At 43.0% G+C, this 288358-nt stretch overlaps 2 protein-coding genes, 1 long non-coding RNA gene and 1 pseudogene across 5 annotated transcripts; all 4 read right to left on the minus strand.

Moving 5' to 3' along the window:
• Nucleotides 1-65422: 65422 nt before the first annotated feature.
• On the minus strand, nt 65423-192965 carry ANKRD52 (ankyrin repeat domain 52). Of its 3 annotated transcripts, none has more exons than XM_073613999.1 (29): nt 192772-192965; nt 165436-165519; nt 142715-142793; nt 142530-142600; nt 130130-130330; nt 129935-130022; nt 121042-121184; nt 118908-119120; nt 115615-115693; nt 115412-115526; nt 112704-112786; nt 110250-110367; nt 108300-108368; nt 105228-105368; nt 103733-103780; nt 99008-99088; nt 94924-95035; nt 94743-94814; nt 91060-91261; nt 90839-90926; nt 89276-89393; nt 88959-89178; nt 82345-82432; nt 82168-82251; nt 77705-77850; nt 76655-76737; nt 76014-76096; nt 75047-75138; nt 65423-73074 (listed from the first exon to the last, which is right to left on the minus strand). In XM_073613999.1, the coding sequence occupies exons 1-29, from the start codon at nt 192796-192798 to the stop codon at nt 72842-72844; spliced, it is 3261 nt and encodes a 1086-aa protein (XP_073470100.1). In that variant the 5' UTR covers nt 192799-192965; the 3' UTR covers nt 65423-72841. The 3 variants fall into 3 exon arrangements, with proteins under 3 accessions (XP_073470100.1, XP_073470099.1, XP_073470098.1); XM_073613998.1 differs by having other exon boundaries at nt 65423-73077; XM_073613997.1 differs by having other exon boundaries at nt 65423-73077; nt 75005-75138.
• Nucleotides 156398-160997, minus strand: LOC141127487 (pleckstrin homology domain-containing family B member 2 pseudogene; annotated as a pseudogene).
• On the minus strand, nt 183974-192765 carry LOC141127488 (uncharacterized). The gene is made up of 2 exons (XR_012241561.1): nt 185286-192765; nt 183974-185200 (listed from the first exon to the last, which is right to left on the minus strand). It is a non-coding gene; the product is annotated as an uncharacterized lncRNA (long non-coding RNA).
• A 37014-nt stretch (nt 192966-229979) lies between the features above and the next one.
• Nucleotides 229980-233749, minus strand: UQCC3 (ubiquinol-cytochrome c reductase complex assembly factor 3). The gene is made up of 2 exons (XM_073614000.1): nt 233479-233749; nt 229980-231469 (listed from the first exon to the last, which is right to left on the minus strand). The coding sequence occupies exons 1-2, from the start codon at nt 233596-233598 to the stop codon at nt 231335-231337; spliced, it is 255 nt and encodes an 84-aa protein (XP_073470101.1). The 5' UTR covers nt 233599-233749; the 3' UTR covers nt 229980-231334.
• Between the last annotated feature and the right edge of the window lie 54609 nt (nt 233750-288358).

The raw sequence follows: 288358 nt of genomic DNA on the forward strand, positions 1-288358 counted from the left end.
AGTAATGAGGGTGTGCGGTACCATCTTGTCATTATTTTAAAATTAGTTTCTTGGATTCTTGTGGATATTGAAGATTTCAACGCAAGATTTACTATAAGCCTATGTTGTGCCTGGGTGAACGTCCTGTCTAATGTCTTTTCCCACTTCCTTATATGGAGGGACATAATCCTCTTGGGGGGCAACCAGTAATGCATACATTTGCGAGATTAAATGAGAGCAAGGCCCTGTCCCCTCACATAGTTGTTCTAAGGGTGTCAATGTTCGCTGAAATCTGTCTGGAGGTGGGAGAGTGTTAAGGAAATGTCGCAACTGGGCTGCACTCCAGAAATCAAGACAGAAACGGTCATTGGAAGAGGTTAGTTCAGGTAATGAGGGCCATGTCCAAGTCGCTATTTGTATAAAATGCGAGGCCTGAAAACACTGTGAGTCTGAAAGTTTCCTGAAGGGTCCCTCCTGTAGTCCCGGAGGGAAACGAGGATTCCCTACAATAGGGTACAGGGGGGAGTTGACAGATGATAGTAAAGTGGTGGAACATATTCGGGAGCAAATACGCAGGGTAGGGCCCAAAGTTGGGTGCTTTTTGAGAGTTGAACTCAGGTCTCCAAAGCACCAAACCGCACGACGCAATGGGACCTCACACACTCGATTTTTGGCCATATTTTAAAGCTTGCATGCCTACACCAGTCTACTAGTCGTGCCATATGAGCCGCCTGATAATATTTCTGCATATCGGGTACCGATATCCCCCATATTGTTTAGGAATTGTCATTAAACGGCGTTGAATTCTGGGCCTTTTATGGGCCCAAATGAATTCAGTTATCATCTTATTAGTTTGTTTAAAGAATTCTGGGGGTATATGAATGGGTAGAGTTTGAAAAAGATAAGAAAATTTAGGCAATACTGACATTTTTATTATGTTACATCTACCGAACCAAGAGAAAAGGCCCTGATGCCATTTAGGGAGTAAGACTTTCACTCTACTCAGTAGAGGTGGGAAATTCAACTCAAAGGTTTGGTCCAATTTAGGTGGAATCAACGTGCCCAGGTATTTGATGCTCGTATAGGTCCATCTAAACTTAAAATTCATTTTTAAAGCGTTAATTTGAGTCGTAGTCATAGATACACCCATTGCCTCTGACTTGGACATATTAATTTTTAAATTGGACAGTGCACCATATTGGTCCAATTCTCTTAGTAGGTTCGGCATAGATATAACAGTATTAGTAAGGCAGAATAAAAGATCATCTGCATATGTGGATACTTTATGATGTAAATCTCCAGTTATTAACCCCCTAATATCCGGGTTTTGCCTGACCTTACAAAGAAATGGCTCTAAGGTGATAGCAAAAAGGAGTGGTGATAAAGGGCACCCTTGGCAGGTGCCATTAGAGATAGAAAAAGGTTCAGATAGAACTCCATTTGCTTTTATTTGTGCCTCCGGCCTTGTGTATTTGCTCGAGATCCACCCTACCATCCTCTCCCCTACACCCACATATCGTAGGACTGAGAACATAAAAGACCAATTGACCCAGTCGAATGCCTTTTCGGCATCCGTTCCCAGGAACACAGTGGATGTTTTAGAATGACCGGCTACGTGGACTAGATTCAGAGTTTTAATGGTATTATCACGGGCCTCCCGCATTGGAATGAAGCCTCCCTGGTCTGGGTGTACTAATGCAGACAAATATGGTTGTATACGTGTGGCTAATATTTTTGTAAATAACTTAAAGTGGAGTTCCACCCACTTTTACAACTCTTCAGCATCCCTCACTAAACTGTGCACTGTAATCAATTTGGATTTTTTTATTATTTTTCTCAGCACCTACTGTATATCTGCTGTATTCATTTTTCACTTCCTCCTCCCTGGCCGCGGCCCATCGCATCATTTCCTGTTTGCAATGCCTTCTGGGAAGGAGCAGCAACTTCCTCTGAAACTGCCGTTGCTATGGAAACCTGACCTGAAACCCATTAGACTGCTTGTGCTGCACTGAGCATGTGCGAGATCTGCAAAGATGAGATCCAGGAAGAAATACAGTCTGGCTTCAGATGCCCACACTTAAGATGGCCACGGCCTGCTGTAAGTTTATAAAATAACAAACTACTGCTATAAACTAACAAAACAGACCTTAGTTTACAGACTAACTTTACTAGAATACAATAAGCTTGTGTATTATAGGGGTATTTTTATTTAAAAAGTATAATTTCGGCCGGAACACCACTTTAAGATCTACATTCAATAATGAAATGGGGCGATAGCTGCCACATATTGATGGGTCCTTATCCTCCTTCGGAATAACGGTGATATGTGCTTTCAGGGTTTCTGGAGTAAATCCTGTCCCGTGTCCCATTGCATTAAATGTTTGTACCATCTGCTTACCCAACTGAGGGAAAAATGTCTGGTAGTATTTATGTGTAAAGCCATCCGGACCCGGGGCTTTCCTTGGTTTGGATGTCTTGATGGCCTCTTGCAATTCCTCTAAGGTAATAGCAAAGTCCAACTCTTCTCGAATTTGCTCTGTCAATTGAGAAATACCTGAAGAGGAAATAAATTCCTCCATGATATTTTGAGGTTGTGATCTGGTAGGCAAATTATATAAAGATTGGTAAAATCTACGAAAGGTAGAGACAATCTGGGAGGGAAGGTGTACTTTTCTACCTTCGGGGTCCACTAAGTGGGGGACATAGGATTGAGTCCTCTGTTCCTGTAAAGCTCTAGCCAGTGAACGGCCGCATTTGTCTCCTTTTTCATAATAATATTTCCGGCATCTCTGAAGTGCTGCTTTAGCTTTATGTTGGAGTAACTCTGTCACTTGTCTATGCAATTTAAGGAGTTCTGTCTCCCCCGTGCACTTCGTGTTCTGTTTATGTTGGGACTCTAACATCTGTATACTGTATCTGTCAGTAATTGGGCCTCCCTTTCCTTTTTTATTCTGGACCCATGCTTAATGAGTACCCCTCTTATTACCGTTACCGTGTGCGCTTCCCAGATTATCCCTGCATCTGTCTCCTCTACAGTATTATATTGAAAATAATACTGCAATTCCTTAATAACGTCCTCAACCACCATCTTATCTTCCAACAAACTCATTTAATCGCCACTGTCTTCTCTTGTCAGAGGAATACTCATTCATAGTTAATGTCAGTGAGACCGGGGCACGGTCTGACCATGTGATACTCCCTATAGCCACCTCTTTAACCGCCGTTAACATACTCTGTGGAGTGAAAAATAAGTCAATTCTAGAATATGCTTTATGTGGCACTGAATAGAAGGTGTAATCTCTTTCGTCAGGGTGATACGCTCTCCAAGCGTCAGTAAGTTGGTGATTATGCAATATTTGTAAGACTCGTTTACGTAGACCTGTAGCTACCGAGGAGCTTCCCCCTGATGTATCCATCTTCGGGTCTAGGGAAAGATTAAAATCACCCCCTAAGATAAGTTTACCGTCAGTAAATTTCATCAGCTTATTAATAGTAGCGCAGATAAATTGATCTTGATTATTTTTGGGGGCATATATCGTGGCAAAAGTCACTTTTATGCCACCCATCATCCCTTTGAGGAACAGGAATCTGCCCTCTATATCTGTTTTTTTGTCTATTAATGTCCAGGAAATTCGTCTTGAAACCAATATAGAGACCCCTCTTGATTTAGCTGTCCTATTAAATGCATGATATGCATAGGGGTAGAAGTTGTTCTTAAGAATTGGTACCTTACCCTCTCCTGAATGTACGCCACATCCGAGTGTGAGCGTTTCAAATCTTGCATTAAAATCTTCCTTTTCTCCGGTACATTAAGCCCTTTCGCATTTAGAGAAGTGACCTTTAAAGCCTCCATCCCCCCCACCAAAAAGCAACAGAAAAGAAAAAAAAAAAAGAAGGAGAAAGAAAAAGGAACAATAAGAAAAAAAGAACAAAAAGGGTTCTAATAACCCTAATGTGTTACGTGGAGTTTACTCTCCCCCCCCTGTATCTCCCTCCGACAGATGAAGGGATAAAAGAGTATCTTTCTTAACGCACTCAACTCCCCCTACCCTAAGTGAGTACTAACCTACTATGGGGGATTGATTGCGCATGAACCCGGGAGGGGAGCTCCCGGACCTCCCTCCCACTCCTGCTCCTTATATTATTGCCTCAATATGTGTTTATATCTCTAAATCAATACCTGTACATTTATATTCTGAACTGTTCTATATTATCAATTTCTTGCCCATTGCTCTATTTCATATGATCTTTATGAAAGTAAAACTTATATCAACATACCGCCCTCAAAGGAAGAGGGTCCGGGGAGAAGCTTTCCCCTTCATCGCTGCAATATGTCATGGGGTATAGTGCCCTATAGTACCCTCGTCTCCCCTTTCCCTATCTCCCTACCCCATCCTGTCTACTTCCACAGAGAAATATGTCAACTACATAATAACCCTCCCCCCTAAACCAAAAAAAAAGGCACACCCCCCACCTTCCTATACCCCTGAAGCCTGTCCCTCTCCCTAACACATTCCTGCTACTCTCTAATGTCACTTCTCAGGCCCTTCTGTTATCCTACTCCATTATTTGCTAGCTTCTGCTCTTTTAGCCTTCCCTCTGCCAATTCCATGCAACCTCCCCTTTGTGTCTATTTATAAATCTATAAATGAAGTAGGTGACTGAAATAAAAACCTCTCCTTTAGTGATTATCTTTATTATTGTCCTCTTGTACATATGTGTTGTGTTCCTTTGTGTCTTAGTGTTAAACAGTGTCGGCTCTACCAAGTCTGTGTTACTAATTCCCTTTTTTCTAATCTTCAAACACCAAAATTGAAAAATAAAACAACCCCACAGGGGATCTAGTGCAAGAAAAAAAAAAAAGAGAAAAAAAAAAAACACGCAGGGGGTCAAGTACAAAAAAAACCCCACAGGGGGTCTAGTAAAAAGACCCACAAGAGGTCTAGTGCAAAAAAAAAGAAAAAAGAAAAAGAAAAAAAAAAGAGAAAAAACCCACAGGGGGTCTAGTGCAAAAAAAAAGGCCTACAAGGGATCTAGTGAAAAAACCCACAGGGGGTCAAGTGAACAAAAAAAAAAAAAAGTGAGAAAAAAACACGGGATCACGCACAAAAAAAAAGACCCACAGGGGGTCTCGTTGAAAAAACCCACAGGGGGTCTAGTGCAAAAAAAAGAAAAGAGAAAAAAAAAGTGAGAAAAAACACACGGGGGGTCACGTACAAAAAAAAGAAAAAGGAGAAAAAAAAAAAAAGTGAAAAAAACCCTCACAGGGGGTTTAGTGCAAAAACAAAAACAAACATAAATAAATAAAACCCCACAGGGAGTCTAGTGGGAAAAAAAAAAAAGGGTGCAATACTCCATGCATATGTGTGTAGCTAAAACCCGCATGGATAAAGATACGGGGAGGGCTGTGTTGTATGGCCTTCCTTTTTCATATATTAGGTGTAGTTTTCCTTGTGCTGTCTCGTGCAGTCCCCTCTACTCCCTACCCCTCTACCCCCCTCTACTCCCCCCCTTCCCTCCAGTGCACCCCAGATCCTCTATTCAACCATCATAACACCTTTCTTATCGTCAACAAAAGAAAAGTTGGAGAAGAATTCAAACAAAAAACATTTCCATCTAGGCTTTTAACATGAATCCAAATATTCAGTTCAGTACCCCTGTTAGAGGAAAGAAAGAAGGGAGTGGCATATACTTATGTATTAATAAAACGAGGATCTATATATCCCCTTCCTCTTCCCTCCCAGGGAAGGTGTGGTGGTCCTTATGCTATCTCGTGCAATCCCTCTCACCCCCTACCCCTTTACCCCCCCCCCCTCCAGCACATCCCAGATCCTCTATATATCCACCATATCACCTGTCTTGTCATCAATACATTAGAATAATAAAGTAATAAAAATTCAAAACATAAACATTTCCAGCCCGACTTATAAGTCCCAAAGTTCAGTCCAATACATCTGCTGGAGAAAAGAAGGAATTGGCATATACTTATGTGTATACTTATATATAAAATAGAAAAAAAAAACAAAACCCAAGGATCTGTATGACTCCCTCCCCCTCAGTCGTCAAGAAGGGGGAGGGGGAGGGAGGTCCCCCACTGGGCAGAAAAGGGAATGGTGAGAGAGATGGGACCACCCAGTACCCCCCCAAAACAGGCAAAAAACCCCCCCACAGGGGGTCTAGTGAAAAAAACCCCCACAGGGGGTCTAGTGCAAAAAAAAAAAAAAAAAAACCAAAACAGCCCCCTGGTTTCATTCTTCCAGCTTCTCCTCCGAATCTCCCCTCCGTTATATTCACAGTTTCACTTTCCTGTTTATGATACTATGTTCTCCCTATTTTCTGGGCACTCTTGGGACCAACTGCAACCAGTCTGGAACCTCAAATGGATCAACACCCAGAAACGAAAAAAGGACTGATAAGTCTGCTCTGGAACGCAACCAGAAAGATAGAGTGCCCTTTTTTATCAGCACTGAGATCGGGAACCTCCACCGATATGTCCCACCCCAGTCTCGTACCCGCTCTAATAATGGGCGTAGTAGGGCTCTGCGTTGCAATGTAGCTCTTGATAGGTCTGGTAGAATTTTCACCTTGCCCCCCCTTAAAGTCTGTTGTTCCTGTCTCCCAGGCTTTCTGCAATATGGCCTCCCTATGTGCGAAATAATGCAAATGACACACCACGATTAATGTCCTTGGACATTGGGCCTAATGCTCTATGAACTCTATCAAGTTCAAAATTTAAAGGCATAGCGTCTTTTAGTATATTTTCAAAAATAGATTTTGCCATGTCCTGTAGGTTTTCCTGGTCTAATGCCCCTGGGATTCCTCGCAGGCGCACATTGTTGCGTCTACTCCGATCTTCGAGGTCCTCCGACTGTAGCTGTAGCGCCACTGAGGTCTCTTTTTGGGTGTAACTATCTCTCTCCAGTATGCTCACTCGCTGTTCCAGGCTTTGATATGCACTCTCCCCATCCGTCACGCGCTCCGCTAGTATTTGTAGTTCACCCCGGACCAGCTCCAGCTCCTTACGGTGTGCATCCTCCACTTTTCCAATAAGGGTTTCTATGTCTGCCCGTGTGGGGAGAGCCTGTATAAGTGTCTTTAAGTCCTCCATTTTCAATCCCGCTGCTTCCTTCTCCCCAGGTAGGGGGATCATAGGTGTAGCCCCCGCTACCGCAGCCAACGTTCTGGGGCTCTGTGGGATAGTCTGTACGGCTTCCACGCTAGTTCTCACCGCCATCTGTCCTTGGGCTGGCTGCATAGGTGTAGTCTCCCTAGGCTGCAGCAGCACGTTTGCCTTCCCTCTCTCACTTCCGGGTTCAAGTCCCGCACCCTGTACTGTGGGGAAGTAGCGGTGGATCTCTGGCTGCAACTCCCCCTCTCTGGGAAGCCGGACCAGCTGGGCTGCTTTGCGTGCAGTTCTCGTCTCCCTCTGTCTCCCCGAGTTCATACCGCTGTAGTCTCACCAAGAGATAGCCTTGAGGTCCCACCAGACTAATCCTGAAACACTGCTAGCATGTCGGTCAGTTAATCAGCCTCATACGGAGCAGGCTGGGGCCGGGAGCTTGTGTCTCTCACTCCCTCACCTGGCCATGTGCAGACCACCTGAGGTTTACCTCTTGAACCTGACGGTGGAGGCCATCGCAACTGCCTGGAGGCTGATGTCCCTGGCACTGGAGCCCTTTTAAATGAGGGATGTTTACTTCTTTTCTTAACTGGCAAAAGGGTACTTTTCCCACTTGATACCTTTTGGATACATTTGTCCAAATCATACCCAAACAGCCTTTCACCATGGAAAGGAGACCCAGCCAGGAGCTTTTTGCATGGCGCTTTGCCTGATCAACTTTTCAACCATAAGATTCTATGCATATGCACCAACAGAAGCGTAAGGCGAGAGGTCTGAAGAAAAGAATCTCTGATTGCGTCAACTGCAAAACACAACCCTGGCAGCTCGGCTAAATCCTGGGCCTGCTGTTCAGGGAAAACCTTGAGCACCTGGAGCAAGTGGTCTCTCAAGGATTGACATACCCCAATTGCCGCCACTGCAGGTTGAGCTACTGAACCTGCCAAAGAAAAAATGTTTTTATAACAGGAATTCCATTTTTTATCGGTTGGATCCTTAAGCATTTGAGCATTGTCAACCGGACAAGTCAAACTTATTCACAGAGGATATAGCAGCATCAATTGCTGGTATACCCCACATCTTTGTAAATTTTTCCTCCATAGGATAAAGTGTTTTAAACTTTTTAGAAGGGAAAAAATGCTTATCTGGGTGATCCCACCTAGAATACATAAGGTTTTCCAGCAATGAATGGACAAGAAAGGCACACAAAGCTTGAGGAGGGTTTAGTGAACCCAAACAAGAAGTGGGCTTTTCAACTGACTCAATTAAGGTTAGCTTAAATGTGGAGCGGACCATTTCAGTAAGAGATTGCACCAGCAATTTCTCAGCCTGTGAAGCTGAAGAAGGTCCTTCCCCACTTGATTCCTCGGAAGAGGAGTCATCAGTCTCTTCACGGTCCCCTGAGGGGATTCGTCTTCCCCCTCCCACTGTTCCTTTGTTTGGGGGTCCTGGGTTGTAGAAGGGGACCGTTTTCTTCCACTCTGTGAAGATGCAATTAAAGCCGCTAATCTTTCTTCCAATCCAATCATGGCTGAGGAGAAAACCTCCTCATTAATATATACAGGGGCTGAAATGCCGGAAGCAGTTGCAACCCCTGAAAACCCATGACTCTGAGTAGCCTCCCTAGGCCTTTCGGGGGGGAAGGTCCTCAGCGTCTGAGGGCAATCCCTTTATGCCCTTGTTTCTTGGGGTATTTGTACCTCCCCTTCTGCCCATAGTGCTAATCACAAATGCAGAGGTACTACCAAAAATACACCCACTGCTGAGCAAATAGTTCAGCAACTGCCGCTGCTATTAAAGCTCAGCCTGATGCTAAGTAAATGTGCCCTGGGAATGCCTGTGTCACCAACACTCACATGCCCCTGTCTGCTCTGTGTCTCTCCATCAGCTGAATGCACCTGCAAAAGGTGCACTTATAGCTTACACAGGCCCTGCGTTGTGAACGATGAGGCACGTCAATGCTGCGCTAAGCCCCGCCCCTTCAACTTCCCACCGCGCCCCCCCTCTTTTAAAAAAAATTGCTTTCCCGCACGAGCGGGGCTCTGATAAACAGATCGGCATGTGGTGGGAGGGGGCTGGGGTGGAGGAGAGCTATTGGAAGAGAACCGCCGTGCTATGGTGGTGGCAGCGGGAGTGGCGCGGCATACCTCTGACTGGTCCATGCTCCCTTGGCCTCCTGGAGAGAGAAAATACTTCTGTCCAGGTGGGGGATGTCTAAAAGAAAAGCCCCTCTTCCAACATCTTACCTGAGGCTTGGGACTGGAGGAAGCGTGCAGCTGGTACTAACACAGAGCGAGATCTGACAAGCATGGAACAGGTACGTGCTCTTGACAGCCCCCTGTGGCGACTGTAGGCATGACAACATTTAGGAAAAAACCCATAAGAATTAGAAAATTCCTTAGGAATCTCCACTTACCTTATCCAACTGCAGGGTTCTGTAGTAAACCAGACAGACCCAATCTTCACCACGGTGGGCTCCGTTAAAAAACCTTCAAGGACCAGGGCCCCTTTTTATCGGGGGTTCCACACCCTTGGACCCGTAAAGCACCCGGCCAGGAAATATGGCTGAAAAAAACAAAGCACTGGATCTCGGGGTCCAGCTCTCTAAAAAGAGAAGCATTACAGGCAAAACCTTGTTTCTTCCAACACGAGGCCTAGGTACCATTCAATTCGGCCTGAAAAGACACTTTGAATGGATCCGGTTGCATAGCTTGCCCCAGCAATGGAATATTGCAGTGGAGCTCAGCCTAGCACATCTTTACTCGTGACCAACACCTAAGACACTGGCAAAAAAACCGAGGTACTCCCGGTAAGGAGTGGGGTTATATAGTGAGTTAAACTTCCTGTCTAGGGTGTGCCAGTGTCCATCACCTAAAGGTGCCTATACAACCCATATAGTAACTACTGTGGCTTTGTGTCCCGTGATGTACGATGAAGAAATACTACACACATAAAGTAACAAAGTTGTCCTGTGCATAATAATATATCTGCTAGATTGATGCCTCCCCAGCACTATGACCCCTCTACACCCCAGATATCCTCCCAGAACTCTGACCCCTCTACATCCTAGATATCACCCCAGCACTCTGGCCCCTCTACATTCCAGATATCCCCCCAGCACTCTGACCCCTCTACATCCCAGATATCCCCCCAGCACTCTGACCCCTCTACATCCCGGATATCCCCCCAGCACTCTGACCTCTCTCCACTCCTTATACCCCCTACACTGTGGCCTTTCTACATACCCGATACCTCTAGCACTATAGCCACCCAAGCTACCCCAAACATTGCTACCCCTATACACCCCAGATCCCCCCCTCAGAATTGTTTTCCCCCATACACAATTGATATCCCCCAGCACCATTATTGCTACTTCCGCAGGTGGGCTCTCAGTGCTGCCGACTCAGCAGCTCCCACTCCAGCTCCTACCACAAAGCCTTCGAGTCCCCAGCATTCAAGCTGCATGGGGCGGGGCCAGAGCATCACAGGCGCTCTGGCCCTGCCCCTCCCTGCTGTCTGTGAAATAATAGGTATCATTTTGCACAGCACGGTACAACGTTGCCAGCCTGTCTCCTTGTGTATCCATCACTCTCAGTGCCATCATGGGGCTCCCAATTTTGGGGCAGCATGGGCTCAATGACCAGCTGGTTTGGGGGAAGTGCAGGGGCCCCCCCATGCAGCTGGGGCCCCTGGGCAGTGCCCACTCATTAAGACAGCCCTGGCCGGGACTAGGGAGCTCCTGTCGGGTGGAGATCACTCCGCCTGACAGGGAAGTAAGTGCTTAGAAAGGCAGGAGTACGCTGGGCACACTCACATCGCTGTGCTGTGGCTCTGCCAGTAATACTCCACAGTGTGTAGTGGTGGCCCCTGTATCACCGCGGTCTGTACCCCCAAAGCGACGCCGCTGCCTGGGCCCCTCTAAATTCACTGATGGGGCCCACTGAATATATCTTAGGCCACCTGGGAGTCGCGAGGAGTGGGGGAAGCAGAAATAAAGTCCCTGCCTCTCCAAACTTAAATATAGCAAGGTGGCAGAGGGAGAAAGCCTAGGAGTCGGTAATATTTGGTGGGGCGCAATTACCCCGTTGCCCCCCCTGGATCCATCCCTGAGGAGGGGCCGGGCTCCATGTCTGAATGGACAGGGAGCTGTGACTCAGTGCCACTATAGCAAGCTGCTTGCTCTGTGAGCACTGAACAGGAGGGAGGGGCCAGGAGCAGCGAAGAGGCACCCGAGAAGAGGAGGATCAAGGCTGCTCTGAGCAAATCCACTGCAACAGAGGAGGTAATTATAACATATTTTTTTTTTTTCCTATAAAAATAACAAAGGAGACTTTACAATCACTTTATTCTATTGAGCACGGAATACATATGCCATTTGGCCTCATATAGGTCTCGCTGGCATTTAATTGGCTTATGCCACCTTTCAAAAGGTGATTTTGGTCCCAAATTTTATCTGGGGTTATTTCTTTTTTACGTAATCTTTATTTTACATTTTCAAATACAAATTAGAATAATAAAACAAGTCTGTATCCACTTGTGAGCAAGGTATGCAATATAACAGGTTAAATCACCTGACAAACTCTACTCCCTTAAAGGGGTTGTAAACCCTCAAGGTTTTTGACCTTAATGCATGTTATGCATTAAAGAGGAAAAACCTTCTGTAGTGCAGTAGCCCCCCAGACCTCCCCCCCTTTTACCTACCTAAACTTGATCGTTCCATCGATGGGGACGAGCACAGCAGCTTCAGCCGCTGTCTCGGGTCCTCATTGGATAGCTTGATAGCAGCACAGCCATTGGCTTCTGCTGCTGTCAATCAAATCCAGTGACATGGGAGTCGGGCCGAGTCCTGCTGTCTGTGTCAATGGACGCAGCAGCAGGACTCGGGAGAGCGCGCCCGCACGGGTGTCCCCTTGGAATGCTGGTCTCCGAGGCGGCACTCAATGCGGGGATGAGCCAGGAGCACTGCTGGGGGACCCCAAAAGAGAAAAACACGAACCTTTACAACCCCTTTAAGAGACGTAATGCCTCAAGCTCCAGAGAAAAATGGAAAATAGAAATGCACCCAAGGGAGGGATCAGATTATGCAAATCATCATACATGAATAACAGACCAATCTAAAATAAGACAATTCGTGAGCTGTAGCTACATATATAAAAAGGAAACAATGAAGGAATAGAGCCAACAAAATGTGAAAGAGTACAATAACAGCTCACAATGAAAATAAAAAAGGGGGACTGGATGGCACTTGGCAAAGCAGGAGTTCAAAACTCAGCAACCCCGTCTAAGTCGGGCCGAAAAAGAGATTACAAACAAGAACCTGCAACAGCCAGGTCAAAGTGTCAGGTAAGGGGGTCAACCTCAGTGGTGTGCCTGCAAAAGTAGTTGAAAATCAGGATCTACCAAGGCCATATGTAGGCTAGAGGAGACCAGAAGTGACCCAGATACACAGCGTCTCCATGAGGCCTATATGAAGTTGAATCTTTCCGGGGTGCCCTTGCATGTAGCAATCCACTCCTCAGCTTCCATGATCTCAGTCACCTTCTTGGTCCAGTCCCACAACTTAGGACCCTCTGGCTCTACCAATGGATAGGTATGAGACACTTGACAGCGTTAAGATGATGAGGGAGAACACTGCGTTTGTAGTGGGTGAGTGGAAGAGGGGGACACGGAGCAAGAAGTGCAAGTGGGAGATCTACACCCAGAATCTCTACTATAGGGTCTCGAACTTCAGTCCAGAAAGGCTTTATGACAGGGCATTCTCACCACATATGGAGGAATGTACCTCCTTGACCACAGCCTCTCCAGCAAAGGTCAGAAACAGATGGGTAAATCCAGGCTAGTGTTGTGGGCACTTGATACCACCGTGTCAGTATCTTATAATTGTTCTCTTGCATCCTGGAGTCTACTGAGCTAGCGTGTGTCAATTGATACAGATGTTGCAACTATGCCACCACCATGTTTCACTGTGGGGATGTTGTTCTTTGGGTGACGTGATGTGTTGGGTTTGCGCCAGACATAGCGTTTTCTTTGATGGCCAAAAAGTTCAATTTTAGTCTCATTAGACCAGAGCACCTTCCTTCATACATTTTGGGAGTCTCCCACATGCCTTTTCGCAAACTCAAAATGTGCCATTTTGTTTTTTGCTGAAAGTAATGGCTTTCTTCTGGCCACTCTGCCATAAAGCCCAACTCTATGGAGCGTACGGCTTATTGTTGTCCTATGTACAGATACTCCAGTCTCTGTGTGGAACTCTGCAGCTCCTCCAGGGTTACCTTAGGTCTCTGTGCTGCCTCTCTGATTAATGCCCTCCTTGATTTAATGGTGCTCCTAGGGATCAAAGATTTGGATATTTTTTATACCCTAACCCTGTACTTCTCAACAACATTGTCCCTTACTTGTTTGGAGAGTTCCTTGGTCTTCATGGCAGTGTTTGGTTAGTGGTGCCTCTTGCTTAGGTGTTGCAGCCTCTGGGGCCTTTCAAAAAGGTGTGTATATGTAATGACAGATCATGTGACATTTAGATTGCACACAGATGGACATCATTTCACCAATTATGTGACGTCTGAAGGTAACTGGTTGCACCAGAACTTTTTATGGGCTTTATAACAAAGGGGGTGAATACATACACACATGCCTTTTTTTTTTTTATTTCTGAAAAATAGTTTTTTGTATATATTTCTCTAATTTTACTTCACCAACTTAGACTATTATGTTCTGATCCATCACATATAATTCAGATTAAAAAAAAAACATTGAACTAAAGGCTTTAATGTGTATGTATATACAGGACCCCAGCCAAACCGGGTCCTGAGAGAATCCAACAAGGCCAAAGCATCGCCCTCATTAAAACTGATTAGGGCTAAAATCACAGTCTTTCACCCATGGCCCTAGGGAGGTCAAGGTTTCACCAGGGAGAAACCATGGGTATCCTCCTATGGGCACCAGTGGTGACACTGGGGGGAAGGGGCAGCATTAAGGACTTGCTTAATCTGTCCTAGATGTTGAGGGAGTGGGTGGTCAGTGGGGATACCAAATATGAGGAGACCTCTGTTACCCGACACTACCCAAGGCGCATAAAAAAGGTTGCATTCTGCTATAGTTTTTTCAAGGAGGACCCAAAATTTAGAGGTGTGAAATCTATAGATGCTATATAATACTACTGTATATCAGGAATACCCAGGCCTTCCCTCTCTTTTCAGTATGGCCATTGCATTTCATGGTCTCTTACCTCCCAATACAAATGTGGTAAAGAGGCTGCGGTACTCAAGAAAGAAGCGTTTAGGTAGAGACAGGCACCATCAGCAGGATAAAAAGTATTCTGGGCAGAACATTCATCGTGATTTCATTAATGCGACCCAGCAAGGTAAAAGTCGCTCTGTTCCAGGATTGTAAATCATGCAAGGTTCTACCGAGCAGGGGAGCACAATTGTGAGTGTAGGGGGTCTCGAGGCAGTTAGCTTGATTCCCAGATATTGCAGGGAAGTAGATGTCCAAGTGAAAGCAAAGGCACCTCGAAGAGCAGTAGCCAGGTTCAGAGGGATTGTGATTCGTAGGATTTCAAACTTCGTATAGCTAATCTTAAAAGTTGGACGCCTGACCGTAATAGTTCAGTTCCTCTAGCAAGTTGGGCAGTGAGACAAGGGGGCCAGTCACATGAAATAAAATGGCATCAGCATAAGCTGAGAGCTTTTGCTCCAAGGAGCCTACCAGAAAACCCCTAATGCTTGGACTGCCGCGTATCGTAGCAAAGGTTCCAGAGACAGGGCAAACAGGCGTAGGGAAAGTGGACACCCCTGTCTCATGCCATTCCAGATGGGGAACACAAGAGAAAGAGATCCATTGTCCCTAATCTGGGCAGTAGGGGAAGAATAGAGTGCCATAATTTAGCTGAGCATTTGAGGAGTTGAGGCCAACCTCTCCAAAACAGCTCTGAGAAAGCCCCAATGAACCGATCAAACGCTTTCTCGGCATCGGCAGATAGTATCAGATGGGGGGAGAGAGTTGTGCACGAGTTGAGTCACCCTGATAGAATTATCTTGGGCATCACGATCCACTAAAAAACCTGTTTGATCAAGATGAATGATTGAGGGGAAGAGCTTTTTTTTTTTAAATGTTTATTAGTTTTTGTACATTACATTGGCAAGTAGCAAATTAATTCTGAGGCATATACAGTCATGTAAAAAAACAAAAGTAAACAATTGGGAAAGGGGTATGAGAGGGGGGATGTACGGGGAAGGGGGAAGGATGGTAGGGAAATAATAATTACCTGTATAACATTAATACAACATGGTGTTTCAGGATGAAATGACAGTGTAAACCTTAGTACCTTCAGGACTAGCTACAACAGTGGCGGTGGGCGAGATTGACAGATGTGGATAAGAAAGAGTCATGACTGTCAAAGAGCTTCAAGGGTTGGAGAAGCAGTTTTTAACCAATTTGCGAGGATCATAGCGAAAATCTTTAAACCTGTATTAAGTAGAGAAATTTGGCGATAGTTCTGAGGCCAAGTGTGGTCCTTCCTTTCCTTGGGGAGAACCATGACATGGGCTAAAAAGGCCCCTTCAGGGACACGGCCCACAGAAGCAAGGGAATTAAAATAGATACACATAAATGGCTGATGCTGCATGAGGAACAAATCGTAAGCTTTTGTGAAGCCATCCATGCCAGGGCTTTTCCCACTAGGGAGGGATTTCACTGTAGACAGGATTTCTACAGGGGAAATGGGCTGCTCCAGTTCGGCCTGATGCTCGGGAGAAAAGGTTAAGAGTCCTAAAGAAACGAGAGAGGCCTCGATGCAAGACAGTTTCAGCATGGCATCAACAGAGGGAGAGGCAGCATCTAAGTTGTACAGAGCAGTATAATAGTCTTGGAACATAGAAGCAATTTTTCAAGTGTGTTGAACCACTGCTCATGTAGGAGAATGAAGTTTATGAACATGAGTGGATGCACGGTGCTTACAAAGTGCTCTCTTGAGCATCCTGCCACACTTGTTACCATATTCATAGCATTTATGTGCAACAAAGCGTAGCCTGCATTGGAGGCTTGGATCGAGGAGTTTAGAAAAGAGTTCTCGCAGTTCCGAGATGGCGCAAGGCCTCTGGGTTGGCCCGTTTGTGTTCCGCCTGCTGCAGGGCATTAAGGACGTGCTGAAAATCTGCCTGCCGTTCCCTACCTAGGGGTTTTTCTGTCATAAAAACCCAGCCATTTTCTGGTTTGCGATGTACCTAATGACATCACCCAAGCTCCACCCAATGAATTAAATTACTCATTCATATAATTGACAAACAGTGGGAGACATCATTATGTACACTGCAAACCAGAAAGAATACTGGCTGTTGGTGTTAGTTGTTTATTGCTGCGCTTTGGTTCTATGTGCAATTCTATGTGTGATCTTTATTTTTTTTTTTAAATCAAAACTTTATTTGTTAAATGCACAAAGTGACCGTACAAACGTATGCCATAGATAGACAAATCCAATAATGGGTACAATCTGTCCAAATACGGATTAAATATCAGCAGATTAAAACATATAGATTACAATCCACATAGGCATAAAAAATAGAAGGAATCTTTAGTAGGAAACTTTTTTTAAGCTATCAAATTTAGATAAACCAAGTATGCAACAGAACAAAACTAGAACACGTAATTGCTTTTCTTTTTCCGCCTATCCCTTTCTACGACTCTTAACAGTTTAGAGCCGCAGTAACCTATCCATTACTAACTGTGGTGGGGCAAGATTATGACCATCCAACCAGGGTTGCCAGATTGAATCAAATTTTGACACAACATTCCTACGGCGATAAGCCAATTGTTCCCTAAGAAGTGAGTTTACATAGGAAATCCATTGTTTCCCAGTAGGTACTGTAGGTGCCATCCAGTGTCTAGCTATGAGTTTTCTAGCCAGGTCCAGTAGTCTAGTAATCATAACATACATTCCTTTCTGGTACATTTGCACATCTATTGCACCCAATAGGCACACTAGAGGGGTGGATGGCACAGGTACCTGGGCTAGACGGGAGGCACTCTGTATGACCTCAGCCCAATAACGACTGAGTTTTGGGTATCTCCATAGCATGTGAATGAAATATCCTTGCTGCGTTTTACACTTCGGACATAGGGGAGAATCCCTCAGGCCCCATTCGTGTAGTTTCTCAGGCGTTCGATAGGTTGTTGCAGTTATTTATTCTGCATAGAACCTATGGGAAGCTGAGATAGAGACCACAGGAATCAACTCCAGAGCCAATCAACTCCAAGACCCCCATATCCTTACCATATTGTAAAGTATTCAAACTAGCCCTTTTCCGTTTCCAGAAGAGATCATGCATCTGAGTATCCACTCGTTTAAACCATTTATTAGAGATCCACATAGGGGAATTTTGAAATATATACAAGAGCTGCGGGGCCCAGATCATTTTCATCAAATTTACCCTCCCCACTACTGATAGGGGAAGTTTACACCAGCTAAGGCATTTTTCCCTTTGTTTATCCAGTAATGGACTTAAATTCGATCCAAGATAGCTAGAGATGTCCGGAGATACCACTACACCCGGATACCTAAAAGAGCCGGTAATGGTAATTTGCCCAGCTTCTGGGGGCAGGGGATCAGCTAGAGGATCAAGGGGCATGAGAATAGATTTAGACCAATTGAGAAGCCCGGGAAATTCCCGAATTTAGTTATAAGCTCAATCAATGTTTGCAAAGAGGTTGTCGTGTCTCCTAGATAGAGCAGGGCGTCGTCGGCATAAAGGGAAACCTTTTCCTCCAAGTGGCCTCTACGAAATCCAACAATATTAGGCATATTACGAATTAGTATGGCGAGTGGCTCCACCGCTAGGGCCAACAACAGGGGTGATAGCGGACACCCTTGACGAGTGCCCCTATGCAATGACAAGGAAAGGGTATTATTAATGCAAAGTCTAGCTGAGTATAAACTGGTCACCCAAACCGAAGCGGGCCAGAATTTCCCAGAGGTAGGGCCACTCCACACTATCAGAAGCCTTGGCGGCATCCAAGGAGAGTATGGCCCTACCCCCATTATCCACGGGCGTTTGCAAATTCAGGAAAAGTCGTCTAATATTATTGGCCGTGGACCTGGTGGGAATAAACCCAGACTGATTGCTATGCACCAGCCCCCCAATTACTTTAGAAAGTCTACTATCCAGTACTCAGGCAAGGAGTTTAAAATCAGAGTTCAAAAGGGAGATGGGGCAGTAAGATACTGGGAGAAGCCTGTCGTTCTGCGGCTTGGGAATCACCACAATGATGGTCTCCTGCAAGCTATCAGGTAGATGTCCTGTCTCCAGGGCCTCAAATAAGGCCTGCAAAATCGGCGGAAGAAGGACGTCACCATAGCAAGAATATACCTCCATTGGGATACCATCCGATCCTGGGGATTTATGGTTTTTAGTCCCCACTAGCGCCTCCGTTAAGTCCTCGATAGTGATTGGAGAACTCAACATGGCCCAGTCTGTCTCCGAGACTTGAGGAAAAGGGCAGTCCTGCAAGAATGATTCCAGCTCCAAGGGACTAGCATTAGTCTTAGAGGAATAGAAGTGAATGTAAAATTGATAAAAGACACTCAGTGTATCAGAGTTAAGATTATGCATTTCCGCCGACCCTGGCCGAATAGCTAAAATGGAGGAAGTATCCCTCTGCTCCTTGGCCACTAAAGCTAGGAGATGAACAGTGTTCTCACCCTCCTCAAAGTACTCCTGTTGTAGGAAGTATCTCCGCTTCTCAGCTGCAGACAGCACTATGGAATTTAATAGGAGCATCGATCACCGTTACTATAAGCAGAAAATGCAATATACAAAATCTATGTTAATACGTTAAGTGCTAGCTGCACAGGACTGTTAGAGAAATTATACTTTAAATGTCAGTTATGAAAGACGCCATTTTGTTTATCATGGCCTAGAAATAAACTATAGATAATATGGAGTCAGCAATATATATATATATTCATCAATATAAAATGCTTAGAGCTGCAGTTTTGCATATATCCTGTATTTTTGTGTTGACTTGGGGAGTTTTCAAGTCAGTATCCTGTAACCATTGTTAGATGAAGATGACAGTCTGTAACAGACACTTCCACCTTTCCTGTTACGACCAGAATAAAGTTGAAAATACATGAGACTGGGCATGTTTTAAGACAGGAAAGGGGGGTGTCCAGGGCTTATAAAAAAGACATGTACCACAGTATTTTCCTTAGAAATGACGATGACAGCATGAAGATGTAATGCTATTCATTTCTCTTGCATATGCAATAAATATTACCTTGATGCCCGAGGACAGTCTGAGATGGTGAATTATTTCCCTAACAATTTGGTCCTTCGAGGAGCCGGAAGTCCCCCGAGAAGCACTGGCCAACAGTGACCGATGACCGTACAGCAAAACTGTAAGTCCTCCGTCTTAAATTAGATGTTAAAAAGAGGCCGGTCCGCTGAACTAGTGCCTCCCGGGCAGCGACTTACCGGATCAGCACAAGAGACCGCTCTCGGGACAAGGTAAGATTTTTATTTTTATTTTATTATTAACCTTTTGTGTTAGACTTGATTAGGAATTTGATGAATAAGGGATTTGAATATATACATACAATATAGAGATTGATTGAATGTTTATCTGTTTCTGTCCTATCTGCTTTACTCTTGTTGAGGGGAAATAAGTGGTCACGTATTCCCCGTATAGATCCGTCTGTGGCCATCCTGGATGGGCAGACCTAGTGACTAGCCCGCGTTTTGGGAAGACGCGCTCAGGGCGACCTGGCGGCAGTCGAGCACTGCGGGTGTTCTCTCATGTGTGTTCTTGTTTGTTTCTTCTGGTTAATTGTCATTTGATATAGGGGTATGGTCCCATACTAATATCCGGGTGCAGATAAAGGAAATTTGTCGATTGGATCTTAGATCCAGACAGCCTTGTAAACTACAGAAAATCCCTTGGGGACACATAAATACTCCTAGATCAAAACCTAAAGAACCCCCCGTTGATACAAGGGTGTGGCCTGATAGATTTCTAGGCATATAAATACCCTTGGATCAAAAATACTTCCAGATAAAGAACCCCCCCCCCTCGATACAAGGGTGTGGCCTGATAGATTTCCAGGTAACAAACAGAGGACATTTGGCGGACCGCAGTGTTCATGCCAGCCTCATATGTTGTATTAATCCTGAGCAGGCACATAAATACCCTTGGATCAATGACTGAAATATTAAATGTTTTGACAGGATGAAAGAACAGTCGGGAGAATTCAGTCTCCTCGTAATTTTGTAAATGCTCTCTACAAGTTAGTGAAGTTTTAAGTAACAATGAAAGAACAGTCGGGAGAATTCAGTCTCCTCGTAATTCTGTAATTCTCTAAGACACCAGTGTTTTAGCAATACACAAGATCAGTAATCTAGAAGTGATATATCATGACTAGAAAGTCTGTGAGTGATTGCAAGTGATAAGATACTGTGTGTGTGTATTGTGTCATTGTGAGAAGACATTAACAAAAAAAGAGCTCCGTGTGCACGATAAACAAAGTAGGTATGATCCATGGAAAATCTGTTGGTATGAATGAAGATGTTAAGTATATGTGTAGTCTAGACAAAGAGAATGTGACATTTCCTAAAATGTTTGAAAACAAAGTATGATTTTGATGCATTTTTAAATAAGGATTATTGTGTAATACTGTGTAGAAAGCTTAAAAATTATGCCGGCACAAAAATAAGAAAACAGAAGAAATTAGGCCTTCCCCAGGCAAAGAAATGGCTTGAGGAGGCTAACCATAGGTTAAATTCAGAAAACCATAAAAAGACTATGTTTTTGAACAAAGAGGAGGACAATAATATGACCATCCTCTGAAGTTTAGTTCAGCAAGTATTGACTGAACAAAACGTAACAAACCAAATGCAACCTGACTCTCCACTGTTTGTTGTTCCCCCGTGGTCACCTGGGTCACCCGCAGATGCAACCGATTCTCCTATGGCTGCAGCTAAACCCCCTCTCAAGATGACTCTTGCTGTCCAGAGGAGTCCACAAGGGACCCCCTTTACAGCAACTGTTACAAAATTTTTCGGGGACCTGGTGAACCAATTGATATCCCCCTCAGCAGGGGAACAAACAGAATGTGGAGAGGAAGAATTTCCACTAATTGAAGTTCCCAACCCTAGGGCAGGACAAAATGTAGGAGGTAATGATGTGTATGTCATTGAGAAGGAGAACAGAAGGATGGGAAACACCTGAACAAGGCCCTGCATTCAGGACTATGAAAAAAAAAAGAGAGAGGGGAGTGTTTCCTGTGAGGTAAAAGAGGTCACTTGGCAAAAGAATGTAGGTCAAACAGAGAGGAAGAAGCATGACTAGATGTTGGTATGTCTGCAGAGAGAGATACAGAAGAAAATGATGAAAGAATCTGAAATTTTGGATGTGTGCGCTGTTGAAACTTGTTTGCATGCTAAAGTCAAGTCAGAAATAACCTTGGTTGTGAAGGGTAGATGGCTAACATTTCTCTGTGATACTGGGGCTTGTAGGACCCTAATACACCCTCTGGATATGAAAAAGGTAAAGAAAAAGGTGTAGTATATGTAAAATCTGCAAAATGGGTTGATGCACCAGGAGGTCATGTCTGAAGGCCTTACTGTGGAAGATCCACAGACAGGTAAAAAGGATCAGTGTAAAATTGTCATTTCAGGGAGAGACTTCGACACTCAAAATGATTACCAGGGTCTGGCAGTCAGCTAAGCGAATAATGGGATATAAGGGATTTTCAGAATATTCACCAATCTGGAATAACAAGAACCTGCAGGAACTATTACCCGTCGACAGGAACAAACTGTGGGAGAGGAACGGGATTCGTCGACTGACTCAGATATATGAGGGGAATTCCCTGAAATCCTTTGAGGAACTGGGGCACGAATACGGGCTACCAAGCCGTGTATTCTATAGTTACTTACAGATCAGACACGCCTTAAGCAAGCAGTTTGGAAGCCTACCCCCCACATGGTGCAAGATCCCTCTATTACAAACAATAATCAAATCAGAGACCTCTAAGGGGTTAATCACAGAGATATATACTCAATTAACAAAGAAAATGAATACGCATGTAGGCTCTTTTGGGGGTAGGGACAGATGGGCGGCCGATGTGGGGGAGATAACTGACATACAGTGGAAAAGGATTCTGGAACTAGGATCGGAGGTGTCGGTCTCTCCCTCACAAAAGGCCTCCCATCTGATGCTATTGCATAGATCCTACTATACACCAAAAAAGCTCTTTATGTTTGGTCGTCGAACCAATGACGAGTGCCCCAGATGCAGGGGAACAGGAGATCTGATCCATATGTTTTGGAGATGCCCAAAACTAGTGAGATACTGGTCCGAGATTGTAAAGAAGATAAACACTACGTTTAAAACCAACCTAGAGATAGATCCTCGGACTTGCGTGTTGGGGCACGTTACTAATGAACCAAGAGACAGGAACATGGCGGTTGCGGTAGCAAGATGCCTGTTCCAAGCCAGAAAACTAATCGCACAGTCCTGGCAATCAAAAACTCCTCCCACCCTGGAAGACTGGCTGGGAACTGTCAACTCCACAGTGTGGAGTGAGAGAACATTCCACACTAGGTCAGGTAGCTACAATAAATTTATAAGAATGTGGAACCTGTGGATTCAACAATGCCGTGCCCGTCACCCATTTTATCCTAGAGCCGAGATTATCCGCCTTCTACCAATGGGGCGGGTCGAGCTAAGAGCAGCCCAGATGTTAGAGCCGAGTAAAGAATAATGTATGGAACCTAGGTCGGTTGTCAGATGTGCCTTGGGCATATAGGGGGTCAATAGAGGGGGGGACATAGGAGGGTGGGTGGGGGGGTTCACTAGACAGAAAAGTATTGCACATATAGATACATATAATAGCTGTATGGGAACAGGCGGTTAATCGGCTTTGCAAGCTATGTATCTTGCAAGGCGGTGTTATTGTAATTTTGTATATTGAAATTTATATTGTAACTCAATATCTACACAGCTTAATGATTCAAAAAAAAAAAAAAAAAAAAAATTGTCATTTTGACTAAATGTCCTGTTAATTTGTTGGGTAGAGACAAGTTGCACGCTCTTGATATTTCTGTCGTACCAGTGGAGGGAGGTCTCAGAGCCCATCGGCTGTGTGAAAAACAAATCACAGCCGTGGATAATGAGCCCTGATACTGGTACAGCCTGGAATTTGCAAACTGAGGGATTAAATATACCCAAAACCCTGGCAGAAATAATTGACAAAGAGTCTGTGAAGAAAAGGAATAAGGTCCAGACAAACCTCTATTGCACCATGTACTACAGAAAGACCTCTGGGTCTGATAAGTCCTATGAGAAACAGTTAATGAGTCTCACTAACACTGAAGTTCTCTTAAAATGTCTGTACTGTGATAAGGAAGGAAATAGCGTGGCTACTTGTCTCCTACCACAGCCTATTCTGCAAATATACAGGCAGGATACTGTACCTTGTGTTTCGGTCACCCAGAATTCCAAGGTATCATGGCATGAGCTAGAAGAATTTATCACAAACTGGGTCCAACTGACAGATGAGAAACTAAAATCCAAAGGGATTCAGAGGTATAGGAGGCATAAGGGAGAGAAAGATGGATGGAGACTCGTGCAGGATTTACAGGCAGTCAATAGGGCCGTATTACCGAGGGCCCCGGTGGTCCCAGACATGCATGTCCTCCTGAACGAGCTCTACCCAAAGAACGAGGTATTTTACGTTATTGATAACAGTAATCCTTCTTTTCCATTCCCTTACACAAAGACAGTCAGTTCTGGGTTGCATTTATGTACACGGAAAAAAAAAGAGGTACACTTACACTAGGTTATCCCAGGGATATTCTGAAAGTCCAACTACCTTCTCACAAAGAATGTCCAATAATTTGTCTCGGTTTGTACCTCCCAGTGTGAGTTAAACTCTCTTGTATGTGGATGACATTCTGGTAGTAATGTATGTAAAATTACCATGGTTCTGATGCATTTCCTCGCAGACCAAGGTCAAAAGGTCAGCAAAGACAAATTACAACTGTGGAAAGAAAAGGTGAAATACCTGGGTTACATTTTATCTCAAGAAGGTAGACTTTTGCATAAGATCCGAAAAGAGGCCATCCTTCAAGTCCCCAAATCACATACCAAAAAATAAATGATGTCATTTCTTGGCATGGCAAATGTCTGTAGAGCATGGATAGCAAATTATGCTACGGAGGTGCTGCCTCTTTCTGATCTCATCTATGGTTCACTAATGGCTGCAAAAGATTCCATTCAGTGGAATGTGCAAGTAGAGGATGTATTTACAAAGGTAAAGCACCTCATTGTGGGTTCTCACTGATGTTCCCTTTCTAGATGCTGACATTACCTTTTGTGTTGATGGGTCTTGTAAAAAGGACGATAAAGGGGTAAATCAAAGGCATACGCTATAGTAACACAAGACCAGGTCATGGAAGGCAGACCCCTTCCCAGTTCCTTCTCTATACAACAAGCTGAAATTATTGCCCTATTCAGGGCCTGTAGTCTAGGGGAAGGGAAGAAAATAAATATTTATACAGACAGCCAATACGCTTTTTCTACTATACACATATTTGCCCAGCAATGGAAAAATAGGGGTATGATTACGTCCACAGGTAAACCAATCTCACATAGAGATCTTATCCTGGCCCTTCTAGAAAATGTACAGAAACCAACACAAGTGGCTATTTGTAAATGTACAGCACACAGAAAGGGAACAGATCCAATTACTCTAGGGAATGCACTAACAGACAAAGACCGCAAGGGAAGCTTCTACAGGACAGCAAAAAAACACACACATATACTATACAGGTCCCCAAGAAAATGGTGAGGTACGGAAAGCTATTGATAAAACATGGTTATCAGAAATGCAGAAAACATCACCGGCAGGTGAAAAACAAAAGTGGTTATCTAAAGGGACAATGCTGGTCAATGGTAAATACACAAGTACAGAAGGTAAACCCATCTTACCTACATCACTATTTAGATATGCTGCGTTATTGAGCCATGGGCAAGCCCATATCTCAAAAGGAGGGATGGTGCAGGTGATCAACAAGGTGTTCACAACATATGGGTTTACGAACGACTCTAGAAATTTTTGCCTCACATGTCCGCTTTGTACCAGATACCATGCTCAAGGTGCCCTAAGACCCTTGAGAGGTCATTTCCCACAACCCTCTTATCCCTTTCACACAATATGCATGGATTTTATGATTATTGTTGTTTATAAAGTGGGTGGAAGCTTTTCCTGACACACCCAAATGGACAGTCAGTAGCCAAAGTACTAATCAAAGAGGTGATTCCATTTCATGGGATCCCCTCTGTGATTTACAGTGACAATGGCTCACATTTTGTAAACCGAACAATACAACAAATTGGTAAATGGTACAATATTGACCTAAAAAAACCACTGTGTCTACCACCCACAATCTGTGGGCACAGTGGAGAGACACAATGGTACCTTAAAGAGTAAACTAAGAAAATTGTTGAAAGAAACAGGGAAAAATAAATGGGTTTAGTGTTTGCCAATGGCATTGTTGAGTATAAGAATTACCCCTACTGCTAAAGGACTAACACCGTATGAAATGCTGTATGGTAAACCTTATTATATTCCACAACTAGCCACCGTTCCTCTCCCTAAAGAGGAAATAGACTTGACTTGTATAATAAGAATGTTTTCATAAAATAGAACTGGGTCAGAATGTGTAAATGAGAAAAAGAGTTACCCTAAGACTAAAATGCAAAGTATACCCCCATCAGTACAAGCATTATCAGGAAATTTTACTTGTTTTTCTAACAATGACAGTAATGGTACAAATGTTGGCACCCTGTCCCCTGAATACTGTGCAACTACAACCCTTACTACAGACATTAAGTATGAACTAAAATGGTTTCAGGAACAAAAACAGCAATTGGCTGATGTTTGGTGTCTGTGTGGAGATAAGAGACTAAGGCCCAGACTGCCACCTAGATGGGAGGGTAGTTGTGCCCTTACCCGATTGCTGCTTCCCTTTTATATAGTTCCTATGAGTGATAAATCAATGAAACTACCAGGTAAATACTTTTTTAAAGGAATTAAGCGAGAAACACCACAAGGATCATTTGACAACCGAGTTTATATAGACAAAATAGGTGTTCCACGAGGAGTTCCAGATGGAATTAAAGCGCAGAATCAAATAACAGCAGGACTCACCTCACTCTTCATATGGGTCCAGCCCAACAAGAACATCGACTGGATAAACTACATCTACTACAACCAGCAGAGGTTTGTGAATTACACCAGAGATGCTATCAAAGGCATAGCAGCACAATTGGACGCCACCTCTTTGACAGCGTGGCAGAACCGTATAGCGTTGGATATGTTGCTGGCAGAAAGGGGCGGGGTATGCAAAATGTTCGGCACCTTCTGCTGCACTTTTATTCCAAAAAATATGGCACCTGATCGAAGTATCACCAAGGCCTTACAAGGCCTACAAATGCTATCCGAAGAATTAGCTGAGAACTGTGGTGTAGAGAACCCCCTGATGAGACTCTTTGAAAAATGGTTTGGTAAATGGGGTGATCTTGCAAAAAGTTTGCTTATCTCTATTGTCATGGCAGCCGCAGTTCTTACATTGTGTGGATGTTGCTGCATTCCCTGTATTAGGGGAATTCTTCAAAGACTGATTGACACATCTTTAACAAAAACTATGCTCCTCCAGAGCGACACGGAACTATACTCGGAACCTGATGATGAATTTACAACTCTCGCTAAGGACTCATCTGTCTAAATGATAATACCTGGTAAAATAAAATAACCTGGATATTTGAAGTATTGACATTATTAGTATAAAAGGGGGGAGATGTTAGAGAAATTATACTTTAAATGTCAGTTATGAAAGACGCCATTTTGTTTATCATGGCCTAGAAATAAACTATAGATAATATGGAGTCAGCAATATATATATATTCATCAATATAAAATGCTTAGAGCTGCAGTTTTGCATATATCCTGTATTTTTGTGTTGACTTGGGGAGTTTTCAAGTCAGTATCCTGTAACCATTGTTAGATGAAGATAACAGTCTGTAACAGACACTTCCACCTTTCCTGTTACGTCCAGAATAAAGTTGAAAATACATGAGACTGGGCATGTTTTAAGACAGGAAAGGGGGGTGTCCAGGGCTTATAAAAAAGACATGTACCACAGTATTTTCCTTAGAAATGACGATGACAGCATGAAGATGTAATGCTATTCATTCCTCTTGCATATGCAATAAATATTACCTTGATGCCCGAGGACGGTCTGAGATGGTGAATTATTTCCCTAACAAGGACTTCTGATCTGCAATTACATGTTTACTGCTGCTCAGAATGAAGAAGTCGTTTTCAAGTCTCAGGTGATTACAGGCTCTAGTGCCCTTTGCAATTGCATAGTTCTTGTAGGAACCTAAGGTTTGGAGAACATCTTACAGTGTATCTGGTCCACAGATAAATCCTTTGAATTCACCGATGTCATCCAAAGTTATTACTGGTGCTAATACAACTGCCATCATTGATGCTGATATTGATACTGACTATCCTACTATTCCAGGTTCAGTTCATGTTCCTGGCTATCCCTCGCCCACTAAACAGAATTCTACTAAGGATGAGCAAAGTCTAACACAAATGGCTGCCTCTGATACTCTGGATGCTTTGGCTGCTGGCGTTAATATTCCTGGACCTCTACCTAGCTCTCAAGATCAGCAGAATACTCTACTAAACACGAAAAGCCATGTGGGAAGAAGCACTGCTAAGGTCGCAGATATCACTAAGCGTTTGTCAGGTAACATCCCTGCTGAATCAGCAATCCCAGCTTTTCTTGTTTTTGATGAACTCAATACTCTCTCTGCTTCTTGTGAGACAATACCTGATACACTGTCTGATACATTGCCGATAAAGTGATATAATGTCAGGTTCAGAGATGCTGTATACTAACACTAATACTAACTTAAAGCTGCAGAGTGAGAGCTTAAGCTTGAGGAAATCTTTGCCAGATCCCCTGTCTGAATTATCAAAGGAGGATATAGATCTTTCATCTTATATTTGTTCACTACCGACGAGATCGGATATGGAAAATTATGTCTCTCGATTAGAGACAATGTGTAAAACTGAGATCTCTGTTCTCAAAACTGAAGTCTCTAATATTGGATCTCGAGTGAATGATATAGAAATCGCTGCTAACGCTTCTAATGATCATTTAGATAAGCATCATGAAGTTTTGAATGAACATACATTAGAACCTTAGCTTAGAACCAGGGAAAACAAGATATTATCTGCCACATCCATTTTTTTGCTGTAAAAGAAGCCATTATGTCAACTGCTAGGAAATCTAAGGGTGTCAAGTTTGAAGGCTTCCCCATAATGCTTTTGTCTGATCTTTCTAAGCGCACATTAGAACTGAGGAGATCACTAAAACCTCTTCTGGAAATATTAAATACTAATGCAGTCCATTACAGATGGGGATTTCCGTTTAGATTGATCATTTCAAAAGACGGGAAAACAATGGTGTTTAAACACCCAGGTGACTTACCGAAAATTTTCCTAACATTTAACTACTTCAATACAGGGCACTTATACACCTTCCTGCCCAGACCAATTTTCAGCTTTCAGCGCTGTCGCAGTTTGAATGACAATAGCGCGGTCATACAACACTGTACCCAAACTAAATTTTTATCATTTTGTTCCCACAAATAGAGCTTTCTTTTGGTGGTATTTGATCACCTCTGCGGTTTTTATTATTTGTGAAACAAATAAAAAAAGACCGAAAATTTTGAAAAAAATAAAGGTTTTGCTTTTGTTTAAAAATTTTGTAAATAAGTAAGTTTTCTCTTTCACTGATGGACACTGATAAGGCGGCACTGACAGGCACTGATACGGCGGCACTGATGAGGTGGCACCAATGAGCAGGCACTGATACGCGGCACTGATGGGCACTGGTATGCAGCAGTGATGGCATTGATAGGCGGCACTGATGGGCACTCATGGGCACTGATAGGCTGCAAAGATGGGTTCTTATGGGTGGCACTGATGGGCACTGATAGGCGGCACTGATACGTGGCACTGATACACAGCACTGATAGGCATCCCTGATGGCACTGGCAGTGGTAGGCATTGGAGTGGGCACTGATTGGCAGCTGCCTTTGCACTGATTAGTTTTTCCCTGGGGGTCTAGGGGGCATACCTGGTGGTCCAGTGTGGCTGGTTTCCCTGGTGGTCCTGGGCGGCTTCCCTGGTGGTCCTGGGCGGCATCCGAGGGGGGCTGTGCTGATAAACAATCAGCACAGACCCCCCCTGTCAGGAGAGCAGCCGATCGGCTCTCCTCTACTCGCGTCTGTCAGACGCGAGTGAGGGAAAGCCGATCACCGGCTCTTCCTATTTACATCGTGATCAGCAGTGATTGGACACAGCTGATCACGTGGTAAAGTCTCCATCAGAGACTCTTTACCTAGATCGGTGTTGCGGGGTGTCAGACTGACACCCCGCAACGATCGCCGTGATGCGCGCCCCCGGGGGTGCACAGCGGCTCAATATCCCGAGGACGTCATATGACGCCTAGTCAGGATATTGAAACCACTTTGCCACCGTCATTCTGCTATATGGCGGGCGGCAAGTGGTTAAGCTACCTAAGGTACAGCTACCAGATTGGCCTTTTAAATCTTTACTCCTCAATTCTGTTTCAAGAGAAAACTGGGAGAAAGTTTCTCCCATTTGAGTTGAATTAACACATACCCTAACCATAGAAGCAGTATTGACACATTTTAAATTGTAAGATTTAAACGGCTTTATCAACGGAAATGATCATGTTTTAGGAGCTGATTTGGTTATATATCATAGAAAGGAAATAAACATAACATGCATGAGGTAGGTGAGGTAAAAGTTATTAAATAGGATTGGAGGGGGAGAGGGGAGAGGGAGGGGGAAGGGGAGAGAAATAAGGGAGAAAGAGGAGGGAAAGGAAATTAAAAGGGGAAAAGAAAGAATTTTTTTTTTTTTTACTATAAAAGCAGCAAACAACTTCTGGTGGACCATTGGTTTGAAATTTTGTTTTGACTTACAAGCCCTATCACATATCTTCTCTTCAGATAATTATTACCTGATGGGAGTTCTAATGGTGCCTAGAATTTTAGGTATAGAAGGAGCAAGGGAAGGAGAACCCCCCCCCCCCCTTTTTTTTATATATATATCGATACATACCCTTCGATTAAGGAAATCTGCAGCAATAACAGATTTTAAGTTTGAAATTATGCTTAAACTCATATGTCCTCCTACATAGTTTTCCTTTGGATAAACTATTGTTTGAAGGGAACTGTAATGGTACCTAGAGTGTAAGATAAAGGTTTTTTTTTTTTTTTTTTCCTTCATGTATCAGGATGGCATACACTGTGACTGCAATATAAGTGCCGCTGCTTGTCATAGATAATGTATTCTCCTTTTCATATGTATATTTATACATTATCAGTTTCTCTGAGATAACTAATTGTTTAAGGGATTATATTATTGGCACCATGAATTTAGGTATTATGATTACATGTTTTGACATACAGTGGGGACGGAAAGTATTCAGAACCCATTCAATTTTTCACTCTTTGTTATATTGCAGCCATTTGCTAAAATAATTTAAGTTCATTTTTGTTCCTCATTAATGTACACACAGCACCCCATATTGACAGAAAAACACAGAATTGTTGACATTTTTGCGGATTTATTAAAAAAGAAAAACTGAAATATCACAAGGTCCTAAGTATTCAGACCCTTTACTCAGTATTTAGTAGAAGCACCCTTTTGATCTAATACGGCCATGAGTCTTTTTGGCAAAGATGTAACAAGCTTTTCACACCTGGATTTGGGGATCCTCTGCCAGTCCTCCTTGCAGATCATCTCCAGTTCTGTCAGGTTGGATGGTAAACGTTGGTGGACAGCCATTTTTAGGTCTCTCAAGAGGTGCTCAATTGGGTTTAAGTCAGGGCTCTGGCTGGGCCATTCAAGAACAGTCACGGAGTTGTGAAGCCACTACTTCATTATTTTAGCTGTGTGCTTAGGGTTATTGTCTTGTTGGAAGGTAAACCTTCGGCCCAGTCTGAGGTCCTGAGCACTCTGGAGAAGGTTTTCGCCCAGGATATCCCTGTACTTGGCCGCATTCATCTTTCCCTCAATTGCAACCAGTCGTCCTGTCCCTGCAGTTGAAAAACACCCCCACAGCATGATGCTGCCACCACCATGTTTCACTGTTGAGACTGTATTGGACAGGTGATGAGCAGTGCCTGGTTTTCTCCACACATACCGCTTGAAATGAAGGCCAAAAAGTTCTATCTTGGTCTCATCAGCCCAGAGAATCTTATTTCTCACCATGTTGGAGTCCTTCAGGTGTTTTTTTAGCAAACTCCATGCAGGCTTTCATGTGTCTTGCACTGAAGAGAGGCTTCCGTCGGGCCACTCTGCCATAAAGCCCCGAATGGTGGAGGGCTGCAGTGATAGTTGACTTTCTACAACTTTCTCCCATCTCCCGACTGCATCTCTGGAGCTCAGCCACAGTGATCTTTGGGTTCTTCTTTACCTCTCTCAACAAGGCTCTTCTCCCCCGATAGCTCAGTTTGGCCGGAAGGCCAGCTCTAGGAAGGATTCTGGTCTTCCCAAACATCTTCCATTTAAGGATTATGGAGTCCACTGTGCTCTTAGGAACCTTAAGTGCAGCAGAATTTTTTTTGTAACCTTGGCCAGATCTGTGCCTTGCCACAATTCTGTCTGAGCTCTTCAGGCAGTTCCTTTGACCTCATGATTCTCATTTGCTCTGACATGCACTATGAGCTGTAAGGTCTTATGAAGACAGGTGTGTGGCTTTCCTAATCAAGTCCAATCAGTATAATCAAACACAGCTGAACTCAAATAAAGGTGTAGAGCCATCTCAAGGATGATCAGAAGAAATGGACAGCACCTGAGTTAAATACATGAGTGTCACAGCAAAGGGTCTGAATAAGGACCATGTGATATTTAAGTTTTTCTTTTTTAATAAATCTGCAAAAATGTCAACAATTCTGTGTTTTTCTGTCAATATGGGGAGCCGTGTGTACAATAATGAAGAAAAAAAAATGAACATAAATGATTTTAGCAAATGGCTGCAATATAACAGAGTGAAAAATTTAAGGGGGTCTGAATACTTTCCGTCCCCACTGTATATTTTAGTATAAAAAGAAATTCCAAAATGTAGGGCTGATGGCCCCTCCCCTTGTCCCCCCCTTTTTTCCCTCTCACTTATATATATATATATATATACACATACCCACCCTTTGTTTAAGGAAAGTTACAGCAGCAATGGACTCTAGGTTTGAAATTTGCTTCAACTCACATGCCCTCCTATATATTTTTTCCTTAGATAAACTACTGTCTGAAGGGAACTTTAATGACACCTAGAATTTAAGATAAAGTGGTGATAGTAATAAGGAGGAAAAGTAAAGGGGATTTTTATTTTTTTTATTTTTCTCTGTCGTTGCTTCCTATGTAACAGGATGGTGTACATTGTGACAGCAATAGAAGTGCTGCGGTTTGCTATGGATAACGTATGCTCCTTTCCATATGTACATTGATATATTATTTCCCTTGAGGGGGACTAGAGGAAGATATAAATGGCACTTCAAATTTAGGTATTAAGAATACAAGTTTCGACATATATGTTGGTATAAACAGAAGTGCCATATTATAAGGTTGAAATCTCCCTCCCCCCATTTTTTGTTTCTCTCTTCTCTAACCCCCTCCTGTTTATGCCGATCTGTATGTCCATTGGTACAGTAGCTCTCCCCCTGCCTGGTTTGCCTATGCCCTACAGTAGGCTTCCCAATTTTTGTTTTGGGAATTGGCTATATTGCCTGTTAGATTTTTTGTCCTCTGAGAATATTCTGAAACATTTAAGACACAGTGTAGGTCTTGAGACTACGATGTGTCTAATTTAATATTGTTTCTCTTTTTTTTTGTTGTTTTTTCTTTTTCTTTAATCATTCTTTGAGTTGTCCTCAGGTAATGAATTCATAGAAATGATTAAAAAAATATTATTTCTTTATGTCCTTTTCATTATGCTCCTTTAATGTGAAAGGTCTTAATCACCCAAATAAACGCTCACAAACTTTTCAATATCTAAAGAAAAGATTGATATAGTGCTTTTTCAAGAAACCCAATTTTCATAGAGATGGAATCCCAACATGTAAGAATAAATATTAGAGGTCGACCGATATATCGGCCGATATTTGGCGTTTTTTACTTAATCGGCATCGGCCGATTGTGCTGATAAAAAAGGCCGATTGTAACTTCAGCCATGACTTGCAAATGACTTCTGTAATAGAGTCAATGCAAGTTGCCTGAAAGTTATCTTCTCTCCCCCTCTGGGCAGCCTGCCAAGTCTGATAAGAAGATACATTGTATCTCTTCAAGTTCTTTTTCATCAATAGACTGAACTCCATGTAGGAATTCTCAGTTTAACCATTTAAAGACTAAATCTTTTCTGACACTTGTTGCTTACAGGTAAAAATCCAGTATTTTCTGCTAGAAAATCACTTAGAACCCCCAAACATTATATATATTTTTTTTAGCAGAGACCCTAGGGAATAAAATAGCGGTTGTTGCAATATTTTATGTCACGCGGTATTTGCGCAGCGGTCTTTCAAACGCAATTTAAAAAAAAAAAAATACAGTAATGAATTAAAAAAAAAAACTAAGCAGTAAAGTTAGCCCATTTTTTTTCGTCCAAAAGTTTTGATTACCTGTTTTTGTGTATTTAATATTTAAGATAGTTTTTTTTTTTCTAAATTATACATACAAGTGAACTGATTGGAGGTTTGTTTTGTTTAATGTTAAATGTAAAAAATTTTCTGTATCACTTATCACTTAAGGTTGCTTTCACACTGGAGCGGGCATGCGTTGATGGTAAAACGCTGCTAGTTTTAGCGGCGCTTTACCGTCATTTTAGAGGCACTATTCGGCTGCTAGCGGGGCGCTTATAACCCAGCTAGCGGCCGAGGAAGGGGTTAAATGCGCCCCTGAAGCGCCGCTGCCAAAACGCTTTGCAGGCGCTTCGGCAGCGGTGCGCATTCATTTCAATGGGCAGGAGTGGTGGTATACACCACTCCAAAGATGCCGTTTGCAGGACTTTTTTTTACATCCTGCCAGCGCATCGCCTCAGTGTGAAAGCACTCAGGATATCACACTGAGACTGCAGGGGAGCCGTTTTACAGGCACTTTACAGGCGCTCTTTTTAGCCCAAAAGCGCCTGAAAAACGCCCCAGTGTGAAAGGGGTCTAACTGTTAGATTTTATGAGATGAAGGGAAAAAAAAAAAATCGGCCAAATATATCGGCCCAAAAAAAATCGGCATCGCATATCAGAATCGGCCACCGCGATTTCTAAATATCGGCATCGGCCAGAGAAAAAACCCATATCGGTCGACCTCTAATAAATATTATACTACTTGGTTTCATAGTACAAATCCATATGCAAATTCTAAAGGAGTATCAATCGCTATACATAAAAATGTGAAATGCCAAATCTTAGATTCTAAATCGGATACTCAAGGTAGATACTTAAAAATTAAAAATGAGAATAAAGTATATACTATAGCTAATGTATACTTCCCAAACACTTCTTAAATTTCTGAAGGCCTTAAATATATATGCATTGTTGAAAGTTTTGCAGAGGAAGATATCATTCTTGGAGGTGATTTTAATTTCGTTTTTGATCCTCAAGTGGATTCAACCTCGGGGAAAACTCATATTTCGTATTCAGCTCTTCGTAGATTAAAGCAGAAATTATCGACAATGAAATTGTTTGATCTATGGCGTACTTTATATCCCTCTGAGAGAGATTATACTTTTTCTTTCTCCAGTTCATAAAACACATAGTAGGTTGGATTATATTTTTGTATCTCAAGCATTATTAGATGCTACTCCGACAATTAGTATTAAATCCAAAATATGGTCAGACCACTCCCCTATTTTTTGTCATCTTAACAAAATTATGTACCAGAAATGGATCTTGGCAATTAAACGATAATTTATTAGAAGACCCACTGTGTGTAACTGATATTAAGAAAACAATAGCACATTTTGTAGATCACAAATTGGATGTTACTGCACCTCCAATAAAATGGGAGGCTTTGAAGTGTGTGCTGAGAGGAATATTTATAGCACATGGATCTAGACTGAAAAAATAACTAGAGAATACTCTGCTTTACTTAAGAAAATTTCCGATTTAGAATCAAGTCATAAAAATAGTAATAGCGATAAAATTAGAAAAGAACTTTCTAATACTAGAAGTCAACTCTTGCATTCACTCGACCAGCAGTCTTTAAGAGCTCGGGATAAAACATTGAGAATGTCTTACGAATATAGTAATAAGAGTGGCTCCTTTTTGGCGCACTCTCTTCACTCTAAATCCTTACCATCATCTGTTTTAAAACTATCTACACCTGGTAAAGGATTGGTGTATACTAACTCATCTATTGTAGAAACTTTTCGTAATTATTACTCCTCACTATATAACATTTCACAAACTAATCCTAAAACTGAACATTCTCTCACAGAGATGGAAAAAAAATTATGTCATATATTGAACAAACAGCTTTGCCCAGTCTTGACTTGGCCACTAGCTCTTCTTTAGAGGGTCCTTTTACCATAGAGGAACTGCTAAATGTTATTAAGACTACTAAGATTGGTAAAACACCAGGACCTGATGGATTTTCCAGTCGGTTCTATAAAACCTTTGCGATAGATCTGACTTCAATTCTTCTGTTTTCATTTAATTCAGTCTCAAGCTCTCAGACTTTCCTGCCGGAAGCACTGAAAGCTTACATCTCTGTTATTTTGAAACCGGGTAAGGATGAAACAAATCAAAATAGCTATCGTCCTATTTCATTGCTGAATAAAGATATAAAGTTATATTCTAAACTTATTGCTAACAGGCTTCAACCTTTGTTGCCTCAAATGATTCATACAGACCAAACTGGCTTTGTGAAGGCTAGAGAGACTCGAGATAATACTCTTACTGATCTCCTTGGCACAGAAACGACAAATCCCGGCGTGCCTGTTATCAATAGATGCCGAAAAGGCTTTCGACCGATTAAACTTGAGATTTCTGTTTCACTCACTTCACCAGATTGGTCTAGGAGAAAATTTGATGAATAAAATTATGGCTTTATATACAAATCCTTCTGCTCAAGTTCGAACAAACAGTATCTTCTCTAATATATTTGAGATTAATAACGGTATTCGTCAAGGGTGCCCTTTATCTCCCTTACTTTATGTGATTACAGTAGAACACTCAATACATGGTATAACTATCAATGAAACAGATTATAAAACTTCACTTTATGCAGATGATGTTCTACTTTATATAACATCACCTAAGATTAGCATTCCTTTTTTAAAAGAAATCAATTTATTCGGATACTTAAGTAATTTTAAGGTAAATTTAACCAAATCTGATTTATTGAATATCTCATTACCTAGAGATGAGGTCTCTTCACTGGCAGCGCTATTTCCTTTTCACTTGCAAGAAGTAGCAGTGGAATATCTAGGAGTTAAGATCCCAACAGATCTGACTCTTGTTTATCATTTAAATTTTCGTGGTCGAAGCTCTGTCTATCATGGTTTGGTCGTATTAACTCCATTAAGATGGATATTCTTTCCAAATATTTATATCTATTCCAAACCTTACCTATTAAACTACCTAAAATATTTTTTAAAAATCGAATAAATCATTATCGCAATTTATCTGGAAAAATATTAAACCTCAAATTAACTGGAAGACACTCTGTCAATCCAAAGATCGTGGAGGAGCAAGCTTGCCAGATTTTGAGTGCTATTATAAAGCAGTGATATTTTCTCGTGTTCCGGACTGGTTCCATCATCCCGATGATAATTGGAAATAGGTTCATCTCCATTGAATCCTAAAGCTGCTCTATGGCTTTGTTTTAAGAATATGGGACCATGTTCCTCTTGGCCTTTGCTTACCTATACGGTTTTGGAGTGTTGGCATCACTATCTAAAACTATTTCCCCTCTCTTCCATCCCAGCTCCACTTACTCCTTTAATAGATAATCCTTCTCTCTCTATTGGTATACATTCAAATGCTATCTTAAGCTGGGACAAATCTTATTGGCCCCAAATTAGACATTAGAAAAGGTTTATGGTTTGTTTACTTGCAATTGCGAAGCTTTTATTCCACCCTGACCCCAAAATATTCTATTCATCGACCTTTACAGATTTTGAGCAGTTATGCATATCTTTAGACCCACCAAAACATACTATATCTAAGATATATACGCTATTATCTACTCTTAACTCACCGGGTTTACCACCATATACGATCAAACGGGAGCTAGAATTGAACAGGTCAACACAAGAGAAAGACTGGGATCAAATTTGTATTAATACTCATAAATTCTCAATAGCTTGTGATACCCAAGAGCGCAATTTTAAATTGCTATCTAGATGGTATCGCACTCCAAGTTAATGTAAATCGAATGTTCCCATCGCAATCAGAACGATGTTGGCATTGTAATGTTGCTATGGGTAACTTATCACATTTATGGTGGGCCTGACCTCCTATATATAAACTATTGGATCAAGTAATAAGTTTATATAATACTGCTATGGGCGAATCGATGAGTAATTCTGTTGAATGGGCTCTTTTTTCGTTCATACTTCAACTATTACCTAAAGCCAAAAAATCTCCTCTTTGTTTTTGCTTATCAGCAGTTAGACAATTAATACCAAGATATTGGAAATCCTCTACGGTTCCTACAATCCCAGAGTGGATTGAGACTCTTAATAGTATTATGCATATGGAGAAATTGGTAGCTGAAAATAAGGATACTATACAGAAGTTTAATGGGGTGTGGCAGACCTGGATAACATTTAAAAATTCATTAACTTTTCCGGAAATTTGTTAATTTTTAAATTTATCATTGTCGGAGCATACATACTATACTTGTTTAAAACAACTTTAAAGTTTGAAAAGAGAATCTATGATTTCACTAACGTGAGACACTACTATTTACGTTTTTTGTGCATTCCCCCCCCCCCCCCCCCCCGTCTTCTATCCCCCCCTCCCTTTTTTTTTTTTTCTCGTCACTCTGAATATATAGAGGGGGGAACTTTTTTTTTTTTTTTTTTTAAAGAAATGTATAATTAAGAAAGCCAATTGATTTAATAATTATAACTTTAATGAATATCAAAGGTTAAATATGTATTCTGAGTGACTTTTTCAATAAAAAAATTAATAAAAATATGTTGGACCAGAATCTTATGTGGACTTTCTTTTTTTTCACCTCACACTGACTGACTTTGAGTGGCTTCTGATTGCCACAGCTTGCACTGAATATTTATATTATTCTATTAGCGCTGTTAATGCTGGGATGACCGTTTCGATTTTTATCTTTGGTGCATTTTATTAATAGCTCTATGGAATTATATAGCGATTGAGCCTCAGTCCATGCCTCTCTAGTTGCCCCTGCCACAAAAATGCTGATAACAGCCTGTGTGCGCATGGACACATAGGATAACATGCTGGGGAGTTTACTGGCTGTAGAAAAAAACACCAGAAGCCAGAAACAGCAGCTGTAAAAACGCCCAGTGTATGAGGCCTAAAAGGTCAGCAGCTACAGTAGTTGTAGAAAAACAAAATTTGGGAGCGCAGATCCAGGAGGTGACAAAAAGTCAAAATGAAGATAAAAATCCATGCAAAGTTAAAACCAGTTTATTGCTGACAAATCATGTAACCAATACACAGTAAAATTGGGGATAATAATCAGAGGGGCCAAACTTACTATAATGGTGCAGGTATTGGAGCCAAAAGGTGAAGAGATGGCTGTCCCACTTATGCAGGGGTTAGGGAAGGAAGGGGCTGATTGACAAAACCTTCCAGAAGCTGGGAGCAGTATCCATAGCCAAAAACGCTGGTCAACATCAGGGAGGAGAAAGTCTCAGCATAGATCCAGGGTGCACGATCACTGTGTGACCAGAGTGGAGGACAGCAGAGCCGCTGCAAAGACCGGAACCAGAGATGGATACTGGAGGGGAAGCTGAGCTTCAGGGTGTCCGGACACCACAGGACTCCTCTCCGGCCACGTCACACACTCAGACCATGAACAGACGTGGGCACAGCCTGATAAATCATGTGGATCAGAGCAGGGGGTAAAAATAATGTCAGAGCAGGTGCCAGAGCTTAAGCAGTATTTAATTGCATGTTAACCCCGTCCTCAGATTACACGCTCAAGAGTCCAGCATAGGGAAGGGGATTTTATAGTCACAAGGCAGGACAATCACTCCATTCACCACCAATCATTCAATGCCTGGACATCGTGACAGATATAATCAATAAAAAACATTTTTAAACCAAATAAAAACATTTGAAAATAAATATTTATCTCAATGTCAATTCATTACCCTGCAATAAATTAACAATACATCAAACGAGTTGATTGAACATAAAAAAAAATAAAAAAAACTATATGTACATACAAGTGTATATACACATATGCATATAAAAAAACAGATATAGACACATATCTCTCCAAATAGAGGGAAGGCAAAGTGCCACATATACACAAACACAGACCATTAACTACCAGCAATGTATAAAAATTTTATTCAATACTCCGGGACAGAAACCAACACAAAAACAAGGGACCCATAGGTTGATGGTAAAAAAAAAAAGGGAATTATGAGTCAATGAGGGTATGGGAATCCAACTCATCATTTAACCCATTAGGCAAAACAGAATTTAATTTGTAAATCCACATAGTTTCTCTTTGGCATAATAATGAGAATCTCTCGTTATCTGCAAGGGAACCCTTGGCGATATGTTTGTATGTGCTAAAACTGTCATGGCTTTGAAATCCCTCCCACGATATTGGGAGAAATGTCTTGGCACACTGTTGGACCATGCCTTTCTGTATAAATCTGCGGTGTTCGCCTACCCTAGTGCGCAATGTGTGTATGGTCAGGCCCACATATAACAGATTACATGGACATTTGAGCACATAGACTACAAACTGAGTTGAATATGTGATGAACTGTCTTATGGCATAATCTTTACCCACTCTATCTGTAACAGTGTCAGGGCTGGGCTCAGCCCTTCCTTCTCTGAGCTGGCCGCTCAGCTGTTGGCTAATTGCCCACTCCTATCTCTCCACAGTGACTCAACTGTTGATGATATCCAGCTCATCAGTCCTGCCTACTTAAATCGTCCAGTCCAGATGATTTCTGCCTTCGCCTTGGTCACATCTCTAGAGATGCTCTCCTGTGTTCCTGTTAGACTTACTTGGCTGACATTCCTTCTGGCTCCAGATCCTGCTTGCTGTTCTACGGCTCCCTGACGTTTTGACTTGTCTGACTATCCGTTCCGGTTCCTGAACTCTGGCTAGGTTTTGACTACGTTTACTCTGTTTACCTTTTTTTATTATTAAACAAGTGTGATTTAACTGTACTTCTGTCTCAGTCTGATTCATGGTTTCTGACAGTAGGCGAAGGCCATGAATTCAGAAGATGCAGTCAATCCACTTGTTGGTAATATATTTTCCTGACTGGATGAGCAGGATCACTGCATGGCTCAGTTTGCCATGGCAATACAAACACTCCTGAGGAGTTGCGTGGCTCACCAGGAATCTCCCACTGTGGCTGCTCTGGTACAACCCGTGTTGCAGGCCGTCCCTGCTGCAACTCCAGTCTCTGTGCAGGCACCCGCCTTGGGTATTACCTCTATAAGAGGTATGTCTGGTTCCGCTCTGCTTCCCCAGCGATTTGGGGGCGATCCAGTTCAATGCAGAGGGTTTCTCAACCAGGTTAAAATTTACTTTGAGATGCTACCCCAGGTGTTTCCCATGGATAGAAGCAAAGTAAATTTCGTGATATCTTTGCTTTCTGAGGGAGCCTTGGCAAACCCTCTATGGGAGATGCAAAAACCTGTTATCTTGAGTTACCCTGCCTTTGTGGCTTCTTTTAAAAGGGTATTTGACGTTCCCGCACGCTCCTGCTGCCAAATGCCCCATGTCCAGAGTACGAGAACTGTTGCTGATTAGGCCATTAAATTCCATACTCTGGCAGCAGAGGCTTTGTGGAACAACGAGGTCCTTGTGGCTGCTTTTTCTCATGGTCTCTCGGATACCATCAAGGATGAGATAGCAGCCCGAGATATACCCACTGAGCTGGAGAAGTTGATCACGTTTGCCATCCTCATTGACTCCAGACTCTTTTAAGAGGGCTTGCGGAAGCCTCCTGTACATTTGTCTCCGAGCTTTGCAGTCCCACCCTTGCCTCCCTCACCTCCCATGCCTCCTGGTACCGAGTCGGTCAGTGAAGATGAACCCATGGCACTTGGGCTTCACGTCTCCCTGCAGATGAGTGAACCCTTAGGAGGAGGGAGAGATTGTCCCTTTATTGTGGCCAGGTCACTTTTTGAAGTCTTGTCCTACCCGTCGAGGGAACGCCCGAACCTTGAGGTACTGTCATGGACAGACCTTAGGTGGCGTTGTTTCGTCCCCAGTTACCCTGAAGGATAATCCCCTGGTTTCGGTTACCCTTTCTTGGGCTGAGTCGTCCGTCAAGATACAGGCTTTAATCGACTCTGGGGCTGCAGGCCTGTTCATTGATGCTGCCTTTGTATCGAAGCACTCAATTCCACTGCAGCTGTGCGACACTCTACTTGCCATTGACGCTCTTGACGGGAGACCTCTACAGCCTGCCCATGTGACTCATGAGGCTGTTCCGTATGTGCTCAGAGTAAGACTTCACGACACGTACCAGTGGGCCTCCTACAACCCATACCCAATGGAGAGAGGCCCTGGACCCACCTGTCTATGGATTTCATTGCGGAGTTACCCAACTCCCAGGGCAACACAGTTATCCTTATGGTGGTTGAACGGTTCAAGAAAATGTCTCATTGTATTCCACTTAAGAAGTCGCCCACTTCTAATGGACTGGCTTCAATTTTTGCTCAGGAGATCTTTCGCTTACATGGGGTACCCAAAGTGATGGTCTCGGACAGGGGTAGCCAATTTGTGTCCCAGTTCTGGCGAGCCTTTTGTGCACAATTGGGAATTCAGCTTGCTTTCTCTTCTGCGTATCACTCGCAGTCTAATGGGGCCACAGAATGGGCCAATCAGTCCTTGGAGCAGTTTCTACATTGCTATATGTCTGACCGTCATAACAACTGGTCAGACCTTTTACCATGGGCGGAGCTCACAATAGTGCCTTGCTTCCCGATTGTCCCTGTTTATGGCAAACTATGGTTTCCAACCTTCCATGTTGCCTGACTCATTTGTTCTGCAGAGTATTCCTGCGTTAGAGGAGCATCTCCGCGGCCTTCGTTCCACTTAGGCACAAGTCCAGGAGGCTTTGCGACATGCTGATAGGTACAGACTCCATGCTGACCATGCTGAACGCAGATGCTTGCCTGCGCCTTCCTACCAGGTTGGGGACAGGGTCTGACCTCAGACTTCGTATTCCCTCTTTGAAGTTCACACCTCGGTTTATTGGGCCTTTCCGTATTCTTCGCAGGGTTAACTCAGTGGTTTATGCATTAGACCTTCCTTCTAATATGTGTATCTCAAATGTATTTCATGTCTCCTTATTAAAACCTTTGGTTTGCAACCGCTTTACCACCTCGGTGCCTCGTCCTCACCCTGTACAGGTTGAGAACCATGAGGAATATGAAGTATAGCCCATTGTTGACTCTCGTAGGTGCATACAGTACCTGGTGCATTGGAAAGGGTACGGTCCGGAGGAACGCTCTTGGGTCTCATCCTCGGACGTACATGCAGCGGTCCTCCTCCGTGATTTTTATAGACATTTTCCCCTTAAGCCTGGTGGTCCTCTGAGAGGGAGGGGTCATTGAGGGGGTACTGTCAGGGCTGGGCTCAGCCCTCCCTTCTCTGAGTCGGCTGCTCAGCTGTCGGCTAATTGCGAGCTCCTGTTTCTCCACAGTGACTCACCTGTTGATATCCTGCTTGTCAGTCCTGCTTACTTAAGCCGTCTAGTCCAGCTGATCTCTGCCTTCGCCTTGGTCACATCTCTAGAGACGCTCTCCTGTGTTCCTGTTAAAGACTTGCTTGGCTGACATTCCTTCTGGCTCCAGATCCTGCTTGCTGTTTTCTGGCTCCTTGTCATTTTGGTTTGTCTGACTATGCGTTCTGGTTCCTGAACTCTGACTGTTTACTCTGTTTTCCTTTAATTATTAAACAAGTGTGATTTAACTGTACTTCTGTCTCAGTCTGATTCATAGTTTCTGACAAACGGAAGGGTGACCGTGGGGAATAAACTGGCAAGTTAGATACCCCCTCTTTTTACATTTGAAGATACCAATACGATTGTCAAAATATCCTCTAATATCGGTCTGTCACACCAGGACTTAGAAATGCTCGACGTAAGGGCCCTTCTAAAATCAATTTGGGGTGCCTCTAGGAGACGAGGACCCAAATTGGAGTCAGATTGTAAGATGTGCCAATGTTTATTCATGACCTTAGTGATGTTTCTATAGTTGCTGTTGAAACCTGTGATGAATCTAGCATTCTGTTTAGATGGAGTGTTGTTATGTCTAGGATTGGGGCAACTGTCTGCACAGGATGTTGAGACCACTGAAAGGAGATCATGTGGATACCCCTTTTCCAAAAATGTTTTGGTCATGATTTGGCTCTGGGAATTGGCCCTTGTGTATGTTACTTTTCCAAGCCAAATGGTGGCAACTCTTGAAATGAAGATAAGAGTTGCCTGCCACCGGCTTATAGTGGTTCTTTGTGTGCATGGAACCAGCTTCATGGAACAATTCTAGGTCCATAAAAAAAATAAATCAAACAGTCTGGGTCAACAACATATGTGAAGCTGAGACCCAGATCGTTAGCATTGCAATGATCCACAAAAGACAGAAAAAGGTCTTTAATACCATCCCAAATCAGAAGCACATTGTCAATATAACGACCATAAAAGACGATGTGCTCTGAGAAGAGATTGTTAAGCCAAACAAAAAGTTGTTCCCATAACCCTATAGCTATGTTGGCATAACACTGAGCAAAACTAGCTCCCATTGCCATGCCCCTGGTTTGAAGGCCCTTATTCCAAGTTCATGTGGAATTGAAGTGTACAAGGAGCACACGTCAAGGGATGCTCACAGATATTGATTCTCGCACCTATACTCATGTAGAACTCCAATGATGTGTCGAGAGTCCCTAATATATGAAGGTAATTGTTGCATGACAAGCTGCAAAAAACAATCAATATATTGGGACAATCTGGAGGTTAAACTGTTGGTGCCAGCCATGATAGGTCTTCCTGGGGGATTTGATAAAGATTTGTGCACTTTCGGCAAGTGGAAGTAGGGAGTGCTACACAGTGTTGGTAAAAAAGTCGTTCCCTCTTAGCACACCATCGTTTGTAGCATCAACCAGTTCCCTCAGACCAATTTGAAATTCACAATATACAGTTTTGTATAACCAAGCTGCCTCCCTTGTCGGCTTGTTTGATAGTAATGCTCGATTAGTGAGACTACTTGATAGAAAGTATCAATAAAAGGTCCCTTGGACTGTGAGGGGTAAAATGTGGAGGGGAGCGAAAATTTGTATGTTCAACAAAAGGGTCAAAACAAGCCTCCGCATTTTACCCCTCACAGTCCAAGGGACCTTATATTGATACTTTTTATCAAGTAGTCTATAGGGATTTGATACAGATGTGCAATGAGCATTCACGTCCTATACCAAACCTCACTCAGGCTGAACGCCAGGTGTTACATTGTCTTGAGAACAAATCGAGCGTTACTATCAAACAAGCCAACAAGGGGGGCAGCTTGGTTATACAAAACCATATAGATTACCTATATCAATGAATCCCTTAGGCTACTTGCTGACACTAATACTTATAAGATACTACAAAGAGATCCCCTTCCTGAATTTTAACTTGGTCTGGGGGACCTGGTTGATGAGGCTACAAAGGATGGTGTGCTATCGAAGAGGGAACAATATTCTTTTACCAACACTGTGTAGCACTCCCTAGTTCTACCACTTGCCGAAAGTGCACAAACCTTTATCAAATCCCCCCCCAGGAAGACCTATCTTGGCTGGCACCAACAGTTTTACCTCCAGATTGTTCCAATAAAATAATCATTTTTTGCAGCCTATCGTACAATAATTACCTTAATTAGGGACTCTGGACACATCATTGAAGTTCTACATGAGTACAGGTGGAAGAATCAATATCCGTGGACATCCCTTGACGTGTGCTCCTTGTACACTTCCTTTCCACATGAAGTTGGAATAAGGGCACTCAGTCACTTTTTATGTACTGAGCCACAAATGAACTCACAACAGGCTGAATTCTTGCTGAACAGTACCAAATTTTGCTTAGAGCACAATTATTTCATTTTTCAGGATAAATTCTACCCTCAAACCAGGGGCACGGCAATGGGAGCTAGTTTTGCTCTGTTATGCCAAAATAACTATGGGGTTATGGGAACAACCTTTTGTTTGGCTTAACAATCCCTTCTCAGAGCACATCGTCTTTTATGGTCGTTATATTGACGATGTGCTTCTGATTTGGAATGGTACCAAAGACCTTTTTCTGTCTTTTGTGGATCATTGCAATGCTAACGATCTAGGTCTTGGCTGCATACCAAGATTTTTTTTTAGACCTAGAATTGTTCCATTGCTTGTTTAATACATACAAAGAACCACTATAAGCTGGTGGCAGGCAACTCTTATCTTCATTTTGAGAGTTGCCACCATCCAGCTTGGAAAAGGAACATACCCAAGGGCCAATTCCTTAGATTAACCCTTTCATGCCTAAGCCTATTTCTGACATTTGTTGCTTATAAGTTAAAATTCATATTTTTTGCTAGAAAATTACTTAGAGCCCCCGAACATTATATATATATATATATATATATATATATATATATATATATATATTTAGCAGAGAATCTAGAGAATGGCGATTGTTGCAATATTTTATGTCACACTGCATTTGCGCAGCAGTCTTTCAAACGCAATTTTTGGGGAAAAAAGACACTTTCATGAAATAAAAAAAAACCTTGGTTAGACTTACCGGTGACGGTATTTCTACAAGCCTTTTACGACAGCACCTTGGAGAGAGAGAGCAGCTCCACCTCTTGTCAGGAAACACTGCGTGACAACGCCCCTTTAAAAAGCAGCTGCTTCCACCATGCTGTCAGTTGTTACCGAGAAATCCTCCGACATGCTGGAAAATATAATCAGACAATTACCAGGTCCTATAATTATACTTTACATATGATAACCAAGGGAGGGAAGTAGGCTGCTGTCCTGAAAGGCTCATAGAAATACCATCACCGGTAAGTCTAACTAAGGTTTTCTCCCTTCGCCTTTCAGGACAGCACCTTGGAGAGGATAACCGAGAAACTTACTTCAGGGTGGGATTACTGCCTGTAAAACCTTCCTACCAAATGATTGGTCCGAGGCTGATAGTAGATCCAAGTGGTAGTGCCTTATGAAGGTCGAAAAACTGGACCATGTGGCAGCCTTGCAGATTTGCTCAGGAGATGCCCTGGCCCTTTCTGCCCATGATGCCGCTACAGCTCGAGTAGAATGAGGTAATACCCCTTCCGGAGGTTCCAGACCCAAAGATTTTATGCCTCTTTAATGGCTTGCTTAAACCATCTTCCAAGGGTGCTCTTGGAAGCTTTACCTCCTTTGTGAGTACCTTCCATTAAAACAAAGAGTGAAGATGACTTTCTGATTTCTTTTGTTCTTTCCAGATATTTAAGCAGACATCAAGAGTATGGAAAGCCTCTTCTCCTTCCCCCGAAGGTAAAGGACAAAAAGTAGGGAGAATGATTTCCTGTGTACGGTGAAAAACTGAAGCCACCTTTGGTAGAAAATGCTGGATCCGTCCTTAAAACTACCCTATCCTGTAGACATCACATAAAGGGCTCTTTAATTGAAAGGGCTTGTAATTCACTAATTCTACGTGCGGAAGTTACTGCTACCAGTAAAATAGTCTTTAACGTCAAAAAACTAAATGATGCTTCTTCTATGGGTTCAAACGGTGCCTTAGTCAGTCCCTGAAGAACTAAAGATAAATCCCATTTGGTAAAACTAACAACAGGTCTAGGCTTTACCTTTGCCATTGCCCTAAAAAATCTGATTACTAAAGGTTCCCCTGACAGGGTTCTTTCCAAAAAAACTGATAAAGCAGCTACCTGCGTCTTAAGCGTACTTGCTGCTAACCCCTTCTCCAATCCCTCTTGAAGAAATTCCAAAACTGAAAATGTGGTACGAAAATCAAAGTTTTTACTGGAACACCAAGAATTATAGATCTTCCAGACTTTAAAGTAAATGTCTCTCGTCACTTTTTTTCTACTTGCAAGAAGGGTAGAAATAAGCTTCTCTGATAAACCCTTCTGTCTTAAGATTTGTTCTTCAGAAACCAAGCTGTTAGTTTGAGATAAGCTGGATCTGGATGGAGAATCTGGCCCTGACTCAACAGATCTGCCCTGATTGGTAATCTCCAAGCAGGTTTCACTGAGAGGTTCATCAAGGTTGAAAACCAGGGTCTTTTCGGCCAATAAGGAGCTATTGATATTAGCTCCGTGGACTCCAATCTGAACTTGGCTAACACCTTTGGTATCAGTTGAAACGGGGGAAAAGTGTAGGACAGATGGAAGTCCCACTTGTGAGCTAACGCATCTACTCCGAGAGCTTGACCCTGTCTCTGAAGAGAGAAGAAGACTGGTATTTTTGCATTTTCCTGCTTTGCAAAGAGGTCCACCTGGGGATAACCCCAACTCATTGTTTCGAATAATTCCTGATTGAGAGACCACTCTGCTTCCCTTATTTCTTTCCTGCTGAGGAGATCTGCTAAGGTGTTTTCCGTCCCCTTCAGATGGACTGCTGATAGAGAGGCCACATTGTTCTCTGCCCATCTTAGGATCTGATGAGCAAGACCGATTAGAGTTCTGCTTTTTGTGCCCCCTTGCTTTGTTAAATATAATACTGCCGTCATATTGTCTGACAATATTTGGACATGTTGTTTCATTAAAAATTCCTGGAAGGAGAGGAGGCTTAGGTGAACAGTAATACCATAAAAAATACTGCGCTATCCCATAAGTGAAAATGATCCACACATGTGTTTAGTGAAAAAACCAAGCAAACAAAAACAGGCAAAAAATAAAAAATGCTGCTGCAACCTTAAATGCGAGACAACCCCCACCTTACTAACTGAACAAATAGTAGGCTGCGCTGCTAATAAATGAACGTGATCATAATGAATACGGCCACCTTGGTGACAATTGAACATAAGCAAAGTATTTCATAACAATTGAATGTGGCCGAAATAATAAACAATGCAATATTGAAAAGGCATAAATCGCATGCAGAAATGGTGAGTAAGAAATTCAGTGATCAAAACAATTGAATCAAGTCCATGTAATCATAAGATAAAATAAACTAAAATTCTTGTGGGTGCAGAAAATAGTTGGATAGAGGGAGAAATACACCCTTCCTTCAAGTGATGTGAAAAAGTTATCTCCGTAGGGAGCGTGGTGTTATAGGGAGTTCCTCCACCTCAAGTAGGTAAGCCCCTTACCAAATCCAAAGATCTCCTGTCAGAGAGATCATACACGCAAGTGGCTGTATCCCCCAGCCACTGGGTCTCTGTCAGTGCGTATGTCACAGGCCACCTCTCCAGGGAATCAGCCTAAAGATGATGTATCCGCTCCCAATCCATGGATAAATGCAAAGAAAAATGCTCCATAGCGTGATACAGTTAAAAGTAACTTTATTAAATAAAAGAAAAGCACTTACACATTGTGCAGTAAAAGATCGCCTCTAAAATCAATAATGCGCCGGCCGGCTTCAGCTGCTGCCCGTTCCTTCCGGGTTCAGCGTGGTGTGGTGGTGACGTCAGCACGCCGCTCCTCCCTACGCCGTTTCGACAAATCTGTGAACAGCCTTTAACTCTCTCCAATTTGAAGATCTTCTCGCCTCTGGTTTGGTCCAAACTCCCTGAATTGTTTTTTCTTCCAGATGAGCTCCCCATCCCCATGCGCTGGCACCTGTAGTCAGCCTTCTGGTTACCAGAAAGGCCCAAGGAAGGCCTTCTGAGATGTTTCCTTGATTCCTCCACCACCAGAGCAATCTTTTTGCTCTTGCCCCTATGTTGAATTTCTTCTCCAGAGGTTCCTGGTATGACCAATTCCCCAAAATATCTGATTGCAGAGGACGGGCATGCAGCCTGGCCCACTGTACCGAAGGAATTGCCGCTGTCAACAGTCCCAGAGCGGACATGGCTTGACTTACAGAGACCTCTGTGTTGGACTGAAGTGTTTTCAGGGTCAACCGCATCTTCTCTATTTTCTCCTGGGGCAGAAAAATTCTCTGTTCTATCGAGTCTATTTCGTACCCCAGAAACCTTACCCTTTGAGATAGTATTAGGTTTGACTTTCGAAGATTGAGAAGCCATTAGACATGTGCATTCGTTTTCGTCCGAATGCATTTTCGTCCGAATTTCAGGTATTTTCGTTATCGTTTTAACAAACGATAACGAAAGTGCAGAATCCGAAAAACGAAAGATCCGACATAAACAAATGCTTTATTTTAGTTTTCGTTGCTACAACAGTTCGATATAGATAGGAGATTCGACATGATGATAATAACAATCTGTGTCCATCAAACCTGTGGTCGAATGTGCCTAACCTTAACTCTATTAGTCCAAGATTATTCTACATACGATTTGACGTAGGGGAGAAAAGATAAATAAAAATAATGATGATGAATGTTAGTGGCTGATTGTAACCAAAGAGGAGGAGCAGTAAAATAGCTAGAACTAAGTACACACGTACTTTGGCTTATGGTGTCTGTTGAAAGTTCTGAGAAGATTCGACGGAGCAGGTAAACTATATGGCATCGTACAGTTTAGCTGCTCCGTCGAATCTTCTTTGAACATTCGACAGACACCATAAGCCTTCAATGACAGATTCGACCTTAATTTAGATTTTCGGACGAATGCAATTTTTAACGAAAAACGAAATAAATAAAAACGAATTTCGGGAGTAACTAAATACATTTATTTTTCAGACGAAAACGAAATTCCGAAACGAAATATTTCAGTGTGCACATGTCTAGAAGCCATCCCAAACTTTAGATGTGTTTGAACTGTCTGTGGGTTGACCTCTACTTGACCCTTCGAGTCGGCAAACAGTAGCAGGTCGTCCAAATAGGGTACTATAGAAATCCCCTTCAGCCTCAGGGGCTCCAAAGATTCTGCCATCACCTTTGTGAATACCCTGGGGGAGGAGGAAAGTCCGAATGGCAGAGCCCGAAACTGCAGGTGCCAAATCTCCCCCCCAAATTGACTGCGAGACGCAGGAATCTTTGTGATGGGGGCGCTATTGGTATATGGAGATAGGCATCTCTCAAATCGATGGAAGCCATATGACATCTGGGGGTTAGCAAGTTCCTCACTAAGAAAATCGTATCCATCCTACATTTTTTGTATTTTATAGATCGATTTAGAACCTTCAAATTGAGAATCAGGCGGAACTTTCCTGATGGCTTTTTGACCAGAAAATGTGGGAGTAAAACCCCTTCCCCTCTTGATCTTTTGGAACCTGGGAAATGACCTTCTGTTGCATCAGTTCCTGTAACAGAGACTTCATGGCCAGAGCCTTTTCCCGATCCTTTGGTAGGTTTGTGATGTAAAACTAATTTGGGGGGCTTTGTGAGAATTCCAATTGATAACCTTTTTTGATTAACCCCAGAACAAAAGGACTCTTTGTTGTTTTTTCCCCAATTTGGTAAGAAGTCCTGTAGTCTCCCCCCTACTAGATGGTCATTGTTTTTTTAGGGGTTTGTTCTGGGGTTCTAAAGAGTACCCCACCTCTACCTCTTCCTCTCTGAGAAGACCAGGGTCTCTTCTGTGTCTGGTCCTTTTCCTTATCGGCTTGTCAAAAAGGACGAAAATTTTTCCTCTGCTGTACCATTTTCTTCTTCTGTGGGAAAGCTTTCTTCTTATCTGCTGTCCTGTCAAGGACAGTCTCCAGTTCTGGTCCGAACATCAGGTCTCCTGAAAAGGGAATTCCGCACAGTTTTACTTTGACCAGGTCTTTAGCCAGAGTGCTCTTCTTGCTGAGTTAACAAGCGCAGAGGACCTGGTTGACATCCTGATAGATTCTGCAGAGGCATCTGCCATATATTTTACTGCCTTAAGCAGGGTAGGGAAGGACTCCAATAAGTCTTTTCTGGAGGTACCTGCAACCACATGATTTTTAAGTTGATCTAACCAACACTCCAAATTCCTAGCCACAACTGCAGCCGCCATTGCTGGCTTAAGCTTAGCTAGAGATGAGTCCCAGGCTTTCTTCAGTAGCCCATCTGCCCTCTTATCCATAGCATCTTTGAGAATACCCATGTCCTCAAAAGCTAAATCAGTTTTCCTAGATACTTGAGAAAAAGCAGTATCTATCTTTGGTTTTTTATTCCACAACAGTTCCTCATTCTCCTCAAAAGGAAACCTCCTTTAGAAAAGAACTGTCCTTTCTCTGGATCCTTCCATTCCTTTTTTAATAGTGTCTACTAACACTTTATGCACAGGGAACACCCTGTGTCTAATTTCCTCCAGCCCCAGGTACATCTTGTCATGCACGGACAGCTGGGCTTTTTCTTCCTGTATCTCCAGGGTAGTATAAATTGCCTTGAGTAATTCATCCACCTCCTCAAGTGAAAGCGTATATCTAGATGATCTTGTCTCTTCTTCCACCTCCTCCTCCTCAGAATCAATGGTTGAGGGTGGAATGCTTTCCCTTTCCTCCTCCGACTCACTTTCCACCTGTCTGGAAGTGGACTGAGGGAAACTGGAGTGAGAACTCTGTTCTTGGCTGGAACTCTGGCCGCGTTTCACAAGGGAACGCACTGTCCCTAGGGCCTCTGCTAATTCTTTCCTCACAGAAGATAAGAGTTTTTTGCACTCTTGTGAGGACTCTTCTTTTACTAAATCCGCAATGCAGGATTTGCAGAGTGGTTTGGGCCAAGAGTCCCTTAAAGGATTTTTGCATGAGGGGCACTTTCTCCCTGTTCTCTCTGATTTGGCAGTAGCTTTCTGAAACAGAGAAACAAGAGAAAGCCAGGTCCTTAGAACTAAGGCCTCAGAGAAAAGTAGTACCCCCAGCCAACACCCTAAGTGCCCAGAGTCTCACTCCTTTGCTGAACTGCTAATGGAAAAATTTTACCCCATAGCAGACAGCAGCAGGCTTTGGACCATATAAAGATAAAAACACCCAGTGACATAAAAAGGAAAGAGGTGCTACCGCACCTCTCCTACCTGGGCCTGTCCGGGAACCTGGGCGCCTGCATCTGCCATTGCTGCTGACGATTCCGCTGTCTCCATAGTGAAATCCGCAGCCGCTGCACTGTGTACAGGGCTCCATGTGCCAAACAAAAGGAAGTCCCAGCCAGAGGACCCGCCCCTTCCTCCTGCGTTCCAACAGCAGGAACCAATCGCTGCTACGCCCCGCCAGAAGTCTCCTCCCACCGGAACTGGTGTCATCCGCTGTCCGGGATTCGGTGCCGCCATGCAGAGGCCTGGCATGGATGCTCTTACTGAGCACAACCGCGGCCCCCCGAACACCCCGGGTGGAAAACTTCCGGCAGACCATTACTCCTGTGAGCCGGAGAAGGAAGGGACACCGGAGCACCCTCCTCACATGCGGGAAGGAGCTGGGCTGGTCTGAGTACCCAAACGTGGAGGTCCTGCCAAAACCCTCTCCTTGGAGAGAGCGCAGCCCCTCTGGTTCCCCAAGCAGTGCTTCCACCATGGCGGAGGAAACACTAAAACTGGCGGCATGGTGGAAGCAGCTGCTTTTTAAAGGGGCGTTGTCACGCAGTGTTTCCTGACAAGACGTGGAGCTGTGCTCTCTCCAAGGTGCTGTCTTGAAAGGCGAAGGGAGAAAACTAAACAGTAAAGTTAGACAAACCGACCGATAGAGGATATTTTGACAATCATGTTGGTATCTTCCGATGTAAAAAGAGGGTGTCTAACTTGCCAGTCTATTCCCCACAGTCACCCTGCCATTACAGATAGGGTGGGTAAAGATTATGTTTGTAGTCTATGTGCTCAAATGTCCATGTAATCTGCTATATGGACCATGCGCACATTGCGCACTAGGGTAGGCGAACACCGCAGATTTATACAGAATGGTCTAACACAGTGTGCCAAGACATTTCTCCCAATATCATAGGAGGGATTTCAAAGCCATGACACTTTTAGCAATTGAACATATCGCCAAGGGGTCCCTTACAGAAGAGATTCTCTTTATTATGCCAGAGAAACTATGTGGATTCACAAATTAAATTATCTTTCGCCCCATGGGTTAAACGAGGAGTTGGATACCCATACCCTCATTGACCCATAATTCCCTTTTTTTTTTACCATCACTCAATGGGTACCTTGTTTTTGTGTTGGTTTCTGTCCCTGAGTATTGATTCAAACTTTTATACATTGCTGGTGGTTAATGGTCTGTGTTTGTGTATATGTGGCACTTTGCCTTTCCTCTATTTGGAGAGATATGGTCTATGCATGCTTTTTATATGCATATGTATATACACTTATTTGTACATATAGGTTTTTTTTTTATTTATGTATTTTTTTATGTTCAATCAACTCTTTTGATGTATTGTTAATTTATTGCAGGGTAATGAATGGATTTAGATATGAATATTTATTTTGAAATGTTTTTATTGAGTATATCCGTCACGATATCCAGGCATTGGATGAGTGGTGGTGAATGGAGCTATTGTCCCACCTTGTGACTATAAAAATCCCTTCCCTATGCTGGATCTTAAGTGTTTTATCCAAGGAAGGGGTTAAACCCCAAAACATGTAATTGAATAGGTGTTCAAGCTACGGCACCTGCTCTAACATTCTTCCTACCCCCTGCTCTGATCTGCATGATTTTTCAGGCTGTGCCGATGTCAGTTTGTGGTCTGAGTGTGTGACATGGTCGGAGAGGAGTCCTGTGGTGTCCAGACGCACTGAATCTCAGCTTTGTTCCCTCTGCTCCTCCAGTATCCATCTCTGTTTCCATCGGTCTTTGCAGCGGCTCTGCTGTCCTCCACTCTGGTCACACAGTGATTGTGCACCCCGGATCTATGCTGAGGCTTTCTCCTCCCTGATATTGACGGGCGTTTTTGGCTGTGGATACCGCTCACAGCTTCTGGGACGTTTTTGGCAATCAGCCCCTTCCTTCCCTTGCCCCTGCATAAGCAGGACAGCCATCTCTTCACCACCTTTTGTTTGGCTCCAATACCAACACCATCATAGTGTGTTTGGCCCTCTGATTATTATCCCCAATTTTATTGTGCATTGGGTTACATGATTTATCAGCAATAAACTAGTTTTAACTTTGCATGGATTTTTATCTTCATTTTGCATTTTGGCACCTCCTGGATCTGCGCTCTCAAATTCGTTTTTCTTGTTTTATTCTCATTTGAGTGTGGTAGCTGTGGTCCACTGTGACTCTCTTACTAACTTTGGCTTTTAGTTCACTGTTAACTACAGTAATTGTAGCTGCTGGCAGGGACTGAATACCCTCTTTGAGTAGCGCTGCACTGGTTTATAATATAATCACTGTAAATCTTGAATGTGATGTTAGCAGCACAGAGGTTCATTTAAGGTTCGTTCTATCCTACATCTACCTCTCCAAAAGGGGGGGGGGGTTAGCTTTACCAAACTTATCATTGGGCTGCTTTCCAGCTTACAGTTAGGTGGTGGTTTGTACAATCCTCCACTACGGCATGTTTGGAAGCTGCCTATCTAGGATCTTTTTCAGATCTGAGCAATTTCATTTTCCACAGTCTTGAGGCATATTCTGGGCTTTTGGGTTCAAATAAGACGACTCTTCGAGTGTGGGCCACAGGCAGGCAGAGGTTTCTTAAGCCTAATCATTGATCTTCTAACCCCTGGGGGAGGGACCCCTCCTTGTCTTCTTTTAGGTCCATTTCGGACAAAATGCCCACCGGAACAAACTCCCTGTTCCAGAATTTAGCCTCCCAAGTTTCACTTACCAAACCAGATGTTATTCTGATATTTACAAAATATGCCATGCTGCTTGGTCCCAGTTTTCACATGCGCCTGTACTCCAAGCTGATCCAATAGTCACTCAGTACTCTCCAAAAGCCTCTTTCTATAATTTCCTACGCTATGTAGATTCACCTAAGATTGATAGGTTATGGGAACAGTGAAAATTTGATATTTTGACTCTGGACACAGAGGTATGAGCAGATGGTTTTGAGAACTGCTCTAAAGGAGGTTATCTCCACCAGGCATAACATGTATCCAGATTAAAGTTTCTACATAGAATAAATTACACCCCACAACATGTTTTGGACTTATCAGGTAGCAACCTGCCTCACTTTTGTTGATCTTATTAAGATTTGGCTGAGAAGTGAAGAGGGCTTCACCATACAAAAATTACCCATTTCATACTTACTTCACCTTTACCACCCAGTGGTCTCATGTGAAATGTCTGTTAATGCTGCTTTACCTATGTACAAGTTAAAGTGTTACTAAACCCAGGACCCTGAACATGCAATTATTTCAGTAAATATAAACTGCTAAATACCTTTTCTCATCAGCAGCATATAAGTCTTATGACTTCTATCAGTGTCTGCTTAAAGCTTGTAGGAGTTTTCATTCTACTCCGACTGTCATATGGGGGTGCAAGACCCCCAAAACTCTGCCGATCACATGCACCCTCCCAAGAAAAAAAAAAAACACTAGCAATACACACTAAACTGAGCATGCGCAGAGAGCCTCCAAAGGCTCTTTTTTTTTATCAGAAGATGGATTGGAAACAGTGGAAGGGGAGGATCAGGGAATACCGGATCAAACCACTTTTTTACACAAATCGGAGGATAAACCCCTTAGGTTCCACAGTGAGTATAACAAGCATACTTTACTGCATATACAGACTGATTTTACTGCTGTGTGCTTAGTAACACACTAACTCAAATAGAAATTGTCCAAAAAAAAATCTGTTAAGGTTTGGCTGCCTTGGAGTGATAAGTAACATACCTGCTTATGCTCCCCCTGGCTGTGGCGTCTCATTGTCTCCCTTGCTTCTCTTCCTACCCTGTACTTGGTCATGCCTGCTGATTTGTCCAGAATGAAGGGGGGGGGGGTGAGGTGCAATTGTCACCAGGAAAGGAAGGCATTAACCTCAATCACAACATTGTTCTAACCCCTTTCCCAGTCTACTACAAATTGTGTGTGCTCTTATTAGGGTGATTTCCCTTTACTTTCAGGCTGGGAAGTAAGAAATCTTTCCATCAGAGACACCAATGGCAAAAGCCTGTTCCAGTGTGGGCTGAAATTGCACTTTACAATTTAATTTCCTTCCCCTACCCTACTCTCAGCATTATGGCAAGACTAAGAGGTAGAGCAATTACTTTGAACTTCCTATATAACCCCATACACTGGCTGCATTAGGTGAAACAAATTTTACATACATTAAACAGTCTAAGCTGACATATGCTATAATACATAATGACATCTGGAGTGACCCATCATCTCATCCTTGACTTTTCTGTTCTTCCATGGAGCTGGCCATTTGAGGTATGCGAACAATAAAAACAAAACACATGACACTTATTAGAAGCTAAAGCTTTTTAATAAACAGAATTGATTCAAAGCCACAATATGAGCAGCAGGACTTGGTTGCAGGGAACTCTTATAGAAAAGAGATCAAGTTTTATTGAACTCTCCTATTAAATGATCCCCAAGTTTGAACTCCCACAACTTAAAAACACAAAAATAATTTGCACACATTCTCCCTTGTTCCCCCCACCCTGGCCCTGTCAGAGTAACATTGTTAGAAGACTGAACATTTGCAAGTGGGGTAGAAAAGGCACAGCCACAGCAAGGGAGGCCACATAGGCACTCAGTAGTTGCGTTACTATGATATACCATAACTATGAGGCAGTGAACAGCCATCACAGCAACATTACCCAGCTGTAACAAAACACAAATAACCTGTAGGGTTAGAAAGGACTCTTATTTGCAATACAGGGGGGATAAGATAAGACAAAACCAAAGAGGTATTAGAAAATCCCTCTTAAAATGCAACTAGTAGCAAGGAAATCACCAAGAACCAACCTAAAAAAAAAAAAAAAAAAAAAAAGGGGGGGGGGGGGTGGGAGGATAGGAAATGTAATCAAATAATAAAAACAAAAACATGTTTTGCAATCCCAGGTCCAGGGTTATCCTGTTTGTGGGAGTCAAAAGGCAAAAAGGTGTCTGGCAATGTCTTGTATTGTAGCTAGAGAGTATTTTGGGGTGGCTTCAACAGTACTAACCACTACTACTAATACTGTACAATTTTACTAAGACAAATATTACAACGTTCTGCTTGAGGCAAAATAGAAGGCTCATTCTCTACAACCCAAAATAAGGAAATCTACCGTTACATGAAAGGGACTTCTAAAATGTTATTATGAAATCCCATTTGAAGTGTCAAACAAGATTCCTAATTTAGCCCATAATAAAGATAAAATATTGTTGCCTTATAATACAGGTTTATCTGGACAATGTCTACAAGGGATGAGAATTGTTACATAATGGTTAAGTCATCTGGACATCAACCTTCAATATCATGACATGTTTTATTTACATCAGATTGCTTTGATTGATTTGTGAAGTGAAATTATCACTTCAGAAATTAGTGCATTCATAATCTATTTTAAAGTCTTTGTAGGTGAACATATCAGAAACTCCTTCATAAACAAACACTGCTTGATAAGGGAAGAAAATAATTCTTGAAAATTTTTCCTACTGACAAAGACAGCTGTCAAAACCCATGAAGAGGTTTAATGAGAGGAACGCTGTGGTGAGATAAAAATGTAGTCTGCCACAGCTGAGCTGACCCTCTGAAAAGGTTAGTTGAGAGGGCATCTCAGGCTTCATAATTTTTAGCCACGTACCTAGAAAAGTGTGCTGCATGGGTTAATCATGTAGAAATTAATTATCAGGCTAGACATAATCAGGCACCTAGCATTTTCAAAAGGTCAGCATGGCAGTGTGCACATTTTTTCCACAACTGGTTTCTTTTCAAGACTAAAAAATTAACATCTGCTGTTTCACTGTCATGATGAAAGTCGGTTTTGCAAAGTTTAAGTGGAGCTGTGGCCCACATATACAAAGGAAGCAGCTATTTTTTGGGCTGGAACAATAATTTAGAGAATGTCTAATCAAAGCAATAGGCATTTGTAAGCTTGTGCTACCAATAACTTACACATATAGCATTCAGGCTGAGTTCACACTATTGCTTATCGGATGCGGGGTTTTCTTTGCATTAGCAGGAGATTGTGACTGGCTCTCTATGGAGCTGATTCACACATCTCCAAAGCAAATTGCACAGGAGTCCTGTGCATCTTTTGGTCCGTTTCAGGTGTGAATACAGCCAAAAATTCAGGCTGAAATTGGACCTGAACCGGTGAATGGAGACGCACTGGACCCCCTGCTGTGAGCAGCACCATGCTCTAGTGTGAACCCAGCCTTAAGGTGATATAAAAAGAAAAAAAAAAAGCATTAGCAAAATAAAAAGTTAATTATATAAACTTGTGGGAATAGGCAAACTTGCTTATGCACCTATGACTGTACCCAACGGCTATTTCAGGATGAATCTAATATTAGGAAATGTAGACCACAAAAATATCTAACAAAGTTCTATTTGGGAATCAGCCACAGACTGAATGTTTTTGATAATCATTCCATGGAAGAAAGAGCAACCTTTTCAACAGTGTATGGACCGTATATGCTGGCACCAAAACCTTAAATCTGCTTTTTTAATGCACAGTTTAATTTAATGTACCAATAATTCACAGATATCCTAAATGTTATCCGATTTGGTTGTAATCACCCTATTGATAAGCTGTATTGGTATTGCCCCCAAATGGCTGTTTCCATTGTGTATAGGGACAAGTCAGGTCCACTTTAAAAACTTTGACAGCTGCACAACAGACTCCCCTCCTAGGCACTTAACACGATACTGTGATTTTGACTTGTCAGAAAATGACCCCACAAGAAACTGATATATGCACTTCTGAACAATAAAGACTATTCACAATATGATGACTGAGGCAAGCTAGGCAGAAAATTGCCAGAATACCATACATGCCGTACACTAGAGAAAGGTCTACAAACACTATAAATCACACAAGTGGAATAAGATCTCACCATCATGATTAACCAAAAAAAAAAAAAAAAAAAAAAAAAAAAAAAAAAAAGAAAAAAAAGGAAAAAACAAAAACACACATTAGAAAGAAAGCTTTACATCCAGCAGAATCCTGTTTTCTGCCATGAAAGTGCAATAAAACCCATCCTGCCACTTTAGTGAGGAATACAATTATTCCCACTCAGCAGACATCAACACATACATGTTGAATACTTACAGCCAATAATGCCCCCCAAAAAAACCTAATACGCACACACATAAAATGTAAAGGTCTCAAGAGGTCTAAGTGTTGTGCAAAGAATCTCCGTTCTTGGTCTGCATGGTCCAGTATAATCTGTTTCTAACCTTGAAATAATGGATTTTACAAAAAAAATCCAAAATGTTAACTGTTCCCAGGCTCCCATGCTATGGTTCCCTCTTTTTATGGACTTTGTCAAGATGTGACAGTAATAGCTGCCTGCTTCTCAAGCTTATGAGGAAATCGGAGCCAATGTGGTGATTTGATTATATTCTTTGAAAAATGTTAGTGCTATTGTCAATCTTGAAAAACCAAGTTATTCCCAACCATATTTATTAATAAATGATAATCAGTACAAAGTTAAACAGCGATTGTGCTGGGTAAACATTTCTGCTACAAAACTATGGAAAACACAATCGGTGCCACCACAATGCATGAGTAAAGACAGCAACATTCATAACATCAGCTCAAGGGGTGTAATTATACAACTCCAATAACTGTCCCACAGACATGCACTGGGGTCTACTAAACGAGGCTGGCATATTTAAAGTAATGCTATGCTGGTGACGAGTTAGAAAATGCCACAGTTCAGGGTGAAACGAGTTACTAAGGGATGCTACTTAGTCAACAATGGCTGCAATATCTTGAAAGATAAAAACAGCATTGGGCATTCAAGACTACATTCTCTTAAAAATCAAGTAGAATGCAATAAGGAAATTAAATGAAACCCTTTAACCACTGTGCTGGAATAATGCACAATTATCCTTCACATGGAAAAATGAAGCGGTGCAAACTCAGGGCTCTATCAAAATGTCTGAAGTATTCCGCTTCCTGACTGGGACCAATCATATACATTTTTTTTTATTTCTTCACAGCAGTAAACAGAAACTGAAGGAGGAGTTGGGAGAACTAAGGGAAAGAGCTGGGCATGATGCTGTGGTTGGCAGGCAAAAGGCTTGTCTTTACCAATAACAGCTCACGCTGTAATGTAAACCAGTGCTTTGCTCAAGTAGGACAAAGCAACAGATTCACTTAAATTCTACCCACTCTTGCTGTACAAACTTCTTAATTTCACTTCCCCCCCTGTTCTATTTGACCACTGGAAGCAGAAAAGATATGTTTAAAGCTGCACTCCAGGCAAAAAACTAAACTATTCATTTTAGTGTATAATAAAGGAAAAAAAGAAAAAAAATCTAAAGCAACTGGTGTAAGTACCTGCATTGAACCTAGTATTTAGCTATTCTCTGTGCAGAGGCGCTCCGACTGGTAAAAGGACAAAGCAGCACAAGAAACTATTTAGTTGTGTTGTGGTGCCCAGGTGCTAACCAGGAATAAGCTTACTGGAGTGGGAAGCAGAATAGCAGATAAGCTCATCAGTTTACTGCTTCTCCTTCACTGTCCAATAACCGGTTGCGGGCAGGGACAAGTCCATTGTAGTCCCCAAAGTCAGGTCTCCAGGTTGGCTGAATTGTGTGACAGGAACATGCAACTCTTAACAATGAACAAATAGTAATCCTAAAGAGCTCCTGTATTTAATCTATTTAACAATTTGCTTGAGGTTCAGATTTAAGTGCCAAGTCAGAAGGGGGCAATCAATAATGCGGTCTTGTTGAAGAAGGGGGAACAAGTCCCAATTCTCCACATACCTAGAAGTACTGGGCTTTCTCCTTGCCATTCCGCTGCTCGGTTAAGCAGCTGGGTGCAAAGCAAAGGTGAATACATTCAGCTGGGGGGTAGGATGTTCGGTAAAAGAACAGAATCCAGACAAAATGAATGGCAATTGGTATTTGTTAAATACAATAAATTCAACACTATTTTTGCCTAATCACGTTAGCGAATAACATGGATGTTACGGAAATGTTTTGCCGGGTCAGATTTCGCACTTTCAATGTGATTTTTATCCACACACAAATATGAGCAGTGAGACGACAGTCAACAGAATTCCTCCAGTATTCTGGGCAACTTATGACCCACTCTAAACCTTTGTTGCATCTGAATATTTTTCTCAATAGTGTTGACCCACAACAAGCTATTGTATTATCAAAAAGACACTGTTACTGAAAATCAAAATGCTAAACTATGGTGTATGCCAAGCATATTATACTGTGTCACCTTCCTGTTCAGGAGGAATAGGATTCAGAGGTATCTACTTATATGGCTTCATACATTTCAGGGCCCTCTGTAACAGAAGAGCAGTGACGCAAAGTAACCGGATAGAAAGTGGTTTTCTTTAGTATGAATATATTAAACTGGTTCTCATTCATCACTTAAATTGCCACTGAATATTTTTATAATAGAATCAATCCAAACTATACTCTAAAATATGCTTTTCAAAAGGCTGTGCTCACAGGCTTCTTAGCAAGTCAGGTATATGAAAAAAAGTGAAAGGTAACAAACCCCCATAGAAACTTAACATCGCCACTGGATGAAGGGAAAGGCAGGGGAACTATGTTTTATTGTGTCTAGACTCGTTTTGGTTTTTACCTTGTTCTGCCTATTTGACCATGGTCTATGAAGGCAACAGAGATCAACAACATCGGATTTCAAAGATGGCAGAGTTTAGCTGTGCTACACAAAAGCCACAGAATTAACTAAATTTCAACCACAGAAGTGTTTTTCAGATTCAGGTGTGTCTAGACAGACCCATGCTTCCCCAAAACGAAGAATATGTGCCACTGACCATACTCTGTTGATGAAATGCCCAAAAGGCTCTGGATTTTTGTGTAGAACAGCCTTGTAGAGAAACACACAACCTTAACGCTGAAGTTTAGCTAAACAATTCATTTTAGCCCTACAGCTGCGTTGACCCAACTTATCTGTAACAAAGTATGTCCCACATCATGCAGGCAGCTGGATCTTGGAGAAATTCACTATCGCTTGAATTAGGGCCGGAGACTTAACGCCGTGTGGCAGAAATTCAGGAGCATTCTTGCAGTGAAGATTTCTCTAGGATTCAGTTGCCGGCACAAGGTAGGACAAACTTCATAACAGGCAAGCTAGGTCGTTAAAGTTTAAGGGCTTAAAATAATCTTCAGCCAAACATCAGCTTTAAGCAGTGTCTGCAAGTGAAAATCTGTAATGCCCTGTACACACGACCAGTTTTGCCGTCAGAATAAACTCTGAAGGTTTTTACGACGGAGTTTAGACAGAATTCCGCTCAAGCTGTCTTGCATACACACGGTCACACCAAATTCAGACCGTCCATAACGCGGTGATGTACAACACGTCTGACAGGACTGTAAAACGGAAATCCAATAGCCAGTAGCTTCCATCTCGTACTTGCCTCAGAGCATGGGTCGTTTTTGGTGTGTCAGAACAGTATGCAGACAAGAGTTTTTTCCGATAGTAATTTGTTCAGTCGGAAAAATATAGAACATGTTCTCTATCTAGACTGTCTGAATTTTCTACAGAAAAAGTCCGATGGGGCATAAACGCGGTGGGAATATATGATGAAAAGCTCCCATCGGACTCTTTCTGTCGGAAATTCCGCTCGTGTGTACGCGGCATCAGAGCTTCTATGTGTTCTGATAGAAACTTTGGTGAAGACAAATGTAATGACTGAACTTAGTGATTGCATGAAATTGTATAGGTGGCAGGTAGACACCACAAACACCATGTTAGTTCACAGTTGAGCAAGGTTTGGCAACCACCAGTCTACACAACTTAACATTTCATCAAGAATGAGCTACTGTAAAGCAAGATTCAGTTAACACCTCTGGAGTTTTAGCTTTAAAATATGATGCATAGCTCAAGGGCAAACTTGAGCTATGCATCATAAAGCAAAGATTCAGTTAACACCTCTGGAGTTTTAGCTTTAAAATATGATGCATAGCTCAAGGGCACTCCCATTTAGTAGCAAAATATAAAAAATAAAATTAAAAAAAAAAGGTAGGACATTTTCTTTCCAGATTGGGCACTAGACTTGTGGACTTTCTAGGATCACAGGACATCTGATCACAGTTCTGAATAATAGATTAGGAAATTACAAATATATGCTTTGCCATTTACATGTCCCTGAGTTGTTCGTCTATGGCACTATTCAGACACAGGGATAATACACAAGAAATTTTACACTAAAGCTGTCTTCCCCACCCTCCAAAACTGGAAACTAATGGAAAAAGCAGAAAACTGATCAAAGAGGAAGCACTCTCTTGATTAAGATCTCTGAAACTAGATTTCTAATTCTTTTTGTGTAAGGGCATTTTTTTTTCAGTCCTAAAGCTGATGTGGGACACAAAATGTAATGGACATAAAGCACATAAACTGTCTTTGCAATAAAGAATATATACATAAAGCAGCAATACATTGTTAAGTGGCCCTCTATTTTTCCTCATCAACACTGGTTCACTTTTAACAGTTGAAGTAGAACTGGTATAAAATAAGGCTTTGTTTCCTTGTGTATTGGAAGAGGTTAATGAGAAAACACAAGTGTACATGTTCAAGACCAGTAGCACGCTGAGGCAGTAAAGAAAAAAAAATGTTAAACTGCAAAGACAACTTGGTAAACTGGGGTGCATGGCAGAGTCACCACCACCATACACTATGGGAAATGTTGGAAGCACTAGACTCCAGTTAGTGTTCATATGTTGTGCACATATCCTGTCAGATGTAAAAAGGAATAGTCTCTATCAAGAATCATAGGACGAGTTCAGTGTTTACCTGACTTGTGAGAACGAGGTCTGTTACATTCTCAGGCCCGGCTAGGGGGGGCTCAAGGTGGAGTTTAAACTCTTATAAGGGGTGCAGCATTTACAAACAGGGTAATGATATATATATATATATACACACACACACACACACACACACACACTTAAGAAAGGCAGGATTCCTTATATAATCTCAGCTGAAAAGAGAAATATATCATGATTGCAATGCAGCTTTATTCATGACTTTATTGCCGCATAGAGTTCCAGACTCTGGACGTGTCACCAGAGGGCATGTGCAAAGTAAGAAAAGTGGCAATGGGAACATGGAGGTAGTGCGGAGGCTAGGAACGTCTTACTGCTGGAGACAAGAGACGATTAGGTCTTGTTTTTAAAGAGTTTTCTGATTAAAACATCCAAACAGGCCAAGTTTTTGTGCTTCCAAACATAGTACTCATTAAATAAAAACTATTCTTTGAGGCTTCTAGTTTTACTTTTTAAAACAATTAAAAGCACTTGACCACCACCAAATTGATCATTCACGCCAAAGCCACAGTGGGGTACTAGTCATAAAGTAGTTAAAAACACAATGACACAAATCAAAAAAACTCTAATATCACTGGCCCTTCCAGCAGCTCATGGATAAATATGTAGGTGACATTCACTCTATGTGTTATAGAACAGCTCAGTGTTTTGCTTTGGTATCTACAAAAAAAGGCATCCCTGTTTAATTTCCGGGTGAGCCATGCGTTTACTCAGTAATATAGAGGAAACATGCCACGTTTGGGAAGTTAAGCAAAGTATCTGGAGATAGAATTAGCTGCACTGCAACTCTACAAGTTAATTTTGTGTGGCATCAACAAGTTGCTGCAAGACAAAAATGTTACAAAAGAAATGAAAAGGCTTAAACAGCAGTTGAATTTATCATACTGGTGCATAATACACTCAATACTGTCAACTTTGGACTTTAGGATAACTGCTGAGGTCTGGTGCCCATTTGTGCTTTGGGATGTATATGTGTAAATTGTGGCAATTCTAAAGCACAAATGTAGTGGTTGACACCAGATCTCTCCACACTGTGATAAGTACGGCTAGTAAAAGGAATAAGCCTTATCTGGTCTAAGTTTAGTTCCTGCTTTTGGCTTACAGTTTGGGAATAAAGTATGTCAAACAAATGGCAAAAGGGGATGAGAACACCACTAATCCAGTCTTTAATTTTGGTTAGTTTTAAAAAAAATATATGCAAAGTCTTATTGTAATTACATGCAAAACAGAAAGAACAAGCTTTGCCTTAATCCTTTAATTTCTTGGCCAATTAGAAATATTGCTAGGGCAGGTTAGATTTACATCGCTCACTGGGCTACAAGACATTTGAATTAAATTTTAGACAATATTTACCCAGCAGTGCAATTATGTATGTGACCCCACTATTCAAATGCATGTAGCCTATTTCACAATAACTACTATCAATCTTTGCCGACTTCTAAACCAAATTCAGACTTCAATTTAGTCCTGGCTTAGATTCCAGCAAAGTAACTTTTTTGAATTTGAGAAAACCCCAGTAGTTTTGCTTTGGTCCAGTATAATGCAATGTGGGGAAAACATCTGCAGCCTCATCCCTGTACAAAATGCAAGGGCATCAAGGTTTGGCTTCTCGAGAGGTGTACAGTACATTGTAAAGCTTAAAAGGCTGCTGTACAAGAGAAGAAGTCAGGAAAAGGAACACAGTACCTTTACAAATAACTATTTGCTTCCAAAGTTGCGAACGCAGGTGTCTGTGCATCAAGATATTTCTAGACTACCGTGGAGAACAAGGTAAAATAAAAATTTATTTAAATTAAAAAAAAAAAGAAAGAAAACTATCTGGCCTCTTTCAATCAACAGCAGCCAACCATTGTTTTAAACAAAGTGGCAACCATATTTCAGTTTAAATTTTATCTCTTTGTAGAGCACATCAGAGGATACATTCAGCAATATGGCTCACAACAGCTATCCAAATGGATGTAGCTCCTTCGTTTATACAGTGGCAGTGCAAGTAAACCTGTTTGTGAAATGCATTTGTGCTGTTTTTTTTCCTTTTCATTTTCCTTCTCAATAACTTTAATAAATTTCAAACTTTCCTTTCAAACAACATTGCCTTCTCCACTTATGATGGAGCACAGCAGTAGAGGATTGATCTCATTTACCCCTTCATTCCTTCCTGTCAGCCTTTACTTGTGTTCCCAAGGGAAATCAGACCCTTACCATTACCTTAACTCTACACTGCTGCATGGACCTTAGCCGCAAAGCAGCAGCAATGCACTAAAAAGGTACCAGCAACAGCAAAAGAGTCATGAGAAAGTGCTTATTAATGAAGCAAGTGCTTTGCATTAGGAGCTGAAAGAAACTTCCATTGTGAGAGTGGCACAACTGGGAAGACCCAACACTGGGTCCTAATGTCACCAACCTCCAGTTAAGCAAAGATGAAACACACCAGGCCAGAAAGAACAGGGAAATTAAAGTACTTTGGCATAGTAAATTGTTGTGTGAAATGCAATATTCCAAAAGCATAAACATACTTTAGTAACCATTTCCACATAAAGAGTATCCAAGGAAAATGGCTGCAGCTTGGGAGGTAGGATGGGACCAGGGAAATTTGGAATGGAAGTTTCACGACAGCCCTGTAAACAATGCACTCAGGAAACCAGACATGACATCTCTGATAGCAAAATAATGCATCTTCCTTTGCTTAACCCATGCCCGGCACCCCATAAAAAAAAAAAAAAAAAAAAAAAATTATTACTTAGAATTGTCAAGCTGTGCTGCCAATGCACATTTTATATATGTTATTAAAGGAGAACAAGACCAGGTAGAACTGTTTCCAAGGTGGAAGGGAATAATGAGGAAGGGCGAGACTGCTGCAACATGCCCCCACCAGAAAAGGGGCAAGGGGAGAAATAAGCACAACCAGGCCAGAGAAAAGTATCTGCTAAAAGCCCTTTTACAGAACTTTGATTGTCATTTCTCAACATGCAGAATGAAGGCAAGAAAAGGAAAAAAAATGTTCAGGGAAGGAAAAAACAAAACAAAATTTAACACGCCATTCATCAAAGCAGCCACAAAAGGGAATGGCAAGGAGAACAGAGGTGAAATGGTTGAATACAGCAATTAGAAAGGCTGGCTCCTCTCAAACAGCTGACTAGCGGGTTTTATAAAAAGGCAGGATCAGAGTGCAAGAGAACAAAGAGAGACAATATAGGTCTTATCTCCCATCACCTTGTGCAAAACTATAAAATGAATATCACTCCCACAATATGGGGCAGTGGTCAAATACCTAGAGAGCTAGTCCACCATTTTAAGTACGGCAAAAAACCTTGTGAGGGGCAAGAAATCAAACTAGTATCCTCAAAAAACAAAAACTGCACAAAACCAACAATGTAGCCCTTAACATGATCACTTAGCATCTTTGGACCCATTTTACCAGAGACAAAAGCTTGAAATGTATGATATGATATTGCCAGAGGCAGTCCTATAATACTGTCTCCTGCTCTCCACAGTGAGAGAAGAAAAAAAAAAACAAAAAAAAAAACACTTTTAATTCCCTTTACAGACATACATTCCTAGTCCTTTCACTCTGCACAAAAAAAAAATCTACTGATTTATGCTACATTTTAAGAAGGCACACAATAGAAATTATATGCAAGAAAAAATAGTGCAGATTACTAAATGCAAACACATAATGAAACTGGCCTGCGTGACTCTACCCCGCAGTCAGTACTGAGTAGGGTAAGCCATTCAAGTTTTACCACCAACAGTATACTGAGGTAATTTGTGTTGACTAAAAAAAAAAGTAACACTTTAACAATGAATAAATAAGGGGGTGTGTGAAAACATTACTACGATGTTTTTTTTTTGTTTTTTTGTTTTTTTTTTTTACAATTAAATTGTTTGTGAAAGACAGAACTCCTTTTCAGTGATAGATATTCCATACACAAGTTTCGGGTCTGCTGCAAAGATTACAAGGCTGTTTTTTTTTTTTTTTTTTTGTTTTTTATTCAAACTTGTTATTTCTAACAGTGAAGAGGGAAGATACTTCTTACAGGGGGATGCATATTTTTAAAGGACTATTATAGTCCTAAACAGTGCAAATTCCTCTGCCCAATATTTACTTTTTTACCTGAATTCAGTTTTTTTGAAGTGGTGATGACTGGAAAATCAACAGAAAATACTGTTCTCCATCATATACACTTAATGCTGCAATGTCAAACATAACTACATATGTTGAAACACCAGCCAACTATGCCCCCAAACCATTTGTGAACCCCTTTGCTTGCCATATTTGCAATTTTGACCACGTATCTGAACCACATTTCTGTCCAAGTGTGGACATTCAGGTACCTCCAACCTGCTCTTCTCACTGCACTGAAGCACTAGCTCACCGGAGAGATCTTCTTACAGGATCTTTAGATTTGAGTTTTAGATTTGTTTGGAGTTCTGCCTCAATGTAAGCTGCCATTTTGCAAAATCCAATTCATTTTATCTCATATTTAAAAGTTTAGTATTATATTAAATTTAAATATTGTAATCCAGTTTTTCACTTCATTCATAAAAACTGTAGCATATGGTCAAGTTTTCTCAATCCATAGAAGTGACTGTAAAAACACCAAGATAAAAATATTCAGGGGCTAACTGATCATTTAGTTATGGAATAGGGATAACTATCCCTATGTAACAAGGGGTCCAATGTAAGGGTCTATAATGAACACATCAATCTGAAGAAAAAAAAAAAGGGAAATACAGTTAAAGTGCATTTTTTATGATTAATGCCACTGAAAGACCACATCATTAAAAACAAAAAAAGTAATGGTTAGACAAAATCTGCCTATGCTGGCCAGTTCTGGACATAAAGGTGTTCATTCAATCTATGTTAAAGACTGAGAACTGTTCACCTGTAATTCTCACATTTAGCTTTTGGGAGAAAAAAGGTTGAGGCAAAGCCTGCTGGGAACAATCTTGCAAGTCACTGACGCACTCAGGTAAAAGGACAGGGTTTCTACATGAGAGTCAGACAAACACAGGTTTTACACAGTGGAATATATGAAATATACCCTGGCAAAGATAGTAGGTGGATTGTGTACCTTTAAATTCTAAAAGTGCACATTTAATATCCAAAAAAAGAGCATCTAAGTTTATTCAGTAAAATTTTTGGAAAACCAAAGTTTCATAAAAAGCAAGTGTAACAGTTTTTGTCCTGTTCCACAAAGCTTTATGTCTGACCTACAGACAAAAGCTAGTTAAGTCTAGAGGGGCTTCATTTGGACTTAAATTTGCTGGACAAATGTAGCCTCCCTTTTGGTGTCAGAACAAAGGTTTGCATCACTTACTAAAACGTGCTTTCGTTTACATGAAAAACGCACTTAAACCCTCTTTCCCCCAAAATACAGGTTTCTAAAAAGCAGAGGGTCCGTAGAATAAAATGACAGTAGCTGCTTTTTTGTTGCATGATACTAGCAGTACTGTTTATTAAATCGATATTTTCGGTGAAAAATATTAAAATTCATTTTAGTGCGCACAAAACACTATATACTATATACTGAACATTGTTGAGTAAATAGACACCAAATATGTCAAGCATCAGAATTGCGTGCACTTGAGAAATAACGCAAACTATAATGCACAAAATTAGTTATACTTTTTTAAAGCCATTCAAATCAACTGTAAATGATAGTCCTTGAACTATCCCTCTTGTGTGCACGGTGAAACCAAATGTGTGCTGCACAAGCGTTTATATACATGTGCATGCCTGCATTTACATTTGCATATCATGTATGAGGGAAGGGGGATTATTGAATTTTTTTGGTTGGCTTTTATTGTATTTAAATTTTTTAAAACCCTTTTAACTGAATTTTATTGCTAAAACAAGGGGTCTGAGAATCCTCTCTATTTTATAACATAATGCCAGTGATCGGTTCTCTTTAAAGAGGAAGTAAACCCTGATGGGTTTTACTTCCTCTTTTTCTTGCTGCTGCAGCCTGCAAATGAAAAGCATAATGGGCTAGAATGCATCGCATACTAGCCCATTATGTGCCACTTACCTGCAAAAGAATCCAGCGATGTCCCCTGTGTGGGCAGCGTCCATCTTCTGGCCCTCTTCCTTCCGGGACACGGGCTATGTGATTCGCCGGAGCCGCGTGACATCACTCCCGCGCATGCGCACGGGAGCCGCGACTAACGGCATAGGCTAGGGAAGAAACCGAACAGTTTCGTTTCTTCCCCGCGCATGCGCCGTTGGAATTTCCGGCGGCCTACAAGTGAAATATCTCCTAAACGGCGCACGTTTAGGAGATATTTCCACTACCTATAGGTAAGCCTTATTCTAGGCTTACCTATAGGTAAAAGTACAAAAAGTGGGTTTATAACCACTTTAAGGAGATTATCAGGGAGCTAATGTCTCCCCGCACTCTGCTGAAGTAGATCAAGGACAATTTGCCCTAGGTCTGATGTTTACCTGGCCACAGCAGCCAAGGCACTTCCCCCTGTCTTGGGTTTATGGTAACAGCAAGGTTGGTTGTCCACGCATTTGATGGTAAATTTCTTCTTTTATGTGTTTACAATGAATCAATATGGAATTCTAGCGAAAGGAATGTGAGCTTCAGGTAAAAACTTCTGAAGCATGTTGCTTAATTTATTAAAAACAGCCTTTTAGCTTTTCCTGAAGCAGTTACAAAGCACCACCTCAAGTGTCAAATATTTTCTGTGATAAAAGAAGAATCAAGAGACACAGATTTTTAGAGATTACACAAAGCCTTTTCACATTTTTTTCTAATAAAAAGGCAAAATATTTTTTTGGCCGATTACTGGCACACCAAAAACAATGTACTCAAGAAAGGACAGAAACATGATCTGTCACCTTCTCAACAGCCTTTTATTTTGAACACTACCCAGTAAACAATTAAGTGTGGTTTTAATGAAGACTACTTAGAACTGTTTTTGAATCTGGAGTATTTAAAGCTCATCCGGGACTTTGAACTTACATATCAGCTAAAGAATAGGATGTATAAAGTGAAAAGTGGAATAGTTTGCCTTGATCATTTTCCTGGTGAAATGCAGTAGGACACATAGAAGATTGAACCTATTAAAACATTACAGTAAGTTAAAAGTGGCAAGGGTTTGAAATGGGCAGGGGAATAAAGGACTTTAAAACTAAATAAAGTTTATAGCACCATCTTTCTTATTTAAAACAACTGATCCCTTTAGCCATCTATATCTTTTAGCAACTGACTAAATATTTTTGGTAGTTAAAGGAACAAAAATCCATCAAAATACGTACCAAGTCATAAATGAATAGATTTGGAGGACACTTCAATAAACCACTGTGGATGAACTAATGCCAAAGTTTCCATAAAACTTTGTAACAGTCACGGAAACGTTAATAACTAAAATTGCTCAATCTGCCGCGCCTTATTGCATTGTACAGAACAATGGTTTGGATTCATGAATTTTACTACTTGCTTAATCAACAATAAAATTTCATTCGAGGGGGAAAAAAAAATAAAAAAAGGAGCACCATTCTTACATTCTGAGAACACCCATATGCAAAACATGTCACATCACAAACTAAAGTAAACATCTAGTACTAAAACATTACACACATACTCGCACACCTATTAGGACTTTAGGCTGAAAGCAATTCAAGTGCAAATTATGCTCTGAAAAGGAGACTGCAGCAATCAGCATCCTAGTGAGGATAGGTGAAAGACAGATTTGTACCTGTCTAAGCCATGGAAGTTATGGTTCCCTAGAGGATTGACGTAGTACTAGAAATATTTCAAATACTGATGGCATGGCAGACATCACAACGAATAGTGACAGATGATGGGAAGACCAGAGAAAGAATAAAGCACTAGAATCACTAAAGTGCCTAGCTGGCAGGGGGATTTTGCAGCAGTGCATAGTGGGAATGTCAATCAGGGATCCATCAATTGGCTAAAATGCAGCACCACATTTGCATAAAGAGAAAAGCATGAGATTTTGCAGTGCCTAGTATTTATATTAGGCATGAGACAGAAGGACCGTTAAGGAACAGTTTCTAAAGGATTGTAAAAAAAGTGGAAAGAAAGAACAATAGATTTAGAATGAAGTTAAGGTGCCGCTTGCCCATGTAGTCCCGCAACCCTAAACAGAATTATTGAGCTGCCCCTGAAATAAATATTAAGGCCTGATGACCCTTTAACAGTATAATGGCTTTCATGATCTTACAGCAGCAAAGACATGAATTGCACAGGGGAAACCTCCAAAATACAGCAATGGAGGTCTCTTTATCACCTTCAACAACACAAGATTGTGAAAGCTTCGGCAACTGATTCAAGAACCACAGAATAAAAAGTACCCAGCAGTAAAACTCCGTTCCACCCAACCTGGGCCTCCCTCCTAAATACAGGAAGGTACAATACTACGTAAGCTTCAGTGCAGGCCAGGACAGCTCAAAAGAGCAACTAAAAATAAAAAAAGACCCAGGCACAGCTCATACTTCATACATGCTGTGTCTTGTTCTCCTTTAAAAGTGCCCTATACTTTATTCTAAATAAATAAAAGTAAGGTTTTCGGTAACCCGCAGGGCGGGGAGAGCTACTCAGTGTAGCAGCCATCCATGGCAATGGAACTGTGCCGATCCTTTGTGTAGGGGCAACTGCCACCATTGGGGATGGCAGTCTTGGCAGCGATGCCGCAGTTCTTCAGGAGGTTGAAGCTGAAGGGGAGGATGGCATCTTTTGGTGGGAAAGGCTTCATGGTGGATAGGATAAGTGCCAAGCAATCCGCTACGTCTTTGTTGGGAGCACAGGCCAAGGCCGGGGTGTGACCTGCTGTCAAAAATGAAAGAAAGAAACGTCATGCAAAAATTACAGGCTCTTAATAATAAAAACCACTCCAAGGTGAATGTTTTCTTCTATCACAAGTATTTTTTATAATAAAGTTGACTCCCAGCTTACAAAGTTTCAAATAAGGGAGCTTCTGTCTGCTATCACTAACGTATTTGAATGCACATGCTCCTGGGTTAGTCTCATCTTTTCTTCACTACATGGACAAGTTAATTGCCTGTACCACTAAATGGCATACCAATGAAAAACATGGAAATAAAATATGTACCTTCAAACCAAAGCAAAAATGATAGCTTCGTTATTTCCAGTCTAAAAGGTTTCATTTAAAGTGATCCTGACTTAAACACTGGGTTCCTCGAATATGCTTGTTGCCTGGCATCAATACCGCAAGTCATGGTGCTGAAATATGAATGCTAAAAACGAGTGCCAAAAAAAAAAAAAAAAAAGTGACAGAATCCCTAATTTCTATACATTTTACAGGCGAGTGTCTCAGAAAGCCAATAACAGGCAGGTAACTAGCATTTTCAGAAGGAATGGTCAGCAATGGTAGACATCATGATTTCCTAGGAGCTGTTTTTTCCTTTAACCTCTTGACGCTGGTTGCACGCACATATGCGGGTGGGCCTTCACGCAGAGCGGGCGCATATTTACGGCCCCGCTGAAAGTGCTCCCTACACTGTAGCCGGAGGGATCAGTAAGCTCCTGATGCATTCTTGCAATCGCAAGCTTTCCAATCATGTGACTGGCGGTCACATGACCGAATGCCCCCTCCCGGCTTTTAGAACTCTTAAAAGGGCTGTGAGGCGGTCTGTGCGAAAGGATCAACTTACCCCACTTTGTACACATCTGACAAAAGGAAAAGGGTACAGACACAAAGAAATTTTATTTTCCTAGCGCTAATGCCGATTCAATACTTTCCAAGGGACAAAGCTGAAAGGAGTATGTAGAGCAAGAGCACAAACTTAAATCTGCAAGCTTGTTCTGGAACAGTTACCCAAAGCCAGAAACAGCCCAACAGCTAGCACTCTTATGTCCCGTACACACGATCGGACTTGCCGACAACAAAACCGTGGAATTTTGTTTGAAGTTTGTTGGCTCAAACTTGTCTTGCATACACACGGTCACACAAATGTCGGCCAACAATTACGAACGTGGTGACGTACGAGCCAAGAAAAAGGAAGTTCAATAGTCAGTGCGGTTCTTCTGCTTGATTCTGAGCATGCGTGAACTTTTGTGTGTCAGACTTGTGTACACACGATCGGAAATTCTGACAACAAATTTTATTGCCGGAAAATTTGAGAACTTGCTAGCCAACATTTGTTGGCAGAAAGTCCGAAAACAAATGTTCGATGGAGCATGCACACGGTCGGACTTTCAGCCAACAAGCTCACATCCAACATTTGTTGTCGGAAAAAACTATCGTGTGTACGGGGCATAATACTTGAACAGCAGCAACACCTATATTTCTCTTAGTACAGGAATGCCTTAAAAATACGGCTGACAGCTTCATCAGAACTTGTGTGATATTAAATCAGAAGTTCTGCTTTTCTGCCGCTGTCTTAATATTTTAAATGCGTTCTCTCACCATGAAGCAAGAAAATATCCCATTTATAAACTCCATAGCAAAGAGTGGAAACACTGCTGTGCCAGGATGTTAGAATGCATCACCCCCCCCATGGACAGACAACCTGTCAGTCTCCTTTTACATGGTGACTTTTATAATTGGGATAAAAATTGCCCAGAAATCTCAAATTTGTTTGACAGCATGCCAGCTGTACATGTTTAAGATAACAAAGTCGTTAATGTGGCCATTCACATGAAATTGGGAGCATCAATAAAATAAAAATCTACACTTGTATGAAAAAAAAAAAAAAAAAAAACCACGAACACTGCACAAACATGTTGTAAATACCTAATAGTATTTGTTCAAGAGCTACATTGGTGCAATCCTCACCTTCCTCATCCACAGCCAAAACAGTAGCTCCTCTTGTAAGCAAAGCTTGGACAACAGATGCAAGCCCATTTCGAGCAGCAATGTGGAGCGGCCTAACAAGAAATTACAGATACAGTTTAGCGAAACATCTGATATAACTATGTTTAAAGTACATGCTTGATGTTTTGTGTAAAATTAATCAGCAAACAACTTTCTAAATATTTAAGATTTAAAAGATTTCTACAAATGAGGGACACAGGAATGTTTGGTTATACTGCCATCTAAAGAAGGTTCGGGACAACAATATTAAGCCAGCCACTCGTAACCCTGCCTCCCACTGTAATGCTTCAGTTTTGTGAGCAAACAGTACAAGAGCCAATAACACTGTGGTGGATCTGTGTCCTTTAATAGACTTGAATATTTTTGCACTTACTTAACATTTCCAAGGATGGGTTCCTGGCAGAATAGTGTTCAGAGACCCTAGGGTACGGGGAACCCAAAACTAACATAGAAGATTCACAATAGGGTGCAGTAATACCAACAGGGGGAGAAAAGGCAGCTGAAAAGGAGGACTCTGCTTTGAGGCAGGTGCACATTGTGACCACCAATAGCAGCAGGAAGGAAATGGTTAAGGGCAAGTCCGAAGAGGACGCGTGAATCAGACGTTCAGCATCCTAGGCATGAAGTCAAAGTGCCCTATGCATATGAACTTACAACCTGCCTCCCCAATTTAACTCTGTCTTTTCACTCTTTGCATCAGTACTGCTCTTTCAGCTTTTCAAGCAGACAGGTTTACTGCCCCCATGTCCCTTAATGCAGTGTTTAAAGCTAAGCTCTCCTTTATGTAAACATACACATCGGCACCATTAATGAACTAAAAATTATGCTGGTTAGGCAACTGTGAAATTATGGTAAATGTGTTGGATTTATTGACCATGTAAACTACAGAAAAGAGGAGTTGTATAACTGCACAGCTAACATCACTTACATTTGCAGCATGCTGTTTGTTGCATTGATAAGGCCAAGGTCCCGAGTCTCCCCTAGAAGCAGCAAGGCACACTTCTCATGACCCTGGAAAAAAACACCAAAAGATTTGACAGATCACATGCCCAAAGCAAAGCCACACTATAAAATATGTATAGTTGTAAAGGTGTAATATCTTAAACTCCTATCAAGAACTGCTCCATACACTCAGACTAAAATCTTAGGCTACATTCACATCAGTGCGAATTGAAGCATCAGGAATCTTCTGATTGTTGTTGTGGCTCTAAATGGCTAGGTGCGGCCGCTGGCCTAGTTCCTATATTGACAGGTCCCCAACGGCCGCAGCTATATGCAGCTCTCTGCACAACTGCGAATACATGCACCTGCCAGCGACCTGTCATTATAGTGAACGGGGTCGGCAGCCGAACCTAGCCTCTACAATTTGCAGCAGCCAAAATCACTGGTGTGAATGTAGCCTTAAAGTTAGTAATAACTACTCATATTTACCATGTTACATAATAAGCTAAACTAGATGATGACTTTTTAAATTCTAGAAGTTGTTTATTTATCTAGTCAAACGCATTCACTGTATGTAGATTCAGAGCTTGAAATGCAGAATGCTGAATACAATGTTGTAGAAAATACCTTGCTGCAGGCTAGGTGAAGAGCAGTGTTCTTGTTTATATCCATCACAGTTAAATCAGCCTTCATGTGAAACAGCAGGAATTCTGCAAAATAGAAGATAATGAACAATACGCTAGCAATCAACAATAATAAATACTTAGCGCTGCCTAGAGTGCTATAGCATGGCCAACAGCTACTGATCCAATTAATTTACACTGGCCTGTGTTTCCTGGCGCACTCCCCCTCCTCCTTCTCTTCAATCCCCATCCCCTCCCTATCTCCCATCACCCCTTTCCTTTTTAACAGTAAGTTCCCCTCCCCTTTTTTAAAATTTCTCCCTCTTTACTTTTTTGTTCATCCTCTGTTTATCATATAAAAAAACTTTGCCAAAAGGCAAAGGATACAGGTCTCTGGCAGGCAGCAAGTGTGGGAATCACACCCTTGGCTGTAAGGATTGTCTTTAACGTTATTCGGAAAAAGGAGAAACCCCCTAGGGGTGGGACTTTAAAGGCACTACAACATCAAGTTATAGACAAAATATATTAAGTTTATTGAAAAAGACACATATAACACATGGTCAAGGATGCAATACAATGTACAAAGAAATGTCAAAGAGGAATGATACAACTGATTGATTTGTATCATTCCTCTTTGCCATTTCCTTGTACATTGTATTGCATTCTTGACCATGTGTTATATATGTAATTTTCAATAAATTTAATATATTTTTTCTATAACTTGATGTGTTAGTGCCTTTAAAGTACCACCCTAGGGGGCTTCTCCTTTTTCATATTTCATTGGGATGTGGCACACCTCCTTGAACAGTTCTGATCAGAAACCCTGTTTCATTATTCGGAAGTCTCTATGAATTTCAAATATGTAGCTATTACTGTGGGCCCTTGGCATACGGAGGCTTTTTGCTGAAATTTTGTCTGCGAATACTCAGCTGCGTCTGAGCTGCCTTATTCTTGCTACGACGTCTGTGAATGCAGTTTGTAAACCCTTGTCTTTCGCTAAAAATAAATAAATAAAATAAAAAACTTTGTTGCATGTCTAATGAAAGCACCTTACCCACTGCTGCAGTTCTTCCATTTTCTGCTGCTATCATAAGAGGTGTCTGACCTGACTGGTCAGCGGCATTAGCTTCAGCCTGGTGTCGCAGCAGCAGCTGTAAACCATTCACGTTGTCAGCAAAAGCTGCAGCATGAAGAGGAGTCCTAGAAATGAAATGCACTGGTAAATTATCAACTGCTATTATATGCAAATTCAAAAACCCAGGAGCAAAAAACTAGACATTTTTTTTACTTTGAGTCCATTGAGGAACACAAAAGTCTCTCACATTCAGGTTATACTGCCGCCTACAGGAGAACTGATACAAACGGTATGCTAGCCCAAACTGTATGCTAGTCCAGAAGAATACCTCCTATACTTAGATTTTGCAGCAAAGCAGTACAGAGGGCATGATTAAAACACAAAAAACGGGTGGAATAGCATATGTCTGTCAAAGGACTCAAAGAAAATATTTTTATGGCAAGTACAATAACTAAGAATTTTGACATACCTGCAAATTCCAACTTAGAATACAGTACAGGACACAGGAACGGATTCTTAAGCCGGGTACACACAAGTTTTTCTCCATATAGCCCAGCAAGTTGAATGAAAAAAACCTGTCAGCTCCGATCAGAGACGCTATATAACCATGCAACATTAGTATAGCGATCTCCCTCGCTGTAATGTTCTGACAGGGGGGTGGCCCCCTCGCTAGAACACTCCAATCAGCGCGGTCTACCATTGGGTAAGAGTGCTGATCAGGAGGCGGTCAGCTGCTGGTTTTCCAGCATGCACGTCCAACCGACATACACACGGGTCAAATGTCGGTGGTTGTTTTTTTTTTTTTGAACTGTGATGTCTCCCGACATTTGGCCTGTGTATACCCATCTTTGGACTATAGGTTTCATATTTTGCTACCATCAGGTGATTGGATACTGGCAAAAGCTTTGCTGGACTGCTCCCCAGTGTATCCATATAGCCCCACCTACTCCATGAAGCTCCTGTTTTTAGCAAGCAATAAGGAGATCAAAGAAAAAGGAGGGGGAAGGACCTGTGTCCTGTACTGTACTCAAAGATATGGAATTTACAGGTATGTCAAAATTACCATTATCTTAATTGTACAGTATAGAACACGGGATGCACAAATAAAAAGGAAGCAGGATTTTAAAGGTACCAACATAACATTGTAAAAACCTTTTAAACAATGTTTGAATTATTATGAGGTTCATTTTGGATCTCTTTACTGACCACCTGCAATGAAAACTTCGTCTTTCGCCAATACCAGCTTCTTCAGGAGGGAAATTGCTATCGATTTAATACAAATCTATACATACAATAATCGTGTATAAATATTTGCTGTGCAGAATGCATCCTCACTACTCTAGCCTTTACACATGCATTCCAAATTCAGTGCTCTTTACCCCCTCTGATAGGGGAAGAGAGCACCATGCAGAAAAGACATTTTTTTTTTTATGTCCCTGCATGTGCACCCCAAAATGGACCAAGAGCGGGTATCAATTGAGCAACTGTCCTACACATTGTCCATGCCACTTGCCCTGTTCAGAGTCCAGGCTTTGCCCCCTCAAGGTGGGCATACCACTGAAGGGTTCTTCAGGGTCTAGGTGCCATAGGAATGAACCACAGCCTTGGACCTGTGTAGCACCCTGCAGCTAACTTGTTGCACCACGTGCCAATGTGAGCACCAAATTCAGGATAGAGTGAGCAAAGCAACAATTACAGGCCAGCCTGTGGCTGGATACTGTTTCCAAAGTATACACGGAGGGTAACCGATCTGGAAATTGCTAGTGAGCCATAGAGCATTAAGCAGATAGATCTTGATAGAAGGGTCAACCAAGAAAAGGATAACTGTTGAAAAATAGAGAAAAACAAAATTTTCTCCAACAGCAGAAGGGGCCCATCACCTAAAGACACTAGCAAAAACTGGAGCCTCATTGTACATGTTATAAACACACAGGCGGGGGTCCAGCAAAGTGTTTCCCAGTCTCCAGTCACCCAAAAGGTTGTAGCATATAAACCACAGTCTAAGAGTCAATTCCTGTGTACTCTACTATATGATTAGGATAGCCTCTTCTGTTTGAGGGACACAAAGTTTTTACCTTTAAAACAAAGAACTGGCTACTGCCTGCAGCTCAAAGAGCCTCCTGAAGGAAAACTCCTGGGCTTCAAAACCACCTTGCCCTTATGCAAAACTAGAAGGGGTTCCTTGAAGGATAAAGCCAACAGTTTAGATACTTCCTTTGCAGAGGTGATGGGTGAGTGTAGAGAGAGGAATCCCTCTAATAGGTTAAAATAGAGATTTGTTAGGCACAGAGAGAACCAGATTCAGATCCCATAGAGTCACTGGGGAACAAAATAGGGGAAGCTACATAGGAGACCCCCTGTACAAAGGCCTTTTTCAAGGAGTAAAAATCCAACAGTCTCTGAAATCAAATAGAAGGGGCAGAAACCAGGTCCTCGATAGTGCTATTCACTAAACAGGAAGTAATTCAAGTATCCCACAAAGTTCCTGGTGAAGGACGGCAATTACCAATTTGGTAGTTTCAAGTTTCTGCAGTCAAAGATTTTAAACGGTTTTAGATCCAAGATGGGATGGATGCCATCTTTGGGTTTATGCACTATCCCAAAGGTTACTTGCAAGCAAAAACTAAAAGAAAAGTGCTTCCCAAATTTTCGCACTCTCTCCTCCCAATATAATAAACAGCATAGGATTGAGAGGACTGTTGTATGTGAGCTACTTCGGGGTGTTTTTTCGACTGGATGTCTTTGGTGTCAGCACATATATATTAAGAGGACAGGCGTTTTGGGACTACACCTTGAAGTTGTGTATTTGAATACAAATAGAAATAACATTTGTGCTCTGGTACTGTAGTGGAGAGTGAAAGACTACTGCAATCTTTAGAGCAGGAATATGCAACTGGCGGAGACCTCCAGCTGTTGCAAAACTACAAGTCTCATCATGCCGCTGCCTCTGGGTGTCATGCTTGTGGCTGTCAGAGTCTTGCTATGCCTCATGGGACTTGTAGTTCTGCAACAGCCGGAGGTCCGCTAATTGCATATCCCTGCTTTAGAGAATGTTCCAATGAGAAGAAAGGTTTTACTGAGGCCATATTTGAATGTGAATAGTGTTATAGAGTAGTTGCTATTCAGGCAGTTTGGGAAGTGCTTACTTTTCTTTTGATTGGAGTGAAACACCTGAAAACATTTTGCCACAGAAACTGGAGCAAGGGCACCTTGGATGCTCTTAGCACAAGTAGCATTCTTGATATCAAGAGTCTGTCTGAAGAGCTTTTGACCCTCAAAGGCCATGCTAATCAAATGCTTCTTGTACAAAAGGTTCCACAAGTCGAGCACTTTAACCAAAGCGCCCTATACATATGTACTGACAGACATGCCAGAGATGAGACAGAAGGCATCTAGAAGACTGTCACAAAAAAAAAAAAAAAAAAAAAAAAAAGTGAGTGAAGCTACAGAAATCTGCTCTGTGTTCAATAGGTAAGGTATCAACCACATTAGTAGTTGGATATCTTTTGAGGCATGTTGGCCAATCAGACATAGTTTGAAAAAGTAAAGTCACATCCAAGGTCTGGTGGAGACCAGGACTCAACACAGAGAACAAAGTACTAGAAAGGGATTCAAACCACTCATCAGTTGGAACCTTAAATCACAGGCATGCACATAAAAGCTGCGTCATCCAGCACAGAACTGTGCAAAGACACATTGAGCTGTGCTTACGAGGCTCAGTGAAAAAAAAAAGCGCTCACAGGCAAGGATAAACATCTACGACAGAAGAGATATACACAGCCTCACGGTCATAGAAAAAGCTTCCTGACAGCACATTTAACAAAGGCACTTTGATTTTAAATGTAACCCTTTCTGCAGTGGAAAGCTTTTCTTTAAGCCATGATGAAGAGCTTAGCCTCCAAAACCCATAGGCTACTGTATTCAATTTTGGTTTGCATTAAACCTATTTTATTAGACTAGATCCATCCAATTTCCATCATAAACCGAGGTTATTGTAAAAATTCTATGCTCGTACCAAAGCAATGATGAAGAGCTTAGCCTCCAAAACCCATAGGCTACTGTATTCAATTTCGGTTTGCATTAAACCTATTTTATTAGACTAGATCCATCCAATTTCCATCATAAACCGAGGTTATTGTAAAAATTCTATGCTCGTACCAAAGCAAAGCAACAGGTATGGGAATAGTCCTTAGTTGGCTATGACGTGAGCAATCATTGCTTATTTTGGGTGGTTGGCCGTTCCCAACAAATGGACAAATAAACAAAAATAAACAAAAAGGTAAGAGAATATGTGGTGTTGGGGGGAACAAGAATTAAAGTGAACCAGTTAATCTGCCCCTATGTGGGTGAAAAAGGTTCAAATAAGAATAACAAATTTGCATCTACTACATATTGCATCTACTGTCTATGTAACTGAGTTTCATCACAAGATTTATACAAACCTCCCTTTGGCATCTCTGCTATTAACAATCTTGGCACCCATAGCTTCTATAAGTATCTCAGCCGTACCGTCTTGGCTGTTTATTCTGTAAGAAAAATACAAATTAGAAGTATAAACCAATCCTTCAAGTATGGTTCAAAAAGTCTAGAAAACAGAATTTCAATTGCTGAGTACTTACACTGCACAGTGCAAAGGGGTGAAAGGGTTTCCTTCGAGGTAAGCAAATGGGTTGTGTTCAAGTAACAATTCCAAACAATCTTCGTGCCCTGTTGAACACAAGACTGATATTAGTTTCTTAACCCTCAAGAAAAAGAATTCTTGCAGTAAAGCAGAGTTAATTCACACAACACTGACCGGCCATGAATTAAGTCCATATGCTGGATGTTTTTACATTCAAAGTAACGTGGGAGATATTCATTAATTAAATGGTGTGACAATGAAATTGTTAAAGTGAGTATTTAAACAGTGTACATAAACGAATCCATTCTTCTACATACATAAACCAATCCATTCTACTTTATGTAAGAAGTGATGGCATCTTCTTTTCGCTCATACTTTCTGGGCTGGTTCCTGTTGTCTAAGTTAAGTAAGCACTGAATGGCCAAATTTCGATCCATCTATGGCAGTTCCTGTCCTTGTGAAGTCAATCTAACAATAGACTTCTCATGAAGGGGCTTGTTGGGGGGAGAGTGGGGGCCTATCACAAAGCCACCTGCAAGACCTTTCACCCAAAACTGGTGTCCACAGAGGTATTAACCTATAGTGAAAAGAAGACCAAGCAGCAGCCATACAAACTGGAACAGCAGGAGATGACAATACTAATTCAATAGGTCTTAACTGGGAAAGCAGGAACCTTGCCTTGAGATCACAGATCTGAGAAATGAGCTGACAAATCCATCTAGAAACAGTGGATCGAGAAGAAGCCGGACAATTATGAGGCGGTATGGCAGAACAAACAGGGAATTAGACTGTTCAAACAAAGTTGAAAAAACTTTAAACAGTTTGAATAACATCCAAAATATAGAAGGATCTTTTTGTTAGGATGGTTAGTATAAGGACAAAAAGAGGGCAATGCAATGGAACAAAGAAACCACCTTGGGAAGGAAAGGACGACAGAGGCCTCAAAACCATCTTACTTTGGTGAACAGCCAGGAAGGGTTCCTTGCAGGAAAGTGCAGCCAACTTAAAGGTTCTACAAGCCAAGGTAATGGCCACTAATAAGACAAACTTGAGTATTAAGAGGCGAGAAGGGAATCTTTTGCAGAAGTTCAAAAGGAGAAAACTGTACCAACCCGTGCGACACCCTGCATAAATGCTGTAACCAAGGAATGAGATGAAATAGGCCTATGAAAAACCACGACAAAGGCTCAGATATGCCCATTAATATTACTCCAAAGCCAGAGGCATCTCCACATCAGGCTGGCGACAAGTCAAAATGCACCCCACAACATTGGGGTTTAAATACAGTGCATCCTAAAAGTATTCACAATGCTTTACTTTTTCCACATTTTGTTATGTTACAACCTTATTCAAAAATTGATTAAATTCATTATTTTCCTCAAAATTCTACAAAACAATACCCCATAAAGACAACAACAGGAAAGAAGTTTGTTTGAAATCTTTGCAAATGTATTAAAAATAAAAAATAAAAACTAAGAAAATCCCATGTACATAGGTATTCACAGCCTTTGCCATGACACTCAAAATTCAGCTCAGGTGCATCCTGTTTCTACAACTGGATTGGAGTTCACCTGCGGTAAATTCAGTTGATTGGACATGATTTGGAAAGGCACACACCTGTCTATATAAGATCCCACAGTTAACAGTGCATGTCAGAGCACAAATTAAGCCATGAAGTTTAAGGAATAGTCTGTAGTATGGATGAGCTCCGGCGTGTTCGCACAGCCCACGTGCAGAGCCTGCCAGGAAGTCGGCACTGAGCTGCGCTAATCACAGGCAGTGAGACATTTCCCGATCTCTGCAGCCGCGCATCGGGACAATGTCTCACTGCTTGTGATTAGCACAGTGCAGACTTCCTGGTGGGCTCTGCACGTGGGCTGTGTGAACACGCTGGAGCTCATCCTTAGTCTGTAGACTTCCGAGACAGGATTGTATCAAGGCACAGATCTAGGGAAGAGTACAGAAAAATTCTGCAGCATTGAAGGTCCCAAAGAGCATAGTGGCCTCCATCAGTAAATGGAAGAAGTTTGGAACCACCAAGACTTCTTAGAGCGGGCCGCCCGGACAAACTAAGCTATCGGTGGAGAAGGGCCTTAGTCAGGGAGGTGACTAAGAACCCGATGGTCACTCTGACAGAGCTCCAGCTTTTCTTTATGGAGAGAGGAGAACCTTCCAGAAGAACCACCATCTCTGCAGCACTTCACCAATCAGGCCAGTATGGTAGAGTGGCCAGACGGAAGCCACGCCCCAGTAAAAAAGGCACATGACAGCCCACCTGGAGTTTGCCAAAAAGGCACCTGAAGGACTCACACCATGGGAAACAATTCTCTGATGAGGTCTGATGAAACAAGGATTGAACTCTTTGGCCTGAATAGGAAGCATCATGTCTGGAGGAAACCAGGCACCGCTCATCACCTGGCCAATACCATCCCCGACAGTGAAGTATGGTGGTGGCAGCATCCTGCTGTGGAGAATAATTTTTCAGCGTCAGGAAGTGGGAAACTATTCAGGATTGAGGGAAAGATGAATGCAGCAATGTACAGAGACATGCCCGCAGCCACCACCCACTCGCTCGACCGCCACTCCCCAATCAGCCCCGCACTTACCCCATTCAGGTTGGGGCTTCCCCCCCGCGTCTCCTCCCAGCCAATCAGATCTTAGGACTCCATTAGGACGGGAGGAGAAACAGGAAGACATTAGCGAATATAGAGCCTACGGCTCTAATCATGTGCTATGAAAAAACCCCCCCCATTGGAATACATGCATCCAGCGCCCTGCATGTAGTCTAGGGGCTGGGCGCATGGATTAGGGGGGCAGAGCCCCTGCGCCCTGCATGAGCGGCCGCCACTGGACGAAGGCTCATCTTCCAACAGGACAACGACCCTAAGCACACAGCCAAGATAACAGAGTGGCTACGGGACAACGGTGAATGTCCTTGAATGGCCCAGCCAGAGCCCAGACGTGAACCCAATTGAACATCTCTGGAGAGATCTAAAAAATGGCTGTGCACCAACACTCCCCATCCAACCTGATGGAGCTTGAGCGTTCCTGCAATGAATAGGAGAAACTGCCCAAAAATAGGCATGCCAAACTTGCAGCTTCATACTCCAAAAGATTTGAGGCTGTAATTGGTGCCAAAGGTGCCTCAACAAATGTATTGAGCAAAGTCTGTGAATACTTATGTACATGGGAATTTTTTCGTTTAATAAATTTGCAAAGATTTCATCGACATACCACACTTTTCTAGGACAAACCAGTGTGTTCAGAATCACTGGAATGCATTCCACCTTTAGCCTGCACAATAGGCTAGGAAGACATTGAAGAAGTGGAGGGAGGCATAGATCAGGGAAACTTGATCCCAAAGCATCACCAGGACAACTACAGCAAACATCTGAGGATCTCTGGTTCTGGACACAAAGCTGTCCAGTTAAATCTGGCACAGAAAAATCTTTGAACTCTTCCAGATGAAAAGCCCAATTCTCCCAGATTCAGCTGCCTTCAGGTGAGAAAGCCTGCTTGCCATTTTTCTATGCCAGGGATGTGCACAACAGAGAGGGCTAGAGCGGTAAGTTCTGCCTACAGTATGTCAGGCGTAGAGATGGAACCAAGACTAAATTCTGAAGGCTCAGTACTCACAGCTGAACCTCTCCAGGACTTGTATTGTCTGAACACTGGACGACCATTTATAAGTGGATTGGTCCCTTAGAAGCAGGTCAACATGGTATCCCACAATGGGGAAACCCAGGGTCCTCAGCAACCCCAGAATTGGAGCCAACACTTTCATAAACACTCTGGGGGTCATAGACACGCCGAAGGGCAACGCCACAAATTGAATGTGGCAGTCTTCAATACAAATCACTAGTGAGGCTTAAAAAAAACTGGGATGTGCAGGTAGGCTTCTTTGATATCCACCGTGATGAAGTCAAGCAATCAAAGATGACCAGGTGAACTCCATCCTAAATTTTTGTATTTTCTGGTTTGGGAACCGTGAACAGGTTGGAAAAGAAGCCGTGAGACCTCCCCTCAGCAGTAATTTTGCTTTCCAGTGCTACAAAGAAAAAGTTTTTTTTCTGTGTATGAAAAAACAAGAAAAAAAAAACCCACATTAAAACTCTAGTTTGTAGCTTCTGTATATCACACTGCAGAACCAGTCATTTGAGACTTCCTGAGTAAAGGTGTTCACAAAGGTCAACAGATACCACCACCACCCCACGCACCTTTACTCTGAAAAGGAATAGTCCCCAGATTGGTTGGTTACAAAAGGAACCCTTCTTGGATTTCGTAGACATCACTGGTTAGCTTGTCACCCTAAGGGGCAAGAATGTACTCCCCCCCCCCCAGTTAATGGTCCAAACAAACATCCACGCTCGAAAGGCTAGCCTTTTGATTTGCTTCGTACAGAGAAATTCTACTGATCAACACTCAAGCCATAGGATCCTTCTTAGTATTCCCAAGGCAGCTACCGCAGCGAGAAGAGTGCCTTAAAGAGGGCCTTTATCCTCTAATCTGTGGCATCTTTAAAGAACATGGATCTCATCAACTAGGACTACCGGGGTCTTATATAAAGTGGTTGTAAAGGCAGAACATTTTTTTTTTACCTTAATGCTTTCCCCCCCAGTGGAAGTATCGCCCCCTCATTTAAAACCTGTGTCCTATCTCGAGCCAGCGCTGTCCCCTTCTGAAGTGGCGAGAACTCCAGAAGAGGAGGTTCATGGTCACTCTGTGAAATACTACTGCACAGAGCAGGCAAGTATAACATGTTTATTATTTTTAAAAAACCCAAGCTTTTACAAATGCTTTAAGAAAAAGCTGGATCGACAGTCAGAGACCCATTTCTTACATGATTCCTCTTGTATAGGGTACTGGTGAGAAAAATGTTTAGGCAGCGAAAAGCCATCTTCATCGAATGAGCCCAATTAGGTATACTTAACATCTTGTAAGTTTGTGAATGCGGGTGCACTGAAAAAAGTCTTGTGAATTTTTGGCAGCCACTAAAACCCACAACCAGCGACTTTTGGGGAAGAGATTTCTGACAGAGGTAACTTAAAAGTGGTTGTAAACCTCAGTCATGACGTCTGAACAGAGCACATATCTGTAGTGTTTACTTATCTCTCTCCAAAGCTCCAAGTGTCGATTCTCTCTGGTGCTCTGTTATCAGCATGAGTCCCTTCTGAGAAGTTTTCCCAACACTTGAGATAAATTTGTGGTGGAGGAGGGAGCTCAGCACAGTTTGTCTTATCAGGACACAGCTCTGTATCCTTCCTTCACTCCTGTATGCTGTGGGAGGGAGGGGGGGGAGGGGGGCGCACGCCTTTCCTCCAGTCAGCTCTCACACACTAACTGCAGCTCTCCGCCTCTGTGATACTAATGCCCCGTACACACGGTCGGATTTTCCGATGGAAAATGTCCGATCGGAGCGTGTTATCGGAAATTCCGACTGTGTGTGGGCTCCATCGGACATTTTCCATCGGATTTTCCGACACACAAAGTTGGAGAGCAGGAGATAAAATTTTCCGACAACAAAATCCGTTGTCGGAAATTCCGATCGTGTGTACACAAATCCGACGGACAAAGTGCCACGCATGCTCAGAATAAATAAAGAGATGAAAGCTATTGGCCACTGCCCCGTTTATAGTCCCGACGTACGTGTTTTACGTCACCGCGTTTAGAACAATCGGATTTTCCGACAACTTTGTGTGACCGTGTGTATGCAAGACAAGTTTGAGCCAACATCCGTCGGAAAAAATCCTAGGATTTTGTTGTCGGAATGTCCGAACAAAGTCCGACCGTGTGTACGGGGCATAACAGATGGAGAAGGATTTTAAAATGCTTCTGCCCTTTTGAAGGGGTGTAGGGAAGAGAAGACTGCAAATAAACAAGTAAATCTTGATTAATCTATATCATCTGAGGCCAGTTACTTCACTGGGCATACAAGAGGGTTTACAACCACTTTAAGGTTAGTAAGTACCACAACTGCCAGGAAGCTGTAGTCTTCTGGGTCTGAGACAGCCCTGGACTCCAAGATTCCTCCTTGGAGGACTTCAACACACAGGATTCTTGATCCTCAGCAGCTTCCACCTCTTCCTCATCCTGAAGAATTTACTCCAATGCCGAATCATCCCTAAAATGGGAGGAGGGGAAGGCATTGTGTCCCGGGTGTTTGAAACTAGTGAGAACCCCTTGATAGCTTATCACCTAGTTCAGATATGGCTGCAGAAAATTTCTCCCTGGACACAAAGGAAGTGGGGGGTTTTTCCCTTAAAACAGTGGAAATACTGGCAAAGGCAGGCATTCAGAACTAATCCAACCCTTAAGGGAGCAATTTCAATGTGATCTTTGAAGGGGGTTATGTCCTCACTCTAATGTCTACCTTCTTTGTACTGTGTCTCAGGTACAAAAAGGTAAAATTGTCCAAATAGGGATTGGTAGGAACAAAACAGATTTTCTCTTTCCGACTATATCTAAAACTAGAAAGTTTCTGCTGAAGCTGCACCTGATGAGAATGCCACCTTCTACACACAATACCTGAAATGGTTAAACTACACCAAAAGGCTATCCTTAAAATGATTAAGATTACCATTTTGTGCAAGTCTGAATAAGGGTATACTATACCATTGTAAGCAGCCCAGTGCATGGGAGTGTATCCGTTGTAATCCACCACTGCATCCAGTGGGTCTGTAGAGAGTGCAGCCTGCAAGTACACATGCACCAGTGTTGCATGGCCACAAGCTGCAGCAAAGTGAATAGGAGTGCGTCCCTTGTAGTCCCGACACAGCACAAAGGCATCATGGTCCAGCAGAGCACCCACACAGTCTTCACAACCGGTTACAGACTACAAAAGGGGCAAAAGACACCATGTTAGTACCCAAAATCAAATGCTGCCATAAAAATAAAGAAGTTTCATCTTTGAGTGTATAAATGCTGCTTACTGCTCTGTGAAGTGTGGTTCTTCCTCTTTTATCTCCAGCATCTACAGTGGCTCCTTTCTCCAGCAGCAAGTGAACACAGTCAACATGTCCATTCATCACAGCAAGCATTAAGGGAGTTCTTTTAGGAACAAGAATAGTAGAATTAGAAATATACTCATCTTTTAAAACTTGAAAAAAAAAAACATGAGAATGAAAGTTAAGTAAATCTGGTCACTGTAGGCAGCAAACCAACTAAAAAAAACAAGCGGTTATCCTTTGGTCTGTTAAATATACAATTAAAGGCACTTTGGTATTTCTGTTCAAAAATACTTGTTGATTCCATCAGAACCTAGTGAGCTCCTACCTTCCTCTCTGTTATCAGTTACAATGTTCACAGTTAAATGAATTATAGAACTCCAGGCTATAGGAACAGGAGGTATTTTGTAGGCGACAACCCTGCTCCTTAATAGTGTACAGCAAGTGAGTATCGTCACCCTAGAAAAGGAAGTGTCCCTCAGATGAAAAAAAGAAAAAAGAAGCGTAAACACTATAGTATTCACCAAACATCTATGGATTGGTAAGCTGCAATACATTACATTTTTGTTGTTGGACACACCAACACTGAAAAATCACTGTGGGTGGCAACTATATTCTGTTCCTATTGTCTGCAGTCATAAGTAGGCCCCATACTAGCCAAAAGCTTGCAATCAAAAACAAATTACACAAACTCCTTTCCCATCTTCCCAAACACCAAATTATCCCACCTTCAGGCAAATCTAAACTTGATTCAACAAAAACCTTGTGGCCTGAAGACCGAAAATTAGGACAGTTGGGAGACGAAGAAACATCAGCTCTATTTTACAAAAATAAAATCCATTGTATAATTAAATTAAGCAATATATACTATTCGAATCCAAAGAAAACAAAGCAAAGATCTAATAAAAAGTAAAGATCAGTCAAATTGGAATGTTACCACTAACACATAACTACATACAAGGTGAAGTGTATTTACCACCTTCCAAAAGGAGAGGAGTTATTTATTTTTTGGACAAAATGTATATTTCTGTGCCTCCAAAGCCATATACCTTAGAGGTTTCCTGTAAACCGTGCCCCAGACGGAAAAAAAACCCCCACACACACACCACCACACACACACACAAAATTGACAATTTTAAATCCATCTGGACCCCATGGGTGCGATGCCACTTACCTGTCATTTTTTCTGGTACAATAATTGTTATTGTAATAAGCATAAAAATTTGAAAAAACATTCACCCACGCAGGGGGTACAGCACTATGGACTTAACAGGAAGGTGTGGGCTTGGGAAGTATGATCAAATAATTTTTTAGAAATGACCAACTGTCCACAGGGCGACCTAGTGGGATAAACCAAAAAGGTCCATGAAGGTCACTAAGGGCCATCTAACAGAGGCCCAGGTTGCAGATGTACTGGTTTACAGCAAATTGTAATGCGTGTCTTACCTGACATTTTTTAACCAGAATCATTAGCCAAGAGCTTCCCCACCCCACCCCCCTCTCAGTGGCCAGACCAGGCAGTCTACTAGAAAAGTAGAAAGAACTTACTGGCCATGTGCATCTGTTACATCAGTAATGTCCAGTCTCTCACTGCTATCAATCAGCAGGTGCAGAACATCAGTGTTTCCAGAGGCAGCTAATCGTTGGGGGGAAAAAGAAAATATAAAATTTACCAATAAACTTGAACATGTTCTGACTCCCAGACTAAGGAAGATAATTGCTACTTTAAATATTACTTTACAGGATATAAAACAGTTTGAGGTCCTAACCTGCTACATGCAATGGTGTCCATTTTTTTTTTCGGTCCTTGATGAGTGGAGAGGCCCCATGGCTCATCAGAACCTCCACACACTCTGTGAATCCCCTTTCTGTGGCGAGGTAAAGAGCAGTGCGGCCTTTGTGGTCACGTACATCCAGGTTCACCAGCGTTTCTGCTAGAGTTTTCAGGGCATCATAGTGACCATAGTAGGCCTGTAAATATGAAATCAATGAAGTTAAAAAGATCTCAAGTGCTACAACTGCACAAGTCAAAGTTAACATGAATGCATGGAAGCAATAAAGTGGTTGTAAAAACTAAAAAAAAACAAAAAACAAAAAAAAACCCTGTAAGACAAAGGCATCATGAGCTAGTATGCATCGCATACAGCTCATTATGAAATACCTTAGATCAAAGCTGTTGCAGAGTGGTTCCCACACACTGCTGTGACCGGCGACATGTTTTCCGGAGTTATTTCGGGGTTACCGGGATTTGCCGGAGCCGCGATGACGGCACCGGCCCTGAAGAAACGGCACTAGCGTGCCGTTTCTTCAGTGCGCATGCACTCATGATGTCGGTGCAAGAGTATACAAACAAATATTTTCAGTGCAAATTTTCGCCTTCCTCTGGATCAACTGTGGGTGAAGGATTGTGTACATGGTATTATATTTTCTTTTTTTTTTTTGGTTTAACTAGATAGACTTGTGTCTTTTTTCAACCTGACTAGGTAATATATCCTAAATTGTGCAAGTTTAGGAGATATTCCAGGTACCTACAGGTAAGCCTTTTTATAGGCTTACCTGTAGGTAAAAGTGGTGTAAACTAGGTTTACAACCACTTTAAAGTTATACTACAAAACAAAAAATTTAAATATGGTTATGAAAAAATAAACAGTCTTAAGACTTTCAAATGCAAAAAGTCTTGCCTAAAAAGCAAAGAGCTCAAGGTATTATTACATATGTTAGCCAGAGAACACAGCTCCATGTCCCTCTCTGAAACTAATTTCACAAAGATTAGTTGTAGGGCCAACTGAGTTCCTGTTGATGTGGAAGGCTTAAACCACTTTAGGAAGAAAGGAGGGTCTAGGATGCAACGACATTGTCCTTGTGAAAAATGAGGCACGGCTCCTTATAAAAATCATTATCTCAAGAGACATGTCTAACACGCTAGCCTTCAAAAAGGCTACATTGAAGGAGAAATACAAGGGAAATGCCATGGTCCATGAAAAAAAAAAAGGTTTTTGTCAATGGCTCCCATTGCTGTGTCAGAGCCAATGAGGAGGGAGAGAGTCAGGAGAGCAGCTGCTGCACATCGCTGGATCGAGATCAGGCTCAGGGAAGCATTAGTGGGGCTGGAGGAAGGGGAGCTGCACACAGGTTTGTTTTTTTTTTTACCTTAAAAGCATAGAATGCATGAAGGTTAAAAAAAACTTCAGCCTTTAGAATCACAAAGGCTTGAGTGTGAAATCAGAGAGACTTTTTTTTCTGGAAGGAAATTTGGTTGGGCTGTGTTTAGAATGAGGCCAAGTATTCCAGGCGAAAATAAGTGGATTTTTGAAAATGGATTACCCAACTGAACACCTGAAACATCTGAATAGTCCTGTGGACATTTGTAAAGTTGAAAGGGAGAGTATCCTTCAGAAGATGTTCTAGATACCCTGTCACTGAATGCCATGAGTTTTGTAAGAAGGCAAGTAGGGGTAGTTACAGTTCTTTTTGAATACTCTGGAAGGGGATAATTAGGCCAAATGGCAGTGTGTCAAACAAAGTTTCTGTCTCCTACTGTGAATAACAGAAAGCACTGATGTGGGGAGTAAGTGGGAATTTGCAGAAAGGCACCTTGGATGTCTACAGATGCTAGGTATTCCCCTGGTCTCAGGTAATAAAAAAAACACTGTTCTTGCCATTTCAATAGGAAACTTTGGAATTTGAAGGTAATTGGTTTAGGGACTTTAGGTCCAGGATAGGATAATTACCCCCATTGGGTTTTGCAATCGTAAATAGGTTTGAATAGAATCCTCTGAATCTGCCTTCCAGGAGGTACAGGAATGACAACTCCCTGAAACAAGAGATGGTTCAGGGCAGTCTGCATATTTGATTTTCCTTGAGCAGATTTTGGTTGGTTTGAGAGAAGAAAGCAGTGAGAGAATTTGAAACGATTTTGTACTCATTTGAAATCGCTGATTGAAACCACAGGTCTGGGACCCAGAGAAAGGCAAAAAAAGACCACCCTTCCCTCCCCCTCCCCACTCTTAGGAATGAGCGTGCCCCTTTATTGGGAAAAGGGCTTTGGGATAGACTTGGTAGATTTTGTGTTCCAAATCTTGCACTGAAAGTAAGCATTGAGGTTCTTTTTGAGAAGGTAGAAGCCCCTGAAGGGAATTCGTACAAATTTCGGCTGTGGAAGAACCACTGTTCCACTTGTGACATCTTTGATAAATTTGTCAGGTACCTCATCAAAGAGATATCCTCCTATATTGGGCATGTGTTTGAGAGGTCTTTTACAGGCAGCTTTAGCTGTCCAGGCTACATGATTCTGACCATATGGACTGAAGTTAGAGCCATTCTAAAGATTTGTATCATGACTTGTTCTAGGCCATCACCACTAAAGAACAAAACAGAGGGTAATGTTTGCAAGTGCTCTGCCAAAGCACAGTCCCGGAAGACTGGATCCTGTGGTTTGCTCACTGCCCTAGTCCAATTATATAGGGTTTGACAAATAGGAATTGCAGCAATTGTTGCAGATAGTTGTAGAGCTTAGCCTGTGATAGTAAACAGAGCCTTTAAGAGAATCCCAAACTCTCTGTCAGCAGAGTCGTTAAATGAATGGTTGAATGTATTAACATCTTCAATGGGTACACTAAAAGGTTTAAGATTGAGATTGCAGAATCTACTACCGAACAGACCACTTTTTTAAAAACCTTTTCCCCATTGAATAGAGCTTGGCAAAAATCTTTTTTAGGGTTGACCCAACTGATTTGTGAATGGGAAATGTCTTTTAGCAGGTCTCTTGGTACCCAAAAAATTAATAGTGAGGAGAGAATCAAGTGTGACAAAGGCAAGGCTTTTGTGCACAGAAAAAGCGAGCGTACCTACGCCGGCATGTAGAGTTGTGCTCAAAAGCTTGCATAGCCTGGCATTGATATTGAAAATATGACTGAGCATGCCAATTTTTTTTTTTTTTTTAAAGGAGAAGTTCACCTTTGGGAACATGTTACAATGCTTCAGCTGCTGCCCAATTCCACCCCCCCCCCCTCCCCATGACAGCAACTCTATTCCACTATGTATTTTCATTGCTATTGGCACATGGACTTATTTCCATATTGAACCTTATGGACTATTCAATTCACTGTGTGATTGTATATTGATACGTTTTCAGCATTTCATATATTTATCTATATATATATATCTATATATATATATATATAGATATATATATATATAGATATAGGTGCAGCTCATTGATAACTCATTACACTTCAGCACATAAACACGCCTGTTTATTAAAAAAAAATATTATAAATACCATTCCTTACTAGCAAGAACAAGAACACATGAGCCATTCTTTAGCAATGAACTATTTTACACGAGCTACTGTGCAAAATACACGGCAGGCCCTAAAATGTAACTCAGCTGATAAGTATTATTAGGAACAGTCAACAGGTAATAATAGTCAAAAGAGAAATATCATACTTACAGCTAAGTGCAAAGGGCTAACTGGTACAGTGCTTTCCACATCATCCAGGCAGTTAAATGACATCTCTAGGAGCTAAAGTACACAGACAGACATTTTCCATCAGGAATAAAGAGCGGAGTTGTATACCATAAATACAAGGATGATTAGCATTAGGTGATCAACAGAAGTAGTAGAGACTCACTAGTTCCAAGTTCTGTCTGTTGCCAAAAGCAGCTGCATAATGAACAGCAGCATATCCCTGTTTATCACGAAGTGAAGGGTCGGCATTGTTGTCCAGCAGGTATTCTAAGGCACTGGAAGAAAGTGAATTCATTACAGAAATACTATCAAAAAGGAATTACTATAGTGAATTGTGTACAAACAGGACACAGCTAGCTAGAGAGCTCATCAAGGAATAGGTTATGGCCAATACCATTACAACCAATCATGTGGCTTCAGAACACCTACCAACCATAAACAGGTACACATACATGTTAAAATATTTCCGAACCACATTCGCACTTATTATGCCTCGATCTTGGACCAGATTTATTACTGGTGGCACCCAACCCCTAATAAAATTTGGTCATCTATGGAGTTCCTATCCTAGCTACATAACAACCTCCTAGATATACCCTCTTACTCACCTCTGCAGGCTCCCCCCTTCCCACGATGACTACCTCACCATCTATTAAGGCTTCCCTACTAGCCTGGAAAAGGGTTACTTATGATACATCATCATCAGAACACCTTTCCCATACTCTCCTGATCCCTCTTAAAGTGCTATCTGGTCTATTGACAAACCTTAGAATCCAACACTGGAAGACACACGGGATCCATACCCTACTAGTCCTCACTTCCAACCACGCTTTGAAAACCTTCAAAGATCTCAGACGAATTTCACCTTCCAGAATCAGATACCTACAAATATTTGAGCACCACCCACTTCCTTAAGGCCTCTAAACTCCCCTCAGTGGTTACAATCCCTGAACCGCTACATCAGTTCTACACTCATCCCAAACACCCCAAGCATGGTATTTACACAATATATACAGCTCTAAGTGATAAATTGTCCTTACTCTAAAGTTACTTCCCTCTCAAAATGGGTAGAAGAACTAAATATCAATGTCACTCTTGAAATGTGGAAAAGCGCCTTTAGACTTAGTAATGTAGCTTCACACTGCTCCAACCATTGGGAATCCCATCTAAAGACCCTACACAGGTGGTACCCAACACCCTACCGCCTCTCAAAAATCAATCCGGGGAACTCCACTACTTGGACAAATTGTGGAAGTGTAGGTACCATTGTGCATCTTCTATGGTTTTGAAAATCCCCAAGCTCCTTCTGGAGACAAATATTCTCCTTGATCTCTGCAATTTCACAAGTCCCGACAACCCCAAGTCCATCACTGGCTCTACTCCACCTTGGAATAGAGAAACTTCCTACAAGTTCGAGTGTTGTTGTAATACACCTACTGCATGCAGCAAAATTGAATATCACCAGACTATGGAAAACATCAGAACACCCCCTCCATCTCCAGCATAATAGCAGACCTTAATCTTCAGTGCGAGATTGGTAGCTAGAAAAAATGTCTATGTGATCAACTTGGTTAACGCATCCAAAATGTACAGTACTAATTTGATGTGCTTCTCTTTTTTACCTCTTCTCTTTGTACTGCTGACCCAACTTATGTATAGGATTGATTGTTAGGCTGGTACTCCCCCAATCCTTGAATTTTCCCTGACCCTACCCACCTCCCCTCCCTCCACTACCCTTCCCCTCCGTCTACAGTCAATAACTAATCACACTTCTAGATCGTGTACAGTTTGCCTGATCTATATATCCTTTCTTCTGTTATTTACGCTCCTGGCGGAACTACTAATTTACTGCTACTAAAAATTGTACCAATTTGTCTCTTTTTAACCAATTCAGCTCACACCTGCTTACCCCCTATGGACCAGGCCATATTTTCACATTTCAGCTATGTGTCTATTCATGAGGCTATAACTTTGTAATTACTTATGATACAGAATTGATCCATATATCATTTTTTGGGAGACAAACAGGGCTTTCTTGAGCTCTTAAAGTCTTCCGGGAATTTTATGAATTTATTTGCATTTTAACGGGGAAAATCAAGTAAAAATTTGAAAAAAATGACAATTTCTTCAAGTTTGATCAGCAATATTTTTAACACAAGTACGGGGAAAACGTACATAATTCATTCTGCTGCTTTTTCTATTTACTGCCAACACTAAAATAAAAAAATTTGGTACAAAGCATTTTAAATTTTTTTCCAAAACAAGGTTTCTTTTGAAACTGTTAAACATGGCTTATACAGGGTGATTTACTGAAATTAATGGGTTAAATGGTAAAATTAAGGTTAAATAAGGGCATGTATAGGTTAAGGGTTAAAATTCCCTGTACACACAATAAACCCTCATCTGAGTTAGCTGCAGCCCTCTCATCTAACAAATCACTGTCTGTCAGGAAACTGAGGAGATAAGACAGCTACTGTTACTTTTGCTAAAATACACACACTGAATGGTCACTGCGATTGGCTGTCACAGAAATCATTCAACGAGAAATGCTTCTGACTGGCTCCTGATCATAGCATCAGCAGCTCCTCTTTCTACACACATTGGGTCTCACAGAGCTTATGCAAGTGAACAGCAGGGGAGATAAGAAACTGCAGGCAGTCTCCAATACCTACAAGACAAGCCTGAAGTACAGAGGAAAGGTAGGCAAATGGCTATATGAAAACCTCAAAGAAATATTGAATTAAAATATTTCTGAACACTTTTGAAATGCACCAAAAAACCCACAGCAGTAATACAGTAGTATTATAAACTTTATTATAGTAGTATTGTATGTATTTTGCAATCTCTGCATTACAACAAATAAATTTAAGGCTGGGTTCACATCGGTGTAATGTGCTTTAGATGCCTTTCCACTGCACCCTATATAATGTGCATTTTGAAAGCCCATGTAAAATACAAACCAGCAGGATTTTTTTTTTAAATGCACCCCACCTAAAGCTCCTGTAAATCGCACAGGTATTAACAGGGCCTTACTGAAAAAAAATATACTGGCTCGCCTGTTAACCACTTGCTTACTTGGCACTTAAACCCCCATCCTGCTCAGACCAATTTTCAGTTTTTAGCGCTGTCACTCTTTGAATGACAACTGCGCAGTCATGCAACACTGTACCCAAATGGAATTATTTTTTTCCCACAAATAGAGCTTTCTTTTGGTGGTATTTGATCATTGCTGTTTTTTTTTGTTTTTTTTTAAACAAAAAAATAAAGACCAAGAATTTTGGAAAAAAAAACAAACACTTTTAGATTTTTGTTATAAATTTTGCAAATGGGTAATTTTTCTCCTTCATTGATGTACGCTGATGATGCTGCACTGATAAGGCGGCACTGTTGGGCACTGATAGGTGGCACTGAAGGGCACCCCTGACACTGATGAGGCACTGATTGGCACCACTGGTGGGGATTGATAGGTGGCACTGATATGCACTGGCAGGTGGCACTGGCAGGCGGCACCACCTCTTCCTCTTCGGGACCGATGTCCCTTTCACAGAAGATAGTTTTTTTTCTCCTCATGTGGTCAGAGTGAGAAAAAAAAAAAAAAAATACCGATCTTCTGTTTACATCACGTGATCAGCTGTCATTGGTTAACAGCTGATCACCGACTCGGTGATCACAGAGCGCGCTTCGCGCACCCCACAGGAGGCACACGGGGAGCGTGCAAAGGGCAGAACGTCATATGACGGCCTAGTGGCAATGTAGGTCTGCTCTGTAGTCGTCATTCAGCTATAGAGTGGACGGGAAGGAGTTAAAGGGATTGCAAACTCTATATTTTAATAAACAAGAGTATCAGGGCTGCCCTGTAAAATTCCACAGCACAGAGCAGGCAAGTATAAAATAGAGTCCACCGCTGCCGCTCCAGGCTCCTTCTCTTCTTGGTGTGCCACCATAGAGAGTCGCTTCCTATAGTGGCACACCTGCAAGCTTGATCCCAAACCATGCTGGCTCCTGCACCTATAAACACAGACAGTGCAGCTCGGCCCCTCTGCTAATGGCTCCCGCTGCTCTCAGCCAAGCCTGTGAGAACAAGGAGAAGAAAGAGCCGCTACAGACGGGCGCACAATGCTGGATCAAGAGAGGGCTAAATATAAGAATGGGGGGGGGGGGATGTGAGGGGCCATATTGGTACCTAAACATTTTTTACCTTCATGCAAAATGTTTAGAATTTAGAAGCACTTTAAGCAAACACCTACATGAAAGCCTCCTTTTCCAGTGAAGCTTTCTCATCTTCTTCCTCTGACTCCTTTCTTGTGACAGAGTTAGATTCCATTGATCTGAAGGAGAAAAAGAAAAAAAAAAAACACAAGTCGTTCAGAACCTAAAACATGGGTTATACTGTTGTTCATTTGAGATACATAATCAATTCCTAATTTGAGTTTATATGATATTTCCCACCTCATCCAGTAATATAGAAATCCAAGCTTACGCAAAATATTTAAAAATCACACATAAGGACGTTTTGTCACTCCAGTAAGAAAGAAAATTATAATGTAATCATGAGTAACCAGGTGACTGGACACTGGCAAAAGCTTTGTTGGTAACCGGGACCCATATAACCCTACCCACTCTGAGGCTTTAGTTTTTTGTTTTTTTTAGCAAGCAGTAAGGAGCTCACAGAGGAAAAGCGGAGGGACTTGTATACCAAAATATTAAATTTACAGGTACATTAAAATTCCTGTCATCTTAATCATACAGTACAAGATGCAAGAACTAATTGCTTAGACTGTGGGATGCCTTCAAACAATAAATCGAGGGGTGAGAAACAAAAACAGCCAAAAAACTGCAGCACCAGGCCTGCAGGAAGAACAAGAAACATCAACAGACCCAATTAAACAGTTGACAACAGCAGCACGGATCAGCAGAGCCAACTATTAAAAAAACAATTTTGAAAACATGAACAGAAAAATAGGCAGTGCAACTCTTGAGAAGAACCGATGCAAGATGCTGTAAGGAAACCAAGAACCCCATTTTCAGAAGGTGATAAATAGCCCCAGGGAAGCAATGTTTGGCTTACAGGATGCTTTATCACCATAAAGCATAAGAAAAGGAGGAGTAAACCAGAAAGAATACAGGGGAAGCCAAGGCAGAACTATGGGTGTTAGGGTTAACAGACAAGGTGGTTCCTTTCAGGGCAATAACCTCTTTGAACACAAGGGAGGGCTCTGTGTGGCAATGGCACCTGAGAAGGCACAGAAAATTGCAAATCGCAACATCCTGCAAAATGGATTGCCCAAGTAGTGCAAAGCCAAGGTTTTAGGAAGATACACAAGACTTAACCAAGAGCTGCCAGGTACTAGGGTTGCGCGTTTTGCGATCCCAAACAGAATAAGTTACAGCATGAGAAATGAGAACAAGTTCTAGGATGGAGTTCCTCATCACCACACTAGGCAAGAACTACCTTCTGTAAAGGATAACCAAGTGTGGGGGGAGTGATCTTTGTGTTCCCCGAGAAAAGAGGCATCCAACCCAGAGGCTGGAAAATGCCCTACTGGTAAATATCAGGGAATTAAGAGATGGTGAATTTTTCTGGGCGAGAGTCAGAGTTGTCATATAATGAAAATAAAAATGTATTGCAAGATCGGCAGGCAAGTAACTACAGACAGCATGTGGAAGGGAAACACATTAAGAGGAGCTACAACTAAAAACAAAAGGCAATTCACCTTCTATGGTCATGCCCAGTAATACAGGAGTATTGGTCTCAAGTAGTAAAATTCATCCATGATGAAATGGGATCCCCTCTGACACTGTGCCCCAAGCAATGCATACTGGGGATCTTCCCAGACCCTGATTTAGATAAATTTCATAAAATATTCCTCCAGGAGTCACTTTTCATGGCCAGATTGCTGATAGCCAGGACATGGCTGCAGCCCATACCCCCGACACTCCAGGAGTGGATATATGTCATTAATAAAGTATTGCCATATAAGAAGGAAATATATGCTCACAGGGGCTGCCCCGCCAAGTATGGCAAAATATGGGACAATTGGTTAGGTAACGCCTCTACATGCAATGCAATACCTGATCGACATGTCTGATGCTATGTGAATCTTGAATGACATTAAATATTATAGACTAAGAATGTGAGACAATGCTGTATATATACTGTAACTGTCGCATGTCTGGTACAATATAACACTTATGCACTCTCTACCTGATACCTTCTCTGTATGGACCCTTTCAATGTATGCTAAACGCAGTGCAAATGTATTGGTTGTATATGTACACTGTATATAATCTACTCTTCTAATAAAAACACCATGTTTATTGTAAAAAAAAAACAAAAGGCAAAACAATCTTTACAGTACTAGGTGAGTAAAAGATGTCGCCCAATTCCAAGGTCAGTTTGTTTAAAGTGTAAGTTCACCTTTACAGAAAAATCTGTAAGGTGAACTTGCACAGGACCCTCTCCTCACCCCCCCCCCCCCTCCCAGTCCTGCTGACCTGGATCGCAGCGATCTCCCGTTCTGAGCCCTGCTATAGCCACGTCATGGGTCCGGGGCTTTGAAATTCCCCTCGGCTTTCACTCCTCTTAGCCGCTGACAGGACGGGCTACGTGGGTTCTGATTAGACTACGCTGACCAATTAGAATGCTCCTAAATGTACCTGATGGGGTGGGGTACGTTTTGGAGATTAAGCTGCAGGGATTTCTAAGCCCCGGACTCACGAACCCGGTGAACTTATCCTTTAAGGAATAAAGGGCCTACCAAATCTCTGAAAGAATGTGATGGTTGTAGGCCTGGGTAGAAAAACTGGATGTTTGCACTCATCATGAAATTATTTTCTCTGAGTTTAAGGCCTCATGCACACTGGACATTTTTACAGCTGCTGTTTTTGTTTTAGACACTTTTTTCTGCAGCCAATAAACTCTTCAGCATGTTACCCTATGTGTCCATGCACATATAGGCTGTTAACAGCAGTTTTTGGCAGCAGTGTTTTCTGGCTGGAAACGCCCCAGCCCCCCCCACCGCAGCTAGTCTGTGTTTATCAGCGTTTGAGCCATAAGCTTTTGTGGGAGTATAATTTTGTTAAAAACAAAGCTAAAAAATGCTAGTGTTAAAAAAAACACTACTGCAAAAGTACTTAACATCCAGTGAGCATGAGGCCTAATGAGTGGGTAGATGGGTTTGATACTGCCACCTTCTAAATCAGGATGCTAGGTGAAACTTAAAACTAAAAGCACGCCTAAGGGGCGATGCTCTGGTGACGACCAAACCCACCTTCTGCAGTACAAGACAAGAACACCAAAAACATTGAAAAAAAGGACTGGTCGGGTGCGGTGTCCTCCAATGAACTCAGAGAAAAGGATTTCACAGGGAAGTACAGAAATCAAAATGTTCTCTATTGTTATTTGAAGGTTATAACTTTACTTCTTCACGAATTGGACATACCCCAGGCAGAACACAAACTGCTGCCTTCAAAACCTTTTCGTCAAAGCTGCCATCTGCTGAGGCAGCTACGTTTACTTTAAAAACAAGCTGAGAGAGGTGTGGACTGGTGATCAAGCAGCTGCCTTGCAAACCTGAACAAAAGCAGAATTATGAAGAGCCCAGGACGTGCTAGGCGCTCTGGTGGAATGTAGTAATTGGGAACCAAGCCAGTGGCTCGAAAGAGCGTAGGTCTGGATCACCATTCCACAAATCCAACAGGAAATAGTAGAAGACAAGGCAGCAGGACCCCGTCCAGGACTCTCCGAAATGATGAACTGAGATTCAGACTTCTGAATAAAGCCGTGGCCGACAGAGGAGCTAATGGCTCTGACCACATCAGGGAAAAGGAGAGTCGCTGCACTTGGCTGAGAGGGATGTGGACAAAAAGAAGGTAAGACAATATATCATTGTTGAGATGAAAGGCCAACACTATGTTGGCAAACAGACAGCCCGGAATGAAGAACCACATTGTCCCAATACTATACCAGAAGGGTTGGCTACAGGAAAGAGCCATAAGCCCAGACACTCAACAGACTGAAGAGATAGCTACCAAAAAAAGGGCCACCTTGCACTAAAGCCGAAAGAGGTATAGCGGAGCCAAAAGGATGCTGAAAAAGAGCGGCCATGCCAGAGACCCAGCCTTTAACCGTACTAAGGGCTCCCTTGATCCATGCTCCCTTGAAGGAAGGCCAGATTGTGGGCAAGTACCCCAAGAGACTTGCAATAAGCAAAGCAGGCCCTCCAGTTAATAGAATAGATAAATGGAGAAGGTGGTGTCCAAGCCCTAAGCATTAAAATAACAGCTGGGAACAAGGCCCTAGCCCTTCAGCACTCTGGCTCTCAGTCAAGTCATTAAAGCCAATGACTAAGGAGGGTGGAAGATCTGAGCTAGCGATAGAAGATCCAGGCAGATTTGAAGATGCCAAGTTGCGTCTGCGACCAGCTGAACCTGACCATTGAACCAAGCCCTACATAGCAAATCTAGATGGAAAGGAATGCTTTCCCACTCTATATGTGGAAGCAGCCGAAGATGGCACTTAGAGAATACTGATGGCAACTCAGATTTCTGTTTTTTGATGTTTTTTTGACTGATCAATACGCAGCACATGTTTACACGTTCCACAGGCACACTGAAAAAAAACAATGGGCTGCATTTAGGTCAGTACGAAAAAAAAAGCAAAAAAAAGCCTGTGTGCCTGAAAACTGAGTATTTTCAGGCAGCAGTGTGCAAAAGGCCCAATAAGTTGAAAAAAAGAAGGGAAAAGATGGAGTTGAGCAGAGATTGAATGGGCAAGGGTATAGACAACCCTAATTTTGGCAAGGGATGTTGCTGATTCAAGAATGACCTGTGATGCCTAGGCATTAAAGTTTACTAGAGAACACAAGTGCTTCAGTCCATAAATGATACGACACACAAATTCGCCACTCTCCTGGACTGCCCCCTCTAAACAATGTAATGCTAAATATAGCGTAAAAGAGATAAAATGTTACCTGGACTGTTCTGTCTGGGTTGAAGCCTTAGAAACCGTATTGGAAACCCTACAAAAACAAAAAAAAAGTGACATGCTACACACAGTCTCTGTAAACACCAAAAATAAAATACAACCTCCAGAGTGAGCAGGAAAAAGCTTTTCAGCAATGTGGAAAAGATCCACACATTGCTGAGCCATCACAGAGAAATTATACACTCAAAATTCGCTTTTACACCATATTCAGATTCAAAGAGTAACCAAGCACAAATAAAAACATATACGGTATCCAATCACTGGATGTGGTGGTTGCATTAGTTCTTTTTTTTTAAGCCTTTATTACTTTATTTTCATTTGGTGACTGGCCAATAACACACATCCTGTATTAGGGTGGCTAAATTCACTCCACTGCATCTGTGGCCAATAACACACATCCTGTATTAGGGTGGCTAAATTCACTCCACTGCATCAGTGGACAGAGTAGTGTTAGATTTAGATGGACTTTACCTAAGTGACTAACAGTCAATATAACCTGAAGCCAAACTGTAACTAACCTCTATTAACAAATTGAAGACCAGGCCTTTTCTGGAACTTTTTGTTTAAAAGTTTAAATCAGTATTTGATAGAAAATTACTTGGGACCCCAAACATTATATATTGTTTTTTAGCAGAAACCCTAGAGAATAAAATGGCAATTGTCGCAATATTTTATGTTAGACGGTATTTGTGCAACGGTCTTTCAAATGCAACTTTTCTGAAAAAAACACACTTTAATTTAAACAACAAAAACAAAAACACACAATATTTACCCCATTTTTTGTACAATGTGAAAGATGATGCAACGCCAAGTAAATAGATACCCAACATTACATGCTTTAAAATTGCACATGCTCGTGGAATGGCGACAAACTACAGTACTTAAAAATCTCCATAGGCTTAACTTTTTTTTTTTTTAACAGGTTATCTGCTTAGAGTTACAGAGGTCTTAACCACTTCAGCACCGGAAGGATTTACCCCCTTCCTGACCAGAGCACTTTTTGCGATTCGGCACTGCGTCACTTTAACTGACAATTGCACGGTCCTACGACGTGGCTCCGAAACAAAATTGAAGTCCTTTTTTCCCACAAATAGAGCTTTCTTTTGGTGGTATTTGATCACCTCTGTGATTTTTATTTTTTGCGCTATAAACAAAATAAGAGCGACAGAAGCTGTACAAATATGTGATCAATCAAATTTTATTAACAGCTTTGTAGTGCAAGGATCTATCTGAATCAATACAAACATAAATGGGCTGTTTAGACATGCCCTCCTACTACATTGTTGATAAGCATTCTTAAGCAGCAGATGAATAGTGGCAGAGACTGAGACACTTTTCTTCAAAAAGACCGGCTGTGCAGCAATCATGCAAAAGTGTGGTGCCAAGCAAGATACAAAGCAAAGGTCCCGGCAGTCTGAGACACACACTTTCACCATTCAGGTAAACAAGCTAATAAACACGTATTAAAAACAGGTACTCACCTCCTGTAGGTATCTGAAGCAGCAGCATAGTGTAGGGGAGTGCAGCCTTTATAGTCTGCCACATTAATACTAGCGCCAGCATTCACCAGAGTCATTGTGCACTGGTAGCTGCCATTAGCAGCGGCATAGTGCAGCGGAGTCCTAGAATATAAAGGTATATCGTGTTGAAAAAAGGTCTTCCTTGCATGAGTACACTTTAAGCAGAAATAAAGTCCCATTGTAGAAAAAAAAAAAAAACGCAAGCAGGTAGGCTGTTTTTGCAGGTCTCTTCTACAATAAAATGCCTCCAATTGCCTGCTCGCTGTCTCCTCCTGCACTGTAAACTAAGCTACACATGCACATCTCAGCTTATAGTGCCGGGCTCCAAATGGAAGGATGACAGCCTCCTTCACATGTGCAGGAGTGAGGTCATCCCCTGCCGGCCAATGAAGAGGCCTGAAGACCAGCACTCAGAAGATGCTGGTGCCAGACCATTGGACAGGCAAGTAAGAAGACTTTAGTCCAGCTTTGACGGTGCTTAAACACAAATTGAACAGGTATATAAAAGGTGACCCTAAAAAATAGCAACATACTGTAATTCCAACCTATTCTGGTTCTGAAGTTGGAGAATAATTGGTGCAGGCAATGTTGGCACTAGATAGTCAGAAAAGTGTATTGAGAGGATTGGAAAATATTTCTCAATGCTCTATTCATCTCTGCCAACAAAGATGAGTATCTGACACTCCAGTACTGCTGCCTTATAGGGTGCAGTGTGAAAAAACAAACAAACAATATAACAAAAGCAGTCAAAATTCCTTCACCTTAAATTAACCACTTCAATAATGAGCACTTTCCCGCCTTCCTGCCCAGACCAATTTTCAGCTTTTAGCGCTGTTGCATTTTGAATGATAATTGCACGGTCATGCAACACTGAACCCAAACCACATTTTTTATCACTTTTTCCCACAAATAGAGTGTTCTTTTGGTGGTATTTGATCACCACTGGGGTTTTTGTTTTTGGTGCTACAAATAAAAATACTTTTCTTTGTTTCTGTTCCAAAACGTAAATAAGGAAGTTTTCTCCTGCACTGACTGGCACTGATGAAGCAGTACCGATTGCCACTTTTGAGGTGGCACTGATGATGAGGCACTTATATGCGGCACTGATAGATGGCACTGTTAGGCAGCACTGAGTGCCATCCCTATTGGGCATTGATTGGCATACCTGGTGGTCCGGGGGGCTGCACTGATAATAAGCACAGCAGAGCAGCCAATTGGCTCTCTTCTACTTGCGTCTGTCCGTGCGAGTGTAGGAAAAGCCGATAAACGGCTCTTCCTATTTACACTGATCAGCTGTGATGATTGGACACAGCTGATCACGTGGTAAAGAGCCTACACCAGAGGCTCTTTACAAGATCAGAGACACACCACCGATCACATCACTGCGCCCCCCCCCCCCCCCCCCCACTGGCTTGTTATCCTACTGGACACAGACAGCACAGGACAGCACCCCAACTTCAGAGTGCCACTGCAAGAACCTTGTGGCCGAAAGTCACACCAGCAGAAGATTTGATGTTCACTTGGTGGAACTTTGAAAAGATATGCAAAGAAGATCAGGTGGTGCACCTTACAAAGCTGGGCAACAGATGCTAGATGCCCAAGGAACTCCCACCAATCTGGTGAAGTGAACACATAGGAGTGCTGGAGGTGTTTTTACTTTTAAGGCGATTTGCAGTGTGGTACCAAGATACAATGAGGTCAATTAACTAAAGGATTCCGCATGCGATATGAGGGTGCGCCACGAGATAAGGGAGTCAATTCATCAAAGTAAATGATCAAATGTGACCTAAATACTGCTAAAGTAATTTCAATAAAGAACACACACATCTGTTATAGATCACCTGGTAGTAGGCAGTCGATTTTAGCAATGTACAAAAAAAAAAAATAATGAGGGGAATTCTGCAATGGCCAGTAAGATAAAAAGTATACATAGTATCAGTGTGGAAATGTTCTGCCCTGAGGAATGAAAATAACATTGTAACATTTACCCAGAAGGAGATTGTTCTATGAATTAAACCACACTAGAATGTTTTCACAGTTTCATAATATTTCTGTGTGCATTTATTTACAGAACTATCTTCCTCTGGTGCAGTTTTAGCATGTAAAAAAAAAAAGTGAAAAAATATATGCTACATTTAAATGAGAAATCACAAAACAAGCCTTTAACACATATGGTAAAGAACACATGTTTTTTAGTGAATTGACTACTTTTGGGACAAATACTGCATGAGTTATTTTAACTCAAAAATTCAGACAGTATTTACCGCTTAGTGAATTGACCCCATAGTCTTCATTGAGATGGCAGACTAATACCATGTTGGGAAGGAAGGATGGCCTTGGGTGCAAGACTACCTTGTCCTTGTGAAGAATGAGGAATGGCTCCTTACAAGAGAGGGCTGCTAGCTCAGGCATGCAGAAGGGCTTCTCTTTGATTTTAAGACCCAAGCATGAATTCTGAGAGAAAGTAGTTTGTTCACTGGAAGGAAGAATTTTTGCTTGCACTGTTATTAAGAATCAGGCCCAGGTAAAGAGAAGGTTGTCAAACACATTTTTTAGAAGTTGATCGCCCAACCAATAGCCTGGAGACTATATTATCCTGGAGACGTTTGCTGAGAGCTGGAAGGGAGAGGAGTCCTTCAGAAGCAGGTCTTTTATAGATAACTTGTGCCCCGGATGACTGAAAAGTTCTGAGAAGGGCCAGAAGAGGTGCAATTGTGGAATTTCCAATCCTCACTCAGAGAATGAAGGTTGGAAGAAATCTTACCATAAACAGCTGTTACTAGATGAGGTGCCTTCAATGGAAGATCTTCCCTCAACTCAGTGTTTATGCAGGACTAACATATTGACTTTCCCATCACAAATATTAAAAAGGCGACATATTTTAACTATCCCCTATTTCAGAAGAGGCCAGCAACAGCAGTAGCATCCTTAAAACTGCAATTACAAACAGGATGGTTGGACAATAAAATGTTTACCTAATCATGAAGAAAATCTACATTAACTTATTAAAACCATGTGTTAGATTAAGCTCACCTTCCAAATTTATCTTGTCTCGTTAGATCTGCGCCACTGCTAGTCAACAAATTAAGACATTCAACGTTTCTGAAAACAGAGATGGTGATTAAAAATATTAGTATAGCTGTGATGTCATGCACATAAACTCCTCAATACAAGAAGGGTATTGTGCAGATACAGTGGGTATAGAAAAGAATCACCCCCTTTAAAACAAAACAAAAAAAAAAATCACCTTTTGTTACTTTGCAGCCTGAAATGAAAACAGACACAGCTTTTGTTTTATCCAGCTGTATTTACTAAGTGCAAACTATAACATCCAAGTGAAAGATATAACACCAACATGTCAGAAAAAAAAACAAAAAAAAACACACAATTCAAAAACAGAATTACTGAGTTGGAAAAAGGATCACCCTCCTTCTGTCAGTATTTTGCTGAACCACCTTTTGCTTTAATTACATCCTTTAGTTTGTTGGGATGTGTCTCTACTAACTTTGCACATCTAAACTTTGCAATATTTGCCCACTCTTTGCAGAACTGCTCAAGTTCAGTTAAATTTGATGGCGATTGTTTGTGGACTGCAGTCTTCAAGTCATTCCACAGATTTTCAATGGGGTTTAAATCTGAGCTCTGACTAGACCATGCAAGGACATTCACCTTTTTCTCCTACAAACACTGTATGGTAATTTTTGCTGTGTGCTTTGGGTCATTGTCATGTTGGAAGGTAAACCAACTTTCTGGCAGAGGGCAACAGATTTTCCTCAAGAATTTGACAGTATTTTGCCACATCTATTTTTCTTCTATCCTGACAACTGCTCCAGTCCCTACTGCAGAGACACACCCCCATACCAAGATATTACGACGTCCATGCATTTATGTAGGAATGGTGTTATTTGGATGATAAGCTTTTCTTTTTTTTTTTCTGATATGTTGGTGTTATATCTTTCACTTGGATGTTATAGGTTGCACTAGTAAATACAGCTGGATAAAACAAACTGTCTTCATTTTAGGCTGCAAAGCAACAAAATGTGATTTGTTTAAAAGGGGGGTGATTTTTCTATAGCCACTGAATGCTTGCACATATGATTAAATAGGCATGTTGCACATATTTATTAAAGTAGACCTAAAGCCAAACCCCCCCCCCCCCCCATTTTAAATAAAGCGAGGGAGGGTTATGACTGTTTTTTTTTTTTTGCCATCTGTGTCCATTAGGGAGATTTCTACTTCCTGTCCCACAGCCAAAACAGAAAATGAGAGGAATTACTGCCCTGGGGACAACCCCAAATTTTTGATCGTCATTCACTTTCACTGATAAGGGTAAACAGGACAGAGAGGACAGAGGATGAATCTCCATAACAGGGATACAGACAGCAATAAAAACCTAGAAGGTGTTCTAATCCCTCTCCACTCAAAGCAAAACTGAAGGCAAAACTAATTTAAGTTTTGAGTAAACAAGACCAGCATAGATCAGCATTCACATCGATGTAGTACAGCATTGCACAAATAAATTAAAGTTCCAGTCTGGAATATTCTGACATTTCTCCCATACATTTGAAAAATTTACATTTTTTTGCTACAAAATAACTTAAAATCCCAAACATTTTATATTTTTCTATAAAAAAAAAAAAAAAAAAAAAAAAAAAAAAAAGTTCATAAAATGGCTGTTACAATTTATGTTGCACGATATTTGCGCAGCAGCTTATCAAGAAACAATTTAAGATAAAAAACACTTAAATGAATTTCAGATGTGTGGAGCCTGCACTATGTAACATTATTAGTTTTGTTCTTTTTTACATTTTAGAATGGGGTGCCTCAACATCATTTTAAAAGGGTGCCTTGACTGAAAAAAGTTTGGGAAACACTGGCATACAGAACTGTACTGTTTATGTAAACAATGTATTACTAAGGAATTCATAAAATATTAATAAAAGTTAATAAAGTTGCTGGGGTAACATTCCATCAGCGGCTCACCCTCCTGAAGCAGCAGCATGGAGACAAGTCCTCCCGAGGTTGTCAGGTGTGTTGATATCAAAGCCGGCAGAAAGCACATGTTCATTGCTCAGTGAGGCCACTATACTGTACAACTGACCTGAAAAAAGGAAGAGTAACTGTTAGAGAATATAAAAAGATACTCCATAAATACTTAGGGTCGGTTCACACATGGGCAACACGACTTTAACGCGACTTTGTACCGCGACTTCAACGCGGCTTCAGCGCGACTTTGGCACGACTTCGGCAAATTACGAGGCGACTTCAAGTCGCCTCCATGACGGGCGACTTCGCTGGCGGCCCCCCCCACCGTACCAGGCCGCATGCCCTCAACATGGGGGGTGCTTTGGGGCATGGGGGGCGCAGTGTGCGCCCCCCCCCCAAGCACCTTGTCCCCATGTTGATGAGGACAAGGGCCTCTTCCCGACAACCCTGGCCGTTGGTTGTCGGGGTCTGCGGGCGGGGGGCTTATCGGAATCTGGGAGCCCCCTTTAATAAGGGGGCCCCCAGATCCCGGCCCCCCACCCTATGTGAATGAGTATGGGGTACATGGTACCCCTACCCATTCACCTAGGGAAAAAAAGCGTCAATAAAACAAACAGTACACAGGTTTTTAAAATAATTTATTAGGCAGCTCCGGGATCTTCTTCCGACTTCGGGGGTCCTCTTCCGACTTCGGGGGTCTCTCCGCCGTCTCCTCCCGGTGTCCGCATCTTCTGCCGGCTCCTCCGCTATCTTCTGCAGCTCAATTGCTAGCGGTGGTCCGGACTTCTGCCTTCTTCTTTTCTTCCAGAGATGTTGACACGACGCTCTCTCCAGCTGGAATGGTCTCTGAACGCTCCGCAACGGACTTATATAGGCGGTGACCCCGCCCCCTTATGAGGTCACTGTCCCAGGGCATGCTGGGGCTGTGCCGTCATAAGGGGGCGTGGTCATCACCCGGTGACCACGCCTCCTAAAACGTCACAGACCCAGCATGCCCAGGGACTGTGACGGCATAAGGGGGCGGGGTCACCGCCTATATAAGTCCCTTGCAGAGCGCACAGAAACCATTCTGGCTGGGGAGAGCGTCGTGTCAACATCTCTGAAAGAGAAGAGGGAAGAAGATGATCCAGAGGTCCGGACCACCGCTGGCAAAAGAGCGCCAGAAGATAGCGGTGGAGCCGGCAGAAGATGCGGACACCGGGAGAAGACGCCGGAGAGACCCCCGGAGTCGGAAGAAGATCCCGGAGCTGCCTAATAAATTATTTTAAATACCTGTGTACTGTGTTTTTTATTGACGCTTTTTTCCCTAGGTGAATGGGTAGGGGTACCATGTACCCCATACCTATTCACATAGGGTGGGGGGCCGGGATCTGGGGGCCCCCCTTGTTAAAGGGGGCTCCCAGATTCCGATAAGCCCCCCGCCCGCAGACCCCGACAACCAACGGCCAGGGTTGTCGGGAAGAGGCCCTTGTCCTCATCAACATGGGGACAAGGTGCTTTGGGGTGGGGGGGGCCGCAGCGCGCCCCCCTCCCCCAAGGCACCAAACCCCCCATGTTGAGGGCATGCGGCCTGGTACGGTTCAGGAGGGGGGGGGCGCTCGCTCGTCCCCACCCCCATTCCTGTCCGGCCGGGCTGCGTGCTCGGATAAGGGTCTGGTATGGATTGGGGGGGGGGGGGGACCCCCCACGCCGTTTTTTCGGCGTAGGGGGTTCTCCTCAAGGTCCATACCAGACCCAAGGGCCTGGTATGCCCCTGGAGGGGGAACCCATGCCGGATTTTTATTTAAAATTTGGCGCGGAGTTCCCCTCAAGATCATTTGAGCACAAGTCGCATGCCGAAGTCGGATCATGCGAGACGGCGATCCGACTTTGATCCGACTTTGATCCGACTTCAATGATAGTCAATAGGCTGAAGTCGGATCATAGTCGGATCAAAGTAGTACAGGGAGTACGCTCTGAAGTCGGAGCGACTTCAGTAGTGTCTATTAAGACGCTAGCGTTAACTCCCATTGAAACTATTTCTGGAGCGACTTGGGGCGACTTGAGGACGTACAAGTCGGATCCCAAGTCGCCCCAGTGTGAACCGAGCCTTAAGGTTAGTCAAAAAAAAAACAAACAAATCAAAACCCCTTAGTGATTAGCCAAGCACGCTCACACAGAAGCAAAAGAGGAATCCATAACCTTCTCGCCCTGTGTGAGCTTTGTAAAGAGCTTACAAAAGGCCTTCCTTAATAGTACTGGTTGAAAAAAGCTGTGTGGGAGCAATAAAAGTCAAGCAAATTCTGTGCAGAAGGGGGGCATTAGTGGAACCTTTTGCATTGCCCTACATAGGCAAATAGAAAGGGTTACCTTAAGGTTTTATGTTTACAAGGACATCACTAATTTCAAAATAGCAAAAACAAATCATAACAATGACAAACTGCATTTTTTTTTTTACAAAAAGTCACTTACCTGAGGAAAGTAGCTTACGGCAACAGTCTGAGAACCCATAAAGAACAGCTAAGTGCAGGGGGAACATGCCATGAACTCCACGCCTGTAAAAGTCAGAAAGACTAAGATGACTACTTGAACAGGATGCATGCAACAAAATATATTTTATTTTTGGCAGGGCTAACAAGTGTTTAACCTCCAATTAATATTCAAATAAACATTCTTCCTACTGAAAAAAAAATGTAAATTACCTTTAAACATGAGATACACCTTGAAATTACCTTTAACATGAGTTAACCACTTTAACGTGAGATACATCTTGAAGAGAACGTTTACAGGAGGCAGCGAAAGAGGATACCTAAGGCCAAGACCTGTCCCTTCAGAATGCTAAAAGTGGTTGTAAACCTTTACATAAACCCACTGAAGTGATTGGCCTCAGGTGATACACCAAGATAACTCTTTATCTGCAGTCTTCTCTTCTATACATCCATTAAAAATGCAGACTGTATACAAGCTTCACTGAGCTTTCAGAAACCAGGGGGCAGGGAGCTGAAGTTAAACTCTGCAGAGATCTGTCAGGAGAGCTGATTGGAGGGAAAGGACACCCCCCCCTTTCACAAAGGAACAGAGCAGAGGCTGTCAATTATAGGCTGTGTGCTGGAGCTCCCTCCCGTCACCTTTGTACCTCTTGGTGTCAGGAAAACCTGTCAGTAGTGACTCAGGCAGATAGAGGAATCAGGCAGCAGAGAGAAGTGACACTTGGTGTACTGGACAGAGACAGGTACACATTATAGAACCACTTTAGTGGTGCTAAAAGGCAGAAGGTTTTTTACCCTTATGCAGAGAAAGCATTAAAGTAAAAAAAATAAATAAATCTGTGCAGCTCTCCCCGTCAGCCCCACTTATACTTATCTGAGCGGGACCTTATTTCTCAGTTCACAGGAGGACAGGGAAAACAATGCTGACAACTCTATAACAGGTGTTCCAGGGTTAAGATTACAGGTGTCAGTTGCTTCTAGAGATGCCAAATTAAAGCCCCTATAATCCACTAGGGGAGTATGGGCTGAGGTCACCTTTGGAAGTGGGACTTCTCTGTGTTGTCTTAGCGAAGACATGTTGCATCTGCTCAGCTGGGAACACAAAGCCCAATGTTAAGCAAGTCCTCGAGTAGTCACATACCCGAGCAGTTGGAGGTGACTAGGCCCCTGTTAACGAGCAATGGAAACTGACCAAAGATCCATATGCTGCTTCACAAGCAGGAACCGCAGCGTGATGGTGCCTTCTCTCCAAGCGGAATGATGGGAAAGAGCGTGGAACTCTACCCAGTGGATGCCATTTATGTTTGGTTACCCAGCCTTAGCCCTTAATGCATTGAAAACAAGCAATGGCAAGGAATTTCAGTCTTACTAGCTTTGGCCTCTAAGTCTTCAGAGGCAGGGTCACACCTGGGGCTGTGCCACAGCTCTGGACCTGTAAAGTGCTCCACAACCAACAATACACAAAGCTGTGGAAAGCATCATATTGTAGAACCCAGTATTCAAAAAGGTCACATTTCAAGATCATGAAGCCAGAAAGAACCAAAATCATCTGAATCTGCAAAACAGTCAGGAAACTAGAATTTTCATGAGGAGAGAACAATGGAAGCTTCTGTAATTCCTCAGTATGCATTGCCTTCATCTACAACACTGTTCGGACCATAAAACATCCAGAAACCATGACAATTACAAAAGGCAAGCAATCTAAAATAGTATCCTGCTGACACTATGCAAAAAACAAAGACAATGCCTAGAAAATTAACACAGCTTCAGTCACAACTTTTATTACTGTTCCACCACCTATAGCCTTTTGGCATAAAGCCAAAAGAGACTGCTGTGCCCTCCAATGAATGACAGAATAATATTTGCACCATGACTCCCCACATAGTGAATATCTGGTTGGAAAAAGACCATCTCATTAGGCACCCTGATCACATGTCCAGCTCTGTTCAGTTTGTTTTCTTCTACAGATTCCTTTTTAGAAACTGCAAACGTGACATGTTTCTCGGACGACAGCTATCCAGACCCTTAAATGTACCACTATGACCAGGCTATGGACAGTCAACTATTTTACATATTCTTTACAAGCAGTTAAAATTAAAAAAAAAAAAAACAAAAACACCCCCAATGAGCTCTCTAGTTGCAGCTACAATTGTGCAATTTATCCTTAAAGAGAAAAAATCCCCACTTTGGTAAACACAGAAAATGTACACAGGAAGGTGGACAGATGACTTTATAGGTAGTCAATATCCACCTCAGAAAACAACAATGCCAGATTAGAAAGCTGATATTAATGCAATATTAATCCCAAGACCAAAAATGTAATATATTGCAGCTGCATGTGTTTTCTTTTTTAGGTGTTTCCGCCTCTGTTTTCACCTGGTGATCCGGCCAGTAACACACCTCCTGTATTAGAGTGCCCCCAACTCTGGATAAAGGAGCACAGGGGTACCTTTGGATAGCAGCATTGTTGGGGGGGGTTAGTGTATATCTAAATCTGCTAGTACATCTAACACATCGAAGTTAAAACCCAGCTGACACTTTATAAACAGTTAAAGCAGTTTTTTCTTTTTGCGATTGTTACATAAAAATCGGAAGCGGATAATTGTAAGCACCCCAATTCAGTGTTAAATAGTTTGTCTCAACTCTGTAACTGTAAAACGTAGATGATCAGTATACGTTGTGAAACCTCACCTTGCAGTGTCAGCACCATTTGTCATCAAAGTACTAATTAGCAGCTCATGCCCATATCTAGCAGCAACATGCAGAGGAGTATTGCCATATTTATCAGCACAGTCAATTTCACCACCTGCAGAGAACAAGAACATTTAAGACAGTCATGAAAAAAGGCATGGTCACATTAGAACAGATGACTGGGTAAAGGAAAAGAAACACACCATTCTGAATTAGAATCTGGGAACGTGTAAACCTTCCATGTATGGCAGCCATGTGCAAAGGGCTCTTTCCTTCTTTACTCTGCAAACACAAGGGATAAAAGTTAAAAAGGTAAATTATAGCTTATACTAGGTCTTCTAAAAAAACCAAGACCATCACTTAAATAGTAGTTTGTAGTTGAAGAAATAAAACAGTTAAGATGAATCACACACCAGTAGCCTCAAACACCAGTGGCGGCCTTCTGTGGATCACAGGAGTGCAGTTCATCCTGCACTACTGTGACTGGTTTTCAGTCCACACCGGTCCAGACTGGGGAAGGATTGCGACCATATGGTCAGGATCCACCGAGGAGCCTTGACCGTCACCTTGCTCAGCTTCTCAGCAAGTCGCTGAGAGCCTGGGCCAGCCGCTCCCTCCCCCTTCACAGCCCAGTGCTCCAGTGAGTGGGGGGGTGGGGGGTGGGTGGGCAGAGCAGACAGCGGTGACTGACAGTCACTGTCTCTCTGCTGAAAGCAGCAGGGATTGCTGAGTGATCAGTGGTGTTGGATCACTCAGTTCTCACCCTTAGAGACAGAGGGGGACAGATGCAGACTTAGATTGATGCTGCATCTACCTAGGCAAGAATCATAAAAAAAAAAAAAAAAAAAAAACCCACACACAAAACACATACAGTATCTCACAAAAGTGAGTACACCCCTCACATTTTTGTCAATATTTTATTACATCTTTTCATGTGACAACACTGAAGAAATTACACTTTGCTAAAATATAAAGTAGTGAGTGTACAGCTTGTATAACAGTGTAAATTTGCTGTCCTCACAAAATAACTCAACATACAGCCATTGATGTCTAAACCACTGGCAACAAAAGGGAGTACACCCCTAAGTAAAAATGTCCAAATTGTGCCCAAATAGCCATTTTCCCACCCCGATGTCATGTGACTCGTTAGTGTTACAAGGTCTTAGGTGTGAATTGGGAGCAGGTGTGTTAAATTTGGTGTTATCACTCTCACTCTCTCATACTGGTCATTGGAGATTCAACATGGCACCTCATAACTGAGGATCTGAAAAAAATAATTGTTGCACTACAGAAAGATGGCGAACCTTGGCATCCCAGATGTTTTGGAACTACATTTCCCATGATGCTCAACTACACTGCAGAGTGTATGAGCATCATGGGAAATGTAGTTCCAAAACATCTGGGGTGCCAAGGTTCACCATCACTGGCCTAGGCTATAACAAGATCGCCATAGTCGACCAAAGAAGTTGACTGTACTTGCTCAGCGTCATATTCAGAGGCTGTCTTTGGGAAATAGACATATGAGTGCTGCCAGCATTGCTGCAGGGGCTGAATGAGTGGGGGGTTAGCCTGCCAGTGCTTGGACCATACGCCGCACACTACATCAAATTGGTTTGCATGGCTGTCGTCCCAGAAGGAAGCCTCTTCTAAAGAAATTGCACAAAAAAGCCCGCAAACAGTTTGCTGAAGACAAGCAGACTAAGGACATGGATTACTGGAACCATGCCCTGTGGTCTGATGAGACCAAGATGAACTTATTTGGTTCAGATGGTGTCAAGCGTGTCGCGGTAACCTGGTGAGGAGTACAAAGACAAGTGTGTCTTGCCTACAGTCAAGCATGGTGGTGGGAGTGTCATGGTCTAGGGCTGCATGAGTGCTGCCGGCACTGGGGAGCAACAGTTCATTGAGGGAAACCATGAATGCCAACACATACTGAAGCAGGGCACGATATCCTCCCTTCGTAGACTGGGCAGCAGGGCAGTATTACAACATGATGATAACCCCAAACACATTTTCAAGATGACCACTGCCTTGCTAAAGAAGCTGAGAGTAAAGGTGATGGACTGGCCAAGCATGTCTCCAGACCTAAACCCTATTGAGCATCTGTGGGGCACCCTCAAACGGAAGGTGGAGGAGCGCAAGGTCTCCAACATCCACCAGCTCTGTGATGTCGTCATGGAGGAGTGGAAGAGGACTCCAGTGACAACCTGTGAAGCTCTGGTGAACTCCATGTCCAAGAGGGTTAAGGCAGTGCTGGAAAATAATGGGGGCCACACAAAATATTGACACTTTTGGCCCAATTTGGACATTTTCACGTAGAGGTGTACTTACTTTTGTGAGATACTGTACTTCTCTTTAATGGCAGCTGCAATCTGGTAGCTGACTTCCATCTCCTGTCATCAGAAGCCATTCCCTCATTCCTCTGATGCAGAGAAAACAGCCTTCCCGCTATCAGCAACAACCCTTTGGGGATTAAATAAAAGGGGCACTACCCCCCCCCCCCCATAAAAGGAACCAGACTTGGGGAGCAATTGACACTTGGACTGTGGAGATTGAGTTATAGGAGTGGCTGTTACTTCTTGAATAAGCCACTTAGGAAGCAGTGGTAATTGCAGTTAGGTGAGTTGGAGACTGCTGTAGCAGAGCTGTGTTCGATATCATCGAGAACAAATTTTTCTAACTAAAAACACCAGTGTAATGCTGGTAATAGTCATACAATGCCAAACCATTTACCAAAACTGCTAGCATACATTGAGATGAATTTATCAAACCTCGGAGCAGCTGTGCATGGAAACCAATTAGTGTCTATGCTACATTTTCAAATCTTAACTGAAGTGGAAGATAGAAGCTGATTGGTTGCCATCTACAGCTGCTCTAAATTTTGTCTGCTTCAGTGCTGATTAATGTCCCAGATTGTGTTATACGTGTTAGCAAACCCGAAACTTTGAAATATTAATTCAGAGGAAAAGCACTTATAAGAATTTGTATCTGACAATGATGCATAGCCATTTAATTTTCAAAGCTGCCAACAGTGGAGACTTCTGGGCTACAATTTTATGAAACTGCCAGTAAGGCAATTAATGCATAATTCTTAGTTATAATGTTGGGTATCATACAGGGAACAAAATGAAGTTTATGACATAAAAGAAAATGTATGACTGTCATCAATGGACCAACAAGTACATGCTGACCCTGAATTATGGTTCAACAGCGCAAAAGGAAGATAAAAGCAGTGTTGGAGAGTACTGTAAATTCTTTAAAACAACTACCAGCAAGTGTGACATTACATATTGCATATACTGTACTTAACATGAACAAAATATATGAAAAGCTAGGCCAGTTTTATTGTGAAAATTGAATGATTGCGTATTGGATGCCAACACAAACACATGCAACATTCTTTTGTGTAGTATAAGCTAAAACTGATCCTCAGATGGGTAAAACCAATAATCTAGGGGGGGGTCAGAAGCAAAAGGTGTAAGGAAGCAAAACCAACCTGATAATTGACATCAGCTCCATTGTTTACTAGCAGCTCCAGACACAGAGCCCCATTCGTGGAAACAGCAGCAAAATGCAAAGGGGTAAAACCTTTCTCATTGGGCTGGTTGACATTGGAGCCATAGTTGACTAGTTCATTGGCCACAGCATCTTGACCCATGTAACAGGCAATGTGTAGGGCAGTGTTCCCGTGGCAATTGGGCTCATCAATCTGAAGAAAACAGGTGGTTATTGTAATATAAATACATTTTTAAAAATTAAAAAAGGTGGTGAAATACTGAATGATAAGCAAGATCTTTAAAGGCTAAGTTCACCTTTTCTAGAAAATAGCCTATGCAGTCAAAGAGCTCCAGTTTGTATTAAACTGTACAGCTATGTAAAATGTTCATTAATGTTATCGTCATACCTGTAGACTATTTGGGCTTCCCTGGTAGCCTACCCGAAAAGCTTTGAACATTCACAAGGAGTGAGAAACAAACTGTTTTTGCATTCTAACAAGATAGGATGTGGGGATTGCCAACTGGGAGTTTTTTCAGCCAAGCTTCCAGAGGAGCCCAAATGGCTCACAGGTATGACCAGGTATAATGATTAGCTAGACCAACACAGGCTTAAAGTGGAACTTCAGCTTAAGAGGGAAGTTCCACTTTATGTCCTCCTCTGGCTATCTCTGAATGGTGGCAGTGCAACCCCTTGTGGCTACTATGCAGAGGGGCAGCCACACAGCACTGGACCCAGAAGACCGCTATGAATGTAGTAGCAGTGATTACTGGTGACTTACAGCTTACACAGGGCTCAATCATGTACGAGATATGCATATGTACATAGGTCCAAGCTGGAGCAATGAACTATGCAATAAAAATACTACCTAAACCGCAGCATTGAATTTAGTTTAAAGCTCTGCCTAAAGTGGTATGTAAATCTATAGGCAATTGTGAAGTACATGCTTTACAGGCTAGGTTTTCCAAACTTTCAGGTAAAGTGTGCTAATTATTAAACATATTACCGGTTATTCTTTAAGATGATTTGCATCTCAAATATCAGTGCACTTTAAGAGACAATGAAGCCAGTTATTTTTTTTTTTATTGCTTATGAGATGCTTATAGTATGACTTGCATGCTCCGTTTTTTTTTTAAAGGAAGTCTCCTCTCTTTTCTTGCTCCACTAAAAGTGTCCTGGCTGCACTGGCCAACTTCAGGTATGCGTATGATGGGACCTATGGAGTCTCCAGTTTCTGTGCACTCCCGTTTAGAGCTATAACCTTTTGTGCAGCTGTTCTCAGCACTGCACACACAGGCAGAGCGAAAAGGACACCGAGCCAAAAACTAAACCTTTCCTCCTCAGCAGTGACTGTCAGAAGCTCCCACAACAGTGTTGCCTCTTGGGAATGGAGCCCAGATAGCAGTGCAAGAAGAGACATTTTTAAAGAGAGCAAGAGCATGTAAGTCATACTATATGCATTGCATAAAAAAATGGCTTTAATCTTACTTTATTGGCATTTGAGAATTGGTTTGTAAATGTCAGTCTTAAGTTCACCTTCTGGAACATATTACATGTCCCACCGGCATTTAGGGTGTAATGTTCCAGCTGCAGCAGCCAGTTCCCTTGATCATCCCGACATTGTGACATCGGGCAAGAGATCTTCTCCCCGCACCAGGTGTCAGAATTCAAAAGTAGCAAGGCCGTGCAGGACTCCGCCCACGTGGCAGCATCATTAATTCAGTTTCCTGTGAATGCATGAACTACAGCGTCTGTCAGCCATTGCAGATGATAGTTTGTAGATCTGAATGAACTTTGAGGTCACGGATGAGTGGTCTCGTAGTTCATTCACAAGCCCTGCAGCTTGTAAACAATCAGCCCATACGAAGGTACAGACTGAAAGCTGCACAGCTTGTCTGCAGGAGTCTGAATTTAAAATTGCATCCCCGATCCACTGGTCTTGGGTGCAATGCCTTCCAGGCTCCTTAGGGGAAACAAATAATGAATACACATTTTTTCCGCTGCAAGACATGTGCATTTATTTTTTCCAAAAGGTGAACTTATCCTTTAAAATGTCAAAACAAAAAACAAAAAAAACCCCCTAAGATCTAAAGCGCTATCAACAGAAGAAAAATGTACGAAATCTATCAACTCACCTCAACACCTAATTTCAGTAAATACTTCACAATGTCAATCCTCCCACTAGAAGCAGCTGCGTGGAGGGGTGTGTAACCGTTTTTATCCTTTGACATAGCATCAGCTCCCCGAGATATCAGCAGCTTTGTAATCTCCAGGTGTCCTGTAAAGAACATTGCAGAGTGCACCAGATAAATACCCAATAATCAAAGGGCAACAGTAGAGAATAGGTGCAGTGTTTGAAGAGATGAAACAAAATTTTTATTTAACCAGAAGCATCCTCCATGAATTGCCCCTTCAAAGTGGTCTGAATTTACTTGCCACTATGCTTCCTGGAGCAGTTCTCAAAATATTATTAATAATAATAATAATAATAATAATAATACAAAGGAGAAAAGGTGATGAGTTTGTTATAATTCCCTCCTACCGATTTGGTAGAAGAGAAAGCAGCATGCATTTGGTAGGAAAAAAAAGGAGTATGATCAGAACAGCCACCTGGTAAAAAGATTTGAGAATGTGTGAACAGAAAAACAGATGGCAACCTTGAAATTCTGTGAAATATTAGCCTCATGTCAAAAGCACTCACAGATCTAGTAGATTTACAGACCATTTGCACCCAAACGTCTTTCCATTTTTCGTGCGTCATTGGATCGGAGAATCCTCCCTGATTCCATGAACTAGGCCCTAATTGTAGTCTTGCCTAAACCTGGCATGGACAAGTTACTATGTGGGTCATATCGACCTATTTCTCTATTGAACAATGATGCAAAAATACTGACAGTTCGGCTACAGAAAGTTATACTGTTCCTCATCTCCCGATCAGTCAGGATTTATGCCTGAACGGAACACTTTTGATAATATGCGGAGGCTGTATCTGCATATCCTTAGAGCGTCTGTAGACAAGCGTAGTGGACTGGTAATAGCGTTAGATGTGTTGAAAGCATTCAATACTGTTCACTGGACCTTTTTATGGGAAACTATGTCAAGCATGGGGTTTGGTCCACACTATGTGAAATGGGTCCGCCTACTTTACACAGACCCTAGGGCTAGATCCATACCAAAGGAGTTGTCTCCTCACCATTTTCACTGAAAAGAAGAACTAGGCAGGGTGCCCCCTCTCCCTGCTTCTGTTTGCTCTCGCCATTGAGCCTCTGGCTCTGGCGGTGCGTCAGACGCCTGGGATAGGGGGTATCTACTATAGTTCACTGGAGAAGATATCTCTACACACAGATAACGCGCTTTGTTACCTTGATGGCAAGGAAAGCTCCTTTAACAATCTGATGCAGGTGGTGGGGGAGTTTGGGGAGGTATCTGGACTGAGGGTCAGATGGGACAAATCTATAGCCTTCCCTATTAGTCATCTGCAAAGGGAGGGCCATTTGAAGAAATCTAACCTTTAAACGACTCAATCCTTCAAGTACTTGGGTATTCAGATCCATAATGAGCTCTCTAAATATGAGGACCTTAATATTACGCCCATAATCAAGCTGATGGCGGACAAACTTCACACATGGTCAATGCTCCCTTTGAACCTGATCGGTCAAATAAATATTTTTAAAATGATTTATTTGCCAAAATTTTTATATTGTTTTAGAGCTGCTCCAGTTTTTCCCCCCCAAAAAATTCTTTCTGAATATTGAATCCACCTTATCCTCTTTCATATGGAACAATACCCAACCACGGATTGCAAAGTCATCCCTACAGGCATCTAAATTAAAGGGAGGTCTTGCCTACCCAAATTTACATAACTACTTTATTGCCTCTCAACTTGCCTATGTCTACGATTGGTTACATTCTGACCCTCGGACCCCCTCCACAGCTCTCCTGTCATCCTTTTTTGACCCAGCTGTATTTCTCAAAGACGAATTGCACAGGGCGATTAAATCCAAGTGTTCCTGATATTCCCCTGTGGATGTGGGTTTTTTGGCATGGAGAGAAGGGGAAAAAATGCTTACAGCCACGGTTCCAGGGAGGACGTCACAAAAGCCTCTCTGGAACAATCTCTGCCCCCCTGAGCTCTGTGGACACCCGGACTCGCAATGGTGGGCTCGTTTAAAGGTCACACATCTCTCACACATTGTTTGCGGGAATGTTTTTGTGTCCTTTGAAAATCTGAGGAGGGGATATGGCATTGACCATAAATTTTTCTTTAAGTATCTATTACTCCGACATGCCATTCGGACGCAGTTCGGGTCCCTGACTATAGAGCTCGAGGAGTCTCCAATGGAGGATCTACTATCACATAAAGTTATACTGCTACACTGGAAAGACGTTAACTCTCCAACAACGCAAACTCTGTTCTGTATCATTAATGGGGATCTTTCCAATTTCAAGCTCATATATAAAAGTAGAGCATGTTCTAAAAAATTTGTTAAAGTGTGGCAACTGTGGTTAGATGTTCCTAAATCCCTTGGGGTACAGTTTTGTGTTCGCAGCTGAACTGAGCAAGATCGACCCTAAACACTCTATGGTCAGGAGGAACTTGAGGGGTAAATGAGAAAGGCTACATTTTATATGGTACTGACTGTGTTGTGGGGGCGGGGACCGTCGTGCTTTGTTATATTAGTGGGACATGAGTGTGTATGAATGATTGTGCGTGTGTCAGGGATGTTTTGGTTTAGTTGTTTCTTTGGAAACGTACCTTTCTGGCCTAGCCCATGAAGACCCTTTACTCCTGCCGCCACTATTTTGGCTGTGGGATGATCGGGTGGTATTGCTCCTTCTAGTTAATTTCAGCGGGCCAGGTTGGCCTAGGTGTGATATGTATATGTTTATGTGCCGCACATTTATATTGCCCTTGTAGGGTGCTGTATTGTATGTTCTAATTTTTTCTGCTGTATTGATGAAAAATAAACACCTTTCAAAAAAAAGATTTACAGACCATAAGCTTAAATAAAGATCCATCTGTGCTGCTGAGAAATGGTGGAGAACAAGGTCTTGGTAAAATGACGAAGCCACCTTATCCCTGTGTAAAAACCAGAAAGGTTTTTCCACAGGACAAAACTGCCAGCTCAGACACCCACTTCGCAGCGGCGATGGCAAAAAGTACAGCAATCTTGTTATTGAGCGTGGAAAGTTGAATATCCTATTAGGTTTTAAATGTGTGCTTTGAGATTCAAAATTCAAATCCCACGGAGTCCCAAGAGAGTGCACATGGCGAGTCAAATGAGAGATAAACTGTACAAAAAGGTCTTAAAAAGAAGTTCTGAAGTCAAAAATTTTTTTTGCCTTAACCACTTAAGGACTAGCCTCGTTTTGGATTTTAGGTGTTTACATATTTAAAACAGGTTTTTTTGCTAGAAAATTACTTAGAACCCCCAAACATTATACATGTTTTTTTTTAACTAACACCCTAGAGAATAAAATGGCGGCCGTTGCAATACTTTTTTTTGCACCGTATTTGCGCAGCGGTGTTATAAGCGCACTTTTTTTGGAAAAAAAATCACTTTTTTGAATAAGAAAATAAGACAATAAAGTTAGCCCAATTTTTTTTATATTGTGAAATATAATATTACGCCAAGTAAATTGATACCCAACATGTCACACTTCAAAATTGCGCCTGCTCGTGGAATGCCGTCAAACTTTGGTTGCATGTTTTGCGTTACAGAGGAGGTCTAGGGCTAGAATTATTGCTCTCGCTCTACCGGTCGCGGCGATACCTCACATGTTTGGTTTGACCACCATTTTCATATGCGGGCGCTACTCGCGTATGCGATCGCTTCTGCGTGCGAGCTCGTCGGGACGGGGTTTTTTTTTTTTTTATTTTTTTTTTTATTATTTATTTTACATTATTTTATTTTTTGTTACACTGTTTTAAAAAAAAAAATTGTGTCACTTTTTTCCTATTACAAGGAATGTAAACATCCCTTGTAATAGAAAAAAGCATGACAGGACCTCTTAAATATGAAATCTGGGGTCAAAAAGACCTCAGATCTCATATTTACACTAAAATGCAATAATAAAAAAAAAAAAAAGTCATTTAAAAAAAATATGCCTTTAAGAGGCATGGGCGGAAGTGACGTTTTGATGTCGCTTCCGCCCAGCAGTGTCATGGAGATGAGTGGGCGCCATCTTAGCCTCACTCGTCTCCAGGCACAGGACGGAGACGGAGACGGCTGCGATCGCCTCCGCTGCTACCGACGGCTACGGATCGTGGCGGGAGGAGGGGCCCCCTCTCCCGCCACCGATAAAAGTGATCTCGTGGTGAATCCGCCGCAGGGACCACTTTTAGCAGAAAGCCGGCCGCCGCGCGAAAACGGGGATACCGGGGTTATGGCAGCTAGCTGCTGCCATAACCACGTTATCCCCCTTCAAAGTTTGGACGTACATCGTCGTGCGGCGGTCCGGAAGTGGTTAATGCATTTCCTGTTCGAGCCAGTGCTGTACTCGGTGCAGCCCTTCTCTCCCCTCTTCCTAGTCTCACAGGAGCCTCAGGCTCAGGCTCCTGCTGCTCTCAGTCAAATCCTGTGAGGAGGGAGCAGGTGGCCCCAAGCCATGCTGTGTATCTATAGATGCACACAGTTTGGCTTAGGAGCATACCCGTATATCTGCTCCCTGGGGGCACACGCAGAAGTGGGCTAGAGCGCTGGTAGAGGAATACAGAAGAGGGGGCAAGGGGCAGCAGTGCAATACCATTTCATGGAGCAGGCCAGCATAAACCTTTTTTTTTGTAATATAAGCTCTAAAATCAGTGGGAAGCTAGCCGTTTCTAGGAACAAGATTGCATGTTTTGTATTACTCGAGGCCAAATGGTGACCCAGGCCCAATAGCAGCCAGAAAGGCTAAGACAATGAATTTCAAAAGAGCCAACTTCCCTAAACTACGAACCTTGCTAGAAGGCATGAATTGGGATAAAATCTTAAAAACAAAGAACACGGAGGAGTGATGGGTTTGCTTTAAGAGCATTACACAATGCATCCCATTGGGTAATAAAGTTAAAAGTGAACAAAAAAGTTCTGGGTGGCTTAACGCCAATGTAAAAATGCATATAAAAGCAAAGGAGAAGGCCTTAAAAAAATGCCAGGTTGTGGGATCATCATCAACATTCAGATTTTGTAAAGAATGCAACAAGAAATGTAAGGGTGCAATTAGGGCGGCTAATATAGAACAAGAAAGACACAGAAGAGGAGAGCAAAAAAAAAAAAAAAGTCCCAAGAAATTCTTTAAGTATGTAAACAGTAAAAAAGGGAGGACAGATCATATTGGCCCCATAAAGAATAAGGAAGGACATCCGGTTACACAGGATGGGGAGATGGCGAAAGTATTGAATTTATTCTTCTCCTCCCTCTTCACAAGGGAATCAGGGGGCTTCAGTAATCAAAACTGCAGTGTTTATCCTTATGGTACATCACAGGAAGCAACTCCATGGTTAACAGAGGACAGATATAAAATTATACTTGGGAAACTTAACATTAGTAAATCACCGGGACCAGATGGCTTGCATCCGAGGGTACTTGGGGAACTCAGTCAAGTAATTGCCAGACCATTGTTCCCAATTTTTACTAACCGTCTACTGACTGGAATGGTACCACCTGATTGCAGAAAAGCCAATGTAGCACCAATATTTAAAAAGGGCCCAAAATACATGTCTTTTTTTTTTTTAAAACAAATCTTCTTCAAACTGGTATAGGCAGATAGTCACTTGAGAGGGATGATCCTTGTTTTTGTATTCTTTACAGAGACTCGAAAAACAAACTAAAAAGGTCTTGGGGAGCTTGAACAAGCCAATACTGGAAAAATGCAGGCCTATCATCCAATAAAGTGGTGGAACCCAAGTCACTGTAAGCCTAGTTAATAGTGGCAGCAGCCCACAACTCCTCAGGAGTAGCACCATCTAAAAAGAACTTAGAAGATCTGATAGAGTCGTGGAATGCTTAAGACTCTGGGCCACTAATGCTGCAGACAGATCAGGTAAAGATTCTGCAGGGGAAGTTGTGGAAACACACCAATGACCTCTGCAGTCAGCAATTAATGCTGCAATTTGGCCCATAAAATAATTCCAAATAAAGCTGAGGGAGCCACACCCAACGGAGCTAAGGAAGACTCCAAAAGATGGTATAACTCAAGCTGAGGGCAATATTCCAAGTTGTCAGTGACGGCGGAAGGTGTCCAGGTCCCTGTAGGTGGGCAGCAGAGACAAACCAAGAATAAGTCCATGTGTCACTAGCAGTCTGGAGCAGCAGCAGAACAAGGGTGCTTCATCTACATTAAATAGCAGTCAAGAGTAGAGAGTGTGCGTGCAACACTCCACCCAGCGAATAGCAGTGCTTAGTTCCTCAAAGTTCACCCCTTCTGCAGAAAGCATACTGAAAGTGGAGATTTGTAAATAGCACCCAATGGTGCAGACCAGTTACTAAGACATTCATAAAGCCAGAATATGATTTGATTGAAAGGTTCTACCTAAAACTGAAACATATCTGGATGAAGTTAGCCTACAAACAAATTCAAACAGAATGGTAGCTAAGTTTGTGAAAAACTATATTTGGACAACAATTTAGCAGACACTTGTATATGATATGGTTTCAGACAACTGAACTGAAAACTCAAATTCAGCTAAGATACAAGAATCCAGCTGGAAGATCCTGTTGTAGTGACACTATACCCCAAAGGGATGCAATGAGTCATTGGGATTATCTTTACACATTTTGGCTTGCCCTAAAAATATCACTATTTATAGACTACCACTGTTAAACAGACATCAGACATAAGTGGAAACCCAGTTCTCCTTGATTCAGCATACATGGGCCCGCATCCCAACGTATAAAATTAAAAAAAACATAGATCCTCAATTAATGTACCAACTCAAAAACTGTGCTTGGAAAAAAATAACTAACAGTGAAAAATTAGAAATAGTTCAAACAATGAGATGCAGTGGCTCTGCTGCGAAATATTTTCCAAAGACCAAATCCTAATATGTCAAAAAAAGAGCCACTATAAACAGTGATGATCAGAAATACATAAATCAAAAAGTCAAAAAAAATATAGAGTTATAGTAACATAAATGCCATAATTGTGTAACACCTGTGTACAACAAAATCCAAGTGCAAATACAGTAACATAGTGAAAAACTACTGAAAAAGTGCATGAAAATTTGAGACAATCCTCTTCAGTGTTCAGAAGAGAATAGTGAACATCCAATCACCATTTAGGTCTCCAAATCATGACACTACCATCTTCGTAAAGATGCAGGCCTACCAAATTCTCCTCAGCCAGGAAACGTTCAGGTGTGTCAGAGTGCGTGGTGCCATTTGCAGAATCATGGGGGCACAGGAACAGGGGACCCGAGAAACAGTGGCTATTTCAGGGTGAAGAAAATGCAGAGCTCTGCTCTTCCATATTGCTGTCAGCACTATGTCCAGTAGGACAATGTAAAGAAAGGTTTTACACTATGTGGAGCTTCTCTTTTCATGTCAATTGCAGCCTCACTTGGATGCCATTGTGATGAGAATTACAGCCCATATCCTTACCTCTGTAGGTTTTGTGGGAGAATTTTGTGAATACCCCAGCCAGGGTGTTTAGCCATATGTTCATCTGACTTATCTTTGACAAGAGGGTCCACTGCACCTTTACTAAGGTGGTGGTGTCATGATTTGGAGACTTGGATGTTCACTATGCTCATCGGAACACTTAAGAGGATTGTCTCAAATTTTCATGAACTGAGTACTTTTTCACTAGGTTAGTGTATTTGCACTTGGATTTTGTTATACACAGGTGTTACACAATTGATTATATAGCATTTATGATACTGTAACACCAGATTTTATTTTGATTTATGTATTTATGATCATCACGGTTTATAGTGCTGCTCTTTTTTGACATCATAGAATTATTGAACATACAGTGAATGCAGCCCATATGATTATACTGGTAACAGGCTACTGCACCTATGGTTCAAGATCGGATACATGAAATGAACTATATATTTGAAATGGAAGATCTGACAATGGCAGAGCAAGATAGCACATAAGTTTCAGGAAAATATTGTTAACATGGTAAACTTTAAAGCTCCTGCCGTGACTTGAAAGTGCAGGGAGACACACACACACCAATCTGGATTGTACAATGGCATCTAGCTTTACCAAAATCATGTAACATACGGGCACATCAATACAACCAATTACATTTGTATCAACATTTCAATTGTACAATCTCCTCTAGATCTACCATCCAAATGTGAAGTGTATGGTCAGCTGGAAAATTTACTTTTTCCTTTGTAGGGAGGATTCATTAATTGCACATTCTGCTGGAGTAGTCCTAGAATATGTATTTTAATCAGTTGGGATCATGGACTTCAAAGAGCATTGGGAGGGATGGAGTCTTCAGTCTTGTGTCTGGGCTTTCCAGAAATTCTGCAGGTTGTGTGTGTGTCCAGGTGCACACACCCATTATAAAAGGCAGAGCTGAGCATAGCTCAGAGAAGGTGGGAAAGGAGTTGGTGTTGGAGCAGTTGCTGCGGCCAGAAGGGAGGTGTGCTAATATTTAAGAACCCAGGCAGGCAATACCCTTGAGACGGCACTCCATGTGGGGAGGTTCCAGGTCAGTGGACTGAAAGAGTTGGGGAGACCATAGCTGAGACAACTGGAAGAGAGAGTCTTGGGGACCAGAGGGGACTGTGAGTCTTGGAGGAGTGTGAAAGCCTGGAGTGTCGCATTTGTTTTTGTTGTAATTTTTGGGAGAAGAACCCGTGTGGGCAACCCGCACATGTATGAATTTTCATTTTTGTTACCTTCAATAAAAGTGGGCTATCACGCCCTTAAACTGAAGTTTCTGTTGGTTGTGAACTCACTGAAAACGTATCTGCCACTGAGCTAGACATCCCCCATTATCACAATTTATATAAAAAATAAAAGGTTTAGTCTATATATCGCTCAACTTCTGCTGGCAAAATTAAAGAATGTACAAATTTATACTTACCCAGGTAAGATGCATACATGATGGGGTGCCGCTCCTTTTTGTCACATATGCTGTGGTGTGCCCTTCTGTTCAACAACATCAGTACGATCTGCAAGAGTCCAAAATTACAAAAACGTAGTACTGCAATCTTTCTGCACTGCTTGTACAATGTAATAGGTTAATCACACTGACAAGCTTCAGTAATAAAATACACACCTCTACACTGCCACTAAGTACAGCATGATGAAGTACAGTACGTCCTGTGCGATCTGCTATGTTAACATTTTTCACCAAAGCCATTAAGGTCTCTGCACATTTAGTTGCTCTGTTCGCAGCAGCAGCATGTAGTGGAGTTTGCCAGTTCTTGTCTCGCGCATTGACATCAGCAGAATGCTTTACGAGCAAAGAGATAGCCCTCTGTAAGAGGAAAAAACCCAACACCTTAAACAGTAGAACAAAAACATAAAAAAACAAGACTTGGTTTTCCTGTCAAAAGGTAAATAATTGATATATAAAGTATCTCACAAAAGTGAGTACACCCCTCACACTTTTGTAATTATTTTTTTCTATCTTTTCATGTGACAACACTGAAGAAATGACTCTTTGCTACAATGTAAAGTAGTGAGTGTACAGTTTGTATAACAGTGTAAAATTGCTGTCACCTCAAAATAACTCAACACACAGCCATTAATGTCTAAACCGCTGGCAACAAAAGTGAGTACACCTCTAAATGAAAATGTCCAAATTGGCCCCGATTAGCCATTTTCCCTCCCCGGTGTCATGTAACTCGTTAGTGTTACTAGGTCTCAGGTGTGAATGGGGAGCAGGCGTGTTAAATTTGGTTTTATCGCCCTCACTCTCTCATACTGGTCACTGGTAGTTCAACATGGCACCTCATGGCAAATAACTCTGAGGATCTAAAAAAAAGAATTGTTGCTCTTCATATAGATGGCCTAGGCTATAAGAAGATTTGCCAAGACCCTGAAACTAAGCTGCAGCATGGTGGCCAAGACCATACAGCGGTTTAACAGGACAGGTTCCACTCAGAACAGGCCTCGCCATAGTCGACCAAAGAAGTTGACTGCATTTGCTCAGCGTCATATTCAGAGGCTGTCTTTGGGAAATAGATGTAGGAGTGCTGCCAGCATTGCTGCAGAGGTTGAAGGGGTGGGGGATCAGCCTGTCAGTGCTCAGACTATACCCCGTACACTGCATCAAATTGGTCTGCATGGATGTCATCCCAGAAGGAAGCCTCTTCTAAAGATGATGCACAAGAAAGCCAGCTAACAGTTTGCTGAAGACAAGCAGACTAAGGACATGGATTACTGGAACCATGTCCTGTGGTCTGATGAGACCAAGATAAACTTATTTGGTTCAGGTGGTGTCAAGTGTGTGTGGCATCAACCAGGTGAGGAGTACAAAGACAAGTGTGTCTTGCCTACAGTCAAGCATGGTGGTGGGAGTGTCATGGTCTGGGGCTGCATGAGTGCTGCCAGCACTGGGGAGCTACAGTTCATTGAGGGAACCATGAATGCCAACATGTACTGTGACATACTGAAGCAGAGCATTATCCCCTCCCTTCGGAGACTGGGCCGCAGGGCAGAGTTCCAACATAACGACCCCAAACACACCTCCAAGACGACCACTGCCTTGCTAAAGAAGCTGAGGGTAAAAGTGATGGACTGGCCAAGCATGTCTCCAGATCTAAACCCCATCGAGCATCTGTGGGGCACCTCAAATGGAAGGTGAAGCGCAAGGTCTTTAACATCCACCAGCTCTGTGATGTTGTCATGGAGGAGTGGAAGAGGACTCCAGTGGCAACCTGTGAAGCTCTGGAGAACTCCATGCAAGGCAGTGCTGGAAAATAATGGTGGTCACACAAAATATTGACACTTTGGGCGCAATTTGGACATTTTCACTTAGGGGTGTACTCACTTTTGTTGCCAGCGGTTTAGACATTATTGGCTGTGTGTGAGTTATTTTGAGGGGACATCAAATTTACACTGTTATACAAGCGGTATACTCACTACTTTACATTGTAGCAAAGTGTCATTTCTTCAGTGTTGTCACATGAACAGATATAATAAAATATCTACAAAAATGCGAGGGGTGTACTCACTTTTGTGAGATACTGTAGTATTATGCAAAAAAAAAAAAAAAAAAAAGAAGAATGCTTTCAGAAATATTTTAATTATTTTTTTTTATTAGTTTATAAAATGCAAAGTGAGGGAACAGGTGAATCTAAATCAAATCAATATTTGGTGCAACTACCCTTTGTGCAAGTGTAAGAATTGATGCTGGTTTAAAGCCAAAGTCAGGGATTTTGTAAAATTAGAGTCAGGTGTATGGATTAACCAATTAAACCAAGCAGGTACTGAGAGAGTATGCGGAGATGACTGGAGCGGACGCATTACTGAGCTGCTACGCACACTCCCGGCAAATACAGCCAGAACTAGCAGATCCACGTGTAGTGAGGATCAGGAATCTACTGGATGTCCCACCGGTCGTCTGGAAAGCCCCAGGGCAGCTCCCGCTACTTGTTTCGTGCAGCGGGCAGGGAAATCAAGATTGCGACCGACTGCAGCACACACATGTTGCTGGCTACAAGGGAGGAGAAACCGCTTCCACAGAGGAACACTCCTAAGCCTCCTGGCCCTGGAAGCCACAAGACAGGCTCCTCCATACTCTCTCCAGCTAAAGGTGATTCCATAAATGAACACTGCTCAACACCTAGCCCTGAAAAGTCTCCCTCATGAGTCACAGCCCTATCACCTGGCCAGGACTCACATACCTCCTCAGTTTTAGATAGGGAGATGGCAGACATCCTATGTAGCCAACCTTGACAGCCCTGCAGATCTTCCTGTTACCCAGTCAGCCCAGCCACAATATTCTGGGGACCCAATACTTTTGGCCCGCTTTGCGGATTTGCTACAAAGAGAGCTGGCGAAAGCTACTGACAAATTAGCCTTGGACATAAAACAAGATTTCCAGGAGTTGGGGAACCAACTAGAGTGCATTGAATCAAAGGTGGATGACACAGTTCACAGAGTATCCCAAAACTCGATCATGTGCAAGACCGCCTTAAGGAGGCCTACTCAAAAATTGATTACCCTGAAAACCGCGCTAAGCGCTATAACGTTCGTACTAGAGGCATTCTGGAAAATGTGAAAGATATCACTTCCATCACATATTCACTAATGCAAGCTGCAGAACCTGACATCGATGATATCCATATGGAAATAGATCATATTCATAGAGCCCTGGTCCCTCCAAAAACCTGATGGCCCCCCAGGGATGTTATCATAAAACCACACTTTTTCAGAATCAGAGGCAGTAATGCGCCACGCTAGTGAGCATTCAGATCTGGAAATAGATGGTTACAAAATTCAAGTGTTTGCAGATATCTCCCAGGCCACCATCCAAAAAAAGGCGATCATTCAAGCGATTGTCACCGTTAATTCAACAAAATGTTCGCTATAGATGGAACTACCCCTTTAAGCTTCAGTTCACCTTTAACAGCAAGTCTTACTCTTTTTCTACATTTGCTGAATGTGAAACTATTTTACTGAAGTTGGGCTTCATCTCTCACAGTCCTTCATCACGGAATCAGCCCGAACCCAGCGGTCCTCCTCCTCCGCTCTCCCCTCTCTGGTCACCTTTGCCGACGAAGAAGTCCGCATCCTCCTATTGTACATCCTGAAAATTTGTTGCATACTACCAGATGATCCCTTAGATTGGGGCGCGGCTTCTCAGTGGTCCAGTGGTTTTCTATGAAATTATGCAACATATAACTAATGCCTAACAGTCCTAACTAAATTGTGTGTTTTTTTGTTTTGCTAATATTACATATCTTGGTTTTTAGGTGGGACAGAAACTTGCATATCGCTAAACCGGTTTTTGGTTATTTCACTATGTTGCTCTACAAGTTTTCTGGGACGGTGCATTTAGGCCTTAAGTCTTTTATATGCGACTTCACTGCCGGGAGGAGTTTATGCACTCTCCTTATTCAAAGGACTCTTATTACCAGGTTTTGGTGAAGACTCCTCCGCACTCTGAGCTTTGGCTCTGAGACACTTAACTATTTGTTGGTTCATGTGTATGATTTTCTGCATTTCTGTACTACATTACTCAGAGCTGGGGGATTCCTGGCATCATCATCCACTTATTCTTCTTTCTTTTCTTCTTTATCTTTGCTTTAAGCTCTTTTATTGTTCCTTTCTGTGGGTCGCCCGGAGATTCTATTGGTTCCTCTGGATTCAGAATTTCGCAGACCGGTGGGCGAGTTTATATATCAATAATTGTACTGATCGTTTCTTATGCCTAGTGTAACTACTTCCCAAAACATCCGCCTGCTCTCCCATAACATTCAAGGTTTCGAGTCACCCTCTAAACGGATTAAGGCCTTCACACATTATCGATCTTTAGGGGTGGACATTGTGGCTCTTCAGGAGACACACTTTGCTCCCTTATTTACCCCTCGCTATCTCCATAAAGACTATCCTCTTTGCTACTATGCAAATGCATTGGAAAAAAGAGGGGAGTGGCCCTCTGCTTCTCTAGACAGGTATCATTTACTGAAACCAAAGTTCTCAGGGATAAAGAGGGACGTTATCTTTTAGTTAAAGGTTACCTGGGGGAAACATTGAAGACATTCTTAATCTACTATGCCCCTAACACAAATCAAACTGCGTTCTTACAATCCATGGCTCCTGGACCGGTGCTGTGTCCAAAAAAAAAAAAAAAAAAAAAAAAAAAAACTTGATTCGAATCGTGAATAAGGTTTTTTTAAAGAAAATCGCAGATTTTTTTTTTTTTGGTGGAAAATCTCCCAGCCTTACACCATCGTGCTCCGATCCCCTCCTAAGCAAAGTCGCAAATTTGCACAGTTGCTTTATCATTATGATCTAGTAGATGCCTGGAGGGAAGGGAAGCTAACCCCACCTCCACAGATTATTCACATTATTTGAGAGCACATGGACACTACTCTCATAGTGTTTCTCCTCTTGGGATTATTGCCAAAATTAAACTCCGCTAAAATACTATGTACTTCCTGGTTGGACCACGACCTGGTTATGATTCAGCTTTCAAATCTGACCAATAGGATAGCAAAAACACACTGGCGTCTAAATGAATCCCTCCTCAGTGATGAATCTTACTGTCTTAAGATTTCTACCCATTTGAAGACCTACTTTGATATTAATGTATCAAAAGGACACTTCCCCTGCAATTAATTGGGCCGCACACAAGGCTTCTATCAAGGTTTTTTTTAATTTAACTGTCCTCCAGACTCAAAAGGGCTTGCGGTGATGCCAAAACCAAAGAATACAAAGCTCTAGCTACACAACATAAACGCTCCCCGTCCCCTAATCTATTCACTAGACTGGACCAACCCGTTTAGAACTCAACATTTGTCTCATCACGAGGGCCGAGAAACAATTACGTTGGACGAATCATAAGTTTTTTCCCTGGCGTGATCTAAAATTAGACTCTCGGGAGGCCATCTCTCTCTCTCAGGACCCCCAAAATATTCTTCAGGCATGTCACAATTTTTATGCTGAACTACATGGGTATCCCTGGGATGCTGCTCCTCCATCAGGGAATTTTTGGGGAATCTCCCCCTCCCAATTGCAGAAGCTCATAAAGACCTTATGGACCAGCCTTTTACTGAGATCTATAATACTATCAAAACAATATTACTTCATATATCTCCTGGCCCTGACGGCCTTCCTAGCTCTTACTACAAAAAAAATCTCTGAACAGCTGGCTTCCCACATAACTCTTTACCTCCCTGCTGGATGGAGGTGCGGTCCCTTTGGATGAAAATAAGGCCTATATTAGTGTTATTCCTAAACCTAAATGGGCCCAACTGACAGTCTTAATTACTGCCCAATTTCACTGATAAATTGAGCACTGACAGGTCCCGATCTCCTCCGCCGCTACCGACGGCGCAGAGACCACCATTATCGTATACAGAAACGCCGGCCACAAAGATGGATAGCTCGGTTGTGGCAGCAGCTGCTGCCGTTACCGAGATATCCATCTTCAAAAAAATGACGTGTATATATACAGTGGCCGGTCGTTAAGTGGTTAATGGAGATCACATATACATTTTTGCAACATTTTAAGGATACGTTGCAAATGCATCCTAGTGAAATATTCTGATACATTCAAATTGCATCCTTTGCCAGATCTAAACTTACTACTGGTGGGACCCCTTACAACCATTGAACTATCTTATCAAGCCAGGGGCTTCCAATGGGGGCCTGTATCTGTGGTATACGCCTCTCACTGAGCCGGACTCAAAACTTGCCTATTGAAATCAATGGGAAAGGACCTGAACCTTACCTTTGATCTGGACATCGCTTATAATTTATCTAAAGTTTCCATCAATACAACTCTAATAGAAGCCAACTATAAAACACTCCTGCATTGATACCTGGTTCCGACTAGGGTAGCCAAAATGTATCTTTCCACTTCGCCGAATTGTTTCAGACGATGCGGCCAGTTGGGGACGATGCACCATATTTGGTGGCAATGCCCCCTCGTGACTAGGTTCTGGATTAGGATATTTAATCTCGGTGACAGGGGTGACAAACATTCGCAGATCTCCAGGAGCAGCTCTTTTTTCACAAACTGCCTGATGAAGTGCCCAGAAAATCAGTGAAATTGATTACCAGTTATATTGCTGGCAGCGAGAATTACAATTGCTAGGCATTGGAAACAGTTGGTTATTCCTCTTGATTGCGTTAGAAGTAAACTCAATTAGATCATGATTAATGATAAACTCACTCGCATACTATATCTCGACTCCCTAATGAACTCCAGGATGACCCCCCCTTTTCTTCTTCTCCTTCCTTTTCCTCATTACTTCTCCCCTATTCTGGTATCTACAGGTACGGTACATTTGGTTGCTTATGGGGCCTCACACAGTAGTGATTCCCACAATATTCTCAGGGATCACGGCTGGGATTTCTCCGTGGCTCCTTACCTGTTACCTTCCTCCCACCTTCCCCTTTTCCCTATACCATGCCCTTGTTCCTGCTCTCTATCCATCCATCATACATAGCAATATTTCTGATTACCGATGAGAAATAATTGTTCAGCTCCATTACTACTCAGGATTAGGTTATGTTTTTTTTTTTTGAACGACGATTGTTTTGTCTTGTTTTTTGATGATGATGGATAGTACATTCAACCCTCTGAGGTTAACCTGAGATAATTTCCTTTTTTTTTTTGCTTAAAACATGCTTCTTTGAAGTATTGTTGGATGACAGCTATCTTTTATGGCCATACCTTTCATGTTTCTGTATTATGTTGACAACCTGAGAATTGGCTTTGTTTCAATAATATGTCTGTTCCTACCAGACTTTGTTTCTTTTCTAATAAAAATATTGAAATATAAACCAAGCAGGTGTTAGGGTCGGTTCACACATGGGCAACACGACTTTAGCGCGACTTTGTACCGCGACTTCAACGCGGCTTCAGCGCGACTTTAGCGCGACTTCAGCGCGACTTCGGCAAATTACGAGGCGACTTGAAATCGCCTCCATGACAGGCGACTTCGCCTGTGGCCAATCACCTCTCTGGGAGGGAGGGGGGAGGGAAGGGTTTTCTCTGCAAAGTCGCTTGAGAGATCCGACTTGCAGGCGACTTACATTGAGTTGAATGGGTACAAGTCGCCTACAAGTCGGATAGACGTAGTACAGGAACCTTTTCTGAAGTCGTAGCGACTTCAGTAGTGTCAATTAAGATGCTCCCATTGCCTACCATGATAATCTAAATGCAAAGCGACTTGGGGCGACTTGGGGTGACTTGAGGGCATACAAGTCGGATCCCAAGTCGCCCCAGTGTGAACCGACCCTAAATGGTCATCAATTTCATATATGGTTCAGTCATTAACTAAAACAAACAACTGTGTAGGAGGCTTAAAACTGGGTGAGGAACAGCCAAACTCTGCTACTAAGGTGAGGTTGTGGAAGACAGTCTCATGTCACAGATCATACACCATCCAAGACTGAGCACAGCAACAAGACACAAGGTAGTTATACTGCATCAGCAAGGTCTCCACCAGGCAAAGATTTCAAAGCAGACTGGGGTTTCAAGATGTGCAGTTCAAGCACTTTTGAAGAAGCACAAAGAAATGGGCAATATTGAGGACTGTAGACCCAGCGGTTGGCCAAGGAAACAATGCAGCAGCAGAAAAAAAAAAAAAGAAGACATAGCATGCCTACCTCCCTTTGACACTGGAAGATGCCCAGCAGTGCCATCAGCACAAAACTGGAGGAAACCAGGGGGACCCAGTTACATCCACCACGGGCCAGAAGTGGTCTTCACTGAATAATTGCAGCCAAAAAGCCATACTTCAGATGTGGAAATAAAGCTAAACAACTCAAATATGCATGAAAACATAGGCAAGGAGGCGAGTTTATGTAGGGGATTGTAAGGAACAGTTTAACACCTTCCCCCCAGGCCAATTGCAGATTGATAGCTGGGCAGGACTTTCCTGCTTATATTACGACCTCTCAGAAGCGCGATCTGTCACTGGCTGTGTCCACAACCAATGACTGATCAGTGTACTGGCTCACTGCCAGTACCATGTGACCAATCACAGCAGATTACATGACAGTTGTAAACAATGGATGGCTTCCTTTCATGCCATACATTGTGTACAATTGTGTTACTAGCTGTGATCAGTCAATATGATCATATGGTAGACAAGGCAAATCACAGCCCATCTGTACCATGTGATTAACTTTGGCCAAATCACACCTAATCCGTTTAATTCAGTAAAATCCATTAAAAAAAAAAAAAATCCAAAAAAATGACAACATAAAAAATGACAATTTCAAAAAACTCTCCATGCCTCTTAAATACTTTGGACTGTCTACTTTCCAAAAACTTTTCCAAGTTCCGCTTGTTTGCGCCCTCCCTCCACTGCCACATTTGGCACTTTTTGGGGGAGTTTGACAGGTACCCGCTCCCACTTCCAGGTGAGATCACCAATTGGCGATCTATGAAATTTCCGGCCCATCCTTCCCCCCCACTGCCCTCTGGGACACCCACAGGTCCCAGAAGACGGCAGGACCATTCAGAAAGCGCAGCACGACTCGTGCAGTAGGAAACTGGCTGTGAGGCCTGAAGGCTTCACTGCCGGGTTTTCCCTCACAATGCCTACACCTGCACCCAAAGCCGATTGGCGAATTGGCTCGGGGTGCCAACATTACGGGATCCCTTGAATTAAAAGTCAGCAGCTACAGTATTTGTAACTGCTGAATTTTAATTTATTTTTTCACAGACTGGAGCTCCTCTAAGACCCCATTACACACTATTTGATTTTCTGCAGATTTTTGTCTTCAGATTTACCAAAACCAAATAGTGAAAAAGGCCTGCCTGATTGCACACAAACTGAAACTCTTAAGGTTTGACCTTATATGTTATGGGTTTTGGTAAAACTGAAAACAAAAATCTGCAGAAAATCTAATAGTGTGTATAAAATCTAGTAGTGGAACCAATTGCCTTTGGAAGTCACCTAATTAGTAAATAGAGTCCACCTGTGTGTAATTTAATCTCAGTATAAATACAGCTGTTCTGCTAAGTCCTCAGAGCTGTGTTAGGAGAACCTTAGTGAACAGCATAATGATGGCTAATGGACACACCAGACAGGTCAGATCTAAAATTTGTGGAGAAGTTTAAAGCAGGGTTAGGTTATAAAAAAATATCCCAAGTTTTGAACATCTCATGGAGCTGCTCGGGTGGGAGAATCTGTCCACAGGACAACTATTAGTCGTGCACTAGCCTACCGGCCTTTATGGAAGAGTGGCAAGAAGAAAGTCATTGTTAAAAGAAAGCCATAAGAAGTCCCGTTTGCAGTTTGCGAGAAGCCATGTGGGGGAAACAGCAAACATATGGAAGAAGGTGCTCTGGTCAGATGAGACCAAAATAGCATTTTGCCTTTAGTCCAAAAAGTTCAATGTGTGGTGGAAAACTAACACTGCACATCACCCTGAACACACCATCCCCACCGTGAAACATGGTGGTGACAGCTACATGTTGTGGGGCTGCATTTCTTCACCAGGGACAAGGAAGCTGGTCAGTGTTTATGGGAAGATGGATGGAGCCAAATACAGGGAAATCTTAGAAGAAAACCTATTGGAGTCTGCAAAAGACTTGAGACTGGGGCGAACGTTCACCTTTCAGCAGGACAACGATCCTAAACATACAGCCAGAGCTACAATGGAATGGTTTAGATCAAAGCATATTTAGGTGTTAGAATGGCCCAGAGTCCAGACCTAAATCCAATTGAGACTCTGTAGAAAGACTTGAAAATTAATGTTCACAGATGCTCTCCATCCAATTTGACAGAGTTTGAGCTATTTTGCAAAGAATGGGCAAAAATTTCACTATAGGTGTGCAAAGCTGGCTGAGACATACCCCAAAAGACTTGCAGCTGTAATTTCAGCAAAAGGTGATTCTACAAAGTATTGACTCAGGGGGGCTGAATACAAAAGCACATCATATATTTATTTGTAAAAACTTTTGAAAACCATTTATAATTTTCCTTCCACTTCGCAATCGTGCCACTTTGTGTTGGTCTATCACATAAAATCCCCCCCCCCCCCCAAAAAAAAACAAATTGAAGCTTTTGGTTGTATAACGTGACAAAATGTGGAAAAGTTTGAGGGGTGTAAATACTTTAAGGCACTGTATACGATACAAATTTCTTGTAGCGCAAAGGACTGCCTGATTGTATACAAATTGAGAGTGTTTAGGTTTGACCTCATATTATATGGTTTTGGTAAATCTGAAGGAAAATTGTATAATGTATGGCAAGCCTAAGCAGAAGAGCTCACAGTGGTCAGTTCTCTAGCTTTACTGGGAACTCAGTGTGCTCTCCCCCAATGGTCAAACACAAGTGTGTGTGTGTTGGCTCTGAGAGTGACGTGTGTGTGTGTGTGTGTGTGTGTGTAAAAATTCCAAAAGACATCACCCCTCCTCAGGCATCTGAAAGGATATAAAATGTGCAGGGGGCTCTCATGGAGACACAGATGCACACTGGAATTTTAACCCACTGCATGAGGCTATGGTGTTTAGGTGTAGACACAGGATACAAGTGCACCATCCAGCCCCCCTACTGGCAGGCTGGTGAATTTTATCTATTCCGCTGCTGCAGATTAAGTTTATAAATTATTTTTTTGAAGTGAAAAGTTTGGAGACACCCGTTTTAGAATGTAACCCGATCTCCCTGTGCACCATCAACAACATCTATCTCCTTCCCTACCGCTCTGTAAAAAGGACCAGGTGCATGTTCCTTGCGGTAATGTGCACTACTTTGGTTTCTGGGAATTGTAGTTTAACCGGTTCCTGACCGCCGCATGTAGATATAAGTCGACAGAATGGCACGGCTACGCAAATGGGCATACCTGTACCTCCCTTCGAATTTGCCACCGTGCCAACGTGTGCACACCGCCGGCCACAAGCTCCGTGAGTAGGAACGTGGGACCCACGGACTCGATGTCGGCGGGGATACCTGCGATCATCTCACGGAGAGGGAGAACGGGAAAATGCTAATGTAAACAAGCATTTCCCCATTCTGCCTAGTGACACTGACACTGATCACAGCTCCCTGTAATCGGGAGCGGTGATCAGTGATGTGTCACACGTAGCCCCCCCCCACCCCCCACAGTAAGAATCACTCCCTAGGACACACTTAACCCCGACAGCGACACCTAGTGTTAACCCCTTCGCTGCCAGTCACATTTGCACAGTAATCAATGCAATTTTAATCGCACTGATCGCTGTATAAATGTGAATGGTCCCAAAAATGTGTCAAAATTGTCCGATGGGTCCGCCATAATGTCGCAGTCATGATAAAAATCGTTGATTGCCGCCGTTACTAGTAAAAAAAAAAAAAAAAAAAAATTATTAATAAAAATGCCATAAAACTATCACCTATTTTGTAGACGCTATAACTTTTGCACAAACCAGTCAAATGCTTATTGCGATTTTTTTACCAAAAATATGTAGAAGAATACGTATCGGCCTAAACTGAGGGAAAAAAAAAATTTTTTTATATATTTTTTGGGGATATTTATTATAGCAAAAAGTAAAAAAAATAATGCGTTTTTTATCAAAATTGTCGCTTTTTTTTTTGTTTATAGCGCAAAAAATAAAAACCGCAGAGGTGATCAAATACCACCAAAAGAAAGCTCTATTTGTGGGGAAAAAAAAGACGTCAGTGTTGTTTGGGAGCCACGCCAAATCGCAAAAAGTGCTCTGGTCTTTGGCCAGCCAAAGGGTCCGGGGCTGAAGTGGTTAATCAATGTGCTACCAGTCTCTACTGTGCATGCACTGCCATTCAAATTTGTTCAATCCAGTCCATCCTACAAAATAAATCTACAGATGTGTTCGTAAAAGCGTGTGTTTTTGCATGCCGATGCTGGATGCTTATACCTGTAGTCTATATGTTGGGAGTGAGCACTGGAGCGTGTCTACATTCACAGTTACACTGGGGGTTCATGTTAAGCAAAGCTCAAAAAGGAGATAGAGCAATACTTCCTACCAATAACAGTTTTAGTGACATAAATTACGAGAAGGTTTTGTTATATATTAAACTTGCCTCATTTCGTGCTGCTGCAGCTCGGTGCAGGGGAGTTAGCCAAACTGAATCCTTTGCATTAACATTAGCACCTAGAAAATATAGATAGAAAAAACAAAATAGAATTTAGGTCAGATTTGCACTAGTCCTGATAGATAGGTTTTCTATTAATGTGACATGTCTTTGCAAACAGGAAGACAATTTACCTGACTGTATTAATGGTTCCATCACTGGGATGTCTCCTAAGTAAGCAGCAGCATGCAGAGGAGTGCGTCTCTCTTGGTCCTGTAAAACAAAAAATTAAATAAATAAAACCACACACCTCAAAACAAAAACCACCACACACACACATCAAACACCAAAAAACTACAGGCAATATATACACTGTATAAAATATTCTTGTTTCACAGCTACAAGCATGGAGCCAAAAAAAATTCTCTGCCAGTCAATACAATTAAATCAGAACTTTATACTCAATCAACATTAACTATTATGCTGCTAGCATTCGTAAGAAGATAGGAAGGTATATTATAATTGGGTTTTGTTCCCTCTTTATTCAGTTGCTTTCTGTAGTGTTTGTATACATGGCGGAGTTTGCTTGGAAAAAAAGAATTAAACTAAAAAAGTATTTTCAGTCTGTGGCATTAAGATACAGTAAAAGTGGATGTAAACCCGAAAAAAAACTTTTAGAGTATAGGATTTTATTTCATCTGTGCCCAGTCTTTCCACGAAGAGTTAATTCAGCTCTGAGCAATCCTCTTATCTTTTTTCAGTGAGATAAAAACAGACAGAGAAATATCAGTCTGTTCTACCCCATGCTGTGACAGGTGATTTACATACCTCATGTACTAGAGTGAGACAGGCATTCTGTGTACTTCACAATTCACATGCCCCCTCCCCTCTTCTCTAGCTCTCCCAGGATTGGCTGCCTTTCCTGGATTTTGACTGGATGTTTCTCATCATGGGGTTTGATCCACAAAAGGAGGAAATGCATGGTACAGTGAACTCACAGGATGTCCAGCAGAACACACACAGACAGTGATTTGATTTAGGGGAGATGTATCTAGTCAGAGCTGGGCAGAGGAGAAGCTCCAGTGATCCATGATTATTCTGGTGCAGTGTATGTGTCTGAGGTCACCTGATCACAGTTGCAACATTCCTTTTGATCACCAGGATGTGTTATGTGGGGGAGGGGTGGATGTCTCACTTTTCATAATTACACCCAATAAGGCTGAATGAGCTCAAAGCTTACAGCCTACCCCTGTCACCTGACTGCTCCCACCAAATCCCTACCCGTGTCACCTGACTGCTCCCACCAAGCCCCTACCAGAGTCACCTGACTGCTCCCACCAAGCCCCTACCAGAGTCACCTGACTGCTTCCACCAAGTCCCTACCCGTGTCACCTGACTACTCCCACCAAGTCTATATTTTCTTGTACAAACATCATGCCGAATAAAGAAGTCATCCTCTCCAGCCTGCACCACAGTCTCTTCCCATCCCGAAAGAGAAATATCTGACAAAATTAAAGGTTTTACTATGAAAGACTACAGGGCACTGAGAGATTTAATGATTCTATATGAGGAGGAAGAAATAGAACTTGACCCCCCACTCGAGACAAGAGACGATACAAATGTGATTACTATTTATAAGGCGAATAAGTTTAAACCAAAGTCACGTCACTTTCCTGAATTATCACTGCGCCCTAATGTATGGATGTTCCTTCAAAAATCCATTAGAGAGCTTAAGCCTGCACAATGGCCATCATCTTCTTCTCTTTTTTCTTCTAAAATTTCGAAACCACAATTACTAGCATTACAGCAACTCAGAACACAGACTCAGCTGATCATCAAACCATCAGACAAAGGTGAGAACATCGTATTGATGACCCACCTTCAATACCAACGTATGTGTTTTGATATACTTAACAACAGGGAATGGTATTGCCCAACTGACCCCCATGTGGTGGCCTCTTTCGAAGATGAGTTCCGAGGCCTGTGTACACAGGCTCATATGAAAGGTCTGATTGACAGCGATACCCTCCTTTTCCACGCACCCCTACGTTTTATGCCTTACCCAAGGTTCATAAAAATCTAAAATGCCTGCCACGAAGACCATCATTTCTGGGATAGGGTCTCTATCTGAATGTGCAAGCAGATACGTAGATTCTTTCCTGCTTCCACATGTAACTAGCCTGCCGTCCTTTATTAAGGACACACCGGATTTGCTTAGACATGTGGAGGGTACTCATGTCCCTCTGGGTGCCCTGCTCGTTGCCATCGATATAGAATCATTGTATTCTAGTATCCCGCACGAGCAGAGCGTCCAGATGGCCTACCTCATGGAAGAAGACATTCTGGGCCCTTCAATCGCTTCATCCTGGAACGAATGTCCTTTATTCTGACCAAAAACTATTTTGTGTTTATGGACCAGCTATATTTACAGATGCAGGGGGTAGCCATGGGCACATGCTGTTCACCATCTTACGCTAACCTCTATTTGGGGGGATGGGAGAGAGGTCTTTTCCAGCGATCGATATGTGCCCTGGCTCCCCTGCATCCTGTGCTGGTTCAGATTTATTGATGATCTGCTGGTGATTTGGACTGGCACAGAGAAGGATTTGCATAAATTTATGGATCAACTAAATTTAAATAGTTACAATCTTAAATTCATGTATACATTCAATCTGGTAGAGATTTCCTTCCTTGATCTTAACATTTCAAATCGACCCAGAAGGCTACATACAATCTGACCTTTATCGCAAACCCAGTGCCGGCAACACCTTAATCATGCTAGCAGCTTACATTCGGACTCTCTGATACGAAGTATTCCATACGCTCAGTATCTCTATCTCCGGAGGAACTGCACTTCGGCTGCAGATTTTAAAAGACAGACAGACACTCTGCGTGAAAGAGTGCTTGCACGAGGATACTCTCGTACCCTCCTCCTAAGACATCCCTTTAATAAGGCATGGAAGAAAACTAGGGGTGCTATACTCTATAATACCCCTCCCAAACGTAAACACTCAACAGTAGGTCTGGTTACTAGATTTTCTACTCATGAACGACATTTACGAACACTTATTGGCAAAAATTGGCATTTCCCCACTGAGAACTATACCATATCAAAATATGCAAGACTGGCCCCGGAGCTCATCTTCAGACGAGCAGCCACATTGAGGGAACAACTTACCTCTAGCCACTATGTACTAGGGTGCGCATCTTCACTGGTCTCACGATTCGATTTAGATTATCTGGTCAACGATTCGATTCCGCGATGCATCATGATTACCAACGTGCTCCCACTTCCGCTTGGGCCGCTCTAGGCTGCCCTTCCTCCCTGCAATCTTCTGGGACACATCACAGGTCCCAGAAGATTGCTCAGCTATGCAGGACAGCGCAGTGAGAAATGTGCACCCGGCTGTGAAGCCGGGCCACAGCCAGATGTCCACAGTAGTACTGCCAGTGCCTTGGACAGAGAATGAGGCTTCGGTTGGCCACGTCGCTGGATTGTGGGACAGGTGAATGTCTTTTTATTAAAAAAGTCAGAAGATACACTTTTTTGTAGCCGCTGACTTTTAATAAACAAAAAATTTACTGGAACTCTGCTTTGAATTAAAAATAACCTCACTCCCTTAAAGCGGAGTTCCACCCAAAAGTGGAACTTCCGCTTTAAGCACTCCTCGCCCCCTGACGTGCCACATTTGGCATGTCATTTTTTTAAAGGGGGGGGTGTGTGTGTGTGTCCTCTTTAGTGGGACTTCCTGTCCCGGCCACCGAGGTGACTCCTCCTCTCGCCCTAGGCAGCCCTTCCCTTCCAGCGATCTTCTGGGACACAACACAGGTCTCAGAAGATTGGCTGGCCAATGGCAGAGCGCAGTGCACACCCAGCCGTGAAGCCGTAAGCTGTCATGGCCGGGTGCCACTGCCCACAGTAGATTTGACGGCGCCTGGGAGAGGAGCGGGGCTCTGTGTGGCCGCATCGATGGACATGGGACAGGTGAGTGTCGGTTTATTAACCACGTACCAACCGCCGTACGACTATATACGTCCTGATTTTGAAGAGGGATATCTCAGTAATGGCAGCAGCTGCTGCCACAACTGAGGTATCTATCTCTTCAGGCGGCGGTTCGGTTAACGATAATGGTGGTCTCTGCAGTGGATTCACCGCAAGATCACCGTTATCGGAGGCGGGAGAGGGGCCCCCCTCCCGCCGCTTACCAGAGCCATCAGTAGCGGCAGAGGCGACCGGGTCCAATCCGTGGCTGGGTATGGAGATGAGTGAAGCTAAGATGGCCCCCATCCATCTCCATATCACAGCACCATGTCACTTCCGCCCATATGTCTTAAAGGCACATTTTTTTGTTGTCATTTTTTTCAAATGACAACATTTTTTTTTCTTTTATTTCATTTAAGTCCAAATATGAGATCTGAGGACTTTCTGACTCCAGGTCTCATATTTAAAGAGGACCTGTCATGCTTTTTTCTATTACAAGGGAAGTTTCCATTCCTTGTAATAGGAATAAAAGTGACACAATTTTTAAAAAATAAACAGTGTAAATATAAATAAAATCAAATAAAATAAATAAGATAAAAAAAACATTTTTTTAAAGTGCCCCATCCTGACGAGCTTGCGTGCAGAAGCAAATGCATACGTGAGTAGCGCCCGCATATGAAAACGGTGGTCAAACCACACATGTGAGGTATCGCCGCGATCGTTAGAGCTAGAGCAATAATTCTAGCCCTAGACCTCCTCTGTAACTCAAAACATGCAACCTGTAGAATTTTTTAAACGTTGCCTATGGAGATTAAGGGTAAAAGTTTGACGCCATTCCAGGAGTGGGTGCAATTTTGAAGTGTGACATGTTGGGTATCAATTTACTCAGCGTAACATTATCTTTCACAATATAAAAAAAATTGGGCTAACTTTACTGTTGTCTTATTTTTTTATTAAAAAAAGCGAATGTTTTCCAAAAAAAAGTGCGCTTGTAAGGCCGCTGCGCAAATATGGTGTGACAAAAAGTATTGCAATGATCGCCATTTTATTCTCTAGGGTGTTAGAAAAAAAATTGTATAATGTTTGGGGGTTTTTAATTTGTAAACACTGAGTCTGAAAAAGAGGCCTGGTCTTTAAGTGGTTAAAAGTTAACAGCTACACTTTTTGTAGCTGCTGACTTTTAATAAACTAAAAAAAAAAAAAAAAACGGGTGGAACTCCGCTTTAAGGAGAGCACTAATCCGGTGCACTGCAGGGTACAGGAATTCACTCACATGGCTGCTGGGGGGTCAGGAGGGATTAGAATCCACAGCAAACAGCCCTGTGAAGTTCCCTGTACTACTGTCTCTGAGCTGACAGTTTCCCTGGGCTTCCCTGTTTGCACCTTCCAGCACACTAGGAGTCAACACAGTGGAATGTGCAACCGGGAAGCCAGGGAAATGTCAGCACAGAGCACGTGTAGGTGTACACATTTGTACTCTTACTGCTGTTAAACCTGTGTGGTAATAAATGCAGAGTTATAATCCATTAAGTGCCCACCGCTGTATGTGCTTTTAAAATATATGGAGCTTCATACCTCATTTCTTAGTCTGTGTATAACTGTATATGATGCTCATGTGACTGCCCGGCCCGCCTCTCTCCTCTCACGTCTCTCCTGACGTCAGTGTGACTTCTCAGCCCCACCCACCGACTGTAGCTATCAGACCAGAAGAGAGGTGGGCGGGGCTGACGTCAGGAGAGACGAGAGAGGCGGGCCGTGCCGGGCAGTCACATGAGCGGTGGGCACTTAATGGATTATAACTCTGTATTTAGTATAAAACAGTTATTTTGATAGCCACGCTCAGAGCACTCTCCCGGGAGGGGCAGGGCAAGTCGGGATGACGTCACACCAATCATCGATTTTGCCGGTCGCATGCATCGATGCTGCATCGGGGACACCCGAATCGCGATGCATTGATTAAATTCTGCACCCCTACTATGTACCTCATAGGGACAACAGTCCCTTACCACAAGGGACATATTAGTGTGGCAATTGCCCACGATGTCCTTGGGTTACAGAAGGTAAAGGCATAAGATTATATATATACACACACACACACACACCTTTACACATAAATTCCTTAGCATGCTAGGTTCATGTTATCATTGTATTATAAGCTGAACTACCCACTCTTTGGGAGTTTCTGGACCTCTTTGTGAATTCCCCGGTGTTCCCCACTAGGGGGCCTCTCTATCCCCACGTCCTTCTGCATTATGGGCAGCCTTCCCTTTTCCAGCATGGCGCATCCCGATTCAGCACAAGGAGATGCGTTGGCTGGACTGGGTTTTTCTCGTGGTCCCCCGGTGGGCGTGCGGACCTGCAGGGGGAACAGAGCCAAGCCTTTCGGCTTGCTCACGTCCCATTGCCTGAATAGCAGAGTGCTCACATTGTGATGTGTCTCTGCCGTTTTTGGGGCATTGCGCATTTGCACTACAGGTCCGGGGACGTCAGACGCAGGTCGCGTCGTGGGCATCGCCAGACAGGAGTTTGGCATACACCATTTAAATGGAGAGATGGTGGCAGCAGCATCAGCTGTCCGTCTCTGTGGGGGATACGATTCAATGCAGGCTCTCTGGTAAGCTCCCTTCAATTAATGATAATGGCCCTATCATGCTCTGACATATGGATCAATTTTTATCTTGTTGTTTGTCCTGTTTTCAGGATACTTTATTTTATCCTCGGATGTGGCTCAGTCCATTGCTCATTTGCACTTCTGATGCAACTCCTCTGCAAGCACAGACATTAATTGCTAGCTGCAAAAGGTAAGAATGTTATGCATACCAAGATAAATATAGATGGATTTATGCGCTGCACGGCTAGTGTCTGCATATGAATAGGCGCACACTACTGTGGATGCAAGCACCACTATTTACATTTTATATTACATCTCTTAAAGGAGCAAATGTTTCCATTGACCAGTGCAGTGTTGTGTATAATGAATCAACCATGTGCCCTGACACCATCATAAGGTACTTTATAAATAGACTGCATCGTGTTCTATGGATACAGTTTCTACTGTGTCTATGTGTACACAGTTGTCTGTATACATGGTGCGCTCTCTATAGAACTAACCTGTGTACCCCTACTTTCCAGATATAATCCTCTTCATAGGGATTAACTATACCATCTCATTGAGCCTGCATAGCCGTATTTATACCCCCCTTCAGGTATGATAAAATCTGCTTAATACGCATATCTGTCCAAATGTATCATACATATGGCATTCCTTTCTGGATGACTTTGAAGACATTTGATAACACCGCCTACAATAGGCTCCCAGGCCCTCCGGGGTGGGGCACCTTTTCTCCAGGCCCCTGGCTTGCTGACACCCTCCAGTAAGACTTGTGGATGGTGGGTGTTTTGGACAGCTTATATTTACATCAAATGTTACTGGTTGTAATTACACAATGTTTTTTCTTGTGAATAATATGTGCATTTTCTCTATTTTTAGTTATATGACAATCTTTCCTCTACATACCACCTAAATAAAAAAGCTCCTGAAGAAGCGGCAAAGTCCACGAAACATGTAGAGTAATCACCACCAAGATGGTATAAATGTTCTAATCATTAAGACAGAATGTAAAAGTATTTTTTGATTGTCACAACTTGGTTTTATACTTACCCGTGTAAAATAAATGCATCTCTTCTTTGTAATAAAATATCCTGAATAATTTTATTATCAACTGTTTATTAACAGCCAATTATATGGTACCACTAAAGTCCGAACATAGCCTCTCTTCTCCTTTGTTTATATCACATGACACAGGAGTTGGTCAGATAGTGTGCGGACATTATACAGGAGTTGATCAGAGAGTGTGTGGACATGATGCAGGAGCTGCAAAATGTGGGTGTAGCTTAAATTGTGTAGCATTACCCTTGTAGGGGCTGCGGAGTACAATGGTCTGTCACCCTGCCCAGCTAGGCACACGCTTTTTCACTCCTCAGAGACAATAAAGCAGTTTTATTTGCATTTTGTATTATTGAGGGGATATTAAACTTGGATAGAGATGGGGATTCATGAGATGTCCAGGTGGTCAAACATTGAAACATGGGACTCTATAGACATCCTGTATATACTCCATTCCTACTCCAGTACATAGTTTCCTCTCTTCTGAGCATCACTCCATACTCTTCCTGCACATCGCTATCTATCGTCGGAGTATCACTCCATACTCCTCCTTTACATAGCTTCCTCTCTTTCACTCTTTATACTACCTAGCACTGTAAGCCTGACACCGACTCAGCCAGGCCTAAAGCAAATGGCCTTCACAGGCAGGGACCACGGGCCCCTATGGTGTAGCAAAAAGAAAATAGTAAGTTCTGGTACTAGCTGTCCCACATGCGGCTACCGATCCCAGGCAGCCCTCTTCAGGCCCTGCCAGACCTCCTGGCTGCAGCTGCCCGACTCCACTGCCCACATCACCACAGTCCTCTCTCTCCTCTGGTTCTGCACCCATCTCCAACTGCACTTCCCCAATCCTGAGCCACTCCCAGCCCAGATCAAACAAAAACAAACAGGCCTGGCTGCCAGCCAGGCCAGCCTAAATTTACCTACACCAACAACTCTCATTCTAGCACCTGCACTACTAGAGGGTGCTACAATTTGCGTAAAATATTGGACACTGGCTTAAAGGGGTGTGGTTTAATACAGTCTGAGATGACTTACATAGCACAGAATGTGGTAATGTTAGATATGGGGCAGTGGCCAGTGTCAGTATTTTTTTTTTTTTTGTTTTTTTTTTTTTACTTGTTCTTAATTTTTTTTTTCACAATCCTATTTGGGGACGGGGGCGGTCAGACCCCTGACTTCTGCCCATTGAGACAGAGAAAGGGACAGAGGACACAGATTCCCCAGTCCTTTTCTCACCACTGAAGATGAATGGAGAGGAGACAGCGGCTCCTCTCCATTCATAAACTGAAGCAGAGCAACACACAGTTTACTCTGCTCGGTTATCACAGGACAGAGAGAGCGATCGGTAACGAACGCCCTCCATGTCCCATTCAGAAAAGGAAGGGACCTTTCCTCCGCTCTACATCCTGACAGATTTCCCCCCGCTGCCCGTGGGAGAGGAGGGAAGCTGGCTGTGGGGGACGAGGGGGGGGGGGGGGGGGCGGAGGACATGGAGACACAGTGGGCGGATGAGGACACGGAGGGGGCCAGAGATGGGGGGTGTTGGAGGAGAACACGGGCGCTGGAGGAGGAAGACACGGGGAACAGTCGGGGATGATCGTGCAGCTGGGGACAGCTGTGAGCACCGATCTCCCTGTAAGGCTTTTCATCAGCAGCTTCTCCTTCTCTCCCTCCCGCGGCTATCAGCTGAAAAGCCATGCAAGGGGAAATCTGTGCTCACAGCTGTCTCCGCCACATCGATCATCCCCGACCTTCACTGGACAGCCGTGTGTATGTGTGCAGGACTGACAGGGGGCGTGAGCGTGCTCTGCTTTTGCCCAGAAAACGCTCTGCCTCTCCTGTGCGTGCTCTGACCAAGGGGAATGTAGAGGTGGACGGGGAGTCTGCTGTCACGACTCCGCCCACCGAGCGCTGCACAACAGACCCGCCCACTGAATCCAGAGATTTTCAGGGCTCCAAATAGAGAAGGGGGGAGACATGACAGGTAAGGATACATGCAGGAGGCACGTATATCCTTATTGTTCAGCACTATGGCAGTAGTTTATAATGGATTAGGGTGGGTTTACATCCACTTTAAGTTCTGCTTTAACATGCACATATCCAATTTTATAAAAAGCTGAATAAGCCATTTTCCTTATTACCTCCCAGTAACGCCTAATCAAGTTTTAGTTACAAGAGTTTTTACCTAGCCTCCTCCTATATTAAGCAGGTCGGTCATGGTTGTTTTAGGCAGCACAGTGCCTACCAACAGTAATTGGAGGCGTTTACAGCAGTTCAGCCAATTCTAACTGTTAGTAAGCGCTACAGGGAGGAACCAAGAAGTTTAATTTTATCTTTTTTTGTCTGCCCCTTAAAAAATACTTTTAGTGTTACACAAAGTTACATTTGGATAGGAAACCTGTTTTCCGGTCACGTCTAACTGTTCACTAGACCAATGGGCTTCCACAAAATTGATGCAAAAGATGGAGGATTTGTTTCATCTCTGTGTATCACTTAATGCTAGTCTTTTCACTGGGTACATGTGAGGGTTTTGTAACTACTTTAAAATGTGTCTCATTCTAGTTAATCCTCATATCCTCGAGGGCAGAGTTACACATTAGAAATCACCATACCATCAACTTAAAAAAGGATAAGTTCACCTTTTAGAAAAAGATAATAAAAGCACAATTTTTTGCTGGAAAAAAAAAAAAATTATAATATTTAAATATATATATATATATACATACATACATACATACAGTTCCAAATGATTATGCCAATGATATTTTTCTCATTTACCTAAATAATTGATGTAAAACAACAGACAGCATAATTCTCATGTTATCAACTATTAAGAGTACAAATCAAATTTTATTGAATAAACCTCCTAATAACAGTTTTAAAAAAATAAAACAAAACAAAAAAAAAAAAAAACTTACAATGCACTGTTCCAAATTATTACCCACGGTAAGTTTCAAAACACTTTATAGGTTTAAAGAACTGAAAATTGTCATTTGTTGTGTTTGCAGCATATTTACTGAAATCAAAAGCTATTTCAATCAAACTTTGAATAACATTTTAACTTTTTAAACATTTTAACAGATCACGTTACATTTTAACATAGAACCCCTTATTTGATAGCAGCTTCACAAGTCTTGCATCCATTGAGTTTTTGGACAGTTTCTACTTGAATTTGTTTGCAAGATGTCAGAATAGCCTCCCAGAGATGCTGTTTGGATGTAAACTGCCTCCCACCCTCATAGATCTTTTGCTTGAGGATGCTCCAAAAGTTCTCAATAGGATTGAGGTCAGGGGAGGATGGGAGGCCACACCATGACTTTCTCCTTTCATCCCCATAGCAGCCATTGATGCAGAGGTATTCTTTACTGCATGAGATGGTGCATTGTCATGCATGAAGATGATTTTATTGCAGAAAGCATAGTTCTTCCTTCTGTACCAGGGAAGGAAGTGGTCAGTCAGGAACTACACATACTTTGCAGAGGTCATCTTTATACCTTCTAGGACCCTAAAGGGGCCGACCTGCTCTCTTCCCATGATTCCAGCCCAAAACATGACTCCACCACCACCTTGCTGACGTCGCAGCCTTGTTGGAACAGGGTGGCCATCCACTACTCTATCCATCTGGACCATCCAGGGTTGCACGGCACTCATCAGTGAACAGGACTGTTTGAAAATTAATCTTCATGTATTTATCTGCCCAATACAGCCATTTCTGCTTGTGAACATTGGTTAGTTGTGGCCGAATGGAAGGTTTATGCAAAGTTGCAAGACTCTGGAGGACTCTACTTCTTGATGTCTGTGGAACTCCAGAGGCACCAGCAGCTTCAAATATCTGTTTGCTGTTATGTAATGGTGTTTAGCTGCTCTTGATCCGATGCAAGGATCTGGCAGAAATCTTCCTCCATGTGCCTTTATCTGCACGAAACCCATCTATGCTCTGAATCAGCCACAAATCTCTTAATAGTGTGATGATCACACTTAAGTTTTTGTGAAATATCTAATGTTTTCATACCTCGTCCAAGGCATTGAACTATTTCAGTCTTTTCGGCAGCAGAGAGATCCTTTTTCTTCCCCATATTGCTTGAAAATGGTGCTCTGCTTAATAATGTGGAACACCCTCCTTTAGTAGTTTTTCCTTTAATTGGGCTCAGCTGGCAATCTAATTATCAAGGGTGTCCGAGATTGACTTCAGTGACCAAAAGAGCCCTGAGACACAATGTCATCCATGAGTTAAACTGAAAAACAAAAAATATATATACATACCCTGCAAAAAAAAAAAAAAAAAAAAAAAAAAAAAAAAAAAAATGTCTTTTGGGAGCTTGTAAAGCACTGCACCGGTGATCAGATTGCTGGTGCAATGGAGGCCTCCTTCAGATCTGTCAGTGTGCCATACATTCCATATGGGCAGGCAGAGACAATCTGACAAGAAATCAATGAACTATCATTGAGAACTGCAAGCTGACAACTGCAAAGGATCTCGGGCTTGTAGTTGATTCACACAGAGCTGTGTGAAGGAATGACGCGGCCGCGTGGGCGGAGCCCCGATCGGCCAGGCTGATTTTAAAAAGTGACAGCTAGCACAGGAAACTTCTTCCCCTACTGCTGCCACAGGGAGAGAGGGTAGCGGGCAGCAGCTGCAGCATTGGGAACATACTTCATGTTCCACCCTAAAAAACGGTGGAACATGCAATATGTTCCCATTGGTGAACTTATCCTTGTACCTCTACATGTCAACGCGTGTGCCGCAAACCGATTGGCCACAGGGGCAATGTCTGCCGGCCACCCACGATGGCTTCCCGCAGGGACAGAACAGAGGTTTGCCGATGTAAACAAGCAGACCACCTTGCTGTCACGCACTTACACGCTGATCTAGTGTTCCTGCTAATCAGGAGCACGTATCAGAGTGTCCATGCAATGAGCCCATCCCACCCGCATATTTTTAGCACTGATCACTGCAATAACGTCACTGGTTCCTAAAAAAAAAAAAAAAAAAAAAAAAAAAAAGTTAGCTAGGTGTCCGATCTGTCCGCCGCAATCCCGCTAAAAAATTAAAAACCATGATCGCAGCCATTACACGTTAAAAAAAATTAAAATGGCCATAAATATATCCTCCCCTCCCATTTTGTAGACACTATAACTTTTGCGCAAACTAATCAATATACGCTAATTGGGATTTTTTTACTAAAAATATGTAGAATACATATTGGCATAAATTGATGAAGAAATTAGATTTTTTTTTTTTTTTTTCCATAATTTATTGGATATGTTTTTATAGCAGAAAGTAAAACAATAATGTGTTTTTTTCAAAATTGTTTAATTTTTTTGGTTATAGGGCAAAAAATAAAAACCGCAGGAGGTAATCAAATACAAAAAGAAAGCTCCATTTGTGGGAAAAAAAAAAAAAACACAACATTTTATTTGGGTATAGTGTCGCACAACTGCGCAATTGTCAGTTAAAGTAACGCAGTGCCATATCGCAAAAAAATGGCGATCGAATGGAACTTCACTCTCCCAAACAGCATCTATTTTTTTTTTTTTCTAACATTTATTTAAAATCACTTCTTGTTTCTACCCCTTTTTTTTTTTTTAACAATTCTTTGCCAAGTCATTAACCACTTGCCAACCGCCGCATGTACATATACGTCTCTTTTTTGGGGACGGATATCGTTGTTATGGCAGCAGCGAGCTGCCATAACCCCACTATCCCCGTGTTCGGCCGGCTACAAGATAAAAGTTGTCTCTGCAGCGGATTCACCGCAAGATCACTTATCGGTGATGGGAGAGGAGCCCCCTCCCGCCGCGATCCGGTGCCCTCCGCTGCTTACCGGAGCCGTCGGCAGCGGCGGAGGCGATCACGTCTGTCCCCTAGGCTGACATGGAGACGAGTAAGAGGAAGATGGCCCCCACCCGTCTCCATGACAAAACGTATTGTCCGCCCATACCTCTTAAAAGGCACATTTTTTCAATGTCATTTTTTCAAATGACAACATTTTTTTTTTTTTTTTTTAATTGCATTTAAGACAAAATATGAGATCTGAGGACTTTTTGACCCCAGATCTCATATTTAAAAAGGACCTGTCATGCTTTTTTCTATTAAAGGGATGTTTACATTCCTTGTAATAGGAAAAAAAGTGACCCAATTTTTATTTAAAAAACAGTGTAAAAATAAACAAAAACAAGTAAAATAAGTAAGAAGAAAAAAAAAAAAAAAAAAAACGCCCCGTCCCGAGACGAGCTCGCGCGCAGAAGTGAACACATACGTGAGTAGCGCCCGCATATGAAAACGGTGGTCAAACCACACATGTGAGGCATCGCAGCGATTGGTAGAGTGAGAGCAATAATTCTAGCCCTAGACCTCCTCTGTAACAAAACATGCAACCTGTAGAATTTTTTTAAACGTCGCCTATGGAGATTTTTGAGGGTAAATGTTTGACGCCATTCCACGAGCGGGCGCAATTTTGAAGCGTGACATGTTGGGTATCAATTTACTCGGCGTAACATTATCTTTCACCATATAAAAAAAAAAAAAAAAAAAAAATTGGGATAACTTTACTGTTGTCTTATTTTTTTTTATTCAAAAAAGTGAATTTTTTCCAAAAAAAGTGCACTTGTAAGACCGCTGCGCAAATACGGTGTGAAAAAAAAAGTATTGCAATGACCGCCATTTTATTCTCTAGGGTGTTAGAAAAAAAAACAATATATAATGTTTGGGGGTTCTAAGTAATTTTCTAGCAAAAAAAAAAAAAACAAACTGTTTTAATCATGTAAACACCAAAATCTCAAAACGAGGCTGGTCTTTAAGTGGTTAAGATACAATAACTTTTGTTAAAGTATGGTTGTGTAAAAACCATATTCGGTACATTTCTGCAAAGCATGCACATTTGCCCATGTTTATCCATATAAAATGCTATAAGTACAGAAATCCAACAACTTCCTAACTTCCTGATGTGAGATGACAACGCAATGCCTCATTTGAACTGAAATGCTAAACAGTGTTCTCCCTTCATGGACTACAGAACAGGAGGAGAGGGGGGTTTTCTGTAGTATGTTATATTTCTACCGACATTGCAAGTTCTAATTCATCTTATAGGTGAAATTTAGATTTATTTTATGTGAAATTACAAAACGGGGACAAAATGGCTTAAAACCTTCAATAAAGTGAGGAACATGAACCAGTGTTTGCTGCAAACACCCATTTATAGGCATAGGCGCTTATATATTTTCTTTTTTTTACATTGTCTTGCACACAATTGTATGCTTGGAGTGAGCAAAGGTTTACTATACTATCCTTTTGATAACATGCAGTTTCTGGCTTAGTATATTCTGTAGTTTGTTAATTTTTTATGACTAGGTTTGTAATAATCAAATAATTTGTTTAAATTTGACCGATAGTACACATTTTATGTACTGATTGTCCTGATGAGAAGGTAGATCTCTTGGAAACTTACCCAAAAAAAAAAAAAAAAATTTACTCCTAGTACAAACAAAAGTTCTGCTTTTTTAAACTTAAAAGGGGTTGTAAACCCGCATGTTTTTTCACCTTAATGCATCCTATGCATTAAGGTAAAAAAAAACTTGTGACAGTGACCGGCCCCCTAGGCTCCCAGTTTTACTCACCTGAGCCTGGTAATTCCCACAGCGGAGAGGCGCTCTTCTTCTCTGCCCGTGGTTCTCGGCTCTTGATTGGATAGATAGCAGCGCAGCCATTGGCTCCCGCTGCTGTCAATCAAATCCAATGATGCGGGCGCCAGGGGCAGGGCCGAGTCCGGCATTCTGCGTTTATGGACGCAAATGCTGGACTCGGGAGCGTGCCCGCAAGGTAACCCCCCAGGGAGAGCGCTTCTCCCAGGGGGTTAACCGATGCGAGGAGGAGCCGCAAGAGCCGCCGGGGGACTCCAAAAGACAATGATCAGGGCCACACTGTACAAAACGAACTGCATAGTGGAGGCAAGTATGATATGTTCTTTTTTTTTTTTTTTTTTTTTTAAATAACAAAGGGAAGAAGGTTTACAAATCACTTTAACACATCTACAACTACATTTTTATCTTATTCCAGTCAAATGTAATAACCGTTTAAACATTCACTTATTAAAGTTTTAATATGTTCTCCATACTATAAATAACTATTCCCTCACAGTTTGCTGCATTGTACATTCCTGTAACTCATCTACAAAAAATGCTGACTGAGTCACACGCACATATCCTTTATAAAAATGTATTTTTTTCCCCAACTTAAGCCCCATACACACTATCAGATTTTCTGCTGATTTTTGTCTTCAGATCTACCAAAACCATATAATATGAGGTCAAACCTTAGGAGTTTCAATTTGCATGCAATCAGGCAAGCCCATGCACTACATGGTTTTGGTAAATCTGAAGACAAAAATCAGCAGAAAATCTGACAGTGTGTATGGGGTTTAACTCAAATTAGTACTGTCCTTTACAGACCTAGTACATTATTTGTTCAGCAGACAACCACACCTATTCATATAAAATATATTTAGTTAATTTAATAAATAATTGCTTTTGAAACCAAGATGCCATTTAAAATCCCCAGAACAGAGACCCAAGTGCCATCCCAGTAGCCATTCCTGCCAGCATTCCCAAGGCCAGGTCCCCATCATTGTCATAGTATCGCTCTCGGATGATGATGATACGATTGGTGCCGCCAGGACCTTGTGCTGGATATGCGGTTTAAGCTTGTCCATCTCTGGTATAGATAACCTGCGATCCCTGCACTGGATAAATACCTGGGTGCTGATCATATCCATAAGAAAGAGGAGCATCAAATTCAGGATAGGGAGGAGCAGGACCGAGTATACCGTACCTTGATCATACAGCAGTGGTGGAGGCAGGATACTTGTTTTTGTTCTGGCATCAGGAAGAACATTTTCCCAGGCCAAGCAGTCATCTCTACTTTCGGAAATGAGGTTTATGACCTTTCCTTCATGGCAGATAATCTGTAAGCAGCAGTCCTTTGACTTTCGTTCTGGCAAACTTATATATTTGCAGGCAGTGCCCACACAAATGTTTATAAAGTCTAGCTGCATAAGAACTTTATATCTTCCATGTCTTCTCTCTCTTGGTTGCTATACTATATCAAATATCCATTTGACCAGAAGGTCAAACCAATTCTTCTTCCATCTTTTTAAAATTGTACTTTGTCGAAGTAGCCATCCTCTTTTTACATAAGCCATATGCTCAGCTTCCTTTTTTATAATTTCTTGCTCAGAGCAAGGTCGGGGACCCCTGGTTCCATATTGCTGGACGTCTGCTATGGTATGGTTTTGTAGAACCCACAAATATGATTACAGGACTGAAGTACCTGTTTGCAGGACTTGCTGCAGTAGCTCCCCTCGGTACTCAATTCTGCTTCCAGGGACGATTCCACAGCTGCCTCACACTAAAGAAACACGTGTTGATTGCATGGATTATTTTTAATCCTCATGCTGCTGGCATTAGTAAATAGGAACACACAGTATATCATATTTACTTGTTTTTTTTTTTTTACATTTCTCCAGTTACTTCCTTGTTTCTTGCCTAGGCAAATTATCTTATACATCCCAGGATTCTTCAGGAGGGGAGGAGAGGAGGAGGGTTTTCTCAGCTAAGCACACTCTACTGCATGCATGCTTAAAGATGGGTTTTACTTTCTCCTTAATCCCCTGCAAAGTAAAAGCAAAATGGGCTAGTATGCATCTCATACTAGCCCATTATGTGGCACTTACCTGCAAACGAAGCCCGCAATGTCCCCGCTGGTGGAAGCATGCATCTTTGCCCCTCTTCCTTCTGGGGCCGCTCGATGTCACTCCCGCGGGTCACGCGTACGTTTAGGAGATATTTTCAGTACATATAGGCAAGCCTCATTATAGGCTTACCTATATGTAAAAATGGGGGGGGTTTACAACCACTTTAAAAAAAAAGGTAAGGGCGGATGGATTCCAGGAAGTACATGCTACATGAATTATTTGCCCTTACTCAAGATGGCCAAGAAAGCTAGGATAATAAAAATGAATTTGTGTTTTTGGTGCTCAGATGCAGTGCAGTGAAGATCCGCTTTAAGAATAGAATTTCACTCACGACACGTTGAGTCACTAGACACGTGACTTTTCCTTGAAAAAGTCACGTGTCTAGTGACGCAACGCGTCGGGGGAGCCAGTGCCAGTGACCCACAGTTCTTTGCGTGTACTGTCGGCATATGAGGAGCATCTAGTTGTATGCAACTGACCACATTTATATGCGATCTATTCTGCAGGAATATGTGAGTGAAATTTATCCTACCTATACAGGAAAGTTTATGTCATACCATCTGCGCAATGGTTCTTTTTTCTTCTTTTCCTCTTTGAGTACTGTGGGAGCACATCGAGGCTTGAATTTAGTCTAGCATATGTGAATTAGCAGCAGAGACTCTGATTTAACCATCTGTCATTGCGGAAACATATTAAGGCTTGAAAACAGTCCAGCATATGTGAATCGATAGCAGAGACTCAAATTTTACCATTTGGGTATTGTATTGTGGAATCATTTATTTTATTTGGTGTCTGTCACATTTCACCAGTGAAACCAATCAGTATGCTGGAAGTATGTGATAATTAGGTTTCATGGTGAAGGATATATTTATTTGTTATATTCACCATTCATATATCAGTTTGTTGGAGCACTGTGCAGTATTAGAAGGTTGATATTTAGCGCATTATCTGATCCTAAAATGAGGGTTAATAAACACTGATCCTGGGGCGACTCAGAAGAAGAGTCTTTGGATGAGGATTCTTCCACGTCTCCTACTACCAGAAACATGCTCATCTTCCTCAACCCCATCTTTTCCTGGATCCTCTGTAAGGAGGCGGGGGGGGGGGGGGGGGGGGGGTTTGGTTTGGACCACCTTTGTTGTAAATGGAAAGCATTCTCAACAGCAGAAAGTTTACTCCCTTGCTGCAAATAAATGTGCCCTGGGGTAGCAGAGCGACCAGATGGACATAGGAAGTCAGAGCTACAAGAAACCTCCAGGGAATATGCTGCATGGGGGATTACGTCCAGGTTCTTCCCTTACTGCAGTTATTTGGGATCCCCCCACCCCCCAAGTCCTCCCCTCTCGGCCATTGGAGATAATAGGATTTTTATTACAGCTTAACTGTAAAATGCTTTTCTTGGAGTACATCATGGGACACAAAGCCCTAAGCCCTAAATACCGCTAAAAAGGCTGGAGTACTTGGGTCTGATCATGGACAGCCAAGGAAAGGGTGTTCTTGCCTCAAGCAAAGATCAACTCCATAAGAGAGCTGGTGCGGAGGGTCAGGTCAAATGGCAATCCCTCCATTCGCCTCTGCTAGGAACCATTGTGTAGGAACCATGGTGGCTTAATTCAAAGCAGTTCCCTATGCCCAGTTCCATTCAAGACTGTTGCAAAACAGTATCCTGTCTGCTTGGAACAAAACAATTCAAGCTTTAGATTTGCGAATGCGGCTGTCCCCAAGAGTGGCCCAAAGCCTCACTTGGTGGTTATTAACCCAGAATCTGCTGAAAGGAAAATCCTTCAGACCAGTCATCTGGAAAGTGGTAACGCCGGATGCCAGCCTTTCAGGCTGGGGAACAGTACTAGAAAAGACAACTGTCCAAGGACAATGGTCAAGAACTGAAAGAATCTTGCCCATCGATATCCTGGGACTTTTAAGTTACGGGATTGTCCTGTCAGGATTCAATCCGACAATGCCACAGCTGTGGCCTATATCAATCACCAAGGGCGCATCAATAGTCTCTAAGCACAGGGAGAGGTGAACCATATTCTAACTTGGGCAGAAAGGAATGTTCCATGCCTTTCTGCATTCTTCATTCCGGGAGTAGAAAATTGGCAGGCGGACTACTTAAGTCGCCAGCAGTTATTCCCAGGGGAATGGTCTTTTCCCCCCCGACTTAATTCGGGCTGTTTGCCAAAGATTGGGGACTCCGGACGTGGATCTTCTAGCATCCAGGTTCAACACGAAGTTGGTAAACTTTGTGGCCAGAACATGGCATCCATTCGCATGCGGAACGGATGTGTTGGTGACCCCATAGGATCAGTTCTCACTTATCTATGCATTCCCCCCTATTCAGTTGCTGCCTCGACTTCTTTGCAGGATCAAGCTAGAAAGAAAGCCGATAATTCTGGTGGCACCAGCATGGCCCAGAAGGTCGTGGTACGCAGTACAGTTGGCCCATGGTCCCTCCCACTATGGCCAGATCTGCTCTCTCAGGGACTGATATTCCATCCTTCCTTACGGTTTCTAAATTTAACGGCTTGGCTATTGAAACCCACATTCTAAAGAAACGTGGGCTTTTCCGGGTCAGTTATCTCTACCCTGATTAATGCTAGGAAGTCAGCTTCCAGAACTATGTTATAGATTCAAGGGTTGGCACCCTCAGCTGTATCATAGGCAAAATTCTTGCCTTTTCTACAATTAGGGGTAGGGTAGAAATTAAATTGGCCTTAGGTACTATTAAAGGCCAAGTCTCAGCTTTATCAGTCTTATTTCAAAGACCACTTGCTACTCATTCTTTAGTCTGGGGCTTTATACAAGGGGTGACGCGGCTTAATCCGCCCGTCAAACCTCCCTTGAACCCTTGGGACTTAAACTTAGTTTTGTCTGTGTTACAAAAACAGCCATTTGAACCGATACAACATATTCCCCTAGTCCTTCAGACAAGGAAGTTGGTATTTTTGGTTGCTATATCCTCAGTAAGGAGGGTTTCAGAATTGGCTGCTCTTTCTTGTAAAGAGCCATATTTGATTTTTCATGAGAACAAAGTGGTGTTACGCCCTCGTCCAGGCTTTTTGCCAAAAGTTCTTGGTTCAGTATTTCACCTGAACCAAGATTTTGTCCTGCCATCGTTTTTTCCAAAACCATGTTCCATGGAAGAAAAGTCACTACATTGTCTTGATGTGGTGAGAGCAGTGAAAATCTATTTAAAGAAAACTGCTCAGATTCGCAAGACTGATGTATTTTATTCTGCCGGAGGGTCCTAAGAAAGGACAGGCAGCGTCGAAATCCACTGTCGCTAAAAGGATTCAGCAAGTGATAATTCAAACTTATGATTTAAGGGGTAAGATTCCCCTGTTTCAAGTTAAGGCGCAGTGCGTCATCAGGACTCCATGGCTCAGATCTGTAAGGCCGCAACTTGGTCTTCAGTACATACATTTACAAAACTTTATCAGGTGGATGCAAGGAGGTATGAGGATATCGCCTTCGGCACAGTGTGCTGCAAGCAGCAGTATAGATCCTCAAGTCTGGGTGTACCCTGTGGGTTGTTTCTCCCACCCCTCAAGTAGCATTGCTATGTACTTAAGGCTCTGTGTCCCATGATGTACAATAAAGAAAATAGGATTTTTATTACAGCTTGCCTGTAAAATCCTTTTCTTGGCGTATATCATGGGACACAGAGGTCCCTCCCCTCTTTTTTGGGATTTAAGTATATTGCTTTGCTACAAAAACTGATGTGCTCCTGGAAGGAGGAGGGGTTATATAGGGAGTAAACTTCCTTTGATTGGGTTTACCAGTGTTAACACCTGAAGGTGACCTATAACCCATTAAGTAATTACTTAGGGCTCTGTGTCCCATGATGTACGATAAATAAATACAGCCTGCTGAAGAGTAAATACCCTTGCTAGTAAATAGCAGTCCCAGTCACATGAGAGGCACTGAGTCACAAGAACACCAGTGTGCCGGTACCCTGGAAGTTGAACCGCTATCAGACTGCTAGGACCCCACCACCTAACCCCCAGAAAGGTCTCTGGATACTTGCTGTGACCAGTAGTTCCACCACAAGACACCACTGAAACCTGTAGATCTGCACAGTATTGCTGTGACCTGTGGTTCCCAACTGTGTTGTACTGCTCGTTTGTAATCACACATTGCAGGCTCTGCCAACAAGCCGTTGTTGTGACCTGTAGTTCCACAGCCTGCTCCCCACAATGTCCCTGCTTAGCGCTCCAAAGACATGTACTCCAAGATAGCCCCCACACAGTAGCTCTGCCGGTCTGGTGCATTTCCGGCTAAGCCACCCCTAGTGCACATGCCTCTAGTGTGCAAGCTCCCAGCTTCCTGTACCTTGCGCCCAGAGCTACTGTTTATGGTTAAAGTGGCTGTAAAACTCCAAAATGAAAACAAAATATATCCTTCTCTAGTAATAACTTACCTTGATTCAAAGGCCCCCCTCCAGCACACAGCAGATGATTGACAGTCTCAGCAGTGCATGTTCCCCTATGAGACTCTATGGTGAGGTGTGTCCATTCCCTCTATTTAGGTCTGAGATTACACTCCCTCCTCTATGCTGTGCTTTGTGTGACATCGGATCCTTGCCCCATGCCTTCTGAAGCTCGGAAGTGCTGTGTAAATATGTGTGCTTAAAGAGAAAGTAAACCCCGCCAAAAAAACTCTTATTTTTCTAATATTTCTATTTTTTTTACATTGCCAAGCAAGAGATATATAAATTACTCCTAAACAAGTGTTAGAAGTACCTTTTTTTATTTGTTTGACTTTGCTGTCTCTTCCGGGTATTGTCCGCACCATTCTTATGCCCTGTACACACGGTCAGATTTTCCGATGGAAAATGTGTGACAGGACCTTGTTGTCGGAAATTCTGACCGTGTGTGGGCTCCATCACACATTTTCCATCGGAATTTCCGACACACAAAGTTTGAGAGCTTGCTATAAAATTTTTTCCGACAACAAAATCCGTTGTCGGAAATTCTGATCATGTGTACACAAATCCGACACACAAAGTGCCACGCATGCTCAGAATAAATGAAGAGATGAAAGCTATTGGCTACTGCCCTGTTTATAGTCCTGACGTACGTGTTTTACGTCACCGCTTGTAGAACGATCGGATTTTCCAACAACTTTGTGTGACCGTGTGTATGCAATACAAGTTTGAGCCAACATCCGTTGGAAAAAACCCATGGATTTTGTTGTCGGAATGTCCGATCGTGTGTACGGGGCATTAGTCTTGCTTTCCAAAGCCGATGCGGACGTCATTTCCGCTCTTAGTTCATATCACTGCCGAAATCTCGCGCATGCGCCGTTCAGTCACAAGGGGGAGTATCAGGAAGACTAGAATCTTTTCTGCATCGCGAGACTTCTCTGTGCCGTTCAGAGGGGAATCTCGCTCACAGCAAATTCCAGACATGCGGGAAATAAACAAATGGCACAATATACATGCCACAACCACAAAACACGCAGTGTCCCCCCCCCCCCAAAAAACACACACAGATCTGAAAAGGGAAAGCTCACCAAAACGTTGACATTTTCCTTCTGGCTCAAAAGTTGTTGTACTTCTTCTAAGTTGCGATTAAATATTGCTTGGACCAGTGGATGCTGTGAGGAAAGCAAACAGAGCATTCATTAAAAATTATTTTTTATGACATGGAACAAAGTTTCTACCCGGTATATGTAATAACTTGAAGTCCCAGAAGCCTTACAAAGATTTAAGAGCAAGCAGATATGAGCGATGGCCATACTAGCTTTGATACATAATCAATTTCTTTTAGCTCAATCTCTTCCAATAGGAATAAGTGATCTTCAATTGAAAGCCTATAAGCCACATACAGGGAAGTGGATTTAGATCAATAGTGGGGCAAAAAAGTATTTAGTCAGCCACCAATTGTGCAAGTTCTCCCACTTAAAAAGATGAGAGGCCTGTAATTGTCATCATAGGTATACCTCAACTATGAGAGACAAAATGTGGAAACAAAACCAGACAATCACATTGTCCGATTTTTTTTAAAGAATTTATTTGCAAATTATGGTGGAAAATAAAGTATTTGGTCAATATCAAAAGTTCATCTCAATACTTTGTTATATATGCTTTGTTGGCAATGACAGAGGTCAAACGTTTTTCTGTAAGTCTTTGCAAGGTTGTCACACACTGTTGCTGGTCCATTCCTCCATGCAGATCTCCTCTAGAGAAGTGATGTTTTGGGGCTGTCGCTGGGCAACACGGACTTTCAACTCCCTCCAAAGTTTTTCTATGGGGTTGAGATCTGGAGACTGGCTAGGCCACTCCAGGACCTTGAAATGCTTCTTACGAAGCCACTCCTTTGTTGCCCAGGCGGTGTGTTTGGGATCATTGTCATGCTGAAAGACCCAGCCACATTTCATGTTCAATGCCCTTGCTGTAAGGGAGGAGGTTTGCACTCAAAATCTCACGATACATGGCCCCATTCATTCTTTCATGTACACGGATCAGTCGTCCTGTTCCCTTTGCAGAGAAACAGCCCCAAAGCATGATGTTGCCACCCCCATGCTTCACAGTAGGTATGGTGTTCTTTGGTTGCAACTCAGCATTCTCTCTCCTCCAAACACTACGAGTTGTATTTCTACCAAACAGTTCTACTTTGGTTTCATCTGACCATATGACATTCTCTCAATTCTCTTCTAGATCATCCAAATGCTCTCTAACAAACCTCAGATGGGCCCGGACATGTGCTGGCTTAAGCAGGGGGACATGTCTGGCACTGCAGGATCTGAGTCCCTGGCGGCATAGTGTGTTGCTGATGGTAGCCTTTGTTATGTTGGTCCCAGCTCTCTGCAGGTCATTCACTAGGTCCCCCCCCCCCCCACAAAATACACAAAATAGACTGGCTGTCCTGAAGAAGTGGATTTATTCCATGAAACACGTCATGCTATATAAAGACCAGCATACAGTGGGGACAGAAAGTATTCAGACCCCCCTTAAATTTTTCACTCTTTGTTATATTGCAGCCATTTGCTAAAATCATTTAAGTCCATTTTTTTTCCTCATTAATGTACACACAGCACCCCATATTGACAGAAAAAACACAGAATTGTTGACATTTTTGCAGATTTATTAAAAAAAGAAAAAAAAACTGAAATATCACATGGTCCTAAGTATTCAGACCCTTTGCTGTGACACTCATATTTAACTCAGGTGCAGTCCATTTCTTCTGATCATCCTTGAGCTGGTTCTACACCTTCATTTGAGTCCAGTTGTGTTTGATTATACTGATTGGACTTGATTAGGAAAGCCACACACCTGTCTATATAAGACCTTACAGCTCAAAGTGCATTTCAGAGCAAATTAGAATCATGAGGTCAAAAGGAACTTCCTGAAGAGCTCAGAGACAGAAATGTGGCAAGGCACAGATCTGACCAAGGTTACAAAAAAAATTTTGCTGCACTTAATGTTCCTAAGAGCACAGTGGCCTCCATAATCCTTAAATGGAAGATGTTTGGTACGACCAGAACCCTTCCTAGAGCTGGCCGTCCGGCCAAACTGAGCTATCGGGGGAGAAGAGCCTTGGTGAGAGAGGTAAGGAAGAACCCAAAGATCACTGTGGCTGAGCTCCAGAGATGCAGTCGGGAGATGGGTGTAAGTTGTAGAAAGTCAACCATCACTGCAGCCCTCCACCAGTTGGGGCTTTATGGCAGAGTGGCCCGACGGAAGCCTCTCCTCAGTGCAAGACACATGAAAGCCTGCATGGAGTTTGCTAAAAAAAACACCTGAAGGACTCCAAGATGGTGAGAAATAAGATTCTTTGGTCTGATGAGACCAAGATAGAACTTTTTGGCCTTAATTCTAAGCGGTATGTGTGGAGAAAACCAGGCACTGCTCATCACCTGTCCAGTACAGTCCCAACAATGAAGCATGGTGGTGGCAGCATCATGCTGTGGGGTTGTTTTTCAGCTGCAGGGACAGGACGACTGGTTGCAATCGAGGGAAAGATGAATGCGGCCAAGTACAGGGATATCCTGGATGAAAACCTTCTCCAGAGTGCTCAGGACCTCAGACTGGGCCGAAGGTTTACCTTCCAACAAGACAATGACCCTAAGCACACAGCTAAAATAACGAAGGAGTGGCTTCACAACAACTCCGTGACTGTTCTTGAATGGCCCAGCCAGAGCCCTGACTTAAACCCAATTGAGCATCTCTGGAGAAACCTAAAAATGGCTGTCCACCAACGTTTACCATCCAACCTGACAGAACTGGAGAAGATCTGCAAGAAGGAATGGCATAGGATCCCCAAATCCAGGTGTGAAAAACTTGTTGCATCTTTCCCAAAAAGACTCATGGCTGTATTAGATCAAAAGGGTGCTTCTACTAAATACTGAGAAAAGGATCTGAATACTTAGGACCATGTGATATTTCAGTTTTTTTTTTTTAATAAATCTGCAAAAAGGTCAACAATTCTGTGTTTTTCTGTCAATATGGGGTGCTGTGTGTACATTAATGAGGAAAAAAATGGACTTAAATGATTTTAGCAAATGGCTGCAATATAACAAAGATTGAAAAATTTAAGGGGGTTCTGAATACTTTCCGTCCCCACTGTATAGCTACAATACCATTACAAAAAGCTGTGGTGAAACCAATGAATAAGATTGTATCATGGATCTATTTTATGAAATGTTGTACAGCACATTAGCATGTTTTTATATCTACAAGAAATTATATTTTATATAATTCGTTGTGCCTCAAAAATCCCATCCTTCACATTACAATACCCAACAATAGGGGTGTGGCACTTATATAAGAAAAAAAAAAAAAAAAGGAAAGTAAATGAACAGAAGAAAAATCTAAATTAAATTATTGGTGTGACTATGGTACCCTTTGACTTTAAAAACAGCACCAATATTTCCAGCTACACCCAAATGTGTTCTGCATCAGGTCAACAACCCTAACAGCTAAGGTCATTAAGAACTATCTTCAGTATAAGGCTCCTTTCACACTGGGGCGGGGGCATTGTCAGCGGTAAAGCGCCGCTATTGTAAGCGGCGCTTTACCGTCGGTATTGGGCCGCTAGCGGGGCGGTTTTACACCCCTGCTAGCGGCCGAGAAGGGGTCAAAACCACCGCAAAGTGCCTCTGCAGAGGCACTTTGCCGGCGGTATAGCCGCGCCGTCCCATTGATTTCAATGGGCAGGAGCGGTGAAGGAGCGGGATACACTCCGCTCCTTCACCGCTCAGAAGATGCTGCTGGCAGGACTTTTTCTCCCGTCCTACCAGCGCACCGCTCCAGTGTGAAAGCCCTCGGGGCTTTCACACTGGAATTAAACCAGCGGCACTTTCGGGTCGGTTTGCAGGCGCTATTATTAGCGCAATAGCGCCTGCAAACCGCCCCAGTGTGAAAGGACCTTTAAGAACAAGGAGTCCTGGAAGTGATGGTTTGGCCCCCCAGAGTCCTGATCTCCAAGTCATTGAGTCTGTCTGGGACTGCATGAAGAGACAGAAGGATTTGAGGCAGCCTACATGAACACTTGTTTACGTCGGCAGACCACCGTTCTCTCTGGGGAGCAATTGTGGGTGACCAGCAGACATGTCCTCCGGACACGCTCATTGGTACCCCCTCTAGCCAATCGGCGCACCCCCCCGGCTATTGCACAAAAATGACATACATGTATGTCGTTTCATGCAATGGAGCTGACCTGCCACAGTATATGTACTGCAGCCAGTCAGCAAGTGGTTAAAGCATTCTTCCTTTACAGCATTTCTTCATACCTACCTAAAACTTTTGCATAGAACTGTATGCCCCACAAAGTACAGGCTGATGGATTCCTTAAAAATCTTCAGATCTTTACTGCAGGGTAGTCCTGTCTTCTTCCTGCTGTTGAACTTCCAGTGCTATGGGATTTACCAACTTCAGGTCTCTTTGCAGATGCAGTATAACTACCTTGTGTGCAAAGCCTTGCCATGGTGTATCACCTGTGACATGAAACGGTCTTCCACAACCTCACCTTAGTAGCAAAGTTAGGCTGTTCCTCAGTTTTAAGCCTCCTACACAGCTGTTTCTGTTAATGTTTCTGTTAATGATCATTAGCACCTGCTTGGTTTAATTGGTTAATCATACACCTGACTAATCCTACAAAATCCCTGACTTTGTGAACGTGTAAGGCCCCGAGGGCTTTCACACTGAAGCGGTACGCTGGCAGGAGAGAAAAAAAAAACTCCTGCAAACAGCATCTTTGGAGCGGTGTATTCACTGAAATCAATCACTGCATTGAAATCAATGGGGCAGCGCAGCTATACCGCCGCTGTAGCGGCGCTATGTGAGTGGTTTTAACCCTTTTTCGGCCACCAGCGGGGACTAAAACCGCACCGCTAGCGGCCGAATACCGCCGCTAAAACGACAGTAAAGCGGCGCTAAAAATAGCGCCGTTTTACCGCCGACGCCCCCACCGCCCCAGTGTGAAAGGGGCTTAAGAATTGATGCTGGTGTGAAGCCAAAGGGTAGTCATAACAAATATTGGATTCAATTTAGATTTTTCTGTTCCCTCACTTTGCATTTTGTAAATTGTTAAAAATAAACAAAGAAAAATATACAGTGCTCAGCACAAATGAGTACACCCCCTTTTGAAAAGTAAGATTTCAATCCATATCTCAATGAACACAAGAACAATTTTCAAAATTGACAAGTTTTATAGAACATTTGTTTAGCTCATTACATGAAAGTAAGGTTAATATAACTGAAGATTTTGTAAACTAATTAGGTTGATGCAAAAATGAATACATCTCACAAAAAAAAAAAAAAAAAAAAACACCCCACACCAAAAACTTACTATATCTAGTATTTTGTATGACCTCCATGATTTGTAAGGACAGCACCAACTCTTGTAGGCATGGAATGAACAAGTTGGTGATATGTTGCAGCATCCATCTTTTTCCATTCTTCAAGAACGACCTATTTAGAGCCTGGATGTTGGAGGGAGAGTGATACTCAACTTGTATCTTCAGAATTCCCCATAGGTGTTCAATTGGGTTCAGATTATGAGATATACTTGGTCACTGAATCACATTCACCCTGTTCTTCAGAAATGCAACTGTGGTCTTAGATGTGTGTTTTGTATCATTGTCATGATGGAAAAGTGCACGACGACCAAGGGCATGAAGTGATGGTACCATCTTCCCTTTCAATGTAGAGCAGTACATCTGTGAATTCATGATACCATCAATGAAATGCAGCTCCCCGACACCAGCAGCACTCCATGCAGCCCCACAAAAGGGCACTGCCCCCACCATGTCTTTTTCTTTGTACTCCTCACCTTTGCAACGCCATACAGTTTTGAAGCCATCAGTTCCAAAAACATTTATCTTGGTCTATCACTCTAGGAGTACAGAGTACCAGTAGTCTTTCAGCATTGACCCTGGCAAATTCTAGACGGTCTTTTTTGTGCATGGGCTTTAGGAAAGGCTTCCTTTGTGGACATCAATGCATGCCATTCCTCTGCAGTGTACTCCATATTGTGTCACAGTAAACAATCACCCCAATTTGGCTTTCTACTTCTTTAGCCAACTGCAGTGAACTTGCATGGCAATTTTCTTCAACCCTTCTCATCAGAAGACGCTCCAGTCGCAGTATTAATGTCTGTGGACGTCTGTGAGATGGTTGCAATTCCATCTTTGTTAAATTTTTGTATCACTTTTGCTAAAGTATTCTGACTGATAAGTAAAGCTTTGCTGATCTTCTTGTAGCCTTCACCTTTCTTGCGGGAAAAAAAAAAAAAAAAATTTCTCTCAGGCCTTGTGACATTTCTCTTCCATGTGGGGACATTGCTGACAGCATGAAATGGGAGGGATTTTCTTTGTCAAGTAACACCCTTTTATAATCAACTGTCTGCTGGACACCCAGTTAATGAATAATTAGACTCACCCGTAGTTGAATTCTTGTTAATTAGAATTTTGTTGCCTAAAATTTAGCTTTGGGGTGTATTCATTTTTGCAACATGGTCTTGAATGAATTTGTTAGAAAAAATACTGCGTGTGCAAATTTAAAAAAATCTTGGTTGCAATCAATGGCCCACATATGTGGGAGTATTTTGTATAGTGTCCCATAAAAAAAAAAATGTAGATTCTGAAAAATCTCTTGAGTTGTATTCATTTACGCTGAACACTGTACATTTCTGAAGGAATTCTTCCTTTACAGCATTTATTTACACTTGCCTAAAACTTTTGCATAGTACTGTATAGGCCCCACGAAGTACAGGCTGATGGGCTCTGTAGAAATCTTCACATGTTTACTGCAGGGCTGTCCTGTCATCTTCCTGCTGCTGAACTTCCAACTCTATTGGGTTTAACAGCTTCACGTCTCCAGACTCAGCTGCACTAAAGACGATCCAATGGACCTGCATCTTTCTCTATTAGGGGTAAATTCTTTAACCACTTGCTAACTGCCCTAGATCAGTTTTACTGCTACAAGGTGGCAGCTGTGCACAGGAACACACACACACAGCATCTGGAGAGTATTCACAGCTCTTCCCTTTTTTCACATTTTGTTCTATAACAGCCTTATTCCAAAATAGATTCAATTCATTATTTTCCTCAAAACTCCAAAAAATACCCCATAATGACAACGTGAAAGAAGTTTGCTTGAAATCTTTGCAAATTTAAGGAAAAAAAAAAAAAAAAAAAAAAACACACTAAACATGTACATAAGTATTCACAGTCTTTACCATGACACTTAAAATTGAGTTCAGGTGCACCCCGTTTCCACTGATCATCCTTGAGACGTTTCTACAACTTGGAGTCCACCTGTGGTAAATTCAGTTGATTGGACGAGATTTGGAAAAGCACACGCCTGTCTATATAAGGTCCCACAGTTAACAGTGCAAGTCAGAGAACAAACTAAGCCACGAAGTCTAAGAAATTGTCTGTAGACCTCCGAGACAGGATTGTATCGAGGCACATAGAACATTTCTGCATCATTAAAGGGTCCCAATGAGCACAGTGGCCTCCATCATTCGTAAATGGAAGAAGTTTGGAAACACCAGGACTCTTCCTAGAGCATGCAACCCGGCCAAACTCAGCGTTAGGGGGAGAAGGGTCTTAGTCGGGGAGGTAACCAAGAACCTGATCGTCACTCTGACAAAGCTTCAGCATTTCTCTGTGGAGAGAGGAGAACCTTCTAGAAAAACCCTCTCTACAACACTCCACCAATCAGGCCTGTATGGTAGAGTGGCCAGACAGAAGCCACTCTTCAGTAAAAGGCACATGACAGCTTGTCTGGAGTTTGCCAAAAGGCACCTGAAGGACTCTGACCATGAGAAACAAAATTCTCTGGTCCGATGAAACAAAGATTGAACTCTTTGGCCTGAATGGCAACAGTCATGTCTGGAGGAAACCAGGCACCGCTCATCACCTGGCCAATACCATGCCTACAGTGAAGCATGGTTTTGGCAGCATCATGCTGTGGGGATGTTTTTCAGCGGCAGGAACTGGAAAACTAGTCAGGATCAAGGGAAAGACAAATGCAGCAATGTACAGACATCTTTGATAAAAACCTGCTCCAGAGTGCTCTGCACGTCAGACTGGGGTAAAGGTTCATCTTCCGACAGGACAACGACCCTAAGCATGCAGCCAAGATAACAAAGGAGTGCTTATGGGACAACTCTGTGAATGTCCATTACTGGCCCAGCCAGAGCCCAGACTTTAGGGTTCAATAACTCAATAGATGGAAAGGTGCACTTCCCTTCCAGATTGAATGGATGGATGGCTCAGCCCCTGGATCTCCTGAGGGGGTCTTGACAAGGGATGGAGCCGGTGACTGCTCACGGGCCAAAGGACCTGAACAGACTCAGAGGGGAAGTCAGATACCGGCAGAAGTGCTCCGCAAAAGATACACACAGTGAGGGCACCAGAAAGCTGGAGACACATGCAGAAAAAAAAACAAAAAAAACAAAACAAACAGTTAGACACAGGATAACTAGAATCCAAACTGAGGATGCTGACTCAGTCCACATGACTATGTGACCTGAAGAAGGGGTTAAACCCCAAAACATGTAGGGGGGGGTGTAGTCTGTGTTCACATATTTAATGGCCCTAAATGTTTAACCCCTTCTCAGCCATTAGTACAGTGACAATGCATATTTTTAGCACTGATTACTGCATTCGTGTTATTGTTTCCTGCAAAGTGTCAGTGTCCGCCACAGTCCCTCTGAGTTCCTCCAAAAACGTAGAATACCTATTGGCCTAAATTGATGAATGCTTCACACTGGGGCGTTGGCGTTAAAGCGCCGCTTTTAACCCCTGCTAGTGGCTGAAAAAGGGTTAAAACGACCTGCAAAGCACCACTACAGCGGCGCTTTGCCAGCGCTGCCCATGCATTTCAATGGGCAGGGGTGCTTTAGGAGCGGTGTATACACCGCTCCAAAGATGCTGCTTGCAGAAGTTTTTTTTAACGTCCTGCCAAGCACTCGGGCTTTCACACTGAGTAACGCTGTGTCGTATCGCAAAAAGTGGCCTGGTCATGAAGGGGAGTAAATCTACCAGAGGTCAAGTGGTTAAAGTAGTTGTAAACCTCAGACATGAAATATGAGCTGACCATATCCCTCTACAGTGCGTATTTGTCTCAATTAAGAGCACTAAGTCATTTCTGTCTGCTGCTTTGTTCCTCTGCTATCTGCATGAATCACTCCTGACAAGTTTTCCTGACACCAATAGAAAAAAAAAAAAAAAAGTGACGGGAGGGATGTCCAGCACATAACCTGTGATAGACTAACCTGTGAGCAGGGTGGTGTGTCCCCTAACTTCAATCAGCTCTCAGAGCTCTCTTCGCTGAGCTCTGCAGAGTGTAATTTCAGCTTTCCATCCTTATTCCTGACAGCTCACACAAGCTTTATAAAATTTTGGATGGATACAGAGAAGAGGACTGCAGACTAACAGGTACACCTTACGTAGAAGGATTTGTTTTATCTCTGTGCATCACCTGAGGCCAGTCACTTCACTGGGGGTACAATATGTAAGGGTTTACAACCACTTCAACTGATTGCATTGCTCGTAAAACCATGTGTGAATATGGGGGGATAATCCTGTGACAGGTCAGATTCTCCCTCATTCATAGATCATGTTATAGGCAGTTTAAAGCAGACTTTGAGTCATTTTTTCATTTTCCCCCTCATCTATTAAATCTTCTGCACTTGTTGTTTTAACTTTGGATAGTAAAACTTTTTTTTTCTGGCAGTAAATACCTTATACAGCCCACTTCCTGTTTGTCTGATAAAAAGCCTAGGCTTATGACATCATGCCCAGCTCTCAGAGAGTTTGCCAGGAAGGGAGGGGCGATGAGTCATAAGAGGGCCAATGAAAGCTGCAGGGCTGCCTCTGTGTGTCAGTGTAAATCCAGGAAGTGAACAGGCAGCAGCTTCAGCTGCCCACAGTTAAAATGGTTGCAGCCAGACTTAGTGGAGGGAGATTTTTGCAGCATATTTGGCAAGTACAGAATCACAGTATATATAAAAATATGCAAAGTGGTTGGAGAGAAGCTTCAGAATGGCAAAGATGTTTTTATTACAAATTATGTGAGCAGACTGCAGTTCCTCTTTAATATTAATGTATAGCTAAAGGCAATTTTTTTTGGACAGAGTGGAGATGGATTAGAACACCCATTAGAGCTGCACGATTAATCGTTAAAAAAAATTGTGATCTTGAGTCAACCCCCCCCCTCACGATCTCTATGCAGAATTTGCCGATTCATTCCCTGTGCAATATTTTGATCCCAGTGGGCACCCCATCCCCAACTGCTGACGTCTGTCATGACTCTTTCCTGTCAGAAAAGAGCATAGTAAGCCCTTTGAAAAAACTGACTGACTTCACCACCAAAGGGTCCTCTTGACCCTGGTGGGGAGTTTTACTTTTGTGTCTAAGGTTTCTGGGCTGTGATCATAAACCTTTAAGAGAAAACTCTGGGAGGAGCCTCGCCCATTGAATGGCCGGTATTGTCGAAGTTAAGGTTCCCAGGGTTGACATAATCTGATTGATATCTCCTGATTTGTTTGTAGCCTGGCTACTACACTCATGACTTTATTTTTCTTTTCTTCTGGAAAAGTTCTGCAGAATCAATTTGATAACCTAGAAACTGAACTTTCTGAGCTGGATTGAAACTTGATTTCTGAAGGTTCACAATGGGTGGGAGGACCAGCTTCAGCCTCCACTGCTGGGTAATTGTGAGCCCTGAGAGGATCCTGAGGTAGTTGGCTGACTCTGGGATGGTGTTGTAAGAGAAAAGCGAAAAGTTTGGATAGTAGCATCTAGCTCTTTCCTAACTGATGCAATTAAATCACTGCATGCAGAAAAAGCTTCTTCCTTAACTAAGAAGTCAATCCAAATTTGACACAAAGTCTTCTTCCAACCCTCTGGTACTTCATTTCACATGAGGGACATCTCCTTTTGATCGTTGGATCAGAGCCCTTAGCCTGCAAAAAAAAAAAAAAAAAAAAAAAAAAAAAAAAGGACAAAAAAATAACACCAGAGTATCCCAGTGAATCAAACCTGCCTCCTAACGGGCTCACCACAGGTAGTACAACATCCAACTCCCTGTGCCCAGACAGGCCCTAGCCACCAAGGGGGAAAAAAAAAAAAAATGGAAAGAGAGAGGCACCACAGTGTACAGTGTAGACTCCCCCCATACCCCCTCACCTGGGCCTTGCTGGTGCCTGTCCCACTTGCTGCTGCCAGAGTCCATCGTGGTACTGCTTGTTAGTGGCTTAGAACGCCAGTTTCGGAGTCCATCAGTGCCGCTGCACCGAACCGGAACATAGGCACCAGGACCGCTTCTCCTCCTGCACAATTTCCAGCGGAAATGATGCTGCGCCTGTTTCCCGGTGCCACCCCTTGTAGGATACCTCATTTCCAGCTGGCAGAGTCTCTACTCTGCCACCAAATAGATGGACTCGAACAGTCGAGCTCTCACTGAGCTGAAGAGGAAGAAAGAGACCACTTACCAGCTACCCTTGGTGCAGCGTTGGAGGGGCGGACTCTCTGGAGGCAAAAATGTATGGTGGGGTAGGCAGCCTGGCCTCTCAGGACAGCACCTAAGAGACCCTGACTCCCACTAGGTGTGCACTCTACTAGATGGAGTTGGCGTTTCCTGTTACCTAGTGGGTGGAACCAATCTCAGGTGCTGTCCTGAAAGACAATTAGGGACATCCCAAATTTTGGGTTGTCCCCAGAAAAGTAATAGAGGGGAAATCTTCCAATGGGGACACTAGTTCTGCTGATCTGAAGGAATTTCCTTTCATTTTGGCTATAGGACAGGAAAAGAGTCTCTCTCATGTTTTGTTCTTAGCCCATCTTCAGTGTTTTAGCTGTGTGATTTGCCAGTTTCTGCCCTCCCCTCTGTAAACAGACCATAGTGTATCATGGCTGCTGAGCCCTGACACCGTGGTCAGTTTGCGTGCCTCCGTCACCTGCTGTGTCTCTGCTCTCCCCAGATCCCCTCCCTGTCTGTCAGCTCAGTCCACTCCACGATCCTCCCCTCATGCTGGTAATATAATAGTGTTACGTCTCTACAATCCCCTCTGTTAGATAACACGTGCCCCACTGTATGTCCTTTATTAAAAAAAAAAAAAAAAAGGAAAAAGCTAAAAGCAACCATGCACAGCTGCTCCAGAGTTTGGCTGCTCGAGTCTCGGGTATGGGTTTACATTGGGTTTGTTTTGAATGGGGAAAAAAAAAAAAGCCCCAACTGACAGACCCCCTCATCAACACAACATTGTGCTATACGGGGAACTCTCCTGCTGAGCTATCAGAATACACTGATCAATGCTGGTTTACCCAAGAAGACCAAATTCTGTTGAATCAGCCTACTTTTGGTATGTGTGTAATGGGCTTTAGTAAATTCCCGTCAATATGCACAATATATGCTTTAGGCCCCACTTACACCTAGCATTAGAGACTGACTGAATTCCTGCAGAAGACTCAGTGGTGTATATGCAAACAGCTGCCATGAGAGGCTGACAGTGTTACTGTAGGAGATTCAGTGGGGTGTATGAGATCAGCTGCTTTGAGAGGCTGACCATGCCTGTGCATTTAAAACAAACAGTTATTGCCTGGGGAAAAATTGCCCATGGAAGCAAAGTTTTTGCACCCAGAGAGGACCATGCCACAGGTACTTGCTGCATGTGCAACTACACATAAACAACTGCAGGTGAAGTCAGCCTCATTACTTTGTTGAGAGCTTCCCACCTGTAACTATTTGCATACACCCGTCTGAGTCTCCCGCAGGAACTTGCTGTCTGCCCCCAAAAGGAAGTGATTCAATTTCTGAATCATGTCTGTCTGAGAAAGAAGATTTTGTAGTACAAGATGTAAAACCTATCAGTTGTTCAAAAGATATTGCAGTAACATACAGGACATAAAGTTATTGAAGGGACACAAATGATTCTGCTGCCTTTAGAATTTAAAAGTACCAAAAAAAATAAATAAAAAAAAATCATAATAATTGGAAACATATCGAAAAGAGATGTTGAAGAACAATACAGACAGCATATTTAAAGTGATTCTAAAGGCTGAATGCTATCTATGCATTAAAGTGGTTGTATACCCTCATTTGTAATTTTTACCTACAGGTAAGCCTATAATAAGGCTTACCTGTAGGTGAAATGAATATCTCCTGAACCTGTAAGGTTTAGGAGATAGTCGCTTTGCAGATGCTGCCGGATCTTGCTTGGAAAAAAAAAAAAAGAAAAAAAAAAAAAAAAAAAAAAAGACTCCTGCGCGGGAGAGACGTGATCGTGGGTCCGGCCACTCACAGCACCAGAGCCGAACCCGGCAGAAACGCGAGGGCAAAAGGTCAGCTCCCTCGGGCTGCGATACAGGGGCTTTGATCTAAGGCATTTCATAATGCGCTAGTATGCGGTGCATACTAGCTTATTATGCCTTTGCCTTACAGGGTTTTTTTTTTTTTTTTAGATGGGCGGGTATACAACCGCTTTAAGATAAAAGTGTGCAGCGGCCCCCCTAATACTTACCTGAGCTGTCTGGAACTCGACAGGAGGAAGGGGCCAGGAGCGCTGGTGGGGGACCCCAGAAGAGGAGGATCTGGGCTGCTCTAAGCAAAACCACTGCACAAAGCAGGTAAGTATAACACGTTTGTTATCTGTGTGTGCATCGGACGCACTCTGTGACCGGTGCGTCCAATCACAGCTGATCACATGTAAACAGACTTGCCGGTTATCGTCAGACCTTTCCTCAGGCTCGGTGTCTGTGGGAGGAAAGGACAGTCTATAACCGTCAAGTCTATCAGCACACTGTTTACACTGATAATTAGTGTCGCCTCATCAGCGAAGAAAAATGACTTATTTGCAAAATATAAAAATCGGAAACTAAGAAAAATAAATTCTCAAAATTTTTGGTGTTTTTTTTTTTGTTTGTTTAGCAAGAAAAAAAAAAAAAAAAAAAAAAAGTTAAAAATTGTTTTATTTTGGGTACATAGATGCATGACCGCACAAGTTGTCAAAGTGTGACAGCACTGAAAGCTGAAAACTGGCCTGGGCAGGAAGGGGGTGAGAGTGCCCAGTAATGACATGGTTAAAGAGCAACAGAGGCAAAGAAAAATCATAAAGTAAGCAAAAAAATGTGCAAATTGAAAGAAAAGCAAAAGGAAGAGGAGTCTGCAATCGTGAAAAAAATGTCAGTGAGTAAAGGATAAAATATATGAAATGACTGGCAGAAACAAAATTAAAATGGGAAAATAAAAAAGGATTGGGTGTAAAGAGCACTGAAACTCAGTTTACCAATGTTCTCTAAACACCATTCACATGAGCAGTGCGATTTCCAGCGGTAAGAATCAGCGGATTTCTGTAACTGGAATTGAAAGGTGTGCGAAAAGCTGCTGCCGCCATTTGTAACTGTAGCCCGGAATTATCTGTGATGATCATACGTAGTTGGACAAAGTACATCCAGCCACAATACCGCAGGTAATCCCTTGGTTGAGCTAACAGTCACCGCAGCTTCTCACACAAATCAATTCCAGTCACAGGAATCCACAGATCCTAAAATGCTGGAAGTTGCAGCGTGTGGATTTCCTCATATGAATGGAGCGTAACAAGTTCATGCAGCCTAGAGAGGACTGGTAAACAGAATTTCAGTGCTTTTCACACTGAACCCCCTCCCCCAAAGAAGTCCCAAGCTTGCCAGCAAGCAGCACGAATCCAAGCATCATGAGCACATTCACCCACAACACACCACAGACTACAGTCTCTGCATTAGCCATAACTAGAATGAAATGAAAGCAAACAGCTGAAAGGTTGTTAGCAGGGTGGATTTGATTTAAATCATCATTTTTAAAGATCAACTGTCATCTCTGTCCCGCAGTGGCTCCTCCTCTGACCCACTGTTGACTCACCGAAGTCCCGCTTTAATGGGACAGCTGGTGATGCGGCAGTGACACAACACGGTGAGGGACATGGCGGCAGCAGGTGAGTGGATGCCCGCTAACAGGCGTTGCCATGATTATTATTATACAGGATTTATATAGCGCCAACAGTTTACGCAGCGCTTTACAATATAAAAAGGGAGACAGTACAGTTATAATACAATAAAATACAAGAGGATTAAGAGGGCCCTGCTCAGAAGAGCTTACAATCTAATAGATGATGGATCTGAAATGACAGGTGCTCTTTAAATGTAAGGACTCATTCTTGCTGGTAGTTAGGATCTTTAATATTTACAAACAAAATGAAGTTTTCCTATTTAGAATAAGCTGTCAGGTTAGTAAATATTCCCAAACTGGGTCTCTTTTACGGCCTGCTGCCATTATGCTCCTCCGGGGAGGAATAAAGCACTTCAAGCTATGTGCAGAAAGAGCACAAGTTTTATATGCTGCTTAGAAGGTTTCACTTTCACTGTTTGCCCTTCCTCCTCACACTTAGGTGTCCTTTTATGAAACTGAGATCAGCGGCGATCCCGAGTCTCACCGCTGATCTCAGCGCATTACCAGTTTATGAAACTGAGATAACCAGCGGAGAACATGTTCTCCGCTGATTATCTCAGCACAGCGAGAATTTGTAACTGACTTCACAGAAACGGCCAGTTTATGAAGGTGCGATCTCCACACCTCACTGGCGATCAGTGGCAGAATTCTCACTTTCTGATTCACCATTTCAGAAGTGGAGAATCAGAGTGAGAAGCCTGAAAATGGCTGATATTCTGGAGAAAGCAAGAAGTCTTTTGAATTCTTTCTTCTACCAAACAGTCAGAGCACACCTTCCCCACCATTACACACCCCAAAACCAGCAGGATAGGAATTTATAGTGTATGTATGTATGTATGTATGTATGTATGTATGTATGTATGTATGTATGTATGTATGTATGTATGTATATATATATATATATATATATATATATACATACACATATATATACACATATACACACACATATATATATTTAGATGTTCACGTCTCTGGCTGGGTTCACACTTGTGCGATGCGTGAACCAGCGTGATTCCTGTGCGGGTTTTCACATCGCACCTACATTGACATCTGCGCACCACTGCGGGTGTCAATGTAAAGTTAATGACACCCCCAGATCATTTCACAGATCGCAGTGCGAACTATGTAATGGTGCAGGAATCGGATCGCATGGGTGTTCACACCCATGCGATCCGATTCCAGTGCGGACCAAATAAAGGGTCCTGTACCATTTTGGTGCAAATGCAATATGATTTAGGGCCAGTTCCCACTGCTGCGGTGTCCGAGATCGGATGTGATTCGCACCGCACTGCAGTGCAAAATCACATCCGATCTCTATGCGATGCGATTTCAGTCATACAGATAGTATTGCTAAATTTGCATTGCCCTCGGACCAAACTCTTACAGGACCCTTTTTTTGGTCCACAGCAGAATCGGATCGCATGGGTGTTCACACCCATGCGATTCGATTACTGTCCGAGTTTGCAGATCGCACTGCGATATGCGAACTGATTTGGGGGTGTTAACTTTTAGGCCCAGTTCACACTTGTGCGATGCCGGACATCGCACAGGCATCGCATGTTATTGGCAGCACACTGCCATTCACATTACATGTGATGTCTGTGCGGTGCGATATCAGCTGTACATTCGGTGCAAACACGCACAGGACCCTTTTCTGTTCGGACCAGAATCGGATCGCATGTGTGTTCACACATATGCGATCCGATTCATGTCCGAACTGTCAGTTCGCAGTGCGATATGCAAGCTGATCTGGGGGTGTCATTAACAATGTATTGACACTCCCCAGCGATTCGCATATGGCAGTGTGAACTGACATGCGAGTCGGTGCGATGCGGGAACCCGCAGTGGATTCGCAGTGTTCTCGCATCGCACCAGTTTATCAATTTTTATGTTTATCTATAATTAAATATATTTTATTTTAATAATAAATATTATTACTTGTATACTTTATTAAAATTATTTTTTTTAATGATTATAAATGTATTTTGCATTTATATGAATGGTGTATAGCTGCATTACATATGTGCATTACATTCATTTACTATACACCATTCACATTTAAATAGGGACATGTATGATCTATAAATATTGATAAAAACAATGTTTTTTTATAATTAGGTTAATGTATATTGTGTAGGGGGAATTTAACTTTATTATTTTATTAATATGTTGGGGAATAATGTGTGCCGATTTGTGTTAAACTTTTGTATTTTATGGTTCCTCATACTGTAATCCCGCTATATCACGCGAGATTATAGTGAGAGGAGACATTCTCAGGAGTTCCCGGCGTTTGTAGATCGCTCCTCAACTCAACATGAGAAGCGATCTACACACTTTCATAAACAGGCACTCAGAGGAGAGCGATCTCCTCCGAGAATGCCTGAGAACTGAAAAGCGGTATTTTACCGCACTTTCATAAAAGGACACCTTAGAGCCTGCTACAGATGCATTTCTCTTCAAACAATCATAGTTTGTAGTCTACATAGATTTGCAAAACAATGGAAAAAGAGAAAACTAAGTTATTATCCACTTGCTGACCAGCCACCGCAGTTGTACTGTGGCAGAATGGCATGACTGGGCTTCGCTCTGTGGCCACTAGGGGGCGCGCACCCCCCACCCCCACCCAGCTCCGATGCGAGTGCTCCCGCGATTGCCGCTGAGACACGGAGAACCCGGAACTGTGTGTGTAAAACACAGTTTCCGGTTCTCTGAGGGGAGAAGTGACAGATCGTCTGTTCATACATCTTCCCTGCACAGTCCCCATCCCCTTTTAGTTAGAACACACACTAGGGAACACATTAACCCCTTTACTGCCCCCTAGTGTTAACCCCTTCACTGCCAGTGATATTTTTACAGTAATCAATGCATTTTTAACCGCACTGATCACTGTAATAATGTATCAAAATTTTCCGACGTGTCCGCCATAATGTCGCAGTCATGAAAAAAAAAAAAAAAAAAAAAAAAATAAAAGGCAGATCGCCGCCATTACTAGAAAAAAAAATTTGATACTAAAAATGCTATAAATCTATCCCCTATTTCGCTATAACTTTTGCGCAAACCAATCAATATACGCTTATATGTAGAAGAAATATATATATACCTAAACTGAGGAGAAAAAATTGTTTAGTTAAATATTTTTGAGGGAAGTTTATTATGGCAAAAAGTAAAAAATTGTGTTTTTTTCAAAATTGTCGCTCTTTTTTTGTTTATAGCGCAAAAATAAAAACCTCAGAGGTGATCAAATACCACCAAAAGAAAGCTCTGTTTGTGGGGAAAAAAAAAACAAAAAAAAAAACGGCAATTTTGTTTAAGTGCAACGTCGCACGACTGCGCAATGGTCAGTTAAAGCGACGAAAGAAGAAAGAAGAATTTATTTGTTTTTTTGTTTTTTAATCATTGATTTTTATGCACCCTGCATGGTCACCTTTTGAAACAAATAAGAAGCCATATTACTATGCAGAATAAGCAGTTTCCAATAATGGACACCGAGCTGCATCTTCGAAGGCATAGTCTTGGATACCTGCATTGACATTTGTTACAGCACACGTAACACCCCCCCGTTCACACCTGCGTAATTTAGCATGTGTTGCCCAACATCATGCAGGAAGATTTCATTTTTTTTTTTTTTTTTTTTTAATGTAGCTCATTCATACCTGTGCACGGTGCTTTCATGCCTCAGGAAAAATACTACAGAGTCAATGTGTGTTTTTGGCCCTAAAAAGGAGGCACTGGCTCCCACTGCTGTCAATCACAGCCAGTGATGAGGGGGCAGCGCCAAGCCATGTCCATGGATATACACAGCCAGCTGAGCAGCGAGCATGCACAGGTGCTCCTATAGCAAGAGGCTTGCTATTTTTTTTTTTTTTTTTTTTTTTATTGTGAAGCAAAAAATGGGACAAAACAGAAAAGGTAAATGTGCATAACTATTCACCCCCCTAAAGTCAATACTTTGTAGAGCCACCTTTTGCAGCTATCACAGCTCCAAGTCGCTTTGGATAAGCCTCTATGAGCTTGCCACATCTTACCACTGGGAATTTGTGCCCATTCCTCCTTGCAAAAATGCTCCAGCTCCTTCAAGTTGGATGGTTTGCGCTTGTAAACAGCAATCTTTAAGTCCGATTAAAATTTTCAATTGGATTGAGGTCTGGGCTTTGACTAGGCCATTCCAACACATTTACATGTTTCCCCTTAAACCACTCAAGTGTTGCTTTAGCAGTGTGTTTGGGGTCATTGTCCTGCTGGAAGCTCCGTCCTAGCCTCAAATCACACAGAGTGGTACAGGTTTTGCTCAAGAATATCCCTGTATTTAGCACCATCCATCTTTCCCTCAACTCTGACCAGTTTCCCAGTCCCGACTGCTGAAAAACATTCCCACAGCATGATGCTGCCACCACCATGTTTCACTGTGGGGATGGTGTTCTTTGGGTGATGTGATGTGTTGGGTTTGCGCCAGAGTTTTCTTTGTTGGCCAAAAAAGTTCAATTTTAGTCTCATCAGACCAGAGCACCTTCCTCCATACATTTTGGGAGTCTCCCGCATGCCTTTTCGCAAACACAAAATGTGCCATTTTGTTTTTTGCTGAAAGTAATGGCTTTCTTCTGGCCACAAAGCCCAACTCTATGGAGCGTACGGCTTATTGTCATCCTATGTACAGATACTCCAGTCTCTCCTGTGGAACTCTGCAGCTCCTCCAGGGTTACCTTAGGTCTCTGTGCTGCCTCTCTGATTAATGTCCTCCTTCCCCGGTCCGTGAGTTTTGGTGTGCGGCCGTCTCTTGGCAGGTTTGCTGATGTGCCATGTTCTTTCCATTTGGTTATGATAGATTTGATGGTGCTCCTATAGACCAAAGATTTGGAATTTTTTTTTTTTTTTTATTATAACCCAACCCTGACTTGTACTTCTCAACAACATTGTCCCTTACTTGTTTGGAGAGTTCCTTGGTCTTCCTGGTAGTGTTCGGTTAGTGGTGCCTCTTGCTTAGGTGTTGCAGCCTCTGGGGCCTTTCAGAAAGATGTGTATATGTAATGACAGATCACATGACACTTAGATTGCACACAGGTGGACATCGTTTCACTATTTATTTGACTTCTGAAGGTAATTGGTTGCACCAGAGCTTTTTATGGGCTTCATAACAAAGAGGGTGAATACATACACACAGGCCAATTATTATTATTTTTTTTTTTTTATTTCTGAAAAATAGTTTTATGTATATATTTTTCTAAATTTACTTTACCAACTTAGACTATACATTGAACTAAAGGTTATAATGTAACAGAATAGGTAAAAAGTCGGGGGGGGGGGGGTGAATACATTTGCAAGGCACTGTATGAAATAAAAACAGATGTCTTCATAAATTTTTGCCAAAATGTATTCTGCTAGATGTCTTTGGTAAGAGAAGAGAAAACACACCCCTTTCCCAGCCAGTGTCATTTGTAGTGACAGTGTATACTATGATCATTTTATTAATGTCAGTTCCCACCCAGTGTCAGATTGTCTGCCATACCATCACAGGCCCACTATAAGTCACTGATCGTCACCATTACTAGTATGAAAAAAGATTTAAATTCCAGTATACGTACCATAGTTTGTAGACACTAACTTTCACACAAACCAATCAATATACACTAAAAAAAAAAAACCCTATAAGTGTATATCGATTGTTTTTTTGTGCTAGAAAATTACTCAGAACCCCCAAACAATATATATGTTTTTTTTAGCAGACACCCTAAGGAATAAAATGGCGGTCCTTGCAACTTTTTATGTCGCACAGTATTTGCACAACAATTTTTCAAACGCCATTTTTGGGAATTAAAAAAAATATATATCAAAACAGTAAAGTTAGCCCAATTTTTTTGTATAATGTGAAAGATGATGTTACGCTGAGTAAATAGATGCTCAACATGTCACGCTTTAAAACTGCACACGCTAATGGAATGGCGCCATACTTCAGTACTTAAAAATCTCCATAGGTGATGCTTTAAATTTTTTTTTACAGGTTACCAGTTTAGAGTTACAGAGGTGGTCTAGTGCTAGAATGGTTTCTCTCGCTCTAACGCACGCGGCGATACCTCACGTTGTCTTGAACAACGCTTACATATGTGGGCAGGACTTATGTGTACGCTCCCTTCTCCGCACGAACACACGGGGACAGGGGCAATTAAAATTTTTTTTTTTTTTATTGTTTATTTTTACACTCTCGTTCATTTATTTTTTGATCACTTTTATTCCTATTACAAGGAATGTAAACATCCCTTGTAATAGGAATGGTGCGTGACAGGTCCTCTTCAAGGAGCGATATGGGGTCTAAAAGACTCCACATCTGTCCTCCAGGCTGGAGATCAAAAAAAAAAAAAAAAAAAAAAAAAAAAAATTTTTAACAATCCCATTCAGCCTACCAGTGCTCAGACCATGCGCCGCACACTGCATCAAATTAGTCTGCATGGCTGTCTTCCCAGAAGGAAGCCTCTAATAAAGATGCACAAGAAAGCCCGCAAAACAGTTTGCTGAAGACAAGCAGACTAAGGACATGGATTACTGGAACCATGTCCTGTGGTCTGATGTGACCAAGATAAACTTACTTGGTTCAGATGGTGTCAAGCGTGTGTGGCGGCAACCAGGTGAGGAGTACAAAGACAAGTGTGTTTTACCTACAGACAAGCATGGTGGTGGGAGTGTTATGGTCTGGGGCTGCACGAGTGCTGCCGGCACTGGGGAAGCTACCATACATTGAGGGAACCATGAATGGCAACATGTACTGTGACATACTGAAGCAGAGCATGATCCCCTCCCTTCGGAGACTGGGTCGCAGGGCAGTATTCCAACATGATAACGAGCCCAAACACATCTCCCCCAAGATGACCACTGCCTTGCAAAAGAAGCTGAGTGTAAAGGTGATGGACTGGCCAAGCATGTCTTGAGACCTAAACCATACTGAGCATCCTCAAACGGAAGGTGGAGGAGCGCAAGGTCTCTAACATCCACCAGCTCCGAGGAGGGGAAGAGGACTCCAGTGGCAACCTGCAAAGCTCTGGTGAACTCCATGCCCAAGAGGGTTAAGCCAGTGCTGGAAAATAATGGTGGCCACACAAAATATTGACACTTGGGCCAAATTTGGACATTTTCACTTACGGGTGTACTCACTTGTTGCCAGCGGTTTAGACAATAATGGCTGTGTGTTGAGTTATTTTGAGGGTACAGCAAATTTACACTGTTATACAAGCTGTACACTCACTACTTGACATTGTAGCAAAGTGTCATTTCTTCAGTGTTTTCACATGAAAAGACATAATAAAATATTTACAAAAATGTGAGGGGTGTACTTACTTTTGTGAGATACTGTATATATTACCACACACACACACACACGAGAATTGGGGGCGGAGACTATTCCCCAAAAACAAGGAAATTGACTCTCTCACCCCCCCCCCCCCCCCACTTGTTTTCCTTCCTCTTCCCACATCCCCTCCCCCTTTCTTTTCCCTTGTTGCCAATTCCTCTTATCTTCCCTTTGGCCCTTTACATATCAATACACACGCTTATTTTATTTATTTAGTTACTGCGGAAGATAAACCCACCCACATGTATTCATCCGCCATATACGTTGTGGGGGGAATGTTGGCGGTGCCTTGGCTGTGTCCTTGTGTATGGGCTTATGGGTAAGCGGCAGTAAACCCGTTTTTTCCCCATTCATCAATTGTACCCTGTATTAAACATGTGGTTTTTGTACCCTTGACCTCTATGTATAATATGTTATCTTATGCTAAACGTTAGCCTCCCAATGAAGAGGTAGCATTCCGCAAAACATGTAGAGTACCATATGATCCGTGAGGACCTATTATATCTTCTGTCTCCGTTCTTGGAGCACATCAAGTATTATTAATACACCTGCATAGACACCCTTGTGTTTTTATATTGTTCTGTCTTGAATACGATGTTCTTTTTTTATTTCTGGATATCCTGTTTTTATATTCTTGTGTATAAACTTATTTTTATTCAAATATATATTCTGCCCTACTGATACCGAGATAGTCAATTTCCTTGTTTTTGGTGACTAATTTGGGGAATTGTCTCCGCCCCCAATTCTTGAGACATAGATTACTGGTTTGTGTCTGCTACGTGGATTGTTACCTCCCACTTTTCACTATTTGACTGACTTTGATCCATTAACACATGTAGAGTTGAACCTGTGAGAAGCCTGAGTGATTGCGCCTATACTTGTTAGTTTAACCCCTTGATCGCCCCTGGTGTTTAAGCCCTTTCCCAGCCAGTGTCATTAGTACAGTGAAAGTGCATATTCTTAGCACTGATCACTGTATTAATGTTATTGTTTCCCGCAAAGTGTCAGTGTCTGATTGTACGCCGCAATATTGCAGTCCCGCTATAAGTTGCTGATCACTGCCATTACTAGTATTAAAAATAAATAAATACAAATTCCCTAACTATATACCAGGAATATACAATTAGTGGACCTCCAGCTGTTGCAAAACTATAAGTCCCATCATGCCTTTGGGTGTCATGCTTGTGTCCGAGTCAGTCTTGCTATGCCTCATGGGACTTGTAGTTCTGCAACAGCTGAAGGCCAGCTAATTGCATATCCCTGATATATGCCATAGTTTATAGAGGCTGTAACGTTTGCGTAAACCAACCAATATATGCTTTTGGGGATTTTGTTTATGTATGCAACTATGTAATAAATATTGGCCTAAATTTATGAAGACATTTCTTTTTATTTATTTTTTTTTTAAATATTGGATGTGTTTTATAGCAGAAAGAAAAACAAAAAAAATTTTAAAAACCTAGAGGTGATTAATTACCACTAAAATAAAGCTCTATTTGTGGGGAAAAATGGGACATCAAATGTATTTGGGTACAGCGTTGCACGACCGCGCAATTGTCAGTTAAAGGCCTGGTTAAGAAGGGGGGGTAAAACTTCTGGAGGTCAAGCGATTAACCACTTACCGACCACCGCATGACTATATATGTCCTGACTTTGAAGAGGGATATCTCGGTAATGGCAGCGGCTGCTGCCACAACTGAGGTATCCATCTCTTCAGGCGGCGATAATAGTGGTCTCTGCGGCGGATTTACCGCAAGATCACCATTATCGCGGCGGGAGAGGGGGCCTCCCCTCCCGCCACTTACCGGAGCCGGCGGCAGCGATCAGGTCCTAACCGTGGCTCGGTATGGAGATGAGTGAGGCTAAGATGGCCCCCATCCGTCTCCATACCTTAGCAGGGCAGAAGCGACGTCAAAACGTCACTTCCGCCCATACGTCTTAAAAGGCACATTTTTCTGTTGTCATTTTTTTCAAAATGACAACATTTTTTTTTCTTTTATTGCATTTAAGTCCAAATATGAGATCTGAGGACTTTTTGACCCCAGATCTCATATTTAAGAGGACCTGTCATGCTTTTTTCTATTACAAGGGAGGAATAAAAGTGACCCAATTTTTTTTTTTTTAAACAGTGTAAAAATTAACCACTTGACATCCACGCTATGGCCGAATGACGGCCACAGCACGGACCTGAATTCCTGGGAGGCCTTCATATGACGGCCTCCCCCGTGCACGTGCCCTACAGGGCGCGCGCCGAGCACGATGTGATCACCGAGTCACTGAGACTCGGGTGATCACCGATCCAAGTAAGGGGCCGGTCCCGGCCCCTTACCATGTGATCAGCTGTCAGCCAATGACAGCTGATCACATGATGTAAACAAAAGATCGGTAATCGGCATACTTTTCTACTCATGCTGACAGCGCGAGTAGAAAAAAAAGCCGATCACTGGCTCGGATGCGAGGGACATCGGTCCCGAAGTGGAAGAGGCACATCTGCCTCATCTGTGCCCACATAACAGTGCCTACAGTCCCACCTAACAATGCCCACCAGTAGTGCCAATCAGTGTAACTGATAGTGCCCATTATTGCCACCCATCAGTGCCCATCACTGCCACCTCGTCAGCGTACATCAATGAAGGAGAAAAATTACCTGTTTTAAATTTTTTATAACAAAATATAAAAAAATTTTTTTTTTTTTTTAAATTCAGTTTTTTTACATTTTTTTTTAACAAAAAATAAAAACCGCAGAGGTGATCAAATACCACCAAAAGAAAGCTCTATTAGTGGGGGGGGGAAAAAAAATGATAAAAATTTCATTTGGGTACAGTGTTGTATGAAAATTGGTCTGGATAGGAGGGGTGTTTAAGTGCCCAGTAAGCAAGTGGTTAAATAAAATCAAATAAAATAAATAAGATTTTTTTTTTTTTTTTTTTTTTTTTAAGCGCCCTGTCCTGACGAGCTCGCGCGAAACCCATACGTAAATAGCGCCCGTATATAAAACCGGTGGTCAAACCACACATGTGAGGTATCACCGCAATCATTAGAGCGAGAGCAATCATTCTAGCCCTAGACCTCCTCTGTAACTCAAAACATGCAACCTGTAGACTTTTTTTTTTTTTTTTTAAACGTCGCCTATGGAGATTTTTAAGGGTAAAAGTTTGACGCCATTCCACGAGCGGGTGCAATTTTGAAGCATGACATGTTGGGTATCAATTTACTCGGCGTAACATTATCTTTCACAATATAAAAAAAAAAAATTGGGCTAACTTTACTGTTTTATTTTTTTTTTTTCAAAAAGGTGAACTTTTTTTTTTTTTTAACCACTAAGCCACCGCCCACCGTCATATGACGGCGGGACGAGGCTTCTATTGTTCTGGGAGGACGTCATATGACGTCCTCGCCCTCCCGAGCCACTAGAGGGCGCGCGCGCCCGCTGCGTCGCTCGGGACCTGGTGCGCGTGCCCGGCGGCCGCGATGTCCGCCGGGCACCCGCGATTGCCGGGTAACAGAGCAGGAGCGTGGATCTGTGCATGTAAACACAGATCCACGTCCTGTCAGAGAGGAGAGGAGACCGATGGCGTGTCCCTTGTACATAGGGACAGCGATCGGTCACCTCCCCCAGTCAGTCCCCTCCCCCCACAGTTAGAATCACCTCCTTAGGTCATACATTAACCCCTCGAGCGCCCCCTAGTGTTAACCCCTTCCCTGCCAGTCACATTTACACAGTAATCAATGCAATTTTATAGCATTGATCGCTGTATAAATGTGAATGGTCCCAAAAATGTGTCAAAAGTGTCCGATGTGTCCGCCGCAATATCGCAGTCACAATAAAAATTGCAGATCGCCGCCATTACTAGTAAAAAATAAATAAATAATAAAAATGCTATAAATCTATCCCCTATTTTGTAGATGCTATAACTTTTGCGCAAACCAATCAATATACGCTTATCGCAATTTTTTTTTACCAAAAATATGTAGAAGAATACATATCGCCCTAAACTGAGGAAAAAATTTGTTAAAAAAAAAAAAATTGGATATTATAGCAAAAATTAAAAAATAGTGTTTTTTCAAAATTGTCCCTCTTCTTTTGTTTATAGCGCAATAAATAAAAACCGCAGAGGTGATCAAATACAACCAAAAGAAAGCTCTATTTGTGGGGGAAAAAAAATGATAAAAATTTAATTAGGGTGCAGTGTAACATGACCGCGCAATTGTCATTCAAAGTGCGACAGCGCTGAAAACTGAAAAATGGCTTGGGCAGGAAGAGGGTGTAAGTGCCCTGTATTGAGGTGGTTAAAGACCACTGCGCAAATACGGTGTGACAAAAAGTATTGCAATGACTGCCATTTTATTCTCTAGGGTGTTAGAAAAAAAAAAATGCATGTTTGGGGGTTCTAAGTAATTTTCTAGCAAAAAAAAAAAAAAAAACCCACACCGTTTTTAACTTGTAAACACTGAGCCTGAAATAGAGGCCTGGTCTTAAAGTGGTTAAAGTAGCACAGTGCTGAACAGCGCAAAAAAAAAAAAAAAACACCCAAACCACACACCTTGGTGATAAAACCTTATGGAGGTCAAGTGGTAACAAGGTATGTGACATCAGAAGTGATATGAAGTGACTGCTATCCAATCATAGCTGAATATAAAGAGGCTGGTCTTGCTGTGTAAAGCCCTTCATCCCCAGAGGCCCTGCAGCCAGTGTGGAGGCCGGAAATCCTGATAAACATAGAGAAGGGAAGACGATGAGGTTGCAGTCTGGCACCAGAGCGCAGCGCCACCCACTGTTCTCGACAGGTGAGTGCAGGAAGCGGGCAGAGCCAGGCCAGCCAGGGGCCCCGGAGACGATGGAGCCCAGCCAGGCCTCCCTCCCGCAGTATCACGCAGCTAACAATGTACACACGTAGGTCTCCTTGTACAGCCACAGCCCCCCTCCCGGCCACATACACCCGTACAAGGGAACGGTTACCATGACTACACTCGCCCTCCCCATCGCAGAACTGTCTCCACACACCGAGGCCTGCAGCACTGACTAGGCCGCAAACCTGCGCTCAACGGCTTTGCACGTAGCGCGGCTCACCTGGTCAGTGATTTCGAGGACTCCCATGTCCTGCGGTCAGTCAGCATGGATATCCCTTCATGAGGCGGTATCGGCCGCAGGACGGACTAGAGAAGGCCTCTGCAAAGCACCCACTCTGCGCCGCTTTACCGCGATCCTTTTTCTTATTGCTGCGGGAAGCCAAGGCCCGCCTACTGACAGCGCAGACAGCTCCCTCTGCTGCTTGTGCCAGGGCAAGACGGTTCGTTTACATTCTAAACTCCAACACAGCGCCATCTGCCGGTGCACAATAGAACTGCATGGTAAACAAATAGAAAATGTGTGGAGCCGTTGGCTTCATCAACGGAAGAGTACAAACCTTATGGTGTTACCTATAACAAGGTTCGGCGAGAACTTAAAGTGGCGTTCCCATTTAAAAAAAAAATTAAAAGTCAGCAGCTACAAATACTGCAGCTGCTGACTTTTAACTGGACACTTACCTATCCCAGGGTCCAGCGATGCGGGGAATTGAAGCCACGCTCGTGCTAGGGTTGCCACATCATCCCTTTAATCCAGGACACATATGAATTACACGGGTTCTGAGGCTGATTTAATGCAGATAAGGCACCAAGTTAGTTTAATTACCACCTTAATCAGCCACAGAACCTGTGTAATTAATGTGTGTCCTGGATTAAAGGGATGATGTGGCAACCCTAGCTCGTGCCCCCCTCCGCTTGGCGGCGCCGGCATTCACAGCCGGGCATCCACTGCGCATGCACAGCTGCGCCGCGCGCTGTCACTGGCCCCGCAATCATCTGGGACCGATCACGTGTCCCAGATGATTGACAAGAGGGAGGGAGAGAGGCGATCTCCCTTCCTGCGCTAAGGGAAGTGATGTCACCAGCCCAGGCACCGAAGGAGGCAGACTACGAGGGACCCCCTAGCAATAGGCATTTAGAGGTGAGTAAAAAAAAAAAAAATTATTCTCCAAATGTTTTTTTTTTTTTTAAACGCATTACTAATTTTTTTTTTTTTTCGGGTTGGAACTCCACTTTAACCTCCCTGGCGGTATGATTATTTCAGATTTTAGGTGCTGAAAGGTGCTATTTTGCACAGAAATTTGGCATCTTATATTGTAGGCCTGTAATTCTTAGGAATAATTCACTTAAATCTGTCCAAACAAGAGTCTAGTAGACATCCCGGGTATGATAAAGTTTGAAAAACAAAATAAAAAATTATAATATAATAAATAACTATAAATAATTATAACAAATAATAATATAATAATAATAACATTTATTCAATAATGTAATCAAATCAAAAACACTGAAATTTGCTCTGTTGCAGAATTGTTGCTTTCATTACCTTCAGTGTTTGGTGACGGATTTCCCCACAAATCACTATCGCTCAATTCTGCAAGTGATTCTAATTTATTATCGCTGTTTTCTAGCTGGTCTAAAACCGCTTTTGATGTAAAGGGACAGTTTTGGTTGCTATGGACAATCTCCAGTTTCCTGGCAGAAAGAACAGTATATATAATATAAAACTGCATGCAGGACACTGGACAGACCACTAGGGACAAAAGGGATGTGTAATTATTTGATACAGTACTGTAATCTGTAAGATTACAGTATACTGTATCTATATTGTGTTTTACTTTTTGAATTTGGCGCTGAACTCCGTCCCCGTGCATCGCAACGCTTGCAAGGAACGGAGCTCGGCACTGTGAATCGAGCGTGACACGGCAGCTCGCAGATCACAGTGGGGAGACATCGCAGGATCCAGGGGACAAAGTAAGTAACCTCTACAAGGATCCTGCAATGCAATCCCGAGTCTGGCTTGGGGATACCGCTTTTGGTATTGAAAATCCACCCTGAGCCAGACTCGGGAATACCGCCAGGGGGGTTTAAGTGGTTGTACACCCTGTACAACCACTTTTACCTACAGGTAAGCCTATATTAAGGCTTACCTGTAGGTGCTTGAAATATCTCCTAAACCTCCACGGTTTAGGAGATATTTATTAAAATGACGAGCGGCGATGTCATAGGCGCATGCGCCCTTTAGAAAGGGCAGATCATTCCTTGCTTGCATGCGGGAGCCGCTAGTCACGGGAGTCACAGAGCCGGAGTTTGCGGCCCTGGAAGGAAGAGGGGTGAAGATGGACGCTCCCTGCTAGTGGGGACAGCGGTGACATCGCAGGCTTCGGTGTTAGGTAAGTGACACATAATGGGCTATATGCTTTATCTTTGCAGGGAAACAAAGAGTAAGTAAAACCCACCAGGGTTTACTTCCTCTTTAACTAGTAGATGGATCTGGTTTTTAATTTCCCAATCAGTGGCAGCTGGTGCTCAAAAATTTTTTTTTCAGTTTCAAATAAACTGAAAAATACTGAAAAACAAAACATAAAATTGCAGCCTCACTGTGCCCATCAAATGCCGCCACTGTGCCCCATCAAATGCCGCCACTGTGCCCCATCAAATGCCGCCACTGTACCCCATCAAATGCCGCCACTGTACCCCATCAAATGCCGCCACTGTGCCCCATCAAATGCCGCCACTGTGCCCCATCAAATGCAGCCACTGTGCCCCATCAAATGCAGCCACTGTGCCCCATCAAATGCAGCCACTGTGCCCCATCAAATGCAGCCACTGTGCCCCATCAAATGCAGCCACTGTGCCCCATCAAATGCAGCCACTGTGCCCCATCAAATGCAGCCACTGTGACCCATTAAATGCAGCCGCTGTGACCAGGACTTAGGGTGGTGGGGGCCCCTGGGCTGGAGTCACTTTCGGGCCCTACCCTTCTATACGTATGCACAGCTCTATAAAACAGAAATAGAAAAGGACAAGGTGTGCCAGACTCAGTGCAGTATTAAAGAACTTCTGTTTAATTGGACAAGACAAAACAGTCAAATGGCTACTCACAAAAGTAGATAATATATAAGCGTATAAGTGGGGGATACTGTACTGGTAATCGTCCTGGGTCCACAATTAATAAAAGCAATAAAAATGGATAAAATGATAATTACCATATTTATCGGCGTATAACACGAGCTGGCGTATAACACGCACCCCAAGTTTAGGAGGGAATTTTAAGGAAAAAAACTTTTAGGAGGGAAGTTTAAGGAAAAAAACTTACATTTAAATGCCCATCAATGCAGTCTTATCAGTGTCCATCTGCAGCCTTATGGCTGGGTTCACACTGGTCCGACAAACGCTCCGACATTGGGAGCTCATGTCGCATGACGTGTGAAATTTAATGTTTCCCTATGGGAGCCGTCCTAACTGGTCCGACACAAGTCGTTCCGACTTTAGAAATGCTCCCTGTACTACTTTGGTCCGACTTTGATCCTACTTCAGCCTATTGACTATCATTGAAGTCGGATCAAAGTCGGATTGCCGTCTCGCATGATCCGACTTCGCACGCGACTTGTGCTCAGATCATCTTGAGGGGGAACTCCGCGCCAAATTTTAGATAAAAATCCGGCATGGGTTCCCCCTCCAAGAGCATACCAGGCCCTTGGGTCTGGTATGGAACTTGAGGGGAACCCCCTACGCCGAAAAAGCGGCGTGGGGGGTCCCCCCAATCCATACCAGACCCTTATCCGAGCACGCAGCCCGGCCGGACAGGAATGGGGGTGGGGACGAGCGAGCGCCCCCCCCCTCCTGAACCATACCAGGCCGCATGCCCTCAACATGGGGGGTTGTTGCCTTGGGGGAGGGGGGCGCGCTGCGGCCCCCCCACCCCAAAGCACCTTGTCCCCATGTTGATGAGGACAAGGGCCTCTTCCCGACAACCCTGGCCGTTGGTTGTCGGGGTCTGCGGGCGGGGGGCTTATCGGAATCCAGGAGCCCCCTTTAATAAGGGAGCCCCCAGATCCCGGCCCCCCCACCCTATGTGAATGAGTATGGGGTACAGCGTACCCCTACCCATTCACCTAGGAAAAAAGTGTCAATTTAAAAAAAAACACTACACAGATTTTTAAAGCATTTTATTAGACAGCTCCGGGGGTCTTCTTCCGACTTCGGGGGTCTCTCCGGTTCTTCTCCACGCTCTCCGGATCTTCTGCCGGGCTCCTCCGCTCTCTTCTGCTCTTTTGCCGCTCTTTTGCTAAAGCGGAGGAGCCTGGTCTTCAATCTTCTGCCTTCTGCCTTCTACCCTCTTCTCCTGATGTTGACACGACGCTCTCTGGGGCTAGAATGCTCTCTGTGCGCTCTGCTCTGACTTATATAGGCGGTGACCCCGCCCCCTTATGCCGTCACAGTCCCTGGGCATGCTGGGACTGTGACGTTTTAGGGGGCGTGGTCATCACCCGATGACCACCCCCCCTTATGCCGTCATAGTCCCAGCATGCCCAGGGATTGTGACGGCATAAGGGGGCGGGGTCAACGCCTATATAAGTCAGAGCAGAGCGCACAGAGAGCATTCTAGCCCCAGAGAGCGTCGTGTCAACATCAGGAGAAGAGGGCAGAAGGCAGAAGGCAGAAGATTGAAGACCAGGCTCCTCCGCTTTAGCAAAAGAGCGGCAAAAGAGCAGAAGAGAGCGGAGGAGCCCGGCAGAAGATCCGGAGAGCGTGGAGAAGAACCGGAGAGACCCCCGAAGTCGGAAGAAGACCCCCGGAGCTGTCTAATAAAATGCTTTAAAAATCTGTGTAGTGTTTTTTTTTAAATTGACACTTTTTTCCTAGGTGAATGGGTAGGGGTACGCTGTACCCCATACTCATTCACATAGGGTGGGGGGCCGGGATCTGGGGGCTCCCTTATTAAAGGGGGCTCCCGGATTCCGATAAGCCCCCCCGCCCGCAGACCCCGACAACCAACGGCCAGGGTTGTCGAGAAGAGGCCCTTGTCCTCATCAACATGGGGACAAGGTGCTTTGGGGTGGGGGGGCCGCAGCGCGCCCCCTCCCCCAAGGCACCACCCCCCATGTTGAGGGCATGCGGCCTGGTACGGTTTAGGAGGGGGGGGGGCGCTCGCTCGTCCCCACCCCCATTCCTGTCCGGCCGGGCTGCGTGCTCGGATAAGGGTCTGGTATGGATTGGGGGCGACCCCCCACGCCGTTTTTTCGGCGTAGGGGGTTCCCCTCAAGGTCCATACCAGACCCAAGGGCCTGGTATGCCTCTGGAGGGGGAACCCATGCCGGTTTTTTATTTAAAATTTGGCGCGGAGTTCCCCCCTAAAGATTCATACCAAACACAGTGCCGGCATTGGCGGGGATCCAAGTCGGATCCCCGTTCATTGAAAGTCGGACACAAGCCGGCTTCATGTCGCAGGGCAAAGTCGGATCCAAAGTAGGACGGCTGTCGTGTCGCACCAGTGTGAACCCAGCCTATCAGTGTCCATCTGCAGCCTTATCAGTGTCCATCTGCAGCCTTATCAGTGTCCATCTGCAGCCTTATCAGTGTCCATCTGCAGCCTTATCAGTGTCCATCTGCAGCCTTGTCCATTGTCAGTGTAGCCTTGCCCCAGTGTCATTTGCAGACTTGTCAGTTTAGCCTTGCTCCAGTGTCATTGCTGCCTTGTCATTGCAGCCTTTCAGTTTAAAAATGGCGCCGCTGAGATACAGAGCCGGCTTTTGGCTGCTCTCGGCAGTTTTTGGCCGCTCTCGTCGGTTCTCGGCGGCTTTCAGCTGCTCTCTGCGGTTTTCGGCCGCTCTCGGCTTTCGGAATGGGCGGGGCCCCCTATTGGCTGGGGCCCATGGGCTTGAGCCCCGTCAAGCCCAATGGAAAGTCCAACCCTGACTGTGAACCATCAAATGCCACCATTGTGCTCCATCAAATGCAGCCACTGTGACCCATCAAATGCCACCATAGTGCCTATCAAATGCTGCCACTGTGCCATCAAATGCAACCACTGTGACATCAAATTACGCCATTTTGCCCATCAAATGCCACTCCTGTGCCCCATCAAATCTGGCCACTGTGCCCCATCAAATGCAGCCATTGTGACCCATCAAATGCCCCCATTGTGCACATCTAATGCTGCCACTATGCCCATCAAATGCTGCCATTGTGCCCCATCAAATGCAGCCACTGTGACCCCTGCCCGCCCGCTGTCTGATGGGCACTTGTTCCATCTTGGTGGCGGGTCAGGCAGCGGCGAGCTGTGTCCTTGGTGTGTCTCTTCTTCCTGCTTCCTGCTAGGCATCCAATAGCAGCGCCTGTCCTTTCAGCCAATCAGGTGATGGGTATCAGACCCACTCTACCTGATAGGCAGAGAGGAGGTTCAGTGTAAGTAAAGCAAATATTCATTTGCTTTTCTACCACACCTGAGTGGGCTCCGAGCGCAATGCTCTGCTCTCCGAGTACACCTTTTTTGAATCCTATTAGAGGCTATGGCTCTAATCAGGTGCTTAAAAAAAAAAACACCCCCGCCGCTGTATTCCAGGTGCCCTAAAAGCGGCCAGACACCTAAATAGGGTGTGACCACGGCGGCCATGGATAGATTTGCGCAATGCATAAATCCTCATACAACCATTGGCAAAAATTATGGAATCACCAGTCCCTGAGGATGTTCCTTCAGTTGTTTATTGTAGAAAAAAAACAGATCACAGACATGGCCAAAAACTAAAGGCATTTCAAATGGCAACTTTCTGGCTTTAAGAAACACTAAAAGAAATCAAAAAAATAATTGTGGTGGCCAGTAACAGTTAGATTTATAGAACAAGCACAGGGAATAAATTATGGAATCACTCAACTCTGAGGAAAAAATTATGGAATCATGAAAAACAAACAAACAAAATAACACTCCAACACATCACTAGTACTTTGTTGCACCACCTCTGGCTTTTATAACTGCTTGCAGTCTCTGAGGCATTGACTTAATGAGTGATAAACAGTACTCTTCATCAAGCCTTCTCTGATTGCTGTTGCCAAATCATCTTTGCAGGTTGGAGCCTTGTCATGGACCATTCTCTTTAACTTCCACCACAGATTTTCAATTGGATTGAGATCCGGACTGTTTGCAGGCCATGACATTGACCTTATGTGTCTTTCTTCAGGGAATTTTTTTTATAGTTTTTACTCTATGGCAAGATGCATTATCATCTTGATAAATGATTTCATCATCCCCAAACATCCTTTCAATAGATGGGATACGAAAAGTGTCCAAAATTTCAATGTAAACCTGTGCATTTATTGAAGATTTAATGACAGCCATCTCCCCAGTGCCTTTACCTGACATGCAGCCCCATATCATAATTGACTGTGGAAATTTGCATGTTTTCTTCAGACAGTCGTCTGCATAAATCTCATTGGAAGGGCACCAAACAAAAGTTCCAGCATCATCACCTTGCCCAATGCAGATTCGAGATTCATCACTGAATATGACTTTCATCCAATCATCCACAGTCCACGATTGCCTTTCCTTAGCCCATTGTAACCTTGGTTTTTTGTGTTTAGGTGTTAGAGATGGCTTTCTTTTAGCTTTTCTGTATGTAAATCCCATTTCCTTTAGGCGGTTTCTTACAGTTCGGTCACAGATGTTGACTCCAGTTTCCTCCCATTTGTTCCTCATTTGTTTTGTTGTACATTTTCTGTTTTCAAGGCATATTGCTTTAAAGGGGTTGTAAAGGTAAAAATTTTTTCACCTTAATGCATTCTATGCATTAAGGTGAAAAAACTTCTGACAATACCGCCGCCCCCAGCCCCCCCGTTTTACTTACCTGACGCCTTGAAAGTCAGCTTCTCGTTCCCGACATCTATTCCTCCGCTCACCCTGGCCGCTGATTGGCTACAGTGGATGGATTGGAAGCAGCGCAGCCATTGGCTCGCGCTGCTGTCAATCACATCCAATGACGCGGCGCGCTGGGGGGCGGGGCCGAGTGATACAGTGAGCGGCTATAGCCGCCGGCTGTATCACGGGAGCGCGCCCGCAAGCACTAACCACCATGCGAGGCAGCACGCATTAAGGTGGTTAATGCTTGCGGGGAGGAGCTGAAACAGCCGCCGAGGGACCCCAGAAGAGCAGGTTCGGGGCCACTCTGTGCAGAACGAGCTGCACAGTGAAGGTAAGTATAACATGTTTGTTATTTTTTAAAAAAAAAAAATTTTACCTTTACAACCCCTTTCAGTTTTCTGTCTTGATGCTTTGATGTCTTCCTTGGTCTACCAGTATACTTGCCTTTAACCACCTTCCCATGTTGTTTGTATTTGGTCCATGTTTTAGACACAGCCGACTGTGAACAACCAACATCTTGTGCAACACTGCGTGATGATTTACCCTCTTTACCTACATACTAACAAGCAGATTTAATCCGATACAGGTGTTAGTGTTTGTAATGAAAATTTACAGGGTGATTCCATAATTTTTTCCTTAGAATTGAGTGATTCCATCATTTATTCCCTGTGCTTGTTCTATAAATCTAACTGTTACTGGCCACCACAATTATTTTTCTTGATTTCTTTTAGTGTTTCTTAAAGCCAGAAAGTTGCCATTTGAAATGCCTTTAGTTTTTGGCCATGTCTGTGATCTGCATTTTTTCTACAACAATAAACAACTGAAGGAACATCCTCAGGGACTGGTGATTCCATAATTTTTGCCTGGGGTTGTAGAAGAAGTGTGGGTTGGATTTGAAGTCTGACAACCCTTCCTAGCACTATCTTTCTCTCTTCCCAAAGCACCCCCAGCACATATCCAACCCCCCCCAAGCACATAGCCAACCCCCTAAGGACCCCCAGCACATATCCTACAGCCCCAGCACATATCCTACAGCCCCAGCACATATCCTACAGCCCCAGCACATATCCTACCCTCCAGCACATATCCTACTCCCCTTTGCACTAGCCCTCTCCCCTCACAAAGCGCCCACCAGCACATATCTGACCCCTCAGCACATATATGACCCCCCCAAGTGCCCCCCAGCACATATCTGACCCCCCTACCCTCCCCATTGCTCTAGCTCTCTCCCTTCCCAAAGCACCCCCCCAGCACATGTGTTACTCCCTTGCACTAGCCCTCTCCCCTCTCAAAGCACCCCCAGCAGATATCCGACTCCCCCCCACCCCATCTTGCACTAGCCCTCTCCCCTCCCAAAGTGCCCCCAACACATATCTGACCCCCCCTTGCTGGCTCTAACTCTTTCCCCTCCCAAAGCATCCCTATAGCACATATCTGACCCCCCTGCTAGTACTAGCCCTCTCCCCAGGACATATGGGACCCCTGCCTTTTTTTACATTAAATATTTCTGACCCCTGCATTCCGTGCATAGCACTCAAAATTCAGCAGCGCCACAATACTACACCCTTGCAGGCCACCAAAGGTGTCCCAGGTCTTTTACAATCTTATAGCATATACCACCCCCCAAAAAATAAAATTCCGCCGCTAAAGTGTTTGGGTTTAGCTTGAAGAAAAGGTGGCAACCCTAGGGCTGCCCTTGCTTTCACTGCCAGGCCCCGTGCTCCATTTTTACACTTAGGTGGCCAGGCCATTTTTGTAATTTTTCCATTTATATTTTATTTTTCCCTTACAGCTTTCAGAGTTTGTTAAAAACCCCCCCAAACCATATATTTTCTGAAAGCACATGACCAGTAGAATACCAATAAGGTGCTACTGATTTTTAGGGCACAATGATATTTGCGCAAATGTTTATCAAAACAATATTTTTACACTAAAATCATTATTAGCAAATAAAAACACAGTACATTTTACAAAATTCCTACTAAATATAAAAGCTTAACCTGTATTGAGTTAATAAATAACTAATATTTGTAATTTTTAAATTACACCTTTTTGCAAAATGGTGAAAACTGATTGTACGCAAAAATCAAAATAACCAAATTTCTCAAAAAATCTGTTTTTCATTGTTCCCTTAAAGCTCTCAGAGTTTGTTAATGACCCCCAAAATCATATATTTTCTGAAAGCATAGGACCGGTAGAGTAAAAAGAAGGTGCTACTGATTTTTAAGGCCCCATGATATTTGCACAAATGTTTACCAAAGCAATACCTTCACTAAAAATACACTAAAATCATTATTAGCAGATACAAACACAGCAAATTTTACAAAATTCCTGCTAAATCCCTACTAAATGTAAAAGCCTAACCTGTGTTGAGTTAATAAATAGCAAATATTTGTAAATTTTAAATTGCGCCTTTTTGGGAAATAGTGAAAATCGGATGTACGCAAAAATTTCTTTAAAAATCTGGAGGTTTTCCTTTTTCACTTACAGCTTTCAGAATTTGTAAACGATCCCCCAAATCATACAATTTCTGAAAGCACATGGCCAGTAGAATAAAAAGAAGGTGCTACTGATTTTTAAGGCACTGCCATATTTGTGCAAATGTTTATCAAAACAATATTTTTGATAAAAATACACTAAAATCATTAATAGTGGATTCATACATGGCAAAATGTACAAAATTCCTGCTAAATTCTGAGTAAATATAAAAGTTAAAACTGTATTAAGTTAAAAAATAACAAATATTTGTACATTTTAAATTGTACCTTTTTGTGAAATGGTGAAAACTGAAGGTACACAAAACTATAAATAAAAACAATTTACTCTAAAAATCCAGAGGTTACCATTTTTCACTTGCAGCTTTCAGAATTTGAAAAGACCCCCTCAAGTTCATCATATCGCTATTTTCACTAAAAATACACTAAAATCATTAACAGTGCACATAAACACAACATAACGTACAAAATTCCTGCTAAACTACTAAAGCATTGTTCACATGTGGCATACTAAAGTGTATGCCCATGGAGGGCTATCTTTACCCGCACAGGGATGCACAGGTGTTCCATGCATCCCTGTACAGGCAGTCCCATTTATGTCAATTGGGATGCAAAGGCTGCACAGGCTACTTTTCCCAATCTGACATCCGTGTGGGTACATGACCCCGAACGCTGACAGTGTGAGCTCAGTGTGAGCATGCGGACCTACATGGATGTAAAATTCAGAGCAACGGCTCTGTTGGTGCAGTTGCTACATCCCAAATTACATCAATGGGACTGCCTGCACAGAGATGCACGGGACACCTGTACACCCCTGTAAAGGTACGCTGTGTATTCCCTGTGTGAACAAGGCCTTAGGCCCCTTTCACACAAGCAGACCGATCGGGTCTGCCTGTCCGTTTTTCAGACAGGCCCAATCAGACCACCCATTGTTCTCTATGGAGAGGCTGATGTAAATGGACATGTGTCCGTTTACACCCGCCGGCATCCGATCCGATCTGGTCTGCTAAAAACAGACTGATGGGGATCCCATTACCCATCCATCTACCAGATCGGATGGTATCCGATGGAAATGGACAGGCTGTCCGTTTCCATCTGACCGCCCCATAGGTGCGTCATAAAATCTGTTGTTACCCGTCAATGTAACCGTTCCGCAACTGATGATATTCATCTTGAGTATAGTGAAATTTTGACAGTTTCTTAGACATTAATCATAACTCACGTGACCCGTCTGCCTATGATGTTCAAGATCTCCCACTGGGTCTTTGTACTTGAACAGGCTGGTTGTTCTGAATAGGGGCCTGGCCCGACCAGCCTGTCGATCTAGGGTTATTTTGAAGCCAATTGCGCACTTGTACTGGTTCTGCTCCCAAAAAAGTGTAGAAGGCTGTAAGGTCCGCCGGGGAACGTAGAATAAAAGACGCCTGCGCTTTCCGGAATGTGACAGTTAGTGGGTAACCCCATCTGTACATACAATCATGGCGCTTTGGTAGATCCAATATGTGGCTCTTAAAATGTCTGGGAGGATCTTCACCGACCTTCCCTCAATCTCTGCATCTCCGTGTTCCCATACTTTACGGAGAATAATCTCCTTCTGTTGGTAGCGATGTAACCTGCAGAGGACATCTCGGGGCCTGTCCAGGTCAGAAGACCTGGGTCTAGGGCTGCAACTAATGATTATTTTCATAATCGATTAGTTGGCCGATTATTGTTTCGATTAATCGATTATTCGGTTAATAACCTTAAAAAAAAGTGTGGTGTATAATTTAGTTAATGTGTACAGTTTTAAAAAAAGGTAATTTATTCTTAAATATCTCTATGCAGTGGTAAATATAAATAACCAACTATATAGTTAGGGAGCAAAATATCGAATCCACAGAATAACAGACAGAGGAGATATACTGTATATACTATTAGAGGAGATATATACTATTAGAGGAGATATACTGTATATACTATTAGAGGAGATATATACTATTAGAGGAGATATACTGTATATACTATTAGAGGAGATATACTGTATAAACTATTAGAGGAGAGATATACTTTATATACTATTAGAGGAGATATACTGTATATACTATTAGAGGAGATATATACTATTAGAGGAGATATACTGTATATACTATTAGAGGAGATATACTGTACATACTATTAAAGGGTGAATCTGGTAAATATCATCAGACTCAGTGATCAAATTTTTTTATTAAAAACAAAAACAATGTCTTCTTTCAAAAAAAATGTCATTTTAAAAACGTTCGTTCTTTCATTCAGCGAATGTACAAAGATTTTTCGTCTGAATATTCTCATCTGAAAATTGATCCGTGTGGCCAGCATAAGGCTCAGTACACACCTATGCAGTTTGCTTTTCATCTGTTGCTGCAGTGCTTTTTGCTGTGCGTTTTGATTGTTGTGCACGTGATTTTGCTGTGATTTGCGTTTTTGCATTTTTTTTGGCCAACTTGTTGGGCAGATTAAAAAACACATATTGCTGCAAAAACGCATTACATGCTTTTCTGCAGCTTCTCTATTGAAGTATATTGAACCAAAAAATCACCGTTTTGCGTGAACGTGTCCCATAGGAAACCGTGTGAATGAATTGTAGTGCTTTTCTGCAAAAAGCACCAAAAAACACATAGATGTGAACCAGGTCTAAGACGTTTAGTAACATAATGGGGCGAAAAAAACTAAAATTAGCCCTTTATAGTACAAAAAAAAGCAGATAATCACTACTGTAAGGGGTTAATTTTTTTTAGTGTAGAACTGTGAAAGTAATATTTGCAGTAGCGATTATTTGCTCTTTTTGTACTATAAAGGGCTCATTTTAGTTTTTTTTTCAACCCATTATGTTACTGGCTGATTAATCGATCATGAAAATAGTAATCGATTAATTTCATAATCGATTAGTTGTCGATTAATCGATTAGTTGTTTCAGCCCTACCTGGGTCCACGGATTCTATGCACCCTATCCAGTTCCAGGGAGGGCGGTGGGGTCTTCAATACTTATGAAAGAGAGCTATCACCGTTGCTTCCAATCCCTCTGGTCCTATAGTCTCTGGGATACCCTGCAGGCGCAAATTATTGCAACGACTACGGTCTTCCAATTCCTCCAAATGGAGTTGCATATTGCTAGCTGTAGCCTCCTGTGACGACGGAGAGAGTTCTAAGGCTAACACTCTGGTCTCCAGGGAAGAAACAGAGGCCTCCCCAGCTTCCACCCGCCTGGTAAGGGATTGTATCTCTGCTCTTACCTCCTGGATGTCCCTGCTGTGAGCTTCCTCTATGCGGGTAATCAGGGCTTCTATGTCCACTCTCGTAGGGAGGGCTTGCAGCAGAGACCTAACTTCTTCGTCTAGTCTACTCTGTTGTCGTGCGGGACTCACTACATCCACCTAGGAGGCTGCTGCCATCCCTGGGAGCGGAGCAGAAGCCTGAGAGAGGGCGCATAGCCCTGGTGCTGCTGAAACTGCTCCGTCGCCCATAACAGTTACTCGTGGAGCCACCATTGTGTCTTCCGGCGTCGGATGCTGTGGTTCACGGAGGAACCTTCGGATTCCGCTCTGTGGCGTCGCAGGTCTGCTCCCCCTGGTGGCTGATCTGGTTCTATACTTTCTGTGTATTGTCATACCGTCTTCCCATGTCAGACAGTCGGCTTGCAAGTGGTAGCCGTCTGGGGGAAGGCAGGAGCTTCACAGATGCATGTCCTCACCCGATCATCTCCAAGCCACACCCATCCAGGGCTTCATTGCTTCTGGGCTCTCTCTCTGCTCCGCCCCTCTTCTTTCTTCTTTTTTATGCCAGATGCCGTTTGCCGTCCCCCCAACAAAAGTTAGGCACCAGCGGCCACTGGGTCTTACTTTGTTTTTGTTTTTTTTACTTTTTACATTTTTTTACAGTTACTTTTTTTTGGGGGGCGGGGGGGGGGGTCTTTGGTGAGATATCAGAGGTCTAATCAGGCTTCAGACTTCCATATCTCTTTTTTTAGAGACCGAGAAAGGGACTGAAGATAGTCTCTTTCACTGTAGCACTTTACTTGAATGAATAAGGAATCTGTATAGAGATTCCTCATTAATTCATAAAATGACAGCCTGATACATAGTAACACTCGCGGCTTACTATGTATCAGCTGTCAGTGGACATAGGAGCGATTGCTGCCTATGTCCACTGTACTACAGGGAGGGGGCTGGCAAACACATGTTTACCAAGCCCCCCAAGCCACAACTTCACCCCCACCTGCACTGCTCCCCCCCCCCCCCCCCCTCCGCGCGCGTGCTCTCAGCATGTCAGATCACCGGACCAGAGCTTAGTGTGGACAGAAGCTGCAGGAGGCGGGAGGGAAGTCCCCGGAGAAGACATGGATCGGGGGTGCGGGGCAGTACGGGGTGGTGATCTGACTGGTGGGGTACACGCATCTGGATCCCCCCTCAGCCCCATGCACCACCTGAAGCCGGAGGGAGTAGAAGAGGAGGGATGCCGGCTTACGATGGTAGCTGCAGGGGAACCGGTTTGTGCTGGGGTCAGATCGGGTAAGGGGGGATTCAGTGCTGGGGGGGGGGGGAGGGGGCTGAAAGGGATAGTAAAGGAGAGTGGGGGAGCAGTTTAAGGTGAAAGGGAGTGGCGGGAGGTGGAGTAGCTGGGACAGGGAACCGGCGGCATGAGTAGGGGGGGGGGGATCACATTTGAGGTTAATAACTCTGATCAGCAGGTTGTAATCCGCTGATCAGAGTTATAGAATTGTTCAGCAGAGTCTGCTGAATAATTCTGCAATAAGTTTTTGGTTATTGAAGTGACCATGAGCTGATAGCAGAGGGAGAAATGAGGTCCGTATGGCGTATGGACCTGGCCACCTGCAGGCACTTTTGTAGGTCCGTACGGCGTATGTTAGATGTACTAGCAGATTTAGATATGCTAACAAATTGAAATCAAACTCCAGCTCCCACTGCAGTAACACAAACAGTTACAGCAACAGTTTTTTTTTTCTTTTGGGATAAAGGTTTTGCATAAATAATAAAAGCTGGTCATTGTAAGCACCCCTGTCAGAGGTAAATGGTTTGTCTCAGCACTCTTAACTGGTACATTTGCAGGAGAGTTTGTTCTGTTGAAAAACAACAGAATTACTGGACAGATCATCAGGTGAAAATAGATGTAAGGTGAAAATAAAATGAACGCAGCCATCACATATAAGAATTGCTAACCTGCAATGTAGTAAAATGTTTGCTTTTGGGTGTAATATGGTTTTAATCTGTAATTTGCATTGCTTTAATTTGGGTCATAGTTCATTTATTTGTTACTACACAACTATTCCTGTGCATCTTCTTTCTTACCTTATCTTTTAACTTTTGTGTAAGACATTTCTCCAATGTGCAAGTGTTCATGTATATTTGACTTTTTCCTTGTCTTCATATTCTGTTTATGATTTTTCTTTAGTTGTATATTCTGTACTTCCTGTATGTTGCAAAACATGAATAAATTTTATGGAAGATGTGTGGAGCACAGAAAGGAGAAAAACCTGCTTTTTTCTGAAAAGTCCATACAAATATATTGCATAGACACTCATGTATAAATTCACATTAGTTAATAAATAATTATGAATGTCCACATGCACCTGGGGAGAGAAATCCTCAACAGATCTTGCCTGACACAAACATGACATGATCTGTCATATCCAGGGTTTTCCCTGTACATATAAATAAAGCTTTCCTTAGAGGGGTCTCTAGTAAAGAAACATTATGGGGTGATTTAATAAAGTATTTGCAACACTTGGGTTGATTTACTAAAGGCAAATAGACTGTGCACTTTGCAGGTGTAATCCAGAGCTTAGTAAATGTCTTCCATCACCCAATCAAGTGCAAGCAAAAATGCTGTTTTTGTTTATTTTTCTTGCATGTGATTGTATATATACCTCCCAACTTTTTGAGATGGGAATGAGGGACACATGTCAGCAAAAGTATGAAGGCATAGGACACACCCCCTGCCTGCCATGCCCCCTTAAAGGAATATTATACAAAAAAATGATTAGTTAAACCCAGTGGCAACCCGCTCATTAGGGGCGTCGCCCCCCTAATCCACACAGGATTTTTTTTGAAGCACGTAATTAGAGCCTGAGGTTCTAATTGGCTTCAAAAAGGGGGTGGGGTTGGGGCGCAGAGCACTGGGGTGCAGTGCGAGTGGATCGCCGCCTTCCCGATCTATCGAGCGCCGGGGGAGGTAGTGCGAGCAATCGCAGAGAGGGGGGTTGGCGGGTAGTGTGAGTGAGCGCCGAGGGTTGGCGGGTAGTGTGAGTGAGCGCCGGGGGGTGGCGGGTAGTGCGAGTGAGGGGGCCAGGTTTGTTTGCTGCCTCCCACACAAATATTATAAAATTGTTTTTTATTCTTACTCCGTTGCCTTCAAAGTCCCACCACTTTTTGAGGGGTCATTTTCCTTTCCCCACACAAATATTGAGCACCAGTCACCACCGGTTAAACCCACAAGGGCTTTTTTTACTACTACTATTCCTTTATATTGGCTTTTGAAATTTACAAATGCAGCAATTTAGAAGTTGAATGAAAGGTTTAGCACTGGTAAACACTTTTTCAAAGATAAATAGTGCATTTTATATACAACAATATAGACTGGACCAAAATGAGGAACAAATGAGGAGGAAAGAGGGACAGAGGGACATTGTCCCAAATCAGGGACAGTCCCTCGAAAATAGGAACAGTTGGGAGCTACGTTGTATATTCTTTGCAAAGTGAAGATTTACCTAATTTACTAAGTTCTGGAGAAATTGCACTTGCAAAGTGCACAGTCTATTTGCCTTTAGTAAATCATTGCCTTTTCTGGAGATATGGCCCCGTTCAGACATCCTGCGCCTATTTCCTGAATACCTTGCAACAGTTTTGTTAAGAGGCCTGACACATGCAACAGATATAGCTAGTTCTTATTTGCACCACTTTAAGAATGTGTTCCTATGGCTGCAACAAATTCAAAATGAATTACTACCAGTTCACAGGTAAGGTAATTAGGACCAGCTCTGAGCAGGCTCCAGAGAAATGCCAGTACTCAGAATAGGGCATTGGGAGGCTGTCATGAATGGCAACAGCTTACCACTCAGGGCTTGTGGGTAGGTAGGACACTAGAGGCCTAGCAACCAATGACACATTACGGTGGACAGATGAATGTAAACAAAGGGTTGGGATTCTCTTGCTGACATCTTGGTGACATGATTAGGTCAAGTGCCATATTTGATCAGTGACAGGAATCTCCTGGCCGGCAGCTGAATACGACCGGAAAAGCATCAATGGTTGCCAGGACGCCATTGGCTGTGCAATGCTGTCTCAGCTACTAATGACACTATGCAGGCAAAAATGTCTTAGCAACCAAGGATGCTGTATGGCCCAAGAGCTGAACATGCACTTAGAATGGAGTGTCCAGTATAGCCACTCTGGCCTTATTGATGCCCCCCACCATGTTTTCTTACAATAAATTAATGTACCTGTTTTGGACAGTATATGAATCTGTCACAGGCACTGACATTTGTTATGCGCAGGCATGCATAATTTTAAAGAGTGTCTACAACACTCTTTAGAATTCCAGGAGATATGTTTCATTATTGCTGTCCTTTTGTTTTGAAGATGTGCCTCATCATACAGTCTCTTTTAGGGCCACTTCACACCATAGAAACGCAGTTTGGATGCGTTTCAGGTGCGTTTTTGCATGCGCGTTTTTGATGCGTTCCAGTACGTTTTTGATGTGTTTTTGATGCAGTCCAGTGCTTTTTTTTCCCCCGTCTTTTTTCTTAACCTAATAAGGACAAATGTGTTGCAGTGCATTTAGGTGCGCTTTTGATGCGTTTTACAGCGTTCCAGTACAGTCCAGTGCAGAAAAAATGCAGTATGTTCTACTTTTTTTTTCTGGAACAGGAACGCACTGGAACTGCAAGCACTGGTGTGAACTATGCCATTGAAAACCATATAACCTACTTTCTATGCGTTTTTGATGCAGAAAAAAAACGCACTGGACTGCATGTGGTGTGAACTGGCCCTTAAATCTACCCACATCTAGGTAGTGCAAGGGCCCGTCTAATTGCATAGGGATTAAATGGATTGTTTAGGTAGGCCTTCACATTACATGGTTTAGGGAGACATCCCAACCTGTAAAAACTAAATTTAGGGAGGTGGCAAGCTCATTTCAGGGAGGCCACGCTCCGTGCCAACAACCCCCCCCCCCCCCCATTATAATAAAATACTTTAAAGATAATTAATAATATAATGCCATAATAAAATAATACTTTAAAATATAATGTTGTGTCACACTCACCAACAATGCACCCTCGCTGTTTCCATTTGCAGCCTCATGAGTGCCAACAATGCAGCCTCACTGTGCCCATCTGTATCCTCATCGGTGCCCATCTGTATCCTCATCATTGCCCATCTGCAGCCCCACTGTGCCAACAATACAGCCTCACTGTGCCCATCTGCAGCCTCACTGTGCCAACAATGCAGCCTCACTGTGCCCATCTGTATCCTCATCAGTGCCCATCTGCAGCCTCGCCAGTACCTTAATTACACACAGCGGGTATCTCCCGCTGTGTCATGCAGCTGCAGTCTTAATTGTTCAGCGGCTGTCCACTGTAACAAAGCCCCGCCTCTTCATCCATGATAGACGGTCAACTGAACACTGATTCAATGCTGGGAAATTGAATCAGTGTTCCGTCTATCATGGATGAGGAGGCGGGGCTTTGTTACAGTAGACGGCCGCCGAACAGTTTAGACTGCAGCTGCATGACACAGCGGGAGACACCCGCTGTTTGTGATTACTCCAGGCTGAGTGGCAGTGCAGGCTCAGCCAGGAGATCGTGCCGCACTTGCGGGTTTCTATGAGCCCGCCGTCAAATGCGGGAGTATCCCGAGAGTCCTGGGAGACTTGAGATGTCTGTTTAGGTAACTCTAAAGTTGGCAATACAAGGAACCAAATCTGGCTGGTTCAGCAAGGAAGGTTGCACAGAAGTCGATTTTATCGATTGACGTCTGCACAACTGCCCTGTTTTCCTCACTCGATCAGTGCCGACGGCTATAGCCTGCAACACCGATCAGTGTATTCTGATGGCAGGGATGTCTCCCCGCTGTCAGAATACAATAGCTCTGCAGGGAGGATTTCCCATCCACATTAAATGTCATTTTTTCTGTTCAACCCATTGTCTAATGGCCTTAACCCCATCTCTGTCTTTAGGCATATACCTCTGGCAGTCTCAAGGGGCATAAGCACACACTCCTCCCTGTCCCCACCTGAATCCTACTTACAGGTACACGGGGGGTGTTGTCCTTTTTAACCAGGTTCTACAATCACAAAAGTTTACAAACTAATACTAAAAGGTGTTGACTTATCTGTTTAAAGTGACAACATACTACTTCTATGTCCTTTACAAGAAGCTGGTAGGACCAAACACAGCAAAAGGTTATGGTTGAAAGTGTGTTCTTTGATTTCAGCCTCTAAGATATAATGTTATGCTTACTTACAGCATTTTTCTTTGTATAACCATTTTTTTGACTTGCAATGTTCCTGAATTTACTAGGGAATGGACACTCCAGAAAATTCCCTAGCACAGTCCCCTCCCTCATTGCACATCATAGCCCTGTGGGTTTGCATTGTACATCTGTTGTAAGCATGGTAAGCATGGTGTTTTACAATGCCTACAGAAATTGATGTTTGTAAGCCCTTCACCAGAAGAAAATTAAAGTTTTGGAATGGTCCAGCCAGAGCCCAGACCTCAGTCCAATTGAAAATCTGTGGGTTGATCTGAAGAGGGCTGTTCACAGGAGATGCCCTCGCAATCTGACAGGTTTGGAGTGTTTTCGAAAAGAAGAGTGGGCAAATATTGCCAAATATTGCAACCATATTATTTTAGTTTTTTATTTTTACTTCCCTCCACCTAAAACATCTCAGTTTGTTGTTCAACTGAGTTGTACAGTATATAGGTCACATTAAAGGTGGAACAAGTTCTAAAATGATTTATCTTTTGTCTTTTTTTACATCACAGAAACCTGACATTTTAACAGGTGTGTAGACTTTTTATATCAACTGTATGCTAATGTATGTTATTGTTTAAAATTGTATTTTGGTGTGCAGTTTGAATTTACATATGTAATTAAATGTAGTTGATGTTTAATGTATAGGATGTGCTTTCTTGCCCAAGCAGAACAAAAATGTGGTTTATTTTTTCTCACAATTAGCTACACATACTTTCAAAAAGCAACATTAAAGTGGTTGTAAACTCTGTTACACCACTTGTACCTACAAGTAAGCCATCACCGGCACATGCGCGCTAAAGGTCCGGCTTACAGTGCCGTATCTTCAGAGCCCATGACGTCATCGTGGCTCCGGCCACTCACAGCGCCGGAGCCCGCAAACCCGGAAGAAGCACTGGAAGAAGATGTCGGCCATCTCAGCAGTGAGAAGGCACTGCTGGAGGGCTTTGTTCTATGGTAAGTATTTCATATTGTGCTAGTATGCGATGCATATTAGCACATTATGGAGTTGTCTTACAGGTTTTTTCAGATTTTTTTTTAATTCAACTGTTTACAACTGCTTTAAGTAGCATACCTCCCAACTTTTTGAGATGGGAACGAGGGACACCTATTAGAAAAAATATTGAGGCATGCTCCCTTAAAGGAGAATTATATGGAAAAAAAAGGTTTGGCTAAACCCACAAAGTGCTTTATTACCACTTCTGTTCTTTTATATTGGCTTTTGAAATTGACAAATGCAGCAAATTAGAAATTGGATGAAAGGTTTAGGACTGGGAAACACTTTTTGAAGGAGATAAATGGTGCATTTTATATACAACTATATAGATCAGGCCAAAATGAGAGACAATGAGGAGGAAAGAGGGACAGAGAGACTTTGTTTCCGATTCAGGGACAGTCCCTCAAAATCAGGGACAGTTGGGAACTATGAAGTAGAATTCAATTGTTTTAGTATTTTACTAACTCAGGAAGCTGTAAGTATTTAGTGAGCTACTACTGTTACCCTTAAATCACCCCTTGAAGACTAACAATCCATTCAATTTACAATAATCTAAATTATATAAATTATATTATGCAGAATAGACACACGGCTCTATAAAGGGACAGTAGGGGGGATTGGAGTGTTATTTCTCTCTGTCTGCATTATGTATCCTATTACATTAAGACTTCCAAATAAGGTTTAAATCTGATTGCTGGCTTTTACATTGATATTTGTGTGAGTGACAGGCAGTAAGTAGGGTGTTCAAGCATCACAAGCATGTTCTAGGATCCCCAAATTACAGACAAAAAGGACTGGAGTGGTCTGATGCAATACAACAGTGTCTAGATGAAATACTTTTAATTTGAGTTAATTATTATAGATGTCTCCATAAAGAGGACCTGTCAACCCATATTTCTATCACAATGGATGTTTACATTAAAAGTGATAAAAATAAATGAAAGAGACAGTGTAAAAAAATAAAAAAAAATATATATAACATTTTTATATTCCTCCATGCTTGTCTGCAGATGTGAATGCACACATATGTAAACAGCGTTCGCATCACACATGTGAGGTATCACCACAAACGTTATAGCAAGACCAATAATTCTAGTGCTACTGTAGATCTCCTCTGCAAGGGCTCATTTACACTTGCTTTGACTTCAGCACACATTAAAGCACCTACTGCTTTAACCACTTCAATACAAGGCACTTCCCCCCCCTTCCTGCCCAAGCCAATTTTCAGCTCTGTCGCTGTTTAAATGACAATTGCACAGTCATGCTACGTTGTACCCAAACAAAATGTTTATCATTTTCTTCCCACAAATAGAGCTTTCTTTTGGTGGTATTTGATAACCTCTGTGGTTTTTATTTTTTGCTAAACAAATACAAAAGAACAAAAATTTAGAAAAAAAAAGTTTCTCTTCGTTTCTGTTATAAAATTTTGTAAATAAGTACGTTTTCTCCTTCGCTGATGGGCACTGATGAGACTGCACTGCCAGGCACTGATAAGGTGGCACTGATGATGGGCACTGATATACGACACTAATGGGCACTGATATGCAGCACTGATGGGCACTCATAGGCTGCACAAATGGGAACTTATAGGTGGCACAGATGGGCACTGAAAGGCTGCACTGATGGGTACTTATGGGTGGCACTGATGGGGACTGATAGGTGGGCACTGATGAGTGGCACCGATAGATGGCACTGATTGGCATCACTGATTAGGAGGCACTGGCAGGTATTGCTGGTGGGCACTGACTGGCATTATGTGTGGGCACACATTGCCACCAGGGATGCCATCCCTGGTGGTCATCAGTGGTGGCCATCCCTGGTGGCATCCCTGGTGGTCCTGGGTGGGCATCCGTGGGGGGCTGCGTTGACCCCCCCGTCAGAGGATCAGCCGATCGGCTCTCCTCTCCTCGCGAGTGAGGAAAAGCTTATAAACGGCTCTTCCTGTTTACGATTGCCGTGATGCGCACCCCAGGGGCGTGCAGCAGCTTGTTATCCTGACCACGTCATATGCCGGTCAGGATATTGCAACCACTTTGCCGACGTGATTTTGCTATATGGCGGGCGGCAAGTGGTTAATTTGTTTTTGGTTTTTTTTATGTGCTTTGATGCTTCTGTGATGCCTCAGTGATGCTTTTTTTTAAGCTTGGCAGATGCCCTGTGTGTGTGTATTGATATCTCCTACTTGCAATACCTCCAAAACAAAGCAAGGCTAAAGCTGAATAAAGGTGCAGGTGCTGTAAGTAGGCTTTGTCATAGAATTCTCTGGAGGCTTAGGAGACGCTTTGAAGCACCATGAACATCAGGTATAATTTTTTAATCGAAGCAAAACAAACACAACATGTGAACAGGACTTTAAGCTAACCATTTTATTTAGTGGCTGGAGCTTTAATTGGCATTCAGAGTGCTTTAACCACTTGCCGACCGCCTCACGCAAATATACTGCGGCAGAATGGCACGGGCAGGCAAAATCACGTACCTGTACGTGATCTGCCTCCCGCGGGCGGGGGGTCCAATCGGACCCCCCCCCCGGTGCCTGAGGCGGTCGGCTTCCGTCCGGGAGCAATCAGAGGTGAGGGGGAGGCCATCCATTCGTGGCCCCCCTCGCGATCGCTCCCAGCCAATGAAATCCTTCCTCTGCTGCTGTATAGTAAACAGCGGCAGAGGAAGTGATGTCATCTCTCCTCGGCTCGGTATTTTCCGTTCTGGCACCGAGGAGAGAAGACATCGATGTGAGTGCACAACACACACACACAGTAGAACACACCAGGGGCTTTTCACCCCCCCCCATCACCCCCTAATCCCCCCCCCCCCCCCCGTCACAGTGACACCAAGCAGTTTTTTTTTTATTACTGCATTGGTGTCAGTTTGTGACAGTTAGTGTGGTAGGGCAGTTAGTATTAGCCTCCTTTAGGTCTAGGGTACCCCCCTAACCCCCCCTAATAAAGTTTTGACCCCTTGATCACCCCCCGTCACCAGTGTCACTAAGCGATCATTTTTCTGATCGCTGTATTAGTGTCACTGGTGATGCTAGTTAGGGAGATAAATATATAGGCTTGCCGTCAGCGTTTTATAGCGTCAGGGACCCCTATATACTACCTAATAAAGGTTTTAACCCCTTGATTGCCCCCTAGTTAACCCTTTCACCAGTGATCACCGTATAACTGTTACAGGTGAAGCTGGTAAGTTAGTTTATTTTTTATAGTGTCAGGGCACCCGCCGTTTATTACCTAATAAAGGTTTAGCCCCCTGATCGCCCGGCGGTGATATAAGTTAGGTTTTAGGGTCAGATAGGGTCTGCGTCACCCCAGGCAGTGTCAGGTTAGCGCCAGTACCGCTAACACCCATGCACGCACCGTACACCTCCCTTAGTGGTATAGTATCTGAACGGATCAATAGCTGATCCGATCAGATCTATACTAGCGTCCCCAGCAGTTTAGGGTTCCCAAAAATGCAGTGTTAGCGGGATCAGCCCAGATACCTGCTAGCACCTGCGTTTTGCCCCTCCGCCCAGCCCACCCAAGTGCAGTATCGATCGATCACTGTCACTTACAAAACATTAAACGTATAACTGCAGCGTTCGCAGAGTCAGGCCTGATCCCTGCGACAGTTTTTTTGGTAGCGTTTTGGTGAACTGGCAAGCACCAGTGGCATAGTACACCCCGGTCGTAGTCAAACCAGCACTGCAGTAACACTTGGTGACATGGCGAGTCCCATAAGTGCAGTTCAAGCTGGTGAGGTGGCAAGCACAAGTAGTGTCCCGCTGCCACCAAGAAGAAGACAAACACAGGCCCGTCGTGCCCATAATGCCCTTCCTGCTGCATTCGCCAATCCTAATTGGGAACCCACCACTTCTGCAGCACCCGTACTTCCCCCATTCACATCCCCAGCCAAATGCAGTCGGCTGCATGAGAGGCATTTTCTTTATGTCCTCCCGAGTACCCCTACCCAACGAACCCCCCCAAAAAAGATGTCGTGTCTGCAGCAAGCGCGGATATAGGCGTAACACCCGCTATTATTGTCCCTCCTGTCCTGACAATCCTGGTCTTTGCATTGGTGAATGTTTTGAACGCTACCATTCACTAGTTGAGTATTAGCGTAGCGTACAGCATTGTACAGACTAGGCACACTTTCACAGGGTTTCCCAAGATGCCATCACATTTTGAGAGACCTAAACCTGGAACCGGTTACAGTTACAAAAGTTACAGTTACAAAAAAAAGTGTAAAAAAAAAAAAAAAACACAAAAAAATTAAAAAAAAAAAAAAAAAGTTGTCGTTTTATTGTTCTCTCTCTCTCTCTCTCTATTCTCTCTCTATTGTTCTGCTCTTTTTTTACTGTATTCTATTCTGCAATGTTTTATTGTTATTATGTTTTATCATGTTTGCTTTTCAGGTATGCAATTTTTTTATACTTTATTGTTTACTGTGTTTTATTGTTAACCCTTTTTTGTCTTCAGGTACGCCATTCAGCTGCAGCGCGGATTTATTTATCTTGACAGCAACAGCGTTTGCTTCCACGATATATAAAGCCGTGACTCCAGCGGAGGAGATATATGCCGAAGCATGGGGGCAGCAGGGGCGGAGGAGCGATTTGCTCCTACCTTTTGCGGGAGGATGCCCCCATGCTTCGGCATATATAAATGGTGCATGTATGCCCATCATTAGAAGTGGGTGGATAAAGGGAGGTATTTTAATGGTGGGCATACCCACCGATCAATCTCTTTTTTCGTTCAGCCCACAGGCTGCATGAAAAAAAAAGATTACAATATATGCCCAACAAGGACCAGCAACGTACTGGTATGTTGCTGGACTTTGAGTGGTTAAACCAGAATGATGCCTGCAGGTTTAGGTATCATCTTGGTATCATTCTTTTCAGCAAGCGGTCGGTTTTCATGTAAAAGCAAGCCTAGCGGCTAATCAGCCTCTAGACTGCTTTTACAAGCAGTGGGAGAGAATGCCCCCCCCCCCCCCCGTCTTCCATGTTTTTCTCTGGCTCTCCTGTCCCAACAGGGAACCTGAGAATGCAGCCGGTGATTCAGCCAGCTGACCATAGAGCTGATCAGAGACCAGAGTGGCTCCAAACATCTCTATGGCCTAAGAAACCAAAAGCTACGAGCATTTCATGACTTAGATTTCGACGGATGTAAACAGTGCCATTGGGAAATTGGGAAGGCATTTTATCACACCGATCTTGGTGTGGTCAGATGCTTTGAGGGCAGAGGAGAGATCTAGGGTCTAATAGACCCCAATTTTTTAAAAAAAAGAGTACCTGTCACTACCTATTGCTATCATAGGGGATATTTACATTCCCTGAGATAACAATAAAAATGATTTAAAAAAAAATGAAAGGAACAGTTTAAAAATAAGATAAAAAAGCAAAAAAAAAATAAAGGAAAAAAAAAAAAAAAAAGCACCCCTGTCCCCCCCCCTGCTCTCGTGCAAAGGCATACGCAAGCGTCGGTCTGGCGTCAAATGTAAACAGCAATTGCACCATGCATGTGATGTATCACCGCGAAGGTCAGATCGAGGGCAGTAATTTTAGCAGTAGACCTCCTCTGTAAATCTAAAGTGGTAACCTGTAAAGGCTTTTAAAGGCTTTTAAAAATGTATTAAGCTTGTCGCCACTGCACGTTTGTGTGCAATTTTAAAGCACGTCATGTTTGGTATCCATGTACTCTGCCTAAGATCATCTTTTTATTTCATCAAACATTTGGGCAATATAGTGTGTTTTAATGCATTACAATTTTAAAAAGTGTGTTTTTTCCCAAAAAAAATGCGTTTAAAAAATCGCTGTGCAAATACCGTGTGAAAAAAAAAATGAAACACCCACCATTTTAATCTGTAGGGCATTTGCTTTAAAAATATATATATATATATATATATAAAGTTTGGGGGTTCAAAGTAATTTTCTTGCAAAAAAAAAATTTTTTTTCATGTAAACAAAAAGTGTCAGAAAGGGCTTTGTCTTCAAGTGGTTAGAAGAGTGGGTGATGTGTGACATAAGCTTCTAAATGTTGTGCATAAAATGCCAGGACAGTTCAAAACCCCCCCAAATGACCCCATTTTGGAAAGAAGACACCCCAAGCTATTTGCTGAGAGGCATGTAGAGTCCATGGAATATTTTATATTGTGACACAAGTTGCGAGAAAAAGACACTTTTTTTTTTTTTTTTTTTTGCACAAAGTTGTCACTAAATGATATATTGCTCAAACATGCCATGGGAATATGTGAAATTACACCCCAAAATACATTCTGTTGCTTCTCCTGAGTATGGGGATACCACATGTGTGAGACTTTTTGGGAGCCTAGCCGCGCACGGGACCCCAAAAACCAAGCACCGCCTTCAGGCTTTCCAAGGGCGTAAATTTTTGATTTCACTCTTCACTGCCTATCACAGTTTCGGAGGCCATGGAATGCCCAGGTGGCACAACCCCCCCCCCCAAATGACCCTATTTTGGAAAGTAGACACCCCAAGCTATTTGCTGAGAGGTATAGTGAGTATTTTGCAGACCTCACTTTTTGTCACAAAGTTTTGAAAATTGAAAAAAGAAAACAAATGTTTTCTTGTCTTTCTTAATTTTCAAAAACAAATGAGAGCTGCAAAATACTCACCATGCCTCTCAGCAAATAGCTTGGGGTGTCTACTTTCCAAAATGGGGTCATTTGGTGGGTTTTGTGCCATCTGGGCATTTTATGGCTTTCAAAACTATGATAGGTAGTGAGGAGTGAAATAAAATATTGACGCCCTTAGAAATCCTGAAGGCGGTGCTTGGTTTCGGGGCCCCGTACGCGGCTAGGCTCCCAAAAAGTCCCACACGTGGTATCCCCGTACTCAGGAGAAGCAGCTGAATGTATTTTGGGGTGCAATTCCACATATGCCCATGGCCTGTGTGAGCAATATATCATTTAGTGACAACTTTTTGTAATTTTTTTTTTTTTTTTTGTCATTAATCACTTGGGACAAAAAAAATTAATATTCAATGGGCTCAACATGCCCCTCAGCAATTTCCTTGGGGTGTCTACTTTCCAAAATGGGGTCATTTGGGGGGGGGGGGGGTTGTACTGCCCTGCCATTTTAGCACCTCAAGAAATTACATAAGCATTCATAAACTAAAAGCTGTGTAAATTACAGAAAATGTACCCTAGTTTGTAGTCGCTATAACTTTTGCGCAAACCAATAAATATACACTTATTGACATTTTTTTTACAAAAGACATGTGGCCGAATACATTTTGGCCTAAATGTATGACTAAAATTGAGTTTATTGGATTTTTTTATAACAAAAAGTAGAACATATCATTTTTCTTCAAAATTTCTGGTCTTTTTCCGTTTATAGCGCAAAAAATAAAAAACGCAGAGGTGATCAAATACCATCAAAAGAAAGCTCTATTTGTGGGAAGAAAAGGACGCAAATTTAGTTTGGGTACAGCATTGCATGACCGCGCAATTAGCAGTTAAATTGACGTAGTGCCAAATTGTAAAAAGTGCTCTGGTCAGGAAGGGGGTAAATCCTTCCGGGGCTGAAGTGGTTAACCACTTTAATACGGGGCACGTTCACCCCCTTCACGACCAGGCGAATCTTCAGCTTTCAGTGCTGTCGCACTTTGAATGACAATTGTGGGGTCATGCAATGCTGTACCCAAACTAAATTGTAATAATTTTTTTTTTTTAGACAGAGCTTTCTTTTGGTGGTATTTAATCACCACTGAGTTTCTTATTTTTTGCTAAACAAATGAAAAAAGACCGAAAATGTAAAAAAACAAAAGGAAAAGATAAAGTTTTTCTTAGTTTCTGTTACAAAATAAGTAATTTTTCTTCTTCACTGATGTGTGCTGATGAGGCTGCACTGATAAGGTGGCACTGATGAGGAGGCACTAATATGCAGCACTGATAGGCAGCCTTTATGGGAACTGATAGGCGGCACTGATGAGGAGGCACTGACTGGCATCACTGATGGAGAATGATTGGCACCACTGGTGGGCACTGATTGGCATTACTGGTGGGCACAGGTGGACATCAATGCATTGAATATTAGCGCAGAACTCCATCAGTAGAGCTGCCTAACGGTTTTCCTCTACTCACGCGAAGTCACCGATAACCGGCACTTCCTATTTACACTGTGATCAGCTGTGATTGGACACAGCTGATCACATGGTAAAGAGCCTACGTCATAGGCTCTTTACTGTGATTGGAGATGTGGTGTGTCCAAGCGACACACCGCACCACCTGGGGGGGGGGGGTGCACGAGTGAACAGTGAAACCCCCGCTGGCCCTCATTTAGCTATAGGCGGGGCGGGAAGGTTTTACAAAAGTGTGTCCAAAACCACATTTTGAAGCAAGTGTAAATGAGCCCTAACTCTAACCTGTAAGATTTTTTTTAAAAGTGTCGTCTATGGAGATTTTTAAGTATCGCATTTTGTCATCATTCCACGAGAGTGCACAATTTTAAAGTGTGACATGTTTGGTATCTATTTACTCAGCGTAACATCATCTTTTATACCTTACCAAAAAAATAGGGTTATATATTGTGTTTTTTTGCATTAAAATTCAAATTCCGTTTGAAAAACCTCTGCTAAAAACAAAAGATGATGTTTGAGGGTTCTAAGTAATTTTCTGGCAAAAGAACAGATTTTTACTTGTAAACAAAAAGTGTCAGAGAAGGCCTGGTCCTTATGGGCTCCCTACAAGCAAACCTGCCCTTGATTTATCCACTGCTATATGTGCTCCAACTTGGAGACTCTCAAAACTATAGAGTTAGGACTGCAGTATACAGAGGAGCCATGGTGGGGCACTGCGGCTTTCACATACAGAAGAGATCTCCAAACTACGGCCCTCCAGCTGTTGCGGAACTACACTTCCCATGAGGCATTGTAAAACTCTGACACTCACAGACATGCATACAGCCATAGCCAAAAATATTGGCACCCCTGAATATCTGTCAGATAATGCACCACTACGCCCAGAAAATTGTTGCAATGACAAATGTTTAGGCATTCTCATGTTTATTTGTTTTCTTTGTATTGGTATGACACAAAAAAGCGGATAAACAAAAAGCCAAATCTGACACATTCCACTCAAAACTTTAAAAATGGACTGGACAAAATTATTGGCACCTTCTCAAAATTGTTTCCAAGTTTGTAATGCTCCTGTAATTTGTAATTAAACTCACCTGTATCAATTAACAGGTGCTGACAATGTAGAAATCAGCAACCAGTTAAAATGGTGAAAAATTGACTCAACTTTTCTGTTGTGACTAGAAATGGGCTTGGGTGTGTTCGGGATCCTAGTCCCAACCCAACTGCCCGATCCCGCCAGGAAGCCAACACTATACACTGCCGATCACAGGCAGTATGACATTTCCTGTCCGCAGCTGCATAGACCGGGAAATGTCTCACTGCCTGTTATTAGCGGTGTGCAGTGTCGGCTTCCTGGTGGGATTGGGCAGTTGGGTTGGGACTAGGATCCCGAACACGTCCGAGCCCATCTCTAATTGTGACCACACGGAGCATGTAGAAGAGAAAAAACAGCAAATAATTGTCTGATGATTTGAGAACAAAAATTATGATAAAACATGGACAGTCTCAAGGTTACAAGTTCAAGTCCAGAAACTAGTTATAGATTGGGGTGGTTGCCACTTATCTGTACAGCTTGTCTGCTGTTTGTGGCATATTACAGATTACTTAAGTACACATATTACCAGACCAAAACACTGGGGTGTTGGCTACAGTAACCTCTATTTACCATACATGTGAATTTCAGTGAACAGCACGCTATTTCTGGTCTCCTGTACTGACCCAAAAACCTGGCAAGTATTTATAGTGTGGCAAGAGATCCTGTCTAGGTGCTCTATAAGCATACAGATAGCTAGAGGTTATATTTAGGTTAATTGAGGCGTTATAACTTTTTTACCCCACAGGTTTACTTTAATTATTTAAAAGTAATTGCATAGTAAAGAGTTTTTTTGTTATTTAAAATATTTGTAAAAATATGTTAATATTAACCAACAAGTGCCAGTAGGTGGCAAACTTTGCCAGAAAAAGCAGCTGACTGTGCAGTTTAATTTCAGCTTCACACAGCTACAAATCTTAATTTCATTACAAGAAAATAGAAGAGAAAGGAAAAGGAAAAACAAAAAAAAACTTGCTACTGTACTGTAATTTTTTATTATGTGGGATTGCCTTTTCATATCAACTTGAAGCATGCTACGATTCTCTAAAACTGAAAAAGAATTAGTATTTTCATTTAGTACAGTCAACTAGCAGTCCTCTGTGTACAGAACTCTCATTCCCCTCTCATGTGATTGGATCACTGCTATTTCCAGACACCTGCCTGGAGCCTACAGTACAATTTTAGGCGTTCCATGTGCTGTTCTGCACTTACTGCACTGAGCAATTCATCTTAGGTGACATACAGGGAATACATCTGCAGGCATCCTAGAGATGCAGTGGTTCTTCTGTAAGGCACTGGAGCTGACAGATAATTTTAGTAGGCAAATATTGCACTTAGTTTAAAGTATATCTAAAGCCCAAACATTTTTTAGTTTGAATAAAGTAGGGGCAGATTAGAACCCCTGTCAGATTTATATTGCTAGTGCCCCCACTAGGGAGATTTACTCTTTGTTATGGTAACCATTGCAGTTGAGACTGAAAGTGAGTGAAAATCCAAAATTCTGAGTTGTCACCAGAGCACAGAGGGGAAATCTTCTAATGGGGACACTTGGTCCAGCTTACCGCCCTCTGAAAAGCGATCTGAACTGCAATTTTACATTGTGAGACCACACCGAAACTGCAAGCCAGTTGTTTGGCTTGAGGCTGCAGTGCGGCTCTATTAATCTCAATGGGCGAGTTTGACAAGCGGTGCTGCCCATTAAACTCTGCAGCCCAAGTTAAAAATGCTGTTGCCGCAGCATGCGTACAGCCCTTTCAGGCTGACTTGTTAGAATTTGCTTAGGTGGCCGGGGTGGAGGTGGTAAAACCATGGCTCAGCCATCTGTTTTTACAGCCACTCATGTGAGCGGGCCCTTTAAGGGGATCTTCTTTGTCTCAAAAAGGACTGTACCTAAAATGATTCATAGGTGACGTTTTAAAAGTATTTACAGGTTAGCAGCTTAGAGTTGAATGTGAATCATGGCCCTAGAATTATTGATGTCGATACCTCACAAGCGTGGGCCCTATGCGCACATTTTCATTTGACATGTGATGTAAGGGGGTGGGTGCTCTGAACATCTAGTCTTACAGATACAACCGGCCCTTTGAGGGCAACCAAAATGCTGATGTGGCACAAGATAAAATTGAGCTTGACGTCGCCACTCTAGAGAGAGGTCATGCTGCCAAAATTCAGCTACCATAGTAAATAGCTGTACCTCTATTGTCAACTTTTGAAAATGAAAGTATAACTAAAGACAACATTTTTTTTATTTTTGGACAGAGTGGAGTGGGGTTAGAACACCCATTAGGTTTCTATTGCTGTCTGCGCCCCCCTTAGGTGCATTCCCCCTCTCTATTTGTCCTGTTTATCAATAACCACTTGCCTACTGGGCACTTTCGCCCCATTCCTGCTCAGGCCAATTTTCAGCTTTCAGCTCTGTTGCACTTTGAATGACAATTGCGCGGTCATGCAACACTGTACCCATATGACATTTTTATAATTTTTTTTCACACAAATAGAGCTTTCTTTTGGTAGCATTTAATCACCACTGGGTTTTCTATTTTGATAAATAAAAGAATAAAGACCAAAACTTCAACAACAAAAAAAAAACAAGTTTTCATAGTTTGTTATAAAATTTTTCAAACAGGTAATTTTTGTCCTTCGCTGATGAGGCTGCACTGATGGACACTGATAGGGTGCACTGATAAGCAGTGCTGATGGGCAGCACTGGTGAGCACTGTTGGGACTGCACTGATAATCAGGACACTGATCATCTATGCCCTATCAGTGTAAATGTCCCTTTTGGAGAAGCTGGTTATCGGCTCTCTTCTCCTCTCATGCTGTCGCCAATAACTGGCTTCTGTTTACATATGCGATCAGCTGTGATTGGACAAAGCTGATCATGTGGTACGAGCCGCTGATTGGCTCTTTACCTCAATCTGTGATCAGCAGTGTCCTCCAGACACTAATCATAAAGCGCGCCGCCCATGCGCGATCATGGGACGCCGTCATATGACAGCATTCCAGAACTAGCCGGCTGCGCTGTAGTTGTCATTCAGCTATAGCACGCTTGGCAAGTGGTTAAAAGTGGAAGTAAAAGAAAATCCCAAATTGTGGGTTGTCCCCAAAAAGGTAACAGAGAGGACAATAGTTCTGGTGACCTGGGAGGCCCCAAGGAAATTTCCTATATTTGCAGGAATTTCCTCTCACTTCCTAATTTAGCTTTAGGACAGGAAGTGAGGATAAATCCCCCCAATGGGACATAGATGGCAAAGAGAGAAAAAAACTGAAAGGGGTTATAACCCTCCCTTAGCCCAGGTTCACACTGCACCTGAATTCAAAGTCACACGTCTTGTAAATACGTTTGAGTGCATGATCTTGGCACAGGTGCGCTTTAAACTAGTTGGTTTATCAAGACTAGGAGCCTCCAAGCATATGGATGTTCTTTGTGGAGAATAAAGGTTCATTTTCTGTGCAACCAATTATGGAGGCACCTGGTATACAAGTAACTTTATAAATACAATTCTTTTGTCAGTGTAAAGGATTAGGGCAAATAGACACAAGCAAATGTGAACACCAAGGTTAAACTGCTTTGTTTAATTGTGCTAGTCACCATGGAATATATAAACTGCAGTGTGTTTATTTTTGTAAGCAAATTCAAAGATTGCACAAGCCTCCCTCTTCCCCTGTTTACCAAACTGAGAGTCCTGAATGGGTTTGGTTTGGGCACAGCTACGATGCCATGCTCCACCCCAGTGAAGTCACACATAACTTTTACCACTCCAGTAAGGTCATTGATGCCCACGCTCATAAACACAGTTTGTTTCCATGCGTAGGGGATCAGCATGATGTACTATTTTGGTCTGGGAAATTATTCTATTACGCATTTGTGAAGAGCCAATGAAAGTAGCTGTATAGGGTGTGTTTACACTTGCTTCAAATTAAAAACATTGCATTACAGTCTTGTTTACACCTTGCGTATACTTTGCTTAAAAAATGAAGCCCCATCTAGCTTAAGTAGTGCTTCAAAGCCTCCATAGAAGTCTATGATAAAGCTCGCTTGAAACAACTGAAGTTTTTGAGAGGCTTTTATTCAGCTTTAGCTTCACTTTGTTTTGGAGAAATTTCAGGTTTGAGATATCAACACACAGCATCTGCCAAGCTTCATTAACCCCTTCCCAACCAGCCGCCGCAGTTGTACTGCGGCAGGTTGGCTCCCCTGGGCAAAACTACGTTACATTACATCGTTTCACCTTTTGGCCACTAGGGGGCATGTGTGCGCCAGCACCATGCTGCCGGAGCCGATGCACGCGTGGTCACCCGCAATCGCTCCACACAGAGGCAGAACGGAGATCCGTCAATGTAAACAGACAGATCTCCGTGCTGTCAGGGATGAGGAGAGCGATCTGTTGTTCATACTAAGTATGAACAACTCTCATGTGACAAATAATTCAACCTGTTTAAACAGAACTAAATATTCATCAAAGCATTGACTAGCTAGCATATGTATATTAACATATACGGACAATATTTATAAAATATTGAAAAATAAAAATAGCAAAATAACAGATGGCGATAAGAGAGAAGTCCATAGTGGATATAGTTCGTGGACCTAAAAAATAATCTGTTGACGAGTGCACCTTTACCAAATTCCAAACTGTGCTCCACACGCCCCGCTGGGGTTTTGTATATATTGTCCGTATATGTTAATATACATATGCTAGCTAGTCAATGCGATTTGTTGACAGGAGCGCCCCTTTGATGAATATTTAGTTCTGTTTAAACAGGTTGAATTATTTGTCACATGAGAGTTTTATATCCAGTTTTTAAATGGCTGCTGCTTGATATATATGGTTTTACAACCGATTGCTTTTATTGTAATTTGAAACCCATAGCGCTGAGATAGGAGGAAGTAGGGAGACTTCCTTCATTTTTTTTTCTTCCTTTTTTAACATAAGTATGAACAGCGATCGGTCTCCTCACTCAGGTAGTCCCATCCCCCACAGTTGGAATCACTCCCTAGGACACACAATTAACGCCTTGATCGCCCCCCCAACCCCTTCGCTTCCAGTGACATTTACACAGTAATCAGTGCATTTTTATAGCACCGATCGATGTATAAATGCCAATGGTCCCCAAAAAAATGTGCCAAAAGTTTTCGATCCGTCCGCCATAATGTCGCAGTCCCGATAAAAATCGCTGATCTCCGCCATTACTAGTAAAAAAAAAAAAAAAAAAAAAAAAAAAAAAATATAATAATAATAATAATAATAATAATAATAATAATAATAATAATAATAATAATAATAAAAAGATGCCATAAATCTTTCCCCTATTTTGTAGATGCTATAACTTTTGCACAAACCAATCAATATATGCTTAAGATTTTTATTACCAAAAATTTGTAGAAGAATACATATCAGCCTAAACTGAGGAAAAAATTTGCTTCAAAAAAAAAAATTGGGGATATTTATTACAGAAAAAAGTAGAAAATATTGTGTTTTTTCAAAATTGTCGCTCTTTTTTTTGTTTATAGCACAAAAAATAAAAACCGCAGAGATGATCCAATACCACCAAAAGAAAGCTCTAGTTGTGGGAAAAAAAGGACGTCAATTTTGTTTAGGTACAATGTTGCACGACCGCACAATTGTCAGTTAAAGCGATGCAGGCCAAAAAATGGTCTGGTCATTAAGCAGCCAAATCTTCTGGGGCTGAAGTGGTTAAAGCTTCAAAAAAGCACCAAAAACACATTAAAGCTGTAGACGCTTTAATGTGTTGAAGCCGAAGTGTAAATGAGCCCTTAACCTGTCAAGATCTGGCAGCACAGGGATGTGTTTGTACACTAGAACACACACATAGGGGATAACGTACTGGAGATACACTCTCCCCGCATGGCACCTGTTCACTAAACAAAGAAAATCACTTAATGTGTCACTGATTAATTGCTTACAATACATCACACCTTTATATAATTTTCCCTTATAGCCTAAAAAGAAACCACTGCTATTTATTACAGACATCAGTATTGCACTGATAATGTATGCAACACTTTACATAATGAACATTCATGGGTGAAATTTCTTCCACTAATAATGAAAGCCTTGCCTTTGGTTTCAGATCGTGGCAAAATATAAGTTCACCTTAGTGTGCACTTTCCAAAAAAAAAGGGGGGGGGTTGCTAATGTCCTGGCATTATTTTATAACAACCTAATGGAAACAGTTTTCTTTTTTTTTTTTGTTTCCTTGTAGAACTTTAAAAATGCGATAACTTGAAAAATATTGTAAAGTTTATATTATTTGCCTCTTACTGAAACTTCCGGTGTTAATTTTATTGATTATAAAATATCTTGTACAGTGGTGAGGTATTTACTGTAAGTGATTTGTTTCCGGTAAGTTCTTTTTGTATCTACAAATCGAAATGTAAAATCCAATATAAAACATTTAGAAAAAAATTTGGCAATTAAATACCATGAGAGGAAATCTCAATCAGTATGAAAAAAAAAAAAAGATATAAAATTTATTTGGGAATAGTGTTGCATTATGGAGTATTTGTCAAATTATCACAGCACAGAAAACTAAAAATGGCCTGGAAAGGAAGGAGTGTAACATGCTGATATTAAAACAGTTGTAAAGGCAGAAGGCTTTTTATTTGAATGCATTAAGATAAACTTCTTGTGTGTAGCAGCCCCCCTAATTACTTACCTGAGCCCCATCTCTCTCCAGGAATGTCTAAGCTGTCTGGGACACTCCTCCTGATTGTCTGAGACACAGCAGCAGTGCCATTGGCTCCCGTGGTTGTCAATGAAAGTCAGTCAGCCAATCAGGGGAGCGGAGCCAGGTTGGGGCTCCGTGCATGAATGGACACACAGAGCTGTGACTCGGCTCCAGTGCCCCCATAGAAAGCTGCTGAAGGCTGGGGCACTCGATAGGAGGGAGAGGCCAGGAGCAGCAAAGAGGGACCCGAGAAGAGAAGGATCCGGGCTGCTCTGTGCAAAACCAACTGCGCAGAGGAGGTAAGTATAACGTTTGCTTTTTTGTTTTTAGAAAACGAGACTTTACAATCACTTTAAGGTGTTTAAGATAATAAAATATGTGCTTACAGATACTATACTGCACATTACCATTACCTACTAGTTCACAATCGCATTATTCATCATATACTCTCTTGCGAACAAGATTGACTAGTAAATCTGCAGCCTTATCTATCCGATGAAGAGTTTTTTGTCTGTCTATACTCCTTGATCTACTCACTTGATGCAGTCATTAAAAGAGAATCTGATGCATGATAGTGGCCCAAATGCCCTACCTAGAGGGATGTGAGAAAACTGTGTGCAAGTAGGCCAAAAAGCATCCATCCACATCTGGAATAGCAGAAAAACATGCAAAAAAAAACAAATTAATTAAAAAAGATACAATAATAAGTCAAACAGATATTTTATAAGAAGTTTTTAATGAATATCTTCCCATTTAAATGTTGCCATAACAGTGGTCTCTCAGCCTAATTCCCAAATCAAGAAAATAGTTTTCCTTCTCATTTTAACACCAATGCCCTGTACACACGATAGGATTTTCCGAAAACAAAATCCATGGATTTTTTCCGATGGATGTTGGCTCAAACTTGTCTTGCATACACACGGTCACACAAAGTTGGTCGGAAATTCCAAACGTCAAAAACGCGGTGACATACAACACATACGACAAGCCGTAAAAATGAAGTTCAGTAGCCAGTGCTGCTCTTCTGCTTGATTCCGAGCATGCGTGGAGCTTTGTGCATCGGAATTGTGTACACACGATTGGAATTTCAGACAACGGATTTTGTTGTCGGAAAATTTGAGATCCAGCTCTCAAATTTTGTGACGGAAATTCCGATGGAAAATGTCCGATGGAGCCTACACACGGTCGGAATTTCCGACAAGCGCCTATCAAGCATTTTCCGTTGGAAAATCCTATCGTGTGTATGGGGCATTAGGCTGGGTTCACATAGATGCGTTTTAAAACCGTATCCAATTTGCATGACATGAATGTGAGCTGGTTCACACGCATGGGGTGGCCACAGTGCGGTTTTAAAAGGGATCCTCTGCATTTTGGGTCCGGTTCAGCTGCGAATTTAGGCAAAAATTTGCACCTGAACCTGTGAACAGAAATGCACCAGACCCCAGACTGCAAACCCCGCCTTATGTGTTATTCCTCATCAGCTGATTGGGGGGGTGGTTTAAACACCGCACAGCAAAAACCACTATAGTTGTTATAGGTGGCTATAACCAAAAAGTTTATGAATTAACTATCTCGGAAGTATTCCTACCAATTCCCTACCCAACTATATTGACCACTGCATGCTCTCAGAACACTCACTGAGCTGTCACTGGCAGCTCTTAGTCAAGGCTTGTGATCGCGAGCCAGAGGGCTAGGCTTCTGATCATCTAACCATTGTAAGCGCCAATTAGAGTGGGCACATGATACAGAAGCAGAGTTTTCTCGTAGGCATTAAGCCCACTTAAAGCAAAGTTGGGAGGCGGCATTAAAGGGTCAGCCAGATTAGGCGATTTAAATGACATTCTTGGTAGCCCAATGCAGCTCAGTGCCAACAAGGTTCATACAAGTCAATCCAGCATTCACCATAACATCACATATCATCATAAGGGGAACCGCTTTCCGTTATCCATAAGCACGTGTAGGAATTCCTCTTTAGGCTAAAGTTAGGCCCTTGCAGTCTTGGAACAGAAAGAGAGAGGTTTTTAGACCGCTGATCATCTGTACCCTGGATCTTCATTTCTGGATGCAGTTTATCATCTAGAACTCCATGAAGATTTCCGAGCAGCCACATTCTCATTAGTTTCAGCAGCAGCCTTAAGTGCTTTCATGATCAGCTCATTTTGTTGGCGTAGCTCAGCCATTTTAGCAGGATGCACTTTGGTTTCTTGCTAGAATTGGAAAAGGAAAAAAAAAAAAAAAAAAAAAAAACAAAACACAAAACATTAAGTGTGTTTCAAACCAAAAGTTCTCTCTTTTTAGGTTTGAATACAATGGAAAAGGTTAAAACTCCTGTCTGTTATTGCTCTTCCTGGTCGTTTCCTTTGACTTATTGTCTTTGTGACAAGGTTGTCATCAGAACAGGAAGTGGAAACTTCTGAAATGGACAGTAAAAAATAAACTATTTTTAGAGTACTGGAAAGGTAAAACTGTTAGTTTTCTTTTGCCTTCCGTGTTACCATTGAAGAACTACCCCAGGCTTTAATTCTAGTTGGAAATCAACCCATTAAGGTCTCAGACAGCAATAAAACCTGACAAGAGGTAGTCTCATCTTTCCTCACTCTGTCCAAATAGTTTTGACTGGAGTTACACTTTAAAACTAGTAATAAAATATGTTCCTTTAATATTTAGAGAAGTAAAGTATTCTAGTTGTTTTAAAGGGTGGAGGTTAAAAATAGGCAGTTAGGCTGCATTTTTAACGACCTCCCAATCAACCCGCTAAGCTCTGCAAAGACAGCCAGACAGAGCTGTACACATGCAGTGGTCTTTATGCTCTGCTTCAGGGCAAAAATTATTCCACCTGTCATGATCGGTGGGCAGTACCACTGCCAAATGTGACCCATTCAAGTGTGGCGGTGCGGGCTTTACAGGGTCAAACAGGAGCTGAGGAGGCGACATAACACCTCAGCCTACCGAGCCACTAACAGCCTGAGCTGGTCCTTTCCCGACCCCTCCATAGTCCAGGGGGGCAAAGCAGAGAGCAGTGACTGACAGTCACCAGCACTCTGCTCAGGAAGCTCTGAGAACCGAGCGTTCCGTGGGGTTTGATCGCTCGGTTGTCAGCCATAGAGATTGCGGGGGGACAGATGCAGCAACGGAGTACTATTTCTGAAAGCATTCTTAATTCACAGCATTTTTTAACACCTTTTTCACTTTAACACTTTTTCACAGTAATGTGTATATGGGGCTGCATAGCCACAGACAGGTCAAAGTCCCCATGCTTACCCATGTCCTCAAATGTGTGGATGGGGGAATCAGTTTAATTTTTTTTTTTTTTTTTTCCTTTAACAGCCAGGTTGCTTATTTAAAAAAAAAAGGGGGGGGGGACAAAAATCTGTGGACAGCTTTAATCACTTTGAGGATTCAGAAAGTGATAACCCTAGGTTAATTGCAGGAAGGGGGGGGGGGGTTCAACTTGGATTCCATAGGACCTCATCCAAGTTAGAGGTGTATCTACCTCAAGGCAAACAAGGCGTTTGCCGTGGGTGGCATCTTTCAGGGAGGTCAGAGCCACCCCCCCAAATGACTGCACTATAGCTGAATGATGGCTACAGCGTGGTAGTCCAGTTCCGGGAGAGCTATTGACACTGGGATGCACACCCGCTGCTCTCTGTGATCGCTGTGTCTGAATCACAGCTCAGAGTAAAGAGCCAATCACAGCAGCTCTTTAACACATGATCAGCTGATCACAATGTAAACACACTTGCCAGTTATTGGCATTCCTTTCCTCATGCTGTCACTGCATGAGGACAGGAGAGAGCTGATAACCGGCCAGCGAGAAAGGGGATATCTACACTTATAATCAGGGCATTTATCATCAGTGTCCTAATTATCAGTGTGGCCCCAACAGTGCCCATCGCCAATCAGTGCCACCTTATCCTCTGCCCCACTGACCACATATGTGGCACACGGACAAATCACATCTCGGGGTCTGACGAGGAAGATCGCTGTAAAGGGGATGTTACCTGATTTGAGTCTTGCCTGGGGCAGAAAAATAAAAATACACACCACTGATCCTAGCACTGTTTGCTCCTCAGGGTGGGAGGTGATGATAGAAATCAGCCCTGTATACAGGTGTGATTGTTCTGTCATCCAGGACTATGGGGACTGTCTCACTCTAGGGACCTGATAAAACCAAACAGTCCTGCGCCCTTTATAAACATCACTGCACCGGCCTTACCCTCCGCATCTCCAGTACTTGCTCCTGTCCCGGTGCTATAAATGCCCAGAGCACACACCCCAGTCCCGTCCAGCCCGTGACTAACAAGGAGGCCAGCGCTATCCGGCGCACTGTAGACATGGCGACCAGGCAGTCCGCTCTTACTCCACACTCAAACCGCCGTTACATAAGCAACGTATACAGCTTGTATGTACGACGACTGTTACGAAACTAGGACGACATTGTTAAAGAAGGTTAAGTTAGGCTTTTTATTTCTAAAACCCGCATGTCCTCACTTCCTAGCTCGGCATTCAACAGCGTCCTCCATTTTAAAGTAGACCGAGACTCGCTGCTGTGTAGGGAAGTAGCTTACAAAATGGCGCCCGAATTGGAGACAGCGAACGGCATATAATGCAGGTCAATGCTGTTCGTGTATATCGCCTCAAAACAGTCAGACGGATTGCAAAACATTGTATTTCACTATATAATGTCAGTATACTGTTAAAAATAACTGTAGGATGCAAGACTCCGATGGGGGTAACAAGATGGCCGCTAACCTACTTCTGACTGTGTCCTTACTGTGGACGAGTGCGGGGTGTAGCAAGATGGCCGCGACCGAACGTTACTTCCGTTAAAAAATCTGACGGGTCGCCTAATCTGATGAAACATCTGTTTGAGTTGACGGCGGCCATTTTGTGGGTTAACCTGATGGTTTAGGTTTAGGGATTAATACATAATGAGCTGTTGTATATTTTATTTATTTATTTTTTACAGGTAATTGAATGTATTTTTTTAATAAGCTAGCTTCTTTGCATATTTCAACACAGACTCCATCTGTGGGCAGTGTTAGGGCTCATACACACAGATGTGTTCAGGCATATATAGGGTTGCCACCTCACCCCTTTAAAACCGGACACATTAATTACACAAGTTCTGAGGCTAATTTAATGCAGAGAAGGCACTAAGTGAGTTTAAAGCAGAGCTCCACCCAAAAGGGGAAGCGCTGCTTGTCTGTTGTACCCCCTCCCCCCCGCTGTCACATTTGACACATTTGGGGGAGGGGCGGCATGTGCAGTAGGGAACTGGCTGTGAAGCCACAAGGCTTTACTGCCAGTCTCCCTTAGTGAAGATGGCGGCGGCAGCACCCGATAGCCGAGCGAAAAATCAGCACAGGTGAAGACATCTCGGGATCCCTGGACAGGTAAGTGTCCTAATATTAAAAGTCAGCACCTACAGTATTTGTAGCTGCTGACTTTTATTTTTTTTCTGCAGGAGCCTGGTGCTGCTCTTTAATTACCACCTTAATCATCCACATCACCTGTGTAATTAATGCTCACTTTTAAAGGGATGATGGCCCAATCCTAGGTATACATGGCAAGAGTCACAGGTGTTCACAAACAGCCATGACTAGCAGCCTGCACAAATCAATGACAGGCTGTCAGACATAGTGGCTGTACACCTGTAAGTACAACTCTAAGCCCAGGTTCACACTGACAGCTGGAATAAAATTGTGTTAGTTCAGCTGAACACATTTTTGATCCATTGAAGTCTATGAAACCAAAAAACAGAAAAAAAATCCCTGGTCCTTCTATAAAATGCACACATGTGAACTACATCCATAGGAAATAGACTGTAGTGTGTTTCTGCAAAACTGAAAACGCACTAAAAAATGCATGGGTGTGAACCAGGCCTAAATGCCCAGTGTGTGGGGGGGGGCGTGGTCTAACACAGCGTGTGAATGGACGACTTTCTTAGCAGCTCCGGGATCCCTCTGCATAATCCTCCATACCTGCCAAGTTAGCTGATTTCTCTCCTGGCTACTTGGGGAAGACCCTGTGACATCTCGGGCCCCTAGCCAAGATGAGTATTACCACGCGCTCCTGCCAAGATGGCCACTGCTCCACACCCGTCCCTGGCATCCACGCTGGAACTGTTTGGAGAGTAACCCGCCCCCTCTCCTGGGGCCTCCGCTCCTCCGGCGCTGCTGTCTCAAACATCTACTAGTGATGACGGCATGGGGGACGATCCGGAACCATAGCATACCCTGCTAGATGTCCTTAAGATCATTAAGGTGAATCACACTGATCTTATGGGTAAGGTGGCGGAGCTCAAGCTGGATATAACTATAATGTGCCAGGAGATGTGTGAAGGAATGTGATGTAGATAATAATAATAATAATAATCTGAAAATGTCTATTTTCTTATGTGCATACATATTTTTCTCCTTACTCATTATATAAGTATACAGATTTGCTCTGTTCCTATATTTTCTCAAAATGGCGGGTACCCCCTACATCCCACACATCAGAAGAACGCGGAACTGAAGATAAAACCAAGGACAGCCAAACCTCGTTATGAAGATTCTCCATCTTCTTTTCTATCTTAACCAATGAGATGTACCTATTAGACTAACATAGCAATGACGTATTTTTGTGTATAAAACATTAGCACCGCCTTGAATAAATTAGAAGTGTAAAAAGTAACGGTGCTGAGCGTGTCTCAGAGTGTTTACTTTTATATGCATGCATAGGCACACTTTCCAATTAGAGACAGCAGCAGATAACCTTGGGCTCGATTGGAGCTCGTAATCATTTCCATAACAGATGGTGCCGAAACCCGGGACCTCAGGCTACAGTCGAAGCCATACCGCGATAAGGATTCGAGCGTTAATTGAAAGATGAGAGGGGGGGTTTGCGCAGCCCTAACAGTACCGGTAAGTTGATTTATATTCTTACCACTGTACGACTTTCTTATCTTTCGGTTGACCTCTGGATTCTGTCGGTATGCTGAGACTGTCTTAGAGACAGGTATTTCCTCGCCTGAGGTTGTTTTAACGAACCTGCCAATGGGTTTCTGCTGTCTGTATTTGTTCACTGTCTGCCATTCTTTGGGCTACGAAACTCAGCAGTCTAAAAGTGCTACATGTGTGTTCTCATCTCCAGACGAGCTGTCGGCCTCTGGAGTGAGATGGGTTATTGTAGCAGACGGTTATAGGACGGGTTACTCAAGGGTTTGATGGACCTTTGAGGGAAATCTCAGCTGCTGGAGCCCCCCGCAGTCTGAAAGCGTTACAGAAGTCTCACCCCCAGACGAGCTGTATGTGATGACGACCTTTAACTGGGTTTAAGGGGAGTTGTCTGCCCCTGAGGTTACCTTAGCCTGCTGAAATTTTGCAGTTCGAAGAGTGGCAGGTGTAATGTCCTGTCGTGAGTGTATTTGTGGTTTACTGTTTGCTATACACGAGAGGGGTTGGGGACTGGTTAAGGTCGGAGGGGGGGCTGCCCGGGGGATCTGTTGGGTCGCGGGCCGTTGCTCCTCACTACCCCTGATGTGTTTGTTCTTGTTCTGAGATTAACCGTACATTACAGGGTTATAGGAGACAGTAGCAGCTAGGAGCGCAGCCTTATGTGCCCCCACCCAAGGAATTTGTTGATAAGGAACACTGAGAAGAATATTAACCCCTTGGTTGTACGTATTCTCCTCTCAAGCCGTTAGCCGAGAAACAGAGAGAGAAAAGAATGTGATATTGTGAAGAAAGTGATATTGTAAAGAAAGTGATATTGTAAAGAATGTGATATTGTGAAGAGAAGAAGATGTTGAAATAGTTAACAAAGTTGAACGAAGTGGCGAAAGTTATGTTGCTAAAGAAACAGGGAGAAAAATCCTGTGTGATAAAGAAAATTGGATAAAGGAAGTTAAGAAAGATGGCGATTGTATTATGTATGTGTATCACAGAGCTGATGATATGTTGGAACTTGAAATAAAAGGAGGGGAGGGACAGCACTGCCCTCCGTCTAACAACCACTCCTTTCTCACCACCCAAGCACAACCCACTGTGACAACTCAGCCCGGCGGCCATCTTAGTGCACCCATGCCTTCACTTTCTACCCAGCCCAGTGCACTTCCTGCCGGCAGCCATCTTGGTACACCCAGTAAGCTTAAACAGCCTGTACCCAGCCCTCCCTGTTTTAAACCAGGATGGTTCATACCACACACCTGTCTTCCCCAATACGGGAGCATCACATTCCCAGGCCGGATATGTTAATGATGAAGAAGCATCTGAGTGGGAAGCCCAACAGCAGGCAGCAAGGCCACCCACTGATTTAACCCCCAATCCGGCTCCAGACTCTCAGTTCCGAGAGGATCTCAAAAACATGCTGGCAACCGTAAGGAACAGTGCTTCTTGCCAGCCCCCGCCCCAACAACAGTCTCGGTTACCAGAAGGGGCACCAGTGATGTATGTCGCTTTTACTCCATCACAAGCAGAGGCCTTAGTGACAAGTCTGCCTGACCCAGAGAAGCAGCCAATTCCCTTCTACCACAGGATAGTGCAGATACAAGAAACTTACTCAGCTGCCTGGAGAGACTTGATCAGCCTATGCCAAATCAAAGCAGGACATGTCTTTTGGCCAGTCATGCAGCCGGCCTTCAATGATGCCTGCCTGACAAGTGCCACTTCCTACACCTCAGGCGTGGAGTTCTGTGCACAACTCCACGACTGGGCAAAGGAGAAGTTGACGGATCAGACCACCACAATCCAAGATATTACCCAAGATAAAGGGGAGTCTGAAGAAGTATCATGCTAGACTCGTACAGGCCTTTGATGATCTGAGTTTCTCCCACTATGAAAAGAGACACACACGTTTCCTGCGTGGGAGTGGATGGGGTGCCCCGCTCCAGTCCATTTGTAGAGCCACTCCAAGTGGGGACATTTCCTGATTTGCTTGCCAGATTTGTGGCATCCTCTACATGTCCCTTGAATCTACTAGGAGCTGATGTGTTGTCCGGACTACAGGCCTCAATCAGGACACGCCTGAAGGGGGGATGAAGTTACATACTCCCCTATCTTTAGAAGACTAATCTGCTTTGTGTTCTCTGCCTCTCCTGATGACACTTAATGAAGTGTCATCAGGAGAGGCACCCTCACCCCTCCTGCTGGTACCTTTTTGCATTCATCCACGGAAAGAAACGGCAAAATACCTAAACAGTTGTGCCACAAGGGGCACAGAACTTTCCAAGCCAGTTTGCAAAAGCTATGGCTATCATCCTTGACACATGACAAGAGGAACACCTGGAAGTGATTCTCTTCCAACATGTTGATGACCTTCTCCTTTGTGTAGCTGACTTACCCCCTGTTGAAGTCACCTCAGAAAGCCTGTTGTGCTATCTTGCCAACCAGGGGTGCAAAGTCTCAAAGCCCAAATTGCAGTGGTGCTCAACACCTGTCATTTTCCTTGGACACTGTTTGTCCCATGGGACAAGACACCCCACTGAAGACAGGGTGCAAGTAATCTCTGATATCCCACTGCCACAAGGTCAGAAATCCCTTCATGCCTTCCTTGGACTAATTTCCTAGTGCAGAGCATGGATTCCAGAAGCCTTCCTACTGATGCTCTGCAATCAGACCCTTCCAGATGTCTCCTGAAGAAATATCTAAGTTTAAGGCCCTCAAGTGTGCCATCTCGGGCGCTAGGGCTCCCAGATTACGACAAAACGCTCAAGCTCTTTGTATCCGAACGTCTGGGACATGCTGCAGGTGTACTCACCCAATCACACGGCATCAGCCTACGCCACGTAGGATATTATTCCTGTTTGCTGGATGCGGTAGCAAGAGGAGGCCTATTGTGTCTGCGAGCTGGCTTTGTTGCACAAACCTTGCTTGACAAAACTTTGAACTTGGTCCTCGGACACTGCCTCGTTCTGCTTGCTCCCCATGACGTTGTTGCCATATTCAACCAAGATCCAGCCGAAACATTTGTCCACTACCAGACACTTGAGACTCCTGTGTTCCCTCCTACTGGACAGCATTACTCTATTAAGTTGTCAAACACTGAACCCTACCACCCTTCTTCCACTTCTCGAGGGTGGAAAGGAGGAGGAGGAGTAGAGTCTTGACTTGTCACCCCATGACCACACAGGACACGCGGTCACCACTGAAAACACTGTTCTACAAGCTGAAGCCTTACCACCGGTGATGTCTGCACAGGAGGCAGAGCTGTAAGCACTTACTACAGCACGTAAATGGGCAGAGGGAAAAAGAGCCAACATTCATATGGACTCAAGATATGCTTTCAGCCCATGATTATGGTGTTATCTAGGACAGAGGATTCCTGACGGCTGCAGGAACACCTGTGAAAACTTGATTGATGCCTTGCTTCTCCCAACCCAAGTGACTATTCTGAGTAAAGCAAACGACAAAATGAACTCAAAGGAAGCTTGAGGCAATCATCTAGCCAATTCAGCTGCCAGATAGCTGGTGGTCCACGGGAAGTGGACAGCAGGGTGGTAGAAGAAGACCACCCCGTGCTTACCTTACAGACTTTCCCAGTGGACAGAGTTTATCTAAAAGAACTACAGGAAACAACAAGTCCGGATAAGAAGGAAAGCTGGAAACGGAGAGGAGCAACTCTCAGTAAATTGACTATTCGAATGCAACAAGAAGCCTTGTCTACCCAGGAGTATGTACCCAGCCGTGGTGCAATGGGCACATGGAGCTGCCCACTTGACAAAGACTTTTATGAACTCTATAATCAACAAGTGTTGCACCAAGAGTTACTCCACTGACGGACAACTTCTGCAGATAATGCATTATCTGCACCAAATGTAACCCAGGATGCACAGAAGAAGCACAGAAGAAGCACCTGGCAAAAGCCCTATACCCCGTTCCAGAGGATGCAAATTGATCATTCTCAAGTGCCAAGAAGTGGCAGATTCGAATACGCCCTAGTGGAAGTGGTCATGACTGCCAGGACCACAGCTAAGAAACTACTGAGTGAGATAGTATGTAGATTTGGGGTCCCAGAGGTGATATTGAGAGATCAGGGACCAGTCTTAACAGCAACCCTTACAAAAGAGATTTGGGCAGTACTGGGGGTTCAGTTGGCACCACACATCCCATACCACCCTCAAAGTAGCGGGAAGGTAGAAAGGATGAATGGGACACTAAAAACAGGATGTTAAAGATGGCCCAAGAGACTAACATGAGTTGGCCAGACAGTTAGCCCATTGCCCTGTTCAGTGTCAGACCCCGGGGGAAACATGCCCTATCCCCTTATGAAATTTTGTTTGGTTCAGCTCCCAGACTTGGTTGTTACTTTCCACAACAGTTACAGTTGCAGTCTGATGTGTTGACTAATTATGTAACCACTTTATCACGAGAATTAACCTGAATGCATGTCCAGATGTTTTCTTCCATTCCAGATCCTGAATTAGATACAGGAACACACCAACTACTGTCTGGAGATCCTTGAGCCAAGATATGATGGTCCATTCCAAGTTTTGCTGACCACAGCCACCTCAGTCAAGTTGGCCAGGAAGAACACCTGAATGCACGCTTATCACTGCAGGAGAGCATGTTTTCGGGTGCTGCATATTTTTCTGTTTGCTCTAGAGGGAATCTGGACCAGTGAATGTGCCCTTGCAAAGGTCATTATGCCCCCCCCCCCCATATCCTAACCAAAGATACCCCTGATACATACATTGACCCAGCACACAGTCAGAGGAGGAAGAGAGCAGTTCTCTCCGGAAGCTTTGACCCTCATGTATACATAGATGTCATAGGGGTTCCAAGGGGGGTCCCTGATGAGTTTAAAGCCAGGGACCAGGTAAAAGCTGGTTTTGAGTCTTTGATCCCCATAACAACTGTCAACAAGAATGTAGATTGGATTAAATACATGTCATGGTTATGCAATAGAGTTTGTCGATCAGCATACCTGTCTCCATGTGTTCATCTCTAGAGACCAGCTGACCCTCACCTGACTGCTTTTGTAACCTCTCCTCTAAGCATGGCCCCACCCCAGTGCCCTATCAGGGAACCCTATATTAACCTGTGCACTGCAAGCCAGCAGTGCTGATCAACCATTGTGTGTTAGCCTCTATGTGTACTTGCTGTGTTTCCTACATCTGATTCCTGTTACCGACCTTGGCTTGTCCCTTACTTTCCTTGTTGTTCCAGCCTGCTGCCTCCTTCCTCTTCTCCTGTAGTCTACCGTGAGCTGTGAGACCCTGGGGGCCGCGACCTGGAGCCAGACTGCAGCGCAGTCCATCAATTACCATTAAAGGCTCTGGTGAACACCTGCTGGCTCTTAGACTCCGCGCCCTGGGGAATCTATGCTCTAGCTCCCAGTGGGATCTGTGTCAGTGATCCAGTAGACCTGATTCCTGAACCTCCCAGGGTTCAATCCGCAGCAGTCAGCCGTAGGGTCCACTACCTTGCGGTGCACTCCTGATCCCAACGGTGTGCATCTGTCGCCCGGCCTCTAGGTGACCTGACACTACACATATTATAACCAACAGATTTGTAAATTACACTAAAGATGCCCTCCAGGGAATTGCTGACCAGTTAGCCCCCACTTCCTACATGACATTCCAGGACCGGATGGCCTTAGACATGGTGCTAGCTGGGAAAGGAGGTGTTTTGTAAAATCATAGGAAAAAACGGGAGCCTGTTGTACATACATTCCTGATAATACTGGCCCAAATGGTAAGGTTACTTTAGCTATAAAGAAATTAGAAGATCTGTCATTGGAGTTGAAGAACTCAGGTATCACAGACCCATGGGATAAATACTTTAGCTGGATGAGTGGGTGGCAGAAGGTGCTCGCCCAGATAGGGGTAACGGTATTAATAATCCTGGTTCTTTTAGCCCTGATTGTATACTGTATTCTACCTTTCGTAAAAAGTTAATGAGCAAGGCTGTAAACAATAACACACCTACATTTCTCCACCAAGAAGAAGAGGACCCCCTTATGATGGAAGATGACAAACCCTTCACTCCTCTACAGTCACTCCCTGTCCATAACCTCACAATCCTATAGGGTTTTAGGGATAGATAGCACCTGACTGCACCTCTCCAGCTGTATCGAGGAGGGAAGTGAACAGTTGCTGCCCAATTCTATATACAGCCTAAAAGAGTTGCTGAGGAGAAGGGCCAGGCCAAAGTAGGACCTTTAGTATTAGGGACAGAAAAGAGAAAATAGTCATTTTAGGGGGGATTGTGAAGGAATGTGATGTAGATAATAATAATAATCTGAAAATGTCTATTTTCTTATGTGCATACATATTTTTCTCCTTACTCATTATATAAGTATACAGATTTGCTCTGTTCCAATATTTTGTCAAAATGGCGGGTACCCCCTACATCCCACACATCAGAAGAACGCGGAACTGAAGATAAAACCAAGGACAGCCAAACCTCGTTATGAAGATTCTCCATCTTCTTTTCTATCTTAACCAATGAGATGTACCTATTAGACTAACATAGCAATGACATATTTTTGTGTATAAAACATTAGCACCGCCTTGAATAAATTAGAAGTGTAAAAAGTAACGGTGCTGAGCGTGTCTCAGAGTGTTTACTTTTATATGCATGCATAGCCACACTTTCCAATTAGAGACAGCAGCAGATAACCTTGGGCTCGATTGGAGCTCTTAATCATTTCCATAACACATGCATAAGATACGGGACCAGGTCTCGGACACTGAGCGCCGCATCAGTGATTTGGAGGACACTGTCAACCCTGTCCTTCCTGCAATAAAAACTTGTGGCACAAAAATCAAATCATTGGAGGACAAGGTTAACGATTTGGAAAACCGTCTGCACAGGAACAACCTGCGCTTGGTGGGCTTGCCAGAGCGGGTTGAGGGTTCTGATCCGGTATCCTTTCTGGAAAGCTGGTTTACCCAGGAATTTGGGAAGGACTGTCTATCTCCCTGCTTTGTCCTGGAAAGAGCTCACAGAGTTTTTGGCAGACCGCTCCCTGCAGGCAACCCTCCCCGCACCATGGTAATCCGCCTCCTCAACTACCGGGACAGGGACTCCATTCTGCGCTCTGCTCGCCTGAAAGGGAGCCTAAAGATCAACAATGCAACGGTGTCCCTCTTTCCTTATTACTCCCTTGCTGTCCGTGCCTTGAGGGCCAAGTATCAACATGTCAAGCAAAAATTGAGAGAGAAGACCATCCAATACTCCATGTTATTTCCTGCCACATTGAGAGTTGTCTACTAAGGCCAGGTGCATTTTTTCCAAAGTCTGTAAATGCTCTCTCCTGGTTTGAATCCCTGCAACAGCCTGGTTGTTTGCCTGACCGGGCGCCTGAAACCTGATCTGTGCTCTCCCTCTGTGTCAGGGCTGGGCTCAGCCCTTCCTTCTCTGAGCTGTCCGCTCAGCTGTTGGCTAATTGCCAGCTCCCATCTCTCCACAGTGACTCACCTGTTGATGATATCCTGCTCGTCAGTCCTGTTTACCTACGGCGTTCAGCCGAGATGATCTCTGCCTTCGCCTTGGTCACATCTCTAGAGACGCTCTCCTGGGTTCCTGTTAAAGACTTGCTTCTGGCTCCAGATCCTGCTTGCTGTTCTACTACGCTCATCTCTGGCTCCCTGACATTTTGGCTTGTGTTACTATCCATTCCGGTTCCTGAACTCTGGCTATGTTTTGACTACGTTTACCTTTTTTATTATTATTAACCACTTGCTTACTGGGCACTTAAACCCCCCTCCTGCCCAGATCAATTTTCAGCTTTCAGCGCTGTCGCACTTTGAATGACAATTGTGCGGTCATACAACACTGTACCCAAATTAAATTTTTATCATTTTTTCCCCACAAATAGAGCTTTCTTTTGGTGGTATTTAATCACAGCTGGGGTTTTTTTGCTAAACAAACAAAAAAAGATGGAAAATTTTGAAAAAAAAAAAATCATGTTTAATAGTTTGTTATAAAATTTTGCAAACAGGTAATTTTTCTCCTTCATTGATATGCACTGATGAGGCGGCACTGGTGAGCACTGATAGGCTGCACTGGCGGGCACTGATAGGCTGCACTGGTGGGCACTGATAGGCACAGTTAAGGTGATGGGCACAGATAAGGCGGCACTGATGGCCACTGATAAGATTGCTCTGATGGGCCCTGATGGGTGGCACGGATGGGTGGCACTGATGGTCACTGATAGGTACCATTGATAGATGGCACTGGGCACTGATAGGTGGCACTGATGGACACTGGTAGGTGACACTGATGGGCACTGATAGGTGGCACTGATGTGCAGCACTGTTGTTGAGGCACTGATTGTGGGCACTTATGGGTGGCACTGATGGGCACTGGTAGGCAGCACTGTTGTTTATTGCTAGGTGTCACTGGCAGGGGGCACAGGTGGGCACTGATGATCTGGCAGCAGCTTGTCGTGATCGGGACTGATGTCCCTCTCACAGCCGCCGGTGATCGGCTTTTTTTTTTCTCCTCACGCTGTCAGCGCGAGGAGAAAAAATAGCCGATTACCGGCTCTGTTGACATCACATGATCAGCTGTCATTGGCTGACAGCTGATCACCTGGTAAGGGGTCGGGATCGACCGCTTATTCCGATCTGTGATCCAGCGAGTCTCATAGACTCACTGATCACAGAGCGCTCCGCACGCTCCCTGCAGGGGGTGCGGAGGCAGCTCGGGCACTGGACTACGTCAATAGGCGTAGTCCCAGCAAAGCAGGTCCGCACTGTAGCTGTCATTTGGCTATAGCGCAGATCTGAACTGGTTAAACAAGTGAGATTTAACTGTCTCAGTTTGATTCATGGTTTCTGATACTCTGGTAAAGTGTTTTGGCTTTTCCATCCCAGCTTCTGGAATCAATTCTGGGGCAGGTATCTACAATTTTTATGCCTAGTCATGAGGATAAAGATCCCCAACTGGGAGACTATGCTGCTATTGTTAGTTTTATCTTCGATCAATGACTAATTCCAACGTTTGTTCATTGGCTTTTGGCCATGTTCCCTATTTGCTGTTTGGGGTTTAAGCCCGCTCCTTGTTTTTGGGGCAGGGTAGGGGTTAAATTTTGGCTGTGGTTTTTACTACAAATGTTTATTCTTGATATAGCTCTAATGTTAGTTGGTATGAATGAGGTGTGTGACAGTTTTCCACCTTGCCTCCTCCTCCCTCTGGGTTTGCAGCCATGCAGGGGCCTATGGACAGCTCAAAGAGCTGATTGCCCATACCTTTCCTTTATTTGGTTTAATTTTCTCTATTTTATTATGTCTCATGTCAAGTGCATCTCCTGGAATGTGCAGGGGTTAAATTCCAAATTCAAAAGGGCCTCCCTATTTGATTTCCTTAAGGTACACAAACCGCATATACTGTGCCTGCAGGAAACACACCTAATAGGATCCAAGGTCCTCGCTCTCAAAAAACATTGGGTAATGCATGGGTACCACTCCACCTATTACAATTAAGCCTGGAGAGTGTCCATTCTAATACAAAACGGTCTCCCCTTTTCATGCGACCGGATCCTAAGGGTCAATATATTGTTCTCCTATGCACAGTATACGCTATGCCATTACTGTTAGTGGTGGTATATGCGCCCCCCCCGTCATGGCTGCAATCTTCACAGAATTGAGTGTCCATTTCCCCACTTTACCAACGCTTGCTACTCTTATCGTTGGGGACTTTAACTCGGTACTTGACACCTGTCTGGACCAATTGAAGCCTCTCCATTATGAATATAGGCTGCTTGGTCAGTGGTGTGCTTCCTTTGGCTATGTAGACCTATGGCGACAAAAAAATCCCACAGTCAGGGTTTACTCATGCCAATCTCGGACGTACCGTACTCTTTCCAGGCTGGACTATGCCTAAGGACTATGCCCTAGTCCCCTATATCCAGACAGTCTCTTTTTTTAACAGAAAAGTTTTTATTTATCTCCAACGGGAGATGTATTGTCATATATACTTAAATACAGACATAAAGCGTTACATAATAACAATATTACATCATATTTCAAGGTGTAGAAGTAAAACAGTGCATTACAACACATAGAATGCTAGGAACCAGTCATCTGTGCGAAAATTGTATAGGTCTATAAGAGGCTCCTGTGTACTCAATTGCTATGAGTTAACTTATGTGGTTGAATGTGGAGGATTAATACCGGTGTAACTCCCCTGGGGGGTGTATTGTTAGAGTAGGGGAAGGCCCCATACACAGTGTACTGTGGTAGCTAGGCACGGGGGCTAGTGTCCGGGAGGGGGGGGGGGGGACCTGTATGACATCAGCTCAATGCACAGTCCCTGGCCCAATAAGGTTTCTTCTCAGAGTGGGGTTAGCTTTTGACCCAAGCACCCCATATTTTCTCACATTTTTTTTGGACATTTACGACTCATGTACGTAGGTTTGTAGAGAGAAAGGGTGGAATAATTCAAAGCTCTCCATTGCGCAACCATGTGGGGTCCTGGCTGTTTCCATTTAGTTAGGATAGCTTTTCTGGCATAGAACGAGGCATAAAAAATGAACTATCTTTTGTGTGTGTTAGTCATAACAGTGTCACAGATGCCCAAAAGGAGGATGAGAGGGTCAACTCTTATGTTTAGTCCTCCTACAGAGTTAATGTTGTGAACCACATCTCTCCAGAACTGCTGGATAAGGGGGCAGGACCACACTACATGCAAGAATGTACCCAGTTCAGTGGTGCATTTTGGGCATCTATCGTATTGAGCTGGGTATATTCTGGATAGCCTTTGGGGGGTGTAACATGCCCTGTGAGGGGAACTTTAGCTGGATGTATCTATCACTAGCTGAAATCATCAGAGGGATATATTGTTGAATTCCCTCCTCCCAGTCATTATCTGCAAGGGTGGGTAGCTCCTCTTTCCATTTATGGAAGAGTTTAGTCCCTCTGTCATGGTCCTCACAGGATATTCGAAGATACAGTGAGGAGAGGATGCAATCGGCATTACTGGAAATCAGAAAACACTCCTCCACATGTGACTGTAGTTGTATATCAGCAGGGAATTGGGCTTGTACCGCATGCCGCAATTGCAGGTATCGGAAAAACATCTTTGGTGGGAGTTGGAAGGTGTGTTTCAGGTCATCATAAGAGAGAAGTCTACCCTCTGGCACTCTGTGCTGAGTAGGACCCCAGGATGGCCGCCTCTAAGTTAACAGACAGGTTAGTACGTGATTGGGTGAACCACCATCATACTGTTACTGCCACCGCTGCCCAGTAATATTGTTTGAAGCATGGAAGCACTAGTCCACCATGGGAGAGGGGCAGTTGCAAGGTAGTTTTAGCCACCCTGGGGGCCAAGCCAGCCAAATAAAGGTGTTGCCCACCTGGTCTAGTTTTTGAAAAAGGGAAGCGGGAATAGAGATTGGGGTGTTTCTAAATGCATATAGAAATTTGAGAGAAACATCATTTTGAGGAAGTTAATCCTCCTCACTGGTGTCTGGGGCAGGGATTTCCAAGTCAGGCATCCGTGAGTTGTTGGAGAATCAGGTACACGTCTTTCAGATATGACGAAAGATCTTTCTGTATTTCAATACCTAAGTATCTGAATTTAGTAAGAGATGTCAGGGGTATATGAGCTGATGGGGGGGGGAGTGAGTGGAATAGTGGGAAAACTATTGATTTGGCCCAGTTAATGCGGACTCCTGAGAAGGACCTGCAGGGCCGCCTCAAGGGAAGCCGAGCCGTCCAGGAGATAGAGGAGGGTGTCATCCGCGTATAAGGAGAGCTTCTCTGTCAGCGGCCCCACCGCTATCCCCCCTGTTGCATCAGAAGATCTGATTAGGAGAGCCAGTGGTTCGATGGCCAGGGTAAATAGTCCTGGGGACAGCGGGCAGGCCTGCCTAGTACCTCTATGTAGATAGAAGGGGGGTCTTGATCTCTTGTATCATGTCTGCGGTCTCTGACCATCTTCTGTATCATGTCTGCAGTCTCTGACCATCTCCTGTATCATGTCTGCAGTCTCTGACCATCTCCTGTATCATGTCTGCAGTCTCTGACCATGTCTTGTATCATGTCTGCAGTCTCTGACCATCTTCTCTATCATATCTGCTAGAGGTGCATCAAATGGAAATTTTGCTAATACTATTAGCAATGTGTTTAAGTTTAGGTAAGACATTGTAGACATGATACAAGAGATGGTTAGAGACTGCAGACTGCATTTTTCTTGACCTTCCTTGCACTAAAGGTGCCAATAATGGCAAACAATAAATTCATATTAACTTAAATTGATGATATTAATTAAAAAGTTGAATATAATACAATTATATATAAAAATAATATAAATATCTTTTAAAAACTGTCATTTTCGGTATCGGTTTTGGTTTTTGGCCTAGTGCATCCTTCATTTTCGTTATCGATTTCGGCACCAAAATTTCCATCCAGTGCACCCCTAGCCAGAAACTCCTGCAGGGTAGCTGGTGTAAAGTCTGCTCTGGACGTGTAAAGTTGTTCATAGTATTGTGTAAATCTAGCATTGATCAGAAGTGGGTCTGACTGTAGGTCTCCTTGGTCATCTCTAAGGTTAGCAATGTGAGCTGTGGTGGAGCGTTCCCTAGCCAGCCACGCCAATAGGCTGCCTGATCTCTCCCCTTGTTCGAATATCCTCTGCGACAGTGACAACAGGAGCTTCCTAGTAGAGGTAGCTCTTAGTCTTTGTACAGTGATTGCATAGCTGCATAAGTCCCTGCATCTTTGTTAATCACATAGCTGGATTCTAAGGCCTGAGCCTGTCTTTCTGCCTCCTCTAATGCAAGCCCGGTATTTTTCCTAACCTTATTGATAATAATGCGGTATTGCCTGCGTGTGTAGGCCTTATAGGCATCCCACAACATTGGCGGGGGAGCCGTCCAGTAGGTGCCCATCTCTCCCGCAATCTCAGGGGCAACACCTTCATCCACCACCCAGAAACCAGAGAGCCGCCATAGGCCTGTGCCCGCTGATGAGTCCGTTGCAAGTTTCAGCAGTAGGGGAGCATGATCTGAAATACCCCAGAGCAAGATTTTAACCTTCTGGGCAGTGGCGGCATGTGCATTGTGGGCACACGGGCGCCACCCCCCTATCCCTGCTGCCGCCCCCCCATCCATGCGCCTGGCCCCTTTTAGGACGCCGGACCCATGGATTCCTATAGCGGAGGCGAGAGGGGGTGTATTTTTTTGAAGCACCAGAGGCTCTAATAGGCTTCAAAAAAGGGTGGGCTGGGGCGCAGAGAGTGCATCCTGATCTATGACACTATATTGCCTCCCCATGAATCTGGAGGCAGGTCAGTGAGACCTGTTTCCTGATTGGCCAAAGCGCCAGACGTCCCTATTGGCTGCTCAGAGCTTTGGCGGAAGTGGGACAGAGAAAGCGAGAGGAGACGCCGGAGAAGATGACAAGGTAAGCGCCGATCCATCCGCAGGCGGGGGAGGGGGGTTTGTTGTGTCAGCGTTTTGTCCCGCAATCCGATCCATACGCACTGGGGGGGGGGGTTGTTAGGGGTTGTATACAATCCATCCGCGGGGGGGGGGGGGGGGTTTTGTCCGTGTCAGTGTTGTGTCCCACGATCCATCTGCATGGGGGGGGAGCGGGGTGTCCCGGGAGACACTGGCAGCATTTGATGGGCACACTGGGAGCATATGATGGGCACACTGGGAGCATATGATGGGCACACCACTGGCAGCATATGATGGGCACAGTGGCAGCATTTGAGGGCACAGTGGCTGTGTTTGGCACAGTGGCAGCGTTTGATGGGCACAGTGGCAGCGTTTTATGGACACAGTGCCTGCAATTGATGGCACAGTGGCAGCGTTTGAGGGCACAGTGGCAGCGTTTGATGGCACAGTGGCAGCGTTTGAGGGCACAGTGGCAGCGTTTGAGGGCACATTGGCAGCGTTTGATGGGCACAGTGGCTGCAATTGATGGCACAGTGCCAGCATTTGAGGACACAGTGGCAGTGTTTGATGGGCACAGTGGCAGTGTTTGATGGGCACAGTGGCTGCAATTGATGGCACAGTGGCAGCGTTTGAGGGCACAGTGGCAGCATTTGATGGGCACAGTGGCAGCGTTTTATGGGCACAGTGCCTGCAATTGATGGCACAGTGGCAGCATTTGAGGGCACAGTGGCAGCATTTGATGGCACAGTGGCAGCGTTTGAGGGCACAGTGGCAGCATTTGATGGGCACAGTGGCAGCGTTTTATGGGCACAGTGCCTGCAATTGATGGCACAGTGGCAGCATTTGAGGGCACAGTGGCAGCGTTTGATGGCACAGTGGCAGCGTTTGAAGGCACAGTGGCAGCATTTGAGGGCACAGTGGCAGCGTTTGATGGGCACAGTGGCTGCAATTGATGGCACAGTGGCAGCGTTTGATGGGCACAGTGGCTGCAATTGATGGCACAGTGACAGCGTTTGATGGGCACAGTGGCAGCGTTTGATGGGCACAGTGGCAGCGTTTGATGGGCACAGTGGCAGCGTTTGAGGGCACAGTGGCAGCGTTTGAGGGCACAGTGGCAGCGTTTGAGGGCACAGTGGCAGCGTTTGAGGGCACAATGGCAGCGTTTGATGGGCACAGTGGCTGCAATTGATTTTTTTTTGCCCCCCCTAAAAATTTTGAGCACCAGCCGCCCCCACTGCTTCTGGGTGCACCCTACTCCGGACTCCCATGGTGTCTTGGTGGGGGCACATAAGGCACTTGATCTCCATAGGGTGGACACAACTCAGAAGCAACAACTCTATCTGTTAGCTAGTGGGGAAAAATGTTAAGATGCTGGCCTATCTTTCTCACACGGAATACACAAATAGAACTATACCACAAATTCAACTACCTGATGGCTCAGTTATATCAGATCTTATGACCATAAACCAGACATTCAAGTGCTTCTATGAATGCCTATATTCAGACCCGCCCCCCCAACCAAACTTGAGTCGGTGGGGTTCTTTGAATGCATCCAATTCCCCGAATTGGAGGACTCTCACAAACTTATTTTGGATAAACCCCTGACGATTGAGGAAATTACAGAGGCCATATATTCTCTCCCTCCCAACAAGACTCCAGGGTTGGACGGTTTACCTGTTGAATGGTACAAGAACTATGCAGAAGACTTAGCACAGAAACTACAAGCAGGAGTTCGGGGGGGCACAGTGGTATAGTGGGTAGCACTCTCGCCTAGCAGTAAAAAGGGTCACTGGTTCGTATCCCAACCACAACACTACCTGCCTGGAGTTTGCACGTTCTCCCAGTGCCTGCGTGGGTTTCCTCTGGGTACTCCAGTTTCCTCCCACACTTCAAAGACATGCTAGTAGGTTAATTGGCTTCTGTCCAAAATTGGCCCTAGTTTATGAATGTGAGTTGGGGACCTTGGATTGTGGGCTCCTTGAGGGTAGGGACCGAAGTGAGTGTACAATGTATGTGTGGAGTGCTGCGTAAATTGACGGCGCTATATGGGTACCTTAAATAAATAGGGATAATTGTAGACACGCACCCACACTCACTCAGGATGGACTGGTGTCTTTATTTAACCTTACTAACTATGTAACTACAGTCTCTGTTCAGACAGGCATTAGAGGACGGCGAGCTTCCCGCCTCCATGTATGAAGCCCTGATTGTAGTGTTGCCCAAACCCGAGAAAGATAAACTGTTGTGTGGGTCCTACCGTCCAATCTCACTATGAAATAGTGATGTTAAAGTGCTGGCTAAACTCTTAGCTACAAGACTACAAAAGGTTATTCTTCACCTTGTTCACCGGGACCAGACTGGGTTCATGCCTGGAAAGAGTACGTATGACAATATTCGCCGTCTTTACTTGCATATTCACAGGGCAGCTACTGACCAAAAAAGTGGTCTGGTGTTATCATTGGATGTGCTAAAAGCCTTTGATACTGTTAACTGGTCCTTTCTTTGGGAAACTATGCACCACATGGGCTTTAACCCCCAATACATTAATTAATAAATCTACACTAACCCTAGGGCTAGGGTATGTACTAATAAGGCTATATCTGATGTTTTTTCCTTACAGAGGGGAACAAAGGAGGGCTGCCTGCTCTCGCCGCTTCTGTTTGCACTGGCAATAGAGCCCCTTGCTCTGGCAGTGCGACAGACGGCGGTGGTGGGTGGCATCTGTTATGGGGAGCTGTCTAAAAAGATTTCCCTCTATGCAGACGATGCCTTAATATATTTAGATGGCTCAGAACAGTCCTTTGTCTCACTGCTAGGAGTTGTGGAAGAGTTTGGGAAGGTCTCTGGGGGGCAACGTGTTGTCTGGGAGAAATCCGTGGCATTTGCTATTGGCCCCAATCTCGATTATACCTATCTATCTCAATACAAACTGACCATGCAGCCCACCTTTAAATGTTTAGGGATTTGTATTAATGCAGACCTATCCACTTTTGAATCCCTTAATATAACCCCAATTATAACTAACATGGAGACTAGGTTACGCACCTGGACCTCCTTGCCTCTCAATCTGATTGGCCATGTGAACATTTTTAAAATTATATACTTACCCAAATTTTAATATGTTTTCTGGGCATCCCCAGATTTTTTGTTTAAAAAACGTTTTCTAAAAATAAATTTGATCTTATCCACCTTCCTCTGGCAGGGAAAACACCCATGTATTGCAAGAGCGTCTCTCCAAGCTGCTAAATCTGATGGTGGATTGGCCTGCCCAAATTTACAGCACTATTTTCTAGCGTCACAACTTACCTATGTTTACGACTGGTTCACTCACTCACTCGTTGATGCACTACACAGGTACACTATGCCCAATCGCTGCTCTCGCAGCTCTCAGATAGATGTTAGCTGGCTGGCCTGGCACGAGGGTAATAAGACAACAAATTCAGGTGGGGTGTCTCCTAATGCGCCCCTGTGGCACAATCCCAATTTCTCAGAACTCCTGGGCCACCCGACTCCCTGTGGTGGACACGACTCTGTGTCACCCATGCCTCCCACATTTTTGTTAACAACGTATTCGCTTCCTTTGAGGAGTTGAAGGCTCAGAGTGGAGTGACTAATAAATTCTTTTTCAAATATCTTTTGTTGCGTCATGCCATTCGGGCACAGTTTGCAGGATTAACCCAGGAGCGCTCTGAATCACCACTGAATCCTGTCCTGCTCTGTCAGCATATTGGAAGGACTTATTTTCTTTTTTTGACAGCACCTTAAATTTACCAGTACCTCACACTCCCGAAGTTGGACTACTGCGTGTCTTAAATGACTTTATACACAGGACTTATGCTCGTACTCTTGTACGTATATTATTATTTTATGCCAGAAAATTCATTTTGTTGCAATGGAAAAATGCCTCTGCTCCATATATACAAACATTTTATCGCATGGTGAATAAAGTTGTACCCAACTTCAAACTCGTATATAATGGTAGGGCCTGCCCAAAAAAGTTCTTCAGGGTCTGGCAACCCTGGCTTGATATTGCTGATTCCTTTTTGAGTGACACTCTGCTCTCCAAACAATAGTGGGTAACTGACTTCTGTTTAGGTCATTGTTTCTGTAGGTCGCCAGGCATCCTGTTGATGGCTCCAAGACCCTTCAATCTGACCAGCGGGAGGGGGCAGTGAGGTCTGAATGGTGGTTGCATGTTGTGGTGTGTGTGTAGATGGAGAATGAATGTCTTTTACCGTTTGTAGCACTATAACGTACTGGTTTTGGGCCCTACGTGGTCCACATATAGAAATCTTGATAAGCCATTCTATCAAGTTTCCCTCTGATACAAGCTGTACCTTTTGCAAAATGCTTGTCAAAACTTTATATCGAACTTCAATAAAGAAATACTTAAAAAAAAAAAATGCCCAGTGTGCAATCAAGCCTAACATTCCAGTTGTGTGCCACCATGTAGTCTGATACAAATATAATATTTCCCCAGGGAAAGTGTGGAGCTAACTACACATTTTTTTATTTTTTATGATACAGTATTGCTTTAGTTTAACTGACAAATGCGTGGTTATGCGACGATGTACCCAAACAAAATTTATGTCCCTTTTTTCAAACAAATAGAGCTTTCTTTTGGTGGTATATGCTCAAATCTGCATTTTTATTTTTTTTTTTGCGCTATAAACAAAAAAAGACAGACAGTTTTGAAAAAAAAATTATATTTTTACTTTCTACTATAAAACATATCCAATAAAAAAAACTGAAAAATCTAATTTCTTCATAAATGTATGCCAATGTGTATTATGCTACATATATTTGGTAAAAAAAACCTCACAATAAGCGTATTTTGATTGGTTTGCACAAAAGTTATAGCATCTACAAATTATGGCATATTAATATGTATTTATTCATTTATTTTTACTAGTAATGGCAGGGATCAGTGACTTATAGTGGGACTGCGATATTGCGGCAGACATTCCGACACTAATTTACATTTTTTGGGGACCAGTAACACAAATACAGGGATCAGTGCTAAAAATATGCACTGTCACTGTACTAATGACACTGGCTGGGAAGGGGTTAACATCAGGGGCGATCAAAGGGTTAACATCTGTGGGGCATCCTCAAATGGAAGATGGAAGAGTGCAAAGTCTCTGACATCCACCAGCTCTGTGATGTCGTCATGGAGGAGTGGAAGAGGACTCCAGTGGCAACCCGTGAAGCCCTGGTGAGCTCCATGCCCAGGAGGATGAAGGCAGTGCTGGAAAATAATGGTGGCCACACAAAATATTGACACTTTGGGCCCAATTTGGACATTTTCACTTAGGGTTGTACCCACTTTTGTTGCCGGCGGTTTAGACATTAATGGCTGTGTGTTGAATCATTTTGAGGGGACTGCAAATGTACACTGTTATACAAGCTGTACACTCACTACTTTACATTGTAGCAAAGTGTCATTTCTTCAGTGTTGTCACATGAAAAGGTATAATAAAATATTTACAAAATGTGAGGGGTGTACTCACTTTTGTGAGATACCGTATATACCATACCAGGCTGATGCACCTGCTGCTACTTCAGTGGAGAGGAATGGCAGTGACGTTATGCTCTCCAATCGGAGAAAGCTTTGCATTCATTTAGAAAATGCAGAGCATTCCCTGAATGGCACCCATGCTGAGCAGCTGACCCCTGTATTCAGAATGAAGCAGGCTACACAGCACAGGACCTGGAAGCAAGTGAAATTCACTTGAGTAGCGGTATCTACTTCAGTGATTTCCAGTTTTCAGGGGCATCAACCAAGTATAGTGTATGCATAGTCACACTGATCCAAGCTGCACACATGTAAATATACTATATTACCAAAAATATTGGGACACCTGCTTTAACATGAACTTTAATGGCATCCCAGTCTTGGTTCTTAGGATTTAATATTAAATTGGCCCACCCTTTGCAGCTATAACAGCTTCAACTCTTCAGGGAAGGCCAGAAAGATATGTCTGGCACGGGAGCTGAGGAAAGGGCCAAAGCGGAAACTAGGAGCACAGATGCAGTCCCCCATGGGATATATTGTGTGAAAGCTCTTCCTGTGATTGTTGATGGGATTTCTATGTTATATAAAATAAAATAAATAGTATGTACCCATAAAAATGTAGATAGGTAAAACAAAAATATATAGTAGAACCCATGAACCACAGAATGGGTTCTACATGGGTTCTACATCATCTCCAATGATGTAGAACCCATGAACCCATGAACCCATTCTGTGGTTCATGGGTTCTACTATATATTGTTGTTTTACCTATCTACCCATCAACAATCACACAAAGAGTTTTCACACAATATATCCCATGGGGGACTGCATCTGTGCTCCTGGTTTCCACTTTGGCCCTTTCCTCAGCTCCCGTGCCAGACATATCTTTCTGGCCAACCCCCCCCCCCCAGCATGTGGTATCCCACGGTCTCAATATCAGGCCTTATGTGAGTATTCTCAGTTATGGCTAGCCATTTTTGTCAATTACTTCTATCCTCCCAGTTGGTAGTTATATTACATCACTTTGGTGATTTTTATCTCCCTTCAGAACATCGATGCACTTGCTCCTGATGAGTGGATTGGAGTCCACGAAATGCGTCAAGCCCATTTTAAAGCATCTACTTGTTATCAAATTTTCTAGATGGTCTTAAAGCGGGGTTCCACCCAAATTTTGAACATTATCTCTATGCATTCTCTTCCTTGCCTAGATGCTGACATGCTGTGTAAAAAAATTTAAATCGCCGTAATTACCTTTTTTTTTCTAATCTTCTTAGCACTTCCTGGTTTTCCTCCCATGGGAGTAGGCGTGTTTCTAGCCTCTCCCAGACCTCCCACAGTCCCCTGGGAGCTAGTCTCAGGCTTCCCAGCATGCATTGTGCAACAGCGTCATCACAACATCTCGGTGAATGCTGGGATCACAGCATTCACCGCATCCAGGAAATACATGCTTGTGGGCTTCAAATGCCCACAATGAAGATGGAAACCGCCTTCAGTGAATTTTATAAGTTATTCTTTACAACGAAATCGGACACAGGCGGACTTATTACACAGAACATGTGAGTAGATAATCATGAGAAGAAAAGTTTGTGAATGAACTCCAAAAAAAAAAAAAAAACGATAGATAGGTGGACCCCCGCTTTAATTAATTTTTATTATACCTGATCAAATGACAATGTTCATATCCCTGGGGGATCAAGATGTACAATTTTTATTGTGTATGTGTCATGTTGGTCCAATCATACTATGTATATTGATACTTCATATGCTTTTATGCATGTTATATTGCTTTATTTATGCCATATTTGGTTTACTAATAAATATACAGATGTTTATACGTATGTGGATTTGTATGGCTCCACCGCACACAACTCATTCAAAGTCCCAACCTTCCCCCCTTTTTCTGCCTATAGGTATGTTTGACCATTCTTCCAGAAGCGCATTTGTGAGGTCAGGCACTGATGTTGGACGACAAGGGCTGGCTCGCAGTCTCTGCTCCAATGCATTCCAAAGGTGTTCTATCGGGTTGAGGTCAGAACTCTGTGCAGGCCAGTCAAGTTCCTCCACCCCAAACTTGCTCATCCATGTCTTTATGGGCCTTGCTTTGTGCACTGATCCAAATCGTTTGGTAAAGGGGGATTATGGTGTGGGGTTGTTTTTCAGGGGTTGGGCTTGGCCCCTTAGTTCCAGTGAAGGGAACTCTTAAGGCGTCAGCATACCAAGACATTTTGGACACCTTCATGCTCCCAACTTTTTGGGAACAGTTTGGGGATGGCCCCTTCCTGTTCCAACATGACTGCGCACCCCAACTCAATTATGGACTAAGACTGGGATGCCATTAAAGTTCATGTGCATTTAAAGGCAAGCGTCTCAATACTTTTGGTAATATAATGTATGTTTATATATTTCCCTTGTCCTGCACAGGACAGCTCAGACTGATTGCATAGGTTTTTTACCTGTATTTTTCCTTTCTGATCAGGTCTGCCTGTCAGTTTTTCAGGCTGACCTGATCGGACGCTCCATTCACTCCCATGGAGCGGCGGATGTCAGCGGTGACATGTCCGCTGACACCCGCTGCTATCTGATACAATCCTGTCTGTGAAATCCAGATGGATGGTGACCCTATTTTCCTTCCGTCTGGCGGAACAGATTGGATGAAGACAGACAGGCGGTCTGTTTTCATCCGATCTCCCCATAAAGGAAAGCAGGGCTCTGACAGGCCCATCTCTGCACAGTGAGCGGAGACAGACCTGTCATCCGCCTGCTCAGTGGGGATCAGCGGAGCGATCCATGTCGGTGCAGGACAGAACGCTGCTAGAAGAGAAGAGTCTCTTAGCAGGACAGCACTGAATCCACTGGGTGGGTGGGTATGAAAAGTTAGCATAACTCACCACCAGATAGGTAAGGCTTAAAAAAAAATGTGACAGTGATACTAAAGTCTTGTTTTTTTTCTATCAAAATAACAGAAATGTTATACCTACTTGCTCTGTGCAGTGGTTTTGCACAGAGTAGCCCCGATCCTCCTCTTCTCGTGTACTTTGCCTGCACTCCTGGCTCCTCCCTCAGGCCAAGTGCCCCCACAGCAAGCAGCTTGCTATGGGGGCACCTGAACCGAGCTACTGCTCTGCGTGTTCATTCAGACATGGAGCTGCGTCTCGGCCCCCCCTCTACTCATTGGTTCATTGACTTTGATTGACAGCAGCAGGAGCCAATGTCGCCCGCTGTGTGTCTCAGACAATCAAGAGGGAGAGTCCTGGACTCTCCTGTGCAACATCGCTGTATCGAGATGAGGCTCAGGTAAGAATTAGGAGGCTGAGGTGGGCTGCCGCACACAGAAGGTTTTTCATTTTAGTGCACAGAATGCATTAGGATAAAAAACCTTCTGCCATTAGAACCACTTTAAAGCGGGAGTCCGTCGACCAATCTTTTTTTTTTTAGGTCATTGAGACACTTTGCTAACCCCAAAATAATACTCACAGTTTGGGTGTAATATTTCTGCCTCTGTCTGTTTTCGTACTGAAGAATAACTTAAAAAATGTGATGCTGGCTGTTTCCATCTTGCTTGTGGGCATGTGAAGCCCACAAGCATTGATTTCCTGGATGCGGTGAATGCTGTTCATTCACAGCTTGTTCACACACATGATCATTGTTTCCACACTGAATCTTGGGAAGCCTGACACTAAGCTCCCAGGACACAGTGCGGCGCCGGGGAAGAGGAAAGGCAATAAACACGCCTACTCCCATGGGAGGAGAGACAGGAAGTGCCACAATAAAGTACAATATAAAGGTAATTAGAGCGATAAAAAAAAATTTCGTGCGGCATTTGAACATCTATGCAATTAACTGAAGGGGGTAAGATTAAGTTAAAAATTTGAGTGGAACCCCGCTTTAAGTTGGCTTGTGATTTCTCACTGCCGCCAGTAGATGTCACTGGTATCACTGGTTATCCACTTGAGCTCTGAAAGGGCATTTTTTGCTATTCAACACTGCACTATTTTAACTGGCAATTGCGTGGTCATGCAATACTTTACACAAATGGAATTTATATCATTTTTTTTCACAAAAACAGGGCTTTCTTTTGGTCACCACTGTTTTTTTTGCGATATAAAGGATAAAAGGCCAAACAGTTTAAAAAAAAAAACAATATTTTCTACTTTTTGTCATAAAACAAATTACTTCAGAAAAATGTATTCTGCTACATGTCTTTGGTAAAAAAAAAAATAATTGGTTTCCTTAAAGTCATAGCGTCTACAAACTATGGGATATATATTTGAAAATTGATCAATCCCGATATACTGACAGCTTATTTCTTGAGGCCCCAAAATGCAGAATGGCAAAAATACCTACCATATGACCCCTGTTTGGAAAGTAGACAGTCGGAGGCATTTATTAAGAGGCATTGTGAGTTTTTTGAAGTTGTAATATTTTTGTCACAATTTTTTTGAAAATGAAGCAATCGATTACATTTTTTTTTCAGTTTTTTTATCTTACATACTGTGACCAGTGCAGTACAACGTCATCATATGACTGATGTGGCAGTGATCAGGGACACTGACTGGTGACAGTATGTTAAGAAAAAAAACTTTAAAAAGGGGGGGAGGGGCTGATACCAGGCCCCAAGTCCTGGTATCAGCCCCCCTTAGCCCGAGCAGGCAAAATGGTGTAAATGTACATGATTTTGCCTGCACGTGCCGACCTGCTGAAGTATTTGTAACGTGGCTGGTCAGCATGTGGTTTTAGTATGAGATTTCACAAACAAAACTGAGTTATAAATAATTATATTTTCTTCAGCCAATCCAGTAGGAGGTTTATGGCCACTGGTGCATGCTGGGGAGTATATACATATTTGGGATGGGCCATGCTCTCTTCCTCTGCTGCTAGATTGAGCTCTACTGTTAGGCCAAAAAGACTGTTTTGGGGTCCAACTTGTGCTGAAGTGGTGCTGAAGCTGTCCTACCTGGTCTGGAGGAAGCTGTGCCAAGGAGGAGACCCAGGGGAGGCCCCTTGCTGGAGAGAACAGGAAGAAGGCTGGTCTCTCAGTAGGGCCTGGTGACTCACTTGGAGGACACACTGATATTTGGGAACATGCTTAAGGTGTTGACAGGTCAGCTTAAAGATTCTGATACTGGACATTGATCAGGATCTAGACAGTTTGTAAGTAATCTGCTACGGTATCTGGGAACCCTTACCTCCTTAACCGTTCTGCAATAAATCTTCAAAAAGACAAAAGTGACTGGTGCCCAATATGCTTTTTTGGTCACGGGGACTCCCTGCCTCCCTTTTTGGTCCCCCCATTTTAGGCAGTGACTCAGTCCTGGGATGAAATGCTAGCCCTCCCCTGCCTCTGGAAGTGCTATCCTGCCTTTGTGGTGTCAGAGGGGTGCTACATATAAAGTATCTATAACTGGAATTTACATTTGACATTTGTGTACAATTCTGTCTAAGGCCTCATGCACTCTGGACAATTAGCCCTGGTGCATGAGGTGCCAGCATTTAGATGTGGATGGTAAGTACACGTGAACCATCCAGCCCCAATGCTGGCCGGCTGTAAAACATACATTTCAAGCATTCATCTCTGGGGGGTACACTGCTCTAAATGAAACTAATACTAGGTGCACTGTCTAACCGCAGCAGCTGTCAGCTTCTCATAGTGTTTGACAGGGTGCTTGCAGCGGGGCTGGACAGTGCACATGTGCCCTCCGCACACAGCTAAACACCAGAGCCTAATGCACCGTGCTTAAATGACCAGTGTGCATGAAGCTGACAGAGAGGTAGCTGTGTGTACTTCCAAGGCCATCTAGGCCTCTTTCCTCTTGGTGATCTCATACAATTATGCTGAGCCCGGAGAGGTGCATTTCTGACAGTGGCCAGCAAGACAAAAAATAGCAAAATCTTTCGGGGGGTGATCAGACATAAAGAAAAACAGAGTATCTATTCCAAAACAAAAAAAAAACTTAAAGGGGTAGGGCCAGTTCACACTATGTGGGGTGACTGGTGTTTTTCTGCACCTGATCAACAGCTGTCACCGGAAGGGTACATGAAAAACAAATTTGCTATGTGTCCCATTCAGACCACACCATGTGATGTGGGGCATGAAGTGTGTAGCACCCTTTAGGGTCAGTTCACAATACATGCAGTCCAGTTTGGTTCTTTTCAGCATCAAAAACGCATTGGAAAGTAGGTTATATAGTTTTCAGTGGCAAAGTTCACACCAGTGCTTGCAGTTCCAGTGTGTTCCAGTTCCAGAAAAAAAGTAGAATATTTTTTCTGCACTGGACTGTATTTGAACGCTATAAAATGCATCAAAAACGCACTGGAATGCACCGGAACGCAACTAAAAGCACCAAAAAAGCACTGGAACACACGTGTCCTTTTTTAAGGTGAAGAAAAAAGAGGGGGGAAAAATGCACTGGACTGCATCAAAAACAAATCAAAATCGCACTGGAAGGCATCAAAAAGCGTCAAAAACGCGCATGCAGAAAAGCATCTGGAACGCATCTGGACTGCATTTCTATGGTGTGAACTGGCCCTTAGTGCTAGTTCACACCAGTGTAGCAATAACTCTCGATGGAGCTGCTGGTTTAAGCGGGCCTGTCCTCTATGCTCTTCACCCTTCTTAAATTGTTTAATCCCCTTGACACAAATGTAGTGCAGTGTTGTAATAATATGAGTATCAACTATAACCCACAGCATACACTTACAGTTATAGTTACCTCTACCTGGGTGATGGTAGCTCCACCTGCAGGAGAAATAACAACACTGCACACAAACTTTAGTAATAACCAAAAATACCTTCTTTCTTTGAGTAAATAATATATTTATATAAAGAATTATTACAATGAATATACTATCACACCAACGTAGTGTGACAGTATAAGGAATAGTTGTGACAATCAGTATCAGACACAAATATATCTAAATATATATAAATATACCCGGGAGCTCCCCCTAGACCTTAAAGTCACTATACTTTGTAACTAAATGCAGGACCCTGCAATGAAAAGGTAGTCCGAACTTCTTCAGTCTTCGCTAGCTTTTATAATTGTAATCCACAAGGGGTTCCTCCTGGGTGTTGCGCAGCTTAATGTATCACACTAAAACATTTGTAATCCAACAGGTTGACTAAGTGTTCCTATATGAAGAAATAAGCATCTAGCATCCGTTCTTTAATAATGAAGTCTATTCGGGTGTAAAGTTCTCCAACTTCACTTGTTCAGTGGGACTATCAGTCCCAGCAACACTCTGAAACAGTTCTAACTGTGTATGTAATAGTTAAACAAACTTCTGGGTGTTAACCCTCTCACCACACGAGATCCGGGCAAATGGATGTCTCCATTTCAGCAGTTCTCAGTCCGTATCGAGACACCACCACGCCGTCACACTGTTCCGTTCGCAAGCGACCAGGAGTCCTCGGTTATCTCCCCACGGGTCTCCGGAACGATCACTTTGGCTGCTCCAGCAGGCTGTGGTGTGATGGTAGGATCCTTGCAGCTGCTCCGCTCCTTCGCAAAGTAGGCCGCAACCCTGTAGGACACCCACACCCACAGGGTTCTGCTGACAGGCCACACGTCCCAGGAACAAGAGACTTAAGATGGCCGCTCCTTACCCTTTTATATCCTCCCACAATGCAGTTCAGTTCTCACCTTGTCAAGGAGCATTGTGGGTGGGTCAGAGCTAAAGTTCCGAAGTAAACAATGAATCACTTCCATGTCATTTCACTTGATCATGAAACATAAACGTATTGTACTTTCTCAATTGTCCACAAGATGGCACTAACACAATCTATGTACTGTATAATACACATAGAACTAGAAACAAAGGTTGTCAGCGCTACACCAGATACAGTTCAGTGCGCTTTTTTTTAGTGTGCCACCAGAGTAGTCAGGCAAATTTATTGGCTCATGGTAAAATGAATTTTGAATCTGGGTCAAGAGATAATTGCAGGACAGGCTGGATGAATCATACAGGTAGGTCTCTGGTGCCTCCCCCTGGTTTTGAAAGTTTGGAGAAATTCCTAGAAGCTGGAGGGCGGAGGCCAGGAGGGTTGATCTGCATATGTGACCTGGGAAAAGTGTGTGGGCAGGGGACGGAGCCCGTCCTGGCTCCTGCAAGGTACAAAAAAAGGAAGGGTGACCCCTGGAAGTCGCACATCTATGATGTCCTGCTGCTGTGAATGGATGGAGTGGCAACCTCAGCCTGGACTCTGGGCAGGTCACACCCCCAGCATATTTCACTCCACCGGAGCTTAGCAGGGACATGCAGTCAGGGGAGGCAGGTGAGGCGGAGCCATGAACATAAAAAAAAAAATTGAGCTTCGAGGGTCGTAGCTTGGTGACCTGAGGGTAGATAGCCTAAGTCTTACTCCACCACTGGTAAAAATTTGTGGCTCCTACGACCTATGGTTCCAGAGATACGGGGCTCCTTGCGCAGCCTGTCAGAAGCTACATACAGAGCGACTAGTTTAAATACAATTTTAGTTTAAATAGCACACTCTGCAGCTGACTGAGAGGCTGAGCTCACAGTGCCTCTCCTCACTTCTTGTCAGAGGCACTGAGCTCAATGAATAGCTTGGAGTCTTGGACCAATAGTAAAGTACCATTGGCCCAAGCTGTCCAATAAAAATGCTGCAGTGGAAGCTGTCCTCCTCACTGCAGTGTCATAGAAGGGGGATGTGTCTAAAAGATACTAGCTCATCATGCCTTTGTCTAGCAACCACCTTAAGAGGGAGAATGAGAATCTGCTGCTGTTGAAAAGGTACTGTTATAATCAGAGATTTTCAAAATGTGGCATTTATTTTTACAAAATGTGGCACTAAAAAAAATGTGTCAATATGGCACTTATTTTGGCCAAATGTGGCATTTATTTTGGCCAAATGTGGCATTTATTTTTCAACTTTCCACCCCTCTTCCCATCGTAAAAGGTATATTAAATTGTGCAACTTGAATCATATTAACTACTTTATTACTATTTACAGGTATTTACAACAATTTTAGTTTTAATTAAAGTATCATTTTACGTGAGCGACTATGCTCTCCATAGAAAAATTGAGGCGACGGTCGCTGAGGATGAACTTTAATTTTGAAAAAGTCCTCTCTACGTCGGCTGATGTTCCAGGCGCGTATTTCCTTGTGCGTATTTCAAGAGTTCTCAAAGGAAACTGAATAAAAACTTACCAATTTCGTGCACAACTTGTAGAATATCTTCCCACCTTCCATGGCGAAATTGCTGTCACCATAAATCCACTTCTTGAAAAGGGTTACGTTTGAACTAGCAACTTTAGGCATATTGAATAAAGAAAACACGAAAATGTAAAACACAAGCAATTACTTCAGTAATACACTTCAGCTTGGTATGAAGGATATGGGAAAGGGAGCTGATATACTGTATATACGCGTTTCCCTACGGTCCTTCCCCCTGCTAATGGATTTTTACATACAGTGTACACAAAGATATACACTGTGGGACAATCCCCCCTCCCCCTTAGCAGCCAATCCACATACACATATACATCCCATAATAAGTTTATCTTAAGGCAGACAGAACAATGTGAGGTCATTAACATTTAACAATGAGACAGCCACAATCCACATTCCCTCCCAATACACAAACAATAGGGAAGTCTGCCAGTGACAGTCTGTGTGTCTCTCTCACAGACAAACACATGGAATACACTGTGTAAGGTGGTAATAAATCTTCATATTTCTATCTGAAGACATTGCTGACAAATATTACTGTCCCACTTGAAGAGTATTAGAATATTTTTATTTTTTCTTGGCCCAAATAAGGCAAAATATGGCACAAAATGTGGCATTTTCCCGAAAATCGGCGAAATATGGCATTTCACCGAAAAATGGGCAAAATGTGGCATTTTAGTATTGCGCCTTGGCAATGTGGGATTTGAAGGTCTCTGGTTATAATCAAGCTAAATCATATATTATTATGCTATATGTTATAAGATAATAATTTATTATTTATCTATTTACTGTGAAATTACTGGTTTGAAGTTACAACTTCAAACTTCAGTAATTTTTCCGTTAAGCCACCTGCTTGAGTACAGTTTTTGAAAATATATTAAATGACCTTAAAAACAATATATAATAATTATTTGTGTATTACTTATGGTAATTAACCCCTTGCCACCCAGGCCAATTCTGACACTTCTCTCCTACATGTAATAATCATCATTTATTTGCTAGAAAATTACGCAGAACCCCCAAACATTATATATATTGTTTTAGCAGACACCCTAGGGAATAAAATGGTGGTCGTTGCGACTTATTAATGTTACACCAAGTAAATAGATACCTAACATGTCACGCTTTAAAATTGCGCACACTCATGGAATGGCTCCAAACTTCATTACTTAAAAATCTCCATAGGCGACGCTTTAAAATTTTTTACAGATTACATGTTTAGAGTTACAGAGGAGGTCTAGTGCTAGAATTATTGCTCTCGCTGTAACGATCGCGGCATATGTAACCTGTTTGTATCTGGCTCTGATACTGATTTGATTTTTTTTTTTATTTCTAATATATATGTAGCACCCTCTACCAGAAGGTAGGTGCTAATAAGGGTTGTTTTACTAGGTTTGTTCAGCACAGGCAAATTTAGGCAGGCCTATTCTGCAAGCTAGGCCTGTCTGTTTTGATTCTGGGGCTGGGAGTGATTAGAGTAGCAGTGGGTGTGACAACCTGGGCTCCACTCTGAGGCACCTCCCCTGCTTCCTGGGAGAATGTTCTGGAAGATGCTGTGAATTCATGAAGGAATACATTTTATATTTACTGGCAAAAATATGAGCGTTGAACTGTGATGTTGCAATAATTGAACTGTTGCCCTTTTGGAGACCTTTAGGACAAATTAGACGTTCTCATGTTTTTCCAAGTTTTTCTACTACTTCAAATATTGAAGACTTTTACAAGCATGTATTGTGAGGAAAACTGTTGGAACAATAACTGCTCTCGTCACAAAACAAGGAGATATTTACATGGTATTGTGAATAAACGAAAACTATCCTTATAGCCATAGGATACAAGGTTATACAGACTATTCTCATATAGAAATAACCTCACCTGGCCTAAACCTATTGTGTTCAAGTGAGGGACTGTTTAAATAGCTAATACCTTGGTTAACAAAACTCACTGTATGAACTTTTAAGATGGTTTAGACAAACAAGTCATTTCTAAACACCCAGTGGGAATGTTCAAGGTCCATCTCAACACGTTAGAAAGAGTTGAATCTTGTGCCAGTCAAAAATATTTTAAAAGTATCTATAAGGTTATTATAAGTCATTTCAAACTATCTATGACATTGTAGGTCACAGAGACATATTATAATTTTGGCATCTGCGGACCCAACAACTTTGGTATGAAGAAAATATATATGAAAGTGTGATTTTATAAGTAGAAGTGTTTTAAGAAACTAATTAGTATTAGGAAAAACATATAATTATGATTATAACTATATAAGACTGTAGCCTGTGCTTAGATAAATGAATATTCAGTGGAGATACCAGAAGTTATACAGGTATCCATATAGATAATCATTTTTATGCAGTATTGATGAATATATATAACAACGTGTGTATTTCATAGATAGACCAGTTTTTATAGACATACATTTATAGAGACACATATATATGTAACCAGTTTATGTAATAGTGATTAATCAAGATTATACTGAGTGTATTTTATATTAGACCGATTACCAGAATATTTAAAGGTATATACTATTCTTACCATTATACACATTATGAAAATATAACGCATTAACTTAAAAAGGATAGACTCAAAACACATGTGAGACAACTGGTGGTTGAAGATGGTATTATGCGGACTCCCTAAATTTCCAGAGAAGGTTAATAATTAAGTCTCTTAAACCAATAGAAAGAAGCCACGTCCTTTTGGGCAGAACCATTATAATTTTTATGGTCTTATTATCTGAAATGGTATTTAGAGGCAAGTAAGATGCAAGAGAGGGGAGGAAGGAAGCTCAGGGATCCACCCTGAGGGGGGACACTGGGAGATACACACACTCCCAGACTGACACTCATGCACCATGCATGAATACATATCTTGACATTCATGAAGATTCCTCGACACCTAATACTTAGAACTCGGAGGTCACAAGAAGTAAATCCTCTTTAAGAGTATTCGTTTGAAACTACGGCAGTCATCTTAACTCTGGTAACCAGCCAGTAGGAACAATCCTGGAATTGGTAATTATGTCATGTTGATTTTATCTTGTATGTTCTCTCAAATATTGATATGTTCTCTCAAATATTGATGTATTGAATATTATACAATTGATAAACATTCTCCTGAATCAGTAACTGCCTTGTAGATTTTTCTCTAAAGAATCAGATTTTTCATTATATTTTTCTTTTTGCATAGTTGCCACATTTATTGACAAAACAAACGTCTAATTTATTTCACATTGTTAACCACTTACTTACCTGCAGTATAGTAACGGTTGGACGTGTGAAATACAGACGTTCTGTTTAATTGTCAAGTTCACAAGGTTATTGATTCTACCGAGAAGTTATCATGGTGGTATTATGTCAAAGGGACGGTACGCCCATTTTTGCAAGTGTTTTTATTGATTTTCAAGACGTTCATGTAACGCAATCGGTATCTTAATTTCATGTGATTATTTGTGTTTGTTAACCAATAAATAACTGTTTCGTATGCCCACACGTCTCCGTGAATAAGTTTCACATGCACAGACTGTGTCATATAGATTGATTTTGTATCTTAAAAATATCCTCGTTAAAAATTACTCAATAATAATTATTGTGCGGGAAACCTGTCCTTAAAAAGGCACAACTTATTCTGACTGATTATTCACGACAAAGAAGAGGCTGGGCCTAGAGCTGGAGTGGCAGGCAGCACATGTGGGATCTCTGACCAATCCCTAACTGGCATTGGCAGGGGGCGGGCCTCCTATATAGGCTGAGGTCACATGCTGCTGGGGGGGAGAAGTCGACTGGGTGACGTGAGGAATGGAGTACTAGACAGCCGCAGGATCACACCCCCATCTGGGGTTGGGGGGTGGGATCGCAGGAGGAGGCCCGGGGAGAGCTGTGAGGGAACATTGCCTTTACACAGTCACTGGCAATGTCTCTGTCACCACACAGGGAACTCCTGGAGCAGAAGGGGCAGGAGAAGCTGTCGGAACACATGGTTCGAGAAAGTTCCTTATCAAGGACTCAGGGCTGGAAGGTTGGAATGTCGGTGAGTGTTACCACAGTGGATGGCTGGAGGATGTGCCAGGGAGTCTGTAATGGAAATCTGCTTCTACACGGTCACTAGTAGAGTCTTTATCATGCACATGGTGGATGGTGAGGAGTCCTGGACCAGAAAAGAGGCTGTGGGGATGTGTGTGTCAAACCAGTGTGGCCGAGGAAAACATGGTTTGCAAGTTGGACTGGCTGGGAGCAGTAGTCTATTTCCTAGAAAATAGACTTAAATCTACTAGGCCTCCGGGGAGAGGTTTTGCAGGCCTCAGGCCCAGTAGCAGTAAGTCACCAGAGCCAGTAGAGAGTTCTTCATACCCATTAGAAGAGGATGTGTTATTCCCTAATGTAACTACAAGTTGTGCAGGAGGAAAACCAAGTGTGCAAGGATAAGCAAGTTTGGGCAGGTGGTGAAGAGAACTAAGACCATTACTTTTACACGGTCAAAAGTGATGTTTCTGTCCCTCACACGGTGACAGATGGGGAACTCTTAGTAAGAGCAGTCTGCATGGAGATGCAGGGAGCAATAGTCTGCATAGGAGATGCAGAGGGAGGAACAGTCTGCCGGGAGCTGCAGGAGAAGATTTCTACTTAGTCAAGTTTACACATTCAATCTTCAGGCTCTAAATATGATCAAAGTGTACTGAAATCTGTAAATATGATGGCAATGATTAATTCTATGGGTATCCCATATCCCAATCCCTATCCAAGTTGTACCCCCCAATAAAACAACAAAAGCAAAGCTCGCAACTGCTCATTGTCTCTGGAAAGGATGCATGAAGTCTGGCAGTGGGGTGATTTGGCGGATTGTTTGTCAGTAGTACTATCAACATGGCTACATATATATGTCTATATATATATATATATATAGAGAGAGATATATATCTCTATATATATATTTTATATTAGCCTTTTAAAAAGTTTTTATTACTGTGTCATGGATATGGCATACCTCACTAGGGACTAGACTCCTTTCACACTGAGGTGCTTTGCAGGTGCTATAGCGTTAAAAACGCCCTGAAACAGCGGCTCCATTCACTCCAGGGTGAAAGCCCGAGGGCTTTCACCCTGGAGCGGTGCGCTGGCAGGGCATCAGAAAATATCCTGCTAGCAGTTTCTTTGGAGCGCATTAGGAGCGGTGAACTCACCACTCCTAAAGCGCCCCTGGCCATTGAAATTAATGTGCAGCGCCGCTGAACCGTCGGCAAAGCGCCGCCGTAGCAGCGATTTTAACTTTTTTCCGGCCACTAGCGGGGGTTAAAACGCCCCGCTAGCGGCCGAATAGCGCCGCAAAAACGACGGTAAAGCACCGCTAAAAATAGCGGCGTTTTACCGCCGACGCCCAGGATGGCTCAGTGTGAAAGGACTCTAAGTGAACAAAGTGCAGCAGTAAACACATATCAAATGCATACAAATAAAGTGCAAAACTGTGCAATAAAGTGCAGGAATCAATGTATTGAACAAGTAATCAAACTAAAGTCCATAAAGAAAAGAGTCCCATAGTAGAATCCGTGCTGAGAATGTAGATCAAGAGACCACAAACGTAGACACTCACCAAATGATCAAAGTTGGAGAGCCCGTGACCACCCTTACTCAGGGAGGTCAAACAATGCTCAATCAGATCTTAGATCCATGCAGTGGGAGCCCAGATATCCTCTCAGATAGCGGTGGATGGCTAGTGACGGAGAAATCACAGACAAACCAGGAAGCAGCGCCAGGAAACACTCAGTGGTGCTCAACACCGGAGTATATGTAAAATATAAAACTCCACATAGCGCAATACTGTAGCAATTTCAAATTTATTAAAAACATAATGCACTTACACTAAAATGGCAGAAATTAGCATATAAAAATTCATCAGTTTGTATATTTGTTTTCAGTTCAGTTTAGTTTATAGCAGTTTGCACATCAATTCAGATCAGTTTACATCAGTTTATTTCAGTTCAGTTCAGTTTACATCAACATAGCACCCTCCTAGGTTTAGGGAAAGCTGCTAGGTATATTTTCTTTGGCTCCACTGTAACCAGTGGAACAAGGATTGATTGGTTAAAGCTGCTCAAGTTTTCACAGGCTGTTGCTCTGCTACTTCCCGCTGTATTCTAGAGATTTCTAGAACACGGTGGGAGGAAGAGCAGAGGCTGTAGTCTGAATATTTATAAGACTTTAGCCAATCCCTGGGGGGGTGCCCAGGTAGAGACCAAAAATAGCCAGACACTGAGTGGCAAGGAGGAAGATTGCAGCAGCATTCCAGGGTCCAGCCTGGAGGTGAGCCCTGTTGAGGGGCCTTGCCCTCCTTGCCAGAAATCAGTTTGAAGATGCTGAAGTCCCAGCTACGCTTAGCTGGGGGTCCCATTTACGGAGCTTGTCAGAAATCCAAGGGGTAGAGCTGGGAAGGAAGCTGTGGGAGGGAGCCCAAGTTGTCCAGAGGCTAAGTGAGTCTTCATCTCCTTTACAGTGAAAGAACCTGGTGGATATCGGCAGGAGACAACAGATAGCCTGTGGCTGAGTAGATAGAAGACGCCAGTGCTGCAAAAGTGACTGTGTGGTGCTTTAATCTCTGGAAGAGGACAGGTCACAGGCGCCATAGAGATTCTTTGGGATTTCCTTTTTTGAGGAAGTATGTGTTGCATTTGGAGGTATGTGTTGCATTCGGAGGTACATGCAGAGCCATTGCCCACTTCACCAGTCCAGCGTAATTCCGCTACCCCACTCCCGGTAATGGAATGAAACCCCACCGGGCACATAGTGTGGGTTTCATGCGTGTCCCTCAGTTTCCTTTTCTGTACCCAGTGATCAGGCCTTAGACCCCTTTCACACTGAGGCAGTTTTCAGACGTTTTAGCGCTAGAAATAGCCTCTAAAAAGCACCTGAAAACTGCCTCCCATTTTTTGCAATGAGTGCTTGCACACTCGGGCAGTGCGCTTGCGGGACATTAGGAAAAGTCCTGCAAGCAGCATCTTTGGGGCTCCCTATAAATAGCGCTCCCAAAACACCCCTGCCCATTGAAATGAATGGGCAGCACTTGCAAAGCACCTTAAGAGCGTTTGAAAGCACCGCAAAACTGGACTTTAAAAAATCTGCCCCGCTATCGCCCGAAAAGCACTGCAAAAGCGCCACTAAAACGCAGCTAAAGCACCGCAAAAAAGACCAGCTCTTTAGCGCTGTTTTAGCGGCGCTGCAGAGTGAAAGGGGTCTAAGGTCTAATCTGCTCCCGGTGACCAAAGGAGATGGACAGCCAGGGAGGGTGCCAGAACATCTACCCCCTCGCTACCAGAGGACCTGTCACCTAACCAGGTACCATGCCATCGACTGGTTGCTGTAGCTGTTCTTCTTGCGGTTACTCATGGCAACTACCTCCTCTTCTGAGTCTTGCAGGTTAACCTCTTGTAATGGTGTTACACATACCCCATAGTGCTATTACAGACCCAGGTTTTTTAGGAATACCCCAAGATCTAGCATGCACCCCTTGAATTACTTTAGATCAGGCTCAAAGCAGTTGAACAACTGAAAGCTTGGCACAACATGAATAACATCTTTCTTCTAACTACACCTAACTGTGGCTGCTCCCAGTGTACCTGAACAGGTGAAGTCCTAGGGGGAAGAGTCCATATTTGGAAAAACTCGAATGGAGAAGTCCATGACCTTGGGTATCCCAACGAGTCGGCACTCTAGCCCCAAGCCCCCTTAAGGCCCAAACCTTTTCTTTTTTATAACACACGGGAGGGAGCCTGGACCCAGAAAAAGCCCAGCAAACACACTCAGGGAAGGTGGCAAGAAACAATAACCCCTTCCCCCTATCCTGGGTAGCCAAGTGCTAACTAACCATACAATACAGAAAACCACCTGCCAACACTTGTCTGTTTAAAAAAACGGACACAGATGTAAACGGATGATCATCCATTCACATCTGTTGGTCCATTGAAATACATTGCTGTCCGTCAGTGGATGAATGAAAAACAGACAGACGGTCCAAGCCATTGTCATCAGGCTTAACAGGACCAACAATGAGGAGAATTGGATAAGTCAGCCAGAGATTAGGAAGACCTGTGCTTTTCTGTGCTGTGGATTGCAGAGGTAGGCTACATTGTCTTGTGTGCCCCCCTCCCCCCATTTTTTCTTTTCAAATTTATTAAGGTTTTTTTCTAAATTCTTTTCCTTTGAGCATGATTAGAGGGCACAATCTTTTACAGTTTAAGAGACACACAGCTCCCATGCCCTATTGGGTTGTTGGGTTAGTCTGAAGCCTAGTACACATGATCAGAAATTCATACCAAAAGTACCGCTTTCAAAGTGATCGTACCATAATCTGATCATTAGTACATAGCTTTCAAGAGCTAATCAGGACAGGTCGTGTGAAATTATCCAATGGGACAAGCACAACATTTTTTCTCGTATGATACCATATCGTATGATTTTCATTTAATCAGTATAGTTTTCATCCGAAAATACAATACAAATACAGTACAATACATTACATCACTTTCAAATTTTTATTCTGTTGTAGGAGAATTTTTGTAACTTTAGTAATCTCTTCATTTTTTATATGGAGACTATCATGCAAATAAAAAAATGTACGATCATTCATCTGATAATCTCATCATGTGTACCAGGCTTATGTCCACAACGGTGAGACTTGTCACACATTTTGATAGCTTCAAATCGCATGAAAAGTTGCACCCTATTGTCCGCAATGAAAGCTTTTTGAAAGTAGTTCCTGCACTACTTTTTGCAAGTTCAGGTACGACTTGCATAGACATCTGTGCATGAAGTCGCACAGATGTCTTACAAGTCGCACTTGAAGTCGCACAGTTTCAAAATTGTATTCAGTGTGACCAAAGACTAAGGCTGGGTTCACATATATGTGAATTTGATGCTTTTTTAACTGCATCCAATTTGCATAACATGTGAATGTGACTGGCTTTCAATGGAGCCGGTTCATACATGTGCGGGGCAGCTGCAGTTTTAAAAAGGGTCCTGTGTGTTTTTGGGTCCAGTTCAGGTCCGATCTTAGGTTCAAATTTGCACCTGAATCGCACCTGAACCGGTGAACAGAAACGCACATTAGGACAATTAGAGGCATATTTGAAGCTCAACATTTAGCTCAAACCCTTCTGGTTTGCATTTCTGATTGGAGCTTTCTGGCAGGAAAACAATCAAAACTCTCCTAAACTCGTCTAAACTGTGTACAAAAAACTCTCTATATGAGCGTTTTTTTCTGCCAAGGGAACTGGCATTTTTTTAAGCCCATTGTGCATGGAGCCTTCTACTTACCTGAGCCCGATCTTCCTCCAGCGCTGTGCACAAGAGCTTTGGCTCTCCGGGGACTCTCCCTCCTCATTGACTGAGACAGCAGCAGGCGCCATTGGGACCTGCTGCTGTCAATCACAGCCAGTGAGCCAATGAGGAGAGAGAAGGACGGGGCCGAGCCACGGCTCTGTGTGTGAATGAACGTGCAGAGCAGCTGCTTAGGAGCTAGCCTGCCTGGGTCAGGAGCGGGTAAAAATGACATTTTTATTATTTTAATGTAAAAAAAAATATGAAACTTTAATATAATTTGTAAGACATACCTGAGCCTAAAGCCTGGTATACACCAGCAATGTTTGTTTTTGTTTAACCCAGCGGGCTGAATGAAAAAAAAACTGAAGAGCTAAGGAGGAGATCCTGTACTAACAATCCAATGTTAGTACAGCGATCTCCCTGCTGAGCTATTGTTTTCTGACAGAGGGACACCCCCCTCCCCTTCACCGCCAGAACACATTGGTCAGAGAGCGCTAATTGGATGCCGATCAGTAGACCTTTTTCGGTCATGCCTCTTCGACCGGCCTCTGTCGGCCTGGCTGCCATACACATGCTGAAATTGGCCAGTTTCTATTAAAATGGCCAATACCGCTCAATATTCGGCCCGTGTGTATGGGCCTCTATTCAGGCAAGCATTTGTGCCAGTGTTGGTAATATTACCAACACGTGCGACTATTCAGGTAATTCTAACTACCGCCACCTTAAGGGCTAGTTTACCCTTACTTTAAAGCAAGGCTTTGGACAGGCTTTGTTAAAGCTCTCTGAATGCCAGTCAAAGCTCCTGTCACTAAATAAAATGGTTAGCTTACAGTCCTGTTTACACCTGCATATTTATAGTACCGATCACTGTATAATGTCAATGGTCCCAAAAATGTGTCCAAAGTGTCCGATCTGTCCGTTGCAGTACCGCTAAAAATCGCATATCACCGCCATTATTAGTAAAAATACAAAAAAAAATGCCATAAAAATGCCATCAATTTTTCCCATAACTTTTGCACAAACCAATCAATATACGCTTATTGATTTTTTTTTTACCAAAAATATGTAGAAGAATACATATCGGCCTAAACTGATGAAGACATTTTTTTTTTAATTTGGGGATATTTATTATAACAAAAAGTAAAAAATATTTTTTTTTCAAAATTGCCGCTATTTTTTTGTTTATAACGCAAAAAATAAAACCACAGAGGTGATCAAATACCACCAAAAGAAAGCTCTATTTGTGGGAAAAAAAGGATACAAATATAGTCTAGGTACAGCATCGCATGACTGCGCAATTGTCAGTTAAAGCGATGCAGTGCCAAATTTTAAAAAGTATTCTGGTTAGGAAGGGGGTAAAATCTTCCGGGGCTGAAGTGGTTAAAAAAAATAATGAATTATTATTAATGCCTGTAAACTCAGCTACTGAACACTTTTTTTTTGCGTTACAAAAAATGCCTCTAAACTCAGCTGCCTAGAAATGACTATAAAGGACCCTGTGTACATGTACAGATAAGATAACATAGAGGAGAGTTCAGGGGCCGTTGAAAAAAACGACCACTTGCTCCTAAACGTCCGTTTACCAGCAGCGGTATACATGAGGCCTTATCCTTGTATGAGAAACCTTATGTATTCAATGGGGTCATATGGACTGCCGATTCTCTTGGATTGTAGTGATGGTTGTTTGTTTGTTGTACTCCGTTTTGTACTTTTGTCCTAAAACCAATAAAAAAGAAAAAAAGAAAACTGGTGGTAATTAGGACTAAGTCCTCAAAGCGTGCCATGCCTGTGCTTATAAGTTGGTAAAGGAAGAAAAAGCCAGAAAAAACAATACGAGTTGGTAAAGGAACAAAAAGCCAGAAAAAACAATACAAATGCACCTACCAGATCTAATCCTGGTAAGCTGCAATATAACTTTTTTTGTTTTTGTGTCTAAATATTCTTTAATCTCATAAGGCATATTCTGAATTGCAAGGACTGCAATGTATGTGTGCAGACTCAGGTTTAATTTTACTTTTGTGTTGTTGTTGGGTGGGGTTGTTTAATGGAAATGTTTTGCGTTTTGTTGTATAATGAAAAAAATTAAATAAAAATTATCTGATTAAAAAAAAGCCACGAACATTGCTCAGGCAATGGGCCCACGCATGTTGCAGCTTTCCTCTCCAATGTATTGTAGCTTTCTTCTCTTACCCAAAGGTGCCCCAGGACTTTCACAATCTAGCAGCACCCCTGACCCATACATTCACTTCCTCGGCATTCAGCAAAAAACACACAAGAGCTCATTTCTCCCCTGTAATGTAACCATTGACACTGGTGAACGTTTTGCATGCTTAGTAATTTTCCCCTTTGGGGAGGCCTGCATGTCAATAAAGAGAAACCCCTTCTAGTTAAAGATACCATTGTCAGAGAAGAAGGGAAAGCACAGTGGAAACATTGATATGCAGGTCAGGAGTGTTCCAGTTGTTGTACAGTTCTACTTTAACCACCACAAAAAACACACAGAACATATATAATTCATATGTGTCACATTTTAAAAGCATTGGGTGGCAAATCTATGGGTCTGGCTGCAGTTTGTCAAGACGTTTAAAAATCCCTTTTGCAACTGTCTGTTCTCATTGGTGTTTTACAGGGAGTCTGTATTATGCAGCAGTCATGGTAAGAAACTACCCCCCCCCCCCCCAAAAAAAAAGATACTTCCAGATATAGAAATCACATAACTTGCCTCCTACAGTTTAGTGCTTGGTACCTGTGCATATGGTCCTTGGGGTTGAGTGCTGCCACGTGGGTAGTAGCTGAAGGGTCCTTAGACCTATTAAGCTTTATTTTCAGCTGAAAGTTACACAGAGGGTCTATAGTAGTTGAACAGGGTGCTAGGTGATGACAGGGAAACCTAAACTTATTGGGTTTCAGTAACATTTTGACTGCTGAAACTGAACTGAAAAGTATATGTATTTAGTATACAAGCACGTGTGGGTAGGTGCAGCGTGACGCAGCAGTCAGAAAACACACGGAGTTCAAGGGCAGAAACAGGAATATATTGTAACAAAAGTCCAGCAATACACAACTGACCCAGCGGGAAGGCAACCCGTGGTAGGACACTCATAAGATGAAACAGCGATAAGACAGTTGATTAAAGACTCTGAGGTGCCAACAGCATCTGTCATGAGGGGCGAAATGCAGCCTGGTTGCACCATACCCAAATGGGTTGGTTTCCAGGAAGGATGGCATGTCCCTGCACTATCCCAACTCCTCCAGAACCTTTCCCTGATAGACTGGTATCCTGTCCCTACATTGCTACTCGCAAAAATGCATGCCAAATCTGGGAGCCAGGGTCTTAAATAGTCTCTGCCCGACCCTAGATGGCTGTCAAAGTCACATAGGATGCCAGCATCCAACCAGATACTGTAGCTGCCTCCCAGTGACCAAGGAAACCATAGAGGAACTAGGTTACCCTCGACTTCCTCCCTCATCTGCGTTGCCACTTCGGATGAGCGCCACCTGCAGTGGAGTAAATAGACTGCACCTGCCTACACACGGTGAGAGAGAGAGAGCAACAGCATATTACATTCAAATTTGCTTTGACTAGTAGGGGCCTCCCATATAATTTTAAATCCTAAACTGGGTGGGGCCAGACTTTCTATTTGCTTTGATGTATCATCGTTTATGCTGAAAGTTGGTGAGGTAGAAAGAGTTGTTCATATAGGCTGTTTACATCTTACACAGTCCTGCCAAAAAAAGTCCACAGGACAATGTCCCAGCTAAAGAGAAGTATAGAAAGTATTCGAAGACAAAGCTTACACAAATACGGAACAATACAGAATGTTACATAATGTATTCTAAATACAGAAAATATGCAATGTGTTTGCTTAATTGAAACTGAATTTTCCCCTTCAGTGAGCACATGGAAGGTCTTCAATTTAGAAACCTGTTATTTCAGGGGTGTTCAACCTGTGGCCCAAGACAGCTATGAATGTGACCCAACACAAAATGGCGCGGCTGCAGAAAAATTTGACAGTGTCTCTTTACTGGACTTTTATAAGTTTTATCTTCCCAAAGAAAGATCTCTTACTCTTCACAATCACGCCTTTACATGTCATCAGTTTTTGGCAGCACCTATAATTTCCAGCAATTGTTTTCCTGGATGGACAAAATTAGAACCAAAATATCTGATGAGCACCTTGAGAATTCATTTGGAATTGCTAATCCATGGAACCAGATATTAATGCATTAGTTTATCAAAGTATTGTGCTAGTTTTATGTTGCCCTCTTTTACTTTTATAAAAAATTATTAATATTAAACTATTAAAAAAAAATAAGTTTGATTACTCAGATAGGTACATTATCTATATCAGAGATTGTTAACTTGATGAGCACCTCGAGAATTAATTGAGAATTGCTAACACATCCATGGAATTGCTAACACATCCATGGAACCAGATATTGATGCGTTCATTTATCAACATATTGCACTAGTTTTATGTTGCCATCTTTTACTTTTATAAAAAAATTATTAATATTAAACTATTACCAAAAAAAATGGTGTTTGATTACTCAGATAGGTACATTATCTATAACAAAGATCGTTAACTTGTGATCTGCTTGACTGATGTGAATGTACACTGTATATGTAGCGCTGCGTAAATTGACGGCGCTATATAAGTACCTGAAATAAATAATAAACAAATACATTTTCTGCTAACCAGCTATCCTTATTGTTAGTGTATTTTTGTGTGGCAATTCCTTTTCTTCCAGTGTGGACTAGGAATGTCAAAAGGAACTCCTGTGTTATTGGGACCTTAATTGTTAAAGTACAGGTTGGGTTTGTGCTTCTTAAGCTAGCCATAGACGGAGCGATTCTCATTCCTGCAACCACTGGTTGCAGGAAAGAAAAGCTCTCAATTCCCCCATCAACACTGGCTCTTGCGGAGCCATTTTGTTTTCCCGGCAGGGGAGGCTGCCTTCACTGTGGGAGAACACAGTGATTATTGCTGGCGGCTATTAGAGCCACTAGCAATAATCGCATGTAAAATCCGACAAGTTGGTTGTACCCAAGTTGATCAATCGATCAACTTGGGTGCATTTAGCCAGCTCATATATGGTTGGAATCTCGACTGATCCCTGCTGAATTGGCTGAGATTCTAATCGTCTATGGCCGGCTTTACTGCCTGATTGTCTGAAGTAATTTTAATATAGATTGCACCTATTAAGAACATGAGGCATGTAAGGCCAGCCTTAAACAGTTTTTGGGCCACAAAGAAATTGTATGTCATATATATATATGTGTGTGTGTGTGTTTGCACAGGCTTGTATGGGCTATTTACAGATTTTTAAACAGTGAAATAATGATGTGTACAATAATTAACTAATACTTTTCTCCTCCCTGTGTGTGTAGTTGCCAGCTGCCTGTCCCAGACTGACCCACCCCCTCTCTCCGAAGCCTTCCTTTGAGAAGATAATGGATAATCCCAGCACAAGCTGCTTTAGCTCTTTGAGAATCAGCAAATCTCAGTGCACCCCATCCCCCTTGCTCCACTGCCACAACTATGAATGTGGCAGTGTGTATTAAATATAGCCATAGAGAACATGAAGCTTATCAATTGCTTTGATTTTTAATGTCCTAATTTTAAAATGTAAGAGCCATAAGGGCCTGCACTCAAAGGAATTTTTCTGCTGCACTTAGGCTTGTATCGTGTTCAGCATTCTCAAACACATGTATGAATTTGTCCTCCAAACACCACGTCTTACTGGAAAATGTAGATGTCTTGCTAAGGTTGGCCATTAGTAGCTCAATAATTGCAACTGATGCTCCCAATATCAAACACCACTGACATGCTGTACCCAAATAAAATGTATGTCCTTTTTCCCACAAATAGAGGTTTCTTTTGGTGGTATTTGATCACAGTGAGTTTTTTTTTTTTTTTGCACTATAAACAAAAAAAGACGCAGCACAGCCGCCTTGCCACCATATATTAAAGTGATAGGGTTGGCAAGCAGTTAAAGAAAAAAAAAAGGCTTTAAAAACACTTTAAATCAAAAGTGTTATCTCTTGCTGTTGCCTAATAAATCTGTGTGAGGCCCTCTATTTAGTTTCTTTGCTGGGAGAAATCTTTTTCGGTCCTAAGCCAGCCATAGACAGATAAAAATTTGGCCGGTTCAGCGAGAAGATCAGTAGATCGACTTCAGCACAACCAGACCGTCAGTTTTTTTTTCCTACAGTTACTGACATTGGCTTTAGCCGGCAGCAGTAACCGTATTCCAACAGGGAAACCTCCCGCTTTCAGAATTCAAGTGTTGATGGGGGAATTGAGCGATTTTCTTTCCTTCAACCCGTTGAAGGAAGAAAATTGTATAATCTACGACCAGCCTTAGCAATTGCACTTTACCTGCATAACAGGGCATAAAAAGACGTAGGTTTATGGCATACATTCCAAATTTTGGAATTTGTGAAAGAGGGACACCTTGGGGCTGAGAAGACATTCCGGGAGCAGAAAATGGGCATGGATACATGGTGCTGAATAGGGATGAGCTTCGTGTTCGAATCGAACACATGTTCGACTCGAACATTGCCTGTTCGGTCATTCGCTGAATTCCGAACGATATGGGCCGTTCGTGCCAAATTCGAGTGGCGCGTCACGGCCCATAATTCACTGCGGCATCGCAGTGCATTGCTGGTTGATGATTGGCCAAGCATGCACTGTGACCCGCATGCTTGGCCAATCACAACGCCGTCTGTACAGAGAGCCGTAATTGGTCAAAGCCAGGGTGGCTTTGGCCAATTATGGCTCAAGGGGTTTAGTACACGCCCCACACTATATAAGGCCGCCTGCACGTGTGTGTTCCGGTGTTGAGAGAGAGATAGATAGACAGAGAGACAGTGTCATTTGATTTAAGTTAGATAGAGTAGGCAGGAGAGTCAGTTAGCGGCACTTACAGTGTATATATATACATCCTAGGTGTTATATATATATATATATATATATATACACTGTATTCAGTTTAGCTAGATCTGTTCCTGTTATTCTCTTCCTACTACTGACAGGCAGGCAGGTGTTTTTACAGTATTTACAGCTACCTGAAGAAAATTGCTGGTGTTCTTCTGATCCTATTAGTCCTATTAGCTACAGTATTTACAGTTAGTGTAGTGCGTCCTCTGCACGGTATGCACCTAAAGCTACCTGAAGAAAATTAGTGGTGTTCTTCTGATCCTATTAATACCACAGGCAGGCAGCTACAGTATTTACAGTTAGTGCACTGTGTCCTCTGCACAGTCTGCACCTAAAGCTACCTGAAGAAAATTAGTGGTGTTCTTCTGATCCTATTAATACCACAGGCAGGCAGCTACAGTATTTACAGTTAGTGTAGTGCGTCCTCTACACAGTCTGCACCTAAAGCTACCTGAAGAAAATTAGTATTCTTCTGATCTAGTACAGTACCGCAGGCAGCTGTAGTATTTACAAGTTAGTGTAGTGTGTCCTCTGCACGGTGTGCACCTAAAGCTACCTGAAGAAAATTAGTGGCGTTCTTCTGATCCTATTAGTACAGTACCACAGGCAGCTGTAGTATTTACAAGTTAGTGTAGTGCGTCCTCTGCACAGTGTGCACCTAAAGCTACATGAAGAAAATTAGTGGTGTTCTTCTGATCCTATTAGTACAGTACCGCAGACAGCTGCAGTATTTACAGTTAGTGTAGTGAGTCTTCTGCACAGTGTGCACCTAAAGCTACCTGAAGAAAATTAGTGGTGTTCTTCTGATCCTATTAGTACAGTACCAAGGCAGCTGTAGTATTTACAAGTTAGTGTTGTGCGTCCTCTGCACAGTGTGCACCTAAATTTACCTGAAGAAAATTAGTGGTGTTCTTCTGATCCTATTAATACCACAGGCAGGCAGCTACAGTATTTACAGTTAGTGCACTGTGTCCTCTGCACAGTCTGCACCTAAAGCTACCTGAAGAAAATTAGTATTCTTCTGATCCTATTAGTACAGTACCGCAGGCAGCTACAGTATTTACAAGTTAGTGTAGTGGGTCCTTTGCACAGTGTGCACCTAAAGCTACCTGAAGAAAATGAGTGGTGTTCTTCTGATCCTATTAATACCACAGGCAGGCAGCTACCATTCACTTTAAGCATTATTAAAATCACTGCTCCCGAAAAATCGGCCATTTTTTTTTAACAACAAGGTTGGTCTTTATTGAGATGATCATATTACAATTGGCATCCAAACATTAGTTGTGTACAGATACGAGTTTGTATATATACAAGAAAATAAAGACTATAAAATGAAACAAAAGGTGTATAAATTGCATATCGTATTCAAACTGCTCTTCTCACATAAACTCTTCAATAGCAGAATTGAAATGAATACTTTCACACTAAACAACAAAGGGAGGAGAGGCATGGGAGAACTAATAAGTCCATCCCCGTTTCAGAGAGTATCCCCCATTCCTGCTCAGCTATAAGTTAGAATTGCTCAACCCAAGGCAACCAGATCAGGTCAAATTTCTGTGGGCATCCCCTATTTAAATATGTCATCTTATACATGGGAAGTACTGCATTGATAGATGAGTCCCAGGACTCCACCCTCGGAGGCAAGGGGGACGCCCATTTCCTTAGAACTTCTTTTTTAGCGTAGAAAAGTAGAAGTGAAACCAGGATCTTCGTGTACCTGGGTCTCTGGTCGTCTTCGTGAATACCTAATAGGGCTAATTCCGGCGATTTAGGTAGTGTAAGCTGAAGTCGAATATTAATACTTTCAAAGACCCCGGTCCAAAATGACACCACTAAGGGACACGTCCAAAACATGTGTATGTATGTACTTTCTGGGGCTTGACATCGAGGGCAGTTCGGTGATCTATTAGGATAGATCCGGTGCAGCCTCTGAGGCGTGTAATATATATGGTGCATAAATTTAGTTTGCAGCAATTTATCTCTAGATGATATCACCAGTTTATATCCCGCCTCAAAACACTCCTCCCACGTCTCCCTGTCCAAGCTAGGAACGTCAACCTGCCACTGTTCCCATGACCTATCTATTTTAGGCGAGTCCACTCCCAGCATTGTGAGGTATAATGTAGATAACGTCTTTGTTAGGGTTTCTTGTGCAAGGATACCTTCCACAGGGTCTATTTTTAATCTGATAGGTCCGGGGAATTGAGCCCTTATGGCATGCCGTAATTGATAGTACCTGAAAAGCATGTTTCCTGCAAGTCCGTATCTTTCCGTCAGATCCTGAAAGGAAAGCAATACCCCCGTCTTGATAATGTCTTGTAGAACTTTAATCCCATATCGAGCCCATAGCTGCGGGTCTGGAATAGTCCTAAGATGAGGGAGCGTGGGGTTTCCCCACAGTGGGCAGAACGGAGATTGTTGGTGAGGCTGGAGGAATCTTTTCCTCGCTGCTGACCAGGTTTTGAGGGTTGTTTTAGTAGAACCTGGAAGGGAAGAATATGCCCTAGATCCTCTATAAACCAGATTACTCAATTCTTTAAAAGAGCCTAGGATCTCAGCTTCCAGGCACACGGCCGCATTCGTCCGCAATTGCTCAAACCACCATCTCACCGTTACTAATATCGCTGCCCAGTAGTACACCTGCCAGTTAGGTAGTGCAAGACCCTCAAACTGTACCGGGAGCTGTAATGTCGTCTTAGCAAGTCTTGGGGAAGACCCTCGCCATAAAAATGAACTTATGCACGAGTCTAAATCTCTAAAAAAAGAGCCAGGCAGCCACACCGGACAATTTCGGAATATGTAGTTAAATCGAGGTAGGTATAGCATTTTTATCACATTAATATGGCCCATGAGATTGAGCGGTAAATCCCTCCATCTGAGGCAGTGTTCCTTAAGTTTCTTGACAATAGGTTGGAGGTTGAGGCCCCTGAAAGCCTGAAGATCCCTAGTTACCCGGATTCCTAAATACTTAAATTCCTCAACCCAGAGCAACGGGGACTGTGACGCCACCTCTCGGGCTCGGGGATCTATCGGGAATATGATCGACTTGGACCAATTAATCTTAACCCCTGAAAAGCGCCCAAACACATTGCAGATTTCTAGCGCCGCTTGCAGAGAGCCCTCAGCATCATGCAGATATAATAAGGCGTCGTCTGCGTATAAGGAAATTTTCTCCTCCAGAGGGCCAATCCTAAGACCTTGAATGGCGCAGGATTCCCTAATCAGAATGGCTGGTGGCTCAAGGGCCAGAGCGAACAGGCTGGGTGATAACGGACACCTCTGCCTGGTGCCCCTCTGAAGGAGAAAATAATCGGATATTGTATCATTAATGCGAATCCTGGCCCTGGGGGATTTATAAAGTAGACACAACCAATGAAGAAACTTAGGGCCGAGATCAAAACGCCGCAGGACCTCCCAGAGGTACTCCCATTCCACGGAGTCGAACGCTTTCTCTGCGTCGAGGGAGGCTATGACTCTAGTTCCACTGTTGTCATGGGTTGTGTCCAGGTTCAGATACAGTCTGCGGATATTGATGTCGGTGCCCTTACCCGGCATGAACCCCGTCTGGTCTCGATGAACCAGGTCCTCTATCACCTTAGCCAATCTAAGAGCCAGAATTTTAGCCAGAAGCTTGGCGTCAGTATTTATCAGAGATATGGGCCTATACGAGGAGCATTCTTCAGGGTCCTTACCGGGCTTGGGCACCAGAACCACCATCGCCTCGGACATAAAGTCCGGCAGAGAGCCTAACTTTGCAAATTGTGAGAGGAGAGAAGTCACCCTGGGGGCCAGTAGTTCCTGATGAGTCGAATAAAATTCTATGGGCAATCCGTCAGGTCCGGGGGCCTTACCAGACTACATACAGCTCATGGCCTTTTGCACCTCCTCTAGCGTTATGTCCTTTTCAAGAGATGTCCTTTTGTCTGGGTCAATTGTAGGGAATGGGATCTGGTCAAGGTAGTCAGTCAATTCTTTGACAGTGTAGGTCACTGTGGATGAGTATAGGTCTTGGTAAAATTCCAAGAACCTATTCCCAATCGTTTCGGGCGTGGTCAGAATTGTACCATCCCCACTCCTCAACCTGCCTACATGAGTGGACGCGAACTGACCCTTGGCCAAACAAGCCAAGAGCCTACCATTCTTATCGCCATATTCGAACACCCTCTGCGCACTCGCTAGCATAGACTTTTTGGTGAGATCCACCCGCAGTAAAGATAGTTCCCTAAGGGCACATTGCCAGCAAGCATACTTCTCCGGGCTAGGGTTGTGTATATATTCTTTTTCGGTGTCCTGAGCCTGATTTTCAAGCTGCCTCAGAGTCTGCACCAATGTCCTCCTTTTATGCGCTATTTTATTTATGTACTCCCCCCTAGTGCAAGCCTTAAAGGCCTCCCAAAGTGTGAGTGGGTCTGCAGTTTCAGCATTATTTATCCAAAAATTACACAGTGCCTCAGGCATTGCTTCCTGGATCTCTGCGTCACAAATCCAATATTTGGATAGCCTCCACACCCCCCGACCCCCAGGCGAACACGTTCGGATCGTAATCAACAGAGGGGCATGATCTGAAATGCCTCTAGAAAGAATCTCGGTGGATGCCACCTCTTTTAACAGGCAATGGGAAGCAAATGCCAGGTCTATACGGGACAGTGTCCGGTACGTAGTGGATAGGCAAGTAAACTGGGCATCGGAGGGGTGGAAGTGACGCCAGAGATCCGTCAAGGCAAAGGTAGATGCCCATTGGGCTAGGCCAGTGTGAGCAGGGGAAGTAGCATGAAGTCTATCTGCTTTGTTTGACATGACTGAATTAAAGTCACCTACACATAACACTTTATTAACCTCATACTGTGTAATAGTATGCATAAGGGAATGAAGTAAGGTGACATCAGCAGGTGGGGGCAGATATATTCCCACTATTATATAGGGTGTCCCCCCAATAAGTGCATGGACAATAACATATCTCCCCCCAGGGTCGGTTTTAACTGTTATAAGCTGGAAGGCCAGGGATCTGTGCACCAGCACACTCACTCCCCTGGCATAGTTAGAATACGTGGCATGGTAATGTGCACAGACCCAGGCCTTCTTTAACCCCATGATCTTAGCTCCCACCAAGTGGGTTTCCTGTAAAATACAAATCTTGGGACTATGTTGCTGAATATATTTAAGTACTAGAGATCTTTTAATGGCAGAGTTGAGGCCTCTAACGTTCCACGATAGCACAGTAAAGTCAGCCATATTCCCCATAGAACCATAAATATACAATCACAAGGTAGCACTGAATTCTAGTACCATCTACGGGTGTGCAGCACCACGCCACGCTTCGTGCCCTCGTCACCACTACAACTAGATGGCATGGCTGACACGCACCCGCAGATACTCCTCTACCACACGTTGTGGACATATTATAAAGACCAACCAAAAACAATAAAACATAGCAATTAAAATTTAACAATTCCCGTTCTGATGGCAACGGCCATCCAATACCCCCCCCACCCCGTGCACCTCCAACTGTGAGTAGCACATGATCCCAAACAGTAACTAGTAGCAGAGATATAATGCTCGGGGGCGTGCGCTCAATTGAGCCTTACATCCTTAGTTGCAGTTCAAAACAAAAGGGGAAAAAAGTGGGTGAAAAGAAAAATCCAAAAATTATAATCTGCTGAATAGAGTTACTGGATAAGGTAGTGTCTTATGTCAGAAAAGAAATTCTTCTAAGGCAGTCCAACAGGACAATTGTATAGAGTCCAAGTTATTCCTGCAGTTCTGCGACTACAGTTCAGGATTCAGATCAAGGGGGTCCCAGTAAGGAAACTCAAACATTTCAAGATAACCCGGAACACAGCCATCTTACCTCTTCAGTGTAATATTTGCAAGTCACAACTTTAGACCAACTTAGGTAAACTTAGGAGAGGCAATCATTACGGTGGTAGAGTTTCCAGCCAGGCGCCAGCATCTTTAGGGTTTGTGAAGATCCGCACTGTTTCCCCGTCCATGACTCGTAGCTTTGCTGGGAACAGAATACTATATCGAATTCCTTTCACTCTAAGCTGTGCTTTCACCGCATTAAATGAACGACGCTGGCGTTGTGTCTCCAATGTATAATCCGGAAACATCATAAGTTTAACATTGCGATATGGTATATCTCCTGCTTCCCGGGCCGCCCGCAGCAGCTCATCCCTGTCCCGAAAGTTCATCAGCTTTAGGATAAACGTGCGGGGGGGGGCACCCTCCGGCCCCGGCCTCGGGGGTACTCTGTGTGCTCTCTCTACCGTAAAGTAAGGGGAGAGCCGAGCTGCTGGAAGCACCGATCGTAGCAGTTCTTCCGTAAATCCGGTCGGGTTTCGCCCCTCCACTCCCTCCGGTAATCCAACTATACGGAGGTTGTTCCTGCGACTACGGTTTTCGGCGTCCTCCGCCCGATATTCTAGCGCCCGCACTTTTGTTTGAAGAGATCTAATAGAGGCCTCGTGGTCAGTTACAGTATCCTCTACTGCACCCACACGCTGCTCTGCAACCGTTATTCTGGACCGGATCTTGTCTAGGTCTTGACGCATTAATCCAACGTCCAGCTGTACAGCTCCTATTTTAGATGTGAGCGCCGTTTGGCAATTCGTTATAGCCGCCATCACCTCTGGAATACCAGGTATAACGGCCTGTGACTGCTCCCCTTGGTCAGTTTGTGACGCCATATTGCAGAGGCGCGCTGGCGTGTGCTGCCGATCAGAGGCCTGAGCCGCTTCTTCCACAATTCCGGGAGGAAATTTCAGTTTTTTGCCCCTTTTTGGGCCCACGGGAGTTCTAGCAGGCATACAAGGTCTTTTGGGCCACCTAAGTATTATATCTACACAAACGCGGATCTAAATTTGGATGCCTTGCCAGCAGAGCTCAGTCAACACGTCTGTTCAGTCTCACATCCCGGCCACGCCCCCCAAAATCGGCCGTTTTTAAAACTTTTTTTGCATTGATCCATGTCCCCTGGGGCAGGACCCAGGTCCCCAAACACTTTTTATGACATGAATATAAGCCTTTAAAATTAGCACTTTTGATTTCTCCCATAGACTTTTAAAGGGTGTTCCGCGGAATTCCAATTTGCCGCGAACACCCCAAATTGTTCGCTGTTCGGCGAACTTGCGAACAGCCGATGTTCGAGTCGAACATGAGTTCAACTCAAACTCGAAGCTCATCCCTACTGATAGCTTGTAAGAATATTTTTGGTTCTGGGCGCCGCCACCAGTGGCTAAGGCCCAATTTTTCAGCCCCTGTTTAACAGGGGCGTGTAATTAAAATTTTTGATGCAATATTTTGCAAGGAGGGTTCGTTGCTGCACTCAACTAGAGTATTTGTGAGAGGTTACAGTGTTGTGGCACCAGCACCAATGCCTAAGGCCCAATTTTTCAGTCCCTGTTTAACAGGGGCGTGTAATTACAATTTTTGATGCAATACTTTGCAGCAGGGCTTGTTCCTGCGCTCCAACTAGAGTATCTGTGAGGGGTTGCAGTGTTGTGGCACCAGCACCAGTGCCTAAGGCCCAATTTTTCAGCCCCTGTTTAACAGAGGCGTGTAATTACAATTTTTGATGCAATACTTTGCAGCAGGGCTCGTTCCTGCGCTCCAACTAGAGTATCTGTGAGGGGTTACAGTGTTGTGGCACCAGCCCAAGTGCCTAAGGCCCAATTTTCAGCCCCTGTTTAACAGGGGCGTGTAATTACAATTTTGGATGCAATATTTTACAGGAGGGCTCATTCCTGCTCTCCAACTAGAGTATCTGTGAGGGGTTGCAGTGTTGTGGCACCAGTGCCTAAGG

This window comes from Aquarana catesbeiana, linkage group LG02 (assembly GCF_042186555.1).
Source record: "Aquarana catesbeiana isolate 2022-GZ linkage group LG02, ASM4218655v1, whole genome shotgun sequence".
Taxonomy (NCBI): Eukaryota; Metazoa; Chordata; class Amphibia; order Anura; family Ranidae; genus Aquarana; species Aquarana catesbeiana.

Bases quoted from the DNA above. Each gene is read 5' to 3' on its own strand.
- ANKRD52 (XM_073613997.1), bottom strand. From the start codon at position 192,798: ATGGGAGTCCTCGAAATCACTGACCAG. The intron at 94,815-94,923 runs GTGAGTCTCTAC...TGTGTACTTTAG, and splicing joins ACAGACAGAACTTGGAACTA to CTCCTAGAGATGTCATTTAA. The intron at 77,851-82,167 runs GTTTGTATAAAT...TTTCATTTCTAG, and splicing joins AGCAGAGATGCCAAAGGGAG to GACTCCTCTTCATGCTGCAG.
- UQCC3 (XM_073614000.1), bottom strand. From the start codon at position 233,598: ATGTCTACAGTGCGCCGGATAGCGCTGGCCTCCTTGTTAGTCACGGGC. The intron at 231,470-233,478 runs GTAAGGCCGGTG...TTCCAATTCTAG, and splicing joins AAGTACTGGAGATGCGGAGG to CAAGAAACCAAAGTGCATCC.